This window comes from Schistocerca cancellata, chromosome 9 (genome assembly GCF_023864275.1).
Source record: "Schistocerca cancellata isolate TAMUIC-IGC-003103 chromosome 9, iqSchCanc2.1, whole genome shotgun sequence".
In the NCBI taxonomy this organism is placed as follows: Eukaryota; Metazoa; Arthropoda; class Insecta; order Orthoptera; family Acrididae; genus Schistocerca; species Schistocerca cancellata.
In genome coordinates, this window is record NC_064634.1 from 187,028,502 (window position 1) to 187,316,859 (window position 288,358).

Genomic DNA, 288,358 nt, shown 5'->3' on the forward strand with positions numbered 1-288,358 from the left:
ATTCTTAGAAACACAAACCACACATATATTACTTACTGGCAGATTAAAACTGTGTAGCGGACCAAGACGCTAACTCAGGACCTTTGCTTTTCACGAGCAAGTGCTCTACTTGCCTGTGAAAGGCAAACATCTCGAGTTCAAGCCTCGGTCCAGCACACAGCTCTAATCTGCCAGAAAGTTTCATATCAGTGCACACTCAGCTGCAGAGTAAAAATTTCGTTCTGGTAAAACATATGATGTACTGTAGTTTGTACTAATGTTCTGGTTTTCATTTAATATTTTAAAAGAAGATGATGATGTCAGTATCTACAAATAGTTATTACCAAAACTAAATTTGCAATCTTGATGGAACATTGTAATAGAAAGTGCAAACAGTGATCAGGGACTCTTATTCATGCCTTCAACTGTTATGGGTTGTATTTGTGGGAGTAGCTGAGGGGGTAAAAAAGGTGGGTGGGAGGAGAGAGAATCCACTAACATCAAAGTTTTCTGGCCCCTTTCCCCCACCCATTGCTACCCTGTCCCCATTTCATTCAGTCCATTCTCTCAGTTTCCTTTCCAGTCTATCTCCTGTCCAGTCTGCTGCTCACTGTAATTGTGTACAGCTTGCCCTGCCTGATCCACAGCAAACTTTCTATTTGGTGCACTTGCTGCTTCTCCCCCTGAGCTCCCAATTGCCAATCCTACCAACCCTCCAAACCCCCCCCCCCCCCCACCAGCTTTCTCCTCACCCACTCCACCCAACAATCCCTCACACCATTTGATCTGCAGTGCCAGAACAATGTATCCACCTCAGGCTACGTAATCATGCAGGTGTATGCATGAATGTGTGTATATATGCAGTTGTGCTACAGTAGTTAGCTCCAAAGATGAGAATGATGACGGTCATCTTCATCCAATGTTCAGCAACATTTTAAATACTGTTTTATGAATCTACTAATGACTCAAAACCTCAATTATACAGTTCATTGTTACCTTTACTTTCTTTCATGCCTCTCATAATTTATACACAATCAAATTATTACAAAAGGGGGGGGGGGGGGGGGGAGGGGGAAGTTAACCAAGGCAAGTGTGCAACTTACATTGCAGAAAAATAGTTTAGAGATTTCTAAATTACTACGTTAGTTTTGAAAAAGCTGACTATTCTAACATAAAGCATGATAAAGATTCAGTTTGTGAAAAGCACATATTAAGCTGAAGACCACAAAACCTTGACTGATAAGGTGTGACACATAGATGCACATCTGGAGACATATGGAACAGCCACACAAAAACACTGCCAACCTCAGCTTCAATGAAGCTTAGAGTGCCTACCTAACTGCATACAAAACAAGCTATTTAAAACCCCCTTACAAGTAGGGGTCCACAAGAGGACACTGAGAGGCAAGGGATTTAAGAGAGTTGAATAAATACTTCAATGAGTCTCTACCACATCAGATTCATATGCAATCTCAAGCTATTAGATGCTTCCTTCATTGTTACCATTAAGAGATTTCAGTAGACCATTAGATACTTTATTTAGTTGACAGAACTATGTCATGGAGACATTACAAAGCTGTGCAGTAACCAAACATCTGCAAATAATACAATCAACATTAAGGCCTCAAAGAATAGACTAAATAATTACCAACAACACAAACAAATGAGAGCTTCATTAATAATAAACCATTGGGAGATTTAGCACAAGCTAATCCAGTATCAAGTGGGATCAATAAGATAACCAGTTTTGTGAGAAGAAACTGTTACAGTGATCCAAGTGAAAGAAATGAATGTGGTTCAAAATAATGTTTCTGCTCAAGTGGTATCAAAATAAGACACCTGGCTACTAAAACACCGATACCGTATAACAAATTTTGACCGTTCATGCATTAACAGATTAGCATCTGCACAATCCTTCATTTGTACCTATCACACAAACTGCCTCATGGGAACTTGAATTAAAGTAAAGGAAGAGGTATTTCTCTACAGAAATTACAGCAGCCGAGTCTCTTGGTATTCCTCTAATGCTGAATCTCTCTGAAAGAATACAGTTAGGATGACCAGATTGATAGCAGTAATGGTGTATGCCACTGATATTTATAAGAATTTTGAAACTTTAACTGAACTGAAACACATTTTTTGTTGTTACACAGTTATCAACAAAATAAGAGATTTTTATTTAACTTCTTATGAGTAGGCTACAGGAAAAATGTAATTATCATAATTCCAAGAAAGCAAGTGCTGACAGGCATAAACAGTCCACATAAGACAAATAATGACATTTAAGTCATGCATTGTTATACAGAATTTTTGAATGATAATTCCGAATCTCTCCAAACTTAATGGAGTTTTTAAAATGAAGCACACAAAATATAGCACTCACATTTTCTGTGGCTTACAGAATGTACATAAATGTATACAGAAAACAGACTACCTGTCTGTCTTGGAATTATTTGTAATGATAGAACCATGGCAAACTATTGTTTACCATTCCTTGAAATTCCATATTACATCAAAAACATGTCATAGCAAAAACATGAAAATACATACATCAAATACCTTATGAATTTTAAGACATTTGTGACATAGTCGTAAATACGAATAATATTGAAACAAAATAAATATATCTAAGCTATTGCACTTCACACTTAAAGAAACACTTTTTTATTGGTTTTATCATCATTATAGAAAGAATAAGTGAACCAGCTGGCTCAAGATATGTATCACATATTTTTACTTCCTACACACTCATCATAGGTATGGCTGTGTAGTATTTGTAATCTGCAGAGTATTCAATAAAATTTGCAATGCTGCAGATGTCTAAGAATAGTCATATAAAACAATAATAGTTACAAAATGTAAATGTTTTCTAATAATGTGCCATTAATTTTTACAGTCTTCAAAATTCAGATCTGGAAAACTCCCCTCACCAAGTTGACAGTCTTCATGAATTTGTAAATACGAAATTTATCAATGGAGAACATGGCAACCCTCATGTGGAAGATGTTACAATTACATCATTTGAAAAAGGTTCTTTCATGTCATAAAAAAATAAGAAAGAAGTATAGAATTACAGTTTCAGTTGTTTTGCTGACTCTTGATTATACGCTCACGAAGTGAACCGAACCTACCCTGTACCTGACGCAGCTGCAATCTAAGAGAATCAGACAACTGCTTCTGTAGCTGCTGCACTTCCGATATTTCTCTTCTCAGATTCTCATACTCCTCCTTCACCTGGTTAACACCTCGTAGAAGTGAAATCACTGAAACCTTTTGGAATAACAGAATGACTTTATACAACAGGAATTAAGTGACTCAAATCAAAAAGCACCCTCTATAACATGAGAAATTTATTTCTATACACAAAAGCATACTGACCTGTAACTTAAATTGCAACAAAATACTGACTAACAATTCAAGGCAAATAGTTGTCGACGTAATAAAAAAGAAGTTTGACATAACACATAACTTGCCTAATACATAAATGATTCATCAACAAAAATATAAACAACATTATTTGTCTAGAGAATGTAAACTAGACAAAAATAGAAAAGTTATGTTATTTTTGCTGAGGATTATCCATGTGGAACACATCTCAAAATGTAAAAACCAATGAAAACTTTTCATCTACTAGAAAGGTTATCACAGATGTTTTCTGGAATGTAAAGGGAATTCTTCGTATTGATTATCTTGAAAAGGTAAAAACAATATCTGGTCAACACGACAAGTCTTCTGAACCGGGTGGATTTAAAAATACTGCACTGAGTGTTGCATATGGCAAAATAAATAAATTCTCTTCCATGAGAACAATGCATATGCCACAAAGGTGTTTTTGTAATGGGAACACTGGAGAATTTGAAACATTTATTGTTAGAGCATCCAAACTATTAACCAGATTTAACACCCTTTGAATTCCACCTGACCACATACCTAAACATATCTATTGCTAGTGAATGTTTTGATGACAATGAAGAAGTCCTACCAGGTGCAGATGCACATTTTGCTAAACTCTCAAAACTACACATCAGGGGTGGAATATAAGGACTAGAAAAAAATGGACAAAGTTCACAGAGTTATTGACTATGTTAAAAACCACTGCATTTTAACTTAAAAAAACAGTCTTCCATCAATGGATCCAAAACATTTCACCTTGCTCTTAACTATTATGAAATTCCTAAGGAATCACTGTTATGGGAACAAAATGCAGCTACCACAACTCCGCTTTGTCAACCACAGGTCAATATGGTTGAGAAATTTGGGCAATGGGAAAAATCTGTACATATGATTGCACTGCACAATTGGTATCTTGAAAAATTTTATAAAACTGAGCCACAACCCCACACAAATGTGGTATATATATATATATATATATAAAGAAAGATGATGAGACTTACCAAACAAAAGCGCTACACACAAAATTCTAGCTTTCGCAACCAACAGTTGCCTCGTCAGGAAAGAGGGAAGGAGAGGGAAAGACAAAAGGATTTGGGTTTTAAGGGAGAGGGTAAGGAGTCATTCCAATCCCGGGAGTGGAAAGACTTACCTTAGGGGGAAAAAATGACAGGTATACAATCGCACACACACACATATCCATCCACATATATACAGACACAAGCAGACATATTGGTCTTTAAATATGTCTTCTTGTGTCTGTATATGTGTGGATGGATATGTGTGTGTGTGTGCGCGAGTGTATACCCGTCCTTTTTCCCCCCTAAGGTAAGTCTTTCCGCTCCCGGGACTGGAATGACTCCTTACCCTCTCCCTTAAAACCCACATCCTTTTGTCTTTCCCTCTCCTTCCCTCTTTCCTGATGAGGCAACAGTTTGTTGCGAAAGCTTGAATTTTGTGTGTATGTTTGTGTTCGTTTGTGTGTCTATCGACCTGCCAGCACTTTCATTTGGTAAGTCACATCATCTTTGTTTTTAGGGATATTTTTCCTACGTGGAATGTTTCCTTCTATTATAACCATATATTTATATATATAAAATCACTCACGCAAGATGGATAATTATCAAATGTAATTAATACTTTCAACATATGTTCTATCCATTTTTTAGAAAAATTGATAATTCCAAATGCAAATAACATTATAATCAATTTCTTGTAAAATTATTACAAATATTATAGCTATTACGTCACACTTCTGGTACAGCTAGCAGCATTATTGAATGCAGATTGTAAAGCTTAGTATGAGTCCACAGTGTCCTCCGTAATCACAGAAATTTTTCCACTGTGTCAACTATGCTCACAAACACTAGGATGCTCACTTCAACTGTACCAGCTGGTATGTTTACATGCAACATTATTAAGCTAGATCACACTTGTGTTTGCTTCAGAAGCAGGTTTCTCTTATTTGTAACATTTTCTGTCAGTGTAATGTGCTCCTCAAGCTATAGCAGGCAATAAACACCTTTTCACGATAAACTTGTACAGTATGATTATGCCAGTTCATGCAAACGAGGCTTTAAAGGGCAGGGCACTACCATAAGTTGGAGCAAATACACTCCTGGAAATGGAAAAAAGAACACATTGACACCGGTGTGTCAGACCCACCATACTTGCTCCGGACACTGCGAGAGGGCTGTACAAGCAATGATCACACGCATGGCACAGCGGACACACCAGGAACCTCGGTGTTGGCCGTCGAATGGCGCTAGCTGCGCAGCATTTGTGCACCACCGCCGTCAGTGTCAGCCAGTTTGTCGTGGCATACGGAGCTCCATCGCAGTCTTTAACACTGGTAGCATGCCGCGACAGCGTGGACGTGAACCGTATGTGCAGTTGACGGACTTTGAGCGAGGGCATATAGTGGGCATGCGGGAGGCCGGGTGGACGTACCGCCGAATTGCTCAACACGTGGGGCGTGAGGTCTCCACAGTACATCGATGTTGTCGCCAGTGGTCGGCGGAAGGTGCACGTGCCCGTCGACCTGGGACCGGACCGCAGCGACGCACGGATGCACGCCAAGACCGTAGGATCCTACGCAGTGCCGTAGGGGCCCGCACCGCCACTTCCCAGAAAATTAGGGACACTGTTGCTCCTGGGGTATCGGCGAGGACCATTCGCAACCGTCTCCATGAAGCTGGGCTACGGTCCCGCACACCGTTAGGCCGTCTTCCGCTCACGCTTCAACATCGTGCAGCCCGCCTCCAGTGGTGTCGCGACAGGCGTGAATGGAGGGACGAATGGAGACGTGTCGTCTTCAGCGATGAGAGTCGCTTCTGCCTTGGTGCCAATGATGGTTGTATGCGTGTTTAGCGCCGTGCAGGTGAGCGCCACAATCAGGACTGCATACGACCGAGGCACACAGGGCCAACACCCGGCATCATGGTGTGGGGAGCGATCTCCTACACTGGCCGTACACCACTGGTGATCGTCAAGGGGACACTGAATAGTGCACGGTACATCCAAACCGTCATCGAACCCATCGTTCTACCATTCCTAGACCGGCAAGGGAACTTGCTGTTCCAACAGGACAATGCACGTCCGCATGTATCCCGTGCCACCCAACGTGCTCTAGAAGGTGTAAGTCAACTACCCTGGCCAGCAAAATCTCCGGATCCGTCCCCCATTGAGCATGTTTGGGACTGGATGAAGCGTCGTCTCACGCGGTCTGCACGTCCAGCACGAACACTGGTCCAACTGAGGCGCCAGGTGGAAATGGCATGGCAAGCCGTTCCACAGGACTACATCCAGCATCTCTACGATCGTCTCCATGGGAGAATAGCAGCCTGCATTGCTGCGAAAGGTGGATATGCACTGTACTAGTGCCGACATTGTGCATGCTCTGTTGCCTGTGTCTATGTGCCTGTGGTTCTGTCAGTGTGATCATGTGAGGTATCTGACCCCAGGAATGTGTCAATAAAGTTTCCCCTTCCTGGGACAATGAATTCACGGTGTTCTTATTTCAATTTCCAGGAGTGTATTTAAAAAGTATGAGGAAATACTTATTTTTCTTAAAACTGAGAGAAATGGCACTGTCATTAACACAATGGATTTGCATTTAAGAATAGTGATAACAGCCTGGGCCAAGCATCAATAAATTTTCTATCACACCTAAATCAGCTGAAAAAGACTTTGGCAGATTTACATCAACATCTTTGCTCACTCAAAACTTGTGTGCAATTATACTATTGTCAACATGATGTGAAACTATAATCTTCCTTAGGACTGTACTTCCATTTAGATGGAAACTGATTTAATTCTGTGGTGAATTCAGCTTGCAAGCACATATTGAGTTCTGTCAGTAGTGAGCTTTCTACAGTTCCATGAGCAATCTGACTGGTTACTCAGGCACAATCTTCAAGTGAGCAAAATTTTCTTATCCTCTCATGATCAAGAGCTTGGTAGTAGTCCTCATGGTGAAAGGAGAGTCCTTACAAATAAAGTGGGCTTGGCATCACTGTTTCACATGCCTGCCATTACCACTCACAAAATGTGATTTTGTTTTTCTTTCTATAACAAGTCAGTTTTGGCATAGCTTTAAAGGCACTTATGTCAGTCACCTGGCTTCAATACTGCCAGCATCTTTTTGCACTTGGCAGCTGAAAGCTGGCAACAAAGTTGTCAGTGTCAAGGATCTTATTTTGCCATATGGAGTTATAGACTCAGCTAATAAGGCCTTGTTGGTGCCAGATACACGATACACACCTGACTACATCATTGTTACATATACTAATGAAACTGGTAGGTGAATAACACACACCTTAGAGACAGTTCGAATTACATTTCAGCGATCACCATGCAAGAGGAAGCATTTGACAATACATAAACTTTGTATTAGCATTTAGGGATGCACACAGATGATACTCATCAATAACAATGATTGCCTGTATACCCATCGTGTATTCCAGTCATTTCACTTGTATGAGCAATTTCACATGTGTGGGGACAAACATCATGTACTGGCAGATGTACCGCCAGCTTCTAATGTCAGCATTAACAACTCAAAAGCTAAAGAATCAATGGCTCTGGCTTACAATGTCTTCTCAACTCAAGCGTAACATCTAAACCAAGTCACTAGTCATATGGTGTGATTAACTTTCGTGTTTGTGTGTTACTTGGGATTGTAACCAGTAAGTGGCAACCATCTCCACCTGTCCATTACTGTGAAAATGTGCAGTGGTCAGCAGTTATTAGAGTAGCAGGGAAGATAGATTTGGGGGGGGGGGGGGGGGGGAGAGAAAAGTGTGGACTGTAGGATGGAAGATAAAATCTCCCAATACAAAAGTGACACAAAATGTGTTGAGTGACACCAGTTCTTAATTTCTACCCAATTTATGCAGTATTTGAAGATTTGCACCCCAGAACATTGTGCACATCAGTTTCTGCATCTTACAAACAGTGTCAATCCACAAAAAAGGTCATTGATAGCTGAACACATTTTCTGCAGTTGTCCTGGAAAGTGTCCAAATATTAATCCCCTTGGTTACATGTATTTTCTTTCCTGTGAATTCAATAGCTTTTGTAGTGATTAAGTGCAGACATTGGTGCTAATCCCAGTTGGCAGGCTTCTACGACATAAAAAAAACTTGATACCATTATATGAAATTTCTCAGGGTGTTTCACAATCCATGTTAAACACTTATAGAGGTTTTAGAATGGACTTGATAGATCGAGTTTTACATAGGAACCCATGTCCGGAAATGTCACCCAACTACGCTACAGAGTGTCAAATTTATAGGTGCCTGTAAATCACTGTATAGACAGGGTGATTCCATGATGGGGTTATAAATTTTCAAGGATGATGGAGACAGGTTAATGTAAGAATCTGAGGTAAGGGTCTCTGGTTTTGAAATGAACAAGTTGAAAGTTACAAGTGAAAATCATTCTGATACCTCTGACAGTAGAATACATGTACTGTTGTTGCTAACATTGCAGGGTAGGCAACATTCCGAGGTGGTAGCATGGACTAAAACAAGGAAAAATGTCCAGTAAACACTGGCTCTAAAATGGATAGCTTAACGGCTATGAGCACTTGTTCAATAGACGAGATGTGTTTCACACTAATGAAGATGAACAAATGCTCATAACTACCCAGGTATGCATTTTAGAGCCCATGTTTACTAGACTTTTTTTCTTGTTTTGGTCCATGCTACCACCTCAGAATGTTGCCTACCCTACAATCATAGCAACAACAGCACCCGTACATGTATTCCACTGTCAGAGGTATCAGAATGATTTTCGCTTATAACTTTCGACTCATTCGCTTCTGATCCAGGAACCCTTACCTCAGAATGATACATTTATCCATCTCCATCATCCTTGAAAGTTCATAACATCACCACAGAATCACTCTGCATATACATACATTGACCGGTGTCTGCATCTACAACTTTAACACTCTGAAGTGTCATTACACAATGCTACTGGACATGGGCTCGTATGTAAAACTTGATCCATTAAGTCCCCCCTAAAGCCTCTAGATGTGTCTCACGTGAATTGTGAAACACACTGCATGTTGAAAAGTATCTCAATGATCGCTTATCCCTTCCTATACATGTTACCAAATAAATTTTTGCTTTCTAGTAACAGCTCTATGGAACTTATTTTCCAGTTAAACCCCATATTCAGAGAGAAAGAAAGAAGCTGGGAAAATAACTGAATCACTGACAAGCATATACATTGAGAAAGTAATGAAGTGGGAGGAAAACTGTTAGGAATGGCAATTCTTAGGGAAATGGGTGTCAGTGTTGTTGCTTGCTGGTGGCATTTTAATTCTTCATAAAATTAAAGAAAATCTGAAAATATTTAACCGAATGTAGGAACAACTCAATGAAGAGTATTGTGACGAACATGGAAGAAACGTGTAAGCAACATAAATTTTTTGAAATATCATTGTCTTAAATACTGAACATTGGAAAAACAAACAGCATCAGTGAAGAAGTTCTGCTGTTAGGTAAGCAGAATAACAGAAACAAATAAAAGCAAGATTGAGGAATGAAGTAACTTTGACAATTGATTTTTCCCTGTTGAAAATCATAAATGGTGATTAAACATTAAAATGTGACAGATTGTGGAACAAAGATGTATTACATAGAATAGAAAATCAAGAACATCTTACCGGAGGAATGAACATTCTACAAACCTTATCAAATACCAAGAAAGTGCACAATCACAGAGTACTAAGGAATATCAATCAAGAAACTTAATGCTCACGAACCACAGATAAAAAAAACTGAAATCTATCATTTTGATTACAGTGACTGTTCAACTAATTTTAGTACATTTCATGAAGTGAGAGATTTAATTTTAGCAATTTATATGTCCAAGGATCATATAACAGAATATGGATATGTCAGCTTAGTACAAGCTACACATCAGTCACCTACACATATATATGAATATACGCAAATATCTAATGAGGAGAACAGAACAGAATGTGTGGTTGGCAATGGTCTAGTTTAGGGAAACATACTGACATTTGCCTTAATCGATTTAGGTAAACCTGATCCAGAATGACCAGACAGAGCATGACCCTCCTTCCTACCTTCTTTCCTAACCTGAGGCCAATATCTTAACAAATGCACTACCGTACCCTATTGGCTGTACCTAATGTGCAGTTCTCTTACATCTGTACATATTTTATACAAGTTAGCTTAGTAAAACAGAAAATAATTATGTATTGTTCCTTTAGTCTTGATTGACGTAATATGAAAAAAAGTTTGAAGAAAAAAAACTGGAGGTAGTATAAAGACATAAGGTCTTTTTTTATTATTATTATTTTACTCTCACATGCCCAGTAGCAATCTGCAGAACACGAAATACATACCAACAATTTATGCATCTGTGTGAGAAAACGTATATAGCCTTGCCCTTTAAAACCCTAAAATATGTGCACTGAATTATGAATCAGCAACAAGTAGTTTTCCTCTATTATTAGTATCCCCTCCCACTCCTCTGGACAGGCATTGCAATCTGAGCCAGTATGTCACTTTCTTCTTATATTTCCTCACAGGATATCCATGCAATTTTGCATCCACATTTTGTACAACGTAAATAACAGTGTAGCGCAAGATGGAAGTTCCATGTCAATAGAATCAGTCAATGCAATTTATCACCACTTCTACTGACAGTTGAATTAGAAACGAAATTTCAACATACTCAACAAAATCACTGGGTTCACATTCAAGTTGCATTTTCCATGTTTTATGTATACATTACACCATAATATTAGTCAGAGGTTTCTGTATTATCTAATATAGGCTTTCTGCATTTATCTAGCAGTTTTTGTGTTAATAAGAAAAAGGGAAATTAACTCAGTATTAGTCTAAACTACAGATCAAACCATTTACCACAATCTTTAATCCTCATTCACATTAGTTGGCTTCTCTGACTAACAACCAAATTGTCACCTTCCAACCTTACCCAGACCTCAGGCTATGCTACCGATATTTTTGCTCTTTGGTAATGTACGATTCACAAATGTTATGTGAGACAACGAAACATGTCAAAGCAACCATTTCTGAATGAAACACTCTAGACTCCCCTCATTGCATCCCCTTAATAGCAGAATCTTTAGAACCTGTGAAATACAAGATATGCTAAACAACAAAGTGCAAAACAATGAAGTGCAAAAGCCGTCTTCTAGATAAGCCCAAAATTCATTTATTTACTTGAATAGGCTATTATTGTCAAATTTTCATGTGTTCTTGCATGATGTTTATTAGTAAATGGTGTATCCCACAGTCTGGAATGTATTAAGGACTACAAATCATTTCGAGCCTCATTCTCCGTTTGCCTGCAACACTTCTACCTGCAGATTCTGGCACAACACATATGAAATTCAAGAGTGTCTTGTCTGCTTTCTCCAATTTTATTCTCTAAAGTGGGCTTGCTGAATACATGTCAGCAGCAACTTCCATGAAATGTGCCAAAGTTTCATTACTACAAATCTCCCATTGTTGTGAACGCTTATAATCGATCAAAAATCAGTCCAGATAATAGGTGCTAGTAGCCCACTAATTCGTAGGAGAAAATAAATCAGAATTACTCTCCCTGCAAGAGCTAGAGTTTTACTGTCCAGTAGCAGGAATTACAAGAGCATCACTTTCAAAAACATGCTTCTTTTAAGTATTGTGGTACAGACACCAATGATCAGAAACAGTGGTTTTAATTTTAAAATGAAATCTAAATGATAGATATCTCTAAATCAGTAGCACAATTGCCGCACCTATGTCTGACTACTTTGCCTTTGGCATTGGGGCAACCATGAGTTACGGTACCGGTAATACTTTGCACCCGAAGTGTGACAATGCACAAAATGAAAAAAATGCCTCCCAAAACCCGTAACCCACAGAGTGGAAGAACGTTAGAAGAGCACTTTACACTGCAGGCGTATTCTAATAGCGCAAATTAAAATTCATGAGAAATAAGACAGCTAGCGAAAATGGCACTCTGGGCCTACCTCAGTGCCGTCCAAATGAAACAACTCTTTCTCGCATTTCTCAAGCTTCCATGCAATCAGGTCCAGCTTTGTGTCAGCTTTTTGGACCTGCAGGCAATTAAAAAAGAGGGAAAACGTAAACGAAACTATGGTCAATGACGTGCATTAAATTCACGACTTAACTTGGTTTCAATAATTTATTATGAAGTAGGGATATGTAAAGAGGAGAAATAAAACATAAACAGGCTCCGCTGTTCAGCCCACACTTAAATTAAAAAGAAACGGACGGTAAAAAATAACAGAACGGAAAGCACCAACAGGGCAACACAGAATGCCGCAGACTCACTGTGACTTCTAGTTGATCTGCTGTCTTCTCCATAACTATGTCACGTTTACTTTTGTTTTACAGCAGGAGTGTTGCGTCTTACTACGCTCTCCCCAGATATGCGTCAAATTATTCGTTATTTATTTGTACATTTGAGGAGCGGGCGATCGCTCCAGCCGACCGCCCCTGCAGAAATCAATTAGAGCCAACCGCCCGTAGTCATCGACTCTCTGCGATAACTTGCCCTCGAAACTGCGAGCTATCGCGAAAAACGCATTATCGATTAAAGGCAGCGCACCAGGCGGCCGAAACTGCAAACAAAAGGGGCGCGTGACCTTTGACCTATGTCAATCTTTCGCTGCGCAGTGTACAGAACATAAGGGTAGTTTTTTTACTGAAAGAAAATGTTTCCGACTTTTCCGTTGGTTCCACTGTCAATATCTCCATACAACCTAATAGGACTGCTCTACATCACATATTTACTGCACACCCTGTAAATAACATTTATTTTATTTATTTATCCATCCGTTGAGAATAAACACTGTATGAATATCGTCAAAACCCACACACGGATCATAAACAAATAAGTATATGCAGACAATATTATTTTACGTTACAAATTTGTTTGTTTATGTCGCTACCCTCACTTCGCTGTATTCAAATTTATCTCTGTTGTGGTGTAAAGTCCCTTCGCAACAGTGAGGTGTAAGGTAGTAGCCTATAATGACAGTTGATTCCGCACAACAAGTCTATTAGCAGCCGGAACGAAGTGGCTTTCGAGTGGGAACCGCAAAAGTTAGATGACAAGACGACAAATCAACCGAATCCTCCACCGGAAACAAGTCTGGTGTGTCACACACGGCATCAGTGACAGTACGTGTGCCATATGATAGGATTCTCTTATCGACGCAGTCAATTTGTACGCCAGATAATTGAGTGAGATATGCCTCATTGTCCGATTTAGGTGCTCGTATGAATGTCAATGCGATCACTCCCATGGAAATGATGAAAACATAGTAGTTTGTCACATAAGCTGCAACAAATGAACTCTACAGTTTCACAATCACAGTTTCTCTATGCTCTGTCAAAACAAATATTTTTAACGTTTTTGAAGCTCCGTTCCGCTTTTTAAGTTTCGACTCTTGAATTCCTTTGTTGTAACATTGTTCACGCTTGTTTATTTGTTGTTTTCATTTATGTGAGACGTCTATGTGGCATCTCGCCTGCTCTCACTATTCATCACATTTACTTGTCGACGGTTACGTATTCTTGCGTGACTCATATAACCAATGTATAGTATGACAAATGTCAAGACTACAGAAAGAGAATAAAAGTTTCAATGACCAGCCGGACAGTTCATAATGTTGTGAAAAAAAAATAAAAAATGGCACGAGGCACTTTTTAACACGTATATACACTCCTGGAAATTGAAATAAGAACACCGTGAATTCATTGTCCCAGGAAGGGGAAACTTTATTGACACATTCCTGGGGTCAGATACATCACATGATCACACTGACAGAACCACAGGCACATAGACACAGGCAACAGAGCATGCACAATGTCGGCACTAGTACAGTGTGTATCCACCTTTCGCAGCAATGCAGGCTGCTATTCTCCCATGGAGACGATCGTAGAGATGCTGGATGTAGTCCTGTGGAACGGCTTGCCATGCCATTTCCACCTGGCGCCTCAGTTGGACCAGCGTTCGTGCTGGGCGTGCGGACCGCGTGAGACGACGCTTCATCCAGTCCCAAACATGCTCAATGGGGGACAGATCCGGAGATCTTGCTGGCCAGGGTAGTTGACTTACACCTTCTAGAGCACGTTGGGTGGCACGGGATACATGCGGACGTGCATTGTCCTGTTGGAACAGCAAGTTCCCTTGCCGGTCTAGGAATGGTAGAACGATGGGTTCGATGACGGTTTGGATGTACCGTGCACTATTCAGTGTCCCCTCGACGATCACCAGTGGTGTACGGCCAGTGTAGGAGATCGCTCCCCACACCATGATGCCGGGTGTTGGCCCTGTGTGCCTCGGTCGTATGCAGTCCTGACTGTGGCGCTCACCTGCACGGCGCCAAACACGCATACGACCATCATTGGCACCAAGGCAGAAGCGACTCTCATCGCTGAAGACGACACGTCTCCATTCGTCCCTCCATTCACGCCTGTCGCGACACCACTGGAGGCGGGCTGCACGATGTTGGGGCGTGAGCGGAAGACGGCCTAACGGTGTGCGGGACCGTAGCCCAGCGTCATGGAGACGGTTGCGAATGGTCCTCGCCGATACCCCAGGAGCAACAGTGTCCCTAATTTGCTGGGAAGTGGCGGTGCGGTCCCCTACGGCACTGCGTAGGATCCTACGGTCTTGGCGTGCATCCGTGCGTCGCTGCGGTCCGGTCCCAGGTCGACGGGCACGTGCACCTTCCGCCGACCACTGGCGACAACATCGATGTACTGTGGAGACCTCACGCCCCACGTGTTGAGCAATTCGGCGGTACGTCCACCCGGCCTCCCGCATGCCCACTATACGCCCTCGCTCAAAGTCCGTCAACTGCACATACGGTTCACGTCCATGCTGTCGCGGCATGCTACCAGTGTTAAAGACTGCGATGGAGCTCCGTATGCCACGGCAAACTGGCTGACACTGACGGCGGCGGTGCACAAATGCTGCGCAGCTAGCGCCATTCGACGGCCAACACCGCGGTTCCTGGTGTGTCCGCTGTGCCGTGCGTGTGATCGTTGCTTGTACAGCCCTCTCGCAGTGTCCAGAGCAAGTATGGTGGGTCTGACACACCGGTGTCAATGTGTTCTTTTTTCCATTTCCAGGAGTGTATATGGCTTACCGGCCATTCGACCATCTTCTTGTGTGTGAATGCACGAACAGTGCCCGAACTCTTACGGGAATCGGCAAAAGCCGCGAGTAATGAGTATAATGGGCAGGGGCACTATGAATATAGTGCGGGACAGTAAGTTGAGAATGTGGGTCTCACGGGAGGCGTGCCAGAGGTAAGTCCCTGCAGCCACACTATCCTCTGTGTCCTCGGCGGCTCAGCTGGACAGCCGGCACGGTAACTCAGCGTATTCGGTCAGCGGGCTGCTCTCTCTCTTTAATAATAAAAAAAAATTGAGTAAAGGAATCAACGATCAACTTTAACGTATGTCTTGTGACGTCCGCCACGACAAAATGCAACGAACAATACCGAACAAGGAAAAAAAGTATGGATTGACATATCAACGCTTGTATGCAGCTAGAGGTATTCTTTTCATTGTACTTTTTAACACGGATCGCCTGTGTCAGAGTGCAACGTCATGACCAGTTAACCAATACACCGCTACGGTTCAGCTCCTCTCGATATTGCACTTGTTAGCTTGGACCATTCACTCTTTTTATTTTGCTTTTTTTTTTATAGTTCAGTACACTTTTTTTATGCTTGACCTGTGTTCAGTTTTTGACGAGTTATCCACTGGGCCATCTTACCATTGAATCTGAGGGTGTTGCGACGGGCAGTTACCCTTGTAATGTCTCGCGAGATATTTAAAGGTTTGCTTGTCGACTGCGTTCCAGAAGAGATTTTTCAGCGTTAGAATCACCAGCAAAGTAGACAGCATCTGACCATACTAATACTTTTTGGCATTCTTTGCTCAGGTTTGCAGTTACAAGTTAAACATCAGGACTGCCACATGGCATGCACTAAATACCTACAAACTCCACAAAATATTGTAAAGCAATCCCTAGGCTCTCTAGAAAAGCCACACTCCCCACGTATCCCATCCTGACGCTTCATCAGATACAATCACTTTGCACCCTGCCTGGAAGACACTTTCACCACCCTACATGATTTCAACTTCGATGGGCTCCTATACGTATGAATGTATAGAAATAAGCTATCTCACCTCTTGCACTATACTTCCAGCACTTACGCACATTCTACTAACAGGACCAAACACTAATAATCAATGAAGACACGACAAAAAAAACTTGCTAAAAAGCAAAAACCAGCTCTCGGTCATGCTGAAATTACCTGCCGGCACCGCAAGGAATGTCCCAGAGTCTACTACGAAATCCATGCCATCCTTTACTACACCACCTCCGCACAGGTCGTTACCCAGAGCAGTGAAAAGCGTCGAAGTCAAGTCTTGCTGAAACGAAGTCATGTCTTCCTGAAACGAACTCACGTCTTCCTAAAACCTGAGTAACCACTCCTTTCGACCTACCTTACAAACGTTTCGTTCAACCAATACCGGAATACTGCTCGTCAGTCTGTAATGTCTGGGATCCATACCAGAGAGGATTGATGGAAGAAAGAGAAGATCCGAAGAAGAGCAGCCTGTGTCGTTACAGACTCATTTAGTAAACAGGAAAACATCACCGAAATGCTCACCCAATTCCAGTGACAGATGTTGGACAAACGCGTTCTGCGTTATGGTTTGGTTTGATGTTGAAGTTCCAAGACTGTTTCTTCTTAGAAAAGTCATTGTCCTACGTATCTCTCGTGAAAAGGCCATTAAGATAAAATTAAAGAGATTCGAGCTCCCTCAGAGACTTACCAGCAATCGCTCTTCCCATGGGCCATTTGCGCTTAGAACAGAAAAAGGGAGAACACCGGCATAGAAAGTACAGTCTGGCACACAGCTAGTAAAAGCCTTTTAATCATCCTTACACAATGAATCCATCAGCACCTCGTAACATACCTCATTCCCAACGCTTAGTATGGATTTCATTCCAGTGTTCCTATCAACTAACAACTTCTTTACCTTACCCACCTTGATACGACAATCCGCCATATTTATCTTCCTTGATATCCAAAAAACCCTTGACTGACATTGCTCTTCAAGTTACAAACATATGCAGTCGGATTTAATTACGTCCAACTTACATCATTTTTCCTTCACCATCATTCTACACTGAAGAGCCAAAGAAACTGATACACTGCCTCATATCGTGTAGGGCCCACGCGAGCACGCAGAAGTGACGCAACACGACGTGGCATGGACTCGACTAATGCCTGAGCTACTGCTGGAGGGAATAGACAACATGCATCCTGCAGGGTTGTCCATAAATCCGTAAGAGTACGAGGGGCTGGACTTCTCTTCTGAACAGTACGCTGCAAGGCATCCCAGATTTGCTCAATAATGTTCATGTCTGGGGTGTTTGGTGGCCAGCGGAAGTGTTTCAACTGAGAAGAATGTTCCTGGAGTCACTCTGTAGCAATTCTGGACGTGTGGGGTGTCGCAATGTCCTGCTGGAATTGCCCAAGACCGTCGGCATGCACAATGTATGCATGTCAACAGACAGGATGCTTACAGACATGTCAATTGTCAGTCATATCTAGAAATATCAGGGGTCCTATATCCCTCCAACGCCGGCCGCGGTGGTCTAGCGGTTCTAGGCGCGCAGTCCGGAACCGCGCGACTGCTACGGTCGCAGGTTCGAATCCTGCCTCGGGCATGGATGTGTGTGATGTCATTAGCTTAGTTAGGTTTAAGTAGTTCTAAGTTCTAGGGGACTGATGACCACAGCTGTTAAGTCCCATAGTGCTCAGAGCCATTTGAACCATTATCCCTCCAACTGCACACGCCCCTCACTATTACAAAGCCTCCACCACCTTGAACAGTCCCCTGCTGACATGCAAGGTCCACGGATTCATGAGGTTGTCTCCATAACCGTACACGTCCATCCGCTCGGTACAATTTGAAACGAGAATCGTCCGACCGGACAACATGTTTCCAGTCATCAACAGTCCAATGTCGGTGTTGACAGGCCCAGACGAGGCGTAAAGCTTTGTGTAGTGCGGTCATCAAGCGTACTCGAGAGGGCCTTCGGCTCCTGAAGCCCATATCGATGTTTCGTCGAATGATTCGCGCGCTGACGTTTGTTGATGGTCCAGTACTGAAATCTGCAGCAATTTACGGAAGGTCTGCACTTCGGTCACGTTGAACGATTCTCTTCAGTCGTCGTTGATCCCGTTCATGCAGTTTCCGGCCGCAGCGATGTCAGAGATTTGATGTTTTACCGGATTTCCGATATTCACGGTACACTCGTGAATCTGTCGCACGGGAAAAGTCCCCCTTCATCGCTATCTCGGAGATGCTGTGTCCCATCGCTCGTGCGCCGACTATAACACCAAGTTCAAATTCATTTAAATCTTGATGACCTGCCATTGTATCAGCAGTAGCCGATCTAACAACTGCGCCAGAGACTTGTCTTATCCAGGCTTGCCGACCGCAGCGCCGTATTCTGGCTATTTACGTATCTCTGTATTTGAATACGCATGCCTATACCAGCTTCTTTGGTGCTTCAGTGTATTTACTATGTTACATTCAACCACAGCTCTCCTTTATACCCTGTACATCGCAAACATTCCCAAGCCACGATCCACCATCTATCTACTGCAGTGTGCTGATAACTCCCCTTACCCAGGTACCCACTACACCCCCTGACTCTGCCATGCCTTCCTCCAAGCTGCTTGAATCTCCTCGCCGAGCTGTCTAATATGAGAAGAACTTCAATTAAACCCACAGAAATGCCAGGCCACCATTTTCAGATGCAACAGTTGATGTTTCTGCAGTTCACATTTCCACATTTCCATATACAATCAATCTATCCCTCTGACTAATATGATGAAATATTTAGAGATAGCAATTGACACAAAACTGACATGGGATGTGTACTTCCTCACCATTAATTACGAAGCCCTAAACCAACTAAAACTACTAACAAGCCAGACATGGGGTCTATAACCTACTGTTATCCTCATTTATAAATCCCTAATCTCCCTCGTCCTAACATATTTCAACTTTTCCCGGATCTCCGACTACCCCAAATTCTACAAATCCCTTGAAATCTTGGAAATACGTGCACCCTTACCGCACTTTCCACGTCCACCTATCACCCCCAACTCGCATCCTATACCAACTAATCCACTTCCTACACCTCTTTCGCTTCTTGGAGCACTTCTGGATCCACTGCATCAACTGCAAAACCCGTTGCCAACCACCAATTTAGGCACCCTACTGCACTGCTAAATTCATATTTCACCTTCCATACACCACGTTTTATCCATCCAAGTCTGTGGGAAATTTAAACAAGTCCCACCACCCAATGATGAAATCTGTCTTGAGATGTACGTTTCTTTCCAGCCCTAGTCACAATGCTCCTCCTCATACCATCCTTCCAGTTTCCTCCCTCCCCCTACCTTCTATTCAGTGACTCAGTAACTACCTGGGGTCCACTATAGTCATTGTCATGATTCTACCTTCATCACAAACACGATCATTTACATGCACCATCAGCTTCTCCATTATACCATAGCAGTATTGTTACCAACAGTGATTGAATTTTAACTAATCATCTAAAACGTTTTAAAAATAATAAAATTTACAGAAAATCGCAAAAAATGGTCCACCAAAATATATTTTTAAAAAACAGCATTTATTTTCATCCGCTTTTATGTATTTTAAAACGTCTATTAAATGTGTGAAACCCTTAGCTGAAGTGTGATTTTATCTGCTACTAGCCCGCAATTCGTGGGGACTGAAAACACAACTGAGAAAAAAAAGTATTTTTCAGTATTCGATGCTCGCCTGAAGGTGAATGGCAGATGGTCATTCGAAATATCTTCGAGCGTAATAACGACGACTGCTTCGAAGCTCAAAACTGAGTGAATAGTATCCTCTACATCGCTATTGTATAGTCAGTACAGGTCCTTTTAGACTGCCTAGGGGCTTACTAGAAGTTACGTTTACTTTCGTTTCTGATCCTCCATCCTGGTTTATTGTCCCCTGTGAACATACACTCCTGGAAATTGAAATAAGAACACCGTGAATTCATTGTCCCAGGAAGGGGAAACTTTATTGACACATTCCTGGGGTCAGATACATCACATGATCACACTGACAGAACCACAGGCACATAGACACAGGCAACAGAGCATGCACAATGTCGGCACTAGTACAGTGTATATCCACCTTTCGCAGCAATGCAGGCTGCTATTCTCCCATGGAGACGATCGTAGAGATGCTGGATGTAGTCCTGTGGAACGGCTTGCCATGCCATTTCCACCTGGCGCCTCAGTTGGACCAGCGTTCGTGCTGGACGTGCAGACCGCGTGAGACGACGCTTCATCCAGTCCCAAACATGCTCAATGGGGGACGGATCCGGAGATTTTGCTGGCCAGGGTAGTTGACTTACACCTTCTAGAGCACGTTGGGTGGCACGGGATACATGCGGACGTGCATTGTCCTGTTGGAACAGCAAGTTCCCTTGCCGGTCTAGGAATGGTAGAACGATGGGTTCGATGACGGTTTGGATGTACCGTGCACTATTCAGTGTCCCCTCGACGATCACCAGTGGTGTACGGCCAGTGTAGGAGATCGCTCCCCACACCATGATGCCGGGTGTTGGACCTGTGTGCCTCGGTCGTATGCAGTCCTGATTGTGGCGCTCACCTGCACGGCGCCAAACACGCATACGACCATCATTGGCACCAAGGCAGAAGCGACTCTCATCGCTGAAGACGACACGTCTCCATTCGTCCCTCCATTCACGCCTGTCGCGACACCACTGGAGGCTGGCTGCACGATGTTGGGGCGTGAGTGGAAGACGGCCTAACGGTGTGCGGGACCGTAGCCCAGCTTCATGGAGACGGTTGCGAATGGTCCTCGCCGATACCCCAGGAGCAACAGTGTCCCTAATTTGCTGGGAAGTGGCGGTGCGGTCCCCTACGGCACTGCGTAGGATCCTACGGTCTTGGCGTGCATCCGTTCGTCGCTGCGGTCCGGTCCCAGGTCGACGGGCACGTGCACCTTCCGCCGACCACTGGCGACAACATCGATGTACTGTGGAGACCTCACGCCCCACGTGTTGAGCAATTCGGCGGTACGTCCACCCGGCCTCCCGCATGCCCACTATACGCCCTCGCTCAAAGTCCGTCAACTGCACATACGGTTCACGTCCACGCTGTCGCGGCATGCTACCAGTGTTAAAGACTGCGATGGAGCTCTGTATGCCACGGCAAACTGGCTGACACTGACGGCGGCGGTGCACAAATGCTGCGCAGCTAGCGCCATTCGACGGCCAACACCGCGGTTCCTGGTGTGTCCGCTGTGCCGTGCGTGTGATCATTGCTTGTACAGCCCTCTCGCAGTGTCCGGAGCAAGTATGGTGGGTCTGACACACCGGTGTCAATGTGTTCTTTTTTCCATTTCCAGGAGTGTATTTTCCTTGGTAGACATCGATATGTTTTATCCTCTCGAGTTGTCTAAATCTCTGAATATCTGGTTACCACTAACCATGTCTCTCGATGTACCACGTGTAAAAAGTGCGAGTTAGATCTCTCACTAGATAGAAAATTACATTAGTTCCTATTCACTCACGAATCTGAATACTACCCAGATAATCAAGATGCAAGGGTAATGAATAAAATACGAGGCGGAGAGAAGTTTAATAGGAAACCTTTACAAAAAGGAGACAGTAGAAAGAAAATGTTGGCTTAGACAAAGAATAGAAATACTGGCATAGTGTTGCAGGATATGGCGTATAAGAGCAAATCAGTGTGAAAGCAGAAGACAAAAAGGGAGGACTACTATCAGAGATATAATTAACAATTCTAGTTAATGTTTATTCACATGTAGCGGATATGCTTTACTGTTTCGAAGACGAAACATTCATGTGACAAAAGTCGCATACCCTCTTCTGAAGCCGAAGATGCTAGAATGGTGGAGCTCGACATAGAGTCAGCTGTTTCGGATCCTTATGGCGGAAAAAAAACCATTGCCACTGTTTTGCGGCAATGGAAGAAGAGATGGCGGTACAAGACACCTGTTCACTAAACTGTATTCCTGTGTCTGGGATTCAATCCAGAAAATTTCTGCAATGTCTCACGGAAGGAGGACTTGTGATACTCCCGACTGTGAACCTTTCGCAAAATAGTGACGTAAATTTCATTAACTCACTGTTCCGTCTGTTTTTGGTAGAATATTTTATACATTATGAATGAAAAAACACCCGACACTGGTGTGATATTCTATAATATTAATTATTTTACAAACCGGCTTTCGGCTGTTCTGCAATCATCAGGTACAAAGATAACTACGTGTGACAAATTTTTGTGGGATCAAAGATTTTGAAGTTGTGCAACTACAGTATAACATATAGTTTGCAAAAATTACAATTGTTAATGATTGATTGAGACTAAAACGAGAGAGATTATTTCAGTAAAATACAAACTACGTTACACCAACTGAAATTTCAGTTGCTATAGTTTCACTTGGTCTGTTAAAATCTTACTTTGTATAATTACAGTAGTTTCATGTATCTATTCAGTCTCGTTTGATATACTGAGCTTACAACATTGGACCTTTTAAGGACAAGATTATCTTGTTCAGTCGTATTTTTCTCCATATTTTTTTAAACTTATTTTTCCTCTGAGAACAATTTTAATTTATCGTGTGATTCATTATTTAGCGTGTCACGTAGTTCATCTAAACTAAATATTTTTACATTACATATATACTAACCCCCCATGAACCATGGATCTTGCCGTTGGTGGGGAGGCTTGCGTGCCTCAGCGATACAGATGGCCGTACCGTAGGTGCAACCACAACGGAGGGGTATCTGTTGAGAGGCCAGACAAACATGTGGTTCCTGAAGAGGGGCAGCAGCCTTTTCAGTAGTTGCAGGGGCAGCAGTCTGGATGATTGACTGATCTGGCCTTGTAACATTAACCAAAACGGCCTTGCTGTGCTGGTACTGCGAACGGCTGAAAGCAAGGGGAAACTACAGCCGTAATTTTTCCCGAGGACATGCAGCTCTACTGTATGATTAAATGATGATGGCGTCCTCTTGGGTAAAATATTCCGGAGGTAAAATAGTCCCCCATTCGGATCTCCGGGCGGGGACTACTCAGGAGGACGTCGTTATCAGGAGAAAGAAAACTGGCGTTCTACGGATCGGAGAGTGGAATGTCAGATCCCTTAATCGGGCAGGTAGGTTAGAAAATTTAAAAAGGGAAATGGATAGGTTAAAGTTAGATATAGTGGGAATTAGTGAAGTTCGGTGGCAGGAGGAACAAGACTTTTGGTCAGGTGAATGCAGGGTTATAAATAGAAAATCAAATAGGGGTAATGCAGGAGTAGGTTTAATAATGAATAAAAAAATACGAGTGCGGGTTAGCTACTACAAACAGCATAGTGAACGCATTATTGTGGCCAAGATAGACACAAAGCCCATGCCTACTACAGTAGTACAAGTTTATATGCCAACTACCTCTGCAGATGATGAAGAAATAGATGAAATGTATGACGAGATAAAAGAAATTATTCAGGTAGTGAAGGGAGACGAAAATTTAATAGTCATGGGTGACTGGAATTCGTCAGTAGGAAAAGGGAGAGAAGGAAACATAGTAGGTGAATATGGATTGGGGGGAAGGAATGAAAGAGGAAGCCGCCTTGTAGAATTTTGCACAGAGCATAACTTAATCATAGCCAACACTTGGTTCAAGAATCATAAAAGAAAGTTGTATACCTGGAAGAATCCTGGAGATACTAAAAGGTATCAGATAGATTATATAATGGTAAGACAGAGATTTAGGAACCAGGTTTTAAATTGTAAGACATTTCCTGGGGCAGATGTGGATTCTGACCACAATCTATTGGTTATGAACTGCAGATTGAAACTAAAGAAATTGCAAAAAGGTGCGAATTTAAGGAGATGGGACCTGGATAAACTGAAAGAACCAGAGGTTGTAGAGAGATTCAGGGAGAGCATAAGGGAACAATTGACAGGAATTGGGGAAAGAAATACAGTAGAAGAAGAATGGGTAGCTCTGAGGGATGAAGTAGTGAAGGCAGCAGAGGATCAAGTAGGTAAAAAGACGATGGCTAATAGAAATCCTTGGGTAACAGAAGAAATATTGAATTTAATTGATGAAAGGAGAAAATATAAAAATGCAGTAAATGAAGCAGGCAAAAAGGAATACAAACGTCTCAAAAATGATATCGACAGGAAGTGCAAAATGGCTAAGCAGGGATGGCTAGAGGACAAATGTAAGGATGTAGAGGCTTGTCTCACTAGGGGTAAGATAGATACTGCCTACAGGAAAATTAAAGAGGTCTTTGGAGAGAAGAGAACCACTTGTATGAATATCAAGAGCTCAGATGGCAACCCAGTTCTAAGCAAAGAAGGGAAGGCAGAAAGGTGGAAGGAGTATATAGAGGGTTTATACAAGGGCGATGTACTTGAGGACAATATTATGGAAATGGAAGAGGATGTAGATGAAGACGAAATGGGAGATAAGATACTGCGTGAAGAGTTTGACAGAGCACTGAAAGACCTGAGTCGAAACAAGGCCCCGGGAGTAGACAACATTCCATTTGAACTACTGATGGCCTCGGGAGAGCCAGTCATGACAAAACTCTACCATCTGATGAGCACGATGTATGAGACAGGCGAAATACCCTCAGACTTCAAGAAGAATATAATAATTCCAATCCCAAAGAAAGCAGGTGTTGACAGATTTGAAAATTACCGAACTATCAGTTTAATAAGTCACAGCTGCAAAATACTAAGGCGAATTCTTTACAGACGAATGGAAAAACTGGTAGAAGCCGATCTCGGGGAAGATCAGTTTGGATTCCGTAGAAATGTTGGAACACGTGAGGCAATACTGACCTTACGACTTATCTTAGAAGAAAGATTAAGAAAAGGCAAACCTACGTTTCTAGCATTTGTAGACTTAGAGAAAGCTTTTGACAATGTTAACTGGAATACTCTCTTTCAAATTCTGAAGGTGGCAGGGGTAAAATACAGGGAGGGAAAGGCTATTTACAGTTTGTACAGAAACCAGATGGCAGTTCTAAGAGTCGAGGGGCATGAAAGGGAAGCAGTGGTTGGGAAGGGAGTGAGACAGGGTTGTAGCCTCTCCCCGATGTTATTCAATCTGTATATTGAGCAAGCAGTAAAGGAAACAAAAGAAAAATTCGGAGTAGGTAGTAAAATTCATGGAGAAGAAATAAAAACTTTGAGGTTCGCCGATGACATTGTAATTCTGTCAGAGACAGCAAAGGACTTGGAAGAGCAGTTGAACGGAATGGACAGTGTCTTGAAAGGAGGATATAAGATGAACATCAACAAAAGCAAAATGAGGATAATGGAATGTAGTCAAATTAAGTCGGGTGATGCTGAGGGAATTAGATTAGGAAATGAGACACTTAAAGTAGTAAAGGAGTTTTGCTATTTAGGGAGTAAAATAACCGATGATGGTCGAAGTAGAGAGGATATACAATGTAGACTGGCAATGGCAAGGAAAGCGTTTCTCAAGAAGAGGAATTTGTTAACATCGAGTATAGATTTAAGTGTCAGGAAGTCGTTTCTGAAAGTATTTGTATGGAGTGTAGCCATGTATGGAAGTGAAACATGGACGATAACTAGTTTGGACAAGAAGAGAATAGAAGCTTTCGAAATGTGGTGCTACAGAAGAATGCTGAAGATAAGGTGGGTAGATCACGTAACTAATGAGGAGGTATTGAATAGGATTGGGGAGAAAATAAGTTTGTGGCACAACTTAACTAGAAGAAGGGATCGGTTGGTAGGACATGTTTTGAGGCATCAAGGGATCACAAATTTAGCATTGGAGGGCAGTGTGGAGGGCAAAAATCGTAGAGGGAGACCAAGAGGTGAATACACTAAGCAGATTCAGAAGGATGTAGGTTGCAGTAGATACTGGGAGATGAAGAAGCTTGCACAGGATAGAGTCGCATGGAGAGCTGCATCAAACCAGTCTCAGGACTGAAGACCACAACAACAACAACATATATACTAAAATAGACCCTCTCGTTTAAGTCCTAAATTAGACATTAACAATCTTCATCTTTGGAACCACATGAAATACTCTGTGTTTGCACTATTTTAAAGTCTTTTATCCAATAAAAATATCACAACCAGACATATCTATCTTTGTAACTGATCATGGCGTAATAGTCAAAACTGGTTTGTAAAATAATAAATATTGTAAAATATTACTGCAGTTCCTTATGTTTTCTCATTCATAGCAAAGAAACTTCACAAAATCTGGCCGAAACCGACATTACTTCAGTGCAAAAGCCAGACGAAAATTGTTCCTTACAGTACAGAGCATACAGAACTTAAGAAATTGACCGACGAATTATTTACTCCAAGATCAAATAATTTCCATACATGCGAAAACTGTGAATGTGAATTCGAAAGAGACTGGGCTTATATACACCACTGGCCATTAAAATTGCTACACCACGAAGATGACGTGCTACAGACGCGAAATTTAACCGACATGAAGAAGATGCTGTGATACGCAAATGATTATCTTTTCAGAGCATTCACACAAGGTTGGCGCCGGTGGCGACACCTTCAACGTGCTGACATGAGGAAAGTTTCCAAACGATTTCTCATACACAGACAGCAGTCGACCGGCGTTGCCTGGTGAAAAGTTGTTGTGATGCCTCGTGTAAGGAGGAGAAATGCGTACCATCACGTTTCCGACTTTGATAAAGGTCGGATTGTAGCCTATCGCGATTGCGGTTTATCGTATCGCGACAGTACTACTCGCGTTGGTCGAAATCCATTGACTGTTAGCAGAATATAGAATCGGTGGGTTCCGGAGTGTAATACGGAACGCCGTGCTGGATCCCAAGGGCCTCGTATCACTAGCAGTCGAGATGACAGGCATCTTATCTGCAAGGTTGTAATGATGCTCCATCACAGACAGGAGCGCCTACGATGGTGTACTCAACGACGAACCTGGGTGCACGAATGGCAAAACGTCATTTTTTAGGATAAATCCAGGTTCTGTTTACAGCATCATGATGGTCGCATCCGTGTTTGGCGACATCGTGGTGAACGCACATTGGAAGCGTGTATTCGTCATCGCTATACTGGCGTATCACCCGGTGTGATGGTATGGGGTGCCATTGGTTACACGTCTCGGTCACCTCTTGTTCGCATTGACGGCACTTTGAACAGTGGACGTTCCATTTCAGATGTGTTACGACCCGTGGCTCTACCCTTCATTCGGTCCCTGCGAAACCCTACATTTCAGCAGAATAATGCACGACCGCATGTTGCAGGTCCTGTACGGGCCTTTCTGGATACAGAAAATGTTCGACTGCTGCCCTGGCCAGCACATTCTCCAGATCTCTCACCAACTGAAAACGTCTGGTCAATGGTAGCCGAGAAACTGGCTCGCCACAACACGCCAGTCCCTACTCTTGATTAACTGTGGTATCGTGTTGAAGCTGCATGGGTAGCTGTAACTGTACACGACATCCAAGCTCTGTTTGACTTAATGACAGGCGTATCAAGGCCGTTATTACGGCCAGAGGTGGTTGTTCTGGGTACTGATTTCTCAGGATCTATGCACCCAAATTGCATGAAAATGTAATCACGTGTCAGTTCTAGTATAATGTATTTGTCCAACGAATACCCGTTTATCATCTGCATTTATTCTTGGTGTAGCAATTTTAATGGTCAGTAGTGTAGAATATTTTCTTAAATACTCGTTTAAATTACTATTTTAGTGCCTAAATTTGTCTTAAATATGTATTAGTGACTTATCAAAATAACTTTGATTTTTATATTCTCAATAAAATTTTTTGAATAAATACTTCACTTTTCGTACCTAAATAACGTTGACAACCAGCTTCAACGTGTGAGACATCTCATCTGAAGATGAAATGTACTCTGAAAGATTAAAAGCCAAGTGATGCTACCGCCCTAATAAATATTTGAAAATAAAGCTAAGGACGCGTACTACGAGATAAACTGATGGTAGGAACGGCGATTGCAAACACATCCTCTTCAAAAATTAAAAACCGTAAATCGCGACAAAGTGCCCTTACCACCGCACAAGTTCAGTGCTCCTCATACAAACTGAGCGATGTGGCACAGTGCTAAGGCACATTAGTAGCGGCCGGGAGGATGGAGGTTCAAATCTCTGTCTGACCATGCAGATTTAGGTTTTCTGTGGTATCACTAAATGACATAAGGCAGGGCCGGCCACGGCATTCCAGTCTGCATGCGAGCCACTTGTGCAGGGAACGCGCGAGCAGAGGCTCAGCCCCTCTTGGCTTTGCTCTATCCATCTTGCAAGTACTGGGTACAGTGCGACATGTCCTTTAGTATTGCGGTCCAGCATGCTTAGATCGGCACAACTTTCCTCAGTTCAGCGGAATCGTGGTGTCAGTGCCATTTACAGTTTGCTGTTTAGAACTACTGACAGCCTTGGGTGAGCCAGCCCTGACAAAACTCTACCATCTGGTGAGCAAGATGTATGAGACAGGCGAAATACCCTCAGACTTCAAGAAGAAAATAATAATTCCAGTCCCAAAGAAAGCAGGTGTCGACAGATTTGAAAATTACCGAACTATCAGTTTAATAAGTCACAGCTGCAAAATACTAACACGAATTCTTTACAGGCGAATGGAAAAGCTGGTAGAAGCCGACCTCGGGGAAATTCACTTTAGATTCCGTAGAAATATTGGAACACGCGAGACAATACTGACCCTACGACTTCTCTTAGAAAATAGATTAAGGAAAGGCAAACCTACGTTTCTAGCATTTGTAGACTTAGAGAAAGCTTTTGACAATCTTGACTGGAATACTCTTTCAAATTCTGAAGGTGGCCAGGGTAAAACACAGGGAGCGGAAGACTATTTACAACTTGTACAGAAACCAGATGGCAGTTATAAGAGTTAAGGGGCATGAAAGGAAACCAGTGGTTGGGAAGGGAGTGAGACAGGGCTGTACCTCTCCCTGATGTTATTCAATCTGTATATTGAGCAAGCAGTAAAGGAAACAAAAGAAAAATTCGGAGTAGGAATTAAAATCCATGGAGGTGAAATAAAAACTTTGAGGTTCGCCAATGACATTGTAATTCTGTCAGAGACAGCAAATGACCTGGAAGAGGAGCTGAACAGAATGAACAGTGTCTTCAAAGGAGGATATAAGATGAATATCAACAAAAGCAAAACGAGGATAATGGAATGTAGTTGAATTACATTGGGTGATGCTGAGGGAATTAGATTAGGAGATGAGACACTTAAAGTAGTAAGTGAGTTTTACTAATTTGGGGAGCAAAATAACTGATGATGGTCGAAGTAGAGAGGATATAAAATGTAGACTGGCAATGGAAAGGAAAGCGTTTATGAAGAAGAGAAATTTATTAACATCGAGTATAGATTTAAGTGTCAGGAAGTCGTTTCTAAAAGTATTTGTATGGAGTGTAGCCATGTATGGAAGTGAAACGTGGACGATCAATAGTTTAGACAAGAAGAGAATAGAAGCTTTCGAAATGTGGTGCTACAGAAGAATGCTGAAGGTTAGATGGGTAGATCACGTAACTAATGAGGAGGTATTGAATAGAACTGAAGAGAAGAGAAATTTGGTTCAAAAATGGCTCTGAGCACTATGCGACTTAGCTTCTGAGGTCATCAGTCGCCTAGAACTTAGAAACACTTAAACCTAACTAACCTAAGGACATCACACACATCCATGCCCGAGGCAGGATTCGCTCGGTTCCAGACTGTAGCGCCTAGAACCGCAAGGCCATTCCGGCCGGCTAAGAGAAATTTGTGGCTCAACTTGGCTAAGGATCGGTTGGTAGGGCATATTCTGAGGCATCAAGGGATCACCAATTTAGTATTGGAGGGCAGCGTGGAGGGTAAAAATCGTACAGTGAGACCAAGAGATGAATACACTAAACGGATTCAGAAGGATGTAGGTTGCAGTAGGTACGAGGGGATGAAGAAGTTTGCACGCGATAGAGTAGCTTGGAGAGCTGCATCAAACCAGTCTCTGGACTGACGACCACATCAACATTTATTAGTGGTATAAAGGAAATTCGCAGGTCCAGTGGCTGTTTACACAAAAGGAGGCACCCTAGTGATCTATCGTGACGAGCAGTGAAAATGAATTGGAATGACAACAGACAACAATAAGAATTCTCAATATCTATTACCCAGTTGCATAATGACGGGTACTGGAAATTTGCTGTGGAAGGACATTACAATACCACGCAGAAGGAATGGTAAGATTTAATTGACAGTGAAAGGTCAAAATATTAGACCAATCGACAGACGAGATTCCTTGTTCTGTGAACCAAGAATCACTTCGCGCTAAATTAGCGGGCGTGGAGTACATAATGAAATTGGCGATACGAATAGTAAATTTACTGAAGTCACACGCGTTGTTACACTGTCACTTGCAGCTTTTCTCAATGGAACTGAACGGGGAGTATGGAGACGTCATATACAGGGTGTTACAAAAAGGTACGGCCAAACTTTCAGGAAACATTCCTCACACACAAATAAAGAAAAGATGTTATGTGGACATGTGTCCGGAAACGCTTAATTTCCATGTTAGAGCTCATTTTAGTTTCGTCAGTATGTTCTTCCACCTACGCTCAATGGAGCACGTTATCATGATTTCATACGGCATACTCTACCTGTGCTGCTAGAACATGTACCTTTACAAGTACGACACAACATGTGGTTCATGCACGATGGAGCTCCTGCACATTTCAGTCGACGTGTTCGTACGCTTCTCAAGAACAGATTCGGTGACCGATGGATTGGTAGAGGCGGACCAATTCAATGGCCTCCACGCTCTCCTGACCTCAACCCTCTTGACTTTCACTTACGGGGGCATTTGAAAACTCTTGTCTACGCAACCCCGGTACCAAATGTAGAGACTCTTCGTGCTCGTATTGTGGACGGCTGTGATACAGTACGCCATTCTCTAGGGCTGCATCAGCGCATCAGGGATTCCATGCGACGGAGGGTGGATACATGTATCATCGCTGACGGAGGACATTTTGAACATTTCCTGTAACAAAGTGTTTGAAGTCACGCTGGTACGTTCTGTTGCTGTGTGTTTCCATTCCATGATTAATGTGATTTGAAGAGAAGTAATAAAATGAGCTCTAACATGGAAAGTAAGCGTTTCCAGATACATGTCCACATAACATATTTTCTTTCTTTGTGTGTGAGGAATGTTTCCTGAAAGTGTGGCCGTACCTTTTCGTAACACCCTGTATTTCTACACAGTACGTTGGTTAATTTGAGAGGCACTGCTGGAAAGATTTTCCGATTTAAAACGCGCTATTGTTGAATTCATTGAAGAAAAAGGAAAGCAGGACGAAAATTAGAATACCAGGAACGGATTTCAGACCTCGCATTTTAAGTGGACTTGACTACATGCGTCTCAGGAAGATGAATGTCACAAGGTGAGAAACGACTTATTTTTGATTTGATAGGGATGCATTTAAAAAGAAAATCACATTGTGGAAGGGACAAATTCCGACAAAAATAATCGTCTATTTTCCTAAGATCACTGGCGTTAAAGAAAACACGAGTTTTGAAGAATTCAATGCGGCCCTGAAATAATTACAATGATAGTTTTCTAAACGTTTTTGAGGACACTGCGATTCTTACATCCGTTTTGGAGACCGTTTGCCGTTTCAATTGGGGTGCCTCTGGGCAGTTGCAGATGGAACTACTGGATTTCTTTTTTTGGAAATTTGTGGTCGGGTCTTATGGGACCAAACTGCTAAGGTCACCGGTCCCTGAGCTTACACACTACTTAATCTAGCTAAAACTAACTTACGCTAAGGACGACACACACACCCATGCCCGAGGGAGGACTCGAACCTCCGACGGGAGGACCCGCGCGGACCATAACAAAACGCCCAAGATCGCGCGGCTACCCCGTGCGGCTGATGGATCTGCAAAGTAATTCGTGTATAATAGACAAATTCCTTCAAACTGTCAGGAGATCTACGTTGTTTTCCTCAGGAAAGGTTTCCAAGACTTCATTCTGATGTTGCAAATGTGATAAAATTTTCGAACGCAATATGTTTGTAAAGGCTTTTTTACATTATGAAACTAAATCAGTTACGATTAGGTGGCAACCTGACTGACTAAAATCGTTTAAGCTGTCTGCGTCTGTCTATACGCCGACAACATGTAGCAGATACAACCAGGACCATTGCTGTTGATAAAATATATAATTGACCTACTAGAAAGCGTCGGATGCTCTAAGGCTATTCGCAGATGATGCAGTTGTCTGTACCAAAGTAGAAACGCCAGAAGATAGTAAGAATTTGCAGAACGATCTGCAGAGAACTGATGAAATGGTGCAGGCTCTGGCAGTTGACCCTGAACGTAAATAAATGCAACATATTGCGCATACATAGGAAAAGCTGTACAGCGACATTATTGATGACAAACAGCTGGAGACAGCGTCTGCCGTAAAATATGTAGGCGTAACTATCGAGAGCGACCTTAAGTGGAATGACCACATAAAACAGATAGTGGGAAAAGTAGACGCTAGATTCAGATTCATCGGAAGAACCTTAAGGTTCAAATGGCTCTGAGGACTATGGGACTTAACTTCTGAGGTCATCAGTCCACTAGAACTTAGAACTATTTAAACCTAACTAATCTAAGGACATCACACACACCCATGCCCGAGGCAGGATTCGAAACTGCGACCGTAGCGGCCGCGCGGTTCCAGCCTGTAGTGCCTAGAACCGCTTGGCCACACAGGCCGGCGAACCTTAAGGAAATGTAACTCATCCACAAAGGAAGTGGCTTATAAGGCGCTTGTTCGCCCGATTGTGGAGTTTTGGTCATCTATCTTGGATCCCTATCAGGTAGGACTGATAGAGGAGATAGAGAAGATCCAACGAAGAGCGGTGCGTTTCGTGACGGGATCGTTTAGCTGGCGAGAGAGGCTTAGGGAAATGCTAAACAAGATCCACTGGTAGACGTTACAAGAGAGGCGCTGCGCATCACCGAGAGATCTACTATTGAAATTTCTGGACAGCACTTCTCACGAGGAGTCTTACAACATATTACTTACCCCCACATACATCTCGCGTATTGACCACGAGGAGAAAATTCGAGAAATTAGAGCTAATATAGAGGCTTACCGACAATCAGTTTACCCACGCACAATTCGCGAGTGGACCAGGGTTGGAGGGATCAGATAGTGGTACCGAAAGTACCCTCCGCCATACACCATTAGGTGGCTTGCGGAGTACGATGTAGATGAAGATGTAGGTAAATATTTTATCATGCTTTCAGCGTGGCAAACACAATAATATTCCATCATTTGTTTTGTTTGTGATCTATGTTGTTGACAAAATGTGATATACACGGTGGTTATAACTAAACTGACGGCGTTCCAGGTACTACAGCGCGCACTGTACACATCACAGGGCGCTGCAACATTGTAGGAGTGTTCATTAATGGATAGACTTGCGGAGTATGCTAAAAAAGTATTTCTGCTTTCTGCCACCAGGTGAAAATGTGGTGCCGGCCGCGGTGGTCTAGCGGTTCTAGGCGATCAGTCCGGATCCGCGCGACTGCTACGGTCGCAGGTTCGAATCCTGCCTCGGGCATGGATGTGTGTGGTGTCCTTAGGTTAGTTAGGTTTAAGTAGTTCTAAGTTCTAGGGGACTGATTACCACAGATGTTAAGTCCCATAGCGCTCAGAGCCATTTGAAAATGTGGTGCTGTAAGAAGCTAGAATGTGAAATGTTTCCAGTTTTGACATCAGTAGGCGTGAGTTAGGTTATCTGGGTCACTTTTCTTAAAATTGTTGTCAATCATTCTCTATGTAACTTAGCTTCATTAAATTTGGAGAGGCTGAAAAACCAGTCAGTCAGCTGCAAATAAGGGTTTATTAGCCCTTTACTTAGATTTCGTTGTTTGTAAAAGTATCTTCAGAAGTAGTGGGCCCTAGAAACGTATACAAATAGTTACACAATTATTTTTACAAACATAATAAAATATCAATAGAAAAGTATTTGTGAGGTAAGCGTTCTCTCACGTTACATCACATATCGATACATTAGATTAGATGAACCCGAGCGGTTCTTGAATACACAAAATTGACAAAAGAAGAATTATCCCAAGGCATGGCTATAGAAAGCAGCCAAATTACATACATCGTACTAAAATATAAATGCTCAATAGTATATGTCCGCAGGTAGAGGCTCTTGCAATATAAAATTGTAATAGGCATCACAGAATAAAATATTTGCAAAAGTTACGAGTACATAATGCCAGAGACTAAGGCCAACTGCTACAAATATACAGGCTGAAGCGACCAGGAAAAATTAGGCTGCAGAAGGTGCAAAATACATGCGCGTAGGAACTGCGTTTTGGTTTTGTTGAACAACAGCATTTTACATTAAAATAAGCATGAAATGTCCACCTTAAGGCTATTAAAAATGTGATAGATTTGTTGGTATATATCACGTATAAGATTACTAATACATTTGCTGACAGAGTAATACTGTAGCGTGCAGAAGGTAGAGTTCTGTTTAGAAAAGATCACTGTTATAAATACATGGGGAAAGAAGAGCAAATGTAAGGTAAAACGACGTCACTAAAAAGAAAAAACTTCTACTTAACACTACGGAAGCTCAAGCAATAAGCAAAATGAGAAAGTAGTGGACGTTATATACAAGCGCGTAAGCACTGCGTCTTGCTGGTGTTGAGTAGCATAATTTTACATAAAAGCAATATGACAGTTTCTTATAGAAAGCCACTAACAAATCCAACAATTTTAGAGGTATACATTAAATATGAAATCTGTAATACATTTATGTGGCAGAGTATTACTGCACGTAGCTTTAGTGTGCAGAGGATAGCAGTTACAAATCTTACTTCTGTTACCAAAAACGTGGAGGATATAATAAATGGATAAAGTTACTTTAAAATATAAAGAGAATCTTCTGTTAAACTGTACCAATACCATTTTTGGAATATCAACTGTAGGAACATGTGTTGATAAAGCAACGAAACATGAAACCCAATGATATGAAATGTCAGGAGCTCACCATTAGAGAAAAAAATATTTTGAGGAAAACGGCACATTTCTGGACATTAGCGGGCATCGGTGTTCACGTATTATGTGAACGTGAGCAGCGGTTTAAATCCATCAAGGAAGTGTTTACTCGCGAGTTGCAAGTGATCGTTCAAAATGATACACTGTCTCCCTTAGCAAGATGTTTGTAAATTTCAAGTTCTCTTAATAAATCCAATTTCCAGCCTTTTATTTCCTTACGTAAAACTACGGTTTCTTCTAATTCCCTCAGAATATGGTCTGAAATAAGTAAATGTTCCCACCCTGTGTGTACGACCACCAGGTCGAAGTTCCTGCACTACTGATTCTTTATAGGGCCTTTGCCCAAACAGCTTAGCATCTCTTTACATAGATATTTACGATCTGGTGGTTCGGATGCTGGTTCTTGTGAAGCTTGAACTGGTTTCTTAAAACGAGAGGCTTTGGAATCATGTTCACTAACTATTTCTTCTGAAATTTCCAGAAAAAAGTTTTCAGTATTTTTAAAGCAATTCCGGATTTCTTTCCGCAGGTTAACTATGGGACCTGCACTAATTTCGGTGCTGCCATTTCCCTCAAAAAAATTTAACGTTTTGTCCACATACTCGTTTTTGGAGTAAAAAACTGTACTGCCTCTATCGGCTTTACTTATTAGCACTTACTAGCACTGTCTAGACCAGTTTTAAGGTCAACCACAGAATCGTCTATTACTGTAGAGTCACTAAACCTAGGGGCTACATTGTATTTAAGCCTTTTTGTAAAATTAGGCCTTCTTTCTCCGAAAAGTTAATTTGAGTTTTCTTTAATAATCTTTCAAAAATTGATGCTGTATTCTGTTATTTACTGCAACTTTATCCTAATTTATTGGTGTCCTCTTCTTAAGTTTTGACAATTTCTTATCGTGTCTAATTTCAATTTCATATTTACGATTATGCAACCAATCGTTGATACCGTTCCAGATAACATCAATTTGAAAATTAAAATTTTCTTTAAAAATTTTAGTTAAAAGAAGATATAACTCATAAGCTTCTGCATTGAACCTATCTTTCTTCTTGTACAGCTGTACTGTTCCGTCAGCCAAAACTTGTTGCACAATTTTTTTCTTTATTGAAGGCATTTTCTCACACTGCTGAACGTTAATGAAAGTGCGGTATGCATACGACCTAATTTTTGCATTTGATGGAACTGACGAAGAATTGGATTTCTTATTTAACACCTTTAACGGCTTCCACGAGAAAATTAAATTTACAAAAGAAATTCAAAATGAGAACAGTGACCTAAATTTCCTTGATCTGAAATTACGCATACATTATGGCAGTGCCACTCTTGATATTGGCAACGGCCTTGCCGCAGTGGACACACCGGTTCCCGTGAGATAACCGAAGTTAAGCACTGTCGGGCGTGGCCGGAGCTTGGTTGGGTGACCATCCAGCCGCCATGCGCTGTTGCCATTTTTCGGGGTGCACTTAGCCTCGTGATGCCAATTGAGGAGCTACTCGACCGAATAGTAGCGGCTCCGGTCAAAGAAAACCATCATAACGACCGGGAGAGCGGTGTGTTGACCACACGCCCCTCCTATCCGCATCCTCACCTGAGGATGACACGTCGGATGGTCCCGATGGGCCACTTGTGGCCTGAAGACGGAGTGCTACTCTTGATATTCTTCCTAAGACAACGTACTCTGATAATATTATACCATCAGATTCTTCCCATCCACTGGCTCATAAAGTTGCGCTTTTCCATTCAGCAACATATCGTGCTTTAGCTACGCCACTTTCCCCATACGATTTTCAGAAAGAAATTAATTTGATTAAGACTATTGTTAGTAATAATGGTTATAAGCAAGGTGTAGTCGACCACATATTTAGCAACAAAAAGCTTAATAAAAAATTTTCAACACTAGTTGACAAACTGAAAAGTAATGAAGAGGGAAATGGCAAATTTATTTCGATACCATTTTTAGGTAATGTGTCCTACACGATTAGCCGTCTTCTAAGTAAAAAATACGGTTGGAAAGTTACTTTCTCTATGAACAATAGTTTCAAGAAAAATTTAGTAAATACATTAAAAACTGAACAAGATCCTTTCACAAATTCAGGCGTCTATAAAATCGTCTGTAAAGCTTTAATATAGGACAGACAAGTAGAGCTATTAAAGCCAGATATAAGGAGCACCTGTTGGGTAAGAAACGGGGAAATGTGCATAATTCTTACCTCACAAATATTTTTCTATTAATATTTTATTATGTCTGTAAAAATAATTCTGTGACTTGTTGTACACGTTCTTAGGAAGATATTTTTACAAATATCTAAACCTAGGCCAAGGGCTAATAAACATCTATTTGCAACTGGTTGGCTGACTTTTTAACCTCTTCAAATTTACACAGTTGCTGTTTCGCAGCCATGTTTAAGATTTTCATTAAATTTTATACGAAGCCTGGGTTACATGTTTTCTTTACAACGCCGGATGATGTGACCAAGCGGTTCTAGGCGCTACAGTCTGGAGCCGCGCGACCGCTACGGTCGCAGGTTCGAATCCTGCCTCGGGCATGGATGTGTGTGATGTTCTTAGTTAGGTTTAAGTAGTTCTAAGTTCTAGGGGACTGATGAGCTCAGCAGTTAAGTCCCATAGTGCTCAGAGCCATTTGAGCCATTTCTTTGTAATGAGGTCTTCAAGGACTCTGTATTACTTTCAGTTTTCCTGAAATATGAACTAATTAATTCATTTGCAGAGTGACCACTTAACCTAACCCATAAGGTTAGCTGGTGTGAGCTAGTAAGAGTAATTGGTCCAGGTAACAAAATCACAGGAAATTTATTGAGTAAATTTACATTTAACTTCAAAACATTGTGAAGGTGCATTGCATCAACGTTTAGTTGTTAGTTATTGATACATCAATTATATTAACCAAAATTTTAAATAAAGATAGTCTGTATTCATGGAGGTCCATCTGGCTCCGGATGGTAGCACCCTGTAAGGGCCCCTGCCTAGGGTTACTAGGTGAAACCTGGTCAACGGTCTCAAAGGCGGAAGAGGAAGTTCAGATTCCCAACGGCAGAGAGAGCGGAAGAACTACCTCCAGGACTCACAATCTTGGTTGTACATTTTGTGGCCTTTGGGCCACACCCAAAATAACTTTCATCAATCATGGAAGTGTGTGATGTAAACTATTTTACCCCAGGTGGACGATCCACCGTACGCCAGTATGTCAGCAGACATTCGGATTCTGGAGAGTCTGCTACATTGCACAAAGACAAGTCGGAGTGTCTTGGAATCTCATCCAAATTTCAGTATAGGCAATCAACATACCTAGCAACTTTCAATGCAAACTCATTGTTGAAAACCGGAAAACTAAAACATCTAACAGATACGCTAAAGAACCACAACATACTCATAACAGCCATTCAAGAAACACTATACATGGATACAGATACCTTCGATTCTGAAGGTTTTAGGATATACAAAGGGAAAGTGGGACTGAGAGTAATGAAAAATGTACCACATCTTGGGACAGCCTTTATAATCAACAAACAAATCTTGAACTCAATAGTTGGCTTTGATTCCCAATCAGAAAGAATCTCAAGTTTTACATTCACAAGCACAAACAAAATCTATACAATTATCAATGCACATGCCCCTATAAACGAGGATAACAGGAAAAACAAAGAAAAAGTGGAGGCCTTTTGGAATCATCTAGATGACATTATTCAGAAAATTCCAGATAAAAACATCATCATTCTTCTTGGAGATTTTAATGCGCAGATTGGTAAAGAAAAAAGATATAAGAAAATAGTTGGAAACTATCCTGCACACAAGAGAACAAACAGAAATGGTGTGAGACTAATAGAACTTTGCCAAGCACACAATTTAATTCTTAAATCCACAGCTTTCAAGAAACTACCGCGAAGACGAAAGACATGGGTATCCCCAAATCCTAGCCTTGGGGAATTTCAACTTGATCATGTGGCAATCAAGAAGATTTCTAGCAAAGAAATCATAAACGTTAGGGTACTCAGGGGTGCAAACTTGGATTCAGACCATTACCTTTCTAAAATTAAGTTCAAAGTCATCCCAAACAGGAAACGCAGCATGAAACAAATTAAGGGTCGGAAGTATAGCACAGAAAAGATATTAAAATCAGATGAATTCACTAAAGCAACAGAAACCATTCAGACACAAAGCTGGGGGGATATCAAGGAAAACCTCATTACTACAGCTGAACGGATAGCACCTAACAAAAAAAGTAAAAAACATGCCTGGTGGTCGCTGGAATGTGATGCCCTCATTGAAACAAGGAAACAGGCATGGCAAAATTGGCAATCACAGAAAACAGAAGAAAGTAGACGGAATTTCATTACAGTTAGAAAACTGGTAGATAAAGATATAAAAAGTATTAAGAAGACACACGACAACAAAACTCTCCTCCAAATTGATGAAGAATTTGCAAAAAACAACACAAGGAGCTTTTACAGAACTTTCAAACAAAGGTTATCAAGATACAAAGCACCCACCCTCCAATTTCGAGATGTAAATGGGGCCATCGCTCACAACAACACGGAAAACTGCAAAATACTAGCAGGCTACTTTGAGAAACTCTTGAATTGTGAACCCATCCTTGAAAAATTTGAATCCATTCCAAACAACCGTGAGAAGCCGGATTCAGAACCACCGACGACTGAAGAACTACTGAAGGTCATTTCAGAACTTAAAAACGACAAGGCGTCTGGAGAAAATCAAATAGTGGCCGAACTATGGAAAAAGGCTGACAAAAATGCAGTTACATCCCTAAAGTGTGTTTTCGATCAAATCTGGAAAGAAGAAGAGATCCCCGCAGAATGGAGAACAGCTCTCATCCACCCTATCCACAAGAAAGGTTTGAAGGCAGACCCCAACAATTACAGAGGAATATCACTGCTGGATATAACGTACAAGATTCTTTCTAAAGTCCTTTTGAACAGGGCAGAGCCGCAATTGGATCCGAAAATCGGGGAATACCAGGGAGGTTTCAGAAAGGGTAGATCATGTTCGGAACAAATACTAAACCTCAAAAACATTATGGCATACCAAAAATCAAGGGCAAAGACATACGTAATCTCCTTCATTGATTTCAAAAAAGCATATGATTCGATTGATAGAGAATCTCTGTTATCAGTTCTGGAAGAAATGGGTTTGGATAAGAAAACAACTAATATTATAAAGGCGACCCTTACAAATACATTTTCGAAAGTTAAATTTATGGGCGAACTATCAGAACCCTTTGAAATAAAAACGGGAGTGCGACAGGGCGATGGGCTCTCACCGTTGCTGTTCAATTGTGCGCTTGAGAAAGTAGTCAGGGAATGGAACACAAATATGAAGAGTGGTATAAGACTGGGTTGCAAAAAGAAGAACCTTAAAGTAAATTGCATTGCTTTTGCAGATGATATGGCCCTGGTTGCTGAAACAATGGAAGAAGCACGGGAGCAAATCCTTGGACTAAAGAAACAAGCAGCTAAAATTGGTCTTCACATCTCCTCTGAAAAAACTAAGATATTGACAAACATCAAGCACTCATGTAAATACCTCAAAGTTCAAGAACAGAAGATTGAAATAGTAAAAGAATTCAAATATCTCGGAGAATGGATTACTTGGAATGCTGGGGAAAGCAAAGCAATGGAATCCAGAAAAAATAAACTTGAATTGGCCTTCCAACTAACAAAAAATACATACAACAAAAAATCCCTTTCATTGGGGTCCAAAATTACACATTACAAGACAGTGATTAAGCCAGAAGCACTGTATGCAGCAGAAACACTTAACATGAATTTCAAAGGCCAAATGGAGAAACTTGAGGTAAAGGAAAGAAAAATTTTAAGAAAAATCATTGGGCCAAAATTTCAAGACAATAAGATTATATACATCAAAAATGAAACTCTCTACAAGAAAATTGAAAAACTTTCAGATTCTATGCGAAAAAGGAGAATAAATTTTTGTGGTCATCTTCTCAGAATGAATTCCAACAGATTAACTAAACAAATCTTTGACTTCTTCCGTAACCGAAAAACGAAGCCCAACTGGTTTAAAGAAACTGAGAAAGACCTAGTGGAATTAAATATTTCAGAAAGTTCACTTATTGATCGAACTGCTAAATTAATTACTAAAGATGAAAACATAAGGTTCCAAGACAAATCCACACAAAAGTCCAAATCCTTCATCTCGGAAGAAGAGAGGAGAAAAAGATCAGAAAGAATGAAGAAATACTGGGCCCTAAGAAAAGAACAACGCACAAAGAAATGATTGATCCAGCGTACCCCAAAGAGGGTGAAACGAAAGAAGAAAGAGGTCAATATTGAAATAAATATGTCTTCAAACCTTTGACATAAGTCTTTATGGGGATGGGGAAATTTTGTAATGGTTGGTTGGTTGATTGGGGTTGAAGGGACCAAACATCAAGGTCATCAGTCCCTTGTTTCGAAAGTGGTCCATTCAGATAGTTTGATATCTCAGAAAAGTCAGAACGATAAAAGCGAAAAGGCTAAAAAATGTAAAAGTGCAGTCGTGTCGTCAATGGTAAAAACAAAATGAGGTAAGTCAGTAAGAGAGCGACCCCAAGGCTTATGCTAGAGGCACCCACCTCTGAAGCAGTAGAGGCAAGACCACTTGCGACTTAAAAGCGTCCAACCGCTAGATTGTAGAAATGTGTATGGGAAAAGGAGACTAACCAATTCTAAAAAGAGGTAAAAAGAGAGTAAAAGGGGAAGAAAAGAGGATCTTGGCCAGGGAGGGGAGTCGGCAATCTCCAAACACAGCTTACAGTGGGAGATACCCCAACGCTCACCGCCCTGCCCCAAAACCAGAGTGAGATTAAAAACCTTAAAACTGAGAATAAAAACCACTTTCCCGGAGGAATCTGAGAACCAGTTCGACTATCCGGGAATCATCAGCCAACATTAAAGGTAAAGTGTGCGGAAGTCTGTACTTAGTACGCAGAGCCAAAAGAAGGGGGCATTCCACCAAAATGTGGGCTACTAACTGGAAGGATCCACAACCACAAAGTGGGGGTGGCTCACTACGCAAAAGAAAACCATGGGTCAGCCTGGTATGGCCGATGCGGAGACGACACAGTGTGGTCGAGTCCTTTCGAGAGAGGCGAAAGGAAGAACGCACGGGCCTGGTGTCACCTTAATCACACGAAGTTCATTAGACAGGGAGGTAGCCTCCCAAGAGTTGGCCCATGATTGTGCGAAGTGGGATTTGATGTGAAACCGTAAATCCGCTGCAGGAGGGTTTGCAGAGAATGGGGGGTAAGTGACTGCTCCCCCAGCCAAACGATCAGCAAGCTCATTACCTGGGATACCCTCATGGCCAGGGACCGAAAGGAAGTCAACGGAACAAGCAGCATGATGAGGATCAGCGAGATGGTCATGGATGGCCGAGACCAAGGGATTGCGCGAAAAACACCGATTAATAGCCAGAAGGCTACTCATTGAGTCCGTACATAACGAAACGCGCTTGTGTTGGGACTGTTTAATAAAGGTAAGGGCCTGGGAAATTGCCATCAATTCCGCAGTAAACACCCCACATGTAGGTGGCAGCAGATGATTTTCCGTGCCAACAGAGGACGTGAAGGCATATCCCACACGATCAGCAGATTTAGAGCCATCGATGTAAAAAACAACGGCATCCCGAAACTCCCATAAAATTCGGCGGAAAAAGGAACGGAACACCATCGGGTGATGGAATCTTTCGGACCTCGGCGAAGATCCAGCCAAATTCTGAGCCGAAAAACTAACCAAATTGGGGTGGGGGGTGGGGGTGGGTGGGGAGGGAGCGTGGCAGACAGGATAAAGAAGGAAGCTGAAAATCACGGCGAAGAGACGCAAGGCGGAGCCCAACCGGTAAACCTGCCCAAGGGCGGGGATCAGGTGGGCGACGTCCGTGGTCTGGAAACAGGATAGAATAGGAAGGTTGAGTGGGAGAGGAACGGACAGTGATTGCATAAGACACCAGCTGGGAGCGCCGAACAGAAAGGGGGGCGGGGGGATCCCAGCTTCAACCAGAAGACTATCAACAGGGCTAGTAGGGAAGGCACCGGTGGCCAAACTGATACCACAATGGTGGACTGGATCCAGCAGGTGCAGTGTGGAAGGAGCAGCCGAACCATAAACTTGACAACCATACTCCAAGCGAGACAGAACTAAAGTACAATAAAGGCAGAGAACGATGGAGTGGTCTGCATCCCAAGAGGTGTGGTATAGGAAGTGAAGAACATTGAGTTTACGGAAACATCCTACCTTCTGAAGTCTGATATGAGGCAGTCAAGTGAGCTTGTTGTCGAAAAGAAGACCCAGGAAACGAAACTGTGGGACCACAGGCAATCGCTGTGCATCGGGATAGAGCTCCGGATAAGTAGTACGGCGACAGAAGGGGACCACCCGCGATTTTAAAGGAGAGAATTGAAACCCATCTGAGAGGGTCCATGCAAAGGCACAATGTATAGCTCCCTGGAGCTGCCGCTCTGCAGAGGCCATCGAAGAGGAACTAACCCAAATGCAAAAATCATCCACATACAGAGCAGGGGCGACCAAAGAACCGAAAGAGGCCACAAGTCCATCGATAGCAATGAGGAAAAGAAGTACACTCAATACAGAACCCTGTGGGACGCCAGTCTCCTGGGTCCATGGAGAACTAAAAACAGTTCCAACCCGAACCCTGAACGACCGATTGAACAGGAACTGGCGGATAAAAGTCGGGAGTGGGCCCCGAAGACCCCACTGATGAAGTGTAAGTAAGATGTGATGGTGCCAAGCCGTGTCATAGGCCTTGCGAAGGTCGAAAATACTGCAACCAAATGGCGGCGCTGGGAAAAAGCCTGCCGAACTGCGGATTCCAAGCGAAGTAAATGATCGATCGGAGACCGTCCCTCTCGGAAGCCACACTGGTAATGAGACAATAGATCGCGAGATTCCAGGACCCAACAGAGCCGATGGGCTACCATCCATTCAAGTAACTTGCAAACAACATTTGTCAGACTAATTCGCCCATAGCTTTCTATAAATAGGGGGTTCTTGCCAGGCTGAAGGACAGGAACCACGATGCTATCCCTCCACTGAGAAGGGAAGTCACCCCGGAGCCAAATATGGTTAAAAACCCGGAGATGATGTTGTCGTTGTGGAGCACTGAGATGTTGAAGCAGTTGGTTACGAATGGAGTCTGGGCCAGGCGCCGTATCATGAGAAGAAGAAAGTGCGGAAAGAAATTCCCATACAGTAAAAGGTTCGTTGTAAGATTCTGACTGACAATGGGTAAAACTTAAGGCGGAAGCTTCGGTCTGCTGTTTCTGGTGAAGGAAAGCAACCGGACAGGAGGCTGATGCTGATGCCGTTGTAAAATGGGTCGCAAGATGTTCCGCAAGAAACAACGGGTCCGTACAAAGGCCATCTAGGAGGTGAAGGCCTGGGAGGATGAACTGTCGATGGCAACATTGGAGAGAGTGAAGTGTAGACCATACCCGTGACATAGGGACAGTAGAACCGAGGGAAGAAGCAAAGCGTTCGCAACATATCCGTTTGCTCTGTTTTATTAAATAACGGGCTTTAGCGAGAAGGCGTTTAAAGGTAATAAGGTTGGCAACGGATGGGTGCCTCTTAAGGTGTTGCAAAGCTCGATGGCGATCACGGATGGCAATGGCAATGGCTGTACTCCATCACGGAACTTGCCGGTGGCGAAATGGTCCAGATGAGCGCAGTACAGCAAGGCTAACAGCGCGAACAATCGCGTCAGACACGTCATCTAGGACGTCATCAATACAACCCGACAAAGAGGGAGAAAACACGACTTGTGCACTGTATAGAGGCCAATCGGTGCGTTGGAAAGACCAACGAGGTAACCTGTCCATCGGGGAGCGGGAAGGGAGCGAGAGAATCAACGGGAAATGGTCACTATCACAAAGGTCGTCGTGTGGCGACCAGTGTAATGAACGGAGGAGGGAGAGAGAAGAAAGAGAAAGATCAATGGCAGAAAAGGTACCATGACTGATGCACTGAAATGAGTAGGGGAGCCATCATTAAGAAGGCACAAGTCGTGGTCTGCAATAAACTGGTCTATGAGAAGACCTCGTCTAGATGGAAATGTACTGCCCCACAAGGGATGATGAGCATTAAAATTCCCGAGAAGGAGGAAGGAAGGAGGAAGTTGCTGAAGAAGGGCAGTTATGGCAGCAGGTGTAAGAGTCCCGTCAGGAGGGAGATAAAGATTGCAAACCGTGACCTCAGAGTCAAGGTGGACGCTAACAGCAACCGCTTCCAATGTAGTTTGAAGAGGAATCCATGCGCTAGCAACGCCTGTACGGACCAACATACAAACGCCACCAGAGGCCCGCAGGGGGCCGACCCGATTTCGACAGAAAACACGGAACCCACAGAAGGTCAGTGAGTGATAAACAGTAAAATGAGACCCCTGTAGAACCACACAAGCAGCAGAGTAAGACGAAATAAGGGATTTCAACTCCGGAAGGTGACGGTAATATCCATTACAATTCCACTGGATAACCACAGAACGATGATTCAAATGGGGGCTGAACAGGTTAAAGCCAGTCGTGTCACCGGGTCACCACCCGTCACCAACAAGGAGGGGGCGGCATCCATGAACAACAGGTCAGAATCTGGTTGTGAAGCCGGGGGTGGGACCTCTGGTGACACCAGAGGCTCCTTGTCCTGGGACTTAGGTTTCTTCTTCTTTTCTGTTTGAGATTGAGGAGGGCTGTGTGGCATAAAGGAGCTAGCTGCAGCAAGATCGGGAACAGAAAGAGATCGGGCGACCTGGGGGCCGACAGTTTGTGGTTCTCGCAATCGTCGCATGGAAGCAGACCTTTGGCCTGGAAGGTGCCAGGAAGGGGTATCCCGGGAGGGACGCCCTTGACCGGCAGACACTGAAGAAGTGGGACACTTCTCCGGCTGGGGACAGGGAGCAGCGCCCGGAGGAGAAGGTGTGGGAGCCACAGGGGAGGGGGGGAGGAGAGGCGTCCGGGACTGGGGTAAGGAAGGGGGAGGAGGGCTGAAGATGTAACTAAAGCATAACTAGACGTCATGGACAAAGGGTGAAAACGTGCATACTTCTTATGAGACTCAGTGTAGGTTAAACGATACTCCTGTATCTTCTTTTCCTTCTTATATTCTGGGCAATCTGGTGAATGTGGAGAATGATTGCCATGACAATTAACACACACAGGAAGGGGAACACAGTAACTCCCTCATGAAGTGGACGTCCACAGTCAACACAGAGAGGGGCCTGCGAACAGCGGGAAGACTTGTGTCCAAAACGTAAGCACTTAAAACACCTCACAGGATGTGGGATGTACGGCTTCACTTCACATCGATAAACCATAATCTTTAGTTTCTCAGGGAGGGTATCCCCTTCAAAGGCCAGGATAACGGCACCAGTATCACTGCAATTGTCCTTCGGACCCTTCTGAACACGGCGAACAAAGTGAACAACCTGCCATCCGAGATTGTCCCATAGTTCCTCATCAGTTTGAAGGATGAGGTCCCTGTGAAAAATCACACCTTGAACCATATTTAGAGACTGGTGGGGGGGGGGGGGGGTAATGGACACAGGAATTGTGCCAAGATGGTTACAGGCACAAAGGGCCACCGACTGAGCAGCTGAAGCAGTTTTGATCAACAACGAACCCAATCTAATCTTGCTCAGGGAGTCCACTTTGCCAAACTTACCTTCAATGTGTTTCACAAAGAATAAAGGTTTGGTACTGGTGAAAGTATCCCCATCCGTCCTGGTGCAAACCAGATAGCGGGGGAAAGGCTTTGCCCCTAGCCGACGGGCCTGACCCTCCTCCCAGGGGGTAGCCATGGAAGGGAAGGCCGAAGGGGCAGGAGAACCAGCACTAAAAGAATCAGTTCCACACAGAGAGACGGCCGCAGAAGAACGGCCAGAGTTCTGGACCCGTATGCATTTCATTTGCGTAGCGTCCGCCCTGATTCCACCCACTCTGATTAGGGGCTCTCCTCACGGGTGCCACCCAGCCACAGCAAGGGCCGTCTGGCACGGCGGCCATTGCCGGTAGTTCTGATGCTCCAGGATGACAAGCAACCACTCCTAGGCTTACATGAGATCACAGCTCAGGTATCAGAAGTGTGATCCCTGTGTGTTCAGGGGGCTCAACCAAAAGGGTACATAACAACCCCACCAAATGGGCTGGCTACCGTGCTGGATATGCACCCTAGCATCAAACAACGAGGTGGAATGAACGAGGAGGGCACACGTCAGAGACACTAGGTAAGGTGCTCTTCCCCAAATGGCTCACACTATGGAATAGAAACTTAGTAATGGAGGTCAAACCCCAGAGGGGGACCAGGGAATGCCAAAAGGATGGGGTGATTACGCAACAAAACTAAATTGCAAAACCAGCATAACCAGGAGGATAGCGGGGCCAACATAAGCAAGGACACCAAGAGAGGGAGAGGAGAGGGCGAAGGGGAAGGAGCAAGGAAAGGAACGCAAGGAGTCACGAAAAAACGGTGAGCCCCCTGAGGAGAAATTTTGTAATAATATCAGTAGTGAGAATACATGCATTTTCATCCAATATGGAAAATTTACTACAAGGTATGTGCCGCTTTTAGAAAATCACCTGAATGCCAGTAGTGGGATTATGGAGGCATGAGGACACTTTTGATATAAAATTCATATGCAAATTAATTGAAGTGATCAGCCAGCCCCTGACTAACAGAAGTGCACCGGGAGTCCTAATCAGCACGATGCAAGTCGGTGCTGGAACCGATCATACGCGCCATTGCAGAATACTCCAGTCATACTACATGGACAAAGTGAGGATGTAGTGGATGAGAAGATACCAATTAAGCCCTGTGCACCACTACTGTTCACTTCACTGCTTAATTTAACTGCTAGTGGTCCACAGCATTTACATATTGGTATAGAATCACCTACTGACAAAGGCTTGTGTATTGTGATAAAGATCGAGAATGCAGCTAAATTTGAGAAGAGCAGTTTTCAGAAGTGGAATGGGATGAGTTGTATCATGCAAAAGCCTACATCAAGCTGCAGTTGACTACCGAGGATCATCCGAGCTGTCCTCCGGACGATGACTCTGCACCCTGTGTGAAATCAGATGACACATCCATTTATCTACAGCACTCCATCATTAAAAACTTTGTATTGGAAAGACTGAACAGATGGCTGACTTGTGTTAAAGTTGGGTATGGGGACATTGCAGAGTATCTCCATAGTGACCATGTAGATGACGTCGAACAGTGAGTCAATATGGTGCCAACGGAAATTAATGTACTGCCAGTAAGTTTGAGAGGAATACATGCTGACTTCTGTGCTCACATGAAAGATTTATTTTCTATATTCTGTATCAGTGTTAAGATAAAGAAAGAACCTGTTGATGTAATGCATCCCATGTATAATTACTGAATAAAAATGTATGTAACCATATATGTGTTTTTATTTCTTACCTCCTGATATGGCGCGCGCCGCTATCCTGTGATCTTGTTTGGAGCGCGCGCTATAATCGATTATAGCGCGCGCTCTAAATAAGATCACAGGATAGCGGCGCGCGCGATATCAATCTCCTCCCCCCAAAACCCACAAACAGGGGGGTGGAGGGGGGGGGGGCAAAAATGTCCAGAAGGGAGCGCCCTCTGACAACGTCTGCGGCAAGCCTACGCGTGTTCCCTAACCAGCTAACTTGGCTTATACGGACGCGGTAGAACTTCCGAGAACTCAACTCCCTAACCAAAAGATTAACCGGCCCTAAAAATCCTTTCTATTCGATAGGGCCCACAGAAAGGAGGCTGCAGCTTACCTTTTATCTGATTATGTCCCAAAGAGGATGTGTTACGGACAAAAACTAAGTCCCCCACCTTTCCTATAAAGGGGCGTCTACCACGATTATACTGTTTGGCTTGTCTACTGTGCGCGCGCAGAATGTTACGCCTCGCTCTGTCCCAGTTCTCACGGAGGCCTGCCGGAGTAATTTCCTTGGGCAGTAATTCATTAATATTCCACAAATTAGACAAGGGGGAATTTATCGAATCCCCAAACATCAACTCATTAGGCTTACTGCCGGTTGACTCGTGACGCGCTGAGTTAAACGCCTGATTGAGCCACGGCAATGATGTGTCCCAGCTTTTAGGGGAACGAGAATGAAAAATGCACAAGGCGGCTTTCAAGTTACGATTGACTCGTTCAGCAAAGGAGGCCTTAGGATCATACGGTGTCGGGTTATATGTTTGACCCCTTGAGAGAAACAAGAAGATTTAAATCGCCCTGACAAGAAAGCCGGGGCGTTATCACTAACCAAGGTCCTCGGAGAGCCAAACCAAGAAAAAACACGAGCAAGACGCTGAACAGTAATATCAGCCGTGACTCCCCTGGTCGACAACAACCAGGAATAACGCGAAAATGCGTCAACTACCACCAAGATGTACTTATTACCTTTCCTAGTTCGACGTAGGGCGCCGAAGTAATCAATAAAGAGACGCTCCATGGAACTGGACACTTTCTGACTGAAGAAATCCAGTCCGGGGGCCTACATCTGGTTTGCCTCGCTTGCATTCGTTGCATTTCGCAACAAAGCGCCTAACGTCCGTATATAAACCCGGCCAGTACAAATGCTCTCGCACGCGGTATAAGGTCTTACTAAATCCCATATGCCCTCCCGACGCAGTGTCGTGGAAATATTTAATAACCATAGTTACTAACTCCTTGTTGTTGTTGTTGTGGTCTTCAGTCCTGAGACTGGTTTGATGCAGCTCTCCATGCTAATCTATCCTGTGCAAGCTTCTTCATCTCCCAGTATCTACTGCAACCTACATCCTTCTGAATCTGCTTAGTGTATTCATCTCTTGGTCTCCCTCTACGATTTTTACCCTCCACACTGCCCTCCAATGCTAAATTTGTGATCCCTTGATGCCTCAAAACATGTCCTACCAACCGATCCCTTCTTCTAGTCAAGTTGTGCCACAAACTTCTCTTCTCCCCAATCCTATTCAATACCTCCTCATTAGTTACGTGATCTACCCACATTATCTTCAGCATTCTTCTGTAGCACCACATTTCGAAAGCTTCTATTCTCTTCTTGTCCAAACTAGTTATCGTCCATGTTTCACTTCCATACATGGCTACACTCCATACAAATACTTTCAGAAATGACTTCCTGACACTTAAATCTATTCTCGATGTTAACAAATTCCTCTTCTTGAGAAACGCTTTCCTTGCCATTGCCAGTCTACATTTTATATCCTCTCTACTTCGACCATCATCGGTTATTTTACTCCCTAAATAACAAAACTCCTTTACTACTTTAAGTGTCTCATTTCCTAATCTAATTCCCTCGGCATCACCCGACTTAATTTGACTACATTCCATTATCCTCATTTTGCTTTTGTTGATGTTCATCTTATATCCTCCTTTCAAGACACTGTCCATTCCGTTCAACTGCTCTTCCAAGTCCTTTGCTGTCTCTGACAGAATTACAATGTCATCGGCGAACCTCAAAGTTTTTACTTCTTCTCCATGAATTTTAATACCTACTCCGAATTTTTCTTTTGTTTCCTTTACTGCTTGCTCAATATACAGATTGAATAACATCGGGGAGAGGCTACAACCCTGTCTTACTCCTTTCCCAACCACTGCTTCCCTTTCATGCCCCTCGACTCTTACAACTGCCATCTGGTTTCTGTACAAACTGTAAATAGCCTTTCGCTCCCTGTATTTTACCCCTGCCACCTTCAGAATTTGAAAGAGAGTATTCCAGTTAACATTGTCAAAAGCTTTCTCTAAGTCTACAAATGCTAGAAACGTAGGTTTGTCTTTTCTTAATCTTTCTTCTAAGATAAGTCGTAAGGTCAGTATTGCCTCACGTGTTCCAACATTTCTACGGAATCCAAACTGATCTTCCCCAAGGTCGTCTTCTACCAGTTTTTCCATTCGTCTGTAAAGAATTCGCGTTAGTATTTTGCAACTGTGACTTAATAAACTGATAGTTCGGTAATTTTCACATCTGTCAACACCTGCTTTCTTTGGGATTGGAATTATTATATTCTTCTTGAAGTCTGAGGGTATTTCTCCTGTCTCATACATCGTGCTCACCAGATGGTAGAGTTTTGTCATGACTGGCTCTCCCGAGGCCATCAGTAGTTCAAATGGAATGTTGTCTACTCCCGGGGCCTTGTTTCGACTCAGGTCTTTCAGTGCTCTGTCAAACTCTTCACGCAGTATCTTATCTCCCATTTCGTCTTCATCTACATCCTCTTCCATTTCCATAATATTGTCCTCAAGTACATCGCCCTTGTATAAACCCTCTATATACTCCTTCCACCTTTCCGCCCTCCCTTCTTTGCTTAGAACTGGGTTGCCATCTGAGCTCTTGATATTCATACAAGTGGTTCTCTTCTCTCCAAAGGTCTCTTTAATTTTCCTGTAGGCAGCATCTATCTTACCCCTAGTGAGACAAGCCTCTACATCCTTACATTTGTCCTCTAGCCATCCCTGCTTAGCCATTTTGCACTTCCTGTCGATATCATTTTTGAGACGTTTGTATTCTTTTTTGCCTGCTTCATTTACTGCATTTTTATATTTTCTCCTTTCATCAATTAAATTCAATATTTCTTCTGTTACCCAAGGATTTCTATTAGCCATCGTCTTTTTACCTACTTGATCCTCTGCTGCTTTCACTACTTCATCCCTCAGAGCTACCCATTCTTCTTCTACTGTATTTCTTTCCCCCATTCCTGCCAATTGTTCCCTTATGCTCTCCCTGAAACTCTCTACAACCTCTGGTTCTTTCAGTTTATCCAGGTCCCATCTCCTTAAATTCCCACCTTTTTGCAGTTTCTTCAGTTTCAATCTGCAGTTCATAACCAATAGATTGTGGTCAGAATCCACATCTGCCCCAGGAAATGTCTTACAATTTAAAACCTGGTTCCTAAATCTCTGTCTTACCATTATATAATCTATCTGATACCTTTTAGTATCTCCAGGATTCTTCCAGGTATACAACCTTCTTTTATGATTCTTGAACCAAGTGTTGGCTATGATTAAGTTATGCTCTGTGCAAAATTCTACAAGGCGGCTTCCTCTTTCATTCCTTCCCCCCAATCCATATTCACCTACTATGTTTCCTTCTCTCCCTTTTCCTACTGACGAATTCCAGTCACCCATGACTATTAAATTTTCGTCTCCCTTCACTACCTGAATAATTTCTTTTATCTCGTCATACATTTCATCTATTTCTTCATCATCTGCAGAGGTAGTTGGCATATAAACTTGTACTACTGTAGTAGGCATGGGCTTTGTGTCTATCTTGGCCACAATAATGCGTTCACTATGCTGTTTGTAGTAGCTAACCCGCACTCCTATTTTTTATTCATTATTAAACCTACTCCTGCATTACCCCTAATTGATTTTGTATTTATAACCTTGTAATCACCTGACCAAAAGTCTTGTTCCTCCTGCCACCGAACTTCACTAATTCCCACTATATCTAACTTTAACCTATCCATTTCCCTTTTTAAATTTTCTAACCTACCAGCCCGATTAAGGGATCTGACATTCCACGCTCCGATCCGTAGAACGCCAGTTTTCTTTCTCCTTATAACGACGTCCTCCTGAGTAGTCCCCGCCCGGAGATCCGAATGGGGGACTATTTTACCTCCGGAATATTTTACCCAAGAGGACGCCATCATCATTTAATCATACAGTAGAGCTGCATGTCCTCGGGAAAAATTACGGCTGTAGTTTCCCCTTGCTTTCAGCCGTTCGCAGTACCAGCACAGCAAGGCCGTTTTGGTTAATGTTACAAGGCCAGATCAGTCAATCATCCAGACTGTTGCCCCTGCAACTACTGAAAAGGCTGCTGCCCCTCTTCAGGAACCACATGTTTGTCTGGCCTCTCAACAGATACCCCTCCGTTGTGGTTGCACCTACGGTACGGCCATCTGTATCGCTGAGGCACGCAAGCCTCCCCACCAACGGCAAGGTCCATGGTTCATGGGGGGACTAACTCCTTAGGGATACACAATTTGTACTCCCCAGAACCCTTTTCCTGTTTACACATAATATCATTGCGAAATTGAAGGCCGGGTACCTCTTCACCTTTAAGACACTGATATAACGGTCCCCAATATAGATCATCAATGTGTTTCTGGGGTAGGTCGCAAAATAAACCCGGAGCCTCCGTCAGTAAGGCCCCCACTCCTATCTCAGTTCCCTCCTCCGTTTCCCCATCCGCGAACACCCTGCTGAGAGCATCCGCGACAGTATTATCAGCACCGCGAACGTGTCTAACCTCAAATCGAAAGGCGGATATGCGAACTGCCCACCGCGCTAATCTGCCTACTTTACGGGGGCGAGCTAGAACCCAACTGAGAGCCTGATTGTCGGTCTCCGTTACAAATGGGCGATGTTCCAGGTAAAATAAAAAATTTTCGAGGGCAAACAACACCGCCAAAGCCTCGCACTCATAAACAGAGTACTTTCGTTCCGGATCGGATAAACAACGCGATGCATAAGCAATAGGCCATCGACTACCTTCTTGCTCTTTTCGTAATACGACGGCAATTCCTCCCCGGGAGGCATCGGTCTGCAAATTGAAATCAGGTACCGCAAAGACCTGAGGATTAGCGATGGCCTGTTTCAAAGCGAGAAAAACACTTTGTTGCTGGGAGCCCCAAAGGAACTTAGCATTTTTCATTCGTAACTGATCGAGGGGATCCGCTAACAAGGCAAAAATCAGGGACGAAATTACGAAAAAAATTACACATACCCACGAAACGGGCAACACCTTGTTTATCGTGGGGAGGCTGAAATGTCTCTAATAGCTCGTGTCCGTTCCTGATCTACCTCCACACCTCTTTCAGAGACAACATGCCCCCAGAAGGCAATACTAGTCTTACACAAACTTATTTTGGAAGGCTTAAGCGTCAGACCCGCATTACGCAATCTTTCCAATACCAACTGCACACGCGTAAGGTGTTCCTCAAACGACGCGCTGTAAATTACCAAACCGTCTAAATAATTTTAGACACACTGAAACTTCAGATCACCCAAGACTGTCCAGAAGTCTTGAAAGAACAGCGCGCCCGTAGCTAAACCGAATGGAACTATTAAACTCAAATAAGTTCTACTCTGTGGTAAATGCCGTGGCCGGTTTAGAAGATTCACTAAGGGGAATTTGAAAATACGCTTGGTTTAGATCTAATACAGTAAATACTTTCGCGCCGCAAAATCAGGTGAAAATTATGGAGATCAGGCAAGGGTACCGACTCTAATATAACCTTGTGATTAAGAAGACGATAATACACCACAATCCGGTAATCGTTTTTACCCGGCTTAAAGGACCAAGAACACAAGCAAAGCGTACGGAGATGTGGAATAACGAATGACCCCCATTTCTAACATTTGATTAATTTTGTCTTTCAAAACGCGCATCTTCGAAGGGGACAGTCTATACGGCGCCTTACGCACAGGAATGTTGTCAATTAGTCGGATCTACTGAATCAAGCTAGTTACCCCGAGCTTATCAGTTACCACCTCAGGGTAATTCTTCACCAACGCTCGTAATGCGTCAGTCTGGCTATGGTTTAAATGGGCCGTATCAGGGAGTCCTTCCTGTACAGAGACCACCTGGCAACCTTCCCCCTGTCTACAATCACAGAAGGAAATTTTACTTCCAGGCCGGAACCGAAAATGAATGTGCCTCTAGAACAATCTATAACAAGACCCGCTTTGTATATGAAATCACATCCTAAGATCAACGGGATATTTAACCGCTCGGCGATCAACAACTTCACCGGCCAAGAAAATTTTTCGATAGATAAGCTAACCTTACATTTCCCGAGGATAGTCAACAACTGGCCATTGGCCGCACGACATCTAACCTCAATAGGAAGCAAGTTTGAACTACGGGTCCATTTATTAAATTCAAAATTCTTATCTTTATAGAACGGGCACTATCAGTATCCAATAAGGCACATATCTGTTCATCCCCAATCTTCACGCAAATGTAAGGAGAGGAGGGGGCGAGAGACAACACGAATGACCCGGTAATTAACCGGCCAATTTCTCTTACTGCGTCTCCGAATCCTTCCCCTCTTCCCCTGGTGTCATTTAGCATCACTGGGTGTCCGCGGCACCGGACAGGCCAGAATATGATCGCGCGATCCGCATCTAAAACAACGCCGCCCCCAGCATCTGTCGCTCGATGTTTCACGTATATTCCGAGCACTTTCAAACTTAGGTTCTGTCGGCGAATTCTCATTGCTATTCCTTACGGTCTACGAACTACGCTCGTCTAACTTGTCCACCACCTCCTGTAAGGTCTGGTCTCCCCCCCCCCCCCCCAAAAAAAACCACTCATTTCCGATAACTGTATTCCATCTAAAATGTGGTCTACGCACGCGGCCTCCGCAATCTGAATGTCTAGCGCTTGCACGGCTATTTTAATTCGCTCCACAAATTGGCCAAGATTTTCATTCCTGGCTTGGGGGTGCCAAAAATATTCTTGCTCCAATCCTTTACGCATCCTTTCCGACAACTTAACTTTCAAAATCCTATTTCGCAGTTCTTTAAGTGACCCCGTTCTTGCAAAACTTCGTCAATCATAGAAGGAAGACTATCCCGAGACAACGGGTATAATGCAGTAAGAATAACCACATGAGATATGTTAAGTGCATTGGCATGGCGCCACAATCTAACGAACAACCTCAAAACTTGTTGAACCTGATCCATAGTGTCAAGCCAGACGGTCGCAGGTTTGAATCCTGCCTCGGGCATGGATGTGTGTGATGTCCTTAGGTTAGTTAGGTTTAAGTAGTTCTAAGTTCTAGGGGACTGATGACCTCCGATGTTAAGTCCCATAGTGCTCAAAGCCATTTGAACCATAGTGTCAACCTTAACTTCCGTGATGCCTTGCAACACACCCAAAAGGGGATGTGGTAATTTGGGAAACAGAAACACAATCCCCATCTGTGTTAACCACCTCACTCGCCATTAATCTACTCGCTACCTGTTGGTCAGCAGCTACAGCTCCTTCTCCCAAAGAAATGTAGAGAAGACGCGCGTGCAAGGAATTTGCAAGAGCCCACGTGCGACCATAAAAATCTTTATGCACTTCTTCGACCCCAATTTGTTTCAAATCCAACAAAGCCGGATGGACGTGGGCTAACTGTGCTTGAGCACAACTAACTTGTTTAGGGGTTGGTGGGTCATTTACAAAGGCCGTGATGGTTACTTCTGAGGAGGACAAGAAGATAAATATTGTGTTCAACCACTCATTGTGATCAGGGACAAGACCTGCGCAGATGACTACCGGTAACATTAGAGCTGTCCGAAGTCGCGCTATCAATTCCGCCACGGTACCTTCTGTTGGTCGCTTACGAACCCATTATTCGTACACCAACTGCTCTTGGTAAGTAGTTGGAGTCCTGGACATGCATGAGCCGCCATATTATCAACTTCTGAAAATAGCAAAAGTAGTATTAATGCAAGAAACAATTTAATACTGATTCAACCAGAGAGACTGCTGTTCAGGAAGACCACTACGGATCTGATATGGGTCTGCTACCATTCGGAAAATCTGACAAGCCAACCGAGCCCACACCCTAACCTGGCAGACGACTCCAAAACTCAGCAACTAGTTGTCTCCGGGGCATAGTATCACAGGACCCCACCGGACCTCCACATCAGACAAGCAGGCAGAACAAGTACGCCGACTGCAATTAATCACCACCGCATGGCCAGCACAGGGGCGAGTCGCTTCCGCCCCAGACCACTCTGCTCATATTGCGAGGCACAACCACCTTAGTGCTAGTCACCAGCAGGTCAGGCAGAGCGAACTTCACGTTCCATGCAATACCCGGTAAACCGACTACCCTCTCGCTTTCCGCCGGCCACCGCAAACACACGCCAGCGACGTAATAGCAAATCACCACCGGAGCGCCATCCACACCAGAACAGCGAACTATAATCGATTATATCGCGCGCTCTAAACAAGATCACAGGATAGCGGCGCGCGCCATATCACCTCCCATTATACTGCAAGTACTAATGCTATTCATTCCATTATTTTCACTGCAAATGTGCAACACCACAAAATTATGCCATTTAACTAAATTCTCTGTAAAAGCCCACTGCTCGCCATTACATGACATAATCGGTGTCTTTGCAGGGCATAGTGTTCATTGTTTTCTATAAAAACCCATTGCACACATATAACTGACGTAGTATCATGGCAGTGTGGGTGAAACATCATCAAGACTTTGTTGAAAGTGAGCAAGATGACCGGAAGAAGAAAGGTGTACTCCTTTTCCTAACAACATACGTGCAATAATTGTAGGTCCATCCAACTGTGGCAAGACAAATGTTCTCATATCGCTGCTAACATATCCGGATGGAGTCTGCTTTGAGCATATATGTTTATTTTCCAAAACACTGCTCCAGCCAAAATACCAACTACGAGTATTACAGGAGAATAATACGTTATAGCGAAAGGCTATAAACTACAATGATGAATTCCTAAAAGGAGCGCGCCACAGGACACGCTTTCAAATTAGGTTTGAAAATCCCGAGAGATTAGAATTATGAAAAATAAGGATGGAAGCTGGAGAGGAACGTCCTGGCAAAGTAGAGGCTCTCACTCTTCAGCTGCTTAAAAGAAGCTAGAAAAAAAGGGAGTAACAAAAGAAGAAGAGGAAAATCAGTTGTGTCAGGATAAGGAAGATCACGATGCTGAGCTATTATGCTACATAAGTTATTTGAACACTTGTACATACTTTTTTCAGTTTTCCGTAACTTTATTTTTATTGCTTCAGATACATTTCTACACATTACTTTTGAACTGCTTGTGATGAGGAGCTAGAAATTTGTGTGCTGCTTTATGTTTTGATGTACGGAAAAGTTTTACTTAAGAGTCTCTTCTCCTCAGTCAGCCCATAAAATAAGCGATGCCTGCGAGTTGTTTTTGAAAAACTAACGAAGCAATCAACGTAAATCTTTTTGCACGTTGGCTATTGATTCTCGGACAACATCTTCTGATTTTTTAAAAGAAATTTAGTCACCATAAGTCCGTCCCCACTCCGAGGAGTTAAAGTTCCTGTCTCCAAAATGAGGTGTGTCCATGACGGAGGTCCTGCAGTCTATAAATCTTCGCTAAAATCAAAACATTAACAATTTTCTTAACCTGTAGGATTAGAAGGCGTTTAAGAGGTTTTTATCCTCGGCTGAGGGTCTCCCTCGGTATTTGTCGGAATTATGGTGGGCATTGCGTCCATGGGATACAGAAATAAGCAAACTCTGATTTATTAGCCATCACCACTTTATTTCGGTAAAGACATTAATAACAACTTGCTCTTTATGCCGATCCGTTCATAACTGTGTCTGGCGTCCTACGACGAACAAATACAGATTTGGCAACACTCCACTATAAAAAGACGGAATTCCGCGTCGGAACCACGTTCGTTGGAATACGTTCTGCCCGTGCAGGCGGCCACGACTGCTGTGTGTGTGTGTGTGAGGCGCTCTGCGGCCGGCGTTTACTGACGCTGCAGTTCGTCGGCATTCGACGATAACGCCAGCTCGCACTCATACCCGCACGTGGCGGCTGAGTCCGAGCCTGTGACCCATACAGGATATTCCGCACCAAGTAATAGCACAATTTTTTAGAAATTTGAAAAAAGACAACAAAAAATGGTGGACGTTTGAAATAAAGATGTAGTTTTTTTCGCGCGTTCTTGGTCACGTTTTTCGCAACAACCAATGACTAAATTAAATTTAAAAATTTTGGCTGTTGCTCCTTGCTGACAATCCCCAGGAGTAATTCAGTCAAATTTTATCAAGCAACAACGCCTACAGTGTCAGGCCTATTGCGCGCAGTGTGAATTAATCATTAAAGTTGACATCGAAAGGCAGGAACATATTAATAGCTCGAATTCCAGCGACATCTACTGGTTCAGTATTGAGGAGACGAGGAGCAAAGAAAATATTGGCACCCTGCGCTCTACTGAGATTGAGGATGCGATACGAACTGCACTGGCGCAAATGTGTTAAGTTTACCCCAATGGTGTCCAAACGATAGTTTGTAGAGGCGGGCCTAGATCTGGGGGTATGGAGTATTTCTAACATTGTGGAAGACGAATGGCGACTTGTAAGAAGCCAGAAAAAAGTTCCAGTTCCATCCACGTTAAAAACTTTCGTAATACAGACATTTAAATGCCTGTCGTTCAACATACATGGCCATGATAACTTATGCGCCCCCACCTCCCAAAGACACGGTTGATTTGATGTCTGTGTTTTGGGCGCCAGGAGCTAACAGATATCAGATGTTCGTTAATGACTTACTTTCTGACTGATGTAATTGCTCAGTCTTCTTGCTGCATTTCACGGTTTTCTTGAAATTTTTCGAATGTCGAATGAGGAAGGAAACGTTCCTGTTGCTCGTCGTTCTATTCGTCTCAAACTGATGCTTAGCAACAGCCTAGGCCATTGCAGATATCCCTGTATTGTTGAGAAACACGTCAAGTTGCGATTTGTTGTTTACTCTAACAAGAGAATAGGCGGAAAAAAGGAACTTTTAAACTGGGAAGGAAATGGCCGGCCGGAGTGGCCGAGCGGTTCTAGGCGCTAGAGTCTGGAACCGCGCGATCGCTACGGTAGCAGGTTCGAATCCTGCCTCGGGTATGGATATGTGTGACGTCCTTAGGCTAGTTAGGTTTAAGTAGTTCTAAGTTCTAGGGGACTGATGACCTCAGAAGTTAAGTCCCATAGTGCTCAGTGCCATTTGAACCATTTGGGAAGGAAATGCAAACAAAATTAAGACAATCGATCAGTCAACAGAAGTCTTTCGCTATATCAATGCAATCAAAGATTATTTGGAAATACTTATGAAATAATGACGTGCGATTCATTTTTCTGCTTTGCTAAGGTTAATGAGCAATCTGCATTAGCCCTCGAACGTGAGTTAAGGTAAACCCCGGATAATAGGCAATAGGGAAAGATGGCCAACACTTGTAGTTCTTCCATGATACGCTGTGCAGCGCTATCGGTCAGTCGGTAGTTAGTAACGTGCATGATTGTTGCTGCTCCAGATGACTCCTTGTTTCAATTAAAAGTAAGCAATATCCATATTTTTAGTTTTCAATATACTATGAAATTACGTAGTGCGTCATGACCTTTCGATTTAAACATAAAGTAGGCTCTGAGTAGCGGCGTAAACTTTAATTTTAGAATTGTTTAGGCCTAACTGCATAGCGGTATGTGTTTGACTTTGCGTCCACCATGTTTGACAATGCGCTATGGCAGTCTCTCCCAGCTGATCGAGAGAGACGGCCATACCATCATTTGGATAGATGGCCATCCCATAAACGTGTTATATAGTAAATTTTGATGGTATCGTTATTTTTTTACGGATGCGAAATAAGTACAATCGAAAGGCCGGCGCTTCTAGGAAATCATGGAAAGAAGAAGACCTTAAAAATGCTATTAATAAAGTAAACAACGATAGTTATTCTGTGAGAAAAGCTTTCATGTGTTTATTATTTACAGAAAACTCTTGAGAGAAAATTAAAGACTGGCTGTGATTCCAAAATTCTAATGGGTGGCTTTCCCACGACGAGGGATCGTATATGAAGTCTAGCTTATGATTTTGCTGTGCAACGTGGCCGAAAGAAATTTCATAACGAAAAAGGGGAAGCAGTTTACGATTGGTTGCAAGTGTTCTTATCTCGACATCCAGATCTAAGTGTGCAAAAATCTAAAGACGTATCTTTGACCAGAGTACAGATAATGAATCGTGATGGAGTGAAGGAATATTTCAACTTACTTTCAATCCTGATGGAAGAAAGTGGCTTGCTCAATAAACTGGGAAGTATATTTAACATGGATGATACAGGCCTTCAGTTAAATAGCCCGTCACAAAAAGGAGACACTATTATAGTACTTGCATGCTGCAATGCTGAAGGGATGTGTCTCCCTCCTTACGTTGTCATGAAGGGAGTTAACAAAAAGAAGAGGAGAAGTGGGAGGACAACATGCCGCTGGGAAGTAAAGCTATCATGTCAGAGAAATCTGCCTATGTGACACTGAGATAGTTTTTGAATGGCTATGGGATCATTTTATGCCCCACAAACCCCTTGCCACAGTTATGCTGATTTTGGATGGCCATAATTCACACTCTAGCTCGGTACAAATGTTGGAGTTTGCTGGGAGGAACAGTGCCATTTTAATGTGCCTCCATCCATACTAATTATTATCTGCACCCACTGCATCGACATGTCTTAGATTCTTAAAGCTTCATTTTTACAGTGTCGTTGAAAAATGGTAACAAAACAATCGCCCACATCGGAAGTTAGGAAGATTGGGGAATGCTGCAACGCCAGGGCATGCCGTCTCTCGATTCAAAGCATCAGAAATCTACCCGTTTATCCCAATGCAGTTCCTGATTACGCTTTTGGAAGTGAACCAGATAGACTCATGGGAAATGAAAACATCAACTTATCTGGCCAAACACTCGTTCAAAATGGTTCAAATGGCTCTGAGCACTATGGGGCTTAGCTTCTGTGGTCATCAGTCCCCTAGAACTTAGAACTACTTAAACCTAACTAACCTAAGGACATCACACACATCCATGCCCGAGGCAGGATTCGAACCTGCGACCACAGAGGTCGCGCGGTTCCAGACTGTAGCGTCTAGAACCGCTCAACCACTCCGGCCGGCAACACTCCTTCATCCTTGCCCTGTTTCCCTACTAGAGCAGATATCATCGAGTAGTCTAGCCAGAAATCCAATAAAAGAGCTCTGTTACCCAAGCCACAAACCACTTTCAGATCCATTGAGTCTACTTCAGCCAAAAATCTCTTGCAAGAAGGACAACATCACGTGTATCAGGAGCTTCTACAAGATCAGACGATAGGCCTATTTGGGCTGTAATATCAAATGAAACGACCTAAGTTACCCCTACAAAAATTTTGAACAATATTTTACCTTTGCCAGCTAGACCCGAACCTCAAACAAACACACGAAGGCCTAGAAAAATTAAAGGTACGAACCTGACGTCAAAATAAAATATTAAAAAGGTAAAACTTAAACTTGATTCAAAAGGAAAAACAAGTAGGCCTATTGGAAGAAGACTAGTGGAAAAGACTCGGACCAGGAAGGTTAAAGCTACTTCAGACCGTTCAGATTGGCCAGATGACGTTCACTGCAAGGAAGAGTCAAGTGTCGAAAATCTTGAAGATGAGGACGAGTGCGCTTGATGCGGCAAGACTGCTGGGAAACAGATAAAACCTATTATTGGATTTAGTGTGCCAGATGTAGGCGTCAGTTACATGAATGCTGCATATCATATGTTGATGTTTGCCGTCTATGTAGTAATGCAATTTTTAAAAATTAAATCTAAGCCCGTAAAGTAAACACGCCTTTTCATAAATTTTGCTTATTTCTAGACTAACTGCATAACTGAGACGACTTCTCATTATTTTCTTTATAAAACTAATATCTTGCAAAGATTAATTAATAATGTTAAAATAAGGAATTGTAAAATACCTTTCATGAGTGAGGTTAAGTTGTAATTTACTACAATCAATATCTTTATAAAATGTTTTTTTTATGTAAAGAGATCCAATAAAACATGTTTAAAGTGTGAAAAGTTTTTTATGATTTCCTCTTCGATTTTAAAGTGTTTTGTCCGATGGCCATCTGTCTCTTACATGTCTGGCCACCGAACCCTGATACTTGGGTAAGATAGTCAAGTTTTACATATACTTTTAAGAATTTTTAGCTAGTGTGAAATCTGGTGTATCTTCGTAAACGAAGTCGACTTGTGATCTTTATGAATTGAAATGGCAATTTATGGGAAGTTTCAGGTTGTTTTTGTGGATTATGCTGTGAAACTGGCTTTTGAAAAAAACCATGGCCATCTATTCCGGATTTACCCTAATTCATTCTGTAGAATGAAAAGGACGAGATTGTTAGCAAGTATTTCAGCCAGTGCTATGACGGAGCATCCATCATAAGTGGCGTCTCTAACGATATGCAAAAAAGAGTCAATTCACAATTTAAATTTAGTTCTTAACTAAAAGGCTGTTAAAGAAATAGCCCTTTGTTTCAACACACCTAGAATATCTCATGTTTTGACCACAGCATGCTACAGTGGTACGATTTAGATACTTGTTCCATGAGTAGTTTCAGGGTAATGCTAAAGACAGTAAATTCAACACATGGACACAACAGATACACCATCTGTACATTGAGCACAAATTCGGTGACACTCTTTTAGGGTACCGGTACGACATATACAGTTCACACTAGTAAATGCAGGATCTCCGTCCACGTCTCTAGAAATGCTACAATATATACTCCTGGAAATGGAAAAAAGAACACATTGACACCGGTGTGTCAGACCCACCATACTTGCTCCGGACACTGCGAGAGGGCTGTACAAGCAATGATCACACGCACGGCACAGCGGACACATCAGGAACCGCGGTGTTGGCCGTCGAATGGCGCTAGCTGCGCAGCATTTGTGCACCGCCGCCGTCAGTGTCAGCCAGTTTGCCGTGGCATACGGAGCTCCATCGCAGTCTTTAACACTGGTAGCATGCCGCGACAGCGTGGACGTGAACCGTATGTGCAGTTGACGGACTTTGAGCGAGGGCGTATAGTGGGCATGCGGGAGGCCGGGTGGACGTACCGCCGAATTGCTCAACACGTGGGGCGAGAGGTCTCCACAGTACATCGATGTTGTCGCCAGTGGTCGGCGGAAGGTGCACGTGCCCGTCGACCTGGGACCGGACCGCAGCGACGCACGGATGCACGCCAAGACCGTAGGATCCTCGCAGTGCCGTAGGGGACCGCACCGCCACTTCCCAGCAAATTAGGGACACTGTTGCTCCTGGGGTATCGGCGAGGACCATTCACAACCGTCTCCATGAAGCTGGGCTACGGTCCCGCACACCGTTAGGCCGTCTTCCGCTCACGCCCCAACATCGTGCAGCCCGCCTCCAGTGGTGTCGCGACAGGCGTGAATGGAGGGACGAATGGAGACGTGTCGTCTTCAGCGATGAGAGTCGCTTCTGCCTTGGTGCCAATGATGGTCGTATGCGTGTTTGGCGCCGTGCAGGTGAGCGCCACAATCAGGACTGCATACGACCGAGGCACACAGGGCCAACACCCGGCATCATGGTGTGGGGAGCGATCTCCTACACTGGCCGTACACCACTGGTGATCGTCGAGGGGACACTGAATAGTGCACGGTACATCCAAACCGTCATCGAACCCATCGTTCTACCATTCATAGACCGGCAAGGGAACTTGCTGTTCCAACAGGACAATGCACGTCCGCATGTATCCCGTGCCACCCAACGTGCTCTAGAAGGTGTAAGTCAACTACCCTGGCCAGCAAGATCTCCGGATCTGTCCCCCATTGAGCATGTTTGGACTGGATGAAGCGTCGTCTCACGCGGTCTGCACGTCCAGCACGAACGCTGGTCCAACTGAGGCGCCAGGTGGAAATGGCATGGCAAGCCGTTCCACAGGACTACATCCAGCATCTCTACGATCGTCTCCATGGGAGAATAGCAGCCTGCATTGCTGCGAAAGGTGGATATACACTGTACTAGTGCCGACATTGTGCATGCTCTGTTGCCTGTGTCTATGTGCCTGTGGTTCTGTCAGTGTGATCATGTGATGTATCTGACCCCAGGAATGTGTCAATAAAGTTTCCCCTTCCTGGGACAATGAATTCACGGTGTTCTTATTTCAATTTCCAGGAGTGTATATCAAATTAGCTACCTGCCCCGGCTTGAACTGACAACTTGTCAAGGGTAGCTGTAATAAATCGTACATGTGGTGTCATCTTATTGCAAGTATAATTGGTGTCTGAGATGCTCTCGTACCCTTCTTGACTTTTTACAGTTGGAGAAATCAATCGTTGTATTATTCGTTTCCCTGATCTGAATATTACTAAATCATTTTGACTAAATTGTATTCTGTTGTTTTAGAATTACATCATTTCAACTGTAAAGCCATGGCTACCGAGAGAGGATACAGTTACACTGTTGAGAAGTGATTAGAGCGTACTGTGCGTAAGGAAACGTGAAAGGAAACTGGTGGCTCCTCCAATCATTCAGGTGATCAGTCTCTAGTGAAATCCATTAGAAAAATAGCAGCTGAACTGCGTGTATCTCAATCAACAGTGCACGGAACAGTAAATAAATTCGAAACTGAAGGATTTAGTCAGACGATTGTTAACAAATTACCTGAAAAAACATGGTAAAGTGGGTCGTCACCTGCTGTGCTTTGTAGGCACAACTTTCAAATGCCATGTTTTGATCAAGAGTGTTATTTTCTGATGAATGTACGCTATATCACAGTTCAATCAGGCGAAATGTGATTTTCTGGTCTAAGGAAAATCCCCACTACGCGTAAGAGTTGGAGATGAACTTGTCCCACGTTATGATTTAAAGTAGGATGTCATCACACTACCTGTTCAGATTATTAGTTTAGATTAGACATACTTTTTTCCATAGAGCTGTAGTGAAAACTCATATACAGACGAATGTTTTCATTTAAAAGATAATAGCAAACTTATTACCAAGCCTCTCAATTAACAATATACAATGTTTGCACACATCAAAGACAAAATCAGTTCAGAGAACTCCACTCCACTGAAGAGGTGCAGAAGTCAGATTTTACATAGTACTCACATTATTTGATATTATTTATAATATTTACACAAGCCTGCTCTATTACGAAATTCGTCAATGAAGTAGAATGAGCTGAAATTGAACAAAACTTTTAGGGTCTTCTTAACCTAAACGTTATTAGTAGCTGCTGGAAAGTTATTGAGAGTGTGTGTTCCTGAATAACACACACATTTTGGGACCAAGGTAAGTGACTTTAAATCTTTGTGAAGATTATTCTTATTTCCACTGTTGATTCCATATCTTCAGCTGCGGGATTGAAAAAGAGATATATTATTAATAACAGATTTAAGTAAGAGAATCAATAGTTAGTATTCCCAGATCCTAGAACAAGTCTGTGCAGGATGTTCTTGATTTCACACTTCATTTAGTTTATATTGCACATTTTTCGACTCATACATCTTTGGCCACTTAACCAGAAATATAATCCTGTATGACATAATAGAATGAAACTAAGCAAAGTATGATAGCTTTTTAATTTTTGCATCACCTATGTTTGATGGAACGGCAAACACATTGCAAATAAAGATTTTCTTAAGTGCTGGATCGCCCCACCCCCCATTCTCACTTGAATTCATTATCAAGCTGTAATCACAAGAATGTAATACTGTCAATATCTATATCATGCACAAACAAACAAATTTGGCATCTGGTAGTGTTACTGATGGAAGATCATTGATACACACAAGAAAAAGTAACGACCCTGAGACGAACACCACAAGTAATTAGTTCCGAGTAAGGTGAAGCCTGATAGCTTAATAAATAACTCTTTCCAACTGACACCCTTCGTTTCCTATCAGAGAAATAAGATCTGAAATATTTCGTAGCTCTTCCTATGACTCCTTAACATTCTAATTTGCTTAAAAGGATAATTCGATTTACACAGTCAAATGTCTTTGACAGATCACTGAATACACAAATGCCCAGTATATTATTGCCTACACCAGACGGTTGATTATGACGAATAATATAGTTCAATGTGACTTAATGTCGGTACAAGGTTAATGAAGAATTGCACAAAGACAGTGAGTAAACCTTTAGGAGCAGTACACCTGAGATACTCCGCCATATGTCAATGATGACACTGAAACGCGTAAATATCTGTGTAAGACATGTGGGTGCACATAATGATCCGCAGGATACGTAGTTTTTACAACTAAGTACCCCTATGAACAATATACTGTTTTGAGTGAGATATACAGGGACTTCTGGGACTCACTGTACGTCCTAAAGACAACTTGTTTATTCACGAAACCATCTCATTGACCAAGGATCAGATGACCACCTGAAAGGTGCGTATTCCGTTTTATAATATTGTTACTATATGTACGGTGCGGTTTTCACAGAATGGATTAATAGTCAAGGCCTCGTATTGTTAGCCAATTAACAGAGGGTAATCATACTAAGACAGTATGTTTTTGTGCAAACATAAACTTTTAACATGGAATAGTACCTATTGACATTAACGGACTAAAGGTAGGATAAATTAGAACGTCAGTGGTGTTTGTTGCAGGACTCCAATGCGGTTGTTTACGAAATATCGCATTTTGAAAAATTCCCACACCGACACTTGTTCAATACCTGTGGCAGCACACACTAAAGAACAATACAGGTACATAATGTGGACTGTGACCAATAACGAGACAACTGACTATCACAGGTTGTGTTCAAAACGACCACCGGCAGTGGTAGTACACGCTTCCAGTTTGGTATGGAATGACTGCTGCACACGTGCTACCATTTCAGCGGCGATATCCGCACAGGCTGCAAAACAAGTCGTTGCATATCATAGAGTGTAGTTGGTATGTCCTTGTAGACAGCGTCTTTCAGCTTTTCCCACAGAAAAGGCGTAAGATCCGGGGAAAGGGACAGCCAAATTTCATGCCCTTTGCGTCCAATCCAACGATTTGGAAACAATTCGTGAAGACATGCTGTAGTTCTTCATGCAATATGGGTTGACAGCCATCATATTGGTTCAACAGATTCCGCCTAGCCTGTAAAGGAGCGTCTTCTAGCGTCCGTGGAAAACAACGCGCCTATGAGTTGATGTTTCACTATCTCACACCACTCGTTAACTCTCCATGGACGCTGACGTTCCACGCAATGAAGCCAATAGGGATTGTCAACAGACCAACAGTGCATATTTCTGCGGTTTACCTGGACATGATTGATAAATGTGGCTTTACCATTAAGCACCCTGTCTTAATGCCCATGTACAGAAGTTAACACCATTCTCATAATCGTTTCCATGCAGCTCTTGATGTAGAGAGATGTGATACGGATGGAACCTATGTCGATGGAGAACACATAGAACACTCGCCTGACTCATGCCACTTTCTCATGCGGTTGCGCGGGATCTAATGTGTAGGTCAACTGCAACAGCAGCAAGAACATTAATTTCCCCCTCTTCTGCCGTCACTTGTTTTCATTTGTTACGTTGTTTGGGCGTTAAACACCAACTTTCACGTAACTGTCTGAAGAGGTTGATAAATAACTGCAGAAGTGGTTGACGTCAATTGGGATACTTGCCGTACACACCATACGGGAACAAACTGCAGTCTTCCTGCACTCTCTAGACACCATGAAAAAGTCGGCTTCTTCTGAATTGGTAAATCCTATCGTCCACTCGCGTCCAACTGCTTTGACTGTCGCACACTAATTGACTAACAAGTTGCAATGCACTCAAGAAACACACCAATTCATCGTAAGTAAACATAAAAGTATTGTACCTAACAATTACACCGGTTGAACAGCACAAACAAGTGTGGAAACCTTTCAAAATACGAACTCTTGTTAACGGTCTCACTAAAATCCTGCATGAAACACCACTGACATTCTGATTTACTCTACTTCTAGTTTGTTAACGTCAATATGCATTGTTAAATTTAAAAAAAAGTGTATGTTCTGACAACAAAAACACTTTCCAAGTATTATTACAATCTATTTATTGGCTAATGATATGAGCCCATGTCTACCAATCCATTCTCTGACAACCGTGCACCAATAGCACTCTCCATTTCCGTAATACTGGCAGTGCAAGTTTAAGGGTAGTGAATAAAATACTAGACAGAGAGAAGTTTATAGGAAACCTTTACAAAAAAGAGACAGAGTAGAAAGTGCTTAATGAAATGTGTGAACAGTAACATCATGTGAAGTTAGTAGTTAATGTGACAGGCAGATGGCACTAAATGTTATATTAATACACAGTTATTTTGTATTTAAAATTAGGCCACTAGACTTAGCATGTAATATAGACTTAGCATGTAATATAAGGCAGGTTCATTACAATACTTTTTAGTGTGTATGCCTTCAAGCCAATACAACAATAAGATCCAATTTTGTGCAGTCATTGCAAAAGGAGTAAAACGTATTATGGTCTGAGCAGGTAAGAGACAGCCTTAAACATTTCGAAATAAATTATAATTGCTTCAAGTGAATGGCACCAAAACATAACACCAGAAAATATTTTGAAATAACATTGTTTCATTGTTTATTACAATTATGGTCTTATTCATAGCTGTCATTTTCTCAGCAACAGTCTGTAGTACGATGTATACAACATTTCAGAATAAAATTCAGTTGTCAGTTGCAGAGTTATTTTTCTTTTCTTTGGCAGTTTTAACAGTTTAATCTGTCATCTTCAGAAGTTTAATATTAGTCTAGCAGATGTCAATATCTTCTTCACAGAAGCATACTGCCATGCCATGTCCAAAAATGCACATATTTTTTACTTGTTACTAGCACAACAACTTGACTATGCAGATAAATGTGATACATCTACTGTTAATTATAAATATGTCATTATAATTCTCACGTAGAATATATATATTTTTGGATGTGTCACAGCATAAAGCTCCTGAGAAGACGATAGCGAAATCTGATAAAGCAGTATTAAGTGTCTGAAGATAAGAGATTTATCTATCAAAACCAGTAAAGCAAAATAAAAATAACTATGCAACTGACAACTGAACTTCATTCCGATATATTTATTAAAATATTTAGTGCCTCTGCATTACTATACACTAGATTAAAAATTGGGAGAATATAACAGAGGTTGAGTTGCAGTTTTACTTTACATCTTTGCTTGCTTATTGTAGTGGCACCACCGTTTAGGATAGGAAAAAGTTAGTTTTGTGCAATATTCTGAGCACAAGTTACAGCCAGGTGTGCGCAAGATTGCAGTGAGTTATGTTTACCAATAGTTGTGAAGTAGATTAGAGGCCACAGGACTGTCAAATCATTGAAAGAGTATACATAGCGGTTTCACATGTTGCAAGTCGTAGACAGAGGTGGCCCACTGGCCAACCTAGCGTGTTATGAGTACATGATGCAAAGCGGTGTGTATGGCAAATAGAGGTGCACATCCATGTATAAATAGGTGCGGGTTTCTAACGAGATTCATTCAAGTGTGGCAGCTCTCTTGGATGGTGGGGCATGTCACACCACCAGCTACATGAAGCAGCAGATGGCGCACCATCGTTCCAGTCCACAGTGGGTCGCTGGTTCGACACTCTAAGGCCAACGTGGGGTCTATAGCCAGCCAGCATCAGGCTACTCTACAGCTAGCTACTATGGGCAGTCGTCCTGGCTCTCAACACACTCCGAGGCGAGGGCCACCGATTAAAACGCCAGATCACGGGCGCTTGTTGTCACTGCGATCTCAGCCACACCGGCGACAAGGACGCAGCTAGCTGCCTGCGGCTCACACCAAGTGGTGCTGAATTAGCAGGGACGTAGACTGCTGAGTCAATAGCCCGCATCCTGACGCCACTGGAACTCCATGGATGGCCAAGGCCCGTTTGACACAGCATTGCACTGCACGAGCCATTGGCGTGCTTCCTCAGCATTGCAGGGCCCTGTGACACAGACGAGGTGTACAAGGGCACTGTGTTTGGAAACAATAAATCATTTGGAAAGCTCGGATGAGTATTATATAGTGCCTTCTGCCTCTTCTGGCTACATGTGGTCATTGTGATACATCTGGTGTCAGAAGTTGCTACTACATTATGTTTCTTCATACTTAGCTTACATTAATGTTACCTAGCGAATGTAAACTTTGTGTGTGTAAAATTTTGTACTTATGTATTTTCTGTAATATGAATGCTACATCCAGAGATAAAATGTTATCAACATAAATTTAGTGGAGGGAAAAGACAAAAGAGTCAAAAAAAAGTTGTAGGAGTGATGTTATGGAGATATGTTGAGAGACAGTGTGTGATTTTTTTGTGAAAGATGATTCAAAAATATATAAAGTCAGCTTTTTTTCTGGAAAAGTGCGTGGAATAAAGATAAAATGATACATAATAAGGTGGTTCTATTCAGGCAAAAGTTTCCCAGACATGCTGAAGTAAAGGGTTTGTTCAGAGAAGGCTGTAATGACACTTGTCGATCTTGTTAGCCGGGAAAGAATTTTATAGCTGAAGAAATAAAAATTTCATTATCTGTGTCAGAAGTGTATAAAAAGAGCCCCGATTGCTACTGATGTCATAATAACATTTTAAAATGAAAAAGATTGAGTTGACTAAGGGATATGTGAAATGTATATGAAGCAGATCCAAAAAACTTACACGTACATTTCCTTGGAAAAAGAGTGGTGCATGACTGAGAATAACAATCAGTCACATTTGAAAAGGCATAGTGCAGACTTCATGATGTATCAATAGCACAACAGTGAAAGAAAATCGACTGGGTGTGTAGTCATTCACAATTGAAAACTTGTGTTTGAGTGAACATTTTGTATCAACCCCATTTGAACATTTCATTCTGAGCATCTTAGAAGTATTTTTTAACTACAAAACTGCGAATTCAGCAACATCTCAGTGCTTAAAAGCTGCAACTATTATTTTAATGAACAGTTTGCATTAATTCAATGCAAAGAATTGCCACAATGCCACGCATAAGCAGACACAGCAGATCCAGAAACTGCGGTATCCCTTGCCACGTGACTAAATCATCAGTAGGATCAGACATCGAATTCGCATCTTTTATTACTGCAGAAGGAGTGCTAAAAACAGAAGATTATGAAAGTAAACAATAGTTTGTACTGGTTAAAAGTAAATCAGTCAGTTCAAATAAACTTTTGTATCACACTTTAATTAGTCAAGGAAAGTTAGTGATATGAACTCTCTCACAGGATACAGTAAACAGTAGCTTAGATTACAGATAGATGATTTACATATCCCCACAATTAAGAAAATTTTTAGTAGTAACACATATAAACGACGTATTTACTGTTTCACATAATCAGTTGTCAGCAATTTAAAACATGCAAAATCATATTTGACAATTGTTTCTGTGGTTTTTAGTGTGTGTTGCTTTCATGAAAATTTGAATTATGTAAATTATACGTATTTGAGTGAATATCTAAGTGTATGTATGTAACAAGTCTTATGCTAACGAAAAAATGAAGAAAGTGTGTAGGGTACACAGTGCCAGTACAAAGCATTTGTTTTATCTGGCGACTGAACTGTGGCAAGGCCACATCCAAATGTAGTAAATTAGAGGGAAGAAGGGATTAATATCACCTGATGACACAGTTGATGGGCTGTCTGCATTAGTGTTAGCAATAGAATACATACACACAGAGATCAATCTATTCAGCTAATGTAAAGCATGATTATAAGGCAGCACAATATTCAAACCATTACCAACAGATAAACCAAATTCGCAAATAGAAAAATATTGATATCTAAATTAATTATATGAATCTGTCTTTTATCTGCTCAGATTTTCCTCTTGTAATTAAAATAAAAGATTGTTTCTTGATATAGTAACACAACAGCATGTACAAGAAAGTACTGTAAGTCATGGATTCCATTTATACTAAAGTATTGTTTGTTTAGTTTAGTGGCTTTAATGATGTTACTCTGCACATAACGCTGTAAACACCTTCAACGGTACTGAAATATAGTAATGTGATGAGATATCTTTTGTCTATACTAAATCTACACCGAAGAGCCAAAGATACTGGTACACCTGCCTAATGTTGTGTAGAACACCCACGAGCATGCAGAAGTGTCACAACATGATGCGTCATGGACTCAACTAATGTCTGAAGTAGTGCTAGAGGGAATTGACGCCATGAATCCTTCAGAGCTGTCCATAAATCCGTAAGAGTACAAGGAGGCGGAGATTTCTGGACAGCAAGTTGCAAGGCATCCCAGATATACTCAATAATGTTCATGTCTGTGGTGTTTCGTGGCCAGCGGAATTGTCTAAACTGAAAAGAATGTTCCTGGAGCCTCTCTGTAGCAATTCTGGACGTGTGGGGTGTCGGATTGTCCTGCTGGAATTGCCCAACTCCGTCGGAACGCAAATGAACATGAATGGACGGAGATGATCTGACAGGATGCTTATGCATGTGTCACCTGTCAAAGTCGTATATAGACGTATCAGCCGTCTCATATCACTCCTGCACACACGCCCCACACCATTACAGAACCTCTACCAGCTTGCATAGTCTCTTACTGACATGCAGGGTCCATGGATTCATGAGGTTGTCTCCATACCTATACACATCCATCTGCTCGATACAATTTGAAATGAGACTCATGTTTCCAGTCATCAACAGTCCAATGGCGGTGTTGAGGGAGGCCCAAGCGAAGTGTAAAGCTTTGTGTTGTGCAGTCATCAACGCTACAAGTGTCGGCCTTCACCTCCAATAGCTCATATTGATGATGTTTTGTTGAATGGTTCACACGCTGATACTTGTTGACAGCCCCATACTGATATCTGCAGCAATTTGCGGAAGGGTTGCACTTTTGTCTCGTTGAACGATTCTCTTCGGTCGTTGTTGGTTCTGTTCATCCAGGATCTTATTACAGCCATAGCGATGTCAGAGATTTGATGTTTTACAGGATTCCTGATATTCGCGGTACACTCCCAAAATGGTTGTAAGGGAAAATCTCCACTTTATTGTTACCTTGGAGATGCCGTGTCCCATCACTTGTGCAGCGACTACAACACCACATTCAAACTCACTTAAATCTTGATAACCTGCCGTTGCAGCAGCACTTGTCTTATACGGCAGTGCCGACCGCAGCGCCGTATTCTTCCTGTTTACATATCTCTGTATTTGAATACACATGCCCATACCAGTTCCTCTGGTGCTTCAGTATGTATCATGCTGTTTTATCTTTGCACACACATATACATCTTCATAACAATTACCTATTTTGTACTCATATTTGGCTTTAATTTTATATCATAGGTTCTGAAGACAGTTGTTGACCAAAAGGCATAAAGTGTTGAACTGTTATTAATAAATTACTGTATAAACCGAATTACTGTATAAGTGTTACCTTGTTCCCAGACCTGTACTTAAATTTTGGATTTAATGTTGCTGAAGGATTTCAGAAGACTGGAATAAATTATAAGCCAAACGTCTAGCACAGACTCACACATAATTTATAGTGCCACTGTAAATTGCTTATTAGTATTAACAGCAATGACATAATTTGGAGCTGTCTGCGTACTGTTTTCATAGAAATGGAGAACCATACATTCCTGTCGTGGATGGAATGCAAATACCATTCACTGATGATTTGTAGAAATGTTAAGAACGTTAGTATGCTCCATTTCGCCCACCCGGTTTGCCGTGCGATCTAGCGCATGGCTTTCTGCACTGGGAAGGTGCGCTTGGTCGCTGGCATGAATCCGCCTGGTGGACTTGTGTCTAGGTCTGGTGAGCTGGCCAGTCTGTAGATGGTTTTTAGGTGGTTTTCCATCAGCCTCAGTGAATGCAAGTTGGTTCCCCTTATTCCGCCTCAGCTACACTATGTCAGCGATTGCTACACCAACAAGTTCTCCACGTATGCATACACCACCATTACTCTACCATGCAAACATAAGGGTTACACACTTTTCTGGTGTGAGACATTCCCAAGTGGTTCAGTGTGTTGCAGCGGAGGGGTGAAATGGACTGCGGTAATCATCGCGGGGTTGTGGACCAATGTGACTGCGGTGGGGATGGAGCCTCTCCGTCATTTCTAGGCTCCCGGTTAACATACAATACAATAAAATACAAATGCTCCATTTCAAATTTTTACCACTAGGAGCTTTCTCTACATTTTCCTTGTCTCTGTGTCTTTGAATAAATGTTTTCGAGGAAAAATTTTTTTTTTCAGTCAGTTGCTAAGACGATAGAGCAAAGATGTTCTATAGTATAAAATAAAAAATAGAAGAGTGTCAGTGACGACGACTAGAACCATTATCTTCCATCGGTCTGTAGCAAAGCAAATTGGCAAATTCGTAGTATGTTAATACGAGAAAAGTGTGAAGTAAAGAATCATAGACATCTTGTTCTAATCTCTTTCAAAAAATAAATGCCAAAGAAACTGTTTAGTAAACTTTAATTTAAAATAATTCATTACATCATTATAGTATAAGTAGAATGTCAGTGTACAACAGTCTTAACATAACGTCTTTTAATGGAATGTCTGTGAACCAGGTGTTTTCCTACCCAAAATTTCCTTCCAAAATTTTACGCTACTGTCAGGCTTCAAATCTATGTTTTAAGTCAACGAAATCGGTTAAACATTTTACGTTGAACCACTGTTTAACGTTGCTGTTGAGTATTCCAAGCCCACAATCGTTGTTTAATAGTCTTACTTGCAAATCCATTGCATGAGGATGAAATCAAATATAATTTATATGGAAACCAATTTATGTCAGCTACAGCTGTAGGAAATGTTGATATTTTAATAGTGAATTGTAATCTCAGCTACATCAGTACAAGAAAATTAATGTTCTTGTAAATGTAATTAAATACTTCAGTTTGTCTCCATTATTACAATTAGCATAATAATGATACTTATACTGTAAACGAGATTTTATTTTCCTTATGTCAATAGAAGCAAAAATTTTTGGTTCAGCAGTTGGTTGCAGTGCGACAGGTACAATTTTATCTCTGCTCAGTAGTTTTGGTGCGCACCGGCGATGGCGTTGTAGTCGCCATCGTGCTGCGGCTGCTGCGGGAGCAGTGCCTCCCGCTCGGCGGCGATGCGCTGATGTTCGGCGGCGATGCGTGCGTACTGCTCAGCGTGTTTCTGCTTGGCGGCCGCCACGGTCGGCGTGTCTGCCACGGGCAGGCTCACGATTGGGTGGAAGCCCTGCTTGTCTGCCGTGTACTCAACTGTGCGCACCTGGTACCGCGGGTCGATGTAGGCGAACGAACCTGCAAAACCCATCGGCTGCTTTCAACGACAGTCAAAACAATACGATCTACACTAGAAAACTCACCTAACAAAATATTAGTCACCATCTTAAAAGAGCCTATTGATCACTTTGGAAAGCTACTCGTATAGAAGGCAGTTATTTGGCCTTCCACTGGTGATGTAATGCTCAGTTTACACTAGCAAGTCATTGCAGTAATTTACTTGTGTGGAGGAACTTGTCGCGCGAGTTGCGAGTGTAAACATATCGCCAAGTCTACTTGCGACTGCAGCAATTCATTGCGGAAGTGACTTGCTGCACGTTTTCCGCTTCCAGTGTGCACACCACGCAAGAAGTATCTGCAAGTAACTTGCAGCTTTTAGAATTTATTTCTATTTCCTGCAAGTAGGAAGCGCAAGTTACGGTAAGTATGTCGTCTGCGTAACACTCATATTTAACATTTTACTTAATGTTGTGACTTAATTTTATGCAACCATCTTATGTATTATATGCAAACAAATTTCAGAAATGGAGGAGAAATGGGAATGGATGAAGCAGGATACAGAACATTTTATTGAAGCCGTGGAGAGCTACCCCGAAATACGGAACGTGCATAACTGGGACTTTAAGGATAGAATGAGGAAGGTGAGCGCATTAAATGAAATCTCGTCGATATTCGACACATCTGTGAAAGAAATACAGAGAACGTAGCATAACTTGAAGACACAACCCCTTTGCCACCTGCATCCACTCGCTTGTTGTTTGAGGAGTCTAGAAAAAGACGATGTGTAATTATTACATGTTCTATTTAATTTGCTTGTCACTTTCCATTTTATGAACCTTAGAAAAAAAAACATTTTTATACGCATATTCTATAAAATGCAGTTTATTTCAATAAAAATTTAATTTCATTGTGTGTTTTCACATACCTTCAAATAATATTCCCTTTTCAAGACGTCAAAAATGGCTCTACATACATCGGATACGATCAAAGAAATTGTGCTGACGGGAATATGAAACAAGTACATTAGGGAATTGTATGAGTCTCCTACAAAGAAAAGATTTCAAAATTCAAACTTTTTTTGGTTGTATGTTTCACATATATAAATGAAACGGCCTATTTAATTCGTAGCTCACCTGTAGCTATAAATCGTAGAGTGACTAGCAAACGTTGCTTTGCTGAAATAGCAGTACGGAAGTTTGTGTCTCGATTTGATATGACGGGCGCTATTAACGCCAACAAACACTCCAGATCATTCGAGGACATTCTGCAAAAGTTTTCAAAAGTATCCACGCTCTCCATACTAAGTTCTTGGAAAAGGTTATTATAGGCACCATTTTGCGATCTTCTCATTACCCACTCTCTAACCCAAATACTTCTCTTTTTCTTTTTCACGTTTTTCATTACAGTTACAAGAGCTGCAGCATTTCTCACTCGCCTACTTGTTATTTTATACTTAGGCTGACACTCGTAATGGTACTGAAAGCATATGTAAACAGTATCAGCAAGTTGTTGATGCAAGTTTCTTGCCATAGAACTTGCGGAAGAATCTTGCTTAATTCTTGCGGTGCTGTGTAAACACAGCTGCAAGCGGCTCGCAATAACTTGCAGCAATAACTTTTGCAAGCGACTTGCTAGTGTAAACCCAGCTTAAGGTATGGCAAGGAAGTGTCTTAATGTGGTATGTGTGTGTGTTCCAGTTAGTTGCATAGTATCAGGCAGTAACATGGGTCGACTTGAAGACATGACACAATGACAGAAAGGAGCTATCAGTAATGAATGCGCACATTACTACATTGTGAATTAAGTTGTCCGATTTTTCGGTATCAGTGCGGAATGTCCGATATGTTCACAAGGAAAGGTGTAATTCACGCAACCGTGTAGCACGGCATAAGAACAGTCGTCGTAAAAAGATCCTAACCAACAATGGCTGGAGACAAGTGTCAACACAATCAGTTTCAAAACAGACGGGAGCTGAGCTATTGGTGAATGCAGATCCACGTCAATCAGTTTCCAAGCGAACATCGCGAAGAAAACTGCATGAACATTTAGAGTCAGGTACACCACGCCTTACACTGCTAATCAAAACACCGCTGGTCAAGGGGTCGATTCCGACCACAGCTTAAATTTAGAACAAAAATCGTCATCAACGACAGCCCAATGCCTGTGGAGTACCATCATTCTGCCAACAGCCAGAAAGGAGCAGAAGATGGAATTATGGAAATACACAAACTCGTTAGCAGGAATGAGAGAACATAAATACTCTTTAAGCTCTGCAATAAATTTCAGCCAGTAACAGCGAATGTACTGTTCAAAAATGTCAAAAGGAAGAGGTAACTTTGAAAAGACCTGGAGATATTGGGTTGATATTGGCTGGATTATTTCGTGATGGGGCAGATATTTCGAAAGCAGATACTGGAGTGTAAGGTGTATGCAGGAGCCACAATTTACTAACGAAGAATATTAGGCTGAAGATCAAGTGAATGGTCAGGAAGAATCAAACTGTAAAGACGTGAGATACAGAAGTACTGCAGAATAATTATGGGTGCCTGAAGTTCTCGGATGTTAAAGATAGGGCGTTAATGAATAGCAGAGTAGGCAGTTTAGTTAGAGAGGATTGGGCATCTCTAAAACGGGCACTCAGAAGTTGGACAGAAAAAAAAAACATACGTACAAGGAAGGTAGCTTTGAATAAATATAGGGTGATACATCAACTGATGGACGATAGAAAGATGTGCACAAATTTTCAGGGACAGGCGGGAATAAAGGAATATAGTTCACTTAGAAATAATGTCAATGGGAGGAGCAGGGAAGCTAAAGTGAAAGAGCTGTAGGAAAATATATAGCAACCAAAAAGAAAATAATCGTTGAAAGGCAGATTCAGCACACCCAAAGACCTTCGGAGAAATTAACAGCGAGTACATCAACATTAAGAGCGCAAAGGGAACTTCATGTCAAACGCAGAGTAAATAGATGATGGATGAAAATAGTACATTCAGGGCCTCTAAGTGCGGCTAGAACTACACTCCTGGAAATTGAAATAAGAACACCGTGAATTCATTGTACCAGGAAGGGGAAACTTTATTGACACATTCCTGGGGTCAGATACACCACATGATCACACTGACAGAACCACAGGCACATAGACACAGGCAACAGAGCATGCACAATGTCGGCACTAGTACAGTGTATATCCACCTTTCGCAGCAATGCAGGCTGCTATTCTCCTATGGAGACGATCGTAGAGATGCTGGATGTAGTCCTGTGGAACGGCTTGCCATGCCATTTCCACCTGGCGCCTCAGTTGGACCAGCGTTCGTGCTGGACGTGCAGACCGCGTGAGACGACGCCTCATCCAGTCCCAAACATGCTCAATGGGGGACAGATCCGGAGATCTTGCTGGCCAGGGTAGTTGACTTACACCTTCTAGAGCACGTTGGGTGGCACGGGATACATGCGGACGTGCATTGTCCTGTTGGAACAGCAAGTTCCCTTGCCGGTCTAGGAATGGTAGAACGTTGGGTTCGATGACGGTTTGGATGTACCGTGCACTATTCAGTGTCCCCTCGACGATCACCAATGGTGTACGGCCAGTGTAGGAGATCGCTCCCCACACCATGATGCCGGGTGTTGGCCCTGTGTGCCTCGGTCGTATGCAGTCCTGATTGTGGCGCTCACCTGCACGGCGCCAAACACGCATACGACCATCATTGGCACCAAGGCAGAAGCGACTCTCATCGCTGAAGACGACACGTCTCCATTCGTCCCTCCATTCACGCCTGTCGCGACACCACTGGAGGCGGGCTGCACGATGTTGGGGCGTGAGCGGAAGACGGCCTAACGGTGTGCGGGACCGTAGCCCAGCTTCATGGAGACGGTTGCGAATGGTCCTCGCCGATACCCCAGGAGCAACAGTGTCCCTAATTTGCTGGGAAGTGGCGGTGCGGTCTCCTACGGCACTGCGTAGGATCCTACGGTCTTGGCGTGCGTCCGTGCGTCGCTGCGGTCCGGTCCCAGGTCGACGGGCACGTGCACCTTCCGCCGACCACTGGCGACAACATCGATGTACTGTGGAGACCTCACGCCCCACGTGTTGAGCAATTCGGCGGTACGTCCACCCGGCCTCCCGCATGCCCACTATACGCCCTCGCTCAAAGTCCGTCAACTGCACATACGGTTCACGTCCACGCTGTCGCGGCATACTACCAGTGTTAAAGACTGCGATGGAGCTCCGTATACCACGGCAAACTGGCTGACACTGACGGCGGCGGTGCACAAATGCTGCGCAGCTAGCGCCATTCGACGGCCAACACCGCGGTTCCTGGTGTGTCCGCTGTGCCGTGCGTGTGATCATTGCTTGTACAGCCCTCTCGCAGTGTCCGGAGCAAGTATGGTGGGTCTGACACACCGGTGTCAATGTGTTCTTTTTTCCATTTCCAGGAGTGTATTTGCTGACGTGACAAAAGACCAAGTGGAAGACATAGATGATACGGTATTAGAGATCGAATTTGAAACAGCTTTGAATGACTTTGGCAAGGTAGGAAGGAGAGACAACATTCTTTTGAAATACGAAACATCGTTCGGGGAAACTGGAAAAATACGGGATGTCCCATTTATCTTCACCATCCTAAATAGCTGTTTGTCCAGATGCAAATTACAAAATGTTTCAAGCAAATGTTCTTTAGCCGTCAGGGGGACACTTATAAGCATGACTGCGTTCGTTGTAGCTTTGCTTTTTACAAAGATATGAACAGCGGTGACTTTTTAAATGGCACCCTGTATTTTTTATTCGGTAATTCATTTCCTCTCCTAAAGACTTATTTAAAAATGTATCACAGTGTACCATTCACTGAAACACAACGTTATTAATTACATAACACAACACTAAATTTGAGCTTGGGATCACAAACTCGTCCAATTGCTGGAGTTGTCAGAAAACAAATGAAAACCAAGTGAAAACATAACACAAAATTGACTTTGACTGTCCTGTACCATTGCCCAGGAGTAGAACATTCAAAGGTGCTCAAAGTGGTGACCCTGGACACCGATACACTGTTGCACTCGTTGAATGAAAGAATTATTTACTGGCTCAGTGTTGCCTGCTGAAGAGAATTACAAGCAAGCACGATACGTTCTTGCATGTCCTCTGGAGCTGTTGGAATAACGCGATCGACAACGTCTTTAATCCAGCCCCAAAGAAAAATGTCCAGAGGATTTAAATCAGGAGACCTAGCACGCCAAATAACTGTTCCTCCTCGACCATTCTATCTGGCAGGAGACCTTCGGTTCAGAACGCGACGTGTACGCAAGGTATTATGTGCTGGACATCCATCGTGTTGATTCCACATAAGCATTCTGGTTCTAAGCGGTACTTCATCCAGAAGAGGAGGAAGAATTCGTCTGAGGAAGTTGGCATTACGCTGTGCCGTTTAGACTACCATTGATGAAATAAGGGCCAATAATTGTAGTACTAAGCATCTCATACCAGATGTTAACTCTCCATTGACGCTAATGTTCCACCTGTCTAAGCAATCGTGGGTTGTCGCTGAACCTTTAATGCATGTTCCTTGTATTTACCCGTCCTTTGTTTGAGAAGGAACATTCATCGGTAAACAGAACACTGGAGAAGAAGTTCAAGTTGGCGAGGATTTGCAGCTGTGCCCACTGATAGAAGTGTACACGGTTCTGCAAATCATTCCCATGCAGTTCTTGATGTAGATGTACACGGTAAGGATGGAACCGGTGACGTGTAAGAATACGATGTACACTGGTTTTAGGTATGCCAATCTCGTGTTCAAGCTGTCGTGTGCTCACATGTGGATTCACAGCAACGGAACCGAGAACAGTAACTTCGGCAGCTTCGTCTGCTCGAGTACTATGACGATTACGTTGTCGTGGGTTGAAACTTCCCGTTTCCTGAAGCGTCGCAACATGATGAGAAAACATTCGTCGGGAAGGTGGGTTCTTGTCAGGATATCGCTCTCTGTGCAATTGCGCTGCCTGCGTAGCATCTCGCCTACCTTCAACAACAACAATAAAAGAAACGTTATGCCGATGCAGTTTGTAGGAAGGACAGGCGTTACTGTATGTCTACTCTACACAACAGTATTTAAAAGGACTAAACTACCATACTAAATGTACATGTACATAAGAAAACAGTACTGTAATTACTGTTCTGCTAACTTACATTCCCCATAGATGAGTATCATTTCTACCTTCTCTTCGTTGGTGTACACTCTACTCACACAACTCTTCAACTGACGATGGTTGTCGGAATGACGGGTGTTCATTCAACTTATGTTTACATTTGTCCTCTGTCAATGTCAGCAGGTGGATGTATTCCATTACCCCGAGTACCAGCACTAAGCACTGGGAGCGTCAACTCAATGTTGTGTTATGTAATTAATGATGCTGTGTTTCACTGAATGGTACACTGTGATACATTTTTAAATAGGTCTTTAGGAGAGGAAATGAACTACCGAATAAAAAATACAGGGTGCCATTTAAAAAAGTCATACCGCTGTACATATCTTTGTGAAAAACAAAGCTACAACGAAGGCAATCATGCTAATTGATGTCCCCTGACGGCTGAAGAACATTTGTTTGAAACATTTTGTAATTTGCATCAGCACAAACAGTTATTTAGGGTGGTCAAGATAAATGGGACATCCTGTATATTATTCAAGTCAGTGTGTATAGTACATTAGATTGGAGACTATCGGACTTTCAGGAGACTATCAACCACACAATCCAGAGGACAGCAGGTGTAGATAAATTCGAGAATTATCTTAACAGCTCACACATACATTGCACACAATATACAGGAGAATGGAAAAGAAAATTGAAGGTTTGTTACATGACGATCAGTTTGTCTTTAAGGAACTTATATCACTGTGCTTAATAATGAAAGCAACACTTAACGAAAATCAAGATACTTTCATAGGATTGATTAATTGCTCTATGAAAAACGCTTGATGACGTAGCTTGGCGCAAGACATTTGAAATAATGAGAAAACTGTAGGGCAAGATGAGTAATGTGCTATATATACAAGAACCAAGACGGAACAATAAGAATGGAAGACGAAGAAGAAAGCGCTCAGTTAAAAAAAAGGTGTAAGACAGGAATATATTCTCTCCTGCTGTTACACATGAACATCGAAGAAGTAACGACGGAAATGAAAAACATTCATGAGTGCGATTAAAACATCAGGGAGAAAAGATGTCAATGGTAAGTTTCGCTGATGGAATTGTTATCCTCAGAAAAAAGTGAAGAACTATTTCAGGATCTCCTGAATGAAATGAACAGCTTATTGAGCACAGAATATCGATCGAGTATAAACCGAATGTAGACAAAAGTAAATAAATATACGATCAAAACTGATTCTGCTATAAGTGGAATAATTCTGTTACATACGGCGGATGAAACGAGGAGGATGTAAGCAACAGACTAGCACAGGCGAAGATGGAGTTCCTTGCTGAGAAAAGTTTACTTCTCTAAAGTATATGACTTAATTTGAGGAAGAAGTGTGTGAAAATGTACATATGAAGCACAGCATTCTATGGAAGTGAGTCACGGACTGTGAGAAAACCGGGAAAGACGTTTATGGAAGCGTTGGAGTTGTGTGTCTCATGTCAAGAAGTTTAAAATTAGGTGGACCTTTAACATAGTAGATGAGAAGGGTCTCCGCAGATTCGGCGATGGAAGGAGTATGTGGAAAACACTGATTAGACGTAGGAATTGAATGACAGGACGTGTGTGAAGACATCAGGGAATAGCTTCCATGGTATTAGAGGGAGCTGTAGAGGAGAAAACCTGTAGGGGAAAACAGAGATTTGAGTATAATGATTGAAGAGTTTTGATGTCCGTGTTTGTCTGAGATTAAGAAAAGATGGAGAGAAAGATTTACCTGGCCACATCAAAGCAGTCAGAAGACTGATGACAAAAAAAAAGCCACTGTCCACAGCGGTACATATACGAGGAGCGTTCCATATTGATTTACGCTTTATTTTCCCATTACTCATGGTGCGCCGTTTGGCTCATCATTATGCTGGAAGTATGTAGTACTTCGGTTTAACCGTAGGTGACAGGACAATCACTAGAAGTGTAATCCAGGACAGTAAAGTCCAATTTCCCAACAGCTGTGATTATGTGAGAGGACAACATGGATTTTAATCATCAAGGACAGCGCTGGACGATTTGGTTTCTATGAAAGGACGGTGTAAACGCTGCGGATCTTCACAGGCGATTAGTGGGTGTGTATGGAGAGGGCGCAAGCTTGGTCTTGCAACACGACAACGCTCGTTCCTACACGTGTCGCAAAACCTCGACTGCCATCTCTGAATTGGTATTGCAGGTAAAGCCACACCCAGTGTTTTCTCTTGACTTTGCCCCATTAACGTCTGTGTGTTCTCCCCGAACTACTTTTCTGGTTCAAATGGTTCAAATGGCTCTGAGCACTATGGGACTTACATCTATGGTCATCAGTCCCCTAGAACTTAGAACTACTTAAACCTAACTAACCCGAGGACAGCACACAACACCCAGCCATCACGAGGCAGAGAAAATCCCTGACCCCGCTGGGAATCGAACCCGGGAACCCGGGCGTGGGAAGCGAGAACGCTACCGCACGACCACGAGATGCGGGCTACTACTTTTCTGGAGTCTGTCGCACACATCGCAGGACATATACTCGCAGTTCCTTGAAGTTTGCAAAACGACCTCTCCATGCAGAGGTTTATTCATAGCCCTGAATAGGTGGTAATTGAGGAGCCAAGCCGGGAGAAAGCGATGGGTGTGGCACTACCTGGAACTCAGTTTCAGTGAGGGCAGATAGGCTTTCCGGTTTGTATGGCGACGAGCGCTGTCGTGTTGCAAAAGCACTTTTCGTGACGAATCATACTCTCAACACACTGCCACCAATCGTTTGTGAATGCCCACAGTGTTTACATCTCTCATCTACAGAAACTACATTGTTCACCGCTGTTCTTGATGATCACACTCCATGCTCACATAGTGACAGAAGTTGGGAAATTGCGCAATACTGTTCAGGGATTACACTTCTAGTGATCGTCCTCCCATCTACTGTTAGAGATGAATCAAATGATGCACCATGAATGATGGGGAAAAAATAAACTTTAAATCAGTATGGAACGCCCCTTGTAATTATACATCGTCAGTAGAAACCGGGCAGCAGCTGATTGGAAGCGTATACTATTGTCCGACAAGTCGTGATTTTGCTTCTTTTCAAACGATGCAAGGCAACGAGGGCACTGCCAGCCCAATGAGACGTTTAACTCGCAGTGGTGGCGGGTGTAGTTCAGGACTTTATGATTTTGTGAGCGTGATTTTCGTATCATGACTTAGGTCTAATCATTTCGATTATCGTTAACACGATCTAGAACGTTTGTTTTCACATTCTTCGTGGCCAAATGTTTTCTTTCCTTCCGGATCTTTATAACGAGTGTTGTGCAGACACTCCGGTCTTCCGAGATGACAAAATCCGTCTTCACAGGTCTGATTTTATGAATACTTAGGCATCCTGCCGCCCTCGGCTGGCCCTCGTATATCAACAGATCTTAATGTCCACAGAAAATGTCTGGGACTGTTTGGAACAACTGGTGAAATGTAACAATCATCATCCCCGGAATTTGCTGGCTCTGTCGGATCTAAGCATCAGTGAATGGCTTCTGCTGATATGTCATGCATGAAGAAACTCGTGGACTCTGTTCCTCGCCGAACTGAGACCTTAATCAAGACTCGAAGCGGTGTTACACGGCATTAGCGTGATGCTACCTGTTTGTGTGGTGTGCTGATTATATGAAATTTTGCAATTTACCACCACCATCAATTCATTTCGAAAAATGAAAACTTTTTTTCTCTCCAAGGTCCAATCGGTCGCTAAACTAAAACCACACTGAAAACGCAATGACGCTTTGCGCAGATGCGTTGCAGAGTGGGTCTAGTACGCCAGTCGATTGCGTCACGTAACGCTTTTCTGTTCTGAGCGCACAGTGAGAACGTAAAGATGTCTAGAACAATAGTGTCTCCTGCGAAGTGTGAAGTGCGTGCTGTCGTTCGATCTCTGCATCCTGCCGGTTTCCGCCCGATTTCATGCAGTCCACATAACGTAATTGTCTCGTGTGACAGTGGAGTGCAGCTTTGAAGCAGGACATGCAGACGTCCACGACGCAGGCGGTCAGAGAAGGAAGCGAGTGTCAACCGATGATCTTGTTCAACGAGTGGATCAGGCGATTCGAGAAAACTGACTACGAAGGGCAATTCAGAGCAAGCGAAGAGGAATATTGTCCCCAGGCTCTTCTTCATGACAATGATCGGCCGCACACTGCAGCGGCGACAATGACGTTCGTGCAGTATTTTCATTGGAAAAAAAATGGTTCAAATGGCTCTGAGCACTATGGGACTCAACATCTTAGGTCATAAGTCCCCTAGAACTTAGAACTACTTAAACCTAACTAACCTAAGGACATCACACACACCCATGCCCGAGGCAGGATTCGAACCTGCGACCGTAGCAGTCCCGCGGTTCCGGACTGCAGCGCCAGAACCGCTAGACCACCGCGGCCGGCTATTTTCATTGGAGTGTTCGATCAACCGCCATACAGCCCGGACCTGGATCCCCCTGATTTTCAACTCCTTGCTCACATGAACCACTATCTACGAGGACAGCATTGTGGCTCAGACAACGAGCTGCAGACCAGCGTAGAGAACTGGCGGGCAGCTGCTTCTATGATGAGGGTGTTAGAAATTTGGTACCACGCTGCGACAAATGTCTAAGAAGGAAACTTTCCCAAGTGTAAATAAACGATCTTGATGAAATTTGGCGAATGTGTAGAGGGGTCGAAAGAATGCAATACGTGTTTTTTTGTTTGTGTTTAGTTTCATTTTTAAGGGGGTACAACACATCCTGCAAGGTAATTTGGCATATTATGTTTAGACGAATATCTTCGAAACGGAAACATGTAAAAATGTCTTTCATATATAAGTGTGTATGTAATTAACGTTGTTGAAAAGTATGTAATCAAATTTGTAATAATTTGAAATTTTGCAATTTACCACCACCATCAATTTATTTCGAAAAATGAAAACTTTTACTACAGCATAAAGTATCTTTTGAGCCACATTTTTTCACGTGTAATAAAGCACGTTTCTGGGCTACCACTTCTGGTACATAAGCTGTACACAACGTGCTGTCGGAGTATTTTCAGCCACCTAATTAAAATATCTGAACATTCATTACCATTCAAATTATTTATTTTACTTATATTTGCAAAAAAATCTATGTTTCAAGCATTTCTTTATAGATTATCATTATTGCAATGATTTTGCAACATAGTGATTAGTTACTTATTATTTTTAATTAACGAAATACACGTTTGTGAAACGGTAAACTAAAGAACCAAAAAAGAACAAGAATGTAAAAATGACAGTTTAAAACATAAAACAAATAAAAAATTAAAACACTAACACATGTTTATATATTTGAAAGAGATATGTTGAAAATTCTCTGTCAGTGCACTGCGTACAGCTTATTTTCCAAAAATGCTATTCAACACCCTAGCTTTATTACACGTGGACGTATGTGGCTCGAAAGTTTCTTTAACTTTTGTTGTAACAGAAGTTTTCATTTTGCAAAATAAATTTGTGTGGTACACCGCAAAATTTCAAATTATTATAAAAGTTGATTATACAGTTTTCATGAACTATTACATATCGACCTTTATACCAAATACATTTTTATATATCGCCGTTCTGAAGGTATTCCCTCCGAACCTAACATTCCAAAATAGTGTGTTTTACCTTTTAAAAACAATACTGGACACGCACAAAAAAATATATATAGTGTTACTTTGCCCCTTTATACACCCGCCAAGTACCATCAAGAACGTTTATCTACACTTGCAAATGTTCCCTTCTACGTCTGAGTAGCGACTATGTATAAAAGTAGGTGGAAGGTGTAGCTAAATGTTGCAAATCAAACATTTTTAGGGTTCCGTGCCTCAATCTGTAAAAACAGTACAGAATCGTTTTGTTGTCTGTCTGTCGGTCTGTAGGACTGTAAAGAACCCTTTTTCCCACAAACGGGTAAACGTAACAAGCTCAAATTTATGCCACATATTAAATTCCGAAGTCCCTTGGCGGTTGAAAAATTTCAAGTCTCTAAGTCAGTTCAGTTAAAAGATACAGTCAGTTACGTCAGATATTTCGATAATCGAAAACTCACTCATCCAAATCCGTAGGGTGCTTCACTTTGAACTAGAATCATGAAATTTGGCAAGAAGCAAAGTTTCACAGTACAAGTAAAGTAAAATATCTTAAAGTTGTTAAATTGTAATTGTATCACATCAAAAGTATGTTTGCTATTTCAATATACATGTCTTTCATCATCCGTTAAAAGCATAATCGACGAAGATTGCTGCATCGAAACATAATATATACACTCATGCTCATAAATTAAGGCTATGCCGATACACGGTGAAACAACACTCTGTTGGGCAGTTCACGAGTTGAAATCACCTCGGGGTATGACCATGCGGTGCATTTCACCTGCCGTCGTCGCACGGTGACGCTGGCAGCAATCCACATACGCAGAAGTGTGTTGGTGCATGTCAAAGTACGGTGCAGCGAATAAGTGTGCACACGTTTTTAGACGTGCTAATGATGACTGTGTGTTGGAAATGGCTCAAAGAACACATATTGATGACGTTATGAGAGGTAGAATACTAGGGTGACTGGAGGCTGGTCATCAAACACAGCAGGTCGTAGCACGGGCCCTCCGTGTGCCACAAAGTGTGATCTCAAGATTATGGCAACGATTCCAGCAGACAGGAAACATGTCCAGGCGCTACAGTACAGGACGTCGACAGTGTATAACACCACAAGAAGACCGATATCTCACCATCAGTGCCCGCAGACTGCCACGGAGTACTGCAGGTAGCGTTGCTTGGGACCTTACCGAAGACACTGGAACAGTTGTCTCCAGACACACAGTCTACAGACGACTGAACAGACTTGGTTTATTCGCCCGCAGACCTGCACGGTGCATTCCACTGACCCCTGGTCACAGGAGAACCCGTAAAGCGTGGTATCAAGAACACAGTACATGGTCATTGAAACAGTGGTCCCAGGTTATGTTCACGGACGAGTCCAGGTATAGTCTGAACAGTGATTCTCGCTGGGATTTTGTTGTGTACACAGTTCCGCGTAGTCAGCGCGTACACAACTTTCCCACTAGAGCGCGCCCCGCTAAGCACAACAGCGCAGGCGCAGCGCTCGTCCGTCTCTGCACTACGAGATAGAGACGGAACAAATTCTGCTTCCGCCGATCCGCGTATTAATATGTAATGCAACCAATAAGAATGCTGCTAACGTAGAACCTTTTCTCCTCGCGGATCACACTCGCGCAATGATACATGAACGCGCGAGGTATTATAACGAGTGTACAGACCTCCGATTAGTCAGTCTGCATGAGTTCTACATTTGTCTGTACCAGTCTATAGTCAAGTTTCAGTCTGCGCCTAATAGTATTACCATATTCCTGTACATGGCCATGAAGATAAATGTATAGACACTTTTGTCAAGTATCAGAGATATACGAGGTGCATTCAAGTTCTAAGGCCTCCGATTTTTTTTCTCCGGACTAGAAAGAGATAGAAACATGCGCATTGTTTTAAAATGAGGCCGCGTTCATTGTCAATACGTCCCAGAGATGGCAGCACCGTACGGCAGATGGAATTTTACCGCCAGCGGCGAGAATGAGAACTGTTTTAAATACTTAAAATGACGACGTTTTCCTTACTTGAACAGCGTGCAATCATTCGTTTCCTGAATTAGCGTGGTGCGAAACCAATTGAAATTCATCGACAGTTGAAGGAGACATATGGTGATGGAGTTATGGATGTGTCGAAAGTGCGTTCGTGGGTGCGACAGTTTAATGAAGGCAGAACATCGTGTGACAACAAACCGAAACAACTTCGGGCTCGCACAAGCCGGTCTGACGACATGATCGAGAAAGTGGAGAGAATTGTTTTGGAGGATCGCCGAATGAGTGTTGAACAGATCGCCTCCAGAGTTGGGATTTCTGTGGGTTCTGTGCACGCAATCCTGCATGACGACCTGAAAATGCGAAAAGTGTCATCCAGGTGGTTGCCACGAATGCTGACGGACGACCACATGGCTGCCCGTGTGGCATGTTGCCATGCAATGTTGACGCGCAACGACAGCATGAATGGGACTTTCTTTTCGTCGGTTGTGACAATGGATGAGACGTGGATGCCATTTTTCAATCCAGAAACAAAGCGCCAGTCAGCTCAATGGAAGCACACAGATTCACCGCCACCAAAAAAGTTTCGGGTAACCGCCAGTGCTGAAAAAATGATGGTGTCCATGTTCTGGGACAGCGAGGGCGTAACCCTTACCCATTGCATTCCAAAGTGCACTACGGTAACAGGTGCATCCTACGAAAATGTTTTGAAGAACAAATTCCTTCCTGCACTGCAACAAAAACGTCCGGGAAGGGCTGCGTGTGTGCTGTTTCACCAAGACAACGCACCCGCACATCGAGCTAACGTTACGCAACAGTTTCTTCGTGATAACAACTTTGAAGTGATTACTCATGCTCCCTACTCACCTGACCTGGTTCCTAGTGACTTTTGGCTTTTTCCAACAATGAAAGACACTCTCCGTGGCCGCGCATTCACCAGCCGTGCTGCTATTGCCTCAGCGATTTTCCAGTGGCCAAAACAGACTCCTAAAGAAGCCTTCGCCGCTGCCATGGAATCATGGCGTCAGCGTTGTGAAAAATGTGTACGTCTGCAGGGCGATTACGTCGAGAAGTAACGCCAGTTTCATCGATTTCGGGTGAGTAGTTAATTAGAGAAAAAATCGGAGGCCTTAGAACTTGAATGCACCTCGTATGTGAGAATAAGATTAACGTACCAATACCAAAGGAACTTCAGATTCTCAATTGTAAATAGCATCCAGAACCAAGTTAAGAAATTTTTTGCTTGTTATTATTTTAATAAATGTGTGTGAAAATTAATCAAGTTCTGTTTAAAGTTGGTCACTGTCAATCTGCTACTCTAAGAGTGCAAGTGGCATTTCTATCGTCTGACCTAATGGCAGAAGATAAACACGCCACGATAAGACCACGAGACATATAGCTGACACTCGCCTACTTCGTTAGAGCGACGAGTCAAATAATCTGATGGTGTGTGTACCGGAGGTCTTACAGTACGCACACCACAGTTTTCATTTGGCGTGAACCAAGAACCAGGCATCAACCCCTTAATGACCCTGAAGGGGACCTGTATGGACGTCGTGGTTTGATGGTGTGGGGTGGGATTATGATTGGTGCATGTAACCCCTTCATGTCTTTGACAGAGGAACTGTAATTGGTCAGGTGTTTCGGGACATCATTTTGCACCAGTATGTCGGCCGTTTCAGGGGTGCAGTGGGTCCCACCATCCTCCTGATGGATGATAACGCACGGCACCACCGAGCTGCCATCGTGGAGGAGTACCTTGAAACGGAAGATATCAGGCGAATGGAGTGGCCTGCCTGTTCTCCAAACCTAAACCCCATCGACCACGTCTAAGATGCTCTCGGTCGACGTATCGCTGCACGTCTTCAAACCCCTAGGACACTTCAGGAACTCCGACAGGCACTGGTGCAAGAGTGGGAGGCTAAACCCCAGCATCAGTTCGACCATCTGATACAGAGTATGCCAACCCGTTGTGCGGCCTGTGTACGTGTGCATGGTGATCATATCCCATATTTATGTCGGGGTACATGCCCAGGAAACAGTGGCGTTTTGTAGCACATGTGTTTCGGGACGGATTCCTCAACTTATCACCAATACCATGGACTTACAGATCTGTGTCGCGTGTGTTCCCTATGTGCCCATGCTATTAGCGCCAGTTTTGTGTAGTGCCATTTTGTGTGGCACCACATTCTGCAATTATCCTTAAAAAATGGCTCTGAGCACTATGGGACTTAACATCTATGGTCATCAGTCCCCTAGAACTTAGAACTACTTAAACCTAACTAACCTAAGGACAGCACATAACACCCAGCCATCACGAGGCAGAGAAAATCCCTGACCCCGCCGGGAATCGAACCCGGGAACCCGGGCGTGGGAAGCGAGAACGCTACCGCACGACCACGAGATGCGGGCCCAATTATCCTTAATTGGTTCAAATGGCTCTGAGCACTATGCGACTTAACTTCTGAGGTCATCAGTCGCCTAGAACTTAGAAGTAATTAAACCTAACTAACCTAAGGACAGCACACACATCCATGCCCGAGGCAGGATTCGAACCTGCGACCGTAGCGGCCGCGCGGTTCCAGACTGTAGCGCCTAAAAGCGCTCGGCCACCACGGCCGGCGCTATCCTTAATTTATGAGCATGAGTGTATATTGCAGTCATGTTGTAGTAAGTAAATAAAAATGTTTTATTAAATCATCTCTCTCTACATATGTAAATTTAACTCCCCTGCTCGCTTCTTTTTTTTACGTACGGGGCAGTCTGAGGAACTACTGTAGAGAATTTGATACAATCTTGCAATTCCCGGTTTCAATATCTTGCCAGTATCGATACCGATAACAGGCAAAAACCATTAGGATTCTCGATTACCAGGATCGATGAACTATAAAACTAACTTCGCACAGAACTCTCAGTGCGCGAGTCCTACCCGCACTTGACCAGTTTTTTACTTTTGCTGTGGTTTCCATTTCACGGCCGATAGCCGTCGTAGTAACGTGTTTTGGATTCACGCGAGAAAGAAGAAGAAATGACGGTTACTGACCCCTGACGACGCCGGAGCCGTCGCTCTCCTCGTTGTGAGTGCGGTCGATGTGTCCGGGGTAGCGGCCGGCCACGTAGACGAAGCTGTACGGCTGTGGCGGGCCCTCCGTGGTGGTGGTCGGCAGCGAGCCGTCGGCGGCCACGAAGCGCCCCCAGGACGGCGCGCACAGCGCGGACACCAGGAGCGGCACGAACAACAGCGACGGGGCCTGCACACAGGGGGAGCAGCGTGCTGCCGTTAGCGACCTTGCCGAGGCACTTGTATGGCAGTTCCACACTGCTATTAAAGACTAAGCAAATTAACATTTCATTGTAAACTGACACTCTTCCCCACACTGGGGCTCGAACCTTGAAGTGCAAGGTTCCGAGTTTGAGTCGAGATCCTTTAAACAGTTTTAATCTTCCAGGAAGTTTCAAACCAATGTACACACAACGGTCAGCGTGAAACATTAACTCGAGACTATACGAGCTGTCTCTTCTGAAGTTCGGCGCTATGTGTAGGTAACACATGTAACCAGTGGATTTTTGAATTTCATAAGAGTTGTTGTACCAGCAAGTAGTTTTCGAGTCACTGCATGCTCGTCGTCACCAGCCAAGTGCACGTAAGTATTTTGTGTGTGTGTATGGGGGGGGGGGGGGCTCGAGAAAGAGAGAAAGAGGGTGGAGAGGGAGAGAGAGAGGGAGAGGGAGAGAGAGAGAGAGAGAGAGAGAGAGAGAGAGAGAGGAGAGACTGTGTGTCTGACCTGACTAAAATATACAGTGCTGAAAAAAAAAAAACTAGTACATCTGAAAAGCCAACGTCGATTTTGACCCGCCACGTGGGGGACAGTATGAGGGTCACTCCGAAAGAAATGCACACTATTTCTTTTGAAATCCATCTTTTATTCTACATGTTTGAAAGTTTTACAGTTTGTAGATATATCATTTAGGAACAATATTTTCATTTCTCCACATAATTTCCATCCCTCTCAGCTGCCTTACACCATCTTGGAACCAGCGACTGTATACACTCACGGTAAAATTCTGGACCAACCTGTTGGAGCCACTGTTTGGCAGTGTGCACAAGAAAGTCATCATCTTCAAATCTTGTTCCACGAAGAGAGTCTTTCAGTTTCCCAAAGATATGATAGTCATATGGAGCCAGGTCAGGACTGTAAGGCGGCTGTTTCAGTGTTGTCCATCCGAGGTTTGTGATCACTTCCATGGTTTTTTGACTGCCATGTGGCTGTGCATTGTCGTGCAACAGCAAAACATCCTGCTTTTGCCGATGTGGTCGAACACGACTCAGTCGAGCTTGAAGTTTCTTCAGTGAGGATCCACTTGGCATGATGTCTGCAAGCAAGAGTCCTTCGGAATCGAAAAACACTGTAGCCATAACTTTTCCAGCAGAAGGTGTGGTTTTGAAATTTTTTTTTTCTTGGGTGAATTTGCATGATGCCACTCCATTCATTGTCTCTTCGTCTCTGGTGAAAAATAATGGAGCCATGTTTCATCATCTGTCACAATTCTTCCAAGAAATTCATCTCCACCATTCTCGTTCTGTTCCAAAACTTCGCTGCATACCGTTTTTCTTGTTCCTTTGTGAGTAACTGTCAACATCCTGGGAACCTACCGGGCACAAACCTTTTTTAACGCCAACACTTTCAGTATTCTGCAAACACTTCCTTCCCCTATCCCAACGCAGCGTAACAATTCGTTTACTGTGATGCGTCTGTCAGCAGTCGCCAGTTCGTTAGCTCTCTGCACATTGTCTGGAGTGTGTGCAGTACGAGGCCTGCCGCTGTGAGGACAATCCTCAATATTGCCGTGCCCACTTTCATCACGTAACCTGCTTGCCCACCGACTAACTGTACTGCGATCTACAGCAGCAGCATCTCCATACACCTTTTTCAACCTCTTGTGGATGTTTCCCACTGTCTCGTTTTCACAGCACAGGAATTCTATGACAGCACGTTGCTTCTGACGAACGTCAAGTGTAGCAGCCATCTTGAAGATATGCTGTGACGGCGCCACTCACGGGAACAGGTTGAACTAAGTTTGAAAACAAGTGGGAAGGACGTATCTACACACTGTAAAGCTTTCACACACGCAGAATGAAAACTGTATTTTTACAAAAATAGTGTGCATTTCTTTTGGAGTGACCCTCGTACATGCACTGATAATTGTTTCAACGTCGTCCGCCAAGATGGTTTAAATGGCTCTAAGCACTATGGGACTTAACATCTGAGGTCATCAGTCCCCTAGACTTACAACTACGTAAACCTAACTAACCTAAGGACATCACACAGATCCATGCCCGAGGCAGGATTGGAACCTGCGACCGTAGCAGCAGCGCGGTTCCGGACTGAAGCGCGTAGAACCGCTCGGCCACAACGGCCGGCTGTCCGCCAAGAGATAGCGTAGTGGCACAACTGCCAAAGCACCATCTGTGTCTATCCTTTAATAGAGAATGTTCACTATTAGAAGGTTCATTCTGGTGCAAACGTTTGAAGCAAGCAGGCAACCGTGCCACACAGACGCACTGCCACTTCCTACAGCCAGCTGAGCGACTTTGAAATGGATTATACTGTGGCCTTCCGAGTGGCTGGATACTCCTTTTAGAGAATTGCCACACACGTTGGACGTGCCGTGTCAGTTGTGCAACGATGCTCGTATCAGTGATAACGTGAACATTCTCATACACACAGACACGAGGTTCTAGAAGACGTCCACGCAGCGCAGACGCCTGCCGGGATTGTTGTAATGTAAGGACACCAACCACAGCACAGATAAGAGGGCATGTGAGCTCACGTGTTTCAACATGAGCTGTTGTTAATCGGTTATTAGCAGTGGGACTACGTGCACACACACCTCTAACCTATCTACCACACACGCCACAGCATCGACGTGCACAGCTTCCCTGGTGCTGTGAGAGGACCACCTGGAGATGGAATGGCGCGCCGTGGTTTTCAGCGATGAAAGCAAATTCTGCCCCCATGCAAGTGATGATCGTTTGCGCGAACGACGTAGACTTGGTGAGCGCTGCCTCAGAGTGCATTTGTCCAAGAAACACCGATTCCATCCCAGGTCTTATGGCCTGGCGTGCGACAAGCTACAACTCTCGTTCCCTTTGGTGTTTCTGGAAGGGACGCTAACCAGCGCACAGTATGTGTAGAATGTTATTCAGCTAGTTCTTTTCTTGTTCTTCCTATAAGAAGATTATGTGTTGTTTCAAAAGGATAAAGCTCGTCCACACACTGCCCTAGAAACACAACGTGCTCTGCAACACGTGCAGCAACTTTACTGACCAGTATCATCTCCAGACTTGTCTCCAATCGAGAGCGTGTGGGATATCCCGGGACAAGAAGTGACTTATGCGACTCGTCAACCAACATCTATTACAGAACTACGTGGGCAGGCCGAGCAGGCGTGGAATAACGTATTTCAGGACAGTACGCGCTATCTGTACCATCGACTGGATGCTGGAGTCAGTGATTGAAGTGCCGCCGCTAGAGCCTATGCTACGTACTAACAAATGTGTTTCAGCACTGGTCGGTACCTGGTACCTCAGAGCCACATATGCACTATTTCAACAATAAATATTGAGTGAATTGGATGCTACTAAAAGGGCATACTATGTTTTTCCTTCAGTGTTCATTCTGGAAATAATTTTCTCATGAACACGCCATGTAATCACAGTGACCCTATAGCCGAGCTGCACATGATCCAGAAAACACAGGGGGTTTCAAATAGAACATACGTATCACGAGGGTCACTCCAAAAGAAATGCACACTATTTTTGTAAAAATACAGTTTTCATTCTGCATGTGTGAAAGCTTTACAGTGTGTAGATACATCATTCCCACTTGTTTTCAAACTTAGTTCAACCTGTTCCCGTGAGTGGCGCCGTCACAGCATATCTTCAAGATGGCTGCTACACTTGACGTTCGTCAGAAGCAACGTGCTGTCATAGAATTCCTGTGCTGTGAAAACGAGACTGTGGGAAACATCCACAAGAGGTAGAAAAAGGTGTGTGGGGATGCTGCTGTGGATCGCAGTACAGTTAGTCGGTGGGCAAAGGTTACGTGATGAAAGCGGGAACGGCAATATTGAGGATTTCCCTCGCAGAGGCAGGCCTCGTACTGCACACACTCCAGACAATGTGCAGAGAGTTAACGAATTGGTGACTGCTGACAGACGCATATGTGACGACACTGAAGGAACTTCAAGCTCGACTGAGTCGTGTTCGACCACATCGGCCAAAGTAGGATGTTTTGCTGTTGCACGACAATGCACAGCCACATGTCAGTCAAAAAACCATCGAAGCGATCGCAAAACTCGAAAGGACAACACTGAAACACCCGCCTTACAGTCCTGACCTGGCTCCATGTAACTATCATATCTTTGGGAAACTGAAAGGCTCTCTTCGTGGAACAAGGTTTGAAGATGATGACTTCCTTGTGCACGCTGCCAAACAGTGGCTCCAACAGGTTGGTCCAGAATTTTACCGTGAAGGTATACAGTCGCTGGTTCCAAGATGGCGTAAGGCAGCTGAGAGGGATGGAAATTATATGGAGAAATGAAAATATTGTTGCTAAAGGATATATCTACACACTAAAACTTTCAAACATGTAGAATAAAAGAGGGATTTTTTAAAAAAAATAGCGTGCATTTCTTTTGGAGTGACCCTCGTACAAAGTATTATGTTGTCAAAACTATCGATCACTGAACAACGACTCAGTTATTCGAGGAACAAATACATTGTCTAGTTTATATTCATTGCCGCTAGATGTCGGTTGTCTTCTCTTTTTTGGTTAGCGCCACATATTATAAAATGGCTATACCGCAGCAGAAATCATTTTGTGTTCTCGAGATTCCAAAGTGGAATTCCATGATTACAGTGCAAAAAGTTTCATGGTGAGATTCCAAACTGATCTTCCGAATGAATGGAACACTCGCAGATGGCATCGACAGTTTTTAGAGACAGGCAGTGTATGTAAAGGAAAGAGTACCCTCGTTTTCTAACGTGGTCCTAAGAAATCATCTCGTCACACCAGTCGGGAGTTACAACTGTCTACAACAACAATTAGGCGTGTTTTGAGATGTTGATTGGTTATGAAGCCATAGTTACAACTGTTACAGGCTCTACGTCATGACGGCAAACACAAACGCGTGGCATTTCCTGACGAGCTTCATAATGCTGTTGACAATGATAACACTTTCTCCCAAAGCATCGTTTTCAGTGATGAAGCGACTTTCCACCTTGTTGGGAAAGTAAACAAACACATTGTTGGAATTTGGGGCCTACAGAACTCACATGCACACCCTGAACATGTATGAGATTCACCCAAAGTCAATGTGCGATCTGTTTACGACCCATTCTTCTTTGATGGAAACACGATTAATTGTCAGAAGTATCTTGTTATGTTACAAAATTGGTTGTTTCCGAGGCTTAACGAGGACAACTTTATTTTTCAACAAGATGGAGCACGCCCTCACAGGAACGGCCAAGTGCGTAAATAACTGAATGAAGCTCTACGAAATTGGATTGGCCGTCAAACAGCCGGCGACTTAGTACTTCTCAGCTTGCCTCCACGGTCACCGGATCTGACGCCCTGTTAATTCTTCCTTTGCAGTTTCATTAAGGCCAACGTCTATGCACCAACAGTAGCACAGAATCGAGAAGAGTTAAAGAACCGGGTCCATGCTGCCATAACTACAACGACGGTGGACATGCACGAATACGCGAGGAATTCGAGTGTCGATATGATATTGTTCGTTTCACGGGTGGAGCATATATTGAAGACCTGTAATCTAAACTTGAGAAACTCGTAAATGTGTGTCCGATGTTTCATGTGTGTGAATTGCTAAGGGACCGAACTACTGCGGTCATCGGTCCCTAGATTTACATACTACTTAAACTAACTTATGCTAATAACGACACACACACACACGGCCGAGCGAGGACTCGAACCTACGGCGGGAGGGGCCGCGCAATCCGCCACATGAGGCCACAAACCGCGCAGCTAGTCCGAGCGGCATGTTTCATGATTATATGTCTTACAGTTTAATAAATATATGTCTTCGAAGTATGTATATTCATTTTGAACCATCTTGTAATGTTTCTGATAACACCTCAGTCTGATGATGAGACTGCATTTGGCTCAAAACTACACTGCCTGAAAAAAGAAAAAAATGAAAAAGAAACAACTGAAGCACCCAGAAGGGGATGAGGAAACGAACACTTTACGGGGTGAGAGGTTATGTGAAGTCATTGAAATTGTTACAAAAGCGAGTCAAATTTACAAAGACCTTTGCAGTATAAGTCCTGTTACTAGTATGATGTTACACCCCTCCCGGCCTGGATGTATGCACTAATACACTAAAGGAGGGTGTCGTGAAGGAGTCGTATCCCCTCCTGAACCTAGCTGGATATCCTGGATACTGGTACTGGGGCAAAGCTGATGTCAGAGCTGGTCCCACACGTTGTATTGGGGGTAGATGTGGGATCTTCCTGGCCATGGGAAAACTCAACATCACACAGACAGTTCATAGAGACTATGTGCCATGTGTGGGCGAGCATTGTCCTGCAAAGTACACTACTGACCATTAAAACTGCTACACCACGCAGATGTCGTGCTACAGACGCGAAATTTAACCGACAGGAAGAAGATGCTGTGATATGCAAATGATTAGCATTTCAGAGCATTCACACAAGGTTGGCGCCGCTGGCGACGCCTACAACGTGCTGAAATGACAAAAGTTTCCAACGCGTACCATCACGTTTCCGATTTTGATAAAGGTCGGATTGTAGCCTGTCGCGATTGCTGTTTATCGTATCGCGACATTGCTGCTCGCGTTGGTCGAGATCCAATGAATGTTAGCAGAATATGGAATCGCTGGGTTCAGGACGGTAATACAGAACGCCGTGCTGGATCCCAAAGGCCTCGTATCACTAACAGTCCAGATGACAGGCATCTTATCCACATGGCTGTAACGGATCGTGCAGCCACGTCTCGATCCCTGAGTTAACAGATGGGGACGTTTGCAAGACAACAACCATCTGCACCAACAGTTCGACGACGTTTGCAGCAGAATGGATTATGAGCTCGGAGACTATGGCTGCGGTTACCCTTGACGCTGCATCATAGACAGGAGCGCCTGCGATGGTATACTCAACGACGAACCTGGGTGCACGAATGGCAAAACGTCATTTTTTCGGATGAATCCAGGTTCTGTTTACAGCATCATGATGGTCGCATGCGTGTTTGGCGACATCGCGGTGAACGCACATTGGAAGCGTGTATTCGTCATCGCCATACTGGCGTATCACCCGGCGTGATGGTATGGGGTGCCATTGGTTACACGTCTCGGTCACCTCTTCTTCGTATTGACGGCGCTTTGAAGAGTGGCCATTACATTTCAGATGTGTTACGACCCGTGGCTCTACCCTTCATTCGAGCTCTGCGAAACCCTACATTTCAGCAGGATAATGCACGACCGCATGTTGCAGGTCCTGTACGGCCCTTTCAGGATACAGAAAATGTTCGACTGCTGCCCTGGTCAGCACATTCTCCAGATCTCTCACCAATTAAAAACGTCTGATAAATGGTGGCCAAGCAACTGGCTCGTCACAATACGCCAGTCACTACTCTTGATGAACTGCGGTATCGTGTTGAAGCTGCATGGGCAGCTGTACCTGTACACGCCATCCAAGCTATGTTTGACTCAATGCCCAGGCGTATTACGGCCAGAGGTGGTTGTTCTGGGTACTGATTTCTCAGGATCTATGAACCCAAATTGCGTGAAAATGTAATCACATGTCAGTTCTAGTATAATATATTTGTCCACTGGATACCCGTTTATCATCTGCATTTCTTCTTAGTGTAGCAATGTTAATGGCCAGTAGTGTAGCTCCACAACACTGTCGCATGAGAGGTAATATGTGAAGACCCACAATGTCCTTGACGTACAGTTGTGCCCTCAGAGTTTACTCACTCATTGCCATCCGTGACCTGAACTCATACCTGATGGCTGTGTCTCTCCAAACACTGGAAAATTTGGACCTCCCAGCAGGCAGCCACCATGCTAGCCAACGATGGTCCCCTGGGGTAGTGCAGAACCACGATTCATAACCGATCACAGTGCAACACCATTTATCAGCAGTCCATACTTCCCAGTCACGGCTCCACCACCCCACGCTGCTGTTTGTATTGTAGTGGTAATGACAGTCTGCACATGGGAGGGCAATTCCCTATTGCTGCTACTTTGCTCTGACTAATGGTCCGGGATGACGCAGAATGTTAAAGGGAGTCCACTACTTATCGGGTGGTAAGCACAGATGCGAAGGTGTTACAGTATGCTTGGTGCGCAATATGGCAGTCCTCCCTTGAGTTGCTCAGACCAGAACCGCAGCGACGAATATGCCTGTCCCCACCTTCCCATGCAATCCAGTATCGGGTTTCTTCCACTTTCACGTCCCAAAGCCCCACAAATCTGGATACTGCACGATCCGATTCAGCTAGCCTGCCACAAGGAGACCCACTGTCAGGCCCCTTTAAAACTGTCTAATTTGCTCTTTAGCTCTGTCTCAAACGAGTGCGCAGCATCTCGGTGTCCTTACCACTGATTACTCAACAACTGACACTGTTCGCGCTCTTTGTACAAAAAGATTCAAATTTCCTATTATGGGCTTCTAGAGGTTGTAGAGGGGACTTGGTAGATGAAGTTCTTATAAAGAACCCTTGTCTGGAAATGCTTTATTTAGATATAAAATCAGTTTGAGGATCGGATCATTTCCCTTTCTCTTCACGGTACGCACGCAGAAGAGAGAACGAGCTCTGTCCTGTATGCTGCAGGATCACTTGGCATGGGCAGTGTTTCGAGTACTTGTCCTCGGGTTCTCTTCTACGTGGTAAAGGACGTCCTCTTAAAAGTCGAGAGTCCGGGACGTCCATGGAGCACCATTGACAATGCTCCCAGTTTCGAACGTACCAATTTCTAAGAGCAGTTGTTGTAGTTGGACGAAGGGATCATGTGAGGTCACGATTAGAACAGGGACTGACGTCGGCGCCCTCCTCTCAGTTTCTGTGCTTTCCGTGAACTGGGAGATTTGCTTGACAGATCGCCAAACTTATGTTACATCCAAATCGTACATTTCCGGTCATGGTTTTCTGATCATAACCTCATCCTCAAAGTCTGCTCTACATCTCCTAGAAGCCTCTAATAGGAACTTTGAATCACCCCGTATATGTTACCAAGCCTGATAACAACAGTAAAGCCGCGCGGCATTAGCCGAGCGGTCTCAGGCGCTGCAGTCCTGGAGTGTGCGGCTGGTCCCAGCGGAGGTTCGAGTCCTCCCTCGTGCATGGGTGTGTGTGTTTGTCCTTAGGATAATTTAGGTTAAGTAGTGTGTAAGCTTAGGGGCTGATGATCTTAGCAGTTGAGTCCCATAGGATTTCACAAACATTTGAACACATTTGAACAACAGTAAACATAAACAACACAAAAGCACTCTGGTGACCACTGCACCTGTCACAGACAACTGTAACTCCAATCATTTACGTACCCTCTGATGGTGTGTACGTGTACGAATTTATTTTGGCATCTGACTGTGTCGTCTGGGTGTTTCACTTTTTTGACCAGGAGTGTAGTTAATGGTATAATGCATCATATTAAATTTAAAAAGCTACTGGTTGCATACCACTAGCACATAACCCGCCAATTTAAATCACAATTGCCTTTCGTCATCCGTAACGGATATAACGAAGCTTGCGAGATTTCTCTGTTGCATACAGTAATAACTATCATAATACCACAGGCTGTAGGAGATTTAGACAAAGTTTCGTTTATTACCTCGAAAAAATAAAGCCACGTAAAGAATTTTTTTCTTTGTTTACAGGCACGTGTCTGCAGTGATGGTCTATGATGGGCAGCCAAATGAAAACCAAACACCCGCCACAACGAGACCATGCAATGGATCCGTACAAAAGTAACCACCATATATGTATTAAGACATTTATCCCTCTGGAAGACGAGACGTTCATTTACTGTTTCGTAGATCCATAACCGCACCCATTCTTGCACTTCCTCGTCCGAATGAAACCGTCGTCAACGCATGCCTCTCTTCAAGTCTCCAAAGATGTAAAAATCACATGGTGAAAGACCCGGGCTGTACGGACGATGTTTTAGTGTTTCCCAACTAAATTGTTGGAGTGTAGCCTCGTCCGATAGACAGCTTGGGGGTGGGCGTTATCATGCAACAGAATGATTCTGTCTGACAGCGTTCCGACATCTTGAGGGCAAACGGTACAACCAACAGTGGAAACATCCCACATTTGCCCCGGCAAAGAAACATAAAGCTGTTCAAACAAGTTCTGATACGGTCATGATGACCTTCTTCGACTTCAGAAGCCCTCTGATAGTCGCATTTCTCGAGTTTGGAATCACAATCAATGGGCAGCACTCTGAAGACACTTTCCAGAAGCTGCGACGCACCATAAAGTCAAAACAATTAGGAGCGCTCTCGGACGAAATCATCCTGTTTCACGTAACGCCTGTCCCCACACTGCCAATCGGACGAAGGTGGTTGGGAAAAACTGCAACATTGTCCGTACAACCCGGATCTTTCGTCGTGTGATTTTCGGATCTTTGGCGACCTGAAGAAAGATTAAAGTTGACGTTCGTTAGCTGGACAAGGAAAATCAAACGTGTGTGCGGTTGTGTGTCCCTCAGCGGCCGACCACGTTCTAGGAAACAGGAACTGAACATCTCGTCTCCCAATACGATAAATGTCTTAATGCATGTGATGATTATTTTCAATGGACCCATTCCATGTTCCCATTGTGGCAGGTGTTTGGTTTTAAATTGACATGGAAATCTCTGGAAAAAATATCACAGCATGTGGCAAGCCAAGAAAAAAAAGGATGGTGGAGACAATTAATGAAGTTAAATAGAGTATGGTAATTCGTTTTCTGCTTTTGAACTGAAACAACAATGCAAGAATCCGGGCTGAGTTACACAACATTTTAAACATGACAAAAGTCGTCGACGCTGGGTGCCGCGATTGCTTTTAACCATTCAAGAAGCCCGACGACCCGAGGCATCAGCGGAATGTTGCAGCCCTGTCAGGCCAATGCAAATAACTTGGCGTGCCTCCTGATCTCCATGGCGATAGCTGGCGTATTACTATGACGCTAAGACAACAAAGAAACAAAGCAAGCTCTGGAAACAAGTGGATAGACCAACCCCAAAGAAGGCGAATATTGTGCTCGTATCTCGTAAATCGTCACAGGAGCACAGGGGTTAGGCCTGAGGATATGGAGTATTTTTGATATTTTGGAAAACTAATAGCGACTTTTAAGTAGTCAAAAGAACTTACAGCTCCGAACCAGTTAAAAACGTTCATAACTATTTTTAAGTCAGCCGGCTGGAGTGGCCGTACGCTTCTAGGCGCTACAGTCTGGATCCCAGCGACCGCTACGGTCGCGGATTCGAATCCTGCCTCGGGCATGGATGTGTGTGATGTCCTTAGGTTAGTTAGGTTTAATTAGTTCTAAGTTATAGGCGACTGATGACCTCAGAAGTTAAGTCGCATAGTGCTCAGAGCCATTTCAACCATTTTTAAAGTCATTTTCTGGAAATAAAAACAGCTGATTTAATTTTTGCTGCCACCCTAAAAAGTTTAGAGTGCTTATTGAAAATTTCTGAAAGCTTACTTACAGCCAGGCAATAGAGGCCAGCTCAGCCGACGAGCCAATCAAGTAAACCATCGTGCATTATTGTTGACATTACATCAAAACACTACGGGCAGATGGGGTTTGCGACATCGGTCAAGGTCGAGGTGCATAGAACCGCTAATGCCTGAAATGGGCTACCTTCTCATCCCTATCTGGAATTCATTCCTCACTTCAATATTCTCTGAAGATGTTATTTCAGACGAATTTTTAACTTTCTGGACATTATACCGTTATGTCTGTACCCAACTCCAATAGTAAACTGCCTTTTAAAAAAAATTACTACAAATGAGTTTACTATCTCAGATTAAGTTTCACATTAATGTACTAAGGGGTACGTGCGGGGCTGCCTAGTAGGGACAACTCTGGAAGACTTGGGCGGGTCGCGCTCTTTCTTTGCCGCTGGTGATAAACACGGCACCGCGGCAACTGATGACCGCGGCCCAGGACAAAGGAAGTCACAGGTCCCATCGGGGAAACAGTGCGTTCCGCAATCGGCTGCTTTTGAACGCACGCAGTGTGATCTGAGGCCGGACGGAGTGCTGTATAAGGCTGCCTGGATGAACAGCTGTCAATACGCATTCTTTAACTGCACGCCACAGTGTGAATCTCCCGTTTCCTGACGTGCAGCGGCCTGGAATAGGCCGGGTCGTTTCGCTCTTGATCCCAAGTATGGGCACCCTCGGACATCTTTCAACGCACGCCATTTTGGTGCTGCCGCGTAAACGAAAATAATCGCTCGTGACAGGCGAGACTCAACTTAGGAATAAAACGCCAGGGGCGCGGCAGTAGACTCACTTGCCACGAGTAGTCGATTGAGACAAGACAGCTGCTCGTGAAAAAGGGGCGTATAACGGCGGAAACTGTAAACTGTCAATCTAAACGTTGCGTCCAAAAACAAGCTCTGCTTTCTAATCATTTACCCCCTTACCACATTGAGTCACAAGATCAATTTGGACTGACACTGGTGCTAATCGCGAGTGTTCACAAAAGAGAGCTGTGTAACTTTTAGCATTTTATGTCAAGAGGACATCGCTCCATTTTATCTTGCCAGTCTCTGAGCATGCGTCGTAAAACATCGGAGAACCTATGACTGGGCTGCCAAACAGATGTCCACCAGTGATTGCCGCCAACGAACAGTGAGTTACCTTCGAAGCGCCTTTCTTGCCATTGTCCTAGGAAACCATCTGACACTGTCGCACTTCGCGACGTCTTTCTGAAATACCACAGACGTTTGGTGTTCGTTATGTTGTCGTACAGGCAGAAAACTTAAACATTACTATCACCCGAACGTGTCATATGTATAGTGGTTTTAAAATTGTTCTCCTGAAGTGATGTTATGTTCACAAATATGTGTGTCTTCAAGGTATCGTATGCCACTTCGGCGACTTGCGTGTCCCTAACCTAACCCAGTTACCCAAGCGGGAAATGGCAGCTACAGTTTAACGTGGAATGCGAACTACGTGTCGTTTATGGCGAATTCTCACATCGTTGAGAGGTGAAGGCTGGGTTGAAACGCAGACTGAAAAATCCGTGGTCTGACCGGGATCCAATGCCGCGACCTCTAGGTTGCCAAAGACGCCCTTTACCACCAGACCACCAGATTTCACTTTGTACACGTGCATCGATGGGCCGTTGAGGATATGGAAGTTACACGTAAATGCTTAATGGGGATAGTCGTGCACCGCACCAAATCTGTCTGGAGTATCTGTTACCTACTTTGTGATCTGTCTAAGGCATTTGACTGTGTAAATCATAATATCCTTTTAAGTAAATTAGAATATTATAGTGTAACAGGAAATGCTGAAAAATGGTTCAAATCGTATATATCTCTGGCAGGAAACAAAGGGGGTTATTAGGAAAGAGACCTGTATCAAGCAATCAGGCATCATCCAACTGGGAACTAATTACATGTGGGGCCCCACAAGGTTCCATTTCGGGGCCCTTACTTTTTCTACTGTATATCAATGACCTTTCGTCAGTAACATTACCAGATGCCAAGTTCGTTTTGTTTGCCAATGATACAAACATTGCAATAAATAGCAAATCAAGTGTAGTCTTAGAAAGATCAGCTAATAAATATTTGTGGACATTAATCACTGGTTCCTAGCCAATTCTTTGTCACTAAACTTTGAAAAAACACACTACATGCAGTTCGGAACTTGTAAGAGGTGTCTCACGAGTATATGCCTAACATACGATGACAAGCAGATAGAAGAAATGGACAGTGTTAGATTCTTGGGATTACAGCTTGATAATAAATTCAACTGGGAGGAAGGAGCACATCGCAGAACAGCTGAAGCGTCTTAACAAATCTCTATTTGCAATTCGAATTGTGTCAGACACAGGGGATATAAAAATGGAAAAGCTGACATACTATGCTTACTTTCATTCCATAATGCCATATGGGATTATTTTTTGGGGTAATTCATCAAGCCAAGCTAAAGTTTTCCGGGCACAAAAACGTGCAGTAAGAGCTATATGTGGTGTGAATTCAAGAACATCCTGCAGAAGCCTGTTTAGGGAACTAGGGATACTGACTACTACTTCCCAATATATTTATTCTTTAATGAAATTTGTCATTACAAATATATCACATTTTCAAACCAACAGCTCACTTCATGGAATCAATACTAGAAATAAGAATAATCTTCACAAGGATTTAAAGTCACTTAGTCTTGTACAAAAAGGTGTGCATTATTCAGGAACACACATTTTCAATAACTTGCCAGCAGCCATAAAAAGCTTGACAACCAATGAAATTCAGATTAAGAGAAGCCTAAAGGATTTATTGGTGGCCAACTCCTTCTACTCCACTGATGAATGTCTCAGTAAAACCGTCTGATATATATATATAACTTCTGCACCGTTTCAGTGCAGTAATGTGTTCATTGTAAATAAGTATTATAGTAGTTGATTTACACGTTTATTACCTTATAAATAAATAAATTAACTTTTTTATTTTAAATTCAGTGCATTAGTATTTGTAAAATGACTCTTTCATATAGTGTTCATTAAAAAATGACGATCATTCCACTTGGGACCTGTGGAATGGTAAATTAGCTTATTTGTTTTAGTTGTAAATATTTGTCAAGTATTGTTGTTTTTCTGACATGTTCTACGTCCTGGAGGACCTCCTCACTACGGAATATTTGGAATGAAAGTAAAACTAATCTAATCTAATCTAATCTAAAGTCGACCTGACACGGATCACATGCGCCGAATATCACAAATTCATATACCGAAAGCTACGTTGTAGAATCCTCATCACATTGTCCTGGTCATGTTATAATATGAACTCAGATAAAATAATTTTTTTACATAAATAAAAAAATAAAACAACACATTTAGACTGTAGACGTTGGAGGATTATGGAACTAATAAGTAGTTGTAGGGGAACCGAGATAGACATAAACACTGTTGAGTCGTGGTGTTTCGAAGAGGGACGCCTCATAGTCTCATCGAAATTTGGCGACTTGTTTAATGCCATTGATAAGTTGGAATCTCAAGAAGTGTTCACCAATAATACTTCAAACAAATGTGAAGAAAATATATCAGTGCCTTTAGAAAGCCAAGACACAGTTACATGTAATTCGAACAGTTATTCTTGTACCCCTCATACACAGTTAAATGTAATTCGAATAGTTGTTCTTATACCTCTCTCGTAATTCTTATTACACTGTTATGCCTCAGTATTTTTTGGGCCTTTATTCTAATACGTTAGTAGGACAGTTGAGAAACCTATTCGGTGAACTAACAAGCTGGGTCTACTGTTACTACCTAAAGAACATTGAGTGTTTTTCTTTTCGCTTGGTACCCGAAAAATACTGGCACACAGTGAAAAGTGCACGCCACTGCTGCAACACTGGTCTTTCGACACTCTTGCATTTACAAACTTGTCCAGGCCGTCGCACCCGGACCGGTCACCTCTTTCAGTTAATCACGCAGGTTAGTCACCTGAGATCGTTCCACTTACTTGGAAAGACATAACAACCTAAGCATGAGAAGCCACAACCAGGGTTCTTACATTCATTTATTTTAATGACTCATTCTCAGCTTCCATTTTCCTTTCTCTTCAACTTGGTGTTATTTATGCTGTATTCAGAAATTTCATGAGAAAAAAAAAAAAGTTTGCTGCTATCGGCGTCTTGTCCATGTGGAAATATTTGTCTTCAAGCGACCCTTCGCAAAATAAAATTACCTGTCCACTTGTTGCCGAGCGTGTTTCGACTACGCTGCAGAAGTTCCAGTGGGAAGCCCACACACATGCTCCATAACGTCCCGATCTCTCCCCATGCTGTTACCATACTTTTCGAGTCCTGAAGAAAGACATTCGTGGCCGTCAATGTAGTGCATGGTTCGTAGGCAACCTGCTAACATTTACCATGAAGGCACTGACAGTCTTGTCTCACCGTCCGATAAATGTGTTAACAGTTATGGCGATTACTTTCGAAATACACAAATCAAAAAAAGTTTTTCTTCAGCTCGGTTCCGAGAGGTCCGGAACCTGTACAGGAAGTTGGACTAGAGATCAACATAAACATCATTTCCGCCCTTTTTATTGCTCATGAAAACCACACATTCGATGTTGTTCCACCATACTGCGAGATACCTTCGGAGGTGGTGGTCCAGATTGCTGTGCACACTGGTACCTCTAATACCCAATAGCACGTCTTCTTACACTGATGCATGCCTGTATTCATCGTGGCATACTATACACAAGTTCACCAAGGCACTGTTTGTCCAGACTGTCGCACTCCTCAACGGCGATTCGCCGCAAATCTCTCAGAATGGTTGGTGAGTCACGTCGTCCATAAACAGCCCTTTTCAATCCATCCCAGGCATGTTCGATAGGGTTCATGTCTCGCGAACACGCTGGCCACTGTAGTCGAGCGATGTCGTCATCCTGAAGGATATCATTCACAAGATGTGCACGATGGATGCGCGAATTGTCGTCCATGAAGACGACCGCCTCGTCATTATGCTGCCGATGTGGTTGCACTATCGGTCGGAGGACGGCATTCACGTATCGTAAAGCCGTTACGGCGCCTGCCATGACCACCACCGGCGAACGTCGGCCCCACACAATGCCACCCCAAAACAACAGGGAACCACCGCCTTGCTGCACTCGCTGGACAGTGTGTCAAAGGCGTTCAGGCTGACCGGGTTGCCTCCAAACACGTCTCCGACGTTCGTCTGATTGAACGCATATGCGACACTCATCGGTGAAGAGAACGTGACGCCAATCCTGAGCGGTCCATTCGGCATGTTGTTGGGCCCATCTGTACCGCGCTACATGGTGTCGTGGTTACAAACATGGACCTCGCCATTGATGTCGGTAGTGAAGTTACGCATCATGCAACCTATTGCGCACAGTCTGAGTCGTAACATGACGTCCTGTGGCTGCACGAAAAGCATTATTCATCATGGTGGCGTTACTGTCAGGCTTCCTTCGAGCCATAATCCGTAGGTAGCGGTAATCCACTGCAGTAGTAGCCCTTGGGCGGCCTGAGCGAGGCATGTCATCGACTGTTCATGTCTCTCTGTATCTCCTCCATGTCCGAACACGATCGCTTTGGTTCACTCCGAGACGCCTGGACACTTCCCTTGGCCGGCCGTGGTAGCCGAGCGGGTAAAGGCGCTTCAGTCGGGAACCGCGCGGCTGCTACGGCCGCAGGTTCGAATCCTGCCTTGGGCATGGATGTGTGTGATGTCCTTAGGTTAGTTAGGTTTAAGTAGTTTCTAAGTCTAGGGGACTGATGACCTTAGATGTTAAGTCCCATAGTGCTTAGAGCCATTTGAACCATTTTAGAACCACTTCCCTTGTTGAGAGCCCTCTCTGGCACAAAGTAACAATGCGGACGCGATCGCACCACGGTATTGACCGTCTAGGCACGGTTGAACTACAGACAACTTGAGCCGTGTACCTCCTTCCTGGTGGAATGACAGGAAGAGATCGGTTGTCGGACCCCCTCCGTCTAATAGGCGCTGCTCATGCATTGTTGTTTACATCTCTGGGCGGGTTTAGTGACACCCTAAACAGTCAAAGGGGCTGTGTCTGTGATACAATATCCACAGTCAACGTCTATCTTCATAAGTTCTGTGAACTGGGGTAATGCAAAACTTTTTTTTCTGTGTGTAATAAAGAGTTAGCTTACTCATTTTCCATCTTGCACCTCTTCATTTGAATGCTCCTTATACTGTCAGTGGTACACTACTAGCCATTAAAATTGCTACACCACGACGATGACGTGCTACAGACGCGAAATTTCTTCTCCTTACACGAGGCATCACAACAACGTTTCACCAGGCAACGCCGGTCAACTGCTGTTTGTGTATGAGAAATCGGTTGGAAACTTCACTCATGTCAGCACGTTGTAGGAGTCGCCACCGGCGTCAACTTGTGTGAATGCTCTGAAAAGCTAATCATTTGCATATCACAGCATCTTCTTCCTGTCGGTTAAATTTAGCGTCTGTAGCACGTCATCTTCGTGGTGTAGCAGTTTTAATGGCCAGTAGTGTATATTCCCGTGTAGGGGAGGCATTTTAATTTAATGTCGCTTGCCTGGTGTCGGCGGATAAATAGAGACCGGTTTTGCAGTGTCTCTACTGTTCATAAATAGGATGCAATGTTCCTTCGTACGTCTGAAAAGGACAGGCCTTGCCATACAGTGTCTCGTATTTAGTTCAGCGTTCTGCTGAAAACTTACGTGAGACGCCTTATCCTTAATGTCTTGCTTAAATTGACAGTCTCTGCAGTAATCTCACTTGATATAATGCTGGTCAGAGTTTTAGCAATGTGAAGAAGTCACCAGAAGAGCATGACGTTAGTGACATGTAACTAAAGCCGATGCGAATCAAAGTTTCAAACTAACTTGGTCAAATGTATAGCCACATAAACAGATAAGATGAAGGCTGTTCCCACGTCACAAGATTGGCACTGTTCGTTACAGGACTAAAGCTATCGACGTCCTGGGCGAGAAGCTGCTCAGAACGGCGTCCGTTCGGCCAGCAACTGCGCAGGTCACGGAAATGATGCAAATTCAAGTAACAAGTTCACTGGTTTTTAGATGGTTTTCCATCTGCCTCAGCGAATGCGGGCTTTTTCCCCTTATTCCGCCTCAGCTACATTACGTCTGCGATTGCTGCGCAAACAAGTTCACCACGTACGCCTACACCACCACACCAACATAGGGGTTACACTCGTGTGGTGTGAGACGTTCCCTGGGATATCCACCGTGGGACGAGCCGCACAATAACCCTGGAAGAGTGGTTCGGGTTGGGGCGGCGGAGGGGTCAAGTGGATTGCGGTAGTCGTCGTGGGGTTGTGGACCACTGCGGCTGCAGCGGGGACGGAGCCTTTCCATTGTTTCTAGGCCCCCGCTCAACATACAGTACAGTACAACAAGTGCACTAAAGCGAGGCACCTATTGTTGGATTCGGTGAAATAGAGTCTCAGTCTCTAAGATCACGAATTCGATACTCTAAGGTTCGTTTCCTGATTGCCCTGATCATTTTTCTGTTACCAATCGCTACCCTTACCTCTGCCACTGTAATCAGTTTCTGAAAAATACTAAGTTGCACCATAGTTCGTAATTCGCGTTGAATTATACAGTAGCTCCCTGTACCTACGTCAGTTCACGAAGAGAATGAAGGGAAGAACGTACTATTTCCAATAACCCACTTAGTGCACCACTGCGGACTTTGACATTCGGGTTGAGAACCGATTCCTTTATTCAAACGGCAACACAAAAGACGAAATTGTAAACTACCGCGAAGAAGTCCTTTACAGCATGAAGGAAGTGTTACAAAAGGAAACTTTTCAATCAAGGTTTCAAAATATGGATTTTCTGACTCGTATTAATTTGTTCTGCTGGAAGCCTATCGAAAATAGAAACTATAGAAGCGCGCTCAAGTAAAATGTGAGATGTGTGTATTCGTGTGTGTGTGTGTGTGTGTGTGTGTGTGTGTGTGTGTGTGTGTGTGTGTGTACACTTTGGATCTACATCTACATCCATACTCCGCAAGCCACCTGACGATGTGTGGCGGTTATCCCTTCAATTCCAGTCTCGTATTGTTCGTGGAAAGAAAGATTGTCGGTATGCCTCTGTGTGGGCTCTAATCTATCTGATTTTATCCTCATGGTCTCTTCGCGAGATATACGTAGGAGGGAGCAATATACTGCTTGACTCCTCGGTGAAGGTATGTTCTCGAAACTTCAACAAAAGCCCGTACCGAGCTACAGAGCGTCTCCCCTGCAGAGTCCTCCACTGGAGTTAATCTATCATGTTCGTAACGCTTTCGCGATTACTAAATGATCCTGTAACTTTGCGCGCTGCTCTCCGTTGGATCTTCTCTATCTCTTCTATCAACCCGATCTGATACGGATCCCATATTCAAGCAGTGGGCGAACAACTGTACTGTAACGTGCTTCCTTTGTTTTCGGATTGCATTTTCTTAGGATTCTTCCAATGAATCTCAGTCTGGCATCTGCTTTACCGACGATCAACTTTATATGATCATTCCATTTTAAATCACTCCAAATGCCTACTCCCTGATAACTTATGGAATTATCTGCTTCCAGTTGCTTACCTGCTATTTTGTAGCTAAATGATAAGGGATCTTTCTTTCTATGTATTCGCAGCACATTACACTTGTCTACATTGAGATTCAATTGCCATTCCCTGCACCATGCGTCAATTCGCTGCAGATCCTCCCGCATTTCAGTACAATTTTCCATTGTTACAACCTCTCGATATACCACAACATCATCCGCAAAAAGCCTGAGTGAACTTCCGATGTCATCCACAAGGTCATTTATGTATATTGTGAATAGCAACGGTCCTACAACACTCCATTGAGAATGACGTGCTGCGTTCTGTTATCTCATGAAAATCATTGAAACGTCGCGACAAGACGACGCCACCACTCGGCTGGTAACCCGAGAAGAATTCATCAATAAAGTTTCTTTGTATACAATGTTTGAAGTAGTATGATTGGGGACACGAACAAAGAGCTTGTATGTTTCACTAATACGGGAGAAAGCCATGTAGAGCTGCCGTGCGAAAACCCACACCTGGTACACGCCCTCTGTGGCTTTGTGCTTTCTGTACAGTCATGGCATAACATAAGCTCATTAGGAGTTCTGCATGTTTAAAGTGAAACGGTAAATTGTTAGGAATTAATAGGGATTCAGGGCATAAAAACTCGTTCACCTGCTCCACATCCCATCACTATCATGTCTCTAAAGAGTTAGTTAAAGTCTGATGTTACGCGAGCTGCAGCAAGTATTTTGCCACAATCTTCACTGAATTTGTGAGACCACATAGTCCTCAGACTTTTAGATTTTCTGCTGTATTCAGGAAAACTCCACCATTGTCTAGACGTTTTTATTCGTAAATAAGAAGAAATGAAACACTAATGAGTAGGCACCTAAATCACGAAGGAACCTTAATAAAATCGTTTTATCTAGCAAAGAATATAAATAAAACCCATCGATAGAAGCGATGGTAATGTCGTTAAGTTTTTAAGCGGAAGCAGAAAATCCACATATTCTATCCAAGTAAATTCAATGTTAGTTTGTATTTGTAAAGGTAAGACTGTGGCTCTTAATTCTGTCTCTGACATGAATTTCCGAAAATACTTCTGTCAAATTTCCGAAAATACTTCTGTTACTGAGGTGGAAAAAGTCTTTCCGTCGAAAGGAGTCAAATATAAATAAAAGCTATCAAAAGAAGCAAAGCGATGTCGTTTAAGCTCTCAGTACACAAAGCGAAATCAGTGAACCTGTATATCCTAGCCAAATAAATTCGCTGTTAGTTTGTGTTCGTAAAGATAATATTGAGGTGCTTAACTCTGCTACTGATTTAAACTTCCGAAAATTCGTCTGCCACGGAGTTTAAAAAACCAACAGCGCCATCTATTGGTTCTTTGGCGTACTACGAAACTAACAGTGCCCCCCTCTTGGCTCTTTGACGTATTACGTTGTGATGATTAAACATCCAAACAACTAAGCATGTTCGCCTCATTAGCGCAGCGGATTGGGGCCTGGGTTTGATTCTTGGCCAGATCATGAATTTATTCTGCTCAGGGCTGGGTGTTATGTTCTTCTTACATTTCTATTGTCATAACTGACATTCACTGTTAAGATGGCTGTATGTACACGTCCCGAATGACAACTTTTTTAAAAAAAAATACTACTAAACTGAGCAGACGGTTTTAGATAAAACTTTAAATTAAAATATTTTTTCCCTGTTCCGATTCTGATGAAATAAAGACTTTATGTTGCCCCAAGTTACGCTCTGATTACCTGTGAAAAGCGTGTTGAAACAGACAAGCAGAGAGACAAAACAATTTTACTATTTTATTGTTAGTATAAACCTAATACTTTGGAAAATATAAATCTTTGAAAACGAGTGAATAATTTATAGTAGCTCCATACGTTCATTGATTCAGTTATACTGAAAGCAGCATTACAGATTGAAAAGACAAGTGCCAGACAAGCAGTGATACGTGTATTTCGAGAGCAAGTCGTGCAGATATGCTGTCTACTAATAGTCTGTAGTAGGAATTAAAATCCATGGAGAAGAAATAAAAACTCTGAGGTTCGCTGATGACATTGTAATTCTATCAGAGACAGCGAAGGATTTGGAAGCGCAGCTGAACGGAATGGTCAGTGTCTTGAAAGGAGGATATAAGATGAACATCAACAAAAGCAAAACGAGGATAATGGAATGTAGTCGAATTAAATCGGGAGATCCTGCGGGAATTAGATTAGGAAATGAGACATTTAAAGTAGTAAAGGAGTTTTGCTATTTGGGGAGCAAAATAACTGATGATGATCGAAGTAGAGAGGATAAAAAATGTAGACTGGCAATGGCAAGGAAAGCGTTTCTGAAGAAGAGAATTATGTTAACGTCGAGTATAGATTTTAAGTGTCAGGAAGTCGTTTCCGAAAGTATTTGTATGGAGTGTAGCCATGTATGGAAGTGAAACGTGGACGATGAATAGTTTAGACAAGAAGAGAATAGAAGCTTTCTAAATGCGGTGCTACAGAAGAATTCTGAAGATTAGATGGGTAGATTACATAACTAATGAGGAGGTATTGAATAGAATTGGGGAGAAGAGAAATTTGTGGTACAACTTGACTAAAAGAAGGGATCGGTTGGTAGGGCATATTCTGAAACATCAAGGGATCACCAATTTAGTACTGGAGGGCAGCGTGGAGGGTAAAAATCGTAGAGGGAGACGAAGAGTTGAATACACTAAATAGATTCAGAAGGATGTAGTTTGCAGTAGGTACTGAGAGATGAAGAAGTTTGCACAGGATAGAGTAGCATGGAGAGCTGCATCAGACCAGTCTCTGGACTGAAGACCACAACAACAACAATAGTCTGATGTTGAATCGATGCGACAGGAAAGAACTGGTGAAGTAAAGGAACAGTTTGCACAGTCGTCGAACGACCGGGAAACTTAAATTGTATAAGAGAAAATATGTAACACTGGAAGTATACCAGTGTCCGGGCACCCTGGATGGTCGGACGGGCATATAAACCGCCGCCCCAACCCCTCCACCCCATCTCGTCGGATGCGAGGGCAGGATCTTCCCACTGTGCAGCCTCACTCAGTTTACTCAGTTCGAGTCCAGAGCCTTGGCCACTACAGTATCACGCGACAGAGAATGAGTTGACCTCGTACTTGATAGAAGCGTCCCAGTGTTCCCCTTGGGTGGTTTAGGGAGAGGGGCTACGTGTCCGTGTAATGGAAGAAAAACAGCCCGCGGTTTCCAAGGATCGGCTTCCGTTGCGCAAGGCTGCCAACTGACGGCGTCTGCGTTACTTCATCCGGGTGAAAGCCGGCCGAGGAGCGACCAAACTGGAGCACGTCGCGTCCATTACGTCTCGGCCCGCCGAAGTCCTGACGCATCCTTGCGGTGGCCTCCAGCCAAACACTGCCGCCGCTGGAGCTGAGCTCGTGGGCCGTTCGTTAAAATCACGGGTGAAAGTGCAGCCCACACCTCGCGGGACGGGTAGGGCCACGAATCTGCAGAGGACGCAGACCGCGACTTTGGAGGCCGCGTGGCTGGCCTTTATCGGAGCGGTATGAGGACCAACTATACCGATGGAAATACGAAATGTTAAATGGTCCTCACACGTTCAGTATTATCGTCTAACCGTCAAGATACTGACCGTCTGAGGACGGGTACTGAAGTACTATTTCACTGTTGCTGTTTGAGTTTACATACACTCCTGGAAATGGAAAAAAGAACACATTGACACCGGTGTGTCAGACCCACCATACATGCTCCGGACACTGCGAGAGGGCTGTACAAGCAATGATCACACGCACGGCACAGCGGACACACCAGGAACCGCGGTGTTGGCCGTCGAATGGCGCTAGCTGCGCAGCATTTGTGCACCGCCGCCGTCAGTGTCAGCCAGTTTGCCGTGGCATACGGAGCTCCATCGCAGTCTTTAACACTGGTAGCATGCCGCGACAGCGTGGACGTGAACCGTATGTGCAGTTGACGGACTTTGAGCGAGGGCGTATAGTGGGCATGCGGGAGGCCGGGTGGACGTACTGCCGAATTGCTCAACACGTGGGGCGTGAGGTCTCCACAGTACATCGATGTTGTCGCCAGTGGTCGGCGGAAGGTGCACGTGCCCGTCGACCTGGGACCGGACCGCAGCGACGCACGGATGCACGCCAAGACCGTAGGATCCTACGCAATGCCGTAGGGTACCACACCGCCACTTCCCAGCAAATTAGGGACACTGTTGCTCCTGGGGTATCGGCGAGGACCATTCGCAACCGTCTCCATGAAGCTGGGCTACGGTCCCGCACACCGTTAGGCCGTCTTCCGCTCACGCCCCAACATCGTGCAGCCCGCCTCCAGTGGTGTCGCGACAGGCGTGAATGGAGGGACGAATGGAGACGTGTCGTCTTCAGCGATGAGAGTCGCTTCTGCCTTGGTGCCAATGATGGTCGTATGCGTGTTTGGCGCCGTGCAGGTGAGCGCCACAATCAGGACTGCATACGACCGAGGCACACAGGGCCAACACCCGGCATCATGGTGTGGGGTGCGATCTCCTACACTGGCCGTACACCACTGGTGATCGTCGAGGGGACACTGAATAGTGCACGGTACATCCAAACCGTCATCGAACCCATCGTTCTACCATTCCTAGACCGGCAAGGGAACTTGCTGTTCCAACAGGACAATGCACGTCCGCATGTATCCCGTGCCACCCAACGTGCTCTAGAAGGTGTAAGTCAACTACCCTGGCCAGCAAGATCTCCGGATCTGTCCCCCATTGAGCATGTTTGGGACTGGATGAAGCGTCGTCTCACGCGGTCTGCACGTCCAGCACGAACGCTGGTCCAACTGAGGCGCCAGGTGGAAATGGCATGGCAAGCCGTTCCACAGGACTACATCCAGCATCTCTACGATCGTCTCCATGGGAGAATAGCAGCCTGCATTGCTGCGAAAGGTGGATATACACTGTACTAGTGCCGACATTGTGCATGCTCTGTTGCCTGTGTCTATGTGCCTGTGGTTCTGTCAGTGTGATCATGTGATGTATCTGACCCCAGGAATGTGTCAATAAAGTTTCCCCTTCCTGGGACAATGAATTCACGGTGTTCTTATTTCAATTTCCAGGAGTGTATTTTCATTTTGTCATTTGGAGGTAGTGTATGGTGTTGTGGACGCTAGAAAATGGAGTGCCGACATATTCCTCTGTTTGAGTTCAATAGAGAGGTGACAGCAGCAGAGGCAGCCAGAAGCATTTACGCTGTGTATGGAGATAATGATATTGGACAGAGGACGGTAAGAGAATGCTTTTCTCGTTTTTAAGGAGGATCTACATCTACATATATACTCCGCTAGCCACCAAGCGGTGTGTGGCGGAGGGCAAAATTCGGGCCAAAGTCACTTTGGTTCTGGCTCTACACTATGGAAGTGTCAGCGATATGGAAACTTGAGATCTCAACTCAGCTTCCAGTACTCTGTTCCCGACAGTTCGTAGTGCACTCTGGTGGTAGCTTCCGTCCAGATTTAAGGTGGTGTCATGCGTCTATCCGTCTGCGCCAGTCGAATTATCCTACGATTTTCTCGTGGTGTATGCAGACCTTCTGGAAGAACCTGTGCCTTCTCTTCTCGCCTGTGGTCATTGCTTTTAGCCTCTCACATCCTTACCGTCAATGATTCGACGTTTCTCAATGCCCGAAAATAGGGCACATGCACACGTGCTCTGGACGTTCTGTTTTGCGATTTCCACCTCAACAGTTCTAGTAACGTTAAACCCACCCTATAGCCAACATGTACTCACACTATTGTTCATCTGCACGAATGTTTTTTTCCGTACTGAAAATAAGCTCGCATATAGACGAGATGTTAATCAACATATACTATAGCCACGGAAATACTGGGGTATCAGAAGTCTGGTAGCATCCAGACGAGGTGTGGATGGTTTAATACCTTCCATTTCGGTTAGTTTGACGTAGCCTTCCTCCATTGCTGCTTGGCCACTTCCTTTTCACAGAACATGGTTCAAATTGCTCTGAGCACTATGGGACTTACCATCTATGGTCATCAGTCACCTAGAACTTAGAACTACTTAAACCTAACTAACCTAAGGACATCACACAACACCCAGTCATCACGAGGCAGAGAAAATCCCTGACCCCGCCGGGTATCGAACCCGGTATCCCGGGCGTGGGAAGCGAGAACGCTAGCGCACGACCACGAGCTGCGGACCACAGAACATGGATAGTTGCTCTTAAAATACAGAAAACCGTTTTAGCGAAAGTTTCTAAGCGTATACGCTGAAAATTCTGATAACCCTCACAGGCTCAAACCACCAAGATAGGCTGTGAAGTGTAAGTTCTATACTCACTTCTAATAGCACTACTAACGGCCTTGCCGCAGTGGTAAAACCGCTTCCCATCAGATCACCAAATTTAAGCTCTGTCGAGATTGACTTAGATGGGTGGCCATCTCGTCTGCCGAACGCTATTGGCAAGTGGAGTGCACTAACGCCTTGTGAGGCAAACTGAAGAGTTGTTTCATTGAGAAGTAGCGGCTCCGGTCTCGTAAACTGACAAACGGCCGGGAGAGCGGTATGCTGAACACATGCGGCTCCATATCCGCATCCGCCTGTGGGCTGAGGATGACACGGCGGCCAGTCGATACCGGTGGGCCTTTATGGCCTGTTCGGGCGGAGTTTAGTTTAGTTTTTAATATCACGATTAGTAGTTTTGACGCTCTTCAATTCTCAAGCAGCGCTCTACAATACACGGAAAACAAAATAATGAAATAAAATACAGTCTAAAATTTTTGCGTTAGAGATGTTAAGAAACAAAAATAATTAAAGCTACCGTTAACCAAAGGCTGGCATGAATTATTGCAATGCTGCACAACGCATGCTCTAGTGAACACCTCCCTCTGGCTTTTGTGACTCAGCCAATCAGCTACACAGTCCAGTCAAATGGCTCTGAGCACTATGGGACTTAACATCTGTGGTCATCAGTCCCCTAGAACTTAGAACTACTTAAACCTAACTAACCTAAGGACATCACACACATCCATGCCCGAGGCAGGATTCGAACCTGCGACCGTAGCGGTCACGCGACACAGTCCAGTCACATTAACGTGACCACCGCCTATGATCGACGTCAACGTGCAATAACCACTCACAGACAGCATGTGGCAGCACTAGCAGTGGAAGGGATACAAAGCATGTCGGGGAAGGGCGAAAACAGTGCAGTCGTTAATACAGAGACGGAAGGATTTATCTGAAGTTCAAAAGGTCATGATCATTGGCTTTCGGGCCAAGGGTGGAAACATTTCTGGAACTGCTAAGTATGTAAACTATTCGCGTGCCACCGTGGATAAAGCATACTGTACATAGCGAAATTACGCCAAGATAATCGCGGTGCGCCGGCCGTTGTGGTCGAGCGGTTCTAGGAGCTTCAGTCCTGAACCGCGCTGCTGCTACCGTCGCAGGTTCGAATCTTGCCTCGGGCATGGATGTGTGTGTTGTCCTCAGGTTAGTTAGATTTAAATAGTTCTAAGTCTAGGGGACTGATGACCTCAGATGTTGAGTCTCATAGTGCTCACAGCCATTTGAACCATTTGAACCAATCGTGTTGCACCACAGGCCAAAGATGAGTTTCTCCTCAACGACCTTTCAGCAGACTTTGCTGAGTACGGGTCGCCGCAGCAGTCGCCTGGTTCGTGCTGACTGCTGTTCAGTGGTGACGAAGGATGGAATTTGCATGCCAGAACCGCAACTGGACGTCCACTGTGTGGCGATAGATGGCCTTTTGAGATGAATCATGTTTTATACTCCATCGAACAGACGGCCGTTGGCGTGTAAGGCATTGAACGTCAGTAAGCAAACACCCTACAACAACCATCGGAAATGTCTAGGCCGGAGTAGTGCGTCTTACGGTCTAGACAACGTTTTCTGGCATTCCATGGATGAGCTCGTCATTCCGGAAGGCATAATGGCTCAGCAGGGGACCATGTTTACCTCTAAATGCTCTTTGTTTTCCCTCAGCACAATAGCAACTACCAACAGGACAACCCACATAGCTTGCAACGCACGTGCGTGGTTCGAAGAGCACCAGGATGACTCTACCACACTCCATTGGCCACCAAACTCCACGGATTTAAACCCAGTGTAGAATATGTGGGATAACTTGGACTGGGCTGTATCACCACGGATACTCAACCGAGAAACACCGCAGCTGGCCACGGCAATGCAGTTGGCATGGCTCCACATCCCTGTAGGAACCTTCTAGAATGTCACATCCTCTCCCTGCACGCCTCACGGCGGTCCGCACTGCAAAAGGTGTTTATTTAGGATTTTAACAGGTGGTACACCGTATATGGGGCCCTACAGTAACGAGGACTCCTTACCACGAAGATAGTTGCTATTTATCACACCAGGAAGTTTTTGCCAGAGGTGAAAGAAGTGATGACTGACAGGAAAAACTCCTAAAACCGATTTAAGATCAAAGCCTGGACCTTTGAAATATGGTTATGGTTCAAATGGCTCTGAGCACTATGGGACTTAACATCTGAGGTCATCAGTCCCCTAGAACTTAGAACTACTTAAACCTAAATAACCTAAGGACACCACACACATCCATGCCCGAGGCAGGATTCGAACCTGCGACCATAGCGGTCGCGCGGTTCCAGACTGAAGCGCATAGAACCGCTCGGCCACACCGGCTGGCGAAATATGGTTAAAACGCGGACAAGAAGGCAGTTGTGCATTAAAGAAATAGTGACTGTTAATGATTGAAATTTTTTTCAAAGTTGATAGTTACTCCGTCCGGACAGGCCTTGGAAGGCCCAACGGTACCGACCGGCCGCCGTGTCATCCTCGGCCCACAGGCTTCACTGGATGCGGATGTGGAGGGGCATGTGGTCAGCGTACCGCTCTCCCGGCCGTATGTCAGTTTACGAGACAGGAGCCGCTACTTCTCAGTCAAGTAGCTCCTCAGTTTTCCTCACAAGGGCTGAGTGCACCCCGCTTGCCAACAGCGCTTGGAAGACCGGATGGTCACCCATCCAAGTGCTAGCCCAGCCCGACAACGCTTAACTTAGGTGATCTGACGGGAACTGGTGTTACCATTGTGGCAAGGCCGTTGGTAAAGTTTAAGGTGCAATATAGGTAAATCTAGAGTAATACATTTAGTTAACAGTTGTAAGGCATCTACATCAACATTGTAGCATTTAGGATGGTAAGCTGTTTACGTGGATAGTATAAGGTACAAGAAAACTGCATTTTCGGGCCACAGACACACTCCAGCAACGATGAGATTTATTTTTCTCGTTTACAGAACGATCATAACTTGCCCCCCCCCCCTCGCCACCTTCTTCTCCCTTCCCTCGTCTTCGAGAGGAGGGAGATTTTGAATGAACAGGGAAACCATGATAAAAGACTATAGCACGAAATAGCGAATCTTAAGCTACGAATTATCATGGCGGTAAGTAACCTGATGTAGTAATATATATAGGAAAATGACTCCTATCAAAGGGATGTGTGTATTGTGGAATATTACATAATAAGTCATTATTTTGCAACATGTGGAGGTGGCCTCTGTTGTGGTGGTGGTGGGGGGGTTAGCGAAAGCCGATTCAAAATTGTACAGTTAGAATGATCCGCATGCGAGCCTGCTAAAACCGCTGTGCAGGGCGTCACTCTTAGCTGTGATCTGAAAAGAGGAAGGACGTGCCTACGTACACCACGGAATTGGCTGAGTACAGCCGAAGATGAGTAAAAATTCAATGAAGTGCAGTAACCCACATAGATGATTACTCGTATGTAGGCCTAGATGCGTAGACAGTCTGCCACCGTTTATTTACCTGTTTTATTATTACCAAAATGTCCTTGGTAGTGTGTGGTAGTAAGCTTATTTAAATTAAGTATTAATGAATATTCAAAGTGCTTCATGGTACGACTGTTAACTTGTAAGATCCTGCCGTCGATTATAAATGCTGTCAGGAAAGTTGGTTCGCTGCCCTCACCAAGACCTGAAGAAGAGCCAAACTTACTTCTTTCTCTTCTACGCTGTTAAACCTAGTAGCGACCCTGTTTTTCAGTATTTAATTTATTTTTGTCACATTCCAGAGTTATCAGTTGTCTTGCAACAGGTCTTAACTGAAATTGTAGCGCGTAGGACAATGCAGGAAATGAACCTGAAATGCTAAGGTAATAAAGGTGCTGGTACTGTGAGTCAATAAATAATCAACACCCAGAATTCGCGTAACCCTACAATATGACGGGGACAATTCGAAAGATGTGGGTAAGTAATGGCTGGTCAACGGGAGACGTGCGACAAAATTATGGTAGGAATGCAAACGAGCATTGTGAAGGTAGATGTATGAAACTCAAGGGAAATAAGTGAACGACACTGGCGAAAGAAACGAGTATAATACCATTCAGAACAAGGAGGAAGATGTCTGTACACAGAAACCAATCGGGAAAAAGATCAAGAGTAGTTTCAAGTGCACTGTAATGGAAACAAACTGCAGCAGAGTTGATACAATGCGATCTGCAAGTTAAATATGTGAGAAAGCCGAAACCGACGAAACTACAAAACACACGTGTATTCTTAAAGTAGTTTGTGGATTCTTAAAGTAGATGGGATACATAATTCATTGCACTGAAGTAGTAAGGAGGTAATGGAAAAGGAAGATCACAAATTTATTGTATGTAACAGGATATTGATGTATTGGTGGAGAAATAGAAACTAAATTATTGGTTGAGGAACGTTGTGCTTATCCAGACCGTAGGCGAGACATAGGGCCTTACTGTTTGAGTCTGGCGATGCCGATATCGGTTCATCAGCAAAGAGAGCTTAAGGAATAATACCGGAGGAACTCCTGTAACAGTGAAGAAAGTAGACAAGAACGGGTACAGTATGTCAAAATTCGTCTTCCGTGTAAATATTAACAGGTGTCGGGCATATGTGATCGTCTTAAGCGACTAGACGTAATTGTAGTTGTCACACGCATTATCCTAATTGTGTAAATCAGATAATAATAACACTAATCGTAAATGCATACAGCGAGCTTAGGGATATTACATCTATGAAAGATATTACTTCGTATGGAGGAGTACAAAGTCACAATGCAATCAAATGGAAACGGGGCCAGAAAATGCATCTGAAATCGAGTCGTTCACCGTAAGATGGCTTGGTGGAGGTTATTAAAGATGTATATAAGTTTTCATTTTGATGAAAACAAATCACTTGGTACATGTAATTTAGATTCTCTTGAAGTTAGTATACTCTCATCAGTATGTAGTGGTTGCGAGACACTGTCCCCTTCATTAGAATTCTGAAAGTCTGATTGTAATTTACTAATGTGGTTCGCCTTGTTTTTCTAGACGTCGTGAGCTGGGTTTCCGTAATCTTCGCTCTGTTTCATCATTCAGGCGGAACGTGGAAACAAACAAATCCATTACAGTGACCAGACTGATGGCTAAACTAGGACAGCGATTTCGGAATGGACCACAAAATTACCAAAACCAGTAAAGGTAAAATAGGATTTGTGGAAAAGGCAACGTATGGCAAAATTTTGGTTATTGCATTCAGACTATCACTTTTGCCAAGGTTGTGTATCAATAGTAAGTCACCCACTGTCCAATTTAATTTTTTTGTTGTCTGATAAGTATCCGAAAGAAACGACGTAGACACAGTAGGTCCGCCTCGATGCTAAACAATTTTATTTGTTGAAACTTCCTGACAGATTGAAACTCTGAGCCGAACTGGGACTCGAACCTTAAATCATTACCATTCTGCTCTAATGTCAGTATTTGGCAGGCAAGGACAGGAGAGATGGTGGCGTGAAGTTCCTTATCATCACACTTCGCTCCAAATTTTGAGGCAGAATTTAGCTATCTTCATTGAGTTTACTTCTCTTATTATGAGTAACCTCTTTTGGCTTTCAGGTTGAAGTGTGATTTTTTTTTCAATAACCCGCACAGAGTAGATTAATTCTATCGTTTGGTTTTCAGATCTTATATTCGGCAAAGACGAAACATTTGTCAAGGCAGGTATTTTCGACTATTTGAATTATGGGTTATGCGGCGACATCCGTTATTTGTCAAGTTCATGCTCCTGTGAATCTGGCGTTATTAATACAGAATGTTTTTATTTGAATGGGCGTATACACAAAAGTACCATATTACTGATGCTGGACCATTACGTTACGAAACCAATCTGCGTCACCGAGTTCTCCAACGCACGCCTGTGGGAGATGTTAGTACCGACAGTACTTGGCCGATAATGGAAGAGATGTGTTGATTTGACGTTCTTCATCACGAGGCTTTGCTTCAGTGTCCTGTATAAAATTCCGAACATGTCAACTGTGCCTTACGAAGTGAAGTCTTGTGAACCTATCTGTAGTGATCCGTCCGTCAGAAGACGACTTCAAAGCACGGTAGCCCCCTTAAAATTACTTGAGGGGAATAGGCCAACTGTCAGCTCCAGGTTTAACTTTCTCCCTTCTCTCATCATCATACAACACAGACATCACATGACGCACACAACATACACTTCCATTAGCGTTAACTACACTCATCAGACACACTTAAGACGCTACTCTCAAACACTGCAAGTAAAGGCGCTATATTGTGCGGAGGAAAATAATCTTGTCCGATTAGGTGGCTGAATCAATCCCCTGGTGTCTCACAGCTAACAATAGCTTATGAAGCTCCCTTTTCCTTTATTACGCTAAGCTACAGCATAACTCTGTCGTAACATCTGGCTAAAGAACAGCTTCTCGAATCAAGATACAATACAAAATCTTCTACTAATTTCTTCGCTAATTTTAGCTAATGAAAGAAGCAGTAAGGCTTATTTCAGTACTTTATTTATCATTATTTCATCACTCTCGACACCAGCCATAGGGACGTACACGTCACCTATTACTCCTACTGGCAGCAGGAGACAGAAATATTCTTGTTTCAGCTGACGGTTAACACACAGCGATAACGCACTCCATAGTCCATACGCCACACACAGTCCATACTCAGCCTAAGGACGATGCCATTCGTGGCGTTCAGCTTCAACCTCGATGTCAGTGGCGCAGTGACTAAACGGTGGGTTCGTTCGGAAAAATCCGGGTTTAAATTCCCTTGCTACTATTAAAATTTCGGAAATTATTTGTTTCTCTAAACCACTTGAGGCGAATACAGGAATTGTTACTCAGAGCCCCGAACGATTTTCCTCTCGTTCGCTATCCAGCCGGATATTTATCTCTACTAGTAGTATTACTGTTGTGTTCGGATACAAGTTGCAACACAAGAATACTCAATAGCCCTGTTGTGTATAGATTTAAAACCAGAAAAAAAGCCACACACACGTCGACACAGGCTGCAATGTAATCCGCTCTAGTCCGATAACAGGTAGACTTGGAAGAGAGAAACAGAAATAATTTGTCAATCAGCTTAAAGCCGCCTTCAGAATCGTTTAACCCTTTCCAGCCCAGTGATGCCATATGGCATCATCATATTTAACTTTTTCCCAAGGCCAAACTATTTGTCCAAAGATTATAAACATGTGTGCAGGGCTTTCTAAAGTTTATTGTTCTTAGATTGGCTACCGTGAATTCGCTAAAACAGAGAGCACCAGGTTACAATGCCTTGACAAAAGTATTGTTGCATGGTGTCTACAGCATCGTGCACCCAGTTGGACTTTCAAAATATTATATGAAGGTAAAGGAAGCAAACTAATATAAAAGTTGCACTAATAAATTATTGTTGAAAGTGTAAATTAGCTAGTACACACTTTGAAAATAATGCTAGTTACGGTAATTTTCTGCTTGGAAGTCACAAACATTTGGGCATTTGTTATGTTACCAAATGTAGTACATGCAATAACTTCGACTAAAGTTTACCATGATCTGTAACTCTAATATTTTTAAGTTTCTTTTGAAGCTTTATTATACTAACTAATATTAATATGTTAAAATTTTTATTGGTGTAATTTACCAGTTTTTTTTTTTTTTTTTTGCTGCTTTAGTAAAAAAATTCCTGGTTTGTTTACCAGACGATTCGCAATCATAACTCATTATCAGAAGAAGAAATATTGCTGCTTCTCGAAGGTGATTTATCTGATTTGCACCTTGATACGTCTGATGTGGAGGAAGAGATTGAAAATGCTCGGCAGCAGGACCCTACTACACTAGATATACAGTTTCTTCAAGGAATGGACCTTGATATGGTTGAAATTCTGAACCCTCAAGCCAATGATGAAGATTATGTTCCCTTAGCTTGAAGATTACTTGCTGAGCCAAGCCTTGCACCAAGTCATTCAGCTCAGAAAATTCAGTGTGATACACACCGGGATCTTCGGTGGAGAATGAAGGACATTGAAGAAGTGGACACATCACGTAATGCAGTTTTTTCTGACCCTCCAGGGGATGAACTGACACCTCTTCAGTATTTCAGAACAATGTGTAGTTATGACATTATCCAGAACCTAGTCGAGCAGTCTAATCTGTACTGCACGCAGAGAACACGTGCATCCTTAGATACAAATGTTCGTGAAATAGAAAAGTAGATAGGGATAAACATCCTAGCAGGTGTTGTAAAAAGCCTAGTTACAGAATGTACTGGGCAGAGGCTACAAGATTTTCTCCAATAGCGGACTCCATGCCTAGAAATAGGTTTGATAAGCTAAGAAATTATTTACATGTGAATGACAACACTAAAATGAAACGAAGAGAGGTCCCTAATTATGACAAGCTGTTCAAGGTGAGACCATTTGTTGACAAAATCAAGCAAGGTTTTTCAATTATTGAACCTGAGGAATATCATTCAGTTTATGAATTAATCATTTCTTTCAAAGGTCATTCATCCCTGAAACAGTATGTAAAAACCAAACCACACAAGTGGGGTATAAAGGTTTTTGCCCGTGCTGGTTCTAGTGGAATTGAGTACGATTTTGAAATATACCAAGGGAAGGGAACTGTACATAATGATACTGGTCTTGGTATAAGTCGTGATATTGTGATAAGGTTTGTGGAACGACTGCCAAAATATAAAAATTTTAAAGTGTTTACAGACAACTGGTTCACCTCTTACAATCTTATTTCTGCCCTGAAAAACTATGGCATTTTGGCTGTTGGAACTGTTAGACCCACAAGACTTCAAGGCTGCAATCTAAAAGCAGACAGTGAGCTGAAAAAGCAGGGACGAGGATCATACGATTATCGAACTGAAACAGAAAGGAACATCATAGCGCTGAAGTGGTATGATAAAAAGTCTGTCGTTCTTGTATCATCATATGAAGGAGTAAGTCCAGTAGAACCAGTGAAACGTCGGTCAGTGGTAGAACGAAAATATATTGATGTTCCAAGGCCAAACATTGTTAAAGAATATAACCGTTCGATAGGAGGAGTTGATCTGCACGACATGCTGGTTGCTTTGTATAGGAGTAATATAGATGTGAAAAGATTTTATCTAAGGATCGTATTCCACCTCCTTGACATGTGTGTTGTGAATGCGTGGCCCCTATACCGCCGACATTGCAGACAAAGAGGAATTACCAAACACATGTCTCTGTTGATTTTTCGGTCTGATGTAGCTCATGGACTACTAAAAACAGGAGACATTTTGATAAGAAGACGAGGACAGCCATCAGATGACAGTCCATCGCCTACAGTTGTGAAGAAACGAGCCCCATTGGTTCCCAACCCATTTGATGATGTAAGGTATGACAACATTGGACCTTGGCCACAGCATGTAGAAAACAAACAGAGATGTAAATTGTGCATTGCAGCATATTCTCGAACGAAATGCATCAAATGTAATAAACCTCTTTACTTTACCAAAGACAGGAACTGTTTCTTAAATTTTCATGTAAAGTAACAATCATGCTGTAAAAAAACATAAAATTCTAATGAAATGCAAGTTACATTATTGTATGTACTAATTTTTCTTTAATAAACTGCATCAAATTGTGTAATTAAAATATTCATTCAAGTTCCATTACCAAGCACTGTGACATCCCAACCACCTGACTGAAGGAAACAAATCCTGCCCAATGATGCCATATGGAGTCATCCCAAATTTCCCTCCAAAAACAAAAAAATAACAAAATTTCTTATAAATATATATTATTACAATCATTATGTGGGGAAACACGCGAAAAAATATTTTTTCCCACAAGTAAATAAAAGTTGGGGTGGAAAGGGTTAAAAGGACATACATACACTGTATCTCCCAAAAAACAAGATTCATTTACAAGAGTAGCATGGACTAATACCGAGTATTACATTACCTAGGAATATATAATTATCAAAAAATGCCCAAACGAAAAAGAGTGTACGCGGAAGAGTCAAAAGTCCTCTGACAATGCCGTAGAAATCACTATATTCTGGCACGTTATGTAACAACGATCCAAGTCAGGATCATCGCTTGTCTGGACGCATACGTATGCGTTTACGAAAGGCTTCTACCAAAGAAAGAGACCCCAAGAAATTACTATTTCATACAGCTCAAAGCAGATCCAGACCCAAACTTAGTGAGCAACTTGGTAGTGAACTTATGGTCAAGTTTCCCATTTTATTTCGAGCACCCTAAACACTGAATGCTAATCAAAACATGTGTGATCGGTGGCTTTCCCGGCGTATGTGTTGGTTCCAGGGCTCTCGGGTGTCCAGCCGGATGCGATCGTTGAAGTCCCCCGATATTTCGGCGAATAACCTTTCCGCCATCATCAGGTGGTTCTGATGGAATGGTCTGTCTGCTCATTGTCAGTGTTATTTATGTTCTTGTGAGTTTAGTACAATTCTAAGTTACTTGTGTAACCAGTCAATTACAACTGGAACGTTTCGTGAGTGGCTAAAATATGCAGATGGTAAGCCTCTATTCAAGAAAGGGGTAAAGAGATACCATCAAACTACAGACCTATTTCACTTTTGCCAGCATTCTCAAAAATTTTAGAAAAAGTAATGTACAGGCAGCTTCTCAACCATCTGACCACAAATAACATATTATCAAGAACACAGTTTGGATATCTGAAGGGTTCTGATATCGAGAAGGCTATTTACACCTACAGTGAAAATGTACTTAATTCATTAAATACCAAATTACAAGCAGCAGGTATTTTCTGTGATTTGTCGAAGGCATTTGATTGTGTGAACCACAACATCCTTTTAAATACATTAGAATTCTATGGTGTCAGGGGCAGTGCTGCAAAATGGTTCAAGTCATATCTCGCTAATAGGAAACAAAAGGTGTCAGTGCAAGGGACTAGTGAATTAAGTCATCACTCATCATCAAAATGGGAAGAAATTACATGTGGTATCCCACAAGGATCCATCTTAAGGCCATTGCTTTTTCTTGTGTACATTAATGATTTCTCATCAGTTACACTGCCAGAAGCTGAGTTCGTTTTGTTTGCCGATGACACAAGTATTGCAATAAATAGTATGTCGAGTGTAATTCTAGAAATATCTGCTAATGATATTTTCATGGTTATTAATAAATGGTTTAAAGCCAACTCACTGACATTAAACTTCCAAAAAGACTCACTATATGCAATTCAGAACCTGTAAGAGGTTTCCACTCAGCATATGTATAAAGTATGAAGAAGAGCAGATAGAAGAGGTTGACAGTCTTAAATTCCTGGGATTATAACCTGATAATAAATTCTGTTGGGAGGAGCACACCACAGAACTGCAGAAACGCCTTAACAAATCTGTATTTGCAATTCGAGTGTTAGCAGACATAGGCGACATAAAAATGAAAAAGCTTGCATACTTTGTCTACTTTCATTCCATAATGGCATATGGTATAATATTTTGCGGTAACTCTTCAAGTCAAACAAAAGTTTTCAGAGTCCAAAAGCGTGAAATACGTATTATTTGTGGAGTAAATTCACGGACGTCCTGTAGAACCTCTTCAAAGAACTGGGTATTCTAACTACTGCCTCTCAGTATATTTATTCCTTAATGAAATTTGTCCTAAATAATATATCTCTTTTTCCAACAAACAGCTCAGTTCATACATACAATACCAGGAACAAAAATGATCTGCACAAGGACTTAAAAGTACTTACTTTAGTTCAAAAAGGGGTCCACTACTCAGGAACACTCATCTTCAATAATCTGCCAGCAAACATAAAAAATTTAGTTACAAATAAAGATCAGTTTAAAAGGAGCCTGAAAGACTTACTAGTGGCCAGCTCCTTCTACTCCATTGACGAATTTTTTAATAGAAAAAAAGATATATTGTATATACTCATACTATTAATATTGTTATTTCAGCTTAAAAAAATGATGTATTGTATATACTCATATTATTAGTATTGTTATTTCAACTTTTTTTAAAAAAATTGACATGTTCCACATCCACGAGGATCTCCTCAGCTCGGATCTATGGACCTAAAATCTAATCTAATCTAATTCGTCAGTCGGGCTACGATTCCCTGCGCCGACGAACCGTTTGCGGCCGCCGAACTTCCGGTTCCGGCCGCCGACATTCCGTTTCCGGCGCTCGCAAATTTGGTGGGTCTCATATTCTGACAAAACGTTTTCCTTAGAATAGCAACACTGCGTCGTTCCAAAGACAATTCTGAATGATCCCAAACTCTTTAGATAATTGGCTCCCAACACCATAGTAAGCAAAGCTGTTCTCATCCAAAGGTTGGTTTGAACAGTTGGATTACGCCGTCGCTGAAAAGTTACTGTAAAAGTAAGAATCGTAAAATACAGGGTTATTACAAATGATTGAAGCTATTTCACAGCTCTACAATAACTTTATTATTTGAGATATTTTCAAAATGCTTTGCACACACATACGAAAACTCAAAAAGTTTTTTTAGGCATTCACAAATGTTCGATATGTGCCCCTTTAGTGATTCGGCAGACATCAAGCCGATAATCAAGTTCCTCCCACACTCGGCGCAGCATGTCCCCATCAATGAGTTCGAAAGCATCGTTGATGAGAGCTCGCAGTTCTGGCACGTTTCTTGGTAGAGGAGGTTTAAACACTGAATGTTTCACATAACCCCACAGAAAGAAATCGCATGGGGTTAAGTCGGGAGAGCGTGGAGGCCATGACATGAATTGCTGATCATGATCTCCACCACGACCGATCCATTGGTTTTCCAATCTCCTGTTTAAAAAATGCCGAACATCATGATGGAAGTGCGGTGGAGCACCATCCTGTTGAAAGATGAAGTCGGCGCTGTCGGTCTCCAGTTGTGGCATGAGCCAATTTTCCGCGGGCTACGCGTGAAACTTGCCCGCACGCGTTCAACCGTTTCTTCGCTCACTGAAGGCCGACCCGTTGATTTCCCCTTACAAAGGCATCCAGAAGCTTTAAACTGCGCATACCATCGCCGAATGGAGTTAGCAGTTGGTGGATCTTTGTTGAACTTCGTCCTGAAGTATCGTTGCACTGTTATGACTGACTGATGTGAGTGCATTTCAAACACGACATACGCTTTCTCGTCTCCTGTCGCCATTTTGTCTCACTGCGCCCTCGAGCGCTCTGACGGCAGAAACCTGAAGTGCGGCTTCAGCCGAACAAAACTTTATGAGTTTTTCTACGTATCTGTAGTGTGTCGTGACCATATGTCAATGAATGGAGCTACAGTGAATTAATGAAATCGCTTCAATCATTTGTAATAGCCCTGTACTTGGATGTAACAGTGCTGAGTGATCTGAAGTGCAATTACCACTTAAAACTCCCTATACGAACCGTGTATCCCGTTCTGACATTTATCTTAAGGAAATTATATTCACCTATCGAAGAAGCAGCTTATAAAACACATTTAATACCGAATATTACCCATCAGGTTGGGACTGTTGCCAAGTTTTGATTAATAGAAGAGATAGAGAAGATTCAAAAGAAAACAGCAGTGTTGTACATCAAGGATATGTTTACTGCTGAGATTGCGACAGTGTGCGTTCCAAGAAGAGACTGACATCATGCTAGTTCCCACATACGTCTGACAGAATGACCACATCGTAGAATTTAGAATTGCTGCCGAAGTTCGTCCACAGTCGTAGATCCCACGAACCATTCTCGAATGGTACAGTAAAAGTGGGCAAATGATAATAGTACCATAAGTACCCTACGCCGAACACTGTAAGATGGCTTGCAGACTTTAGACGTAAATGCAGATGCAGATTACAATCGCAGTGCATTACTTGTACCAAAATCCACTCCAACAATAAGGTTAGGTCTATACGTTGATTTAAAATGCCGTGTTATAGAGCCGTTGCCTTCTCCCATGGCATTATTAATCTCCGCTACTAGTCTATCTCATCCCGAAAGTCTCGTATTTGCCGTTGGCGGGTTTCGTATTCTGACAGTGTCCTATAGCAACACAGTCCCGGGTTGTGCTCAGTGGCATTCTTCATTTCGTAATCCGGCTTCTTCATTTATCAGCACCGAGCAAAGAGCTGCAAAGTAATGGCTTGTAGGGAGTCGGCAGTCGGAAGGTGACCTCTGCGGGCTGGAGAATCCACGAAGGCCTCCCCGGTGGCTCGGCGCCGACCCTTGACCTACCAGTGGTGTTGCGTCACAGCAGACGAGCTGGCGCCTTCCAGCAGGTTCTTCCTCACCGCGTCCTTCCCTCGCGCCGCTGCCGCGCGTGCGTAGAATTCTTAGTCCGGACTCCCATGATCTTAATTTTACCTGCTTCCCTACGAGAGAAATTTGTAAAAACTGATATGACTCTAAACGAACGAGGCACTTGGCCCTGTCGGAATACCAGTTACACTACTATCCATTAAAATTGCTACACCTAGAAGAAATGCAGATGATAAACGGGTATTCATTGGACAAATATATTATACTAGAACTGACATGTGATTACATTTTCACGCAATTTGGCTGCATAGATCCTGAGAAATCAGTACCCAGAAGAACCACCTCTGGCCGTAATAACGGCCTTGATACGCCTGGGCATTGAGTCAAGCAGAGCTTGGATGGCGTGTACAGGTACAGCTGCCCATGCAGCTTCAACGCGATACCACAGTTCATCAAGAGTAGTGACTGGCGTATTGTGACGAGCTAATTGCTCGGCCACCATTGACCAGACGTTTTCACTTGGTGAGAGGTCTGGAATATGTGCTGGACAGGGCAGCAGTCGAACATATTCTGTATCCAGAAAGGCACGTACAGGACCTGCGACATGCGGTCGTGCATTAGCCTGCCGAAATGTAGGGTTTCGCAGGGATCGAATGAAGCGTAGAGCCACACATCTGAAATGTAACGTCCACTGTTCAAAGTGGCGTCAATGCGAACAAGAGGTGACCGAGACGTATAACCAATGGCACCCCATACCATCACGCCGGGTGATACGCCAGTATGGCGATGACGAATACACGCTTCCAATGTGCGCTCACCGCAATGTCACCAAACACGGATGCGACCATCATGATGCTGTAAACACAACCTGGATTCGTCCGAAAAAATGACGTTTTGCCACTCGTGCACCCAGGTTCGTCGTTGAGTACACCATCGCAGGCGCTCCTGTCTGTGATGCAGCGTCAAGGGTAACCGCAGCCATGGTCTCCGAGCTGATAGTCCATGCTGCTGCAAACGTCGTCGAACTGTTCGTGCAGATAGTTGTTGTCTTGCAAACGTTCCCATCTGCTGACTCAGGGATCGAAACGTGGCTGCACGATCCGTTACAGCCATGCGGATAATATGCCTGTCATCTCGACTGCTAGTGATACGAGGCCGTTGGGATCCAGCACGGCGTTCCGTATTACCCTCCTGAACCCACCGATTCCATATTCTTCTAACAGTCATTGGATCTCGACCAACGCGAGCATCAATGTCGCGATAAGATAAACCGCAATCGCGATAGGCTACAATTCGACCTTTATCAAAGACGGAAACGTGATGGTACGCATTTCTCCTCCTTACACGAGGAATCACAACAACGTTTCACAAGGCAACGCCGGTCAACTGCTGTTTGTGTATGAGAAATCGGTTGGAAACGTTCCTCATGTCATCACGTTGTGGGTGTCGCCACCGGCGCCAACCTTGTGTGAATGCTCTGAAAAGCTAATTATTTGCATATCATAGCATCTTCTTCCTGTCGGTTAAATTTCGCGTCTTTAGCACGTCATCTTCGTGGTGTAGCAATTTTAATGGCCAGTAGTGTAGATTTTACACAGAGTATGGACCACAAGTAGTCCCTTTATAACAATGGGTGATTCAAATAGAAAGAAGAGATTACAGTTGTTTATTATAGACAAATTATAAAAGATAGCAACACATCGCGCCCATCGTTGGATTGACTAATGTTCAAAGTTTTGACACAGCTGTGCACTATTTGTTTGATGCAACATGGTGACTACACCACAAGAGAAATCATTCTGCGTGTTGAAATTTGCGGGCAGTATAATCCAGAGTTCAAGCACAGCGTGCATTCCTCTGTAGGGTAAGCGAGAAGCCGCCTCTGCGTAAGCAGATTTCTCACTCGCATACAAAATTCTTGGAAGTTGCTCGCATATGCAAAGGGAAGAGCACTGGTTGACCACGCATGTCTGATGAAAATGTCGAACGTATCCGAGATGCGTTCACACGGAGCCCTCGGAAGTCCACAAGACGGGCAGGCCAAGAACTTCAGCTTCCTCAGACAACTGTGTGGCGTGTTCTGAAACGACGCCTGCACATGAAGCCCTACAAGTTGCAGTTACTGCAGCAGTGGCATCCCGGTGACCGTAACAGAGGGTAGAAATTTTGCATTTCATTTCTCCAGGACCTGGCAAAGGAGACATTTTCTGAACGACTCATCCTTTCGGACAAACTGACGTTTCTTCTATCAGGTAAAGAAAACCGCAGTACAATAAGAATTTGGGGGTCACAAAATCCTGGATTTATCGTCGAAAGGAGAAAGACCGAAACTGAATGTGTTTTGTGCCGTTTCTGTTCACAAAGTTTATGGACCTTTCTTTTTTGCGGAGGAAACTGTGACAGATTTGCTGTTTTCTCAACTTTATGAAGATTCCATTAATTTCACCTTGAGGTGCGATTTTACCCTAACAACGCCATCCCACAACGTTGGATCGGAAGAGGTGGACAACATCCTGTTCGTTGCTTTTGTTCTTCCGAGTCATTAGACCTCACACCTTGCGATTTTGTGTGTGTGTGTGTGTGTGTGTGTGTGTGTGTGTGTGTGTGTGTGTGCGTATTGAACCGGGGACCTAGAAACGACGGAGAGGCTTTCTCGCCGTAGCCCTCAGTGATTCACAGCCCCACAACAGGCCACAGCACTCCACCCACCTCACCGCCGCCCCACACCGAACCCAGGATTATTGTGCTATTTAGCCCCCAGTGGAGCACCTGGGAACGTCTCATACCCGACGAGTGTAACCCCAATGTTTGCGTGGTAGAGTAATTATGGTGTACGCGTACGAGGAGACAGGGATTTGCGCAGCAATCGCCGATAGTGTAACAGGCGGAATAAGGGGAACCAGCCCGCATCCGTCGAGGTAGATGAAAAACCGCCTTAAAGACCTCCACAGTCTGGCCGGCACACCGGACCTCGACACTAATCCGCCGGGCGGATTCGTGCCGGGGACCGGCACGATTTCCCACCCGGGATTCTGTGGAGGTACTTGAAAGACAGTGTATCTGTCCCATCTATGGCAGCTACTCTTCATGAACTGAGAAATCAAATTGTTGAAGCTGTCGATTCAGTAAACAGGGACGTGTTGATACGTGTGTGGAATGAAATAGACTACTGTTTAGATGTTTCTCGAACAAGGTGTATAGTACAGTGTCTGTGCGAACATGAAACTTTGAACCGCCCTCTATTCAGTGACATTTGCAATGTGTTTCTATCTCTCATAGATCGTCTAACGAACAACTGAAACATGTTCTTGCTTTTTGAATCATTCGTAGTATTTATGTTAAAAGATCTGCCCCTTATGCAGGTACGCACCTCATTTTTCTCCGCGGACCGCTGCAAGAGATGCAAGAAGAGAGTCAATGAGGTTCTGGATGCACCGACATGGATGTGAAGCCATGCCGACACAAGTGCCGAGGCAGCTGTGGTAGGTTACTCGTTTGCGGATCCATGGCGCGTACAGCTCTATCGAGATGGTACCACAGATTCTCGATTGGGTTTTAATCTAGAGAGTTTGGCGGTCAGAGGAGTACGGTAAACCCATACTGGTGTTCCCCCAACCACAAACGCACACTGCGAGCTGTGTGAGACGTTGCGTTATTCTTCTGCTAGATAACATTATCCGTAGGAAAAAAAACTGCGTCGTGTAGGGTAGAATATGGTATCCAATAGTAGATGCATACTTGTGTTCATCCATTGTGTCTTCCAGAACGAGATCACCCAGGGACCACCACGGAAACATTCTCTAGACCGTAACGCTCCCTCCTGGTTCCAGGGTGTTTTGTTTCCAGTCGTTTCATTCCGTAGATGCCAACGACCATCTGTCCGATGGTCTTGTTCGAAGATGGCTCTGTCATCCGCTTAGATCGTAACGTCGTCTTTTGTGCTGCTGAGAGATCATTTACGTAGAGGTTGAAGACATGGGCTCCAGTGTGCTTCCCTGGGGTCCTCCAGCTTGCATACCATGTCTTGTCGACTGTTTGCCCTGCACTTTAGTGTTAAAACATCTGTACCTATAGATGAGCGCGTATTAATGGTTAATCATAACCAGACGTACGCAATCATCGCAGTACCCACATCCTGCGAAGACCTCAGTGAACACTAACCCCTACGCAGAGATGACTGTAGACCTTTGTGTGGTGCATCACGCCGGTGTGGGCGTGGACGGGCTCCAACCTATGTGTGAGTATTTTTTTTTTTCTCTCAGGGATCGTTTCCTTCACCTTATCCCACTTAGCAAAGTCATGATATACAGGGCGATATTTTCCACCGTGTACAAACTCTAGGGATTGATCGATGAAAGGATACGGAACAAAAAAACGTCTAATGAGCATAAGTCCGAAAATGTATGCTTTCCATAGGAGAGGCCATTCATTCAATCATACATTGTTACAGAGACTGCGGCCTAATACGCGCTGCATCATGCAGTCACAGCTGTTTTACGTGCTGAAAATGGGTTCCATATGCCTCTACTCAAGCGTGTATGCGCCGTAGCATGTTCTGTCTCACACCTGTCTCGGTCAGGCTACATCCGAAGAGTGTCAAAGGCAGCATGAATACGCTGCTCCAGTGACTCCACATATGGAATGGGTTCTGCATACTCGATACTTCTGAGATGGCCCCATAACCAGAAATCGTACAGGCTGAGATTCGGTGAACGAGCAGGCCATGCAACTGGACCCCCTCGTTCGATCCATCGACCACGGAAGACACGATTGAGATGCATCCGGACGTTAACGGCGAAGTGGGCTGGAGCACCATCATGTAGCAGCCGCATAAGCATTCGTATCATCAATGGCACTTTTACAGCAGGGAAGGCAAGAAATCCTGATTGTTCCTGCCTGTTAAGCGACGTGGAAGGAAGACTGGTCCCAAAATACAGTCGCCAATTATCTCTACCCAGACGTTCCGGCTGCACCGATGCTGATGATTCGCTGTCACCATACCATGGGGTTCTGCATACTATCCCACAAATGACTCTTAATGAAAGTTGAAGATACCAGCCACTCCACGTAAAGGTGGCCTCGTCTGTCAATAGGATGGGTGACACAAATCCTGGAATCGTGGTTGCCAGGTGAAGAAACCAGTGAAAAAACTGTTCCCGATGTGGACTGCCTGTCGCTAGTAAACCCTGCCCACGCTGTAAGTGCCAAGGGTAGTAACAATTGTCAGGGAGAATGTTCCACGCGGTCGTCTGGTTTACCCAGTACTGGCGGGCTAACTACCTGGTACTGACACGGCGGTCGCCTTCCACAGTATTAATCACATTATTCTCCAAGTCTGGTGTCGGAATATTTCGAGTGATTCGTTCGTGATTTCCTGCTTCCTGAAACGACCCTGTCTCAGACAAACGACGAAACACAGTTGCAAACATCGAATGTTCAAATGTGTGTGAAATCTTATGGGACTTAACTGCTAAGGTCATTAGTCCCTAAGCTTACACACTACTTAACCTAAATCATCCTAAGGACAAACACACAAACACCCATGCCCGAAGGAGGACTCGAACCTCCGCCGGGACCAGCCGCACTGTCCATGACTGCAGCGCCCGAGACCGCTCGGTTAATCCCGCGCGGCACAAACATTGAATGCTGTGGTTGTTGTCGGCGAGAGTAGGTCTCCTGGTACAACCGTGCTGCCCGCCGCCCGTTGCCGTTTGCCTTTCTGTTAAGTAAACACCATGCCGGCAAGCTCTCGATCCGAATACGGGACCGTTGTATACAACGCTGTCGCATATCCACGACAATTTGGGTCAGCAAGAGAAGTGAATCGGACCCAACACTACCAATTACGATGGCAGAAGAGAGCGCTAGGGCATGACTTATGAGGAACACTACCACCCTCTAGGAGGAAACCAAGCATACTGTACCTGTGGCTGCATGGCACATCCCGTATTAGACCGCAAACAAAGTATGATTCAATAAATGGTCTCTAGCATGGAAATCATGCATTTCCGGACATAAGTTCATTAGCCTTTTTTTGTTCCGTATCCTCTCATCATTCCGTCGGGTGATGTAGAGGGTATTAGATTAGGAAATGAGACACTTAAAGTAGTAAAGGAGTTTTGCTATTTGGGGAGCAAAATAACTGATGATGGTCGAAGTAGAGAGGATATAAAATGTAGACTGGCAATGGCAAGGAAAGCGTTTCTGAAGAAGAGAAAGTTGTTAACATCGAGTATAGATTTAAGTGTCAGGAAGTCATTTCTGAAAGTATTTGTATGGAGTGTAGCCTTGTATGGAAGTGAAACATGGACGGTAAATAGTTTGGACAAGAAGAGAATAGAAGCTTTTGAAATGTTGTGCTACAGAAGAATGCTGAAGATTAGATGGGTAGATCACATAACTAATGAGGAAGTATTGAATAGGATTGGGGAGAAGAGAAGTTTGTGGCACAACTTGACCAGAAGAAGGGATCGGTTGGTAGGACATGTTCTGAGGCATCAAGGGATCACCAATTTAGTATTGGAGGGCAGCGTGGAGGGTAAAAATCGTAGGGGGAGACCAAGAGATGAATACACTAAGCAGATTCAGAAGGATGTAGGTTGCAGTAGGTACTGGGAGATGAAGAAGCTTGCACAGGATAGAGTAGCATGGAGAGCTGCATCAAACCAGTCTCAGGACTGAAGACCACAACAACAACAACAACATCCTCTCATCGCTCAACCCCTAGAGATTGTACACGGTGGAAAAATCCCCTTGAAGGTGCTTCAGCCCACTTCGCTGTTAACGAGCGGACGCATCTCAATCATGTCTTCTCTGGTCGATGGATCGGACGAGAGGGTCCAATCGCATGGCCTTCTCGATCACTGGATCTCAGTCAGTGCGATTTCTGGTTGTGGGGCCATCTCAAAAGTATCGTGTATGCAGAGCCAATTCCAGTTGTGGGGACACTGGAGCAGCGTATTCGTGCTGCCTTTGACACTGTTCGGATACAACCTGGCCGATGTGAAAGTGTGAGCCAGAACATGCTACTGCAGCTCTAGTTGCATGGTGCAGCGGGTATTAGACCGCAGTCTCTGTAACAATGAATGATTGAATAAATGGTCTCTCCTATGGAAAACCTACATTTCCAGACATTCATTCATTAGACCTGTTTTTGTTCCGTATCCTTTCATCGTTCAATCCCTAGAGTTTGTACACAGTTAAAATAATAACGCTGTATATGGAATGAGGATGACGTTACTCCTAGCCACTTTACGCCGTTTTGCTCAAATACTAATCGTTTGCGTTTCGAATCATGTAGTTCACTTCAGGTCAATTAGACGTTTGTTGCACACCGTCTTCACGGTGTTTCAGATTTGTTGACCGTCAATGTGCTAACACCAGGTTTCCTCGTTTTCCGTCTGTTAATCTTCGTAACCTACGATAACTACATGAACATACCCTTACGCTGCACAACACTCCATGCTGTCATCCAAACAACACCGACATAAATTTGAGTCACAAAGCTCAGAAGAGAAACGGGTCAGCATTTCGATATTTCAAAGTATGTCATGAACAATCTTGAAAATATGCTAAATATTGGGGTTAGATACGGAAATTCGTCAGAATTTGGGTAAGAACCGTTTTTCAGAATCGTCATCCTATTCTGACCACATGGTGTAGCGAACCGCAGGTGTGTGCTACGTTATGTTTGACCTGCGTAACACGCAGATTCCGCAACACAGCTGCATGATTCACGTCCGACTAGCAGGCGTCCCTTTTCTTCGAGGTCGGACTACTGGCCCAGCTGCCGTTGCTGCAATAAGACGAACTGATCACTCCAAGTCCGTTACGCTCGGAGAGCATCGTGCTAACATTCAAGTGGGAAGTTTACATGTCTTCTTGCAAACGATTGACTTATATTCGAAGCGCTATCCAAAAGTCCCCCAAAAAATATTAATCCATATTAACCAGTTTTACCTAGATCTTATTCTGCACTAGCACCTTCGAAGTAGTCCCCTTGGCAGAGAATGCCTCTATCCCAACATTTCAAGTACTTTTGCAATACAGCAAGCAAGCTTTGCTTTAACGTGGTTAGTACCGTCTGTGACTCTGCTAGATTCTCCTTTGTTGCACCAAATCTTCGCTCCTTCAACTTGATTTTCATCTTGAGCTAGAGGAAGAAGTCGCACGGAGCTGTCTGGTGAGTACGACTTGTGGGAAACAATTATCATCTTATGTTTGGTCGTGCATTGTCATGTAGAAGTAGGCAATCGTTAGCACGGCACTTATGTTGACGCTTTCTCTCCATGACCTCCCTCTAACGTCTTAGAACATCTCTATGGAACACTTTATTGATCATCTGACGAGCGCTGTCGAACTCTCTGCTAACAATGCACATATAGCCTAAAACAGATCAATTGTTTAACAACGTCTGATCTGCAGACCTCTACTAAAATTAGAGCAAACTTTTCATGTTGTTGATAAAAGCAAACGTGTTGGTGTCGGCAGTTAACTCTTAAAGGTCATACGAGAAACCTGCTTTCTACCAAGGTTAATTTTCAATGATGAAGCAATATTTTACGTTAGCGGCAAAATTAACCGGCGTACCGTGCGCATACGAGGGCTCCAGAACCGCCAGGAAATAGTTGAGCATGAAAGATATTTGCTCAAAATGAATGTATTATGTGTCATATATCGTCACATGACCCATTCTTATTTTTAGGGCAACGCTGTGAGAGCTGTTTTGAAATGCTGCAGCGTGGCTTCTCCAGGATAGGGTGCACAACAGATTACGACGATTTCTCAACAATCCGCTGCCTCACTGCTGGATGGAGAGCATGGGCACCAAGACATTGTCCTATATTCTTTGCCGTCAAGATCTCCAGACAGGACACTACGAGACGCTTTCTTGTGGAAATACATGAATGAACATGTGTTCGTTCCCCTTTACCTCACTATCAGATCAACTGCGTCAGTGTCTTCCGTCGACGAAGAAATCTTAGTATGAAGTTTTCAGAGTGGACTGTGAACTACTGACACGTTAAAGCTGTGTACCGAACCGGTATTCGAACACGAAAAGTTATCTTCCACGGGCAAGGCATGCAAGATAGTGTTTTTGAAGACGATTTCCCTGGTTCAAATCCTCAGTGAACTCACAGTTTTAATTTTTAACCATATGTTTCAAATCGGCGCACACTCGGCTGCTAGGTGAAATATTTATTCTGGAAACAATTCCCTATGCTGTAGCTAAACTGTTTCTTCGCGGTACCCGTTAGTCGAGGACTATAAGTTCTACAATGTACTCGTATGTAGCAGAACTTCTATGAAGTTTGGAAGTGAAGAGAGCAGAACTGGCGGAAATACAACTGTGAGGGTGGATCTCGCCGGCATAGCTCAGCCGGTAACAAAATTACCCGAGAAAACCAAGGTTCCTAATCTGAACCGCAATCAGACATACAGTTTTAACGCGCCAGTAAGTTTCATATGTAAAGTCTATGACTAAATTATCTACAGTCTACATCTGGCTCTGTAGCTTGTGGAGGACACGTACACACTGTCGGGTAAAAAGTATCAGGACACCCCTATGTAACACGGAATTGAGCACTAGAAGTCACGAGGTGTGGACACACCAGTATAGAAGGAGGCGAGAAGTGTTGTGTTGTCCATAGAGAAGCAATAACAGCGGACTGGATCGGTCAAGAGAGTTCAATGACTTCGAACGTGGACTGGCCGGCCGCAGTGGCCGAGCGGTTCTAGGCGCTTCAATCTGGAACAGAGCGACCGCTACGGTCGCAGGTTCGAATCCTGCCTCGGGCATGGATGTGTGTGACGTCCTTAGGTTAGTTAGGTTTAAGTAGTTCTAAGTTCTAGGGGACTGATGACCTCAGATGTTAAGTCCCATAGTGCTCAGAACCATTTTAACCATATTTTGAACGTGGCCTAAGTGTTGGATGTCACCTGAGTAACAAACCTATAAGGAAATTTCAATCCTTCTGAAGTTTCCTAAGACGAGTGTTTGCGATGTGATCATGAAGAAGAAACACGAAGGAACAACCACAGTTGAACCAAGACCAGACAAACCTCAAGTACTGGAGGATAGGGATGTCGAGTATTGTGGAGAATGGTTGCCAAAAATCTCATGAAATAAGGAAAAGGAATCACTCGTGAGTTCCAAAGTGCTACCAGCAATCCAGATAGTAAAATGTCTGCACGTACAGAGTTTAAAAAAGTGAGGTAGAATGATCGAGCACTCCTCATACGCCACAAATTCCTTTAGTAAATGGTACGCGACGGTTGATACGGTTTAATCGTCCACACCACTGAACAGTGAATGACTGGAAACGAGTTATATTAAGCAATGAATCACTCTATACCTTGTGACGATGCGACGAAAATGTTACCTGCCATCATGTGCAGTGCCAAAAGTGAAGTACGGAGAAGGTGCTGTTATGGTGTGAGGGGTGTATTTCGTGGTTAGTGCGTGGCCCCCGTATTGGGCTAAATGCGGAAGTATATTAACACATTTCACGGATATACCTTATAATAAAAGCAGCTCCTGAGAAGCAATGATATTTGGACAATAGCATCCCTGGTATGGTACGGGCTGCCCAGAGTCCCGACATGAATCTGAGCAGAGTGCCAATGAAAGGTCTTCTGGACGAGTCACGACCTCGACTTCGCTCCAGATCCCAGTGGCCGTCATCACTACCTTGCCTGGTGTCGGCTCTTGAGGAGGAATGGGCTGCCATTCCTAAAGAGACACGGCAGTCAAAGTGTCCCCTGCAGAATTCAAACCATTATGAAGGCGAATGGTGGTTGCACCCCATATAATGTCCACTAATAGGTTCTGGATACTTTTAATCTGGTAGTGTAGAATTCGTAACAACGCACCAATAAAACTTTAGGATTTAGTGAGTTTTTTGTACTTTCTCCCTCGTTTGTGGCAAGTTCAAATCAATAACTATAAATGATTGAAATCGGAGATTTCATTTTTTTTTAAATCTGTATTTTGTCCCAGAGAGGTGGCAGTATACGCTGCTGACAAATTTGCAACACCAGTAAGGATAGCAACTGACATAACTTCAGTTAGTGTGCGTATTCGACATAGTAACCAGAATACGTCATTAAAGTTACAGGTGATCTTGGCGTGTACAGAATGCGAAATTTAGTTCGCAGAGCTGTCAGCTCTGGCACAAGCATTAACTCTATAAACTGGATGCACACTGAGTCGAACTGAACTTCGATGACAGGCATAGGTACGTCATTCTATTCTGCTTCAACTATGCACCAGAGTTCATCAACTGTAGTGGCTGGAGAGTGGTGGGAAGCTAGTCTCTGGGCAACAGATGATCTGATGATTTCACTTGGTGAGGGGTATGAGGAACGTACCGACCAGGACAGCAGTCTAACACCTTCTGCTCCGAAATACAGAATGAGAACATGGGCAACGTGAGATCTTGCGTCGTCTTGCTGCAGGACCTCGAATACACTAAGGTGACAGAACTCATGGGATAGCGGCATGCACATACACAGATGGCGTTAGTATCGCGTACACAAGGTATAGAAGGGTAGTGCATTGGCGGAGCTGTCACTTGCAATCAGGTGAGGCATCCTAAAAGGTTTCCGACGTCATTATCGCCGCACGACGAGACTGAAAAGATTCTATACGCTGAACGGTAGTTGGGGCTAGACGCATGGAATACTCCACTTTGGAAATCGTTAGGGAATCAGATGTTCCGCGATCCAGAAAGTCTAGAGTGTACTGAGAACATAAAATTTCAGGTATTACCTCTCACAACGAACAATGCAGTGGCCGACGGCCTTCACATAACGACAGAGACCAGCGACCTTTGCATAGAGTTCTCAGTATTAACAAACAACACTGCGTGAAATAATAGCAGAAATCAATGTGCGACGTGCGACGAACATATTCGTTAGAAAAGTGCGGCGAAATTTGGCGTTAATGGGCTATGGCAGCAGACGACCGCGAGTGCCTCTGCTAACAGTACTATACCGTCTGTAACGCCTCTCCTGGGCTTGTGACCATATTTGTTGGACACTAGACGACTGGAAAACCATGACCTGCTCAGATGTGTCCCCATTTCAGTTAGTAAGAACTGACGGTTGGGTTCCAGTGTGGGGCAGACACCACGAAGCCATGGACCCAAGTTGGTAATAAGGCACTATGCAAGCTGGTGACGGATCCATAATGGTGTGGGTTGTGTTTACATGTAATGGACTTGGTCCTCTGGTCCAACTGAACCGATCGTTGAGTGGAAATGGTTTATGTTCGACCACTTGGAGACCATTTGCAGCCATTCATGGACACCATGTTCCCAAACAAGGATGTCATGTCACTGGGCCATAAATGTTCGCGAATGGTTTGAGGAACATTGTGGACAATTCAGGCGAGTGAGTTGGTCTTCCACATCGCCCGACATGAAGTCCATCGAACTCTAATGAAACATAACCGAGAGGTCACTTCGTGCGCAACATCCTGCACTGTCAATACTTTGGGAATTATGAACGGGTACAGAGGCAGCATTGCTCAGTATTTACGCAGAGGATCTCCAACGATCTGTTGTGTCCATGCCACGTCGATTTGCTGTACAGGGAAAAAGAAGGCTTAACAGAGTATTAGGAGGTATCCCCTTACGTCACCTCATGTATGTAGTGGCTGCTGTTCAAATTATCGGCTACGTGAATCAGATGTGATCGTCTTGTGTTTATACCCAGTGGAGTCCCATACCTTGACGCCAAGTACTGCACCCATATGATGACTACGGATGCAGTCTTTCCAAGTCCGTTATCCTCGCAACCTGTACACACTCATTCATCCATTCTGATACTGCACGCAAGACTGGAACTTCTCTGAAAAGACGACGTTGTTACCACTCCTGCGTACAGTGCTCCGGTTGCGCTCACCACTGTCGAAGTGCCACTTCCAACTGCGTCAAGTGAAGCCGCAACTATGGCCACCGTTCTGACTGCCCGTGGTGATCCGGAGTGTCCGTATGGATACTCGTCTTATCAACATTTCTTGACTCAATGCTCGTGACCTTACTGTTCTTTTCTACAGTTACTAAAAAACAAAAAAACAGACTGTCCTCTTTGGCACTACTCGCTTGGGACTACTTTGATGCAGCATGACGTTCAGGGTGGCTACTTTTCTGAACCCATCGATTTCACTTTCGCAAGACAATGGTGGAAACCCGATCAACGCAAGCATCAGTAACGCGCCGGCCGGTATGACCGATCCATTCTGTGTGCTTCAGTCTGGAACCGCGCGACCGCTACGGTCGCAGGTTCGAATCCTGCCTCGGGCATGGATGTGTGTGATGTCCTTAGGTTAGTTAGCTTTAAGTAGTTCTAAGTTCCAGGGGACTGATGACGTCAGATGTTATGTCCCATAGTGCTCGGAGCCATTTGAACCATTTGAATCAGTAATGCGGAACGATAAACAGTAGACTCGATAGACCCGAAGTCTCGACGCTGCTGAAATCTGACACGTGCTACATACAGGGCGAAAACCGTTTAAACCGACAAACTCTGGGAGGCTGCACGAGACACCAAAGCAAATAATTTTCTCTCACGTCATAATATCCTCTGAGCATTATTTAATCTGACAGAGGGCTTATTCACTCTTCAGTCATAATGACTGATTTGTTGCTGTAGCGGTCGCTGTTGTACTGGTATATGGCATGCTTCATTCTTCAGTTGTATTAGCTGCTCCACATTCACATTTAGTTATACGTGCTGACCCAGCACATGTTTTTGTTTACTAATGGAGCGATATATCTAGTGTGAGTACACTGATGTGGTTGTTGTTTACTACATAGAGATGAGGTTTTCTACATCAACAATCGGCATTTCTGGAGTGAGTTTAATCCACCTGCCACATTTGCTCGTGCTCATCAAGTGCGGTTGTACGTGAATGTGTGGGCAGGTGGTGTTGGTGGCTTTTCAACTGGGCCATGTCTCCTGCCTAGGTCATTAAATCGCAGTCATCATCACCATTTCCTCCCCAAAGCATTGACAGAATTGTGTTTCCAGCATGACTGGTCGCCGGCACATTTCCGTCATCCTGTTCGTCGATTCTTGAACCGACAGTTTCCAGAAAAGTGGATTGAAAGAGGTTGTGCTGTACCATGGCCCACTCTGGCCTTTTTGTGTGGGGAGATAGGCGCTAATGAGTGTAAGAGGATCTGGTTGCCCGCATATAGCCGGCAGTCTTTGACCGTGTTAGACAGAACATGCTACTCCTCTCTTTCCCCCTCCCCCCCCCCCCCTCCCCGCTGGTATACTATCGTTTTACAAGTAAAAAGAGGCATTTTTGAATGTCTACTGTAATTGAAGTAATTGTGCAGTGTTAATTTTGTTGTCTCTTGGTAATAATGAGCTAAAAATTATTTGTTTTACTTTTTGTATAGTATAAGATTTCATGTCATACAACGGTGCCTCGCAAGAAAATACATTAGAAAAATTGTTTTCATATCCCATGCAGTCTCCCAAAGTTTATAGATTTAATTAATGCTCATCGAGAGAAAACTACTCCTAAAGTTTTAAAAAAGCCTCACAGGAAAATGTGACGTCAGAGAAAAATATTTGCTTTGATGTGCCGTCCAACCACTCAGAGTTTTCCAGCAAGTCACCTCGCAGTGTATGGCAGAGAGTACTTTGTGTACCAATTTCGCTTTCCCCTTTTCCTCTTCCAGTCGCGAATGGTTCGCGGGAAGAACAATTGCCGGTAAATCGGTACCTGAGCTCCAATCTGTGTGATTTAACCTTCATGGCCTTTCGCGAGGTATACGTAGGAGGAAGACATATTATATTGGTTGACTCTTGCACGAATGTACACTCTCGGAACTTTAACAGTGGGCCATACCGTGATGAAGTGTCTGCCCACAGGAGTTGACTAAGCATCTCTGTGATGTTTACGCTCTTAGTGAATGAACCTGCAATGCAACGTGTTCCACTGCTTTAGATCTTCTTTACTTCCTCTATTAATCACCTAGTACAGATCTCAGGCTCACGAGCAATATTTAATTGTTAGCCGAACGAGTAGTTTGCAAGCTACCGCCTTTGTTGATGGATTACATTTCCTGAGGATTTTTCCAATGAATCTCAATGAATATGCCTTACCCGCGATTAATTTTATGTGGTCATACCACTTCAAACCGCTCCGTAGGCACACTCCTGGATATTTACGAAAATAGTTGCTTCCAGTCACTATTCTGAAGTCGTGTAATCATACAACAACGAGTCTTTATGTCTATGTATACGCAATACGTCATATTCGTTTATGTTGAGAGTCAACTGACACCACCTGCACCAGGCGTAGACCCTCTGCAGCACTTCCTGCATTTCGTTACACTTCTGCAGCGTTGCGACTTCTCTGTATACAACTGCGTCATCCGCGAAGAGCCTCATGGAATTACCGACATAATGCTCTAAATCATTTATATACGCTGCGGTGACAAAAATCATGGGATAACGTTATGCAAGTATACAGCGGCGGTAGTATCGTGTATTCAAGGTGTAAAAGGGTAGTGCGTTCTCGGAGCTGCCACTTGTAATCAGGTGAGACATCCGAAAGGGTTTCCAACGTCATTATGACCGCACGACGGGAATTAACAGATTCTGAACGCAGAACGGTAGTTGGAGCTAGACGCATGGGATATTCTGTTTTAGAAATCGTTAGGGACTTCAATCTGCCGCGTTCCATAGAATCAAGAGTTGTAAGTGGGCTACTTCTGTGTTGGCAGCGCTGTGTAGCGCTTTGCATTGGATCTCTGCGCTTTCTTTGTAAGAGACTCTGTGGATGGTTGGACTCGTTGTTGGAATTTAATAGCCAGTACTGTTGGGCAGTTGGAAGTTAGTCGCCAATAGTGATGGAAGTACTGTTGGGCAGTTGGAGGTGAACAGCCAGCAGTGATGGATGTTAGATGTGAGAAGGTAGCATTGATGGAGGTTAGCGGTCTGAAGTGTTAGCGTAGGCTAACGATCTGTACATGTTCGACTTGGAGTTTGAATATTATTCATGATTATATACCTTTGTACTAGATGTCAATGACGATTTATATTCGTGTCTGAATTGGATGTCACATTATTAAGGTAAAAAAAATACATTATTTGGTTTGCAACAAAATCTTTCCTTTGCTGAGCACATGCCTATTAGTAGTTAGTGGCTTTAGTAGTTAGAATCTATTATTTAGCTGGCAGTGTTGACGCTCGTTGTATTGCAGTAGTTCGCGTAATGAAGTGCTTAATGAAATGTATAGGTTATTGTTAAGATATCTTTTTAGTCAGGGCCATTCTTTTGAATTAATTATTTGAAGTCAGGTTTTAATTTTTTTGAGCAGTCAGATTACGTTGCGCTAGAACATTGTGGGTCAGTGTTGACATGATAAGAAGAAAGAAAGAGAAATTAGGCCCAGTACGTTCAGTTTTACTCAGCTGTTTCAGAATAAAATAACGTAGAAGTTTCATCTTCTCAGTCATTCTGCAATTTAAGTACAGGCACAGTCATTTAAATAAAGAGGCTTCAGACTGTGCAGGGAAAGTAAAATTTCAGGTATTACCTCTCACCACGAACAATGAGGTGGCCGACGGCCTTCACTTAACGACCGAGAGCAGCGCGTTTGCGTAGAGTTCTCAGTGTTAACAGACAAACAACACTGCGTGAAATAACAGCAGCAGTCAATGTATGACGTACGACGAAAGTATTCGTTAGGCCAATGCGGCGAAATTTGGCGTTAATGGGTTATGGCAGCAGATGATGACAGCATGACATCGCATGCAGCCCCTCTCCTGGGCTCGTGACCACATCGATTGGACGCTAGACGACTACAGAACTGTGGCCTGATCAGATGAGTTTCGATTTCAGTTGGTAAGAGCTGTTGGTAAGTTCGAGTGTGCCGCAGATCCCATGAAGCCATGGACCCAAGTTGTCAATAAGGCACTGTGCGATCTGTAGGCGGCTCCGTAATGGTGGGAACTGTGTTCACAAGGAATGGAGTGGGTCCTCTGGTCCAGCTGAACCGATCATTGACTGGAAACGGTTATGTTCCGCTACTTGCAGACCATTTGCAGACATTCGTGATCATCACGATCCCGAATAACGATGTCTTATCACTGGGCCACAACTGTCCGCGAATGGTTGGAGGAACGTTGTGGACAGTTAAGACAGAATGAATTGGTCACCAGCATCGCCCGACATGAATCCCATCGAAATTTTATGGGAAATAATCGAGAGATCAATTGGTGAACAAAAGCCTGCATTGGCAACACTTTCGCAATTATGGACGGCAATAGAGGCAGCATACGGATCTTCCAATGACTGGTTGAGTCCTTGCCACGTCGAGCTGCTGCGAAGGAGGTTCAGCACGGTATTAGAAGGTATCCCATGTCTTCCGTGACCACAGAGTATTTTGTGGGAAGTGTCATATCACACGAAGCATTGCATGACGTAGTCACAAACGACCAACTTTCGAATGCGATTTATGACTGAGGAAGCAGCTGCACTGTCCATCTTCGTATACAAAAAGTAGATGGCATTACTTCAACACGTTTTGTAAGGTTGGACTGGGACGCTAAACGTCCGCATACTGACGCATTTAGTACACTTCACGCCATTTGACGTTTGTTGCCTCTTTCGTGGTGTGGTAACTTTAATGGCTATCAGTGCAGATAAGTCGTATTTATTTTTATTCTGCTGAGACGACACGAGAGGGTCGGTGCGGGCCGGGAGCAGAGAGCAGGCGGTAAGCGCGCCCTTGGCACCTATGATTCCCGGATGGGAGGCTGGTGGGCGCTAAGCGACTCCGGGAATCCCAGAGCGAGTGTCGTGGCCGGTTGGTATCTGCTGTCTGGCGGCTGCTGCAGCGGAACTGGAGGAGGCCCAGACCTCTGGCAGTCGGGCAGCAAATATTTACTGGCCACTCCTAGCTGCTGCCAACCGTCCCTCCAATCCTCAAAACAACAGGCACCGCTAGCAGCTTAAGAAATTACCTAACTGTTCGGCAGCTGCAGTCGTGTATTTTTTCCACCAAAATAAATAAAAATTGACTTTGTGCGGGTAGAACTCGCGCACTGAGCTTCCCGTGTAAATTTAATTGTGTATATAAAATTCACACATCCTGGAAATCGAGAATAATAACGATTGTCACCTGTTATCAGTATGAATACTGGTAAGATATTGGTGCCGGCAATTCCAAGACCATATCAAAATCTCTTCAGTAGTTCTTCAGACTAGCCCGGGCGTACAAAAGGAAGCGAGAAGGGGATTTCAGCTTATATATGCTTAGAGAGAAGATTTAATAAAACAATTTAATTTACTTACTAAAACATGGTTAAAAAATGGTTCAAATGGCTCTGAGCACTATGGGACTTGACATCTGTGGTCATCAGTCCCCTAACCTAAGGACATCACACACATCCATGCTCGAGGCAGGATTCGAACCTGCGACCGTAGCAGTCGCGCGGTTCCGGACTGAGGGCCTAGAACCGCTAGACCACCGCGGCCGGCAAAAACATGGTTACATGTCTGCAGTAATGTTCGTTTTCGATGCTTTTGACGAATGCTGCGTGCAATGTACGTTCAAATATCAGAAGATACTTTTTATATGATATACACTCCTGGAAATGGAAAAAAGAACACATTGACACCGGTGTGTCAGACCCACCATACTTGCTCCAGACACTGCGAGAGGGCTGTACAAGCAATGATCACACGCACGGCACAGCGGACACACCAGGAAACGCGGTGTTGGCCGTCGAATGGCGCTAGCTGCGCAGCATTTGTGCACCGCCGCCGTCAGTGTCAGCCAGTTTGCCGTGGCATACGGAGCTCCATCGCAGTCTTTAACACTGGTAGCATGCCGCGACAGCGTGGACGTGAACCGTATGTGCAGTTGACGGACTTTGAGCGAGGGCGTATAGTGGGCATGTGGGAGGCCGGGTGGACGTACCGCCGAATTGCTCAACACGTGGGGCGTGAGGTCTCCACAGTACATCGATGTTGTCGCCAGTGGTCGGCGGAAGGTGCACGTGCCCGTCGACCTGGGACCGGACCGCAGCGACGCACGGATGCACGCCAAGACCGTAGGATCCTACGCAGTGCCGTAGGGGACCGCATCGCCACTTTCCAGCAAATTAGGGACACTGTTGCTCCTGGGGTATCGGCGAGGACCATTCGCAACCGTCTCCATGAAGCTGGGCTACGGTCCCGCACACCGTTAGGCCGTCTTCCGCTCACGCCCCAACATCGTGCAGCCCGCCTCCAGTGGTGTCGCGACAGGCGTGAATGGAGGGACGAATGGAGACGTGTCGTCTTCAGCGATGAGAGTCGCTTCTGCCTTGGTGCCAATGATGGTCGTATGCGTGTTTGGCGCCGTGCAGGTGAGCGCCACAATCAGGACTGCATACGACCGAGGCACACAGGGCCAACACCCGGCATCATGGTGTGGGGAGCGATCTCCTACACTGGCCGTACACCACTGGTGATCGTCGAGGGGACACTGAATAGTGCACGGTACATCCAAACCGTAATCGAACCCATCGTTCTACCATTCCTAGACCGGCAAGGGAACTTGCTGTTCCAACAGGACAATGCACGTCCGCATGTATCCCGTGCCACCCAACGTGCTCTAGAAGGTGTAAGTCAACTACCCTGGCCAGCAAGATCTCCGGATCTGTCCCCCATTGAGCATGTTTGGGACTGGATGAAGCGTCGTCTCACGCGGTCTGCACGTCCAGCACGAACGCTGGTCCAACTGAGGCGCCAGGTGGAAATGGCATGGCAAGCCGTTCCACAGGACTACATCCAGCATCTCTACGATCGTCTCCATGGGAGAATAGCAGCCTGCATTGCTGCGAAAGGTGGATATACACTGTACTAGTGCCGACATTGTGCATGCTCTGTTGCCTGTGTCTATGTGCCTGTGGTTCTGTCAGTGTGATCATGTGATGTATCTGACCCCAGGAATGTGTCAATAAAGTTTCCCCTTCCTGGGACAATGAATTCACGGTGTTCTTATTTCAGTTTCCAGGAGTGTAATTACAATTTAACAAGTTTCAGATTTTTTACGATATTTGTATAGTGAAACCTTGCTTCTTGCAAAATTTCATGATTCTAGGTCAAAGGAAAGTATCCTATAGGTTTCGATGACAAAGTTTGCGATTATTAGAACTTGTGAAATAAATAATCAAATTGTTAGACTGCATTGACCTAGAGGCTTCAAGGGACCGCAGACTGAAGTATGTGACACAAATCTCAACTTGATAGGCAAATATGTTCCAGAGCAAAGGTGGTCTCAAAAGACGAACAGTCAGACAGACAGATGAAAAAATAACCAAAAAAAATGCTTTCTCGTGTGATTTAATTACAAATTGACAATTGTCGGAGTTTTTCCGTCAAATGTTATGTGAAACCTTGCTTTCACCAAATTTTGTCATTCTAGGTCAACGGGACACCAACCTGTATGTTTTGACGAGAGAGTTTTCGAGTGTCAAAATATGTGACATAAATGGCCGTATTATTTGACTGAAGTGATTTTTACACCTCCGAGGGACTACAGACCTTAATACGTGACATAAATTTAAACTTGATACGCCGACCTGTTCCTGAGAAAAATGTTTCTCAACAGTCGGACAGACAGACAGACAGACGGACGAACAAACCGACGGACAACAAAGTGATCCTGCAAGGGTCCCCTTTTCACAAATTGAGGGACAGGACCCTAAAAATCAGTCGTCAGTTTCACAAAAATATTTAATTTCGCTTTACCATTTTCCAAAGCTCAAACTGTCTTCGCAAGACTGATACAGCTTAAAGCACTGGTAAGCCTACGTCGAATAAGGCTCGGATGACCAAGACACCCTACAAAGTATAAATAACAAATATAAGAAGTTTGTTAAAAACGAAGTATAGTAGACGAGAATACGCTGCTGGCCATTAAAATTGCTACACCACGAAGATGATATGCTACAGACGCGAAATTTAACCGACAGGAAGAAGATGCTGTGATATGTAAATGATTAGCTTTTCAAAGCATTCACACAAAGTTGGCGCCGGTGGCGACTCTTACAACTTGCTGACATGAGGAAAGTTTCCAACCGATTTCTCATACCCAAAGAGCAGTTGACCGGCGTTGCCTGGTGAAACGTTGTTGTGATGCCTCGTGTAAGCAGGAGAAATGCGTACCATCACGTTTCCGACTTTCATAACGGTCGGATTGTAGCCTATCGCAATTGCGGTTATCGTATCGCGACATTGCTGCTCGCGTAGGTTGAGATCCAATGACTGTTAGCAGAATATGGAATCGGTGGGTTCAGGAGGATAATACGAAACGCCGTGCTTGATACCAACGGCCTCGTATCACTAGCAGTCGAGATGACAGGCACCTTATCCGTATGGCTGTAACGGATCGTGCAGCTACGTCTCGATCCCTGAGTCAACAGATGGGGACGTTTGCAAGACAACAACAATCTGCTCCAACAGTTCGACGACGTTTGCAGCAGCATGGACTATCAGCTCGGAGACCATGGCTGCGGTTTCCCTTGACGCCGCATCGCAGACAGAAGCGCCTGCGATGGTGTACTCAACGACAAACCTGGGTGCACGAATGGCAAAACGTCATTTTTTCGGATGAATCCAGGTTCTGTTTACAGCATCATGATGGTCGCATCCGTGTTTGGCGACATCGCGGTGAACGCACATTGGAAGCGTCTATTCGTCATCGCCATACTGGCGTATCACCCGGTGTGATGGTATGGGGTGCCATTGGTTACACGTCTCGGTCACGTCTTGTTCGCATTGACGGCACTTTGAACAGTGGACGTTACATTTCAGATATGTTACGATATGTGGCTCTATACTTCATTCGATCCCTGCGAAACCCTACATTTCAGCAGGATAATGCACGATCGCATGTTGCAGGTCTTGTACGGGCCTTTCTGGATACAGAAAATGTTCGACTGCTGCCCTGGCCAGCACATTCTCCAGGTCTCTCAACAACTGAAAACGTCTGGTCAATGGTGGGCGAGCAACTGCCTCGTCACAATACGCCAGTCACTACTCTTGATGAACTGTGGTATCGTGTTGAAGCTGCATGGGCAGCTGTACCTGTACACGCCATCCAAGCTTTGTTTGATTCAATGCCCAGGCGTATCAAGGCCGTTATTACGGCCAGAGGTGGCTGTTCCGGGTACTGCATTCTCAGTCTCTATGCATCCAAATTGCATGAAAATGTAATCACATGTCAGTTCTAGTATAATATATTTATCCAATGAATACCCGTTTCTCATCTGCATTTCTTCTTGGTGTAGCAGTTTTAATGGCCAGTAGTGTAAAAAACCATGTCACATGGAGTTTCGTACAGCTCATTAAACAATAAGTTTTGAATCCACTGCTGAAACCTAAAGTGGTGAGACATTTAAATCATGTTATGGGTCCTTACTATTACCAATCTGTCGCAAAACGTTGATCAACAGATAGCTGCATTACATTAGCAATGAGAGGAATATGTAATGTTCTGTTTCTCTACAGAAATAACAATAATTAAATGATAAAGATTGGCAGTTAAAACACTGACTAATTTCAGTTTATAAGCAACTGAATAACTGCTTGGCCAAAGTATTTACAAACAAATGTGCCAGTTAAGATTTATTTGTTGAAATTTTCAAATTTTTCACATGTTACAAAATATGATCTGGCTGTAACATCTGCTATTACCAGTATAATTACTAAATTTTTAAGCCAAACATTTAAAGTCGGAAACATCTGCACATGTGACTATGCAGTTTAATATTTCATCTATAAATGTCTCACATGCAGTATGTAAAAGGATTTTTTGTAATATTTGTGAGGGTCAGTCAGAATGTAATGCCTCCTTTTCTTATTTCACAGTAGAAATGAACGCTTTATACATAGGATAACACATACAATATTCGCGATTAATTTGTCACTTGTTATTATAAACTCCGTCTCTGTCCATAGTTATTTTTTTCATCTTGTAACAAGAGCACGTATACCTTTGCTGTAAAAATCATAGTTCTGTTTCCTGAGCTACAGGTGCACAGATATTTTCAAGGTCTTCGCATATTCGAAGTGATGTCCCGATAAGCTTCTTTTAATAGGCCGAACAGATGGAAGTCTTTTGACGCAAGGTCAGGGCTACACCACCATACCGTGGAGCAAGGCTACTCAGCCAATTTTTAAAATTTCGCACGTGGTGAATTGACTGATGTGTGGTCTTGCAACATCGTGCAGAAGGAGAACATCAGCCGTACATTTTGATGGGAGAACTCTCAGACGACATACTTTCAATCTGTTGAGGGTATTCACGTATTGTTTCGAAAAAATGAACCAGAATCACAACCTTTGCACTCCAAAAGACTATCGCCAATACCTTCCCCGAAGAAGGCACTGTTTTGAATTTTTTTCCTTGTCGGCAGTGTTGTCTTATGCCATTCCATGGACGGCCTCGTGGACTGAAGCTCAGAAAAAAAAATGAAACTAGTATCGTCTCCAGTCACAATTGTTCCCAAAAATTCCTCCCCTTCTGCACAAAGGCTGCAACAGGTTGGGTCAAATGGTTCAAATGGCTCTGAGCACTATGGGACTTAACTTCTAAGGTCATCAGTCCCCTAGAACTTAGAACTACTTAAACCTAACTAACCTAAGGACATCACACATATCCATGCCCGAGGCAGGATTCGAACCTGCGACCGCAGCGGTCACGCGGTTCCAGACTGAGACGCCTAGAACCGCTCGGCCACACTGGTACGGCTGCAACAGATTGGATGCGACTGTTTTCCTCGCCTCTTTATTCTTGTCGCTTAACGTTTTCGGTACCCAGTTTGCAGAAATCTTGTAGTGGTCCAGTTTTTCAATACTGGCCATCACACTGTCTTTACGGATGGATAACTTGCGCCACAATTCATCTGTTGATACACGGCGGTCGTCACTGCTGCTTCGCTCGATGTGCTGGACGCCGCCTGAAGTACATCAGCCGCTGGCCAGCCCCTCCGCGTTTCATCAGCTGACTGTATTTATTCTCCAGCTTCTCTATTGCGATGAACCCATCCACTGCGGTACTGGCGCCCATCTCCATACACATGCAATCTTTCATAAATGTGACTGTGCGTTTCATCTCCTGTAGTACGGAATTCAATCGCGGATGGCTGATTTATACGTTCGGTAATGTCGGCCATTTTCTAAATTTATGTAGTGATGTCGTCTGTTGACGTAGAATACCGTTAATGTAATGGAGTGCAAAGAAGGTTTAGCGGATATACGCCAAATTCATGGTTTTATTGTATTGTATGTCAACTGGGGACCTAGAAACGACGGGGAGGTTCCGTCCCGGCCGCAGCCGCAGTAGTCCACAACCCCACGACGACTACCGCAGTCCACTTCACCCTTCCGCTGCCCCACACCGAACCCAGGGTTATTGTGTGGATCGGACCCCGGTGGACCCCCCCAGGGAACATCTCTCACCAGACGAGTGTAACCCCTATGTTTGCGTGGTAGAGTAACAGTGGCGTACGCGTACGTGGACAACATGTTTGTGCAGCAATCGCCGACATAGTGTAGCTGAGGAGGAATAAGGGGCACCAGCCCGCATTCGCTGAGGCAGATGGAAAACCACCTAATAACCATCTACAGACTGGCTGGCTCACCGGACCTGGACACAAGTCCGACGGGCGGATTCGTGCCGGGGACCACGCGTTCCTTCCCACTCCGAAAAGCCGTGCGTTAGACCGCTCGGCTAACCGGGCGGGCAAATTCACGCTTGCTACATTACCAACTTAATGAACGAGAGATATTACTTTCTGACTAACACCGACAATATACACTGACAAAATTTTGCTTCATGAACTGTTAAATGTGTCCGTACTTTCATCTGCATATCTTTAAGCGCAAGAAAAAAGCCGGTGGAATAGGCTGTCGATAGTTTAGAGATGTTAGCATCGGACGCGGTAGTGGCAGCCTTTCGGGACCGCGTACAGCCTTCCGCTACACGGCAGCTGTCGTCGGCGTATAGTGTGTTGCTGACCTTTCCCGGGACGTCTGGCAGCCCATCACACGGCTGTTTGTCCGCGTACCAGCCACGTGGCGTCAGCAGTATTTTCACGGTAATTAGGGAGCGCCTGTAAGGACGGCTGTGCAGTCGCAGGCACTAAAGGCACGCCTCCCCGCGGAGGACGGCAACTGCAGGGCCGAACCAAGGCGCGTCTCTCGCAGACCCACAGTAGATACAATCCTATTCACAAATAATTTGTTTATTAAATGGGTTGGGTTTTTTTGGGGGAGGAGACCAGACAGTGAGGTCATCGGTCTCATCGGGTTAGGGAACGAAGTCGGCCGCGCCCTTTCAAAGGAACCATCCCGGCATTTGCCTGGAGTGATTTAAGGAAATCACGGAAAACCTAAATCATGATGGGCGGACGCGGGATTCAACCGTCGTCCTCCCGAATGCGAGTCCAGTGTGCCAGCCACTGCACCACCTCGCTCTGTGTTTATTAGTACTGTTACGTTTGGAGCCTAATGAAACTCGCAATATACAACAAAGGGCATTTGCAAAATTTTGCTTTCGGAATATGCTGATGCATTAGCTCCATACTTAACAATCATATACAAGCTTTCGCTCGACGAAAAATTCGTACCCAAAGACTGGAAAGTTGCACAGGACACTCTATTATTCAAGAAAGGTAGGAGTAATCGACTAAATTACAGGCCCATATCGTTAACGTCGATATGCAGCAGGATTTTAGAACATATATTGTGTTCGAACATTATGAATTACGTCGAAGAAAACGGTCTATTGACACACAGTCAACATGGGTTTAGAAAACATCGTTCCTGTGAAACACAACTAGCTCTTTATTCACATGAAGTGTTGAGTGCTATTGACAAGGGATTTCATATCGATTCCGTATTTATGGATTTCCAGAAGGCTTTTGACACTGTGCCACACAAGCGGCTCGTGTTGAAATAGCGTGCTTATGGAATACCGTCTCATTTATGTGACTGGATTTGCGATTTCCTGTCAGAGAGGTCACAGTTTGTAGTAATTGACGGAAAGTCATCCAGTAAAACTGAAGTGTTTTCTGGCGTTGCCCAAGATAGTGTTATAGGCCCTTTGCTGTTCCTTATCTATATAAATGATTTAGGAGACAATCTGAGCAGCCGTCTTCGGTTGTTTGCAGATGACGCTGTTGTTTATCGACTAATAAAGTCATCAGAAGAAAAGCCAAACTACAAAAAGATCTAAAAAAGACGTCTGAATGGTGCGAGAAGTGACAGTTGACCCTAAATAACAAGAAGTGTGAGGTCATCCACATGGGTGCTAAAAGGAACTCGTTAAACTTCGGTTACACGGTAATTCATTCTAATCTAAAAGCCGTAAATTCAGTTAAATACCTGTTGTTGTTGTTGTTGTGGTCTTCAGTCCTGAGACTGGTTTGATGCAGCTCTCCATGCTACTATATCCTGTGCAAGCTTCTTCATATCTCAGTACCTACTGCAACGTACATCCTTCTGAATATGCTTAGTGTATTCATCTCTAGATCTCCCTCTACGATTTTTACCCTCCACGCTGCCCTCCAATACTAAATTGGTGATCCCTTGATGCCTCAGAACCTTATTCTAGTAATGTTGTGCCACAAGCTCCTCTTCCCCCCAATTCTATTCAATACCTCCTCATTAGTTATGTGAGCTATCCATATAATCTTCAACATTCTTCTGTAGCACCACATTTCGAAAGCTTCTATTCTCTTCTCGTCCAAACTACTTACCGTCCATGTTTCACTTCCATACATGGCTACACTCCATACAAATACTTTCAGAAACGACTTCCTGACACTTAAATCTATACTCGATGTTAACAAATTTCTCTTCTTCAGAAACGCTTTCCTTGCCATTGCCAGTCTACACTTTATATCCTCTCTACTTCGACCATCATCAGTTATTTTACTCCCCAAATAGCAAAACTCTTTTACTACTTTAAGTGTCTCATTTTCTAATCTAATTCCCTCAGCATCACCCGATTTAATTCGACTACATTCCATTATCCTCCTTTTGCTTTTGTTGATGTTCATATTATACCCTCCTTTCATGACACTGTCTATTCCATTCAACAGCTCTTCCAAGTCCTTTGCTGTCTCTGACAGAATTACAATGTCATCGGCAAACCTCAAAGTTTTTATGTATTCTCCATGGATTTTAATACCTAATCCGAATTTTTCTTTTGTTTCCTTTACTGCTTCCTCAATATACAGATTGAATAACGTCAGGGAGAGGCTACAACCCTGTCTCACTCCCTTCCCAATCACTGCTTCCCTTTCATGTCCCTCCACTCTTATAACTTCCATCTGGTTTCTGTACAAGTTGTATTTTACCCCTGCCATCTTCAGAATTTGAAAGAGAGTATTCCAGTCAACACTGTCAAAAGCTTTCTCTAAGTCTACAAATGCTAGAAACGTAGGTTTGCCCTTTCTTAATCTAGCTTCTAAGATAAGCTCCATACCTAACAATCATATACAATCGTTCGCTCGACGAAAGATTCGTACCCAAAGACTAGAAAGTTGCACAGGTCACTCCAATATTCAAGAAATGTAGTAGGAGTAATCCACTAAATAACAGGACCTTATCGCTAACGTCGATTTGCAGCAGGATTTTAGAACATATATTGTGCTCGAACATTATGAATTACGTCGAAGAAAACGGTCTATTGACACACAGTCAACATGGGTTTAGAAAACATCGTTACTGTGAAACACAACTAGCTCTTTATTCACATGAAGTTTTGAGCGCTATTGACAAGGAATTTCAGATCGATTCCGTATTTCTGGATTTGCGGAAGGCTTTTGACACTGTACCACAGAAGTGGCTCTTTGTGAAATTGCGTGCTTATGGAATATCGTCTCAGTTACGTGACTCGATTTATAATTTCCTGTCACAGAGTCACAGTTCGTAGTAATTGACGGAAAGTCATCGAGTAAAACAGAAGTGATTTCAGGCGTTCCCCAAGGCAGTGTTATAGGCCTTTTGCTGTTCCTTATCTATATAAATGATTTGGGAGGCAATCTGAGCAGCCGTCTTCGGTTGTTTGCAGATGACGCTGTCGTTTATCGACTAATAAAGTCATCAGAAGATCAAAACAAACTGCAAAACGATTTAGAAAAGATGTCTGAATGGTGCGAAAAGTGGCAGTTGACCCTAAATAACGAAAAGTGTGAGGTCATGCAGATGAATGCTAAAAGGAACACGTTAAACTTCGGTTACACGGTAAATCAGTCTAATCTAAAAGCCGTAAATTCAACTAAATACCTAGGTATTACAATTACGTACAACTTAAATTGGAAGGAACACACAGAAAATGTTATGGGGAAGGGTAACCAAAGTCTGCGTTTCATTGGCAAGGCACTTAGAAAATGTAAAAGACCTACTAAGGAGACTGCCTACACTATGCTTGTCTGTCCGCTTTTAGAATACTGTTGCATGGTGTGGGATCCTTACCAGATAGCACTGACTGAGTACATCGAAAAAGTTCAAAGAAAGGCAGCACGTTTTGTATTATCGCGAAATATGGGAGAGAGTGTCACAGAAATGATACAGGATTTGGGATGGACATCATTAAAAGAAAGGCATTTTTCGTTGCGACGGAAACGTCTCACGAAATTCCAATCACCAACTTTCTTCTCCGAATGAGAAAATATTTTGTTGATACCGACCTACATAGGACGGAACGATCACCACTATAAAATAAGGGAAATAGAGCTCGTACTGAAATATGTAGGTGTTCATTCCTTCTGTGCGCTATACGAGATTGGAATAATAGAGAATTGTGAAGGTGGTTCGATGAACCCTCTGCCAGGCACTTGAATGTGATTTGCTGAGTATCCATGTAGATGTAGATGTAGATGTAGCTGTTATTTGTGGCCTTATTACTTTCTTTCTCTCACAATCAGCTCGTTTTCGCTCGTCAGGCCAAATTGTACCGCTCTTCGTAGTTTTTCCTGCCTGGCCACCTGTCCAGTCGTATACCTCCAGTCTGTTATATCAGGTTGCGTCCACCTCTGTAGCTACTCGTTACTCACTGGCATGTAACAGACCCGAGTTCGGGCCCCAGCACTGCCGGGAAGACTGGAGCAAGTGCACTGAGCCTCGTGATGCGAACTGAGTACTGGTGGCACCAGGTCTGCTAAACCGACGACATCCGGGAGTGAGGTGTGCTGGTCACCCACCACTCCACCCATCACGCATACAAACGGCCTCAAGGGTAGCCGATCGATCGGTCTAGATTAGCCCGTCTTCGGCCAGAGCGGCGTTGCTTATTTTATCCTGTTACACCAAGTTGCGTTATCCCTGCTGCCTTCAGATCTTCTTTTTACGGGAGCCATCCAATGTAGTGTTTAAACTTTAGCTACCGAGTGAGGTCGCGCAGTGATTAGCACGCCAGAGTCGTATTTGGGAAGACGACGGCTATGAAGATTTAGGTTTTCCGTGATTTCCCTAGATCGTTCCTGCCAAATACCGGCATGGTTAATTTAAAAGGACACGGCCGATTTCCTTCCCCATCCTTTCGCAATCCGAAATTGTGTTCCATCACTAATGACCTCGCTGTCGACGGGAAATCAAACTCTAATCTCCCTTTTCTTCAGTTTTAGCTTTACTGCGACTTTCGTAGAATTTCACAACTTGTCCAGTTAATATAGCTGTTTTCAGTCCTTTAAAGTGCCCACCGAATTTCAACTTACGTTTCTTGATATCCCATTAAATGTTGGTACACCTTCCTATTTCGTTATTTGGTGTTACACGGATAGGTCCCCCAGTGGTGGGGATCGACTTTTAGAAACCATCTATACGATGATGTCGTTTAACGTCCCAGGTATTACATCCTGCAGTCATACATCCTGGAGGGCCGTCATTTGAGAGTAATCGACGAAAAAACTTTCGGGATTTTGCGAGACGCTCTATAGCTCTAGAAAACAAATGTTACAAAGAGTGGTTTGTAGAGTATCGCTTATAGTACAAGCCTCAAATACTAGTGGTTGTGGGTTCGAAACTTGTCAAATGCTTTAAATCGTTTGATTCATAGCTATTTTTAATTATATTATTATTATATTTTAATTATTTCCGTGTATTAATTTCGGTTTAATCTGTTCCGTGTCATCATCCCATATTTTCGTCCACATTATTAAATCCATTATTTCTTTTCCTCATTTTACTTGAGTTTCGTTTTACTTATAATGCCCTCTTTGATTGAAAACTTCGTCTGCATTATTTTGTGCATAGTCCAATACGAATTTATATTTTAAATGTTTGTATGACGATTCCCATCCAAAGGAATTACACCGTGTAACGAAATTTCGTTTCTGACACCACTGCACGCATAAACAGATTATTTCATCTTTTGTTTTTTAACCAATAGATCGGCATTTTTAGAGGTTTAAATATTATGACAGATAAATAAAAATAATTAAACTCGCACGTAGAACAATTCCAGCTGGAAAAAGAATGAAGGGAAGGAAAAAATGAGACAACTGAAAAAGTTAAAATTGTGATTAAAACGATCTGAGAAAGGTACATAAATAAAAAAATACGCTAAAAACTACTAACTGAATAAAATTAATGACCAAACTCATTTCGATAAAGATTTAATAATAAAAAATTTCAAACCATGTAATGAGATTTGAATACCGAGCGAGGTGGCGCAGTGGTTAGACACTGGACTCGCATTTGGGAGGACGACGGTTCAATCCCGCGTCCGGCCATCCTGATTTAGGTTTTCCGTGATTTCCCTAAACCGCTCCAGGCAAATGCCGGGATGGTTCCTTTCAAAGGGCACGGCCGACTTCCTTCCTCATCCTTTCCTAATCCGATGAGACCGATAACCTCGCTGTCTGGTCTCCTTCCCCTAAACAACCCAACCCAATGAGATTTAAACTCACACCTTCTCGCAAGTGAGACCTAAGTTATAACCATTACGCTAAGTAACCAAACGCCAGAACAATCTTTTTAAAACCTTGGAGGATCACGTGAATTTCCGAAATTTCTTTTCATCGTAAATGAGGCCCCAACAGGGTGAATGGTTGTAGGATGTGATACCTGGGCCCAAAACCTACAATACCATATAGACGGTTTCAAAAACTATATTCCACCACTGGAAACCTCTCCTTGTTTGTCTATAGGTATACACGCTCACACAGCGTAACGCAGTGCGCTAGCTTGCGTCACGCGCAGGTGCACCTGACAGTGGATGTTAACAAATTTCTCTTCTTCAGAAATGATTTCCTTGCCATTGCCAGTCTACATTTTATATCCTCTCTACTTCGACCATCATCAGTTATTTTGCTCCCCAAATAGCAAAACTCCTTTACTACTTTTAGTGTCTCATTCCCTAATCTAATTCCCTCAGCATCACCCGACTTAATTCGACTACATTCCATTATCCTCGTTTTGCTTTTGTTGATGTCCATCTTATATCCTCCTTTCAAGACACTGTCCATTCCATTCAACTGCTCTTCCAAGTCCTTTGCTGTCTCTGACAGAATTACAATGTCATCGGCGAACCTCAAAGTTTTTATTTCTTCTCCATGGATTTTAATACCTCCTCCGAATTTTTCTTTTGTTTCCTTTACTGCTTGCTCAATATACAGATTGAATGACATCGGGGAGAGGCTACAACCCTGTCTTACTCCCTTCCCAACCACTGCTTCTCTTTCATGTCCCTCGACTCTTATAACTGCCATCTGGTTTCTGTACAAATTGTAAATAGCCTTTCGCTCCCTGTATTTTACCCCTGCCACCTTCAGAATTTGAAAAAAGAGTATTCCAGTCAACATTGTCAAAAGCTTTCTCTAAGTCTACAAATGCTAGAAATGTAGGTTTGCCTTTCCTTATTCTTTCTTCTAAGATAAGTCGTAAGGTCAGTATTGCCTCACGTGTTCCAGTGTTTCTACGGAATCCAAACTGATCTTCCCCGAGGTCGGCTTCTACTAGTTTTTCCATTCGTCTGTAAAGAAGTCGTGTTAGCATTTTGCAGTTGTGGCTTATTAAACTGATAGTTCGGTAATTTTCACATCTGTCAACACCTGCTTTCTTTGGGATTGGAATTATTATATTCTTCTTGAAGTCTGAGGGGTATTTCGCCTGTTTCATACATCTTGCTCACCAGATGGTAGAGTTTTGTTCTTCATGTCTACATATTTATTTCTCAACACTGTCACTCTGGCGACGAACACATTTCTGTCAATGAGCAACCAGTTTGTTGATACCGTCACTAGAATATTTTACTTCGTTGACGGAGCCATAACATCACCTCTGCTCCCAACGATTCATTACTATCAAAGCGAAGTTCTCAAATATGTTCTTTAAGTTTTGGAAACAGATGAAAATCGCATGGGACCAAGGCAGCACTGTACGGAAGATGACCGACGACAGTGAACCCAAGGTGTCGGGTTGTTACAGATATCGCAGCGCTGATATTGTCGTGGTAAAGGAGAGGGTGCTCCATAAATGGACAACCTCTTGGAATTTTAAGTTCGATTACAGCACGCTGTTTCTCTTCACGCTACATTTCGGAGCTCTAACGGCAGAGGACTGCCGATATGTAAACATGAAGAATAAGGATGAAGAATGACGTTTGTTTTATTTAAAAAGGTTTAAGAGTTTTCACATTAAAAATTCAGAGGCATTTCTTTCCAGTTCGCCCTTGTACTACAGGGTCCGCTTTTTCAGAAAACTTTATTCCCATAATGCTCAGAGCCAACTTCGACCATCATCTTTGCTTTTGTTGATGTTCATCTTATATCCTCCTTTCAAGACACTGTCCATTCCGTTCAACTGTTCTTCCAAATCCTTTGCTGTCTCTGACAGAATTACAATGTCATCGGCGAACCTCAAAGTTTTTATTTATTCTCTATGGATTTTAATACTCCGAATTTTTCTTTTTTTTCCTTTACTGCTTGCTCAATATACAGATTGAATAACATCGGGGAGAGGCTACCACCCCCTCTCACTCCCTTCTCAGGTACTCGTAATGGAGACGAAGCTCGTGGTCTTGTCGTAGCGTTCTCGCTTCCCGCGCACGGGGTTCTGGGTTCGTTTCCCGGCGGGGTCAGGGATTTTCCCTGCCTCGAGATGACTGGGTGTTCTTGTGTCGTCTTCATCATTATCATTCATCCTCATTACGGTCGGAGGAAGGCAAAAGGCAATGGCAAAGCACCTCCGCTAGGACCTTGCATAGTACGGCGGTGCGGGTCTCCCGCATCGTCACCTACGCTCCTCGGAGTATGGGATATCATCATTATCATCAATGGAGACGAAAAGGTGTTTTCAATAAGAGAACTATGAAGTGTGGTGTCACCGCCAGACAACACACTTGCTAGGTGGTAGCTTTAAATCGGCCGCGGTCCATTAGTACATGTCGGACCCGCGTGTCGCCATTGTCAGTAATTGCAGACCGAGCGCCACCACACGGCAGGTCTAGAGAGACTGACTAGCACTCGCCCCAGTTGTACGGACGACTTTGCGAGCGACTACACTGACGAAGCCTTTCTCTCATTTGCCGAGAGATAGTTAGAATAGCCTTCAGCTAAGTCCATGGCTACGACCTAGCAAGGCGCCATTAACCATTTCTAGAGAGAGTCTCACTTGTATCATCAAGAGTGCTGTATACAAATGATGGATTAAAGTTAAGTATTCCAGCAGCTACGTACTTTTCTTTATAGCATTCATTACGTATCCTGTTTCAGACTTAACGCAAGCCGGCGTGAGTTGACGCGTGCCCTTTCGGCTTCCTCGCCTTGTGTCTAGACTGTCTTGTCTAGACACAACATGAAGAACAGCAGGAGGCACAGAATATTGAACGGGAGGGGGATAGGGGGAGGGATCGCAGATACGTTAGGATGACAAGGATGGAATGTTACAGGTTTCGGTTGGTAGGACTGGTTTCGTGGTTAGGAGTGGAAACAGGTCAAAGCTCCGGAATGACAGGACGGAAAAGGCTTAGCTCTGCATAGGAGGTGGAATATGGTTGAAATGTCAGAGCAGAATAATCCTCATTGCAGAAAAGAAAGTAAGTTGTGGGGTGCTGTTCTCAGTTTCCCGAATTAGGTACCAGATTCGCAGATGTACGAAGAGATGAAAGGGGGGACACTGGACGAGGTTGTATAGTATGTGTAGCATGTGAGATAGAGAAGGACAGATGCGGAATGTGAGGTGGAGTGCATGTCTGTCGAGGATTACACGGGGCTTGTAAAATTTTGGAGGGACAGATATTCAGTCAGGATTTCCATACGCTAGGATGGGGTAGATGAAGGATTTGTAGGTGAGGATAGTGATAGGGGTACCTAGGTGTAGCTTGTTAGTGGTTTTAGACGGTTTTGAGTTTTGTGTGGAGTAGTAAAGAGCTGTATATTCCACATTAATTTCCCATCAAAGGTTAATTCAAAGTACTTTACTGTGTGGGTAAAAGTAACGGGTTGGTTTGAAGATTGAGGCATGGAAACTGAGATGACAGATTGCGGTACGACTAAAAACTGTAGACTTTAAAATTTACAAACGACACTTTATTGTGCGTATGTAATAAGTAAATGACTGGTCAATACCGTACTGCATTCGCATCACGACTCCAAGCTTCGTTCAACACTTTGCTAACATGAAACACACGCGGACGGTGAAAGGGCGAAAGTCGAATGTCTTCCGGTTGGCAGGCTGCAGTTCCCCATGTAAGCATTCCGATGTGGCTGCCGCGGCGGGGAAGGGGTTTAGCGGAAGAGAAAACCGACCTCCTGCGGTTGGACCGCGGTTCTCGAGTGGTCCTACCCGGGGAAATGAATGCGAAAGAACTGAAAGCTTTAAACGAGTCGCTGGAGCACTCGCCTTTGAAATAGATATCCGTGGAAACGGTCCGCTAAAAGCTCGGGAATTTCCACTGCTAACTCTTCGGCTTTTCGTCAACGAGTAAGGCGCGTTTTCGCAATTAAATTTATACGCGTGGTAGTATCTACTACTGGCGCTAGTAGCATATCGATAAAAATTATCAGAGAAGCTGGTACATTTTAAGAGGATTCAAAATGTACAGTATATAATGTTTCTTAATTTTATCCATTGCTGCCAATGTTGCTTCCGTGTCAGTATAACTTTCGTGAAATAATTTAAAAAAAAAAGCCTTCAGTCACAAATTGTGATTTGTATTTCGAGGTCTGGGGGCTCGTCTTCGGGAGCGTTTGGTCAGCGTACATCACTTTTTTTTAAAAAAAATAGTTTACTACTGGTCCTATTACGAGTACACAGGCAATCCTATTAAGAGTACATAGGCATTGCTATCAAGAGTAGATAGGCATATTACAAGTCTCACCGACTACTGTTGTTACGAAACTAATACTGCACCCGAAAATTACTTACCGTCTGCAGTAGTGTTTTCATGGTTTTAAGCACAGTATGAGCAGACATGTCATACACATATAGGGGAGAGTGTTGTAACTAATACTTTTCAGCCTTTCGCTTCATAGCGTTATACAGGGTGTTCCAAAAAGGTACGGCCAAACTTCCAGGAAACATTCCTCACACACAAATAAAGAAAAGATGTTATGTGGACATGTGTCCGGAAACGCTTAATTTCTATGTTAGAGCTCATTTTAGTTTCGTCAGTATGTACTGTACTTCCTAGATTCACCACCAGTTGGCCAAATTGAAGGAAGGTAATGTTCACTTCGTTGCCTGTGTTGACTTGCGACTCATTGCTCTACAGTACTAGCATCAAACACATCAATACGTAGCATCAACAGGTTAGTGTTCATCACGAACGTGGTTTTGCAGTCAGTGCAATGTTTACAAATGCGGAGTAGGCAGATGCCCATTTGATGGTTCAAATGGCTATGAGCATTATGGGACTCAACGGATGAGGTCATTAGTCCCCTAGAACTTAGAACTAGTTAAACCTAACTAACCTAAGGACATCACAAACATCCATGCCCGAGGCAGGATTCGAACCTGCGACCGTAGCGGTCTTGCGGTTCCAGACTGCAGCGCCTTTAACCGCACGGCCTCTTCGGCCGGCCCCATTTGATGTATGCATTAGCACGGGGCAATAGCCGTGGTGCGGTACGTTTGTATCGAGACAGATTTCCAGAACGAAGGTGTCCCGACAGGAAGACGTTCGAAGCAATTGATCGGCGTCTTAGGGAGCATAGAACATTCCAGCCTATGACTCGCGACTGGGGAAGACCTAGAACGACGAGAACACCTGCAATGGACGAGGCAATTCTTCGTGCAGTTGACGATAACCCTAATGTCAGCGTCAGAGAAGTTGCTGCTGTACAAGGTAACGTTGACCACGTCACTGTATGGAGAGTGCTACGGGAGAACCAGTTGTTTCCGTACCATGTACAGCGTGTGCAGGCACTATCAGCAGCTGATTGGCCTCCACGGGTACACTTCTGCGAATGGTTCAACCAACAATGTGTCAATCTTCATTTCAGTGCAAATGTTCTCTTTACGGATGAGGTTTCATTCCAACGTGATCAAATTGCAAATGGTTCAAATGGCTCTGAGCACTATGGGACATAACTTCTAAGGTCATCAGTCCCCTAGAACTTAGAACTACTTAAACCTAACTAACCTAAGGACATCACACACATCCATGCCCGAGGCAGGATTCGAACCTGCGACCGTAGCGGTCGCGCGGTTCCAGACTGCAGCGCCTAGAAACGATCGGCCATCCCGGCCGGCGATCAAATTGCAAATTTTCACAATCAACATGTGTGGGCTGACGAGAATCCGCACGCAGATTTTCTGTGAACGTTTGAGCAGCCATTGTTGGTGATGTCTTGATTGGGCCCCATGTTCTTCAACCTACGCTCAATGGAGCACGTTATCATGATTTCATACGGGATACTCTACCTGTGCTGCTAGAACATGTGCCTTTACAAGTACGACACAACATGTGGTTCATGCACGATGGAGCTCCTGCACATTTCTGTCGAAGTGTTCGTACGCTTCTCAGCAACAGATTCGGTGACCGATGGATTGGTAGAGGCGGACCAATTCCATGGCCTCCACGCTCTCCTGACCTCAAACCTCTTGACTTTCATTTATGGGGGAATTTGAAAGCTCTTGTCTACGCAACCCCGGTACCAAATGTAGAGACTCTTCGTGCTCGTATTGTGGACGGCTGTGATACAATACGCCATTCTCCATGGCTGCATCAGCGCATCAGGGATTCCATGCGACGGAGGGTGGATGCATGTATCCTCGCTAACGGAGGACATTTTGAACATTTCTTGTAACGAAGTGTTTGAAGTCACGCTGGTACGTTCTGTTGCTGTGTGTTTACATTCCATGATTAATGTGATTTGAAGAGAAGTAATAAAACGAGCTCTAACATGGAAAGTAAGCGTTTCCGGACACATGTCCACATAACACATTTTCTTTCTTTGGGTGTGAGGAATGTTTCCTGAAAGTTTGGCCGTATCTTTTTGTAAAAACCTGTATATACTAGACATGAAATACGTATTTGCAATGCCCCCATGTAACTTCGTAATAGTGTAAAGTGTGAGATGAAAATATACCAACAGAAACATATTAATATCGGCGAATACGGTGAATATCTTTTTATTCTTTACTGTGTAAAATCCGTTCTGTAACTAAATTCATAGCCAGCCGCTGTGGCGAAGCGGTTCTAGGCGCTTCAGTCCGGAACCGCGCTGCTGCTACGGTCGCAGGTTCGAATCCTGCCTCAGGCATGGATGTGTGTGATGTCCTTAGGTCAGTTAGGTTTAAGTAGTTCTAAGTTCTAGGGGACTGATGACCTCAGATGTTAAGTCCCATAGCGCTTAGAGCCATTTGAACCATTTGAACTTAAATCATAACAAAAACATTTGGTCAGAGACTTTAGCTAAAGACACCAAACGGAAACGAACTTTGTATATCTTTTGTTGTAAAAGAAACTAAACTAATTAATTCTTTCTCGCTATTCTGTTGCGTCCTTTTTGTCTGGTTGTTGTAGAGTAAGCACACACGTTTCTAAGTACTGTAACTTTAGGAAAAAACATAACATAGTTATTTTTTGGAAATGTGCAAGCGGGATTTAATAGCAGTATCAGATCTGATCATATCCCATGATAATAACCATAGCTTTGCATGAATAGTTGCATCTTTCTCGTCAGAAGCCTTAAACAAAGGATTGATGAAGCTTTGTTAGACAGCAGAACGACCCAATACATTACGTGCTCCCTCGTTACTTATTCAACATCGCTAAGTACAATCACCATGGAATGGATTTGCCGATCATTTCTTGTCGTTCTTTACTCGTATTTTTATTCGTAAAAATTTTACTAGGTTGATCGGTAGATCACCTTCGAACAATGGCCTCGGCCGTCACTCCAGTGGCCTGATTAATATTGTGTCTCACGATATTAATGGTCGGTAATCTGATAATTGCGGGAATACACTGATCAGACAAAACATTATGAACACTTCCCACAGTGACGTTGGATGCTGCCTGGTAGGGTTCGGGCATGTGACACGCTAACATATGTATGTAAGCGGAGCAGACACGGACGGGCGATTACCCTGGCGAAGATATGGGCTGCGAATGTGGAAATCCATTTGATAAGCGATTTTGACAAAGGGCAGATTATTATTACGTACAGCCTTTGAACGAGTATATTGAAAACGGCGAAACTGGTCGACTGTCCACGTGCTACGTCGTGAGCATCTACGGAAAGAGGTAGAAGGACAGTGAAACAGTCATTAGGCGCTACATGGTTGGACTTCCACGAGTCTCCAGAGAACGTTGGGTTCGGAGGCTTGTGTGCTCTGTAGAGTAGTATAGATGGCGATCTGTGGCATCTCTGCCGAAAGAGCACAATGCTGGTGCACGCACAAGTGTTTCGAAGCACACCTTTCATTGAACATTGTTGAATATGGAGCTCCGCAGCAGACCACCACTACATGTTCACATGTTGACTGAACGACATCGATTACGATTGCAGAGGGCTCGGGACCGTCGGGATTCGACCGTCGATCAATGGAACCGTGTCGTCTTCTCGGGTGAATCACATTTTTGCTACACTGAGTAGCTAGTCGTCTCCACAAACGCCGTCATTGAGGTGAACGGCAGCTCGAAATGTCCAGCGCGCCACAGACGCCAGCGTGGTTCCGGACTGTAGCGCTTAGAACCGCTCGGCCACCCTGGCCGGGTTTTGATTTGTATTTATAGATTTGCTGTAGCACGAAAAGTGTGTATGTGTACATGACAAGTCTACTCATATCGTGCTTGAAAAACACGTAACCACTACTGGAAACAGTAATTAATTTTTTAGTGTTGTCCTAGTTTTGTTGACAGTACAAGTACACTACTAGCCATTAAAATTGTTACATCACGAAGATGACGTGCTACAGACGCGAAATTTAACCGACAGGAAGAAGATGCTGTCATATGCAAATGATTAGCTTTTCAGAGCATTCACACGAGGTTGCCGCTGGTGGCGACACCTACAACGACATGAGGGAAGTTTCCAACCGATTTCTCATACACAAACAGCAGTTGACCGGTGTTGCCTGGTGAAACGTTCTTGTGATGCCTCGTGTAAGGAGGAGAAATGCGTACCATCACGTTTACGACTTTCATAAACGTCAGACTGTAGCCTATCGTGATTGCAGTTTATCGTATCGTGACATTGCTGCTCGCGTTGCTCGAGATCCAATGACTGTTAACAAAATATGGAATCGGTGGGTTCAGGATGGTAATACGGAACGCCGTGCTGGATTCCAACGACCTCGTATCACTAGCAGTCGAGATGACAGGCATCTTATCCGCATGGCTGTCACGGATCGTGCAACCATGCCTAGATCCCTGAGTCAACAGAAGGGGACGTTTGCAAGACAAAAACCAACTACACGAACAGTTCGACGACGTTTGCAGCAGCATGAGCTATCAGCTCGGAGACCATGGCTCCGGTTACCCTGGACTCTGCATCACAGACAGGAGCGCCTGCGATGGTGTACTCAGCGACGAATCTGGGTGCACGAATGGCAAAACGTCATGTTTTCGGATGAATCCAGGTTCTGTTTACAGCATAATGATGGTCGCATCCGTGTTTGGTGACATCATGGTGAACGCACATTGGAATCGTGTATTCGTCATCGCCATACTGGCGTATCACACGGCGTGATGATATGGGGTGCCATGGGTTACACGTCTCGGTCACCTCTTGTTCGAATTGACGGCACTTTGAACAGTGGACGTTACATTTCAGATGTGTTACGACCCGTGGCTCTACCCTTCATTCGATCCCTGCGAAACCCTACATTTCAGCAGGATAATGCACGACCGCATGTTCAGGTCCTGTACGGGCCTTTTTGGATATAGAAAATGTTCGCCTACTGCCCTGGCCAGCACATTCTCGAGATCTCTCACCAATTGAAAAGTCTGGTCAATGGTGGCCGAGCAACTGGCTAGTCACAATACGCCAGTCACTACTCTTCATGAACTGTGGTATCGTGTTGAATCTGCATGCACAGCTGTACCTGTACACTCCACCCAAACTCTGTTTGACTCAATGCCCAGGCGTATCAAGGCCGTTATTACGGCCAGATGTGGTTGTTCTGGGTGGATCTATGCACCCAAATTGCGTGAAAATGTAAGCACAAGTCAGTTCTAGTATAATATATTTGTCCAATGAATACCCGTTTATCATCTGCATTTCTTCTTGGTGTAGCAATTGTAAAGGCCAGTAGTGTAGTAACTTAAATTCAATGAAGTATGTTGACTGCTCAAGCACTTGAAGGTGAGCCCCAAGGGCTCGAAATGCATCGTTCATAACAATAAAAATTCGATTTGTGACTAAAAGCGGTTTGTTTTTTATTTTACACAATTATAGTGGCTCAGTACATTGAAGCGACGAAAGTCATGAGATATGCACATAGACAGATGTCGGTAGTTTCGCGCACACACGGTCTAAAAAGGGCATTGGATCGGCAGAGGTGGCATTTGTACTCAGTTGATTCATGTAAATAGGTTTCCGACTTGGTTATGTCTACATTACGGGTATCAACAGACTTTGAAAGCGGAATGCTAGTTGGAGATGGACGCAAGGGCATTCCATTTCGGAAATCGTCACGGAATTTAATATTCCGAAGTCCACAGTGTCAAAAATGTGCGGAGAATACAACATTTCAGGCATTACCTCTCACCACACACAATGCGGTGGCCGACGGCCTTCATTTAACAACCGAGAGCATGCATAGAGTTGTCAGTGCTAGCAGACAAGCAACACTGCATGAAATAACCGTAGAAATCGATGTTGGACGTATGGCGAAAGTATCAGTTAGCATACTGCAGCGAAATCTGGTGTTAGTGGGCTATGGCTGCAGACGGCCGACGCAAGTACATTTGCTAACAGCACGATATCTCCCGTAGCGCGTCTCCTGCACTCTGACATATCAGTTGGAGCCTAGACGACTGGAAAACCGTGGACTGGTCAAATGAGTCCCGATTTCAGTTGGTAAGAGCTGATGGCAGAGTTCAAGGGTGGTGCAGACCCCACAAAGCAATGGATCCATGTTCTCAACACGGCACTGTGCAAGCTGGTGGTTGCTCCATAATAATATGGGCTGCTTTTACGTGAACTAGACTACGTCAGCTGGTCCAACTGAACCGATCATTGACTGAAAATGGTTATCCTCGTCTCCTTGGAGATCATTTGCAGCTATTTATGGACTCATGTTCCCGAACAACGATGTCATTTCATCGGGCAACAGTTTTTCGCGATTGCTTTGAAGAACATGGTGGATACTTCGAAAGAATGATTTGGACACACAGGTCGCTCAACATGAATTCCATCGAACATTAATGGGGCATCATCGAGAGATCAGTTCAAAAATGGCTCAAATGGCTCTGAGCAGTATGGGACTTAACATCTTAGGTCATCAGTCCCCTAGAACTTAGAACTACTGAAACCTAACTAACCTAAGGACATCACACACATCCATGCCCGAAGTAGGATTCGAACCTGCGACCGTAGCAGTCCCACGGTTCCGGACTGCAGCGCTTAGAACCGCAAGACCACCGCGGCCGGCAGATCAGTTCGTGGACAAAATTCTGCATCGGCAACACTTTCGAAATTATGGTCGACTGTAGAGGCAGCATGGCTCAGCACTTCTGCAGAGAACTTCCAATGACTTGTTGAGTCCATACCACGTCGAGTTGCTGCGGTACGCCGGGCAAAAGGAGCTCCTACACGATATTAGGAGGTATTCCATGACTTTTGTCAGCTCAGTGTGTTTACCTCTACACTTTACATGATCTTAAGAGACTCTATAAATGTAAACCAATCACTGCAGTCATTGAAATGGAAAATTTCTCGAATGCTGTTTCTTCCAAACATTTATTGACGAATTGCTAAGCAAATTGGTAGGACTCTAAAACTAGGGAACTTTAAGAAAATTTCCGTGCAGCAACCGCATGCAGGCTGTGATTGGAGTATATTCTTAGTAAATTTGTTGAATGGAAAAGAAATTGTTGGAAGTTCCTTAGTGAGCAAATGCCGCACACTGTTTTCCAGGGTAAAGCACTCCGTCTTCAGGCCACGAGTGGCCTACTGGGACCATCCGACCGCCGTGTCATTCTCCGTGGAGGATGCAAATACGAGGGGCGTGGGGTCAGCACACCGCTCTCCCGGTCGTTATGATGGTGTTCTTGACCGAAGCCGCTACTACTCGGTCCAGTAGCTCCTCAATTGGAATCATGAGGCTGAGTGCACCCCGAAAAATGGCAACAGCGCATGGCGGCCTGGATGGTCACCCACCCATGTGCCGACCACGCCCGACAGCGCTTAACTTCGGCGATCTCACGGGAGTTTTCAAGAGTACCTTATGCCATTCTTCCTGCAAAATAGTGGCAAGTTCAGGCAACAGTGACGAATGGTGATAGCATTGACGCGCCCTTCTCTCCAAGGTACAGCACTAAGGCTCAATAATATTGAGATCTGGTGTCTATTGTGGGTAGGGGAGATGGGACTGTTCATCCTTGTGCTCACAAAACCAGTCCTGGACCGTGCGAGCTGTGCTGACACGGGCCCTGTCGTCTTGGAGCACAGCATTACCACTGGGGAACAAACAGTGTACCATGGGGTGGACCTGATCAGCCAAAACGGTCAAATAAACCTTGAGAGTAATGTGACCTTGCGGACTAAAAATCTGGTCCATGGAATATCACGATATGGCTGCCCAAATCATCACCGAACGCTCGCGATGTTTCACTCCTGGGGCGCGAACTCGGCAAGAAGTTGAAAACAAAGTGGAAGAAGAGCCATTCGACCGTACGACTTTTCTCATTGCTCCATAATTCAGGTTTTATGGGTTCCGTACCAAGTTTTCGTGTTCGAGCAATTTCATCACTGATGAATGGTTTTGCAATTCCAGTTCGCCATGCAAGTCCCTGCTTCTGGCGCTCATTTCTTGTTGTTTTCATGCAGAGAAGGTTCGCGAGTGTGACATTATGTTCTACAGGAACTTTGCAGCTGTCGTCTCCTTATTTTGCGTCAGAATCCTCATCAATGACCGTCCGTCACGATCACTCAACACACACTTTCGTCAGCATTGTGACTTAGAGTTGTTGTTGTTGTGGTCCAGTCCTGAGACTGGTTTGATGCAGCTCTCCATACTACTCTATCTTGTGCAAGCTCCTTCATCTCCCAGTACCTACTGCAACCTACATCCTTCTGAATCTGTTTAGTGTATTCATCTCTTGGTCTCCCTCTACGATTTTTACCCTCCATGCTGCCCTCCAATACTAAATTGGTGATCCCTTGATGCCTCAGAATATGTCCTACCAACCGATCCCTTCTTCTAGTCAAGTTGTGCCACAAACTTCTCTTCTCCCCAATCCTATTCAATACTTCCTCATTAGTTATGTGATCTACCCATCTAATCTTCAGTATGTGACTACCACATAGTGAGGGAGGTCAGCGTACAACGTTCTGGCGACGACGGAATCATTAGAGTCACAGGACAAGCACTGAAAAGACTAGGAAGACGAAAGTAATCGGCTGTGTCCTTCGCTAATGAACCATGCGAATTTTCCATAATTCAAGGAAACCTCAGTCTGGATAACAGAATGAGAATTTGAGCCACCTTTCTCCCGAATGTAAATCCAGTGTCTTAAGGAAAACACCACTATATTTGTTTCTCGGAACAGTATTCATGCTTTTAGTACCTCTATTTCTGCGTTTTTGTCTGTCATTTCTCACTTTTTTCACCTCTGGCAGTGTTTGTTGATGCAAAAAATGCCGAGTTACACCGCTGTTCGGAGTCCACGTTAAGCTTCAGGTCCCCGTATGAGTGGCTAGGTAAGTCAATTCAGAATAAAATTCCTTTACTTGACGTCTATGGTCACATTCTTTTGTTATCAGACTACCGGTTTGGGTGTAAATGACCATCTTCCGATCTGCAGCAAAATATGGGAAAAAACACAAATACACTAGTAGGCCGTCTACAGCTTAAAACAATGAAATAGATCATAATGAAAAGTATTACTTTGCGCTTTAAATATGAAGAGGCATACCTGTTTTATAAATACGTGTCCTAATATACTGGAGCCACAGTGGCATCGTCAAATGCTAAACACAAAAGGAGCCAGCATCGTCAAATTTATATAAATAACGGTACATAGTGCTGCTGGCAATATGACTCTTGTATATACTGTTATTTATATACATTTGACGATGCTGGCGCTAACTTGTGTTTAGTATTTGATGATGCCACTGTGGCTCCAGTATATTAGGACATGTTTTTATAAAACAGGTATGCCTCTTCATGTTTAAAGCGAACAAACCCACATGTATGTCAGTAATTGTTCATTATTGTGTTAAGCTGTAGACAGTCTGCTAATGTATTTGTGTTTCCTTCCATATTTTGCTGCTGATCTGAATATGGTCATTATAGGCCAAAACCGGTAATCTGGTGACAATAATTTGTGATCATCGACGTAAAGTAAAGGAAATTTATTTTATATTCGGGTCACTGTTCAATTCGCGATTATGTCGCAGCTTGTGAAAGTTAGTTCAGAGATCGGAGCAAGGCAAAGACTTACAACCTCTAACATTATCGTGCCTAGTAAAATAAATAAATAAATAAATGTCGTGTAACTAGGGCCTCCCATCGGGTAGACCGTTCGCCGAGTACAAGTCTTTCGATGTGACGCCACTTCGGCGACTTGCGCGTCGATGCGGATGAAGTGATTATGATTAGGACAACAACACACCCAGTCTCTGAGCAGAGAAAATCTCCGACCCAGCCGGGAACCGAACCCGGGCCCTTAGGATTGACATTCTGTCGCGCTGACCACTCAGCTACCGGGGGCAGACGCCTAGTAAAATGAAATGAAATGTTCGTATAGCATTGTTGGCCCATCTGGGGTACATCGGCCGCCTAATGTAGCTCTATTTGACGCCACTTCGGCAATATACGCGCACATGATGATGACATGAAGTGATAAAGACCACACAGACATCCAGTCGCCGAGCGAAGAGAGTCTCCGGCCCGGTCGGGAATCTAACCCAGCACCCCAGTATATGTTGGCTGAAACACTAACCACTAGACCAATGGTTGCGGACTACGTAGAAAACCCTTTGGTGTTCAAACTTACCTTCGGGTTGCTGACAGATTTACTTACATACACTCGACGGCATATATTAGGAATTTTGTATATTCCTGCCGTGGAGAGCGTAGGTCCTTAGCGGTATTCAAATATTTTCGCGACGCACACTGATGATGTCTCCAGCATTAGAGGACGAAACTTAAGTCACAGAAACATGCAATAGACTGTAGCCAATTGCTCATACAACTGAAATCGCCAGGAATGTAAATACCGGTCGTGGAGGCTTACGTTACATGGTCTAATAACATCGTCGTCGACTGGACGTTAAATCCTGATCAATTTTCTTTTTCGTCCGCTACTTCAGGAGGGGGAGCACACTAGAATTGTGGCTCACACTAATGTTAGTTAGTTCGAACTACTAAATGTGACAATTCTTGTAAACGGATCTGACATACGAATATTGCTATCCACAATTAATATAAAAATGCAACTACTATTATTGATTATGTCCATGACTGGATTTTCAATACGGATTGCTGCATTGTTCTGTAGCGCCATCCATTGTAATAGAGTATTAAATTCCACAGACAGCTGAATGCATTTAGTCCTGCAGTACACCTGCGAGATGAAATCCAGTAATCTCTTACCGAAATTGCTTTTGCCTTCAATGCAATGCAGCTCCGCCTCTCCAGTTTTTATCGATCAGACTATCACTACTGAAATTAAACCCCGCCAGTAAAAGAGATCCTGAAACGATCTCCAAAATAATGAAAGAAACGGGCCGGGAGATACAGTAGATAAGCTACAGGAATTCATAGCACAAGAGTTTGCGACTGATTGTAAATAGTACAGGAGAATCCGTCATCACTTCATCAAAACGTGTGTGATTAACGGTGTGCTTCTGAGTGGTCAGCCGAGTTGTTGTTTCCATTTTATGCACAATATTTCGACGACCGATCAGGCCGTCTTCTTCGAATGCTGCAAGATGCGCTCTTATACACTGAGGTGATAAAGTCATCGGATACCTCCTAATATCACGTCGGACCTATTTTAGCCTGGCATAGTGGAGCAACTTGTGCATGATATACAACAGGCTGTAGATACCGGCTCCCAGGTTGATGCCATATTTCTCGACTTTCGAAAGGCGTTCGACTCAGTTCCGCACTGTCGCTTGCTCCAAAAAGTGAGCGCTTATTCGATGACATATGCGAGTGGATAGAAAGTTTTCTAACAGACAGGGAGCAGTAAGTCGTCCTGAACGGGGTGACTTCAACAGAAACAAGCGTAACTTCAGGTGTGCCCCAGGGCAGCGTAATAGGTCCGCTGCTTTTTACGATTTACATAAACGATCTGGTTGATGGTATTGACAGCGGCATTAGACTGTTTGCCGATGATGCTGTAGTCTACAAGAAAGTAGTATCACACGAAAGTTGTGAATAAATCAGTGAGGACCTACAGAAAATAAATGCGTGGTGTAGTGACTGGCAGTTATCTCTCAATATTAGTAAGTGTAACCTACTGCGTATAACAAGGCGAAAATCCCCATTAATGAACTAGTACAAAGCAAATGCCCAGTCTTTGGAAGCGGTAGCATCCGTCAAGTATCTGAGCGTGACTATTCGAAATGATCTCAAATGGAATGATCGGATTATACAAGTAACGGGTAAGACGAACTCTAGATTGCGGTTTATTGGTAGAATCCTGAAGCGATGCAGTCCTTCAACAAAGGAAATAGCTTGCAATACGTTAGTTCGTCCAGTCTTAGAGTATTGTTCGTCTGTATGGTTCCCTTACCAGTTGGGTCTGATTCAAGAAATTGAGAAGGTCCAAAGAAGAGCGGCAAGATTCGTAACTGGCCCATTCAGCCATCGCGAGAACGTTACAGATCTCACAGAAAGTTTGAACTGGGACACACTTGCGCTAAACGGAAGGGGCTGCTCACTACATTCCGAACTCCGATCTTCACCGGAGATGTAGAGAATAAATTATTACCACCAACTTTCAAATTGCGCATTGATCACCATTTAAAGATAAGGGATGTTAGAGCTCGTACTGAGGCATTCAGACAGTCGTTTTTCCCTCGTGCGATCCGCGAGTGGAACAGAGGGGGGGGAGGGAAATACACTCCTGGAAATTGAAATAAGAACACCGTGAATTCATTGTCCCAGGAAGGGGAAACTTTATTGACACATTCCTGGGGTCAGATACATCACATGATCACACTGACAGAACCACAGGCACATAGACACAGGCAACAGAGCATGCACAATGTCGGCACTAGTACAGTGTATATCCACCTTTCGCAGCAATGCAGGCTGCTATTCTCCCATGGAGACGATCGTAGAGATGCTGGATGTAGTCCTGTGGACCGGCTTGCCATGCCATTTCCACCTGGCGCCTCAGTTGGACCAGCGTTCGTGCTGGACGTGCAGACCGTGTGAGACGATGCTTCATCCAGTCCCAAACATGCTCAATGGGGGACAGATCCGGAGATCTTGCTGGCCAGGGTAGTTGACTTACACCTTCTAGAGCACGTTGGGTGGCACGGGATACATGCGGACGTGCATTGTCCTGTTGGAACAGCAAGTTCCCTTGCCGGTCTAGGAATGGTAGAACGATGGGTTCGATGACGGTTTGGATGTACCGTGCACTATTCAGTGTCCCCTCGACGATCACCAGTTGTGTACGGCCAGTGTAGGAGATCGCTCCCCACACCATGATGCCGGGTGTTGGCCCTGTGTGCCTCGGTCGTATGCAGTCCTGATTGTGGCGCTCACCTGCACGGCGCCAAACACGCATACGACCATCATTGGCACCAAGGCAGAAGCGACTCTCATCGCTGAAGACGACACGTCTCCATTCGTCCCTCCATTCACGCCTGTCGCGACACCACTGGAGGCGGGCTGCACGATGTTGGGGCGTGAGCGGAAGACGGCCTAACGGTGTGCGGGACCGTAGCCCAGCTTCATGGAGACGGTTGCGAACGGTCCTCGCCGATACCCCAGGAGCAACAGTATCCCTAATTTGCTGGGAAGTGGCGGTGCGGTCCCCTACGGCACTGCGTAGGATCCTACGGTCTTGGCGTGCATCCGTGCGTCGCTGCGGTCCGGTCCCAGGTCGACGGGCACGTGCACCTTCCGCCGACCACTGGCGACAACATCGATGTACTGTGGAGACCTCACGCCCCACGTGTTGAACAATTCGGCGGTACGTCCACCCGGCCTCCCGCATGCCCACTATACGCCCTCGCTCAAAGTCCGTCAACTGCACATACGGTTCACGTCCACGCTGTCGTGGCATGCTACCAGTGTTAAAGACTGCGATGGAGCTCCGTATGCCACGGCAAACTGGCTGACACTGACGGCGGCGGTGCACAAATGCTGCGCAGCTAGCGCCATTCGACGGCCAACACCGCGGTTCCTGGTGTGTCCGCTGTGCCGTGCGTGTGATCATTGCTTGTACAGCCCTCTCGCAGTGTCCGGAGCAAGTATGGTGGGTCTGACACACCGGTGTCAATGTGTTCTTTTTTCCATTTCCAGGAGTGTATGACTTTGGCGCGACTTGTGCCCTCCGCCACACACCGCTTGGTGGCTAGCGGAGTATATATGTAGATGTAGATGTAGATGTAGGCAAGGACTCAACAAGTCTTTGGAAATCCCCTGCAGAAATACCGAGCCATGCTTCCTCTATAGCCGTCCATGATTGCGAAAGTGTTGCCGGTGCAGGATTTTGCGCACGAACTGACCTCTCGACTATGTCTCGTAAATGTTCGAAGTAATTCATTCAGGCGATCTAGGTCGCCAGATCATTCGCTCCAACTCTCAAAAATTTCTTTCAAACCAATCAAAAACAATTGTGGCCTGGCGAAAGGGCGCATTTTCGTTCATAACAATTCCATAGTTCTTTGGAAACATGAAGTCCATGAAATGGTCTCCAAGTAACCGAACATAAGCATTTCCAGTCAAGTTGACCGGAAGACAGCCCGCATCATTATGGACCCACCACCAACTAGCACAGTGCCTTGCTGAAAACTTGCGTCCATGCCTTCATGGAGTCTGCGCCACACTCGAACCCTACCGTCAGCTATTACCAACCCAAATCGTGACTCATCTGTCCAAGCCACGGTTTTCGAGCCGTCTCTGGTCCTAGTGCTTTGGTCCCGAGCTCAGGGAGGCGATACAGGGCATGTGCTGTTAGCAAAGGCACTCGCGTGGGTCATCTGTTGCCATAGCCCATTAACGCCAAATTTGGCCGAACTATCTTAACGGGTACGATCGTTATATGAACCACATTGATTTCAGCGGTTATTTAAAGCAGTGTTGCTTGCTCGTTAGCACCAACGTCTCTAAGCAAATGCCTCTGCTCTCGGTCGTTAAGTGAAGGCCGTGGTGAGAGGTAATGCCTGATATTTGGTAATCTCGGCACACTTTTGACACTGTGGATCTCGGAATATTGAATTCTCCAAAGTCAATTCCAGTCGTGCGACCATAATCACGTCGAAAACTTTTTCATATGAGCCATCTGAGAACGTATGAAAGCCCTGCCAATGCACTGCCCTTTTATATCTTGTGTACGAGATACCACTTCCATCTATATATGTACAAGGTGTACAGCTTTGTTTCCGCCGCTTGCCGATAGGTGGCGACAACGGTAAGTAGCGGCCGAAAGAAACAGATCGCAGACGTCACACAGTTAGCTTGGACCTCGGTCAACACAACCTCATTCAAACATTAGTCGATTTGTGTCTGCATCATAAAGTTGTTCCTGATTGAAAATGTCAGTTTACGAGCCTAATTCTCGTCATTTGCGTGAAGTGTTACTGTTTTGTTTCAATATGAAGAAAATAGGGGCAGAGTCTCATCGAATGCTCTCAAGTACTTATGGTAAGGACGCTATTAGTAAAGAACCTGTCGTGAGTGTTTTCAACGCTTCAAGAACGGTGATTTTAACGTCGTAGACCGGGATAGTGATGGAAGAGAGAATGTTTCTGAAGATGCAGAATTGGTGTCATTGCTGAGAGAAGATTTGCGTCAAACTCAAGAAGAATTGGCACGATTAGTGGGAGTGACGCAGCAAGCCATTTCAAAACGTCTCAAGGCTATGAGCATGATTCAGAAAGAAGAAACATGGATCCCGTGTGAGCTGAAACCATGAGACGTTGAACGGCGTTGTGTGTGTTTATGAACAGTTGCTTCAGAGGCAAAAACGGAAGGGATTTCTGCATCGCATTGTGACCGGGGACGAAAAATGGGTTCATTACGGTAACCCTAAACGCAAAAAATCATGGGGATATCCCGGCCATGCTTACACGTCGACGGCCAAACCGAATATTCACGACTCCAAGATAATGCTCTGCACTTGGTGGGACCAGCTCGGCGTCGTGTACTATGAGGTGTTAAAATCAAGTGAAACAATCACATGTGCTCGTTATCGAACTCAATTAATGCGTTTGAGCAGAGCATTAAAAGACAAACGGCCGCAATACAGCGAGAGGCACAATAAAGTGATTTTGCAGCACGAGAACGCTCGACCCCACGTTGCATAAGAGGTCAAAACGTACTTGAAAACGTTAAAATGGGAAGTCCTGCCCCACCCGCCGTATTCTCCAGACATTGCTCCCTCTGACTAGTACCTGTTTAGATCAATGGCGCATGGCCTGGCTGACCAACACTTCCGATCTCATGAAGAAATCACAAATTGAATCGATTCGTGGATCGCTTCAAAAGATGAACAATTTTTTGGCCGCAGGATTCGTACACTGCCAGAAAGATGGGAGAAAGTGGTGGCCAGCGATCGAAAATACTTTGAATGACACATGTGTAACCAATTTATTTCATTAAAGCCTCAAATGTTAGGGAAACACGGCGGAAGCAAAGTTGTACACCTTGTACAATTCGCTATCCCCTGGTTTTTGTCATCTCAGTGCACGTCCTCACTGCCTCCAACCAGACTTTGAACTATTGTCATTATTTGTATCTGAGCTCGACTCCCAACACCCACTGCTCTCTTTCATGTTCTTTTGTTTTCGTGAGCCTTTTGTGATATTACGCGAAATGCACATTCCCTAAACGTTTTCCAACTGTGTTGGATTCGATGATTGGCGATATCTCAACAAACTAAGCCTTGTTTTAATTGAAACCGCCGACCTGGTTTAAAAGGTTTTCCGACGTCTTTATTTCGATAGAAACTTTAACTATACTGGCAGGTGAACTTGGCGTTTCGACAATGCTGGTGTCATCGTATTTCATTCCATGACTACATTCGAGGCAGCGCGGGGCGATAGCTGATTTGCTTGGTTGTTATAGTAAAGTGTGTCGTTGAGGCTGCGTGACTCCCGCAACATTAACACGGAATGCGATATACTCCGACTTTCGAAGATCTAGATCATCATAACAATACAAAGAGGCGTTTTTTATCTATCTACGTTAAACAGAAACAACTCAGCTGGGCACTGGGGATCATATCATCAATCACTCACCTGGAGAAAAACTGAGATATCACAAATTGTTTCTGAATCTTATTTTAGCAATACTTGAGCGTGCAGTGTAACTGTATGTAAACGGAGCCAGAAAATTTGTAATGGATCTACAGAAGTGTTGTTACAATGTTGCGTATACCAAGTAACAGTGTGGCGTTAGTCATCTGAAAAAGTAATCTTACGTTTTCCCACACGTTTATCGACGTAGAATGCGTCGCCCGTTCAGAACATTTGTTTGAGAATGGTAGGCAAAGAATCGACTGTTATCACGAGTAAATATCTTCTTTTGAAAGTTCCGGTCACGGTCAATCATGTGTAACAAGATTTGACGAGACCCAGCTCTACGGATAGTCCACTTGGAGCCGTGCCGCAGCACATGGGATACACCTTATGCACGTCACTCTTTCAAGGGCACATTCAGGAAGGGGGGGGGGTGGAGGGGACACGGAAGCATGTGCCCACTCCCCCACCCCTTTCCTTCCTCCATACAGTCCGAAAGAGAGAGAGAGAATGGAGAAGTGGAGAGAATCGAGAGTTAATGAATCTCGGCATAATCACGATTTTTACTTACGGACAGCTCGTAACGAGTTTAGAGAGTACAGAAAGCCTAGAATTCACGAAAGGTGTGACTTCTTGAGTTATGCCTTCTTGTTTCTTTGTCGTGAGAATTTACGATAAACGTATAATAAAACATGACTTCGTTTATCGTTTCGTGATTACGTAGCAGATTAATGAGCTATTGTGTAAATTTTACTCTCTATGCTAGTAAAGTTAAATCCTTTACTTTGCGACAAAATTGTAAATTTTCAGGACAGCGTTCAGGTTCATCCATTCAGATATTTTCGGTAAATATTTCATCTCTCTGGGGTCTTTTGCTAGTTAGTATGAAATAGTAATGCCATGAAATACTACTGTAAACAGCTTTATTTGAAGCTAAACGTTTCAACTTTCCACCATCGTCAAATTTCGTACTCAGTATATTTGCTGTCCTATGCGCCAATGTCAACATTTCGCCAAAGTCATCTTGATGGTAAGTAGTACCTTGTGTCCTTTTTATCAGGATCCAGCGTATTTCAGCCACGATATATTATTTCACTTCTTATTGAAAGGCACAGTGAGTAACCCATAAGGTACCAATATAATAAATGTGAAAGCAACTCTGTCATCTTTTCATGGCATAACTACTGAATCGAATTTTATGAAGGTTGGTATGAAGGTAGCATGAACCCTGAGAAAGGACACTCCCTACTTTATAAAAATTAAATCAGTAGGCAGATTATAGCCGATAATAGTGAATCAAGGCAGAAAAATCTTTGTTGGTAATGCACTCTTTTACAGTGTGTTGCACAAGCGATAAGAGCTATGTCAAATAGGAAAGTAAGAAACTGTAGATCTTAAAACGGTCTACGCAGAAGCCCACGAAAGCGTGTACTTATATTTTACGGTTCACCCATAACAATTTTGTCTTTTGATTGCACCTGGCGCAGCGAATCCGAAAGACATCACAAAAAATGTTGATTATGGGTGAACCATACTAGATATGGTCTCGAGGAATTTTTAGTGTAGATTATTGAGATCTATACTGTAGTAAGACATCAAATTACGTACCACATACTGATCAGATAGCGTGTTGCTGCCGGCAAACTCCTTACTCGGCATAGCAGATTACCTTTAAACAGCTGATTAAAACTTTCATCAAACATACGTCACGTCAATTCTGATTAACTAGCTTTGAAACAAATAAACTCTACACAGGCAATGAAGATGCTCCTGCAGCGTTTTGAATGAGAATTGTTGATCAGCCGGCGTACAGCTCGTAATTGGCTCCCCCTGAGATTCATCTCTGCTCACATAAGCCTCTGACTATGAAGACAACATTTTGACACAGACACTGAGCTGTAGAGCAACGTAGAGAATTGGCGGAAAACACAGGCGGTTGCCTTCTATGACGAGGGTATTGGGAAGCTGGTAAAACGTTACGACCAATGTCTAAGTAAAAAATTTTATTCTCACAGTGATTTCCATTTCACGCCCGATCGGACCACACTTTGCGAACAACCCTCGTAGTTTACAGGAGCGGACTGCAGAATCATTCCACTTCACATGCGCAACAGTGCAAACGTTCCAACACGGAAGTCAGGACGCGTTTAGAGCTCAAGTTCATTATGAAATCTTGACAGCAGTCCTGCACAAATGCAAATGAGATATACTATAAAAAGTCTAGTGCAGATATTTTACTTCCAATTTTGTTTTTAATTGTATGTGGCTAACAACAATGAGTGAAAGACAGAACCATAGTTATTTGGACGAACAGTTTTTCTGTAATAGGGGGAAGTAACAAGATTGTACAGTGCAATACTCGTGGTGAAACGCTGTGTTTCAAAATTGTAGTGAATGAACTGTCACAAAACGCGCTGTCACAGCTACAGAATTTTCATCATTTTCAGAAGTCCATCTAAATGTGGTCAAGAAGACGCTTTCAAACAGTAAAATGGAGCCCTTCCTCCGCTTTCGTTTTTTTTCGCATTTTTCGGCTTCCTTCACGGCCTATGTAGACCTATTAAAATTAGTAGATTGTAGAACCTGGTACCTCATTGGCACTAGAACAATGTAACGTATTAGTTGTAATTATCATCGTAACCGTCCGCGGCTCGTGGTCTTGCGGTAGCGTTCTCGCTTCCCGGGTTCGATTCCCGGCGGGGTCAGGGATTTTCTCTGCCTCGAGATGACTGGGTGTTGTATGTCTTTCATCATTATTTCATCCTCATTCATTCGCAAGTCGCCGTAGTGGCGTTAAAGAACTTGTGGAGCGGCGGCTGAACCGCACCGCGAGGGGTCTCCCGGCCACCAATGCCATACGCTTCATCATCATCATGTTAACCGAGCCCCATACTCTAGTGGCCCCGTCAGCAATTTGGCTTTAAGTACTAATTAGTGCTTACTTTCCTACGTTCGTACCGACCTTCTTTCTTTTGTCTCTACAGCACGGTTCTTGAACTGTATGTTGATACATTTGGTTGACGAGTGACTCCAATATCGATATGTATTAAAAAAGACACAGATGTATACGTCAATATAGGAGAACTTGATGTTCGCGACGCACACTGTGCCTCTGATTTTGAAGAGTTTAGGACTTACCATATAAATTGGAACAACGCCCTAAGCCGCACGTTGAAACATATTAATCTACTTTTAATGCTAGGAAAACAGTTACGTTAGCCACGAATGTGATGACTTTTATCTCCTGGGATTTACTCTCAATAATTTTCTCCGTCTACTCAGAAAACGGAAAATCCATTAGCAGCAACACTACAAGTCGTAGGACCCGAACGTTCTCAGTAGTCTGAGGACAGCCCTCTACCACCAGTAGAACACTATTCAAAAAAATTGTTCAAATGGTTCTGAGCACTATGGGACTTAACTGCTGTGGTCATCAGTCCCCCAGAACTTACAACTACTTAAACCTAAGGACATCACACACATCCATGCCCAAGGCAGGATTCGAACCTGCGACCGTAGCGGTCGCGCGGTTCCAGACTGTAGCGCCTAGAACCGCTCGGCCACTGCGGCCGGCTTAGAACACTATTCGCCATTCCGCAATGAAGACATCGGAACAGTGGTTACGCAAAATAATGTCATTTACGCGTCCACTACGCTCTTCAACGCTGTCGTATGATTGCCTTTCTCCTGCCTAATAGGAAAAGGAGGAGAAGCAGTGTTGTGTACATAGTTCCGCGTAGTCAGCGCGTACACAACTTTCCCACTAGAGCGCGCGCCGCTAAGCACAACAGCGTAGGCGCAGCGCTCGTCCGTCTCCACACTATGAGATTGCGCTGCCTTAGAGACGGACCAAATTCTGCTTCCGCCGATCCGCATATTAATACGTAACGCAGCCAATGAGATTGCTGCTAACGCAGAACCTTTTCTCCTCGCGGATCATACTCGCGCTGTGATACATGAACACGCGAGGTATTATAACGAGTGTACAGACCTCCGATTAGTCAGTCTGCATTAGTCTGTACCAGTCTGTACGAGTTCTACATTTGTCTGTACCAGTCTACAGTCAAGCTTCAGTCTGCGCTTAATAAGATTACCAAATTCCTGTACATAGCCATCAAGATAAATGTATAGACACTTTTGTCAGGTATCAGAGATATATGTGAGAATAAGATTAACGTACGAATTCCAAAGGAACTTCAGATTGTCAATTGTAAATAGCATCCAGAACCAAGTTAATAATTTTTATGCTTGTTATTATTTTAATAAATGTGTGTGAAAATTAATCAAGTTCTGTTTAAAGTTGGTCACCGTCAATCTGCTACTCTAAGCGTGCAAGTGGCATTTCTATCGTCTGACCTAACGGCAGAAGACAAACACGCCACAATAAGACCACGAGACATATTGCTGACACTCGCCTACTTCATTAGAGCGACAAGTCAATTAATCTGATGGTGTGTGTACGGAAGGTCTTACAGTACGCACACCACAAGCAGCTATTGTTGTTCGCACAGTTCCTTTTTTTACATTCTATTAACGTCACGTACCACTCTCCCGAATAGCCGTGCGAGTTAACACGTCGCTTCCGGGATTCGGGGAGGCGCAAGGCCCCGTATCTAATCCGTCTTGTGGATTAACGACGAGGGCCGATTCGCTGGCCAACCAGCATGTGGTTTTTAGGCGGTTTGCTACATGTCTCTAAGTAAACACCGAGCTGCTACCCACCCCTTGGCTCAGTTGCACAATTCGCTTACATCTAGAAAATCTTCAGATCATTGCACAAGGGATAACGCTAGACGCAGACTGTTTGGCGTACACAGATTCCGTCCCGAGAGGTAAAAGGGTGTAGACTAACATTGCAAAATCAATAATTAACATGCCAATCCGTGAACTGTTAGTTCGTGCTACAGTGGTTTGTCTTGACCACCAAATTCCTTTTGATTAAAGCCAATGAAACACCTTTGGGCTACTATTGGGTACCAATTAAGAGCCCGTAGACATATGCCCGTAATTTACGATAATTGCGTGCTCTGTGCTTAGACATCTGGCACCGCATACCTCCGAAAACCTACCAAGGACTTGTAGAATCCATGTCACGCTGAATCGCTGCTATGTTGTCAAGACGCTGTTAAGAATGTGGTCATAATCTTTTGGCTACACAGTGTATATCTGTTGCAATTGTAATCTGAATTGCCAACTCTTTATTTCGAATAAAGACTGACAATTACTATCGTGGGAACCACGGCAAGCCCACACTAGAAACCAAGAGAATAGTCTGCATCTGTTCGACTACAAATATCAAGCACGCCTTTGACTGCTTTCGTCACACCTCTGCCATGAACATACCTTAGAGTCTAATAATTTACGCCTGGAATAACAGAATCACGCCTTAGAAGTTTGGAGTAGATGTGACTTGCACTCGCTTTCGCTGTCACAGCTTGTTACGTTCACCAGGTGACCGGGTTTGGAGTACGTAATGTTCTATGTAATCTCCTACACTATACAGAGCACAAAGGAAGAATGAGTAGCTGTTCCGAAAGACACTACTGGCCATTAAAACTGCTACACCACGAAGATGACGTGCTACAGACCCAAAATTTAACCGACAGGAAGAAGATGCTGTGATATGCAAATGATTAGCTTTTCAGAGCATTCACACGAGGTTGGCGGCGGTGGTGGCACCTACAACGTGCTGACATGAGGAAAGTTTCCAACCGATTTCTCATACACAAACAGCAGTTGACCGGCGTTGCCTCGTGAAACGTTCTTGTGATGCCTCGTGTAACGAGAAGAGATGCTACCATCACGTTTCCGATTTTGATAAAGGTCGGATTGTAGTCTATCGCGATTGCGGTTTATCGTATCGCGACATTGCTCCTCGCGTTGGTTGAGATCCAATGACTGTTAGAAGAATATGGAATCGGTGGGATCAGGAGGGTAATATGGAACGCCGTGCTGGATCCCAACGGTCTCGTATCACTAGCAGACGAAATGACAGTCATCTTATCCGCATGGCTGTAACGGATCGTGCAGCCACGTCTCGATCCCTGCGTCAACAGATGGGGACGTTTGCAAGACAACAACCATCTGCACGAACAGTTCGACGACGTTTGCAGCAGCATGGACTATCAGCTCGGAGACCAAGGCTGCGGTTACCCCTGACGATGCATCACAGACAGGAGCGCCTGCGATGGTGTACTCAACGATGATGCTGGCCGAAGTGGCCGTGTAGTTCTAGGCGCTACAGTCTGGAGCCGAGCGACCGCTACGGTCACAGGTTCGAATCCTGCCTCGGGCATGGATGTATGTGATGTCCTTAGGTTAGCTAGGTTTAATTAGTTCTAAGTTCTAGGCGACTTATGACCTCCGAAGTTAAGCCGCATAGTGCTCAGAGCCATTTGAACCATTTTCAACGACGAACCTGGGTGCACGAATGGCAAAACGTCATTTTTTCGGGTGAACCAGGTTCTGTTTACAGCATCATGATGGTCGCATCCGTGTTTGGCCACATCGCGGTGTACGCACATTGGAAGCGTGTATTCGTCATCGCCTACTGGCGTATCATCCGGCATGATGGTGTAGGGTGCCATTCGTTACACATCTCGGTCACCTCTTGTTCACATTGGCGGCACTTTGAACAGTGGAAGTTACATTTCAGATATGTTACGACCCGCCGGCGGCCGTCGCCGAGCGGTTCTAGGCGCTTCAGTCCGGAACCGAGCTGCCGCTACGGTCGCAGGTTCGAATCCTGCCTCGGGCATGGATGTGTGTGATGTCCTTAGGTTAGTTAGGTTTAAGTAGTTCTAAGTTCTAGGGGATTGATGACCTCAGATGTTAAGTCCCATAGTGCTTAGAGCCATTTGAACCATTTTTTTGTTACGACCCGCGGCTCTACCCTTCATTCGATCCCTGCGAAACCCTACATTTCAGAAGGATAATGCACGACCGCATGCTGCAGGTCCTGTATGGGCCTTTCTGGATACAGAAAATGTTCGACTGCTGCCCTGGGCAGCACAGTCTCCAGGTCTCTCACCAATTGAAAACGTCTGGTCAATGGTGACCGAGCAACTGGCTCGTCACAATACGCCAGTCACTACTCTTGATGAACTGTGGTATCGTGTTGAAGCTGCATTGGCAGCTGTACCTGTACACGTCATCCAAGCTCTGTTTGACTCAATGCCCTGTAGTATCAAGGCCGTTATTACGGCCAGAGGTGATTGTTCTGGGTACTGATTTCTCAGGATCTATGCACCCAAATTGACTGAAAATGTAATCACATGTCAGTTCTAGTATAATATATTTGTCCAATGAATAGCCGTTTACCATCTGCATTTCTTCTTGATGTAGCAATTTTAATGGCCAGTAGCATAGCTGTGCTGTATCTTTGCCCGAATGCTCTGTAATTCCCGAAAGGCCATCGTATGTATGATTTGTAGCGTCTTTTGAAGACGGAACGTAATATTCTGCCGCCAGGAGAAGTTGTAGTAGCTTATACTGAACCACCAACGTGACGCACTTGCCACACTACGTAAGACTGAGAAGGCTGATGTTTCTCGCTAGGACCCTGCTATTCGTGTAGCGCATGTGGAAGGAGAGCTTTTGTCTTACCGAGGTCCTCGCCCGTCTGACATCAAACTTTTCGTGGCACCACCACAGTACACATTCTAGCGTATGTCGATCATAATCGTATGGGTTTCGCATTTCAGAATTGTATACTCATATACTTTGACTATTAGTGCTTGTAATCAAAACTTCAAAACATTATTTTATGACTTTCGGCCAGGCATTCTGATTTTAGGGTCACTGTTTACAGCTCTCAACCCAGAGTTGCTACAATAATCGCCGATGCACTTCACTTGGCTCGATAATTCACTATGTCATGCATCTAAAAAGTTCTAACATCGCTCTGTTCCATCACACAAAGAAGATGAAATTCTACACTGGAAGAAAGCGTGTCACAACAAATATTGTTGCTTCCGGGAGAGAACGCCTTCGATGTCAATATCATTTGCCTCTCTACGCATTTTTATCCGCTCTGCTTAAGTGTCATTGATGCATCGATTTTAACATACGCTTATGACGTTATTTCACTCGTCACTAGAGACATGTCCTCGAAATTCCATCACAAAAATTCTGACTTGAAAGGGTATCCCCTCTCGCCTTCTTGTGATAGCAAATAAGTTGGTGTCAACAATATATTTTCGCCTTCAGAGGAGAAAGTTGGTGATTGACATATCGCGAGAAGATTCGGCGGCAACGAAAACGCCTTTGTTTTAATTATGTCCACCGCAAATCCTGTATCATTTCCTAGACACTCTCTCCCCCATTTGTCGGTAATACAAAACGTACTGCCCCTCTCTGGACTTTCTCGATTTACTCCGTTAATCCTATCTGGTAAGGATGCCAGACCACGCAGCAGTACTCCAAAAGGGGAAGGACAAGCGTAGTGTTGGCAGTTTCTTCAGTAGATCTGGTACATTTCCTCAGTGTTCAGTCAATAAAACGCAGTTTTTGACTTGCCTTCTCCACAACATTTTCTATGTGTTCTTTCAAATTTAAGTTGTTCGTAATTATAATACCTAGTTATTTAGTTGAATTTCAGCATTTAGATTTGACTCATTAATCGTGTAACCGAATTTTAACGAATTCCTATTAGCACTCACGTGGATGACAAAACACTTTTCATTATTTAGGGCCAATGTGCAAGTTTGGCACCATACAGTATCTAAATCGTTTTGCAATTGGTTTTGATCTTCCGATGACTTTATTAGTCGATAAACGACAGTATCATCTACAGAAAGCCTAAGACAGAGGCTCATTTTGTCTCCTAAATTGTTTATACAGATAACGAACATCAGAGGGCCTATAACACTACCTTTGTGAACGCCAGAAACCACTTGTGTTTTCCTCGATGACTTTTCGTCAGTTACTACTAACCGTGCCCTCACTGACAGGAAATTACGAATCCAGTCACATAACTGAGACGATAATCCATAAGCATCCAATTTGATTTCAAGCCGATGATGAGGTTCAGTGTCAAAAACCTTCTGTAAATCTAGAAATACGGAATTAATTTAAAATCCGTTGTCAATAGCACTGAACGCTTCGTATGAATAAAGATCTAGTTGTGTTTCACAAGAACAATGTTTTCTAAATCCGTACTGACTGTGTGTCAATAGTCCGCCCACTTCTTTTGGTCAGGCAGTTTAGTCTAGAATGTAAGCCACTAAAATTAGTAGATATGGTTTGTTATTAGGGCATCAAGAAAACGAACGATGGCAGGAGTACAGAGAACATAAAATGAAGTTTGGTAAAACCAAGAAAAACATTTCTGAAAACGACCATTCTTATGTAAGTCTACAGGCTTCCGTGGCCGTTGTCACTGAAGTTAAAATCTTCTGGATTATTAGGCCGCATCATGTTTCTTCTAAAATGATCGACGTTTCGACCCCTCTGCTGGGATCTTCCTCAGGATCTTCTCGTGTCCACTACTGCTAGAACAAGACCATTCTTGTTCGGAAGTGAAACAGAGACGATAAAGAGATCAGACAAAAACAGAATAGTAGCTTTTGAAACGTAGTGCTACAGAAGAATGTTGAAGATTAGATGGACAGATCTGTGAAGGCACTGATTCGAATTGGGGAGATAAACTTAAACCACGGTTTGACTTATAGGAGGGATCAATTGAAAGGATACATCCTGACGCATCAAGGAATGGTCGGTTTTGGTGACGGGGATGGGAATGGGGGGGGGGGGGGCGGGGGGTGGAGGTAAGAATTGTAGAGGGTATCAAGAGTTGTGTACAGTAAACTATTTCAAGTGGTTACAGGATGCAGAAGTTACGCAGAGCTATAAACGCTCGCCGGCCGAAGTGGCCGTGCGGTTCTAGGCGCTGCAGTCTGGAACCGCGAGATCGCTCCGGTCGCAGGTTCGAATCCTGCCTCGGGCATGGATGTGTGTGATGTCCTTAGGTTAGTTAGGTTTAACTAGTTCTAAGTTCTAGGGGACTAATGACCTCAGAAGTTGAGTCCCGTAGTGCTCAGAGCCATTTGAACCATTTTTTATAAACGCTCTCATAGTACAGACTGCTGTGAAGAGGCGCTTCAAACACATTTTTTGACTGGAGACCTACATGTCATCAAGCTAAAAGTATACTCTGATTCCAAAACTTTATGACCACTACCCACCGCGACGATGGATGCCGCTTGGTGGCGTTGCGGGCACTTGACGCGGTAACGCAGGTATGGAAGTGGAACAGACAGGGACGGGGGATCACACTAGAGAAGATATGGGTTGCAAATGGAAAAATCCATTGAGATAAGCGACTTTGACAAAGGGCAGATTACTATTATGTAGAGTCTGAGATTATTATTACGCAGAAACTTTGAGCGAGTATCTCGAGAACGGTGAAGCTGCTCGAATGTACACGTGCTACTGACGTGAGCATCTACGGAAAGAGCTAGGACAGTGAAACTACCACTAGGCGCTAAACGGTTGGACGGAGATGACTCTCCACCGAACGTGGTGTCCGGAGCCTTGTTTGCTGTGTAAAACAGGATAGATGGTGATCTGTGGCATCTCTGCCGAAAGAGCACAATGCTGGTGCACGCACAAGTGGTTTGGAGCACATTGTTCATCGTACCTTGTTGAACATGGAGCTCTGCAGCAGACCTACGCTCAATGTTCACATGTTGGCCCAACGACATCGTCAATTACAACTGCACCGGGCACGGGACCATCAGGATTCGACCGCCGATCATTGGAAACGTGTCGGCTCTTCGGCTGAATCACATTTTTGCTACACTAGACCGCTGGTCGTCACAACAAACGCCGTCATCGAGGTGAACGACGGCTCGAAGCGTGCGGTTGCAAGTTGGTGGGAGCAGTATTATTCTATGGGAGACATTCTCCTGCATAATACCTGTGGTAGTAATCGAAGACACGTTGACAGCTGCGAACCACCTTCTACATCTACATCTACATCCATACTCCGCAAGCCACCTGACGGTGTGTGGCGGAAGGTACCTTGAGTACCTCTATCGGTTCTCCCTTCTATTCCAGTCTCGTATTGTTCGTGGAAAGAAGGATTGTCGGTATGCCTCTGTGTGGGCTCTAATCTCTCTGATTTTATCCTCATGGTCTCTTCGCGAGATGTACGTAGGAGGGAGCAATATACTGCTTGACTCTTCGGTGAAGGTATGTTCTCGAAACTTTGACAAAAGCCCGTACCGAGCTACTGAGTGTCTCTCCTGCAGAGCCTTCCACTGCAGTTTATCTATCATCTCCGTAACGCTTTCGCGATTACTAAATGATCCTGTAACGAAGCGCGCTGCTCTCCGTTGGATCTTCTCTATATCTTCTATCAACCCTATCTGGTACGGATCCCACACTGCTGAGCAGTATTCAAGCAGTGGTCGAACAAGCGTACTGTAACCTACTTCCTTTGTTTTCGGATTGCGTTTCCTTAGGATTCTTCCAATGAATCTCAGTCTGGCATCTGCTTTACCGACGATCAACATTATATGATCATTCCATTTTAAATCACTCCTAATGCGTACTCCCAGATAATTTATGGTATTAACTGCTTCCAGCTGCTGACCTGCTATTTTGTAGCTAAATGATAAAGGATCTATCTTTCTGTGTATTCGCAGCACAATACACTTGTCTACATTGAGATTCAATTACCATTCCCTGCACCATGCGTCAATTCGCTGCAGATCCTCCTGCATTTCAGTACAATTTTCCATTGTTACAACCTCTCGATACACCACAGCATCATCTGCAAAAAGCCTCAGTGTTTCCGATGTCATCCACCAGGTCATTTATGTATATTGTGAATAGCAACGGTCCTATGACACTCCCCTACGACACACCTGAAATCACTCTTACTTCGGAAGACTTCTCTCCATTGAGAATGACATGCTGCGTCCTGTTATCTAGGAACTCCTCAATCCAATCACACAATTGGTCTGATAGTCCATATGCTCTTACTTTGTTCATTAAACGACTATGGGGAACTGTATCGAACATGTTTGATGTCTGCCCCGATGGCGACGTCATCTTTCAGCAGTATAATTGCCGGTGTCTCCGAGCCAGAACCATGCTACAGTGGTTTAAGGAGTATTGTAGTGAGCTCAGGTTGATGTCTCGGCGAACAAATTCTCCTGATGCACATCCTATGGAAGCCATCTGGGCCATAATCGGGCGCTATCACCGCGAACGTAAATCAGCGGGCCGTTATTTACGCGAATTACACGACCTGTGCGTAGGCATCTAATGCCACATACCTGCACAAAGCTACCAACGAACTGTCGGATCTCTGTTACGCAGAATCAATAATGTACTTCTTTCCAAAGACGGACAAACAAGCTATTAAGCAGTTGCTCATACCGTTTTGGCTCATCAGTCTGCCATACGTCAGTACATGTAATATAGAGTGGTAGTTCTGTTAACCAATTCTTCTCCTTTCCGTAACTGGCATTAACAATGTAGTGTTGCGGCCCTTTGTTCGAGATAATACGACAGTCGCGGAATCGGCCGGTTTGAGAGTGGTGTCACCTGGTGGCGGGCGCGAAGGCCCTGGGTTCGATTACGGACGCCAGCGAACCGTTACGTCACGGCAGTTCGTGCCGGCGTGTCGCGCCGTGAAAGTAAACGTGGGTTAGCACAGCCGATCCGCTCGTCGATTAAGGGACGGGAGAGCGCTGCTCCGAGTTAACACGCACGGGTCAGTCGCTGCCGCTCGCGGAGAGAGCGGAACCGAGCCTGCCGCTACTGTGACCGAGCGTCCGGCCAACGACAACGTCCCGTCGGTTTGAATGGAACACTTCTTGTAATAGCTCTCGTTTTTCCGCCAACATAAATTTTTTCTATTATATGTGTGGTGTCTGTTTTTTCAGAAATGTCCGAAAGAACAGAAATCCGTACTCATGACTGCACGGCCTTATATTTACACGATGAAAGAGAAATAGCGACGTCAGGCGCATGAGAGCATTGAAACACTTCAATAGTGACAAGTGAAACTTTGTGTCGGACGGTGACTCGAACCCAGATTTCGTGATTTGGCTGTCTGAGCATGCTTCCCATCCAGTCCAAATACCCAGCTCCGACCTCTTGTGAGAATGATGTGAGATGCTGCGAGCAATGAGGAAAATGAAACTTCCTGGCAGATTAAAACTGTGTGCCGGAGCGAGACTCGAACTCGGGACCTTTGCCTTTCGCGGGCAAGTGCTCTACCAACTGAGGTAGGAGGTAGGAGACGAGGTACTGGCAGAAGTAAGGCTGTGGAGACGTGGCGTGAATCGTGCTTGGGTAGCTCAGTTAATAGAGCACTTGCCCGCGAAAGGCAAAGGTCCCGAGATCGAGTCTCGGTCCGGCACACAGTTTTAATCTGCCTGGAAGTTTCATATCAGCGCACACTCCGCTGCAGAGTGAAAATCTCATTCTGGAAACATCCCCAAGGCTGTGGCTAATCCGTGTGTCCGCAATATCCTTTCTTTCATGAGTGCTAGTTCTGCAAGGTTCGCAGGAGAGCTTCTGTAAAGTTTGGAAGGTAGGAGACTAGGTACTGGCAGAAGTAAGGCTGTGGAGACGGGGCGTGAGTCGTGCTTGGGTAGCTCAGTTGGTAGAGTACTTGCCCGCGAAAGGGCAAAGGTACGAGTTCGAGTCTCGTTCCGGCACACAGTTTTATTCTGCTAGGAAGTTTCGTATCAGCGCACACTCCGCTGCAGAGTGAAAATCTCATTCTAGGAATGAGGAAAATGGACACGGGGCGCTACAGAAGTAGTATGCGACTAGCTGGGGGATTTGGGTTGGGCTGTTGAAAGAGAAATTTAAATTTATTCAATAGTCGCTATTTGATTCTCATGTTTTGAAGTACCTGAATGGCCACGTAACAATCTCCGCTGGTTTAATTTTTTTTTTTAAAAAAAGGTGTTTAAAAGTGACTGCTCGTGTACAGTGAGAAATCGGCGTTTGAGTCCTGGACCAGCACAAATTTTGCAATCGTCACTATGTGCCTCACGCCGGTATTTCTCTTTTTTATGTATAGATATATCTGTCTCTATATTCCCATTAGCCATTGACCACCTAATTACCAACGTTTTTCTTGTTTACTGTAAAAGATAGTTTGTAGATCCTTCCTATTCCAAACCCCCACCAAACGATCCCTTACAATGTGTTACATAAAAAATTATTTAACTAAAGAGCGCAAAAAACACCCCTTGTCCTCACTGCACAGTCAATTATGCCCCCAAACAGTTATTCATCTTTGTAATAAACTCACCAACTAAATATGAGACACCCAGTTGCAAGAATACATTTTGCTTTGGATCGCTGTATGTTGTGTAGAAATGGTTCAAAATGGTTCAAATGGTTCTAAGCACTATGGAACTTAACATCTGAGGTCATCAGTCCCCTAGACTTAGAACTACGTAAATGTAACTAGCCTAAGGACATCACACACATCCATGCCAGGGGCAGGATTCGAACCTGCGACCGTAGCAGCCTGTAGAAATGGTACTAAGCGACCCACTGCTGACTTATGTCAAGGCGGTGAAATGGTGTGCATGTACCAGTCTGTTGACTGGAATAAGTTCAGTAAGACTGTCTGACATGGACATGTTACCGAATAGCAGAAAGGAACTGTCGTGTTGTCACTGTTTGGAATGGCAGATGAAACATAGCAGTCAACATCCTCTCGATTTGTTAGCTCCTACGGGGCCTAATTATCAATGGCGGGTGTTACTGGATACGACGTACCTGATGAAACTTGTAGACTCTCTTTCTTAGGCTAAATGAATACACGGTATTAGCGTGATGTGTCCTCGGAAATAATTAATTCTTTGTCCAGTATGCTTACCTGCAACTTATCTAACCCAATTACTACCACAAGCGCAAGGAAAACGTCCCTCTCACGTCAACTTACATGACACCGTCCTTCCCATTGGAACACAATTTCTCTCAATTTCCTGTGTCTCGCTTCCATCACGGAAGACATCAGCGTACTGTATATCACTATGTACTTAAACTCGCACCCAACGCAACTGCAGTAGGACTTGTTGGCTGTATACAGAGTGTTCAGAAACTATTTTGAAAACTTGTAAAGTTGTTGCAGGATAGGTTGTGCTAAGAAACGATGAAAAAATTCAAACGATCCACCAGAGTGTCGCCAAACGTGTGCTTCGTTTGATTTTCTAAAACCGAGCAAGAGAGCGATACAAAAATTGGACATGGAACGGTAGTATGGATCGAACCCGAGCCAAAGGCGGAGCTACTGAAGTACTGACTGCACAACATATTGTCCATCTGTGTCGTATTTTACCAAGATACTCGACTACGACACGTCAGTATTCCAGTATTTCACTATTATTGGACTGTGGGAGATAGATTAAGGCTATAGATTTATTATCAAAATATTGCCTTAGTAGACAGGAATGATAATAAGGAAAGAATAGTAGATAATACGCCATAACTTATCTGCAGACCAGCCGACAGGCTTGCAAGAAAATTATAGAAGAGACGTATGATTCTTTTTACTCGTACGGTAACAAGTCACAATGACAGTCTGTCTTGGCAATACTGTAAACGTTTACTAATATTTTTTCTAGGGTTATATAACATTTTTCTGTGATTAAAATTTGTAGTAAGCATTTTGAGTGAAGCCATGTGTCTGGTACACGAGACTGTTCCCTTTGCTAAAATTCCACCGCCAAAACTACTTGTAACGTGTGTCTCATGCATACCACAGCATTACATGAAAAGTAAGATTATTAACTAAAAGCACTTTTGAACAGAGTTTACTCGTCGAAGATTCGATTCTCTTGGGATCACGCCAATAAATGATACAACATTTAGCAGAAATTACGAAAAAGTTGCACACATATCGAAAGGAAAAATGCGTTTTACTTCCTCCAGTACTCGTAAACAAGACATACAAAAATCAAAGTGCAAGCTTGAAACGTCATTTAAAATGGCGCTTACTTAATATTGAATTATACATCGACAACAATCTGTGACAGAATAATGTGCAAGTTGTTGACAAACCGGCAAATAACGTGATCCTGTACCATCCTGACTTTTCTCCGTACTAGAAGGGACCGACATACAAAACAGTTCAAAACTGCTTGAAGGGTGCTAAAATTTTATTACGCTATTGCACTGAGCGCATCGTTATAAGCCCTTGCGATAGCGATGCATTGTGACTAGCATTGTAAGACGTCATTAACAATGTATAACACGGAGTGTATTATAATACACGGAGTAAATTATAATGGTTTGGTTGTTTTATATACTGTTTAGTAATTAAATAATAACGACGAATTTCGGCAGAACACCAAAATAATCATTTGCCATTTCTTGTCTCTGCCTCTGCACAGTGATACCTACACAACCTTGCGCTATTTTGAGCAAGGGACTGGTAGTATGACGCTCCGATTGAAAGAAAGATACCGCCTACGCGTGTACATAGCTAATTCTACAAAGCTCCAACTTTCGCCGTGAAGATAAAGCCAGACTGACAGCAGCTCGCAAGCAGAGAATAGGCGCTTCCCACTAATCATCTGTGAATTGAGCTTAAAGAAATTTTAAATAGGGCTGACTAAGAAGTTCTCGTTATCATATAATTCACTATGATTTAAAGTCTGTGCAGATACCAGTGAACTGAAAAAGCTCAATAAATGACGAGGAAAAGACTCCTGATGATGAAAGCACAATATCAAAACATGTTGTGGTAATTTAGTACGTATTACATAGAATAGGAATCTACATTGTGTCACAGTCCTCGAACACTAAAAAGTACTGTCTCTGGCTACACAGAAAATAATAAAAGACCGTTAACATTTAACTGAAACATTCATTACCAACAATATTATACAACAGCACTGTACGATCATATTACCCTTCTACTAATTCGGGCAACTTTTTTTTTGTTTTTTTTTTTACCATGCGATTTCTCCGCTTCATAGGACCCTGAGCAATCACAACCATAATATTATCTGTCCATAAATACAGCGTTCGTGGACCCAAAGCGCTCTCGGGACGGCCACCCCTTACATTGTGAATAATTTTTAGTCCTTCCTCACGGTACAAAACTTTACGTCATGTTTGTGTTATAAATATTTGTCTATGACGTAGCCGACCTCGCAAAATAAGAAAAGCCAAAAGTCTACGTAGTTTCAAAAATAATTGGTTCTTCTCATGAATTATCGGTAGTCTTCCCTGTATTCTCCATAGAATCCATATACAATACTACTGTCTGTCTCAAGATTGCTAAACACGTTACAAGTCCCTGCTTCCTTTCTTGACTCGTTTCTTTTTTTCTGGTATTAGTCGAACGACACTCTCCAGAAAGCAGTAGAGAGTTGTTCCATTAAGATAAGGTGTCATATTGTGTTATTTGAACCAGAAGTCATTGCGAGCTTATTCACGTGCCGTCTCATATTTCCGCCAGCGAAGTTTTCAGCTCCTGTGTTCTAGATATATTGCGCCTATTTCTGATTTCAGTGACGCAGTGGCAAAGAGTTTTGTATTGAATGGGTGCCGTCTGATGGTGGAAATGCTATATTCCGAAATAGATCACACTGCAAATTAACTTTTTTTCATAAAAATATGTTACACCTTTCTTAATGTTGTTGTTGTTATGGCCCCCATCCGAAGACTGTTCCGATGTAACTCTCCATCCTACTATATCCTGTACAAGTCGCTTCATCTCCGAGGCACTGAGGCGTGCTACATCCGTTTGAATCTGCTTACTGTATTCGTCTCTTGGTATCCCTCTACGATTAATAACGGTCTCAAAACTAGCTTTAGTGCAGAAAATAAATTACCAACGAACACAATATACAGAAATGACAAAACTCAAAAATACGACTAATCAGGAAAATTTGAAATTAAATACAGCAACAGCGACGCTTTCTGTATCAGATAAAAGTGGTTAACACTTAGTACACAATATAAAGAACATATAAACAAGTTCTGCACAGTTAGCACGCATCTTAGGGAGAAACAATATTGTACAGCAGACGCAACCAGTAATCTTTCAATTCTATGTAGGGTAAAAAAGGAGAGCTATATGAACAGCCTGGAGAAGAAAGAGATATACATATGTTTAAAAATATCCAAATAATATTTTAAATGAAAAACCCACACTTCCAAATGAAATGTATATTGAGAATTTTGGCGAAATTCTTCTGAGTACATAGATAACGCAGAACGGAAAACAGCTCCAAATTTCAATTCAATAAAAATCTGCTTTCATCAAAGATAATGAAAAGTAATCACAGATTATATCTCTGCCATAAAGATATCTCGATAATATCATAACTGCGAAGTTATAAATATGCCAAAGTAGAATAACTGATAAATAACGTGAACGATCTCGCAAACGAAAGTAAATAGTTTACATACTATACAATAAATGTAAATTTATACGCTCATATTTATGTTTGTAGTGCCCTGATTTTGTAGTGGACCGTTTGAAAGTGAACCACGCTCGAAACTAGTCGCGGAATAATAAAACAGCGTAAAAATGACCAAATTGCGGCTCTGTCGGGATACACATATAATAAATGCAATTGTCACCAATGCAGTAAAGCTGAGTGGAAATGAGTACGGTGGTGCGTGAAATATTAATTAAGAAAATACGACACGTGGCGAGATGATGCCATTGTATCCAGAATAATTGTGATTGAGCGTCGTGGCAATGGATTAAATCAGATGAGGAAACTTGTTTAGGCGCGTCACAGCACTGTACATCGGCAGGCTGTGGTAGATGAGAGAGAGAAGAGGTGCTGGGGCGGAGCGGTACTCACGTGCATGTTGTCTGGAGGGTGTTCAGCTAGAGACTGCGCCGCCGCCGGCGCGGCTCCAGCAGGGAAAGCTTTGGCCTATGGTGGCCTTGGCCGCTTTGCGGGATCGCCACCAACAGGTGAGCCGAGCTGAGCTGAGCTGAGCTGGCCCTGCCTGCCCGGAGAAAGGCCCGGGGACACGCGGCCCTGCCTAAAGTCCGGGCTCACTAAGGCCCGCCAGTCTGCAGGGCAATGGCGAAGGGCGGGGAACTCGGCAATGAATTTGCACCCCGAAGCGAGTGTTGTCCCTTCACGCCCCTGCAACGATGGAGACTCCGTGACCGGAAGTTATGGATATCTCTTCCAATACAGGCCGATACAAAACCTGCTCACGGGCAATACAGGGTATCCCGGAAGTCTTTCGTTGATTACAAACATGCTTAAGGCACAAAATACACTAAAGCGCCAAAGAAACTGGTACAGGCATGCATATTCAAACACAGAGATACACTCCTGGAAATGGAAAAAAGAACACATTGACACCGGTGTGTCAGACCCACCATACTTGCTCCGGACACTGCGAGAGGGCTGTACAAGCAATGATCACACGCACGGCACAGCGGACACACCAGGAACCGCGGCGTTGGCCGTCGAATGGCGCTAGCTGCGCAGCATTTGTGCACCGCCGCCGTCAGTGTCAGCCAGTTTGCCGTGGCATACGGAGCTCCATCGCAGTCTTTAACACTGGTAGCATGCCGCGACAGCGTGGACGTGAACCGTATGTGCAGTTGACGGACTTTGAGCGAGGGCGTATAGTGGGCATGCGGGAGGCCGGGTGGACGTACCGCCGAATTGCTCAACACGTGGGGCGTGAGGTCTCCACAGTACATCGATGTTGTCGCCAGTGGTCGGCGGAAGGTGCACGTGCCCGTCGACCTGGGACGGACCGCAGCGATGCACGGATGCACGCCAAGACCGTAGGATCCTACGCAGTGCCGTAGGGGACCGCACCGCCACTTCCCAGCAAATTAGGGACACTGTTGCTCCTGGGGTATCGGCGAGGACCATTCGCAACCGTCTCCATGAAGCTGGGCTACGGTCCCGCACACCGTTAGGCCGTCTTCCGCTCACGCCCCACATCGTGAAGCCCGCCTCCAGTGGTGTCGCGACAGGCGTGAATGGAGGGACGAATGGAGACGTGTCGTCTTCAGCGATGAGAGTCGCTTCTGCCTTGGTGCCAATGATGGTCGTATGCGTGTTTGGCGCCGTGCAGGTGAGCGCCACAATCAGGACTGCATACGACCGAGGCACACAGGGCCAACACCCGGCATCATGGTGTGGGGAGCGATCTCCTACACTGGCCGTACACCACTGGGGATCGTCGAGGGGACACTGAATAGTGCACGGTACATCCAAACCGTCATCGAACCCATCGTTCTACCATTCCTAGACCGGCAAGGGAACTTGCTGTTCCAACAGGACAATGCACGTCCGCATGTATCCCGTGCCACCCATCGTGCTCTAGAAGGTGTAAGTCAACTACCATGGCCAGCAAGATCTCCGGATCTGTCCCCCATTGAGCATGTTTGGGACTGGATGAAGCGTCGTCTCACGCGGTCTGCACGTCCAGCACGAACGCTGGTCCAACTGAGGCGCCAGGTGGAAATGGCATGGCAAGCCGTTCCACAGGACTACATCCAGCATCTCTACGATCGTCTCCATGGGAGAATAGCAGCCTGCATTGCTGCGAAAGGTGGATATACACTGTACTAGTGCCGACATTGTGCATGCTCTGTTGCCTGTGTCTATGTGCCTGTTGTTCTGTCAGTGTGATCATGTGATGTATCTGACCCCAGGAATGTGTCAATAAAGTTTCCCCTTCCTGGGACAATGAATTCACGGTGTTCTTATTTCAATTTCCAGGAGTGTATGTAAACGGGCGGAATATGGCGCTGCTGTTCGCAACGCCTATATAAGACGGCAGCTGTTGACGCACTTGTTAGATCGATTACTGCAGCTACAATGGCAGATTATCAAGATACAAGTGACTTTGAACCTGGTGGTATAGTCGGCACACGAGCGATGAGACACAGCATCTACGAGGCAGCGATGAAGTGGGGATTTTTCCGTACGACCGTTTCACGAGTGTACCGCGAATGCCAGGAATCTGGTAAAACATCAATTCTCCGACATCGCTGCGGTCGGAAAAAGATCCTGCAAGAACGGGACCAACGACGATTGAAGAGAATCGTTCAGTGTGTCCGAAGTGCAACCCTTCCGCGAACTGCAGCAGGTTTCAGTGCTGGCCATCAACAAGTGTCATCGTGCCAACCATTCAACGAAACATCATCGATATGGGCTTTCGGAGCCGAAGCCCACTCGTGTATCTTTTATGACTTCACGACACAAAACTTTACGCCTCGTCTGGACCCGTCAACAACGTCATTGGACTGTTGATGACTGGAAACATGTTGCCTGGTCGGACGAGTCTCGTTTAAAATTGTGTCGAGCGTATGGACGTCTATGGTTATGGAAAAAACGTGAATAATCAATGTACCTTGCATGTCAGCGGGGGACTGTTAAAGCTGGTGGAGGCTCGGGAATGGTGTGGGGCGTGTGCAGTTGGAGTGACATGGGACCCCTGATACGTTTAGATACGACTCTGACAGGTGACACATACGTCTGATCACCTGTATCCATTCATGTCCGTTGTCTATTGCGACGGATTTGGGCAATTCCAGAAGGACATTGGGCACCCCACGCGCCCGGAATTGCTACAGAGTGGCTCCAGGAACACTCTTCTGAGTTTAAACATTTCCGCTCACCACCAAACTCCCCAGACATGAACATTATTGGGCATATCCGGGATGTCTTGCAATGTCCTGTTCAGAAAAGATCTCCACCCCCTTGCACTCCTGCGGCAGGATTCATGGTGTCAGTTCCCTCCAGCACTACTTCAGACATAGTCGAGATCGTGCCATGTCGTGTAGCGGTACTTTTGCGTTTTCGTTGGGGCTCTACACGGTATTAGGCAGGTGTACCAGCTTCTTTGGCTCTTCAGTACATGACACACAGACACATATTTCTTATCTTGAAATGCAGGTAACATATTCAAGCTTTTGTGTACATACACACACAATTAATAAATTTCGACGTGTAGCCCTTTCGCTGACACAAAGATATTCAAGCGAAATTCCAGTTCCACCCATGTGTTGGTCAAAACTTCGTGAAGTATGGATGTTACGATGTCAGTAATTCTACACCGTAACGTTGCGATGTCGTTCGCCGTTGTTTTCTAAACCTGGTCCTTGAAGTATCCCCAAAGAAAGAAATCAAGTTGTCTTACGGATGGTGATCGTGGAAGCCAGTTAACGGGACCACCAATCCCGATCCATTTTCCGAGAAAAGTTGTATCCAGATGGGCACAAACAGCTAACCCCAGTGAGGTGGTGCACCATCTCGCTGGAAAATTAGGTCCAGAATTTACTGAATCTGTGGCAAGACAAATAACTGCGATATATCAAGATAGTTATTGATTGTGATTGTCGTTTCACTGAAAAAGAAAGGTACTATGATCTTATTTTGCATAAAATCGCACCACATGTTTAACTTAGGGCTATCTCCGATGGTTTCAGACACAGCGTGGGTATCTCAGACACCCACATCAAAGCACTCTGTCGGTTGTCAATACCATTCAAATGAAATGTGAACTCATCTGGGAAAAGGTCACGTTTGGACACACACAATCTTTTTCAATCTCAGCCAGCATGGGAACAGAACATTCATAACGAACATGGCAATCCGTTGGATGGAGGGACTGCACGATCTGGAACTTGTAGGCACGGAAAAGAAGTTGTTTATGTCGGATGCGTCGCAATGACGTCATCGAAAACTGCAACTCACATGAGGCTCTGCGGAATGACTTCTTGGGACTTCGCAGGAAGGCATATCTCACTGTCTGAATTGTCTGCGCTCTAGGTAAAGGCCCGCCTGTTCTAGGGTGATCAAAGACGCTCCCGTTTCCTTCAATTTCGCATACCTCATCTTGATGCTCTTAACATCTGGTGGCTGTTTGTGGTATAACGTCTCTAATTTTCTCTGGACTGCTTTTGGTGACTGTGTCTCGTGATACCAGAAGGAAACATTGGACCTTTCCTGGTTTGAGTACATGTTGTTTGCAATTGGTGGCCGATTCCGCTTATGTTACGGCGCTGGGCACTGTAACAAACAAAGCAACAGTAATTATGTATGTACACAAATACTTGAATCTGTCACATGCAGCCGACCGGTGTGGCCGAGCGGTCTGGAGCCGCGCGACCGCTACGGTCACAGGTTCGAATCCTGCCTCGGGCATGGATGTGTGTGATGTCCTTATGTTAGTTAGGTTTAAGTAGTTCTAAGTTCTAGGGGACTGATGACAGATGCTAAGTACCATAGTGCTCAGAGTCATTTGAACCATTTTGTCACATGCAATTCAAAACAAAATGTGTTTGTCTACGTGCCGTATTTTATGCCTTATGAATGTAATCAGGAAAAGGCTTGTGGGACAGCCAGTATTTTGAAGGATGTGTTACTAGACCTTTCACGACATACACTGCCTATCAGAAAAAAGTGCAGCACCCAGAACGGAAAGAGGAAGCGAAATGAAACTTCACACGTTGAGAAGGGTATGTTATTGCAGTGATTACGAAATCGAGACAAATTTACAAGGAACTTGATAGTATGGGCCTACTTTTGTTGGCAAGGGTGTCAGGAAACTCACTATGTCCACTCCTGAGCCAGGCTGCCACAGAATTGCTGTGACTGATGCTTCATATCCTGGATACTAGCATTTGGACGGAATTGACGTAAGAGCTGATCCCATACATATCCTGTCAGGAACTTCGGTCTTATTGGCCACGGCAATACCTCAAAATCATGCAGACAGTTCATAGGGACGCCTAGAATGTGTGCATGAGCATTGTCTTATTGAAAAATGGCACCATGTTACAGTCTCTTGCGAGGCTTAAGGACGCTACCGTAGTTACCGACCACTGTAACCCTGAGTAGTGAGAACCACTATTCATCGTTGAACACAATGTGATGCCATTCATCAGAAATCCATGTTTCCCAGTCACAGAACCACCCATAAGGCAGTCGTTGGTGGATGTGGTCGCACAGAGCCTTTGCGACGAGTAAAACCGCCCTCACGTTCTATGTAAACCAGCATCATACCATTGCCACATTCGAATTCCCCAAAATTCTGGGTACTGCACGATTCGACCAGCTGGCCAGATGGGGAAACACTATGAGGCCCCATTCAAACTCTGTCAGGTGCTGATAACGTTGTCTCACCCGAGTGCGTGATATCTCCGTGTTCTTCAGAGTGATCACCTAGCATATGACGCTGTTCACAGCCTTTATATAACCTACCAGGCCTGTTAACAATATTAAACCCGAACAACACTAATACACTCTGCTGTCAGTTCTAAGTGTTACAGGGAATTGCAAGGGAATTGCAACTCTTAATTACTTACATAACTGCTGATGATGTGTATGCGTACAAAGTTACATTGGCATCCGACCAAGTCTTCTTGATGCTTCACTTCTTTTACCAGGCAGTCTACATAAATATAGGACAACGGCCGTGCCGCAGTGATAACATCGGTTCGCCTTAGATTACCGAAGTTAAACGCTGTCAGGCTGGGCTAGCACTTGGATGGGTGACCATCCAGTCTGCCCAGTGCTGTTGGCAAGCGGTGTGCACTTAGCCCTTGTGAGGCAAACTGAGGAGCTACTTGCTTGAGAAGTAGCGGCTCCAGTCTCGTAAACTGACATACGGCCAGGAAAGCGGTGTGCTGACCACACGTCCCTCCATATTCGCATCCAGTGAAGCCTGGGGGCTGAGGATGAGACGGCGGCCGGCCAATACCGTCGGGTCTTCGTGACCTATTCGGTCGGACTTCAGTTTAATGTACATAAATGTCCCGGTGCATAGGACTGAGAACTCTATGAGATTTTCCGTGAACGGCGCCTTTGCAGACGTCTACAGTTGTACTCCAAAAGTGTGGCGGAGGATTCGTAATGTACCAGCACAATCCGACATCTAGACTGGCGGCACTCAGTGATGCAAGAATTGTCTCTTAGCCTGTCGTCACAGGAGTTGTGGCATTCATCGTGCAACGCTGTGATTTCATCTCCGCCATGCTGCTGAACGCTCAGAAACGATCCGGTTTGTGCTCACGGTATGTTTGCCTCAACATTGTATATGCCATCGCAGCGCGCTCCAGCCAGAGTTGTCGGCTGCGTATGGCTCTGAAATCACACAATTAGTTTATGAAATAGACAGACGTAAAATTACTGCCTCAGTTCTACTGAACCGCACATATACTTGTCCATCTACTAGTCATGTTGTCCTCTCTATAGTATACGTAAATCAAACATCAATATCCACCAACATGTTTTAAGACAAAAAGGAAAGCTTCACATCTAGTCAGTAACGAAATCCATACATATTATAAAAATGTATATATGTTGTTGTTGTGGTCTTCAGTCCTGAGACTGGTTTGATGCAGCTCTCCATGCTACTCTATCCTGTGCAAGCTTCTTCATCTCCCAGCACCTACCGCAATCTACATCCTGCTGAATCTGCTTAGTGTATTACCCTCCACGCTGCCCTCCAATACTAAATTGGTGATCCCTTGATGTCTCAGAACGTGTCCTACCAACCGATCCCTTCTTCTAGTCAAGTTGTGCCACAAACTTCTCTTCTCCCCAAACCTATTCAATACTTCCTTATTAGTTATGTGATCTACCCATCTAATCTACAGCATTCTTCAGTAGCACCACATTTCGAAAGCCTCTATTCTCTTATTGTCTAAACTATTTATCGTCCACGTTTCACTTCCATACATGGCTACACTCCATACAAATACTTTCAGAAACGACTTCCTGACACTTAAATCTATACTCGATGTTAACAAATTTCTCTTCATCAGAAACGCTTTCCTTGCCATTGCCAGTCTACATTTTATATCCTCTCTACTTCGACCATCATCAGTTATTTTGCTCCCCAATAGCAAACTCCTTTACTACATTAAGTGTCGCATTTCCTAAACTAATTCCCTCAGCATCACCCGATTTAATTCGACTACATTCCATTATCCTCGTTTTGCTTTTGTTGATGTTCATCTTATATCCTCCATTCAAGACACTGTCCATTCCGTTCAACAGCTCTTCCAAGTCCTTTGCTGTCTCTGATAGAATTACGATGTCACTGGCGAACCTCAACGTTTTTATTTCTTCTCCATGGACTTCAATACCTACTACGAATTTTTCTTTTGTTTCCTTCACTGCTTGCTCAATATACAGATTGAATAATATCTGGGAGAGGCTACAACCCTGTCTCACTCCCTTCCCAATCACTGCTTCCCTTTCATGTCCCTCGACTCTTATAACTATATGTATGTATGTATACAGGGTGTTACAAAAAGGTACGGCCAAACTTTCAGGAAACATTCCTCACACACAAATAAAGAAACGATGTTATATGGACATGTGTCAGGAAACGCTTAATTTCCATGTTAGAGCTCATTTTAGTTTCGTCAGTATGACTGTACTTCCTAGATTCACCGCCAGTTGGCCCAACTGAAGGAAGGTAATGTTGACTTCGGTGCATGTGTGACATGCGACTCATTGCTCTACAGTACTAGCACCAAGCACATCAGTGCGTAGCATCAACAGGTTAGTGTTCATCACGAACGTGGTTTTGCAGTCAGTGCAATGTTTACTAATGCGGAGTTGGCAGATGCCCATTTGATGTATGCATTAGTACGGGGCAATAGCCGTGCCGCGGTACGTTTGTATCCAGACAGATTTCCAGAACGAAGGTGTCCCGACAGGAAGACGTTCGAAGCAATTAATCGGCGTCTTAGGGAGCACGGAACATTCCAGCCTATGACTCACGACTGGGGAAGACCTAGAACGACGAGGATACCTGCAATGGACGAGGCAATTCTTCGTGCAGTTGACGATAACCCTAATGTCAGCGTCAGAGAAGTTGCTGCTGTACAAGGTAACATTGACCACGTCACTGTATGGAGAGTGCTACGGGAGAACCAGTTGTTTCCGTACCATGTACAGCGTGTGCAGGCACTATCAGCAGCTGATTGGCCTCCACGGGTACACTTCTGCGAATGGTTCATCCAACAATGTGTCAATCCTCATTTCAGTGCAAATGTTCTCTTTACGGATGAGGCTTCATTCCAACGTGATCAAATTGTAAATTTTCACAATCAACATGTGTGGGATAACGAGAATCCGCACGCAATTGCGCAATCACCTCATCAACACAGATTTTCTGTGAGCGTTTGGGCAGGCATTGTTGGTGATGTCTTGATTGGGCCCCATGTTCTTCCACCTACGCACTTTATCATGATTTCATACGGGATACTCTACCTGTGCTGCTAGAACATATGCCTTTACAAGTACGACACAACATGTGGTTCATGCACGATGGAGATCCTGCACATTTCAGTCGAAGTGTTCGTACGCTTCTCAACAACAGATTCGGTGACCGATGGATTGGTAGAGGCGGACCAATTCCATGGCCTCCACGCTCTCCTGACCTCAACCCTCTTGACTTTCATTTGTGGGGGCATTTGAAAGCTCTTGTCTACGCAACCCCGGTACCAAATGTAGAGACTCTTCGTGCTCGTATTGTGGACGGCTGTGATACAATACGACAGAAGTAATAAAATGAGCTCTAACATGGGAAGTAAGCGTTTCTGGACACATGTCCACATAACATATTTTCTTTCTTTACGTGTGAGGAATGTTTCCTGAAAGTTTGGCCGTACCTTTTTGTAACACCCTGTATATGTATGTTCCACATCCCGTCCTAAACCAATGGACCTATTTCAATCAAACTTGGTGCACATATCACTTGCTATGTAGAAAGAACCGCTGTGGGGTAAGAACCATATATATGTTAAAAAGCAGTGGAGCCCACGCCACGCTAATATCAATACTTTATTCATCCAGTATTTGAGAGTGAGAGCCCTTTGCGACTTATAAGAAACATTACACATAATTTTAAACCATTACGAAACATTTTTCTCGCTGACAACTCTCACAAAATTATGAAGATACATTTACTTAGTACCTTTTCATTGTGCAAGTAGTAAAACTGCCAAGTGAAGTGTGACGTTTTAATTTACAACTTCCTCACTACTAACTGTCATTTTTAACGCAATTTTCTGACAGTATTCACATATCCCACTGAATGTACCAACAAAAATACGTCGGTTTATGACATATAATTCAAGAGGTATGACGTCATAAGCATTGAGCTGCGTAAAAATGAAACTGCAGGGCAAAACTCACTAGAGATATAGCTGATATATATATACATATACGAGGGTGGTTTGGAAAGTTGTCTTCTACCTCACCATTTATGGTTATCCCATCCAGCTCACACCCACCCTGAGATACTTTGGCCTCACCCTCGACCGTCACCTCACCTGGACACCTCACCTCCTGACCATCCAGCAGAAAGCCCATTCCCGCCTCTGCCTCCTGAAACTCCTGTCTGGCCGGACATGGCAACCTTCCACCATCCTCCACACCTACAAATCCTCATCCGTCCTATCCTCTGTTATGCCAGCATTGCCTGGATCTCCACACCCACCCGATTTTACAAGGCCCTCCAAATTCTCGAATGCCCTGCGCTCCGCCTTGCCTTCCCTATCCACCTTCCTTACCCCACACGCCTCGTGTATGACTTCATCCCCTTCCCCCACCTCCTCCTTTTCCTCCGACATCTCTGCATTCTTTACACTGTCCGCAGGCTTGATCGCCCCACCCCCTGGTTTCCCACCCATTGCCGCGCCTCTATTGCCATAACCCTCCATCTCTCCACCTCCACACCCTCCAATTCCTTCATCAGGGCAATTTTCATCACCTCCTCCCCCTCCTGGGTGTTGAACTTTGCTGTGACATCTACCCTTCCTTCCAACTATAAACTGGCCTTGTTCCCCCCTTCCCCAGGGCCCGCTTTTTCCTCTCGCCTTCTTCTCCCAGAGCGGATTTTTCTCCTTCCCTCCCTGACTCCCTGCACCCCCTCCTCGACTGCTTCCCTCCCATGTCCTTCCCTCCCCGTCCTCTTCATCGCGCCCCCCACCCATCTCCCCCCATCTCCTCCCCTCCCTCCCTTCTTCCTCCACCCCCTCTCCTCCCCTCTTTCTTCCCTCCTCCCGCTTCTTTATGCCCCTGGCAGATCCTCTCTGTTTGCTCATTATCATCTGTGTACTACGTCAGTGTTGTGTTTGGTGCTGTTCTCCTGTGCATCAAGAACTGTGGTTTTAATTGTGTGCTGGACTTGTACATAGTGTTATCGTCAGTGATTGTTCTGTGCTATGCCATCTGTCGATCCAGTGTGTGGTTTTGTTTTATGTGCACAAATTTTTTATGGTTTTTATCTCCATTTTACAGTCGCCCCTTTTTTGTTCTCTTCCATGATGTTCCCCTTTTTTATATCGATGTACACCATATTCTCTCCTTTATGTTGTTTTAAATGTCTGCTATTGTATGATTAATGTCTTTCGGCTGAAGAGCAGCGCCTATGCTGCTGCCAGCCCGCCCCGAATGGGGCACTGAAACACAATAAAGGAAAAAAAAGAAAAGTTCTCGGAATCACCACGAGAGTTCAGCGCTAGCGCAACGAGTTGTTCACGTGATATTCATTTGGCTATTGTCTGTAAACACGTACCAAGTCAGTGCTCTTGGAAGAGTTCTGTGGCGGTGACGTGGTTCTGTTGTTGTTCCCGCGAATTGATTTGCGAAGATGGAAAAAATCGAAATTCGAGCAGTTATTATGTACTTCGTGAAGAGAGGTATGAAAGCAAAGGACATTCATTCCAATTTCCAGATTACACTGGGGGACTCTGCTCCTTCATATTCAACTGTTGCCAAGTGGACAAATGAATTTAAATTTAGACAGAAGAGCTTAGATGATGATCCGCGCAGTGGTCGGCCCAGATGTGTCACTACTGCAGAAATCATTGCAAACGTGCACAAAATGGTCACGGAGGAGCACCGATTGAAAGTGCGTGAAATTTCTCATGCATGCCAGATGTCATCTGAAAGGGTATATGCCATTTTAACTGAAGAATTAGAAATGAAAAAATTATCTGCAGGATGGGTGCCGCGACACTTGACGCTGGATCAAAAACGCATGCCGTCGCCATGGCAAAATTACACGAACTAAGGTATTAATTGTTGGCACACCCACCTTATTCACCTGATATGGCTCCGTCAGACTTCCATCCCTTCCCAAACCTGAAAATTTTTCTTGGTGGACGAAGATTCACTTCAAACGAAGAACTGATAGCCAGAGTTGACAACATCGTTGGATCAAGTGCATTAATCTACAAGGAGACTAAATTGAAAAATAAAAAAAGTATCAGTGATGTAAGTACTTATTTCCTATTCCGTTCCGAGAACTTCTCAAACCACCTTCGTACTTGTGAAATATGTTAAATATATGTGAAGTATATTTGACATGTGCATACGCGGGAAAAGCAGAGGTAAAAAGCTCATCCTGGAATGACGTCAACCAAACTCGTTAAACATATTAGTTATAATCTGGAATATAATACTGTGGCGGTAAGAACCACCAAACTCTTATTGCGGTGAGTGTGATAACATGGAGAGAAGGGAGGAGAAGGAGATGGACAGAGAGAGGGGCCAAGGAGCAACTGGACAGACAGAGAGGACGAAGGAGCATACAGACAGACAGAGAGGGTGAGGAGGAGGGGATAGAAAGGAGTAGGAGATGGAAAGAGATAGGTGTAGGGGGAAATGGGCAGAGAGATGGGGGAGGAGGAGATGGATAGAGAAGGGAAACAAGAGGGAATGGGCAGAGAATGGGGAGGAAAAGGTGGGCAAATACAGGGGAAAGGAGGAGATGGACAACGCGAGGGTAAGCAGAAAATCTACAGAGAAAGGGAAGAGGTGGGGATGGATGGAAAAAGAGGAGAGAAGATGGCTAATGGGGGAAGAAGCAGATGGACGAAGGGGGAGGAGCAGATGGGCAGAGACTGGGATAGGAAGAGATGGGTATAATGGTGGCAAGGAGGAGATGAAAAGGGAGGGTGGGTGGAGGAAGTGGACAGAGAGAGGTGTGGTGGAGGTGAACTAATAGAAGACTGGAATAAATACATACTGAGGTAAGAGGTACTCAGCCACTCATCTTATAAAATCAAATGAAACTGTGTGGTTCCAGAGACCTTTTTCAAGGCTGAATCATCTACATCGTACACATGCAGACTGAAGCAACGAATTAAAATTTGTACCAACGCCAGGATTTGAACCTCCGTCTTCTGCTCACTAATCCTGCTCGAGTCTAGTGAGAATTTCAAGTGGGATGAGGCGTGAATGGCCGTTTGGACTGAGGAGGGAGAAGTGATAGTGTTGTACGTGTAATTGTACAAAGCTCGTGTCCTGGGGTGGCATAGCGATTAGCGAGCAGGAGACGTGGGTTAGAAACCCTGCCTGTAGAAATTTTAACTGGTTGCTTCAGTTTACATATATGTACCTTATAAAAGTTCCATTACAAGTAGTAAAAACTATTTCATCATTCTCACGTTTTAGTAAAACCCTAAGGTAAATCTTACTTGATCGTTGTTTCTGTTTCTACATCCATATTCCGCAAGCCACCTAGCTATGCGTGGCGGAGGGTGTTTTCTTTACCACTCTCATTTCCTCTCATTCCTGTTCCAGTCGCGAATACTTCGCGGGAAGAACGATTGCCGGTAAGCCTAGGTGTGGGATCGAATCTCTCTAATTATACAGGGTGTTACAAAAAGGTACGGCCAAACTTTCAGGAAACATTCCTCACACACAAAGAAAGAAAATATGTTATGTGGACATGTGACCGGAAACGCTTACTTTCCATGTTAGAGCTCATTTTATTACTTCTCTTCAAATCACATTAATCATGGAATGGAAACACACAGCAACAGAACTTACCACCGTGACTTCAAGCACTTTGTTACAGGATATGTTCAAAATGTCCTCCGTTAGCGAGGATACATGCATCCACCCTCCATCGCATGGAATCCCTCATGCGCTGATGCAGCGCTGGAGAATGTCGTATTGTATCACAGCCGTCCACAATACGAGCACGAAGAGTCTCTACATTTGGTACTGGGGTTGCGTAGACAAGAGCTTTCAAATGCCCCCATAAATGAAAGTCAAGAGGGCTGAGATCAGGAGAGCGTGGAGGCCATGGAATTGGTCCGCCTCTACCAATCCATCGGTCACCGAATCTGTTGTTGAGAAGCGTACGAACACTTCGACTGAAATGTGCAGGAGCTCCATCGTGCATGGACCACATGTTGTGTCGTACTTGTAAAGGCACGTGTTCTAGCAGCACAGGTAGAGTATCCCGTATCAAATCATGATAACGTGCTCCATTGAGCGTAGGTGGAAGAAACTAAAATGAGCTCTAACATGGAAATTAAGCGTTTCCGGAAACATGTCCACATAACATCATTTCTTTATTTCTGTGTGAGGAATGTTTCCTGAAAGTTTGGCCGTACCTTTTTGTAACACCCTGTATATTAATGGTGTTTCGCGAGATATACGCAGAAGGAAGCAATATATACTGACGAGAAAAAATCGCACCATCAAAAAGTAATTAATACACAGTAATGAAATTTCGGGAATACATTCGACTAGGTAAAATATTTAGGTGATTGGCATTGCAAGACTACAAGTTAATTTTTTATTTTTTATTTTTATTCACTTATTTATTAGTCATTAGTCTTCTGACTGGTTTGAAGCGGATCGCCACGAGGTTCTCTCCTGTGCCAACCTCTTAATATCATAGTAGCACTTGCAACCTATGTCCTCAATTATTTGCTGGGTGTATTCCAATCTCTGTTTCCCTCCACAGTTTTTACCCTCTACAGCTCCATCTGCTACCATGGATGTTATTCCCTGATGACCTACCTAACACGTATCCTACCATCCTGCCCCTTCTTCCTGTCAGTGTCTTCCATATATTTCTTATCCCGCCGATTGTCCAGAGAACCTCCACATTCTTTACCTCATCAGTCCATTTAATTTCATCATTCTTCTGTAATACTACATCTCAAAAGCTTCGATTCTCTTCTGTTCTGGTTTTCCCAAAGTCCATGTTTCACTACCACACAATATGACAGAGAGTGAGTTACTGTGAACAGTCCGTTGATAGGGTTGTTCTCATCAGAAGCGATAGCAAACCAACACCATCAACAATAGTTCACTTATACAAGTCGGTGTAGCAAGCCGAAGATGAAGAGATACAGAAAGTATATGACGACATTGAATGGATATTGCAATACGTAAAAAGAGATGAAAATCTAATAGTCATGGGGAACAGGAATGCGGTTTTAGGGGAAGGAGAAGAGGAAAGAGTTACGGGAGAATGTGGGGTTGGCAGTTGAAATGAGAGAAGAGAATGAGTAATTGAGTTCTTTAATAAATTTCAGCTAGACATAGCGAATACTCTGTTCAATAATCACAAGAGGAGGAGGTGTACTTGGGAAACGGCGGGAGGTACGGCAAGATTTCAGTCTGATTACATCACGATCAGGCATATTCCGATATCAGATGTTAGTTTGTAAGGCGTACCCAGGAGTAGATATAGACTCTGATCACCATACAGTAGTGATGAAGAGAAGGTTGAAGTTTAAGAGACTAGTCAGGAAAAACCAATGCGCAAAGCAGTGGGATACGGAAGTACTAACAAGGGAATCTCCCCATCGCACCCCCCTAAGACTTAGTTATAAGTTGGCACAGTGGATAGGCCTTGAAAAACTGAACTCAGATCAATCGAGAAAACAGGAAGAAATTGTGTGGAACTATGAAAAAAATAAGCAAAATATACAAACTGAGTAGTCCATGGCAAGATAGGCAACATCAAGGATAGTGTGAGCTCAGGAGCGTCGTGGTCCGGTCGTTAGCGTGAGCAGCTGCGGAACGAGAGGTCCTTGGTTCACGTCTTCCCTCGAGTGAAAAGTTTACTTTTTTTATTTTCGCAAAGTTATGATCTGTCCGTTAGTTAATTGACGTCTCTGTTCACTGCAATAAGTTTAGTGTCTGTGTTTTGCGACCGCACCGCAAAACCGTGCGATTAGTAGACGAAAGGACGTGCGCCTCCAATGGGAACGGAAAACATTTTATCGCAAGGTCATAGGTCAACCGATTCCTCCACAGGTCAACACGTCTCATATATTCTATACGACACTGGTGACGGCATGTGCGTCACATGACAGGAATATGTTGTCGACCCACCTAACTTGTACACTTGGCGAATGGGTAAAAAGATTCTTCTACTTTGCCCGACTTAGGTTTTCTTGTGGATGTGATAATCACTCCCAAAAAAGTGATGAAAACATAAGAGTTTGTCAGATAATAATTGTCTGAAAATAAAAAATTAAACTTTTCACTCGAGGGAAGACCTGAACCAAGGACCTCTCGTTCCGCAGCTGCTCACGCTAACTACGAGACCACGGCGCTCCTGAGCTCAAACAATCCTTGATGTACCTATCTTGCCATGGACTACTCAGTTTGTATATTTTGCTTATTTTTTTTATAGTTCCACACAACTTTTTCCTGTTTTCTCGATTGATCTGTGTTCAGTTTTTCAAGGCTTATCCACTGTGCCAACTTATAACTAAATCTGAGGGGGGTGCGATGGGGAGGTTCCCTTGTAAGGAATGAAGGTATATTCTTGAAGTTCTCTGATGCTGTAGATACTGCGATAAGGAATAACTCAATAGGCGAGGGCAATCAGAGAAGTTGGAAAGAAAAATGCTGTTAAAGAGAAGGTAGCTGCAATGAAACCGAGGGTTACACGAAAAATAATCCAGTTAATCGATGAAAGAAGGAAGTACAAAAATATTCAGTGAAATTCAGGAATGCAGATATAAAAGTCCTTTGCGGACGAAATAAACTGAAAATACAGGAAAGCTAGGGCGAAATGGCTGCAGGAGAAATATGAAGAAATTAAAAAATAAGTGATTGTCGGAAGGACTGACTCAGCAACCTCAGTGAAATTAACCTTCGGGGAAATTAAAAACAAGAATGGTAACATTAAGAGTGCAATGAGAATTCTACAGCTACATGCAGAGAAGAGAGCGGATAGATGGAAAGAGTACATTGAAGACTGCGATGACCTCTGATAACGTGATAGTACAAGAAACAGTAGTCGATATAGAAGAGATAGTGTATCTTGACTTGAATCAGAACTTTATGTTAGTTTTGGAAGACTTACGATCGAATTAGGCAGAAGGGAGAGATAACATTCCATCAGAATTTCTAAAATCCGTAGCACAAAACGACTATTCACGTTGGTGTATGCAATGTATTAGTCTGGCGATATACCCTCTGACTTTCAGAAAAACATAATCCACACAATTCCGAAGATTGCAAGAGCCGACAAGTGAGAGAATTATCGCTCAATCAGCTTAACATCTGATGCGTCAAAGTTGCTGACAAGAACAATACGCAGAAAAATGGGAAATAAAACTGAGAGTGTGTTAGATGAATATCAGTTTGGCCCTAGGAAAAGTAAAGGCACCAGAGAGGCAATTCTGACATTGCGGTTGGTAATGGAAGCAAGAATGAAGAAAAATCAAGATACGATCATACGTTCTGTCGACCTGGAAAAGGCTCTCGACTATAGAAAATGATGCAAGATGTTTTAAATTCTGAGAAAAATAGGGTTAAGCTATAAGGAAAAATGAGTAATATACAATATGTACAAGAACCAAGAGGGAACAATAAGAGTGCGAGACGAAGAACGAAGTGCTCGGAATAAAAAGAGGGTACGGCAGGGATATAGTCCATTGCCCCTGCTGTCCAATCTATACGCCGAAGAAGCAGTTACGGAAGTAAAAGGAAGGTTCAACAGTGGAATTAAAGTTCAAGTGAAAGGACACCCATCATAAGATTTTCTGATGACATTGCTATCCTCAGAAAAAGTAAATATGAATTATAGGATCTGCTGAATGGAATGAACCGTCTAATAATGTACAGAATATGGATTGAGAGTAAATCGAAGAAAGACGCAAGTAATGAGAAGTAGCAGAAATGACAACAACGAGAAACTTAACATCAGTATTGGTGATCACGAAGTAGATGAAGTTAAAGAATCCTGCTACCTTGGCAGCAAAATAACCCATGACGGTCGGAGAAACGGGGACATAAAGAGCAGACTAGCACTTGCTAAAAGGTCATTCTTAGTCAAGAGAAGTCTACTAGTATCAAACAAAGGCCTTAATTTGGGGAAGAAATTTCTACGAATGTACGTTCGGAGGGCAGCCTCTGTAGCATATTGCAGTCAGCGTTCGTGGAATAACGACGAGAGTGATCCTGCTGTGATACGAAATCGCACACCAGATCGTAACTCCCGCTGTAGGTCCAGTGTTTCTAGCACAGAGACAGGCTGGTAGCAGATCCTCAAGTGGCATCCTTCTAACCAACAGACGGCCGTCGCTGACACCGAGGCATAACCAGCTTTCATGAGAAAATACAACAAACCTCCACGCTGCTCTCAGTGAGCTCTTGCTCGACACCACTGAAGTCGCAAATGGCGGTGGTTTGGAGTCAGGGGAAAGTACGCTACAGGGTGTCTGGCTCGAAACTGTCCTTGAAGTAACCGATTTGTAACAGTTCGTTGTGTCAATGTTGTGTCAACAGCTGCTCAGTTTGCTGCTGCAGATGCAGTTCGATGCCCAAGAGCCTTACGCCGAACACAATGGCCTTCCCTCTCGGTAGCGCCACTTGGCTATCCGGAGCCCGGCCTTCTTACGAGCGTACATTCTCGTCATCACCGTTGCCAGCAATCATGTACAGTGGCTACATTCCTTTCAAGTCTTTCTACAATATCGCAACTTCTTGTGGCCCTATTACATGACCTCGTTCAAAGTCAGTGAGGTGCTGATAATGGCGTCTTTGTCGTCTTAAAGGCGTTCTTGACTAACATCAACTCACCACATCCAATCTCAAAGTTAAACGCGCACAACCGTTGCAGCGTGTATTTAAAGCAAACATGATTTGTATCCACATATCGACGTTACTAGCGCCACTCTTATTCGACTGGCGCAAAATTTTAATACACATCATGTTTCAGATGTAGAAACGCGCCAACCAACTTTTCTTTATGTCGCACAACTCCTTCTTGGTGTTGCGATTTTTTTCGATCGGTGTGTTTGTTGCCTCTTTATGGAACGTCCGCCGTCTGAACTGTAACTGTAAACCACGCCGTGATGCAGAACGCCTCTCTTTCATCGTCTGCTACTGGAGCTGGTTGATCATCTCTGCGGTGCTTCCGTACTTCCTAAATGAACCTGTAAAGAAACACGCTGCTCTTCTTTGGGACTTCTCTATTTCCTCTTTACAGCCAAAGAAACTGGTACACCTGCCTAAAGCAGACACCATACTCAGACACGTAGGAAGAATCTTACGGAAATGTATCTCATCCACGAAAGGCGTTGTTCACCAGATTCTTGAGTATTGTACATCCATCTGGGATCCCTATCAGGTAGGACTGATAGAGGAGATAGAGAAGACCCAATGAAGAGAGGTACTTTTTGTCACGGGAACGCTTAGCTGGCGAGAGAGCGTTACGGAGACGCGAAATAAACTCCATTGGAAGACGTTACAAGAGAGGGGTTATGCATCACGGAGAGACTCACTAGTGAAATTTCGGGATAGCACTTTTCAGGATGAGTCGGACAACATATTACTTCCCCACACACATCTCGCGTATTGACCACGAGGAGACAATTAGAGAAATTAGAGCCAATACAGAGGCTTACCAACAATCATATTTCCCACGCACTATTCGTGAGTGGAATAGGATTGGAGGGATCAGATAGTGGTACCGAAAGTACCCACCGCCACACACGGTTGGGTGGCTTGCGGAGTATGATGTAGATGTAGATGTATCGTGTAGGGCCCCCACGGGCAAGCAGAAGTGTCGTAACACGATGTGGCACGGACTCGACTAATGGCTGACGAAATGCTGGAGGGAACTGGCACCATGAATCTTGCAGGGCTGTCCATATATCGATAAGAGTCCGAGGGGGGACGATCTCTTCTGAACAACACGTTGCAAGGCATCCCAGATATGACCAATAATGTTCACGTCTGGGGAGTTTGGTGGCCAGTGGAAGCGTTTAAACTCAGAAGAGTGTTCCTGGAGCCACTCTGTAGCAGTTCTAGACATGTGGCATGTCGCATTGTCTAGCTGGAATTGCCCATGTCCGCCGGAATGCACAATAGACATGAATGGATGCAGGTGATCAGACAGGATACTTGCGTACTTGTCACCTGTCAGAGTCGTATGTCGACGTATCAGGAGTCCCATATCACTCCAACCGCACACGCCACACACCATTACAGAGCATCCACCAGCTTTAACAGTCCCCTGCTGACATGCAGGGTACATGGATTCATGACGTTGTCTCCATACCCATACACGTCCATCCGCTCGACACAATTTGAAACGAGACTCGTCCGACCAGGCATGTTTCCAGTGATCAACAGTCCAGTGTCGGTGTTTTGACGGGTCCAGGCGAGGCGTAAAGTCTTGTGTCGTGCGGTCATCAAGGGTATATGAGTGGGCCTTCGGCTCCGAAAGCCCATGTCGATGCTGTTACGTTGAACGGTTCGCGCGCTGACACTGATAACCCAGCATTGAAATCTGCAGCAATTTGCGGTAGGATTGCACTTCTGCCATGTTGAACGATTCTCTTCAGTAGTTGTTGGTCTCGTTCTTGCAGGATCTTTTACCAACAGCAGCGACGTCAAAGATTTGACGTTTCACCGGATTCCTGATATTCACGGTACACTCGTACGGGAAAATCCCCACTTCATCACTGCCTCGGAGATGCAGTGTCCCACCGCTTGTGTGCCGACTATAAGATCACGTTCGAACTCATTTAAATCTTGATAACCTGCCATTGTAACAGCAGTAATCGATCTAACAACTGCGCCAGACACTTGCTCTTTTATATAGGCGTTGCCGACCGCAGCGACGTATTCTGCCTGTTTACATATCTCTGTATTTGAATATTTCTTTGGAGCCTCAGTGTATATCTGGTACGAATCCCATACTGACGAGCAATATTTGAGTATTGGTCGTACCAGTCTTTTGTAGGCTACCTTCTTTGATGATTGGCTACATTTCCTGAGTATTCTTTCAATGAATGTCAGTCTGGCACCTGCCTTTCCTGCGATTTGTTGTATTTGGCCGTTCCATTTTATGGTAGTAACTCCTTACAGTAGCTGTTCTGCAATCGTGAAATCATACAATAACAGGTGTTTCTGTCTATGTATACGTAATACCTTACATTTGTTTATGTTGGAGGTTAATTGCCACATCCTTCACCATGTATCGATCCTCTGGTCGCTACAATTTTCTACCGTAGGGACTTGTCTGTATACAACATCATAACGATTACTCGGCCCTCTCGTTCTGCCGTCTCTCTAGGTCGGTCGTATCCTTCTTGATGCTGTGTTTGGCCACTGTTTACCCATTCCTGCCAACATATTGCAGTGGCATCGCTCCTGTTCATATGTCTAGCGATTCGCCCATTACTCCACGCGACTTATTTGAACCCGACCACACATCCTCTCTAAAATGACATCTGCGCATATCGGTCATATACCTGCATGTGAGGCACAGTTACTGTCCAAATGAGTACGCGGAGTGACATTCGCAAAGACGTTACACCCTGGTATTGATATGTCCCCTGTTTTCTATCTTTTCCAGCTGCACAACGAAATTACGCTGCAGCGTTACACATTCATCCATCGGCCGTCAAAGTTTACGGTTTCGCATTTTCCGTCGACACCTGTATGAATATCAGTTTGCGACCAATTTGCATAATTCCTTCGTGGTATGTCTTCTTTTTGTCGTAGCGTGTATATAAAAGAAAGAGATAAAAGGGTATCCTCAGATTATAGAGTTATAGCCGTTTTAAATGCTGCTTATAGAATCCATCTGTGATCAACAAGAAACCCAAGCCAATACAAGACATTTTTGCGAGAGGAGCAATGCGGCTTTCGTACAGGCAGATCCTGTGCAGATGCTATATTTGTTTTAAAACGACTGATAGAGAGGAGATTTCAGTGAGACACTATGTCTGCTCGTCCTAGACTATGGGGAGGTGTACGATAAAGCAGGTAGCGTGTAATTATGGTAGATCCTAACTGACTACTATGAACCCATAAATTTGTAAAATGCCATTAAATAACTACACGATACCACTAAAATTAGCATAGAAGAAAAGTTATTGACTGTAAACCAGAGACTAAACCACAAGTCTTGTCCCTCTTCAATCGTTCTTTATATATCTCTCAATAAGGTTCCAGAAGCATGGAATTCTAAAAATCCCAAGATGAACCTAGTAAGGAAAAAATTGACTAACACCGTTTTACCTGAAGACGACCAAGTTTTCCTAGCAGACAGTGAAAAAGCTTAGAAAGAAAGTGTGTTCAAATCGAATGAAGTTTAACAGACTTACCAAATGGTTGCATCTGTAAGTAAAACAAAAGTTATGGCAATGAAAGGGAAACACATAAGAAGAGCAAAAATGGTGATACAAAATAAAATAGTAGAACAGTTAAATTCATTTAAATATCTCGAGACAGATCTATAAATACACAGAACAAATTCATGTATGGTTGAAAATATACAGCAATATTATGCTACAAGCGGTTGTGAAAGAAGGTATCTTGGCACATCTATGAGGAAAGAAATCACACTAAGACTGCAGAATGTACTGGCTAAGCCTATTCTCATGTATGGTAATGAAAACTGGTTCCTAAAAAAAGCAGATGAACAAAGATTGAAGCACCTGAGATGAGGTTTCTGAGGTCACTTCTTGAAGTAACGCCGAGCGATAGAGGGCGGATTGAAGGTGTAGGACAACTGCGAGGCGTGAAAACAACAATGACAGATGACATTAGAAACTACAGAAAAAGACTCCATAATCGCATAAAGAGGAGGCCACCTGAGCACGTAATCAAAGCAAGCATTACATTTCAGCCAAACTGGAAAACGTGATACAGGATAGCCAACGAAAAGACGAGAAAACAGTTTCGATGAATTCCTTTTGTTTCACCCACTCATTGAAATGGAAGAAGAACGCAAAATGATTACGGCGAACTTAAATAAGATAATATCCGACTGTATAGAAGATCGTGTACATTTCGATTTCACCAAAATACGTCAATTCTTATAGCTGAATAGTTACCAACGTTAAAAACGGATAAGAGCTGTTTTCGTGCCGTAATCCACATGATAGTCATGGAGACATGAGCGTTATTGTGTTATGACTCAAAAGTTTCCATTCCCTCGAAGTTACGACATGAAATTTAAAGGTATTTTTGATGAGCTAGTGTTTTACAGTCCTATAATGAAACTGCAACCCTCTTGGTGTTTGCCCATATCCTATGAAAACCCCCTCGTCAATTAATCTATCCCGAAACCAGCTACTGTATATTATTATATTCATACGGAAGGAATACTACCAACTACCGACAAGATCTTTTTCTTAAAATGGTTGGGCCCAAAACGAGTCATTTAGTTTCCTACCAACTCAGTCACAGCCCTGTAAAGTAGTTTGGTCCGAACTCAGCCAATGTTTGTTAGGTTGACCCACACACTTTCAATACTATCTTGTCACTTGCTGCTCATGCCCGGTATGTAATGTCTGTGGGACAGAGAATTTTCTAACAACTGTTAATGTAAATTCACTGTATGTAATGCTTTGAGCGATATGATGAACCTGTGTGGTTTACAGCCTGTTGCAAGCAAGCCTATGAAATTTATGACACTTGGGCGCTCGCAAATCTAGTAAAACTGTCTTTTACTGGTGTAACCTACAATAAATAAAGGAATACTTTTATGGTTACAATAATTCCTGGTCATCAAACGTTAACATGATTTAAATCGCCGGGTCCTTGTATCTCGAAAAAATTTAACACCCCAAGAAAATAAGCGAGCTAGAAGGAAATGACACTTAGAATTTCAGAAGTTCAGCGTCTGCAGTCACAAGGGAACACACGGTAATCAAATGTTTGTAATTTTTATGTTTATGATGTGTGAAGCTCAGAACTCAATTATCAGTCAGCCAAAGTATGAACTGACTCTCAGTTCTCGAGAAAATCAACTTTGAAGTTTTCCAAGCAACTTTAATTCACTAAAGGTAGGACAGTTTTCGACGAGCCGCGTGGCTCTATTGGCAGCGCTCGAGGCAGGTAATCGGCGGATCACCGGTTCGAGTTCCGCTTCGGTCGCTATTTTTCTTTTTTCAGAACTGTATTGATAACTTTTCTTTTACAGTCCAGTAGAATGCTGTCATTGTGCGGTCTTGACTTTTTCTTCTCTCGGTTACAATTTCCAGGAGACTCTTTACAATCAGACGAAGTTTCGACGAAAACATTTCCTTCGTTCTGTTCATTGAACGTAATTAACTCTTCATATGTTACAAACTTTTCCCCGGCGTATCGCAGGGACTTGACGTGGAATTGACTCAAAAAGTCGATGGAAACCCCATGTAGAAATATTGAGCCGTCCATAATTGCGAAGGTGTCATCGGTGCAGGATTTCATGCACGAACTGACCTCTAAATTATATCCCACGAATGTGCCATGGGATTCATGCCACGTGATCTAGGTGGCCAGATGATTAGCTTGAATTGTCCAGAATGTTCTTAAAACCAAGCGCGAACAGTTGTGGCCTGCTGAGGTGGTGCATTGTCGTCCATAAAAATTCCATCTTTGTTTGGGAACATGAAGTCCGTTAATGGCTGCAAATGGTGTCCAAGTAGCCGATCATAAGCATGCGCAGCCAATAATCTGTTCAGTTGGACCAAATATCCAGTCCATTCCACGTATACACAGCTCACACCATTATGGAGCCACCACCACCTTGCAAGTACGTTGCTGACAACTGGAGTCCATTGCTTCGTGGAGTCTGCGCCATTCTCGAACTCTACCACCATAACCGAAATCGGGACTCATCTGACTAGGTCACGGTTGGTTTTCCTGTCGTCAAGGGTCCAACCGATATAGTCACAAGCCCAGGAGAGGCGCTGCAGGCGATGTCGTGCTGTTACAAAGCCACTCGTGTCGGTCGTCTGTTGCCATAGCCCATTAACGCCAAATTTCCCCGCACTGTCCTAACGGATACGTTCGTCGAACGTCCCACATTGATTTCTGCAGTTATTTCACGCAGTGTTGCTTGTCTGTTAGCATTGACGACTCTACGCAAAGGCCGCTGCTCGCAGTCATTAAATGAAGGACGTTGCGTTGTCCGCGGTGAGAGGTAAAATTTGATATTCTCGGCACACTCTTGACACTGTATATCTCGGAATACGGAATTCCCTAACGATTTCCGAAATGTAATGCTTCATGCGTCTAGTTCCAACAACTATTCCATGTTTAAAGTCTGTTACTTCCCGTCTTGCGTCTGTAATCACGACGGAAACCTTTTCACCTGACTAGAAATGACAGCTCCACTAATGAACTGCACTTTAATAGCTTGGGTACGCGATACTACCGCCACCTGTATAGGAGGTCTGTTCAAAAAATTCTGGCGCTTTGTCCACAAAATTTTTCTGTGATTATCTTTTACTTATTGTGTATGGTTCGAAATACTCTCCTCCACAATTGATACACCGCTCCCAACGCCGTTTCCACTTCCGGAAGCAGTATTGGTACACCTCTTATTGGATCGAGTGAATCGCCTTCTGCGAATTTTCTTTTATCTCGTCCAGCGTTTCAAGACTTCGTTCTTTCAGTGGGGTTTTCAACTTTGATAATAAAAAAAAAAACGTCCGCAGGGGTCAGGTCTGGAAAGTATAGAGGATGTGATTTCGTTTTCCGTGCAACTGTCACGTACCAACAGGATGAATGCGCGGGTGCGTTTTCGTGATGCAAGAGCCATCAATTAATTGTCTCGCCACTTTTCAGGCCGTTTCCTCCTCATATTTTCCCGCAGGCGTCGCAACACGTCCCGATAGTACCATCGATTAACAGTGTTTCGTGTGCCACGAATTCATGATGAACTAATCCCTCAAAGTCAAAGAAAACTATCAGCATGGCTTTGACATTTGATCTAACTAGCTTTCTTCGGTCTTGGAGAACCTGTTCTTACCCATTCTGATGACTGAACCTTGGTCTCAACATCATACCCGTAGACCCACGTCTCATCACCTGCCATGATTCTCTTAAGGAACATCCCGTTCTCATTTGCGCAATCCAAAAGTTCATCACAGACTGCGAGGCGAAGGTCTTTTTGGTCTTGACTCATGAGCCGTGGGGATGAACTTGGAGGCAACACAACACATTCCAAAATGCTGTGTCTGGATTTCATGACAAGATCCTACTAAAACATTACATTCTTCAGCAATATGTCAGACAGTTAGTCTTCGACTGGCACGCACAATTTCGTTGACGTTTCTGACATGAGCTTCGTTGGTAGATGTCCAAGGTCGTCCTGAACGAGCGTCGTCTTTAACTTCTGTCCGGCCGTTTTTAAACCGTGTAAACCATTCGCAACACCGGTACGGTTTAAGCACTCACCACCGTAGGCTTCTTGCATCATTTGTTGTGTCTCTATAAAGGCTTTCTTAAATTTCACGCAAAATTTAATGCAGACGCGTTGCTCCTCTAACTCTGCCATCTCGAAATTCACAAGCTCCGTGATACAAGGTGCAATACAGCACTGAAGAATAACTAACAGACACACAACAGTGAAACTTCCGGTAGTTACACATTAAACAAACCGTGTACAGGGTTGCCAACCGTATTGCTCTCCAGCACACCATTGGCGCGAAATTACGAATGTTCCGGCATTTTTGAACAGACACTTTCCCATGACTTTCGTCACCTCAGTGAATAAGGAACAAGCATTGCTTCTTGAGGAATTACCATCAATTGTGATGGCTCGGCCAGATCTTTATAAGAGAATTTGCACCACGCATAAGCAGTCTTCAGCAACAACTTGTGACCAGGCATACTGCCGTCGTCCACGTCCGATAAGACAGACTTTTTGGTCATACAGGGTGTCCCAAACAGAATGACCCGATTTTAACTTGTAATAATATTGAGACAAATGTGACTAGGTAACTGAAACAGCGCTAGATGTAATCTGCATGGTCTAGAGTTTCAGAAAAAATTCCGCTAGATGTCGCTACGAGCGCTGACCTAGAGCGTGTAGCCAGTCTCACGCAATATGGCGTCCGCGCAACAAAAGGCGTATTGTGTTATTGAATTTAGTCGTGATCGTTATAGAATTTAGTCAGTGATCGCAGTTCAGGGGACGTTTCATATTCGATTTCGTGCTAAACCACCATCACCAAAGAACATTCAACGGTGGTATAAACAGTTTGAAGAAACAGGGTGCCTCTGTAAAGGTAAAAGTCTTGGCCTGCCACGCGTTCCTGAACAAACAGTGGAACAAATCCGACAAGCATCTGAGCAGAGCGGAGGCCCCACAGCTTGACTCTGACAATTTCATCCATCAGCAAGATGGAGCACCACCGCAGTGGCACAACAATGTGCACAGTTTCCTCAATGCTTCAATGTTGGATAGGGCGTACAGGACCGTGAGACCAGGCTTTACACTCTTGGCCTCCTAGGTCCCCTGAGTTAACATCATGTGATTTCTTACTGTGGGGATATGTTAAACAATGTGTTTACGTTGCTCCCTTACCTCGTGACATTGGTGAACTAAAACCCAGACTATCAGCTGCTGTAGCTTCAGTAACAGAAGACACCTTACGCTCAGATGAATTCGGCTATCAGCTACATGCCGTCCATGCAGCCAGTAGAGGACAAATGGTTCAAATGGCTCTCAGCACTATGGGACTTAACATCTGTGGTCATCAGTCCCCTAGAACTTAGAACTACTTAAACCTAACTAACCTAAGGACATCACACACATCCATGCCTGAGGCAGGATTCGAACCTGCGACCGTAGCAGCCGCGCGGTTCCGGACTGAGCGCCTAGAACCGCTAGACCACCGCGGCCGGCAGTGGAGGACATATTGAACATTTATGATGGATTTTTATAAACTTCTGTCTTTTCTGAGTAATTTAGTATGAAATTTGTTGGTATTAAGCCCTTCTTCCAAATAAACAATTTTATTAAAATTCTGGTCATTCTTTCTGGGACACCCTGTATTAGAAGATATTCACCCACTAGTCCGCTAAACAATATCTGCTGCTTCGGCAACGAACGCTAAAACGGTACTATAGTCACAGTCGTCTCTTGCAAAAGATGTACCGCTTCCGAACGTTGTCGAATCCGTAGAAAATTTTTGTCCTCGAGCAGCTGTGGCGCGCTCCGCAGAAGATTTATAGGGTAAAGCATCGGGCCAGTCGTGGCAGATCTCGGCCTCGGCAACCAAATGGTTCTGAGCACTGTGGGACATAATTTATGAGGTCATCAGTCCCCTAGAACTTAAAACTGCTTAAACCTAACTAACCTGAGGACATCACACACATCCATGCCCGAGGCAGGATTCGAACTTGCGACCGTAGCGGTCGCGCGGTTCCAGACTGAAGCGCTAGAACCACTCGGCCACAGCGGCCGGCTCCTCGGCAACCGTCGTCAGTATCGTCACCTACACGGTCTGGTCACATTAACATGACCATCGCTTATGTTCGACGTCAGACTCCAATAACCATTCACAGACTTGAGATGGAAACACTATTAGTGGAGGGTATTTACAGCGTGTCGGGGGACGGAGTAAACAGTGCAGTCGTTGTCGTAATGCGGAAACTGAGCGATTTATGGACTCCAAAAAGACATGATCATCGGCTTTCAGGCTAAAGGTGAAAGCATTTCCGAAAGGGACAATTTTGTAAACTGGTCTGGTGCCACCGTGTTTAAAAGTATACCTTTCTTGGTAATATGGCTCTGTCAAAAATCGGAGCGAGGCAGCTGTGATGTACAATGGGCCATAGACGAGAGGGGTGAGCGAAGGCTGCGAAGATGTGTATGGGCGAATAGACGAATAACTAGAGCAACTGACCGTGCACATGAACCAAGGGTCACCTCAACAGCCGTTCAAAAATTTTACTGCGTTTAGACCTGCGCAACAGGCATCTGGCTCATGCACCAGTGCTAACTGCTGTACATCAGTGACGGAGGATGAAATTTGCACGCCAGTACTGCTGCTGGACATCCACTGAGTGGCAACAGCGAGCCTATTCAGCTGAATCACGTTTCATGCTCCATCGGACAAATTGCCGTTGCCAGGTATCCAGTAAAAGGTCTGAAAGCAAACACCCCTTAACAAGTGTCAGAAGGGTACAGGGATTTCCTGGGTGATCTCGTCATTCTGAAAGGTCTGAAAGATAACACCCCATAACAAGTGTTGAAAGGGTGTAGGGATTTCCTGGGTGATCTCGTCATTCTGAAAGGTCTGAAAGCAAACACCCCTTGAACAAGTGTCAGAAGGGTGCAGGGACTTCCTGGGTGATCTCGTCATTCTGAAAGGTCTGAAAGCAAACACCCTGTAACAAGTGTCAGAATGGTGCAGGGATTTCCTGGGTGATCTCATCATTCTGAAAAGTCTGAAAGCTAACACCCCATAACAAGTGAAACTTCCTGGCAGATTAAAACTGTATGCTGGACCGAGACTCGAACTCTGGACCTTTGCCTTTCGCGAGCAAGTGCTCTACCAACTGAGCTACCCAAGCACGACTCACGTCCCGTCCTCACAGCTTTACTTCTGCCAGTACCTCGTCTCCTACCTTCCAAACTTTACAGAAGCTCTCCTGCGAACCTTGCAGAACTAGCACTCCTGAAAGAAAGGATATTGCGGAGACATGGCTTAGCCATAGCGTGGGGGATGTTTCCAGAATGTTTCTCATTCTGGACCCCATAACAAGTGTCAGAAGGGTGCAGGGATTTCCTGGGTGATGTTGTCATTATGAAAGGTCTGAAAGCAAACACCCCGTAAGAAGCGTCGGAAGGCTGCAGGGATTTCCTGAGTGATCTCTTCATTCTGAAAGGTACAATGGATCACCACAAATATGCATCTATCCTTGGGGCTCATCTCCGGCCCTATATGAGTTAATTTTCCTCAGCGCGATGCCATCTACCAACAGGACAATACAACGCATCACACAGCTCGCTGCGTACGTGTGTGGTTCGAAGAGCACAAGTATGAGTTTACCGTACTCCCCTGGCCACCAAACTCGCCGGGTTTAAACCGTACTGAGAATCTGTGGGACCACGGCGATCGGGCTGTTCGCACCATGGAATTGTCAATCGAGAAACATAGCGCAAATGACCACGGCACTGGAGTCGGTATGGCTTCACATCCTTGTCGGTATCTTCCAGAACCTCACTGACTCTCTTCCTGTATGTCTCGCAGTGAACCGCGCTGCAACAGATGGCTATTCAGTGTGACTGGACAGCTACTGTAACGTTTGGAAACACACGCAGATAGCAAGTCTGTTGATTCTCTCTGCAAAGAGTTTCACTCTAGTGTTACTTTTTTCCCTCAATTCAAACGCAATATTCGTAAAAAAATTATGATTACTTATGTGTAATAGTCATATATTTCATATTTAAATGACGTGTGTACTCGAATTAATCCAAAAAAAAGAAAAAACAGTGACCAAAGAGAAACTGGAACCAGTGACCCAGTGATTACCAGTCTCGAGCACTACCGATTTTTTTATCTATTTCGTCATTTTTCTTCAATTCTGTGCGGATAACCCATGTCATCTCTCAAATTTCTTCCATGTAACTTCATTAGGTTTCTCTTTATTAAATAGCCTGTGCCCAGCCCCTGAGCAAACACGCTGAGCTACTGTGTCGCCAACCGGTAGAAGCAGGCGGCCTTTCGAAAATTGTCCTACCTTTAGTGAATTAACGTCCCTCGGAGAACTTCAAAGGCGATTTGCTCGAGAATTTTTGACAGTCAATCGAAATGCATTCTTTGATTGATGATGATGATGATGATGATGATGTTTGGTTTGTGGGGCGCTCAACTGCGTGGTTATCAGCGCCCGTACAATTATCCAATCTTTGCTCAGTCCAATTTCGCCACTTTCCTGGATGATGATGAAATGATGAGGACAACACAAACACCCAGTCATCTCGAGGCAGGTGAAAATTCCTGACCCCGCCGGGAATCGAACCCGGGACCCCATGCTCGGGAAGCGAGAACGCTACCGCGAGACCACGAGCGGCGGACATTCTTTGATTGATATTTGAGTTCTGTACTCTGTGTTCCGTATCACCACATGTGTTCACTCAAGAACTGTGTTCTTCACATGTGTCCCATTTTAATGGTATTCAAAACTGGCTTGAAGAAACCTGCCTTAAGTACTTCGTTCTTCGTCTCCCACTCTCATTGTTGCCTCTTGGTTCTTGTACGTACTGTATATTACCCGTCTATCTCTATAGCTCACTCCTATTTTTCTCAAAATTTCGAACGTTTGTACCATTTTACACTGTCGAACGCTTTTTGCGGGTCGACAAATCCTACGAACGTGTCTTGATTTTTCTTTAGTCTTGCTTCCACTATCAACCTCAACGTCGTAATTGCCTCTCTGGCACAGTTACCCGTTTCTAAATCCAAACTTATCATCATCTAACACATCCTAAATTTTATTTTTCATTCTTCTGTGTATTAATATTGTAAGAAACTTGGATGCATGAGCTGTTAAGTTGATTGTGCGACATTTCTCGCACTTGTCAGCTCTTAACTAAGATAGGGAATCGTTAAGAATATTTTTCTGTGTTTCTGTTATCTTCTAACAAACCACTCTATTCAGGGCATCGTCCTTGCGTACAAGGCCATACTTCATTATTGCGCTGGTATGATCTTTCCAAGAACGTCGTGGGCTACCACGTTTACATCTGCCAGGTGTTGTTAGAAATTTTCTTATTCCACCATAAAGAATTCATACTTTTCTGCTTGCCCGTATTCTGTATTTTATTTATGTATTACTCAGTCCACTTTTGTCAATATATGCCCATAATACTTAAATTTTTCTACCTGTCTCATAGCTCCTCGCCGCGCGGGATTAGCCGAGCGGTCTAGGCGCTGAAGTCATAGACTATGCGGCTGGTCCCGGAGGAGGTTCGAGTACTCCCTCGGGCATGGGAGTGTGTGTTTGTCCTTAGGATAATTTAGGTTAAGTAGTGTGTAAGCTTAGGGATTGATGACCTTAGCAGTTAAGTCCCATAAGATTTCACACGCATTTGAACATTTGAACATAGCTCCTCCGTCATTGATGTAAACTTCAAATCTGGTGTCGCTATTCACTACCAGATATTTGACTTTTGTTTGCTTCATCTGTAGTCCCTATTTGTCATAGTCCTAATTTGGCATAGTCCTGAAGGAAATGTTGTATTGTGAACTCAAGATCGAATTCATCTTGTGTTTGAAGGGCTTGATCATCAGCAAAAACTAATGAAAACACTAGTGCACCACTAACAATGATTCCCAATCCTCCACAGCTGTTCTTCCATTTCAGAGAGCCACTTCTACTCACAAATTTAATGAGCTGAGGGACATACTGCAGCCTTGTCTCAACCCTATTCTGATATTGATAACTTTTAATCAGTACATTTCGATAATAATCTTTAAGAGGTGGTCGTCTGTATCTATATCTTTTACAGCTTCCCACAATTTTGTTCTAGTAACCGTGTCATAAGCTTTTGCTAAATCTGCAACAAGGAATTAGGAAAACTGCTGTAGAGGTACTGGGGACTGAGAGTAGGACTATGGACTAACAGGATCTTTCATGGAAGTCGGATTACCTTAATAAGTTGATTTGATAGAAGAAGAATTTGTTCAAAACAAGGTTATCAATTATAAGGGGCGATCAAAAATTTTCAGTCTGAGGGCGTTGTTGCAGCTTACATGCAACGCAGCACGACTTCGATATGGGTATATAAGCACCTATATGTAGGCAAGGGACTGGTGTGGTATTCGTGTCTTTTCGACGTGCGCTAGGTACATGCCATGCAGATGCATCCAAACAGGACCAACGGGCTGTTATTCTTTTTCTTGGCGGCCGAAGGGCAAACACAGGCAGACATCCATAGCAAAGCAAAGTATTTATATGCACCAGCATGTCTGTCAGAAAGCCACCATTGTGGAATGGTGCGACAAGATCCGTGCTGGTCGCCGTTCGACGCAAGACGCCTCTATATCGCAAACATCGTGACGCAAAGTTACGCCAACTCAAGTAAGAGACACTCGCGCATCCGCCCAATGGTCCTGATCTCTTCCCATACCATTATCACACCTTTGGTCCTTTAAAAAAGACTTTGAAAGGTCGACAGTTCCTGTCGGATGAGGAAGTGCAGCAGGCAGTTACGAGCTTCTTCACGCAGCAGGGCTCGGTGTTTTCTCAAACGGGTATCTTCAACCTAGTGCGTCGGTAGGATGAGTGTCTCAGTGCTTACGGCGATTTTGCCTGATTGACATACTGGTCTGGACTGTACGGCCTTCGAACAGAAACCTTTTGATCGACCCTTATAAATCACCCCAGGAAAGATAAAATTACTGGGCAATAAATCAGGAGTTAAAAAAAAGCACTCCGTCTTCAGGCCACGAGTGGCCTACCGCGATCATCCGACCGCCGTGTCATCCTCAGGGGAGGATGCGGATAGGAGGGGGTCAGCACACCGCTCTCCTGGTCGTTATGATGGTATTCTTGATCGAAGCCGCTACTGTTCGGTCGAGTAGCTCCTCAATTGGCATCGAGAGGCTGAGTGCACCCCGAAAAATGGCAACAGCGCATGGCGGCTGGATGGTCACCCATCCAAGTGCCGGCCACGCCCAACAGGGCATAACTTCGGTGATCTTACGGGAACCGGTGTATCCACTGCGGCAAGGCCGTTGCCCCAAGAAATCACAAGCTAAGAAACAGAATTAAATCACAAAAGAACAAGATGTGTGGACAGAAATGCATTTCAGATTGATTGTTTAATAGATGAATCACAAACAACAGACGTATGAAGAAAAATTTCTATTATAAAGAAAACACCAGTAAACAAAGCAGTAGAAAATGTAATTCCTTAAAGGGAATGGGAAAAGCATTGTATAGATCTTATGACTGAAGGTAGACTCAGTAAACAAAAGTGCAACAAGGTAAGGCTGAAGAAACTGCTAGAAAATATGACCGTTGCGACAGAAGAAGCGACCAGCGTATTAGCTAAAACGAAGGTTGGCGGATGACCTGGACCTGGAAATATTCCTGTGGAAGTCTTGAAAGCTGTAGGCCACCTCTTGAACAAAATAACAATGTAACTGTTATAAACAGATTGAAATTACATCATAGTGGAAAAGATCATATACGCTTTCCATTTTATGGAAGGAAAAGAGACACTAACTGTTACAGAAATGTTAAAGTGAACTTAGCGATGAGCCGCTTATTTGGCACAATTACTTACGATAAAATACGGCAGAGTGCTGGTCACCGTATTGGGAAAGATCATAGTGGGTACAGAAACTCTATTTTACAACAGCTATTGGAGAAATTGATACAATGATGATTCTAATAAAGTAATCAGCCTTCACTGCAAAATATTCTATTCATTGTAACCGGTTAAAGTTTTCAGTGATTATGGTCAGACCATTAAGTGTTTCCTTCAGCGATCTGCGTAGACAGCAGGCGGAGTCGAACATATGAGTATGCCCCAAGGCAGATTAGTCGACTGCTACTGAAGCACATGCTTAGTGGTCTGAAGATGATCTTCAGAGACTGAAACCATTTACCATGAAAAATTTATTTTGCACAAAGACAGATTACTTCATTACAGCAGAATTTAGATCGCTGATTACCAACGATGTTATCAAAACCATCGATAAGGATCCTACTTTGAATTTCGTCTTAGTTAACCCTGGTTAACCCCCCAACCCAACCCCGTTTTTATATCGTTGCGTTTTCCGAAAGTCCTCGCCACTTTGAAACTTCAACTCTCTCACTCAGACTCCATTTACTTACGTATGAGTCAGATTTGCTGCTACAAAAAGCAACACATTAAGGCATAAAAACCAGGGTCGTAGCCTACTATGAACTCCAAGCTGAAAGGGAAAGAAAGGAGGCTAGGCCTCCAAGTTTATTCCTTTCCATTTGTTTTCCGGCAGTTTTTTCGATCGCCAGTTGTTTTACGCGAAACGCCTTTGGAAATCATTAGGTCCAGCTTACTATTTAGTTAGCATGATGGCTGTTTCTCTTCAGTGGGACAAGAGATGGGTGACTTACGAGGTACAGTAATCTGCCGGTGAATGTTATATTCATGTTTGATGGTCACTAATTACATTTAAATGTAAATGTAAAATGATACTCTGGTGTACGGGAATATGTCGTCTTCAGTGACTGTAGAAGGATACAGGATGACTTACACAAAATTTCTTGTTGGTACGATGAATGACTGGAGACTAAATGTAGAAAAATGAGAGTTAATGCAGATGAGTTGGAATATACCATTAGTAGCGTGCTGCTTAAGACAGTCACGTCGATTAAATATTTAGGCGTAATGCTGCAAAGCGATATGAAGTGGAACGAGCGAGTAAGGATTGTAATAGGGAAGGCGAATGGTCGACTTCGGTTTATTGGGAGAGTTTTAAGAAAGTGTGGCTTCTCTGTAAAGGAGACTGCCTGTAGGACACCAGTGCGACCCATTCCTGAGTACTACACATCGGGTTACAGGAGACATCGAAGAAATTCAGAGGCGGGCTGCTGGGCTTTGCAGGTTCAAGCAACACGCTAGTGTTACGGAGATGCTTAGGAAACTCAAATGGGAATCCCTCGATGGAAGACGAACGGTCTTTTCCAGGAACACTATTGAGAAAATTTGGACAACCGGCATTTGAATCTGACTGCACAACGATCCACTACCGCCAACGTATAATGACCACGAAGGTAGGAGAAACTGGGACTCGTGCGAAGGCATACAGGTAGTCGTTTTATCCACGGTGTGAGTGGAGGAGGAAAGTAAATGACTTTTAGTGGTACAGAGTACTCTTCATCACACATCGTACGGTGGCTTATGGAGTATTTATGTGGATGTACACTACTGGCCATTAAAATTGTTACACCACGAATATGACGTGCTACAGACGCGAAATTTAACCGAAAGGAAGAAGATGCTGTGATATGCAAATGTTTAGCTTTTCAGAGCATTCACACAAGGCTGGCGCCGGTGGCGACACCTACAACGTACTGACATGAGGAAAGTTTCCAACCGATTTCTCATACACAAACAGCAGTTGACCGGCGTTGCCTGGTGAAACGTTGTTGTGATGCCTCGTGTAAGGAGGAGAAATTCGTACCATCACGTTTCCGACTTTCATAAAGGTCGGATTGTAGCCTATCGCGATTGCAGTTTATCGTATCGCGACATTGCTGTTCGCGTTGGTCGAAATCCAGTGACTGCTAGCAGAATGTAGAATCGGTGGTTTCAGGAGGGTAATACGGAACGCCGTACTGGATCCCAAAGGCCTCGTATCACTAGCAGTCGAGATGACAGTCATCTTATCCGCATGGTTGTAACGGATCGTGCAGCCACATCTCGATCCCTGAGTCAACAGATGGGGACGTCTGCAAGACAACAATCATCTGACGAACACTTCGACGACGTTTGCAGCAGCATGAGCAATCAGCTCGGAGACCATGGCTGTGGTTACCCTTGATGCTGCATCATAGACAGGAGCGCCTGCGATGGTGTACTCAACAACGAACCTGGGTGCACGAATGGCAAAACGTCATTTTTTCGGATGAATCCAGGTTCTGTTTACAGCATCATGATGGTCGCGTCCGTGTATGGCGACATCGCGGTGAACGCACGTTTGAAGCGTGTATTCGTCATCGCCATACTGGCGTATCAACCGGCGTGATGGTATGGGGTGCCATTGGTTACAAGTGTCGGTCACCTCTTGTTCGCATTGACGGCACTTTGAACAGTGGACGTTACATTTCAGATGTGTTACGACCCGTGGCTCTACCCTTCATTCGATCCCTGCGAAACCCTACATTTCAGAAGGATAATGCACGACCGCATGTTGCAGGTCCTGTACGGGCCTTTCTGGACACAGAAAATGTTCGACTTTTGCCGTGGGCAGCACATTCTCCAGATCTCTCACCAATTGAAAACGTCCGGTCAATGGTGGCCGAGCAACTGGCTCGTCACAATACGCCAGTCACTACTCTTGATGAACTGTGGTATCGTGTTGAAGCTGCATGGGCAGCTGTACCTGTACACGCCATCCAAGCTCTGTTTGACTCAATGCCCAGGCGTATCAAGGCCGTTATTACGGCCAGAGGTGGTTTTTCTGGGTACTGCTTTCTCAGGATCTATGCACCCAAATTGCGTGAAAATGTAATCACATGTCAGTTCTAGTGTAATATATCTTTCCAATGAATACCCGTTTATCATCTGCATTTCTTCTTGGTGTAGCAATTTTAACGGCCAGTAGTGTAGAAGTTTTTGTTTATTGCTGTATGTCACAACAGTAGTCACGCAAGCGTACAGTCCATGGCTACGGATCTGCCAAGTAGCAGCCGCACACAGTGCACTGGCCCGTTACACAGGTTCCGTATCGTGAGCAGGAGTGTGATGTAGAGAGCAGGGACTTTTCAGAACGCGTAACACGTCGTAAGCGGGCAGCGAGGTGACAGGAGTTGCGAGGAGACTGGGAGAGAGAGAGAGGGCTGGGCGAAAGGAAACGCCCAGCCGGGCCGGAAGCCTTTCTCCAGAGCCGGCAGCGCACACAACGCCGGCCGGCGAGGGCAGCGCAGGGCTTGTAGGCCACGGCCCATCTCCGCCTTCTGCTCTGGTTTAGGAGTGTAATGGAGACTCGACTCCGACTCAGAAATGTCGGAACTTCAGACTGAAACTGCGCCTCAGATTAAGCCTTCCTCTCCGAATGTTCTGAAACGAAGGTTTTACAAAAGATGATGGTTCAAAGTTTGAATATTAAATTAGACAATCAAAACGTAGCAGCAGAACGCTAAAGAGAAGTATTTCTAGGAGTACGTGACAATTCTGTAACGAATTAAAAGTCTGTACCTCAGATTGCACGAAAAGGTGTCGCTTATTATCCCCCACCTCCCCCCCTCCCCCCACCAGCCCCCCTCCCCTTGTGGACATCAATACTTACAGGTGGGTAAAGAATAACTGCTAAATTTACATGCGGAACGGCTTTCAGAATGCTAAAACCAACTGCCAAAAATCTATTTGTTTCTGACGAGTTTACATGTTAAAGCCTGGATCGATTTTGATAGTCTAGTCAACTATCGATTTTTCGATCGCCAGTTGTTTTACACGAAACGCCTTTGGAAATCAATGGGTCCACCTTACTATTTAGCCAGCATGATGGCTCTTTCTCTTCACATAAGAACAAGAAATGGATAACTTCTTGCTCAGTCTAATATTTCTTACATGGGTTTACTTCTTTTAAGGAACATTAAAAGATTACAGAATGCCGGTGATATTAAAACTGGTGACCCTGATGCGGTTGTGATGACATATGGTGATCTTCGTGAACTGCTTGAGTTTTCGGTGCTGATTTTGGCCTGATCTGGGTGTAAATTATCTTAATATCAGTAACACTCTTGATGATTCGAAGAAATCCGTTAAGAAGAGAAATTGATGTGGGTAGGGAGCCGATTATACGCTCCTGGAAATGGAAAAAAGAACACATTGACACCGGTGTGTCAGACCCACCATACTTGCTCCGGACACTGCGAGAGGGCTGTACAAGCAATGATCACACGCACGGCACAGCGGACACACCAGGAACCGCGGTGTTGGCCGTCGAATGGCGCTAGCTGCGCAGCATTTGTGCACCGCCGCCGTCAGTGTCAGCCAGTTTGCCGTGGCATACGGAGCTCCATCGCAGTCTTTAACACTGGTAGCATGCCGCGACAGCGTGGACGTGAACCGTATGTGCAGTTGACGGACTTTGAGCGAGGGCGTATAGTGGGCATGCGGGAGGCCGAGTGGACGTACCGCCGAATTGCTCAACACGTGGGGCGTGAGGTCTCCACAGTACATCGATGTTGTCGCCAGTGGTCGGCGGAAGGTGCACGTGCCCGTCGACCTGGGACCGGACCGCAGCGGCGCACGGATGCACGCCAAGACCGTAGGATCCTACGCAGTGCCGTAGGGGACCGCACCGCCACTTCCCAGCAAATTAGGGACACTGTTGCTCCTGGGGTATCGGCGAGCACCATTCGCAACCGTCTCCATGAAGCTGGGCTACGGTCCCGCACACCGTTAGGCCGTCTTCCGCTCACGCCCCAACATCGTGCAGCCCGCCTCCAGTGGTGTCGCGACAGGCGTGAATGGAGGGACGAATGGAGACGTGTCGTCTTCAGCGATGAGAGTCGCTTCTGCCTTGGTGCCAATGATGGTCGTATGCGTGTTTGGCGCCGTGCAGGTGAGCGCCACAATCAGGACTGCATACGACCGAGGCACACAGGGCCAACACCCGGCATCATGGTGTGGGGAGCGATCTCCTACACTGGCCGTACACCACTGGTGATCGTTGAGGGGACACTGAATAGTGCACGGTACATCCAAACCGTCATCGAACCCATCGTTCTACCATTCCTAGACCGGCAAGGGAACTTGCTATTCCAACAGGACAATGCACGTCCGCATGTATCCCGTGCCACCCAACGTGCTCTAGAAGGTGTAAGTCAACTACCCTGGCCAGCAAGATCTCCGGATCTGTCCCCCATTGAGCATGTTTGGGACTGGATGAAGCGTCGTCTCACGCGGTCTGCACGTCCAGCACGAACGCTGGTCCAAGTGAGGCGCCAGGTGGAAATGGCATGGCAAGCCGTTCCACAGGACTACATCCAGCATCTCTACGATCGTCTCCATGGGAGAATAGCAGCTTGCATTGCTGCGAAAGGTGGATATACACTGTACTAGTGCCGACATTGTGCATGCTCTGTTGCCTGTGTCTATGTGCCTGTGGTTCTGTCAGCGTGATCATGTGATGTATCTGACCCCAGGAATGTGTCAATAAAGTTTCCCCTTGCTGGGACAATGAATTCACGGTGTTCTTATTTCAATTTCCAGGAGTGTAGAAATGGCTATTGGAAAAGGGAATTTATTAGGGGAGCGTCAGGAAAGGTGTGGCAATATGAAAGGATTTTTCCTCGCTTGTGAGGAACGAGCAGTCGGAGTCGCAGGACATGGAACACAGCGTGGGATAGAACGGAAGAGGAATTAGTCAGAAGTACCCACATGAGCCAACGGCCTTGTCGCAACGGTAACACCAGTTCCAGCCAGCTCACCGAAGCGATCAACTCCAAGAGTGTAACATGAATTCTACTGTTAAATGCAGAGGAGAGAGCGGGCGCGTGGGAAGTGTGTACTGAGGGCCGCAGTGCCGAGAAAGAACTGTTTGTCGACGTGATAAAGAAGAAATGGGACTCGATTTGGAAGAAACCTGGGATGTAGTACAAGTGAAAGCTTAGCAAAGCCTCGAAGGATTGACGAGCAAAAAGGGCAATACGTGAGTGGGCGTTAATAGCGATATAGCGGTTTATATTTTTCCGTTATCGTGTGGTACAAACATAGCATTCACGAGGGTATATTTGTATTGAGTGAAGTGCTTCAAATTGCTACATGGCCTATCAGCAGGAGTGAATTTTGTTATTTAATTCGCGTGGAACTTTCAGAGCTAATAGATAGGCGAGTGACATTTACGACGACACCAAATTCTGGTACTGGGCGAAGCGTATTTGAGGAAGCGTGTGCGCCATTATTTTACTTCGAAACTAATATACATTCACTGATAGGCCGACTGTTCCAGTAATTTGTCGTAGAATGTAATTTTAATGAAAATCACACTTAATCCAAACTTCATAATTTAAGCCTATCTGTTACTGTTTGCAGTAATACAAAATATTACTGAAAACTTTCACAGCTGCTGTTGGAGCTGACGAGCTCAGAAATTAAGAGTCTATCTTCTGGTGCAGACTCTGAATCCTGAAACTGCATCACAGTCATTTTGTGGGAAAGATTTTACAGGGCGTTTCTTTAATAATAGTTTCTGGGGTAATAGATCGTACGATCCTGAAATATTGCACTTGTTTAGTTATTATTAACCTTAACTGGAAGACTATGGGTGTAAAACGACTTTTAAGTTGTAAATTGAATGTATATATTGGTACTACTGTAGTGTGTCCATTTTTTTTTTTTTTTTTTTTTTTTTTTTTTTTTTTTTTTTTTTTTTTTTTTTTTTTTTTTTTTTTTGCCCCGTGCTGTGACTGGACAACGTTCTGTACGCATCACATCAGGCAGTCTCCCGAAACAATTGCATCAAATCCGAACAAAGAATATCAGCTTAAAAATCATTTGGAACTCGATGTCTCATTATTTTCCGCATATCCTCTTGTCATTTGTGAGTGGTTTTACCAGTCCTTAGAATGATACTTTGACACATTTCAACTATAGTAACTTACGTTTGAGTCCAAGGTCCCAAATGTATTCTGGCTCCATTAACACTTAATCGAATTTTGATGGAGTGGAATGATGCAACATGTTCATCAGCATTCTATTGTAACCAAAGTGCAAGCAATTAAATCTCAAATATCGTCTAGTGAGAGCTGTGCGCGATGGAATTTGTATATTCAATCCTGAAATCACTTCAAGCGAATGCCCAAACAGTTTACTGTACAAGGTCATGTTGATTCCTTCGTCTATGGGATGATAATTTGGGCAACGTAATTTAGGGCTGACTGACTGCTTCAAAATAATCATAACTTAAAAACATAAATTGGGAAGCACGAAAGGCTAATTAGGTCAAGAGGGTCAAACTTGTATGTATCCTATAAAAATCGTGATTAGTGTTTTCCATTGTTTATTCAAATAATACCACAAGAGGACACGAACGCTTCTTACCCCTTTCCTTTCTGAATGTCAAGTTTTGTATAGTGATGTTACCGTAATTCTTAAGCTATATATTTATAACAATTATTATCATTATTATTATTATGACATTACCATCACTGTTATTTCTGGAATTTTATAGTTCAGTAGCTGAATACCCAGCGTTGCCTGAGGATTTACGAGAATTTATTCCAGTCTTATATTAGTCCACCACCTGCTTCCTCCCTCTCATTCCATCCTCACCTGTCACACATCTCTTTCCATCTCCTCCAATCCCTCTCTCCATTTGCCTCCTCCACCCCCTACTCTCTGTCCATTTCCTCCACTCTCCAATCTCTGTCCATTTGGTGCTTCCCCTCTAATTACATCTCTTCCTCCTCTCTCTGTTTGTCCATTTCTTCCACCCCTATTCTGCTGTTCATCTACTCTTCCCTCTTCTCTCTGCCAATCTCCTCCACTTTCCTTTCTCTGTCCATGTCCTAATCCCCCCCCCCCCCCCCGTCTATCCATCTCCTCCAATTCCATGTCACTATCTGTTTCCCCCTCATCTCTCTCTGTCCATCTCATCCCCTATCTATGTCCATCTCCTCTTTGCCCCCCTCTGTCCATCCATCTCCTCCTCCTCCATTCTCTCTCCAAGCTCTCACCCCCACCCCAACAGGAAGTTTCTGGTTACTATACGTGTAGTATTTCTTCGCCGACTTGTATATATATTTCTCCTGCATCTATGTCGAAATTCGCCCTGCACTTTTGTTTCCACGCAGCTCAATGTTTATAACCTCCACATCCTCAACTACACGGAGGCGCCAACAAAAGTGGTATAGACATGCGTATTCAAATACAGATATATGTAAACAGGCAGACTACGGCGCTGCGGTCGGCAACACATATTTACGACAACAAGTGTCTGGTGCAGTTGTTAGATCGGTTACTGCTGCTACAATGGCAAATTATCAAGATTTAAGTGAGTTTGAACGTGGTGGATTATATTAGATTAGATTACTACATGTTCCATAGATCATGAATACGACACTTCTTAATGATGCGGAACGTGTCAGGTTAATAAAAGGTGTCTATACAAGATAACACATTACACAAAATATACCATGACACTTAATATTTTTAATTTTTTGTGGGTATTGGGGAAATTACCCACTTACTATATCCAAAAATTTATCTAATGAGTAGAAGGAGTTGCCATTAAGAGATTCTTTTAATTTACTTTTAAATACTATATGGCTATCTGTCAGACTTTTGATGCTATTAGGTAAGTGACCAAAGACTTTTGTGGCAGCATAATTTACCCCCTTCTGAGCCAAAGTTAGATTTAACCTTGAGTAGTGAAGATCATCCTTTCTCCTAGTGTTGTAGCCATGTACACTGCTATTACTTTTGAATTCGTTCGGATGTTTAATAACAAATTTCATAAGTGAATATATACAGGGTGTTTCAAAAATGACCGGTATATTTGAAACGGCAATAAAAACTAAACGAGCAGCGATAGAAATACACCGTTTGTTGCAATATGCTTGGGACAACAGTACATTTTCAGGCAGACAAACTTTCGAAATTACAGTAGTTACAATTGTCAACAACAGATGGCGCTGCGGTCTGGGAAACTCTATAGTACGATATTTTCCACATATCCACCATGCGTAGCAATAATATGGCGTAGTCTCTGAATGAAATTACCCGAAACCTTTGACAACGTGTCTGGCGGAATGGCTTCACATGCAGATGAGATGTACTGCTTCAGCTGTTCAATTGTTTCTGGATTCTGGAGGTACACCTGGTCTTTCAAGTGTCCCCACAGAAAGAAGTCACAGGGGTTCATGTCTGGCGAATAAGGGAGGCCAATCCACGCCGCCTCCTGTATGTTTCGGATAGCCCAAAGCAATCACACGATCATCGAAATATTCATTCAGGAAATTAAAGACGTCGGCCGTGCGATGTGGCCGGGCACCATCTTGCATAAACCACGAGGTGTTCGCAGTGTCGTCTAAGGCAGTTTGTACCGCCACAAATTCACGAAGAATGTCCAGATAGCGTGATGCAGTAATCGTTTCGGATCTGAAAAATGGGCCAATGATTCCTTTGGAAGAAATGGCGGCCCAGACCAGTACATTTTGAGGATGCAGGGACGATGGGACTGCAACATGGGGCTTTTCGGTTCCCCATATGCGCCAGTTCTGTTTTTTGACGAAGCCGTCCAGGCAAAAATAAGCTTCGTCAGTAAACCAAATGCTGCCCACATGCATATCGCCGTCATCAGTCCTGTGCACTATATCGTTAGCGAATGTCTCTCGTGCAGCAATGGTAGCGGCGCTGAGGGGTTGCCGCGTTTGAATTTTGTATGGATAGAGGTGTAAACTCTGGCGCATGAGACGATACGTGGACGTTGGCGTCATTTGGACCGCAGCCGCAACACGGCGAACAGAAATCTGAGGCCGCTGTTGAATCACCTGCTGCACTAGCTGCGCGTTGCCCTCTGTGGTTGCCGTACGCGGTCGCCCTACCTTTCCAGCACGTTCATCCGTCACGTTCCCAGTCCGTTGAAATTTTTCAAACAGATCCTTTATTGTATCGCTTTTCGGTCCTTTGGTTACATTAAACCTCCGTTGAAAACTTCGTCTTGTTGCAACAACACTGTGTTCTAGGCGGTGGAATTCCAACACCAGAAAAATCCTCTGTTCTAAGGAATAAACCATGTTGTCCACAGCACACTTGCACGTTGTGAACAGCACACGCTTACAGCAGAAAGACGACGTACAGAATGGCGCACCCACAGACTGCGTTGTCTTCTATATCTTTCACATCACTTGCAGCGCCATCTGTTGTTGAAAATTGTAACTACTGTAATTTCGAAAGTTTGTCCGCTTGAAAATGTACTGTTGTCCCAAGCATATTGCAACAAACGGTGTATTTCTATCGCTGCTCGTTTAGTTTTTATTGCCGTTTCAAATATACCGGTCATTTTTGAAACACCCTGTATATTGAGAGGCTACAGTGAAGATTACTGGCTCTTTAAATAAGTGTCTACAGGATGATCTTGGATGAGCTCCAGTATATGGTATAGTCGGCACACGAGCGATGGGACAAATCATCCCCGAGGTAGCGATGAATTGGGGATTTTCCCGTACTACCATTACACAAATGTACCATGGATATCAGGAATCCGGTAGAACTTCAAATCTCCCACATCGCTGCGGCCGGAAAAAGATCCTGCAGGAACGAGACCAACGACGACTGAAGAGAATCGTTCAACGTGACAGGAGTGCAACCCTTCCGCAAATGCTGCAGATTTCAATGTTGGGCCACCAACAAGTGTCAGCGTGCGAATTATTCAATGAAATATCATCGATATGGGCTTTCGGAGCCCATGATGACTGCACGAGACAAAGTTTTATGCCTCGCCTGGGCCTATCAGTACTGACATTGGGAAATTGGTGACTGGAAACACGTTGCCTGGTTTGACGAGTCTCGTTCCAGATTGTATCGAGCGAGTGGACGTGTACGGGTATGGAGACAACCTCATGAATCTACATCTACATCTACATTTAAACTCCGCAAGCCACCCAAGGGTGTGTGGCGGAGGGCACTTTACGTGCCACTGTCATTACCTCCCTTTCCTGTTCCAGTCGCGTATGGTTCGCGGGAAGAACGACTGTCTGAAAGCCTCTGTGCGCGCTCTAATCTCTCTAATTTTACATTCGTGATCTCCTCGGGAGGTATAAGTAGGGGGAAGCAATATATTCGATACCTCATCCAGAAACGCACCCTCTCGAAACCTGGCGAGCAAGCTACACCGCGATGCAGAGCGCGTCTCTTGCAGAGTCTGCCACTGGAGTTTGTTAAACATCTCCGTAACGCTATCACGGTTACCAAATAACCCTGTGACGAAACGCGCCGCTCTTCTTTGGATCTTCTCTATCTCTTCCGTCAACCCAACCTGGTACGGATCCCACACTGATGAGCAATACTCAAGTATAGGTCGAACGAGTGTTTTGTAAGCCACCTCCTTTGTTGATGGACTACATTTTCTAAGGACTCTCCCAATGAATCTCAACCTGGTACCCGCCTTACCAACAATTAATTTTATATGATCATTCCACTTCAAATCGTTCCGCACGCATACTCCCAGATATTTTACAGAAGTAACTGCTACCAGTGTTTGTTCCGCTATCATATAATCATACAATAAAGGATCCTTCTTTCTATGTATTCTCAATACATTACATTTGTCTATGTTAAGGGTCAGTTGCCACTCCCTGCACCAAGTGCCTATCCGCTGCAGATCTTCCTGCATTTCGCTACAATTTTCTAATGCTGCAACTTCTCTGTATACTACAGCATCATCCGCGAAAAGCCGCATGGAACTTCCGACACTATCTACTAGGTCATTTACATATATTGTGAAAAGCAATGGTCCCATAACACTCCCCTGTGGCACGCCAGAAGTTACTTTAACGTCTGTAGACGTCTCTCCGTTGAGAACAACATGCTGTGTTCTGTTTGCTAAAAACTCTTCAATCCAGCCACACAGCTGGTCTGATATTCCGTAGGCTCCTACTTTGTTTATCAGGCGACAGTGCGGAACTGTATCGAACGCCTTCCGGAAGTCAAGAGTAAACACTTCCACTGGCCACCAAGTTCCTCAAACATGAACCTTATTGAGCATATATGGGATGCCTTGCAACGTGCTATTCATAAGAGATCTCCACCCCTTCGTACTCTTACGGATGGATAGCCCTGCAGGGTTCATAGCGTCACTTCCCTCCAGCACTACTTCAGACTTTAGTCGAGTCCATGCCATATCGTGTTAGGGCACTTATGCGTACTCGCAGGGCCCTACACGATATTAGGCAGGTGTACCAGTTTCTTAGGCTCTTCAGTGTATGTGTGGTACAATGATATAATTCTGCAGGTACATCCAGTGGTATATGTGAATACTGTCTGCAAAAGTGTTGCAAATAGAGTTAGCAATAAATAAGTTATAATTGAATCCGTCATGCACGATACGCAGTTTTTCACCCATCTCAATAGTTTTGACATAATATCTCGTGAACTATGCATCGTAGAAAGATATATTTTTGCAGATTTATTCAGTGGCATTTGTGGATATTGTCTGCCAAATTTGTTGCAAATAGTCACTAGTAAAGAAGTAATAAATTAAAAAGTCATGCCTCAAGCGGCAGTTTTACTGCGTGAACAGCGAAAAGGTAGTAACCGATAAACTTAAGCACTTTCAACCTTGCAGCCCAGTCAGCAATCGTGATAATCTAATATCTAAGAAACTATCAGCCTCGATTGCGGTAATGAAACCAACCTTTACCTACGTTTCAGCCCAAGTAGTTGAGCCTTCTTCAGAAGATATACCTGATTCTATAAAATGTCTACGAAGGCATGGTATAGAAATAAAACTAAAACAGCCTGAATAAGAGTAGTCACATTTTAAAAATGCGTTACATAGGTACTAAGTCACCACCCAGACTTGAATTAAGCTGCGGCGAGCGCCTCGTCTCCATGGACACCGTACGGTGGGCATCGGGAGCTCACGTGGAACTAAGTACACCCAGATGACGCGCTGCATCGCATATTGATATGCATGTTGATATGCAGCGCGAAGTCATCTGGGTGTACTTAGTTCCACGTGAGCTCCCGATGCCCACCGTACGGTGTCCATGGAGACGAGGCGCTCGCCGCAGCTTAAATCAAGTCTTGGTGGTGACTTAGTACCTATGTACCGCACTTTTAAAATGTGACAACTCCTATTCAGGCTGTTTTAGTTTTATTTCTAGACCATGCCCTTATAGACATTTTATAGAATCAGGCATATCTTCTGAAGAAGGCTCAATTACTTGGGCTGAAACGTAGGTAAAGGTTGGTTTCATTACCGCAATCGAGGCTGATAGTTTCTTAGGTATTAACCGATAAACCTTTTTCCTTTCATCAATTTGTTCGATTTGTCAGCGATAAAAGTTTCATAGATATTTTAAATGATGTGTAAAGTTTTTGCAGGTCACTTAATTCTCTCATTCTCAAATACTAGATCGAATAGTCTGCCTAATTGAGTGTATGGACTAGGCTACTTTTACACCCCTAACCCCACCCCCTTTGACAAGTAGGTAGCTCTTAGCGCCACAGCGATTGTTTCTAGACAGTAACTGATACGCGTACCAAGTTTTTTGAAATAGGTCCAGTGGTTTAGGAGCAGATGTGGAACGAACACACATACATACATACATAAGTACGTACATCCACTTTTATAATATGTATGGACTTCTGCAGTATGTTAATTGTCTTCTTTTAAAAAAGTTTTGAATACCTTAAGACGTATGCTATAATACTTCCTCACTGCAACAGAGGTTCGACTGAATTAAAATTATACGAGAGGTGTGGGGGCGAGAAGGGGTCGGTGGCGATGTATTGAAGTATTTTATGCTGACAGAAAGGAAAATCGAAACAAAAGGAAGCACTTGTGCAACAAAAACGAAAGTTGGTGGGCTTGTTTCTACATCTGAAATGTTTCGCACCAGTCGCATAAGAGTGACCCTGGTACAGCCACTATGAAGATGCAAATCAGGTTTCCTTTAAATACACTCAGTAACTGTCGTGAGCCTTAGTTATCTTTGGGATTGGACGTGGTGAGTTGATGTTAGCCAAGAATGCATTTAGGGCGACAAAGACTTCACTATCAACATTTCACTGACTTTGAACGAGGTCATGTAACAGAGCTAGGAGAGGCTGGATATTCCTTCTTTGATATTATAGAAAAACTTGGTAGCAATGTAGCCGCTGCGCATGATTGCTGGCAGTGGTGTCCACGAGAATATACGGTCGCAAGAAGACCGGTTTCCCGATGGCCGTGTGGCACTACGAAGAGGAAAGACCATCGTGTTCGGCATATGGTTCTGGCATATCGTACAGCATCTGCAGCAGCAATTTGAGCAGCTGCTGACACCACAGTTACAACGAACTGTTACACTACTGGCCATTAAAATTGCTACACCACGAAGATGACGTGTTACAAAGCGAAATTTAACTGACAGGAAGAAGATGCTGTGATATGCAAATGACTAGCTTTTCAGAGCATTCACACAAGGTTGGCGCCGGTGGCGACACCTATAACGTGCTGACATGAGAAAAGTTTCCAACCGATTTCTCGTACACAAACAGCAGTTGACAGGCGTTGTCTGGTTAAACGTTGTTGTGATGCCTCGTGTAACGAGGAGAAATTCGTACCATCACGTTTTCGACTTTGATAAAGGTCGGACTGTAGCCTATCGCGTTTGCGGTTTATCGTATCGCGACATTGCTGCTCGCGTTGGCCGTGATCCAATGACTGTTAGCAGAATATGGAATCGGTGGGTTCAGGAGGGTAGTACGGAAAGCCGTGCTGGATCCCAACGGCCTCGTATCACTAGCAGTCGATATGACAGGCATCTTATCCGCATATCTGTAACGGATCGTGCAGCCACGTCTCGATCCCTAACTCAACAGATGGGGACGTTTGCTAGACAACAACCATCTGCACGAACAGTTCGATGACGTTTGCAGCAGCGTGGACTACCAGTCGGAGACCATGGCTGCGGTTACCCTTGACACTGCACCACAGACAGGAGCGCCTGCGATGGTGTACTCAACGACGAACCTGGGTGCACGAATGGCTAAACGTCATTTTTTGGATGAATCCAGGTTCTGTTTACAGCATCATGATGGTCGCATCCGTGTTTGGCAACATCGCGGTGAACGCACATTGGAAGCGTGTATTCGTCATCGCCATACTGGCGTATCACCCGGCGTGATGGTATGTGGCGCCATTGGTTACACGTCTCGGTCACCTCTTGTTCGCATTGACGGCACTTTGAACAGTGGACGTTACATTTCAGATGTGTTACGACACGTGGCTCTACCCTTCATTCGATCCCAGCCAAACCCTATACTTCAGCAGGATAATGCACGACCGCATGTTGCAGGTCCTGTACGGGCCTTTCTGGATACAGAAAATGTTCGACTGCTGCCCTGGCCAGCACATTCCACCAATTGAAAACGTCTGGTCAATGGCGACCGAGCAACTGGCTCGTCACAATACGCCAGTCACTACTCTTGATGAACTGTGGTATCGTGTTGAAGCTGCATGGGCAGCTGTACCTGTACACGCCATCCAAGCTCTGTTTGACTCAATGGCCAGGCGTATCAAGGCCGTTATTACGGCCAGAGGTGGTTGTTCTGGGCACTGATTTCTCAGGATCTATGCACCCAAATTGCGCGAAAATCCAATCACACGTCAGTTCTAGTATAATATATTTGTCCAAAGAATACCCGTTTACCATCTGCATTTCTTCTTGGTGTAGCAATTTTAATGGGCAGTAGTGTAAAAGTTGGTTCTGCGTCGAGCCAGCGATGGGCGTGTCATGGCTAGAAAGAGGGCAGCTGACGGCCTGCAATCAAAGAGCCTGGGTGCTGGACACACTGGACCTACAGCTGGAGTTATGGTCTGGTGGAAGATTTCGTATCACTACAGGAGCGTTCTCGCGGTTAGCCCGCGCGCCTTGACTGCAATATACTGCTTCGACCCATTATGCTGTCATTCATGAACAGCATTCCCGGTGGGGGGGAGGGCGTTTTCCTACATACTGCTGTTGTAAGCTAACATGCTCCGCAATGTATCGACTCGTTGCCTTGGCCCGCTCCATCGCCAGATCTGTCTCTAATCGAGCATATATGGGACATCAAGGGATCACCAATTTAGTATTGGAGGGCAGCGTGGAGGGTAAAAATCATAGGGGGAGACCAAGAGATGAATACACTAAGCAGATTCAGAAGGATGTATGTTGCAGTAGGTACTGGGAGATGAAGAAGCTTGCACAGGATAGAGTAGCATGGAGAGCTGCATCAAACCAGTCTCAGGACTGAAGACCACAACAACAAACAACAACATGGGACATCATCGGACGACAATTCTGGCATAATTCAAAAACAGCACTAACGGTCCCTGCATTGCCCGACCAAGTGCAAAGGGCATGAAACTTCACCTAATAAACAGACGGCCGGCACCAGTGCAATACAATGCACGCAAGTTTGCATGCTTTCATTCAACGTTCTGGCAGTTACACCGGTTATTAACGTACCAGCATTCCACATTTACAAAGGATTATCTAGTGCGCACGCTAACCCATGCTCTTGCAATGTTAATCATTTAATCCTGTTACCTAGACAAATGTATTCCCGAACTTTCATTGCTCTGCATTAATTATTATTTGCTGTTGCGATTTTTTTCCGCCAGTGCATTTTCGTTTCTACAGTTGCCGCTTTGGGGAGTTAGTGAGACGTAGTTTTAGACCTTAGCTCGCCCGTGTGCTACCCTGTATTCTTACTGAGAAACAAGGAGTTATGACTCCAGATGTCATGACATGCACAGTCAAACCAGATACAGAGCAGTATCTTGCCTCACTTCATAAATGCGTGCATGATTCCCGGCGATGATGCAATAGCGGGCTGCAAATGTGTGAATCATTTCGCTTGTGAGGTTCTATTGACTGTGCGCGAAAGAATCTGCTGAGACATACTAACTTCGAGAAAACATGTGAGCCATCTGACGCCAGGCGGAACTTGGAAGAGGAGCTAAAGGTATTTCGTGGAACAAACAATGAATCAATAGGGAGTAATTTCGCACAGGAAAGTGAACTCACTAGCTTTCACCAGCCACGTTGGCAGCCTGTTATGTAAATATCATGGCGATTACGAATGTACCACCTCTGTAATAGGGCTTCGGATTATTGCTACCGACTTTATGTACAACAGTCCCTATCTGAAAAACTGTTCCAAATACTTACTCCAAACGCAACCACGCGACGTTTGTAAAACTCTCAGAATTCTTTGGTTCTTGCAAAAATCAAATGTGTTACCTCTGTTTTACTAATAAATTTTCGAAACGCAATAGTCTTGAGGTACTTTGTACTCAGAATTTTCCGTGTTAAATTAGGCACGTAATTACTCGTAGTAGGTAAAAATGATAAACTGAGTTCGTTGTCTTCACACGTTCACCCGACTGGTCCAAGATATTCGTACCTCACGAAGGCGTGTTACGGCTTCTGTATCGTTAGTTACAAGTAGTTCCGATAACATTAATTAGTGGATACAACACTTACAGCCGTGGACAATTGCAGTAATTTATAGAAGTTTCGGTAAATCTGAAGATGTAGCGTGCCTCAAGAATTAAATTTCGCAACACTTGCAATAAACTTTTTGGATCTTCAACCATTGATACTATTCATTCAATACAGTTTTGAAGGTAAATAACTATGATATGTAAAAGATAAGCGTATTTCATTAGTATTCGCAAAGTATAGTAATTCATATGGCTATGGTTATCACCATTTTTGAGTCAATAATTTGAAATTATGTTCCCATACTGTTAAGTGAAGCTTGTACATCGAGTTTTCAAACACAAAAGGAGACAAACCGCCAGAGAAAATCTTGCTGGATTAAAAAAAAAGGTAAGATATGCCACTCTTGAAAGTGGAGAAAGGCACAATTAAAAAAACAAAAATCTTTTACACACCTTTGATGCCATCTATAATACCGTGTTGATTAACCAAGCTTTACTGAGGATCGTGTTAATGAATTTGTTGGTTTATTTTCATTTCTTCTCTTTTTTAATGTAAACTGTCATAACCAAAGATAAGAAATATGTGTTATGAAGGTTATACTCCAGACATGTCTGCGAAAACCAGGGGTACCATTACCTAGATAGTTACGAATAAGCTCCCGAAAACAACCGCATATTGCTCAATAGAACTGACTTGGGCTAGGACTAGGACTAGGCTTGAACCAAGGTGGCCCTCGTCACCCTAATTTGCCCTTCGTGGAGCAATGTCAACTGGGTCATAGAATTCGTAATTGTATGAATGCATGTTTCACTGTGTTGCATTCCACAGAATTCGAGATGATGCCAGGTGCTGCAGAGAACACCTTTCTACACCTCGAGTGTTTACAATTTGATGCTGTTTTCTACAGCGGATAAATGCCTTTTTTGGACCGGGTGTTACATTTGTGTCCACAAATGAGCATGGTGTATACCTACAGTATGAAATGGCAGTGTCTTTCAGGGTCTACAAAAATCTCTCTGCCGCCTGAAGCTGTATAGAATATCACCAATATGTACAAGTTAGTTACTTAATTACATGCTCCACAGAAAGTTTTAAAGATTTTCTGTAATTCAAGTGATGTGGAACGAGTCAGTTTAAAGGATATGTATACATGAATAGTTTTAACGTCAATGAACATAACACTTTTCAGTTCTGCTCATACAGCTTAACTTAAAACTTGTTTTCTTTACAAGCTATCAGTTTTCAAATAAAGCTAGTCTATGGGATAGAACGAATTTTCCATGACAAATGATTTTATGTACGTCTTAAAACTTGGTTTTGCTATGCGTCAGATATTTTATGTTATTAGGCAAACGATCAAAAATTTTGTAAATGCATATGGAGCTGCATTCTGGGCACTGACAGTTTCAATAACGGGTAGTAAAGGCTATTTTTTCTTCTTTGTAAGTATGGCCCTCCCCCCATGAACCATGGACCTTGTCGTTGGTGGGGAGGCTTGCGTGCCTCAGCGATACAGATGGCCGTACCGTAGGTGCAACCACAACGGAGGGGTATCTGTTGAGAGGCCAGACGAACGTGTGGTTCCTGAAGAGGGGCAGCAGCCTTTTCAGTAGTTGCAGGGGCAACAGTCTGGATGATTGACTGATCTGGCCTTGTAACATTAACCAAAATGGCCTTGCTGTGCTGGTACTGCGAACGTCTGAAAGCAAGAGGAAACTACAGCCGTAATTTTTCCCGAGGGCATGCAGCTTTACTGTATGGTTAAATGATGATGGCGTCCTCTTGAGTAAAATATTCCGGAGGTAAAATAGTCCCCCATTCGGATCTCCGGACGGGGACTACTCAAGAGGACGTCGTTATCAGAAGAAAGAAAACTGGCATTCTACGGATCGGAGCGTGGAATGTCAGATCCCTTAATCGGGCAGGTAGGTTAGAAAATTTAAAAAGGGAAATGGATAGGTTAAAGCTAGATATAGTGGGAATTAGTGAAGTTCGGTGTCAGGAGGAACAAGACTTTTGGTCAGGTGAATACAGGGTTATAAATACAAAATCAAATAAAGGTAATGCAGGAGTAGGTTTAATAATGATTAAAAAAATGGGAGTGCGGGTAAGCTACTACAAACAGCATAGTGAACGCATTATTGTGGCCAAGATAGATACGAAGCCCATGCATACCACAATAGTACAAGTTTATATGCCCACTAGCTCTGCAGATGATGAAGAAATTGATGAAATGTATGACGAGATAAAAGAAATTATTCAAGTAGTGAAGGGAGACGAAAATTTAATATTCATGGGCGACTGGAATTCGAGAGTAGGAAGAGGGAGAGAGGGAAACATAGTGGGTAAATATGGATTGGGGGAGAGAAATGAAAGAGGAAGCCGTCTGGTAGAATTTTGCACAGAGCATAACTTAATCATAACTAACACTTGGTTCAAGAATCATAAAAGAAGGTTGTATACATGGAAGAATACTTGAGATACTAGAAGGTATCAGATAGATTATATAATAGTAAGGCAGAGATTTAGGAACCAGGTTTTAAGTTGTAAGACATTTCCAGGGGCAGATGTGGACTCTGACCACAATCTATTGGTTATGAACTGTAGATTAAAACTGAAGAAACTGCAAAAAGGTGGGAATTTAAGGAGATGAGACCTGGATAAACTGAAAGAACCAGAGGTTGTACAGAGTTACAGGGAGAGCATAAGGGAACAATTGACAGGAATGGGGGAAAGAAATACAGTAGAAGAAGAATGGGTAGCTCTGAGGGATGAAGTAGTGAAGGAAGCAGAGGATCAAGTAGGTAAAAAGACGAGGGCTAGTAGAAATCCTTGGATAACAGAAGAAATATTGAATTTAATTGATGAAAGGAGAAAATATAAAAATGCAGTAAATGAAGCAGGCAAAAAGGAATACAAACGTCTCAAAAATGAGATCGACAGGAAGTGCAAAATGGCTAAGCAGGGATGGCTAGAGGACAAATGTAAAGATGTAGAGACTTATCTCACTAGGGGCAAGATAGATACTGCCTACAGGAAAATTAAAGAGACCTTTGGAGAAAAGAGAGCCACTTGTATGAATATCCGGAGCTCAGATGGAAACCCAGTTCTTAGCAAAGAAGGGAAAGCAGAAAGGTGGAAGGAGTATATAGACGGTCTATACAAGGGCGATGTACTTGAGGATAATATTATGGAAATAGAAGAGGATGTAGATGAAGATGAAATGGGAGATACGATATTGCGTGAAGAGTTTGACAGAGCACTGAAAGACCTGAGTCGAAACAAGGCCCCGGGAGTAGACAACATTCCATTTGAACTACTGATGGCCTCGGGAGAGCCAGTCATGACAAAACTCTACCATCTGGTGAGCACGATGTATGAGACAGGCGAAATACCCTCAGACTTCAAGAAGAATATAATAATTCCAATTCCAAAGAAAGCAGGTGTTGACAGATGTGAAAATTACCGAACTATCAGTTTAATAAGTCACAGCTGCAAAATACTAACGCGAATTCTTTACAGACGAATGGAAAAACTGGTAGAAGCAGACCTCGGGGAAGATCAGTTTGAATTCCGTAGAAATATCGGAACACGTGAGGCAATACTGACCCTACGACTTATCTTAGAAAATAGATTAAGTAAAGGCAAACCTACGTTTCTAGCATTTGTAGACTTAGAGAAAGCTTTTGACAATGTTGACTGGAATACTCTCTTTCAAATTCTAAAGGTGGCAGGGGTAAAATACAGGGAGCGAAAGGCTATTTACAATTTGTAAAGAAACCAGATGGCAGTTATAAGAGTCGAGGGGCATGAAAGGGAAGCAGCGGTTGGGAAGGGAGTGAGACAGGGTTGTAGCTTCTCCCCGATGTTATTCAATCTGTATATTAAGCAAGCAGTAAAGGAATCAAAAGAAAAATTCGGAGTAGGTATTAAAATCCATGGAGAAGAAAACAAAACTTTGAGGTTCGCCGATGACATTGTAATTCTGTGAGACAGCAAAGGACTTGGAAGAGCAGTTGAACGGAATGGACAGTGTCTTGAAAGGAGGATATAAGATGAACATCAACAAAAGCAAAACGAGGATAATGGAATGTGGTCAAACTAAGTCGGGTGATGCTGAGGGAATTAGATTAGGAAATGAGACACTTAGAGTAGTGAAGGAGTTTTGCTATTTGGGGAGCAAAATAACTGATGATGGTCGAAGTAGAGAGGATATAAAAAGTAGACTGGCAAAAGCAAGGAAAGCGTTTCTGAAGAAGAGAAATTTGTTAACATCGAGTATAGATTTAAGTGTCAGGAAGTCGTTTCTGAAAGTATTTGTATGGAGTGTAGCCATGTATGGAAGTGAAACATGGACGATAAATAGTTTGGACAAGAAGAGAATAGAAGCTTTCGAAATGTGGAGCTACAGAAGAATGCTGAAGATTAGATGGGTATATCACATAACTAATGAGGAGGTATTGAATAGGATTGGGGAGAAGAGGAGTTTGTGACACAACTTGACAAGAAGAAGGGATCGGTTGGTAGGACATGTTCTGAGGCATCAAGGGATCACAAATTTAGCATTGGAAGCAGTGTGGAGGGTAAAAATCGTAGAGGGCGGCCAAGAGATGAATACACTAAACAGATTCAGAAGGATGTAGGTTGCAGTAAGTACTGGGAGATGAAGAAGCTTGCACAGGATTGAGTAGCATGGAGAGCTGCATCAAACCAGTCTCAGGACTGAAGACCACAACAACAACAACAACAGGTATGGCCAACACTTTTGTGATGGTTTATTACGATGAATTTCTATAGCAAATATATATATATTGTGAAGGTGTAGTTAAAACGCATAACTCCTAGACGAGGTACCTACACGATGAGTGCGGGTGAACACCACATATTTTTCTTACTACTCACTTTTGTGGCGTTAGTACTTTCTTGTTAAGAGACGAGTTATCCCAGAAAATTATTCCATAAGACATTGTTGAGCGGGTATACGCAAAACATGTAAGGAGACTGATTCCTTTGGTCCCAAAACTGGCAGTTATATTAAGAGCAAAGGGAACTAAACTGACTCACCAGATCAGTAACATACTTTTTGCAGTTATAGTTTTCATCAACGTATGTACCCAAACATTTGGATCATTTTACCCTGTTTGCTGACTCCTGTTTATGTGCTACGTCAACTGTTGGCATTTGTTATACATAACTTAATGTCACGTGTTTCCTAAAAAATCAGGGAGAGACCACTTTCAGAGAAACTCAGGGAGATATTTTCAGAGAATCACTTAATAATTCTACAGTCATCTGTTTCTTTCTCTCTAATGGGATTTATTACTATAGTCGTTATCATCTACAAAAACGCCCAGTTCTGATTGATGCATGTTACGTGGAAGGTCTTCCACATATGTACTGAATAGAGTTGGACGCATAACTGAACCCTTAAGCCTCTCTCTGTTTGCACAAGGAGGAAAGGTAAACTACTGTTGTGATTAAGTTGTGCAGCAGGGAGAGAGGGAATCTCGTGGTGGGAACTGGGGACAGATGTCAGACAGGTACAGATTGTCCCACTTAATTTTGCTACCTCATATATTTTCGAAATGAAAAAAATACGAAAATGCAATTGGCAAGGAATGCACCTACGTCAAGGGCTCACACAATCAACAGGAATTTACAATCCATAAAAGAAACAAACACCACTTTCAACACAAAGTTAGGCTTTTTTAAATGGCACGTTAATTTTTTTCTACCGAAATAAAATCTAGAGCTACATTCAGTGATGGCAATTGGTTTCAATGCCCTAAACCTCATATCTTCCGAATACTTACAGTTTAAAATAATGGAACTGGTGCCACAGTTTCTGCCGTAATGTTATAATGCTGTAATGCGGGTTCCCTGTACCGTACTGTAGCCAAACCTTGCTATGCACATTACGGCAGAAGCTGTGGCGCCGTTGCCATCCTATTAAAGTACAAGTATTCCAGAAGGTATGAGTTTTACCTCCAGTTTTCATTTATATAGAAAAAACGTGCTTCTGTTATTTGAACAAACGTAACTTTGTGTTGAAAGTGATGTCTGTTTACATTAATGGATTGGGCATTCCTGCCCATTATGCGAGCCCTTGACATTGGGGCATCCCAGGCCAACTACATTTTTCATATTTTGTGTCGTTTTGGAAATATATAAGGTGGCTACACTCTGTATACAGGGTGAAGAAAAAATACCGCACTTGGCGGTCGACGCTATTCCTCATCCCAGTTCAAGATAAAAGTATTCACCAACACGTTTAATAGAAATGAGATCTAGCCACCGAGGGTCTAGCAATGTTATAACTGCGTGCAGCATGGCCACGAACAAGTAGCATGAGCTCTGCACTCTGCTGGAGTTGTTCCAGTAGCTCACAGAGGACTCGACTTTACTGTGGTGAGGCGCGAACGTCCCGTTTGCGTCTCACCTGTTGTGTTGCTTGCGAGCGAGCGCGCGTTGTTTACTTCCGAGTAGCGGCTACTCAAACCCGCCAGGTTAGCCGAGAGCGCCGGCCAGAGTGGCCGTGCGGTTCTAGGCGCTACAGTCTGGAACCGAGCGACCGCTATGGTCGCAGGTTCGAATCCTGCCTCGGACATGGATGTGTGTGATGTCCTTAGGTTTAATTAGTTCTAAGTTCTAGGCGACTGATGACCTCAGAAGTTAAGTCGCATAGTGCTCAGAGCCATTTAGCCGAGAGCACTAACGCGCTGCTTCCTGGACTCTGGTAGGCGCGCCGGCCCTGGATAAAATCCGCCCGGCGGATTAACGACGATGGCCGGTGTGCCAGCCAGACTGGATGTGGTTTTTAGGCGGTTTTCCACATCCCCCTAGGTGAATACCGGGCTGGTCCCCACATCCCGCCTCAGTTACAAGGCTCGCAGACATTTGAACACTTTCGTACTATTCCATGGATTACACTAGTCGCAGACAGTTGGAGTACACTACTTCCAGCCCGGGGGGTACGGGGTGGCGGCAGGAAGGGCATCCGGCCACCCCTTCCACTAACATTGCCAAATCCGATTAACCATGAAGACCCTGCCTACCTGCGGGAAAAGGCACAATCGAAAGAAGAAGAAAGAAAGAAAGCGACTTACTCAGAGTCCGACTTCATTGACCATTTTCTTACCGCCACATCACAATTAAATTAACTTTTACGTTAGATTACGAACGACTGTAGGCATATGAAGTTGAACGTTTTGTACGGGATGAAATGCGTCTCCCGCCACAAGACTTTCTCGGAATACGTTTTTCAGTCCTTAGTACTACTGTGTACATAAAGTTGGCGAATGACGAGCTGTGCGCTGACGTTGTGCGGCGCCACGCTAACGATCTCGAGTTTGGATACTCTGACAGTCATATAGGGACTGTAGTGGTTGATCACGCTGGTTTTGGCCTACGAACGTTTGAAATACCATCGGTCGCTGTGGTGACCGCTTTTAAACCTTATGGCAACGTCGTCAGTCACGTGGCCAAAAACTGCAAGACATCCGAAACGTACCATGTCCTCAATGGTGTCCGTCAGATAAAAATTGAACTACGGAAACAAGTGCCTTCCTACTCGGTTATTGTCGGCTGCAGCGCTGTCGTCATGTACGATGGCGAGCAGCGCACCTGTTCAGGTTGTGGCCAAGAAAGCCATGTCCGTTCTGAATGTCTCCAACGTAGACTGGTTCAGACGCCGGTCGGAGATGTCGCTCCTCCTGTGGCGCCCATTGTGTTACCTCTGTCTTACACGTCTGCAGTGGTGCTGCCTGCTATGCCCCTTCTTCATCAGTCGGTACCCGTATCGGCTCCTCTCGATGGCGCGGTGGACGTTTTGCCTGTCTCCCCTACACTCCTGCCGGAGGCAGTACAAATGAACGACAACTGTCAGCAGGCACAAGCTGTCTGTCCCGACCCCATGGTTGTTGATCACGGAGCCGTACCTACCTCTCCCTTTCTGCGGTCAGGATACATGTCGGACGATAGCCACCCGCCATCCGACACGTAACAGCATGTTAGGAAACAACGGACGACGAGGAAACGGAAGAGACAACGCCGTACCGCTTCTGATGACTGCGTCCATCGGATGTGTGCACAGAATGATGACCCTGGTAATGATAGTGTGCTGTCCTCTGGCGCCCTGGCACCTGACGACGCGACGTTCTTCCGTGCCTCCATCTCAAGCCAGCGTCCACCTACGGACACCGACCTTCCCCCACCTGAGTCTGATGCGGTTGCCTCACTTTCTGTCTCTGACGCTACCCGTGGGCGCACGCATCTCTGATGATGTTGAGAGCGAAGTGTGGGTGTTATTCTGTCATTCTGTGCAACAGATTAATCTGAGATGTACCCTTTACCCTGTGGCTCCTGCAAGATGCAATTTCCACCCCACACTACTACAGAAGTCAGACAGACGCTCCTAACGTTCTAAAGAGAAATGCCTGAAAAACTTTCAGCAATAAATATCTTCTGGAGTCGTCCGCTGTAAGGAAATGACACAAAAATTCACAAAATCTCTTACGTAACTAGTGGGATACTTGGGTACTGGAGTAGTGCTAGTTAGTGTAAGAAAAACATGAAACTAACGAAAATTATTTTTTTTTTTTTGCAAAAATTCTGAGAAATCACAATGGTACTTTTTGTTATGAACTCAACAAGTTATTTCCGGGTTCTTCCCGGAAAGGGAAGTTACCTCTTAAGGATAGGACTCGCTAATGAAATTTCTATACAAAGTTTAAGATTGTTATTGACTTGGCAGAGTGGCTGAGAGCCGCACCTACTCAACTTGAATAATTATCCGTTAGAATGTTGCTAGGAACAGTCGAGGCTGTCGCGTGTGAAATGCAGTGAAGTGTACTGTTGTGGAGGAAATATGGGGCTCGCAAGAGCTGTAGCGCACAATACCGTAAACTGCAATGACTGCTGTCTGCGCCGCTCGCTGCTGGCAAATAAGATAACTCTCGTCCTATCTGGATTGACCTTCGCCAATCAAACTCTCCCTACGCCTTGATGAAGTCAAGGACTCCTTTTCGCCCCTAGTCCAACTATTGGCGTGGCCCACCGGTCAGATAACCAGTCCACCGCGATGCCACTCAAAAGTTCGCTCGCAGGCGTTTAAGTATAACTCTGTCCATTCACACCGCACAATAAGTGTGGCGGCCAACACAGTGAACAACGCATAATCGCAAGGACTCAATATAGAGTCGCACTCCGATTCGCTCTCAACAGAGATGGTCTCCCAGTGAAGTACTGAGGAGAAACTTGTTCCTCGCTCTTTGAGTACACATAAGAGCGCACACGCTCTCGTTACATGTTCTCGCTCCAAGAGCGACAACAGAATGGCCCCGCTCCACGCCAGATGTGAAGGGGTATATCTTTCGGTCTCTTCCATTACTCCTTCAGCTCAAGGCGTCAGGAATATCGTCTGCCAATCAGCATTGCTCTTCTAAAACGGGAGAATGACGTTTCGTTTAAGGCGACCAATCCGGAAATCTGTAGCATCGGCGTTTGGCGTTTGCTGTCTCCCTGTGAAAACCTCTGAAACTGCATGCTATGTTTGTAAAGAATGCGTTGGCTGGGCGCTCCCACACAATGTAGCGGAATTTGCTTCTAAGCCGAACACAGGGCCGTTCTCCCTTTCACTCGGGCAAATGCTGTCTGCTCTATGGGTGGTTGCCAGCTGACGTAGATAGGTTGAACCGTCATGTCTGGAATGTGTGTGTGTACGCCAACCTCGAGTATTTCAACCGTGGTCCACAATTGCGATTTACTTGTTATTTGCATATCGTTTACGTGGATTCATACAACATTGACTTTATCTTATCGAGTTTGGGTTTGAATGAAGCGTCTTGATGTGCGGAATATGATTGTGAGGGCGAGCTGTAAGCAGTGAAGGTCAGGAGACCACAACGTCTTACAATGTTCCACTGGACTGGCCCAGTGACACGTCTCTTTCCTGGATGGATGACTTCGATGCTCAGGATGAATACTGTGGAGGTGTACAGAATGATGGACTCCCCTTGGTGAGGTCTGCTCTGTCCACGTCACAGTGATGTGGCCTTCCATGGGGGCCTAACAGTGAGTTCCCTGGGCTTTCCTCGTGTTTGAATTGCCTGTCCCCCTGACGATGGCAGCTTTCCAGACTTATCACATAGCCACGGTAAATGTCAACACTGTTCGCATACGCCACAAACTGGCTTTACTCCATGACATGCTGTATGCCACGGACGTTGACATAGCTCACCTGCAGGAGGTGCATGTTGCAACTTTCTGTGTCCCCCATGGTCTTACAGAACATGTCTGTCATGCTTCCCCTACTTTCCTCCTACGTGATGGGATCCCTACTGAAGCAGTTCCCTATCTCCCTGATGCCAGAGGTATGGCTCTCACGTTTAGTGGCATCAGGATCGTCAATTCCTATGCGCCATCTGGTTCGGGTCGCCGCCATGAACGTTCCAACTTGTTCTCAGAGACAGTCATGCCTCTCTTCCTCGGGCAGCAGGATGCATTGATCATGGGAGGCGATTTCATCTGCACCCAGGCACCCAAAGGCCAACAACCACGTCACACTCCGTGCGCGGTGCTGGCGACATTCTCCAGCATCTCAACCTATTGGATTCTTGGGAGCATGTTCATGGCGACCGTCCAGGGTTTACACATTTCATTAGCCATTTGTTCCATCTGCAGCTATATTGTTGGTGCGGTGCAGGCTGCTGAAGTCTGGCCCCCTGTGTTCTCTGACCATGACGCATATATCTGTGCCATCAATCTCTGCCGCCGAAGGGTGTGAAGCGGCTGTGGACCATGGAAACTGAACACGATCCACCTTACTTCACCCAACTGCCAGCGGTTCATCGAGACCACGTGAGCAGCTTATCGTAGACGCCGTGATGCCTATCCGTCTGCCCTGTTATGGTGGGTGCTCTGTGCAAAGCCTGCTCTCTGCAAGGCATAGATTGGTTATGGAAGGGAGGTAGCAGTGTGGCGGCGACCGACTCATGAATTCTGTTTCATCATTCTCCGGGGTTGTCCTATAATGCCGTATTCGCCAGAGCGCCAGGCGATAGCGAAGCGTGCCAAGGCATTACTCACTTCCTTCTGCCATCGCCACCTTGAAGGAGCTATGCTCAGGGCGCGCGCACAAACGATGGATTAGTGCAAGAGCGTTCATCTATGTATGATGTCATAGTGGAACAACGCCACCGTCGGAGGAATTTGATTAATGTTCTTACAGCTGATGATGGTGCAGCGTTTTGATACTCAACAGGATATCGGGTCTGCCCTCCATGCACATTATGTCACGCTGTACTCTGAACAACGTCACCACCCTGCCAGCATTGGTTCAAATGGCTCTGAGCACTATGGGACTTAACATCAGAGGTCATCAGTCCCCTAGACTTAGAACTACTTAAACCTAACTAACATAAGGACATCACACACATCCATGCCCGAGGCAGGATTCGAACCTGCGAGCGTAGCGGTCACGCGGTTCCAGACTGTAGCGCCTAGAACCGCTCGGCCAGTCTAGTCGGCCACGTGGCACAGACACTTCCCGTTCCGCCACCTGTGGCCCACCGCATGCTAGCGGCATTGGGTTCAATTGTTTTCCACGGCTTGTTATTTAAGATAAGGTACGAAACCCTCACCCTCCCGCGGTGCAGGAAAGGTTTAGGTCTGTTTCATGTGCCTGACGAGTGGCAGCCCTTTTCATTGGCTCTCACACGACGTTGTGGCCCCGCAGTCCTACGTGCGCTTACCAGCCTATTGCTGGAGACCCTTGCACCACTCTCTCTAACAGTACCTATCCAGCTTTCGGAAGTCCCGCCGCCCTTCTTTTACTTCCGCCACTTTTTCCTTGAACTGAACTTCGCCAGTACTGTGATACTGCCGGCGCAATTGTCATCCACGAAGGCGATCTATGGTTTCCTTCAGTGGCGCTGGTCACCGAATGTGGTTGAGGGGAGCTTCCCCACGTCGACTGGCGTGCGGTTTGGCGATCGGTGTACGCTCCTTATCTTGCCACTAACGTCCAGTCTGCACGGTACCTTACTGTCAATGGGAAGCAAGTATGACGCTCACGCCTTCACCGGTTTCACTTCGCAGACATCCCGTTGTGTGTCGACTGTGGTATTATGAACACAGCCGAGCACCGCCTGGTGTGCAGATCGGCGAGAGGTGTCTGGTTCTTGGTGCTACAGATGTTGTCCCTAATTACACGTACGACTCTTCATTAGATACCTACTCAACTGCTCCTCTTTCTGGACGCGGCATACTTCCCGCAAGCAAAGACGAACTCTGTGTGGAGGATTTGTGGACATGCAGCACACTACTTGTTTGCTGCTGGCAAGAAATATATCCTGACGTTTGGCAGTTCCTTAATGACGCCACTGTGCAGTTGTCCGTAATCCAAAATACAGACAATTTTTCTCCCATTTCCTCTGCAGTGTCTTGCTTATCCCACCCCAGAGCTGGGGTGTTTCTGTCATGAAGAGTTGACCCCCGCTTCTTCCACACTAAGAACCGATATATTCACTGGCAATCGGAATTTTCTTCTTAGTCTGACGTCATCCTGCGCCCTCCTTCTCGCTAGATGCCTGTTTCCTGATATTCTTGGTGGTATTAACGACAGAAATAAATAAATAAAAATGAAAAAGAACGAGAAGAAAAATAAATAAATAAACGATGTTCATTGTCCTCTACCCCACGTTCCCTACACTTCCTTTGGTTCCTCGAGGGTGGGTACGGGACATTGTGGCCAGGTCTCAGAGTGCGACCCCTGCACACTTTGAGCGCTGGGAAGGTTCTTTAAAAAAATGCCCTTTCGCGGGTCCGAGTTAAAAAAAAAGTGAGATGGAGCAATGCCCTGAGGAATGGATATACCTACTCGCCGATGTTCGAGTCATGCGCGCGCCAAACTTCTTTTTTCAGGTAAAGCATCTAGTTGTTCCCAATTTACATCTCCACAATGTGGTATTTTGTATATTTCTTTCTGTTATTGTTATCTTTATTGAAACATTAAGATATAAGATGAACTTGTTACAGACGTAAACGACCACTTTGTTTCGTCCATGACGCAAACGAAGCCAACAGAAAATTACAGTGGATGGAATAAGATCATCTGTATCCAGTGAGGTACAAAAAACACAATAGGTATGCTACATTAGATATCACATTATGCTACACACAGTAATTCCATTCTGTACTTTTGACATCCAGGTTTATCATCACAGAGCTGGTAAATACACATACGAGTAATGATCACTTTAGCAAAGGCGTTCAAGGTAGGAATGAGATTTTCACTCCGCAGCAGCGTGTGCGCTGACATGAAACTTCCTCGCAGAGTAAAACTGTGTGCCGGACCGAGACTCGAACTCGGGACCTTTGCCATTCGCAGGCAAGTGCTCTACTATCTGAGTTACCCAAGCACGACTCATGCCCCGTCCTTTCATTCTGGAAAGATACCTTAGGCTGTGGCTAAGCCATGTCTCCGCAATATCCTTTCTTTCAGCAGTGCCAGTTCTGCAGGTTCGCACGAGAGCTTCTGTTAAGTTTGGAAGGTAGGAGACGAGGTACTGGCAGAAGTAAAGCTCTGAGGACGGGGCGTGAGTCGTGCTCAGATGATAGAGCACTTGCCTGCGAAAGGCAAAGGTCCCGAGTTCGAGTCTCGGTCCGGCACACAGTTTTAATCTGCCAGGAAGTTTCATGTTCAAGCTGGCTACCATGCATCCTTTAAGTGTCCCCACAAATAAAAATCTAGTGGATTAAGGTCGGGGAATGTCGAGGCCAGAACGTTGGACCTCCATGACCCATCAGTTTCCATGAAAGCGCTTTCTTTTAAACAGTTACACACATTAATTTTAAAGTATGGCGGTACATCATCATGGTGAAACCATAGCTATCAGTGAACGCCATGTGGAACGTTTTCTAATGCACCAGCTAAACGTATCACACAGGGAATCATTCAACTTGTCCAGCAATAGGTAAGACCCTAAAACCACTCCTTCCACGGTTGCAGCCCTCTGGGTTATGCCAAAGTATGTCTGAATGCCACATTCGTGGGTGACATGTGGGTTGTGCTCCGACCAATAATTCTGTTGTGGAGGCGAGTGAAGCTAGATTCTTCAGTTCACATCTCGTTATTTATGAAATGTTCATTATCTTCCACTCGGTGCAAAAGCCATTCACAAAATTGTCCTCGTCGAATGCAGTCCTCTGACAGCTAGTGTTGAGTTAACATGTAATTAATGGATGCAGTTCATCATGCAACACTTCAACAGCCAGTGTCTCAGTTATCAAAATTGCCTTCCAATTCCACCGGTACTTTGCCGAGGTGACTGGTGAATGGTTTCAAGAATCGCGTCTTGTGTTTGTGGAATACGTCTAGTCCTTGGACGACCTCTGTCCATTACTTGTAGACGAATTACCAATATCCAAATGTGTTGCTCCAGGCGATGAAAAACATTCTTATCGAGATGGCGCCTTTGAGGGTACTGTGCAGTACCGGGTGATCAAAAAGTCAGTATAAATTTGAAAACTTAATAAACCACGGAATAATGTAGATAGAGAGGTAAAAATTGACACACATGCTTGGAATGACATGGGGTTTTATTAGAACAATAAAAAACCAAAGTTTACAAAATGTCCGGCAGACGGCGCTGGACAGCAAAACGTCAGTGACTGCGCACGACAACCGTGTATGAAAGGAACTGTGATGAGAGAGAGAATCAGATGCGCCAGCCGTCGCAGCATGTTGACGTTACCTGAAAAGGCGCTTTTAGTGATGCTGTATTATCAGAATGAGGAATGTGCTAGTTCAGCGTTACGATCCTATTGCCATAGGAAGGGGATTCGAACGAGTAAAGGTCCGTTGACAAATGCAGCTGTGGCGAGAATGATTTCGAAGTTCGAAGCCACCGGTTGTTTAGACGATAGACCCCGTAGTGGCCGACCGAGCACAAGGCGTAATGGTGCTGAGGCAGTTCAGGAAGAAATGGAGACTGTAGCGGGTTCGTCTGTGCATGGGGAAGTCAGCGCTCGTGCAGTCGCACGTCGCACCGGCATTCCATACACAACTGTTTATTTGGCACTTAGGCGTACCCTCCTATGCTATCCGTACAAAATCCATCGGCATCATGAACTGTTAACTGGCGATTTAGTGAAGCGGAGGGCATTTGCGGTGTGGGCGTTTCAAAAGATGGCGGAAGATGACGATTGGTTGAGTAACATGTTGTGGACCGACGAAGCTCATTTCACGCTCCGAGGGTCTGTCAACGACCACAACTGCACAACATGGGCTACCGAAAACCTAGAACTGTCGTGGAAACTCCATTGCACGACGAGAAAGTCACGGTATGGGTTGGATTTACCACATCTACCGTTATCGGGCCTTTTTTTCTTCTAGGAAATGCGTGATTCTGGTTTTGTAATTGCTACCATGACGGGTGAGAGGTACGCCGATATGTTACAGAATCGCATCATCCCCAGCCTGGCTATAAACACCTGCTGGAACGTACGATGTTTATGCAGGATGGCGCTCCACCCCATATTGCTAGACGGCTGAAAGATCTCTTGCGCACGTCGTTTGGTGATGGTCGTGTGCTCAGCCGCCACTTTCGTCATGCTTGGCCTCCCTTGTCTACAGACCTCAGTCCGTGAGATTATTGGCTTTGGGGTTACCTGAAGTCGCAAGTGTATCGATATCGACCGACATCTCGAGGGCGGTTCTGGGCGCTACAGTCTGGAACCGAGCGACCGCTACGGTCGCAGGTTCGAATCCTGCCTCGGGTATGGATGTGTGTGATGTGCTTGGGTTAGTTAGGTTTAATTAGTTCTAAGTTCTAGGCGGCTGATGACCTCAGACGTTAAGTCGCATAGTGCTCAGAGCCATTTGAACCATCTCATCTACATCTACATCTACATCCATACTCCGCAAGCCACCTGACGGTGTGTGGCGGAGGGTACCTTTGAGTACCTCTATCAGTTCTTCCTTCTATTCCAGTCTCGTATTGTTCGTGGAAAGAAGGATTGTCGGTATGCCTCTGTGTGGGCTCTAATCTCTCTGATTTTATCCTCATGGTCTCTTCGCGAGATATACGTAGGAGGGAGCAGTATACTGCTTGACTCTTCGGTGAAGGTATGTTCTCGAAACTTTGACAAAAGCCCGTACCGAGCTACTGAGCGTCTCTCCTGCAGAGTCTTCCACTGGAGTTTATCTATCATCTCCGTAACGCTTTTGCGATAACTAAACGATCCTGTAACGAAGCGCGCTGCTCTCCGTTGGATCTTCTCTATATCTTCTATCAACCCTGTCTGGTACGGATCCCACACTGCTGAGCAGTATTCAAGCAGTGGGCGAACAAGCGTACTGTAACCTACTTCCTTTGTTTTCGGATTGCATTTCCTTAGGATTCTTCCAATGAATCTCAGTCTGGCATCTGCTTTACCGAAGATCAACATTATATCATCATTCCATTTTAAATCACTCCTAATGCGTACTCCCAGATAATTTATGATATTAACTGCTTCCAGTTGCTGACCTGCTATTTTGTAGCTAAATGATAAAGGATCTATCTTTCTGTGTATTCGCAGCGCATTACACTTGTCTACATTGAGATTCAATTGCCATTCCCTGCACCATGCGTCAATTCGCTGCAGATCCTCCTGCATTTCAGTACAATTTTCCATTGTTACAACCTCTCGATACAACACAGCATCATCTGCAAAAAGCCTCAGTGAACTTCCGATGTCATCCACCAGGTCATTTATGTATATTGTGAATAGCAACGGATGCTCGAGGGATGCTGAAAGACAACATCCGACTCCAATGCCTCACCATAATTCCAGACATGCTTTACAATGCTGTTCACACCATTATTACTCGACTACAGCTATTGTTGAGGAATGATGGTGGACATATTGAGCATTTCCTGTAAAGAAAATCATCTTTGCTTTGTCTTACTTTGTTAAGCTAATTATTGCTATTCTGATCACATGAAGCGCCATCTGTCGAACATTTTTTGAACTTTTGTATTTTGTGGGTTCTAATAAAACCCCATGTCATTCCAAGCATGTGTGTCAATTTGTACCTCTCTATCTACATTATTCCATGATTTATTCAGTTTTCAAATTTATACTGACTTTTTGATCACCCGGTATATGCAAGAGCAGCAGCAACTCGGTTGTCGAAAGCATGAGAATACTGACGCACTCATCATCTGTGTACTCCATTGGGAAGCCACCCTACACGAACTTTACAGGACCTCTTATGGTTGTGCCCTGTCCAGTTAGTAGACACATGCACACAATTTAATGAATCGCACTGTCATGTGAGACGCTGTTACCATCTGACAAAATTATGTCGTTTTTATAAATGACGAGAACTAGGGAACGGATGTCTAAAATATTAAAAAGGAATCTGATAAGGATTCAGACCACAGCTCCATGGTGGATATGGGTCTGATGTCCTAGAAGTCTACTCAGTGAGCTACAATGTCTGCTACGGCAGTGCGGGGTGATAACATCTCTCTCTACATTCTGATACACGGCACTGGGTGACAGTGATGCCAGATCCTCATATTCATACATGTGTTTTCAAAATGCATCCGATCTAAATCTGGATGAGGAATCGCGTGCCGACCTCCAACTGTGACATTTTTTCTTCACCCTGTTTTACAGCCATGTTAGTGTTGTGCTAGTGATGGAGAAAAGGAGTGCTCCTGGAATTTGTTACAAACACCACACGTGCCAGGATGACCCGCCAGGGTAGCCGAGAGTGCTAATTCGCTGCTTCCTGGACTCAGGTAGGCGCGCGAGCCGCAGATCGAATCTGCACGGCGGATTAACGACGAGGGCCGGTCAGCCTCGATGTAGTTTTTAGGAGGTTTTCCACATCTCGTTAGGTGAATACTGGGCTGGTCCCCACATTCCGCCTCAGTTACACGACTCACAGTCATTTGTAGATGCTCGCACTATTTCATGGCTTACACTAAATGCAGACAGCTGGAGTACACTGCTTACGTCCTGGGAGGTTCGGGATGGCGTCAGGAAGGCCATCTGGCCACCCTTTCTTTGCAGCTAACACTGCCAGATCCGTACAAACACGGCCTACCCCTAGTTGTCGTGGGACAAAGGCCGAAAGAAAGAAAACTGCATGTACCAGGATGATGGATCGTTCCTTTTCTGAACTGATAATGTTTAGCATGGAGAGCTGCATCAAATCAGTCTCAGGACTGAAGACCACAACAACAACAATGTTTCTCGAAGAATCAACGGAGATAAAGTGAGAAACACTATTTCAGCACTGTTCTGTGATGGTGCTTATCAACCTTAGCTACAAGGCAGAGTGTAAAGTGCTGTTGTGCCAAGGGAAAGGCACAACCTCTAGTGAGCAGCCTGACAGACAAGCAAATCTAAGTTATTCAGTGATTGCTATTGTAACAGTATTTCCGATGGCAATCAGCAATAAATCTGCAGTTCACCAGGGTCACAGCTAATTATTTCTAGAACTGTGTGGTAATTCTGTAATGAATTAAAACTCTGCAAGTCAGATTCCATGAAGAGGCATCACTTATTACCACCTGCTCCTAGTGGACACCAATGCTTACAGGTGGTTACAGATTAATAACTACACTACTGGCCATTAAAATTGCTACACCAATAAGAAATGCAGATGATAAACGGGTATTCATTGGACAAATATACACTCCTGGAAATTGAAATAAGAACACCGTGAATTCATTGTCCCAGGAAGGGGAAACTTTATTGACACATTCCTGGGGTCAGATACATCACATGATCACACTGACAGAACCACAGGCACATAGACACAGGCAACAGAGCATGCACAATGTCGGCACTAGTACAGTGTATATCCACCTTTCGCAGCAATGCAGGCTGCTATTCTCCCATGGAGACGATCGTAGTGATGCTGGATGTAGTCCTGTGGAACGGCTTGCCATGCCATTTCCACCTGGCGCCTCAGTTGGACCAGCGTTCGTGCTGGACGTGCAGACCGCGTGAGACGACGCTTCATCCAGTCCCAAACATGCTCAATGGGGGACAGATCCGGAGATCTTGCTGGCCAGGGTAGTTGACTTACACCTTCTAGAGCACGTTGGGTGGCACGGGATACATGCGGACGTGCATTGTCCTGTTGGAACAGCAAGTTCCCTTGCCGGTCTAGGAATGGTAGAACGATGGGTTCGATGAAGGTTTGGATGTACCGTGCACTATTCAGTGTCCCCTCGACGATCACCAGTGGTGTACGGCCAGTGTAGGAGATCGCTCCCCACACCATGATGCCGGGTGTTGGCCCTGTGTGCCTCGGTCGTATGCAGTCCGGATTGTGGCGCTCACCTGCACGGCGCCAAACACTCATACGACCATCATTGGCACCAAGTCAGAGGCGACTCTCATCGCTGAAGACGACACGTCTCCATTCGTCCCTCCATTCACGCCTGTCGCGACACCACTGGAGGCGGGCTGCACGATGTTGGGGCGTGAGCGGAAGACGGCCTAACGGTGTGCGGAACCGTAGCCCAGCCTCATGGAGACGGTTGCGAATGGTCCTCGCCGATACCCCAGGAGCAACAGTGTCCCTAATTTGCTGGGAAGTGGCGGTGCGGTCCCCTACGGCACTGCGTAGGATCCTACGGTCTTGGCGTGCATCCGTGCGTCGCTGCGGTCCGGTCCCAGGTCGACGGGCACGTGCACCTTCCGCCGACCACTGGCGACAACATCGATGGACTGTGGAGACCTCACGCCCCACGTGCTGAGCAATTCGGCGGTACGTCCACCCCGCCTCCCGCATGCCCATTACACGCGCTCACTCAAAGTCCGTCAACTGCACATACGGTTCACGTCCACGCTGTCGCGGCATGCTACCAGTGTTAAAGACTGCGATGGAGCTCCGTATGCCACGGCAAACTGGCTGACACTGACGGCGGCGGTGCACAAATGCTGCGCAGCTAGCGCCATTTGACGGCCAACACCGCGGTTCCTGGTGTGTCCGCTGTGCCGTGCGTGTGATCATTGCTTGTACAGCCCTCTCGCAGTGTCCGGAGCAAGTATGGTGGGTCTGACACACCGGTGTCAATGTGTTCTTTTTTCCATTTCCAGGAGTGTATTATACTAGAACGGGCTTGTGATTACGTTTTCACTCAATTTGGGTGGATAGATCCTGAGAAATCAGTACCCAGAACAACCACCTCTGGCCAAAATAACGGCCTTGATTCGCCTGGGCATTGAGTCAAACAGAGCTTGGATGGCGTGTACAGGTACAGCTGCCCATGCAGCTTCGACACGATACCACAGTTAATCAAGAGTAGTGACTGGCGTATTGTGACGAGCCAGTTGCTCGGCCACCATTGACCAGACGTTTTCAATTGGTGAGAGATCTGGAGAATGTGCTGGCCGGGGCAGTAGTCGAACATGTTTGGTATCCAGAAAGGCCCGTACAAGACCTGCAACATGCGGTCGTGCATTATCCTGCTGAAATGTAGGATTTCGCTGGGATCGAATGAAGGGTAAAGCCACGGGTTGCAACACATCTCAAATGTAACGTCCACTGTTCAAAGTGCCGTCAATGCGAACAAGAGGTGACCGAGACGTGTAACTAGTGGCACCCCATACCATCACGCCGGGTGATACGCCAGTATGGCGAAGACGAATACACGCTTCCAATGTGCGTTCACCGCGATGTCGCCAAACACGGATGCGACCATCATGATGCTGTAAACAGAACCTGGATTCATCCGAAAAAATGACGTTTTGTCATTCGTCGTTGAGTACACCATCGCAGGCGCTCCTGTCTGTGATGCAGCGTTAAAGGTAACCGCAGCCGTCGTCTCCGAGCTGATAGTCCATGCTGCTGCAAACGTCGTCGAACTGTTCGTGCAGATGGTTGTTGTCTTTCAAACGTCCCCATCTGTTGACTCAGGAATCGAGACGTGGCTGCACGATCCGCTACAGCCACAAGGTTAAGATGCCTGTCATCTGGACAGCTAGTGATACGAGGCCGTTGGGATCCAGCACGGCGTTCCGTATTACCCTCCTGAACCCAGCGATTCCATATTCTGCTAACAGTCATTGGATCTCGACCAACGCGAGCAGCAATGTCGCGATACGATAAACCGCAGTCGCGATAAGCTACAATCCGCCCTTTATCAAAGTCGGAAACCTGATGGTACGCATTTCTCCTCCCTACACGAGGCATCGCAACAACGTTTCACCAGGCAACGCCGGTCAACTGCTGTTTATGTATGAGAAATCGGTTGGAAACTTTCCTCATGTCAGCACGTTGTAGGTGTCGCCACCGGCGCCAACCTTGTGTGAATGCTCTGAAAAGCTAATCATTTTCATATCACGGCACCTTCTTCTTTCGGTTAAATTTCACGTCTGTAGCACGTCATCTTCGTCGTGTAGCAATTTTAATGGCCAGTAGTGATCATTTACTTGCAATAAGGCCTTTAGGTAACTAAAACTGATTGTCGGAAATAGATTTTTTCTGACGAAATTACATGTTAAAGCCTGAATCGACTTTGCTGATCCAGTCAAATATGATTTAACGATCGCTAGCTGTTTTACACGAAAAGGCTTTGGAAATCGGCGGTTCCAACTTATTATTTAGTCAGCATGATGGCTGTTTCTCTTCAGTTAAAAATAGGAGATGGATAACTTCTTGCTCAGTCTAATATTTCTTATGTACATTTATACGTTTTAAGAAACATTAAAAGACTGCAGACTACAAATTACATTAAAACCGGTGATACCGATGTTGTTGTGATAGCTTATGTCAGACCTGCTCAGGAGACAGCTATGCGAGCACCGGCTTTCACGCTCGCTCACCGCCTAGATTGTGAGCGCTCGCGGTAAAATGGGACGGTCAGACGTCATTATGTTCAGCAGGGAAATGCAAAGTGTGCGGTGTCTTGAAAACATTGACGGTTGTTTAGTTCGCCGAAGCTTTAGACGCAAGTTTATATACCTTGTGGCACAGTGCTTAAAGTGAAGATTGCACATTTTAAATCGATGAAAAGCGGCATTATGGGCGGGTCAGAAACTTCAAAGTGAAGATCGGACATTATCAACACCAATGTACAAGACGTCAATGTGGTATGCCTAGTCACAGTTAGTTAACACGTAGATAACTAAAACTATACGGGGAAGAACATGATTAATAAGTTTTCCCCAGTCTTGAGTGTGTGGGAGGCTTACTTGCACTCCAGTCACTTTTTGGGTATTCTTATTACCCCAATAGACAAACTGCAGAACGTTGTTAAACCCCACACAACAGTTTTTCGTTGATTGACACCATATAGAAGCGATTGGCACAGAGTGCAGGAGGACATATTGTAAATATTGTTTGTTCAAATGGCTCTGACCGCTATGCGACTGAACTTCTGAGGTCATCAGTCGCCTAGAACTTAGAACTAATTAAACCTAACTAACCTAAGGACAGCACACACATCCATGCCCGAGGCAGGATTCAAATATTGTTTGTTGGTGAGAAGTACACTAACAGTCTTGTACAGGATCAAACACACGATCCATTCTGTAGACAAAAAAATGGTTCAAATGGCTCTGAGCACTATGGGACTTAACATCTTAGGTCATCAGTCCCCTAGAACTTAGAACTACTTAAACCTAACTAACCTAAGGACAGCACACACATCCATGCTCGAGGCAGGATTCGAACCTGCGACCGTAGCAGTCCCGCGGTTCCGGACTGCAGCGCCTAGAACCGCACGGCCACCGCGGCCGGCATTCTGTAGACCTCCAGCCTGGTAATACCATGGTTTTTCCAAGGAAGAAGAATAAATGTATCACTGTCTCATGTCTGGACACTTATTAAAATCTCTAACATCGTTACCATACCTTTGTCGACTTCGGAACTTGTAATTTGACATTTCAATTTGATATACACATTTACTCTGTAGTTGGAGCTCAACCACGTTAAACAGTCAATCCCAACTTTCTTATCGTTGTCCACAATCATATTACTGTTTCCCTGGCAGTCTGCTTCCGCGTAGAATTCGTGGTTTGATATTAGTCAGTCACACGTCTGCATTTTGTTAAAAATCCCGATAAAATCTTGTGTTCTGTTCAAACCCAAAAGATTGTTTACACTATGCTGTTGCAATATACCTGGCCGCTTTTCCGTTTAGATCATCCATTTTAATGTCAGCTTATTCCACTTTACATGGTATAGTTACAGTATCTCTACAGGACCCCCCTTCGAAATAATTTCCAGAGCTTACTCGCCGATTTTTTTCCAATATTTCTCTTCTCATCACACTTTCATTTCCATATAGGAGAAACGGTAGCTCTGTCTTCAGACAGTGTCTCGCAGTGATGAACTTGTTAAATTTACTTTGTAGACAATAGTTAAATTTCCCATACATATCCTTCTTTAACATTGCTGACCACCCTTTTTCTAGTCGCTCTTGACTGTCCACTTTATCACAGATTTTAACTATCATAATGTTATCGCAAAATGGTTCTGTAATGGGTGCAAGTGCATTTAAATTTTTCTTTCTAAGGAGTATACCATTTTCAGTGTCATTGACAATGCAAGTAACAAGAGTATCCAGGTTCTCCAGAATTAACGATTAACCAAAATGTGCCTTGGTTGCCCTTGTTTTCCTCCCAAATAACTGAGGCGTGTTTAGCATTTTGGAGGAATCCATGCTGGCCCCTTCCGGGGCCACAGAAGACTGATACCCTCACTGCAGAGCACAGGTGTCGAATGGAGAGAAACCACGTGTGATTGATAAATAATACAGGTACTTTTGAGCACTAAATTAATTATGTGCATTGACATGGTATTATGCCAGTGTGTGAGTCACATGTCTGATGCGAATGCAAAGCCAAAACGACGCCGGCACAACACCAGTGTAGCTCTGTAAGACCATTTGAATACTTTTGGGCAAAAGAGAAATTAATTTGTTATAACAAATACTTAATCACTGAACTATAATCGGGAGCATAGTGCTAAAAACAGTGGGAATCCATTCATCCTCGAAGTACAGATGGTAAATGGTAGCACTTGCACAACTAAACTATAAAAATTGAAATTGCTTGAAGGGTGTTTGGTCACGCTAGTACGCCACTGTCCATCCCACGTTTTTGTAAAATGCATAACATTGGCTACAGGGGAGTGGGGGGGGGGAGGTAGTTTTGGGAATGGTGTCATTGCCCAAGTATTGAATGCTGGCATCGGCTATTCCAGGAAAACTTGATCCTGCCATCAGAGTTTGCAGGAATGCTGACGCCAGTGTCAATGATTTGTCCCAGAACCTTCTTAGATCCCCTACTCAGTAGGGCATCTTAAATTTCAATCCAGAAAAAAGGCTTTCATGCGTATTTTATCTTTTCTGTAGGGGCAAAGCAGATAAAACAGGAGATATATTCGTCTCGTCTTCCGTGTTACTGATATCAATATGTGTAATGTACATTTGATTTGTTTCAAACAACTGTCATATGTCTCGTCGATAAGAAAGATATCCATTTTCACGCGGGATTTGCTGCGCTTCTTCACAACTGAACACTAGGATTCTTCTTCAGATCGATACCGAATACAGCAATGGTGGCTTATGTTACATTTTTTATGCTGAAGGTCAAGTGCTAGTCCCTGTACTAAGCATTGATCCTCTATGAACGTTTCGATACGAGTTTACATACGATAACTTCACCTTGTGGAACGAAGCATTCTGAGGATTCGAGGGCGTGTCGCAATGACACCCGCCCTGCCTTTAGCTTCTAAACGAAATTCTGCCACGAGGCTTAGACAAAGAATACTGAACAGGAACACTACACATTCCTTCGTTAATATGTTATCGCTGAGATCTCTGCATGCGAAATTTGTTTCGGGATAGAAAGTACTTCATGGTAGGTGACGTAAAGCAGATCCGCACAAGGCTGTGCATTCTCTTTGGCGTTCCGGCACCTAGCAGGAAGACGTTGCTTAAGCAATCTGGACGAGTTTCAAGCGGTTCTACCTCAGGGATACAATTCCACACTGCTGCTTAGTGGTCGAAATATGAGCTTACCGAATTTCGGGCCTTATTTGTGACTAAATCCAGGACTTTCTAAGAGACAGAACTCAGTAAGTTTTTCTTATACATTGTATATTATATATATGTGTGTGTACTAGTGGAAACATCAGATACTGTATGACACTTTTTGATGACTAGATGCAGAAATACCTGCAGAGAACCGATGACTAGTGCATGGAATGGGAGTTAACTACGAACTTGAATAAACGTAACATACCTCGACAGTTCAGAGAGTGTTCAGAGATTAATAAGAAGTAGAAAAAAATTAAGATGACGGTTTTAATTCTTCGTGATTGTACATAGTCTCCCTCGTACTTGAGTACAGCGCACAGAACGTTCATGAAACCATGAGAAATAGGTAGAAAATTCCCTCTTTGAATGCTGTTCATCTCGCGCTAATATTGGCTTTAATGTCGAAGCGTTTAACCTTCATGTGAATTTCTGCAGTTTGTCGGTTTTTTGCAGGTTCGCATTGATAACATTAAATTTCGTCACCTTTGATGATTTTTTCCAGACAAGAGTTCTTTCTTTTTTCTAGTCGTGGAGGGGAGGGGAGGACGTATGTGGAGTGGGATGGGATCAGTGTATTCAGGACATGCTTTGCATGCTTTCCTCTCTTTGTCCGCAGCTCGTGGTCTAGCAGCTAGCGTTGCTGCCTCTGGACGACGGGGTCCCGGGTTCGATTCCCGGCCGGGTTGGGGATTTTCTCCGCCCAGGGACTGGGTGTTTGTCTTGTCATCATTTCATCTTCATCAGTGACAGTGAAACTAGCGAGATTGGACTGAGTAAAGATTGGGAAATTGTACGGGCGCTGATAACCGCGCAGTTGAGCGCCCCTCAAACCAAACCTCTCAACCCTCTCTGCTTTTCTCTTCTTCAAAACATCCTGCAGAATGTCCTGAACACTTGATTTAGAGATGTTGCTCCATCGCGAGACACCAACGATAACATGATAATAAGGCCGCAAGCCCACTACTTAACACTGTCCTGCCTGCTCAGAATTCAGTGGTGGAATACACATCTGTTGTTTGCGGCTGTTAGTTCAAAGCTCCCACCGTAGTTATTGCGCTGACGTCGCTTCTGCGTCAGGAATAAAATCAATCTAGGAACTCTTCGGACGGATGGTGTATTATTCGTAAATACGTTTGTGGGGAAAAATCACTGGGGACAAGAACAACTGTAAAATACCTAGGAGTAGCCGATCAGAGCGACCTAAATGGAATGACCACATAAAACTAATTGTAGGAAAAGCAAATGCCGCGCGGGATTAGCCGAGCAGTCTAAGGCGCTGCAGTGATGGACTGTGCGGCTGGTCCCGGCGGAGGTTCGAGTCCTCCCTCAGGCATGGGTGTGTGTGTTTGTCCTTAGGTTAATTTAGGTTAAGTAGTGTGTAAGCTTAGGGACTGTTGACCATAGCAGTTAAGTCCCACAAGATTTCACACACATTTGAATTTTGAAAATCAGATTCCAAGCTGAGATTCATTGGAAGAATCTCAAGGAAACGTAATTCACTCACGAAAAAGGTAGTTTACAAAACAGTTGTTTCACCGATTTCTGATTACTGCTCATCAGTCTGTAATCCATATCAAGTAGGATTAACAGAAGAGATAGAGAAGATCCAAAGAATAGGAGCGCGTTTCGACACAGGATGGTTCAGGAAGCACGAAGAAGGAAGGAAGATTAGGTCTTAACCCCCCGTCGACATCGAGGTCGTTAGAGACGGAGCACAAGTTCAGATTCTTTGAAGGATGAGGAAGAAAGTAGTAGCTGGTGCCCTTTCAAAGTAGTTTTCCTGGAGATTTATGGAAATCACAGAGAATCTAATTCTGGATGGTCGGACGCGGATTTTAACTGTCGTCCTCCCGAATGCGAATTCAGTGTGCCAAGTTACTGAGCGCGAGAACGTTACAGAGCTGTTCAGCAAACTCCACTGGCATTCGCTGCAAGAGAGGTCACTGCTGAAATTCCGAGACCTTACGTTCGAAGAAGGGTTGGGCAAAATACTACTTTCTACGACACATCGCACCCCAACAAGAACAGTGACATGACTCAAAACACTTGAAAAAAAACACGACCTAAATAATTCTAAAAAACTTAGACTGAAATAATATAAGCTGCCTTTAAACTCCAAGTAAGTACAGTGGCAAGTAAATTCCATTATATTTTTCGTGCACATTGGGCACTTCACACGTGTTATTCAGTGACAAATTAAAAATTCCTGTTTTTTGACTCATGTCTCGCTAAATGACCATGGCGTAAAAATCAGAGAAGTTATCCACACGGAAGTTTATCGTCAGTCGTTTTTCCCATGCACCAATGCGAATGGAACAGAGAAGAGGAAAAATTATAGTGATTCCAGAAGTACCCTCTGCCACACATCGCGAGGTGGCTTACGAAGTATAGATGTAAGATTTAGATCGCTCCAGACGAACTTAATTTCACGTAGTTGTCGCGGCCTTCTTCCGTCTGTAAGTTGTTTCTACCGTTCACCAAAAAACTAACGTGCTATAGGTCTCTGGCAGTGTGCGCCTAAGCTCAAGGCACACGATGTGATGGTTATAGTATTCATAGATTGGCCAACGAACTGCATGTTTCTTTAATTGGGCAGGAGTTTAATCTTGGGCGTTATTCCTTCTCGCCATTTTATTGCAATACTTATTTCAGAAATCTCGAGTAGTTGTCATCTATGCTGTGTATCTTTTCCGTTGCGTGAGTGCTACGTGTAATGAGTGTTATGTCGTTAGCAAATTCGGTCATCTTGTCGTAGTAATGAAATGTAATTGCTGGTATGGAATTGTTCTGATCGTGTTGGTTAGATTGCGTCGCCTTTTTGGGCAGTCTATCGTACAGATGTCTTGTGCATACTAATCCCGATAGTCTAATGCCATTTCATGTTAACTGATTCTCCCTTAGCTTCATGGTAAAACAATTTCATAGTTGTAACTTAGCGCAAAATTGTGGATGTTTTTCAGTATTACTTTATTTCGTTACCAATTTCTCGAATTAGAAACAAATCATCAGATTTTAACTGACTGGCGTCGTCAAAGAGGGTAGAATTAAGGTGAAAAAGCTGTGACACATCGAGAAAGAGGTACAAACCCAGAGTAAATTTTATCTTTGCCAGTACAGTGGTAACGAAATTGAAAATATTACACACTAAATTAATACATAGGGAACAAACCATTAAAACAGTGACACTAAGCATCACAAAATAGTGTGTGTGTGTGTGTGTGTGTGTGTGTGTGTGTGTGTGTGTGTGTGTGTGTCCTCTGTGTAACGATGAGGGGAAACATAGGAGACAACATTAGCGAAGAATTACACTCAACGGAAGAGAGGATGTTCGTGTGATAAAATCGACTAGTAGCCAACGTTACAAGTTAAATTAAATTTTTTAAAAAATGTTCAAATGTGTGTGAAATCGTATGGGACTTAACTGCTAAGGTCATCAGTCCCTAAGCTTACACACTACTTAACCTAAATTATCCTAAGGACAAACACACACACACTCATGCCCGAGGGAGGACTCGAACCTCCGCCGGGACCAGCTGCACAGTCCTCGACTGTGGCGCCTGAGACCGCTCGGCGAATCCCGCGCGGCTAAATTAAATTAACAGTCACAATAAAGTACAATTAACATAAGGAAAAAGTACTGAAGAATAGCTTGAAGAGTTGTTACAATGGAAAGGACGTGCAGAAACATCTAGCGCAGGGGCGGGCAAACGTTGCACGCGGCTCATGAGCGCACAGCGCTGCACGTGTGCTGCTCGTGTGCAATCGTCGACTGGGGCACTGGCGACAGCCGGCAGGTTGCGGCTGTGTAGTGCCAGGCTAAGCTGCGGACGTTGATGTGTAGCGACCACTACGTAGTGAACGTTGTATTTCAAGAACCGGAAAATGCAGAGTGGCCAAGGAAACGGAGAATCGTAGATTTGCTATCTTTTAAAAAGTAATGGGAGAATCATTTTTTCTTTGTGCAAAAACGTGAAAATTCGAAATGTTTAATATGTGGCAGTATTATCGCTGGTCAGCAGAAGTTTAGTATTTAAGGCCATTATAACAAATTTCACAAGGACGAGTACAATTTATTGTTGGATTCTGAGCGGATGGGGAAATTCACTGAGCTTAAGAAGTGCGATCTGACGATACTAGATGAATCTCTCGTAGCTGCTGTGGTCACGAGATATCTGAGACTTCCTTTCGTCATGTCTCTCGTCTAACTGATTTAACATTTTATGGAGCACTGTTTTCAATTTTTCAGGACGACAACAATAATAGCCCAGCGGTACGTGCAAGTTATAAGATTGCGCTTAATATAGCGAGAGCTGGAAAACCATTTGCTGAATTAGTAAGTGTCGGTTAAGAGCAAACATCAGTGATGAAAATTTAAGTAACTGTTTGTGTTTGTCTGTATGTAGAAATTTTGTTCCATTCCACCTGTGATAATTAAATAAAACGTATCGTAGGTAATAGGTCCTCCTTCAAAACACGATGTCTTTCAAGCACTCCTACTAACCTTATTCCTAAGCAAGCTAGGAAACAAAACGCATTACCGAGGAAGGAGCGGAGAGACGGTATGGTGGGGAGGGGAGATAAGCGGGTGGCCAGCTTGCCCCTGTGTGCACGCAGAACACCTGTTAACCGCACGCGTGCAAGTGCACCGCACACGTGCAGGATTCCTGCCCGCCCCTGATCTAGCGTATTACATTAATACTGTGGAACATACACGGAAAAAAAAAATTGTGTGGCATTGATGTGCGGAAGGCCCCATCCGGGGGAATGCGGCCGCCGAGTTCCAAGTTTTATTTCAGGTGAAGCCACATTGGACGACTTGCGTGTCGGTGATGATGATGAAGGATGTTGAGGACAGCACAACACCTAGTCCACGAGCGGGGAAAATCTCCAATCCAGCCGTTGATCGAACCCGGGCCCGCTGCACGGTCGGCAGTTACCACTCAGCTAAGCAGGCGGACATATCATCCAGAATATTGCGCTTTTCATTTATAAATTACTGATACAGTTTATTTGTGGGAAAATTCCTAATGCCGGGGAAGCTCTAATTTAAGTTCTACATCCTGCACTGACTTCTACAGCGGTGCAGCATATTGGTCACCTACGATCTGCCATATGCTGGTATCGTACTCGGTCACTAGTCGAACGAACGTCGAATACATGGTGATGCCCTGCTAGGTTGGAAACGTCGACATTCGCTCAAAGACGTAGTAAAACACTGGGATGTCTGTCCAGCGACGTCCCAGAATATTCTGCCATATTAGTTGATGGGATGGAGCCACCGCAGGGTTCCAGTAGAGAGTCCGGCGGCAGATTCCTGGTAATTACCAGTCTATTTTTCGTGTCCATTTCCCGGTGGACAGCTAGTGTTGCGCAGGTAAGCTGAAGTCAGCAAACGAGCATCGTAGCATTCGTATATGGTGTGAGAATGTCACGTTTGCTAGATGGTCGGTGACACCATGTTGTTGTTGATATACAGTATACGTCACGAAACGGCAACGTTGCGTCAAACGGCTACACGTTCATACTTAGCGTAACGTCTCTCTCATTACTCGGTGCATTTATATGTATTTCACGACGTACCGAACATAGGTGGTAGGTTACACATGCGGGATTGTCATACCCGCAGAAAAAATGCGTCATATTTATCAGTGAAAATGCCGATAGTTGCATACACAAAGGGGAGATGTATTGAACACTAACAGAGAAACCCAACGTTGACCAGGTATTTTTTTATAACCGTGCGTCGACACCCGTACTATACAGCGCCTAGCCTTGTGCTTAGCGTTTGTGACGTCATATCCCGTGAACTGTTTGTCGTACAATGATATAATTTTGTAGGTAGAGTCAACGGCATATGTGGATACTGTTTGCAAAATATGTTGCGAATGGAGTTAGTAACAATGAAGTAATGAATTTAAACTTCACAAATGGTACGGCAGTTTTTCACGCACCCCAGTGTTAACGACATATCTCCTGATCTATGAGACAAACAATTATATAACGTTGTAGGTTCATTCAGCGGCGTATGTGGATAATGTCTGCGAAAGCGTACAGAATTAGTAGCAACGAAGTTATAAATTTAAACGTCTTGCACGATACGGCAATTTTCGCGCATCTCGTTATTTGACGTCATATCTCCTGAACTATGCGTCGTAAAATTATATATCTTTGTACATACATTCAGCGGCGTATGTCGATACTGTCTCCGAAAAGTGTTGCTGAGGCGTAGCGCGTATAACGATCCTGTCTTGGAGGTGGTTAAGTGGGAGATGCGTCTCAGAACTGGATAGTGACAGATGGTTCAAATGGCTCTGAGCACTATGGAACTTAACATCTATGGTCATAAGTCCCCTAGAACGTAGAACTACTTAAACCTAACTAACCTAAGGACATCACACAACACCCAGTCATCACGAGTCAGAGAAAATCCCTGACCCCGCCTGGAATCGAACCCGGGAACCCGGGCGCGGGAAGCGAGAATGCTACCGCAAGACAACGAGCTGCGGACGTGACAGATGGTGACGCGAGACTGGACGCGCACGTTGTTTATTTATCAGCCGATAAAGGACAATATTGGATAGGGGGACTGTGATTTTAGTTTCGATTGTGCCCACTAGAGTGCACTAAAGTAATAGAATGTTTTTCATAAACTGTTCTAGTATTTTCATTAAGTGTTATTATTTCTTTTTATGTATGTAAAATGTTATAAATGTGTTTTAGTAGTATGAATGATGCGTGAGTGTGGTTTAAGATTAATATGAAGATAATTGTTTAACGAGTTATGTAGTAGGATTTAGTGTGGGAACATTTCAAAGAAGTATGGATATGGACAAAGGGGATTTTTGTAGAATAGATTTGTAAAGTAAGTTTATGGTAAAGGGAAAGTTAATTCAGGTACAAATAACAATAGTATATAACTCTATGCATAAACTAAACTTCAGCATATTAGATAATTACGTTGGTAAAAAGTGCAGTCGTTAGGTTTATTATTTTGCGATTGGTTATTGATGAAAAGCGTGGATTGACGCGGGAGAGTTTTGCTATTGTCTGTTGAGTAAACTGACCAATGGTAAAGCAATATTCTTCGCGTGCCTTTCTCTGCTGGTAGATAAGACTTCGAGTATTTTAGAGAAGAGTGGGAGCCCAGCCATGAAACAGTTCGGACGTGTGTAGCAGTAGTTCCGATGGAAATGATAAGTTGCCGGATCTAGCAGTGTTTCAGACATCAAAAGTGTGGTAAAGTAACGGCATAATTATTCCGATGGGTGTGTAGAAATTTCGGAATTTTTAAGTGAATTTTGTGACAAGAAAAGACATATATTCCGCGTGGCGTATTGAGCAGGT

General features: G+C 44.2%; 2 protein-coding genes and 1 pseudogene across 2 annotated transcripts; all 3 read right to left on the reverse strand.

Moving 5' to 3' along the window:
• Nucleotides 1-2,230: 2,230 nt before the first annotated feature.
• Nucleotides 2,231-12,876, reverse strand: LOC126100326 (uncharacterized). The gene is made up of 3 exons (XM_049910939.1): nt 12,714-12,876; nt 12,389-12,475; nt 2,231-3,249 (listed from the first exon to the last, which is right to left on the reverse strand). The coding sequence occupies exons 1-3, from the start codon at nt 12,744-12,746 to the stop codon at nt 3,058-3,060; spliced, it is 312 nt and encodes a 103-aa protein (XP_049766896.1). The 5' UTR covers nt 12,747-12,876; the 3' UTR covers nt 2,231-3,057.
• A 62,750-nt stretch (nt 12,877-75,626) lies between these two features.
• Nucleotides 75,627-205,038, reverse strand: LOC126100324 (uncharacterized). The gene is made up of 3 exons (XM_049910938.1): nt 204,933-205,038; nt 93,271-93,478; nt 75,627-76,467 (listed from the first exon to the last, which is right to left on the reverse strand). Exons 1-3 carry the CDS (start codon nt 204,936-204,938, stop codon nt 76,205-76,207), a joined length of 477 nt encoding a protein of 158 aa, XP_049766895.1. The 5' UTR covers nt 204,939-205,038; the 3' UTR covers nt 75,627-76,204.
• LOC126102282 (5S ribosomal RNA) lies at nt 122,529-122,646 on the reverse strand (annotated as a pseudogene).
• Nucleotides 205,039-288,358: the final 83,320 nt, after the last annotated feature.

Bases quoted from the DNA above. Each gene is read 5' to 3' on its own strand.
- LOC126100326 (XM_049910939.1), bottom strand. From the start codon at position 12,746: ATGGAGAAGACAGCAGATCAACTAGAAGTCACA. The intron at 12,476-12,713 runs GTGAGTCTGCGG...AATTGCCTGCAG, and splicing joins CAGATCAACTAGAAGTCACA to GTCCAAAAAGCTGACACAAA. The intron at 3,250-12,388 runs GTAGGCCCAGAG...TTATTCCAAAAG, and splicing joins TTCATTTGGACGGCACTGAG to GTTTCAGTGATTTCACTTCT.
- LOC126100324 (XM_049910938.1), bottom strand. The intron at 76,468-93,270 runs GTCAGTAACCGT...TGGGTTTTGCAG, and splicing joins CGGCTCCGGCGTCGTCAGGG to GTTCGTTCGCCTACATCGAC.